The sequence below is a fragment of the Abramis brama genome, assembly GCF_963993115.1.
Source record: "Abramis brama genome assembly, chromosome: 6".
NCBI classification, from domain to species: Eukaryota; Metazoa; Chordata; class Actinopteri; order Cypriniformes; family Leuciscidae; genus Abramis; species Abramis brama.
This window is the reverse complement of record NC_139968.1, coordinates 24,344,561-24,609,526: the sequence shown is the minus strand read 5'-3', so window position 1 is coordinate 24,609,526 and position 264,966 is coordinate 24,344,561. Positions and strand designations below refer to the sequence as shown.

Below are 264,966 nucleotides of genomic sequence, written 5' to 3'. Positions count from 1 at the left end.
GACAAAGGTATAGACAGACAGACAGACAGACATAGATAGATAGATAGATAGATAGATAGATAGATAGATAGATAGATAGATAGATAGATAGAATGGTATAGACAAAGGTATAGACAGACATAGATAGATAGATAGATAGATAGATAGATAGATAGATAGATAGATAGATAGATAGATAGATAGAAAATGAGACAGACAGATGGACAGAATGGTATAGATAGATAGATAGATAAAGACAGAATGAGAGAAAGATACAGACAAAATGAGACAGACAGACGGACAGAATGGTATAGATAGATAGACAGACATAAAGTAAGAGAGACAAAATGACAGAATTAATGATAGACAGACTGAAGTTTAAAATGCCGCTGGTTGTTGTAGTCTCATAATTCCACATATTTTCAGCTTTAGCACATTACTCAAGTCTGAGATTTTGTGAATCGGGAGGTTTAACACTGCGACTTCTGACCTGTAATACCGCCCTCGACAGACCAAAACGCGACGGGAGGGAATGGGATTAACCGTTAACGCCAGTTTAACATCTGAGTCATTTCAGCTGTTTGCCAAGGCTTAAAGAAAGACTTAACTCCTAACACAAGTGTCAGGGCAGGAATGGAGTACTCACAGGGAGGTAAATATTCACCATATGGACATCACTGGACACCATCGCGTCTGTAAAACTGTTAATCTACAACAGGCAAGCTGTTTTGAAAGGCGGCCAAGACAACAGTTAACATACCACTGAATAAACAAGACATTTTGTGTTCCTGTCAGTGAGGGGACGCTGTTTTTATGGTGCCCTGACGTGTTTTCGGTCAACCCTATTATTGAGACAGGCCGTTAAACTGAGAGCTCTTTGTTACGTAACATACTTGCGACAGGCTGTAGTTCACTGCTGTCCTGCAAGGTCATTGACAGTTTGCTCTCGACAGCACTGTGTGAAAGAATTTCTACAATTTGTAGAGAAACAATCCTGTATTATCTCTTGCTAAAGGCAAACAATACCAAACTTGCAGAGAACGAGAAGGTTACCATAAAAAAATGTCAAGCTATCAGCTTATGCCTTAAAGTTTCTTTCTTCTAATTTATGTTGATATGCTATCAGATGCACCATCCAAAACCATTTCAAGCCACTTATAAATGCGCTGTAATTTACAGCTCTAAATCCACCCAACTTTTCTTGCCGTTTTGCTTCCCTGCTCCTTTGCACGAGTGCTTGTAAGAGCGTGTTCAGACAGCATAGAGTTCAGAGATGGGTTAATCCCTCCTTCCCAGGTGTGCGTCTCCACGTGTCTCCCCACTCAGCTGTTCTCTCTCGGTAGTTTTGAGCTTGTGTTTCTGCAGAAACATGTTTATTTGCGTCAGAACGAAGCTTTCCAGTGCATTTCATTTTCACTTTAATTAGGAGAGCAAATAAATCATTTGCTGTGCTGTGGTTGGGAGAGTCTACAAGTCTCCATTTGATCACTATTTCATCTCATCGCTATCTAGGAGAATATTAAAGAGAACTCATTTGCCATTTTGTACGAGTATGATGATATCTAAATGACTTTGGCAGTCTAGTTAATTTGAGTGAAATTATGGCACAGCTTCACATTTGATTGTTTGCATAGACCATCAACCACTTTTTACAAAAGAGCATCTTTTCCATGAAATCGACCCTTTTAAGGCAGGAACAAATCAGGGAGGTGCAGTACTATCCAAAGAAGGTGCGCAAGACACACACTCAACCCTGCCAACTACTGATGTAAATAATTTGTCCGATACGTCATCAAAGCCAAAAGCGTTGCATAACGTCAACAAATTGTGATCATGTTCCTTCGGTCTCAATTTGTAGTTGCATGTTACACTCATGGACCCTCAGAGCAGCTTTGGTGGTAAATTCCGGGGAAATGGTCGGGACGTGCAGCTGTTGTTTCTGATGTGGGTTCGTTCATGCTAGTTCCTGGCTGAGTGTCTGAAAAGGTTTGGTGCTGGTGCCAGCACCCATGTGGTGACCATATTCACAGATTAAACACAGTATACATACTTTTAAAATCAGGCAGTAAAAACAGTTAAACACACATAAGCACACATATATGCATTTTAAAATATGGTAAATACTGTATCTCATTTATCAAGGTCAGTGAGTTTGAAAGTATATAATGACGTAAATGGCACGTCTATTTGACTGTACTTCCTGTCAAACAAATATGATAGCTCTTTCCAATCATTAGTTCTATATTAGCCTGGTGACTTACATTGGGCTTCCTGAAAGTTGTTGAGAAGCAAAGCTCTTCGCTTGAAGGAGAAAGAAACTTTTAGCTTTAGTCTGGATGCATGCCATCTAATTCACTCAACAGTGGACTCTGGGAGAGCACAGCAACACTGTAGAATCTTGTTGGCTTGCAAAACTTTCTCTCCAGGGCTGTTAGGTAAAGGTCAGTGTGTCCAGTTGCAACAAACCCATTAGGTTAAGTAAACCCTTTGGAAAGTTATTTAATGGTTTTCTTAACTAAATGGATTTGTTGCCTCACCGCCCAAATGCTTGGTGAGGAGTCTGTTGGAGATGGAAGAGTTTACTGCTCTCCACAAATTTGTGTGCATCTTTCTGTGGGGTATTTCAATGCTTTCATGTATCATCCACATTCGTCATTTTGCTTAGTCTGTGTAAAGTCTATTCTAGCTTATTCTGACTATGAATTATCTACTTAGACAGAAAGGGTTTGCCTGACCAAGATGTAAATTTGACATTTTGTGATTTTTAGGTGTATGCTACGATAGTCGTTGCTGGCGGTGTTACCGGTGTTCAGAAGCAACACCGGTTACATCACTTGCCCACCGCGTGGCACTGCCCCCCACCGTTGATTATTATTATTTTTTTAATAAAATTAAATCATTTAGTTCAGTTAGAGAACAGACACTACAATTAAAAACTGAACGGTGTCTGCTTAATAAATCGTGAGCTGAACAAGAGTCGCAGAACAGATCAGCAGCAGGAGTCAGATTTAATTTATCACGAGAGTGAGGAACTGAAGATGATGGCGTAATGTATGGTGTCAAAGCGAAATGTAAAAGCACCTATATATGCGAATTTGTCATCGTACTGTTTTGTTGTTGTATTTTTCATTAAGAATAATAGGCTAATGAACTCACCATTCAAGCAGTCCTCCCCCAAATTGGCGCTAATTTGAAAGCGAAACTAAAATGCGTACGTGTCAACGGGTGCGGAGAGCAGAGCAGCATTATGAATGCACGTATTTTAATTTTGCCTTTGAATTAGCGATTTAAATATTGTGTAAATTTGCATACTTGTGTAACAGAGTCAAGCTAGTAAGAGCTGTGTGTGTAAAACTAACTCTCCTGGCCTCAAAATGCGCACTAGCGACTGACGCCAGAGACGTTTTTATCATCTTTTTTTTGTGTGCAATCTTGTGTACATGAGGTTGTACATTAAAAGTCTGTAAAGGTCTCCAGGTTAAATCATCAAGGCTTGCAAAAATTACTCTCCATTTCCTCACCTCTTAAATCAGTGTTCTCGGATCATAGAATCAAGGATGACAACTTTTTCATAATTGGAAGGGAGGACTGGTTGAATGAATAAAGACTTAAATTGCTTACTTTTATGAAAGGGAGCATTGCCAAACACAGGAATTTATGGCACCTCTGATAGGGAAAAGTGTTGACTCAGCCTGAAAAGAAGCGAGACCAACATACCACAGATCCAAAGGAAGGACACTTCTGTGATTCCGTGGTGTCTAAGAAAAGATTTATAGTAGCTCTTTAAACTTCAGATGTCCATATATTAATTGTCAGTGTGTTTCAATGTACCATTTCATGAGGTATGGACAGCACCAGGTGGATCACGCATTTACAAGAATTTGAGCTGATAAAACAAGACAATATGCCTTTCACTGGCCAGGGAATGAAAGAACAGTCGATCATCTGTTCGGTGTGTGTGTGTGTGTGTGTGTGTGTGTGTGTGTGTGTGTGTGTGTGTCAATGGTACATTATAGACTGTCCCAGGTGAGGTCAGGAGAGACTGTGGTGTATCACTGTCTGGAATGTTGAAGGGCAGGATGGTCTATGTGAATGAGAGAAATCAATTAATCTCTTTAAGAAAGTAACTGTTATGCAAGTAGCATTAATGTTTTACTCTTGATATAAGTCGAACCTGTTAGATCAAACGTACAGAAAGAACCTAACCCACAGTCTCAACTACTGCAGTACATACATTTACTTGAGAAGCAACACCTCAGAGTGTATCTTGACTTTAAGTGTTATAAATTGTATCTTGTTTTATGGATTTTTTAAATATTTTAACTGGAAATACTCATTAAGGGGACGTTTACCCAACATTGTTTTCAACTAAAAATGGAACACTTTATGCGTTTTGGCCGTTCATTTACACAACAACAGGGGGGGCCTGACAACGCAAACTTAAAAACTTTTTTCAAATTGCACATTTTTGAAAACGATACCATTATCATCTCTGTGTAAGCTACAAAAAACGTGAATTTGCGAAAACGGTGACGTCATGCGTGTGCGTGTTCAGTCTATCGTGAAAAGAAATTACATAAATAGAAAAGTATTACCTCAGGCATTATGGTATCAACAGGTAACATAATTTTGTTGCTTCTAAAAAGTAAAATAAAAACATAATGTAACTTTTGTAATGTTATATTAACATTACCCCAACTAAACATCAGATCTATGACAGTCAGCAAACCGTAATTATAGATTCCCTGAGGAAGTTCAGTGATTTATAACTGGTCTGTAGGTACAAGATTAAGAATATGGCACGTTAAGCTTCTTCTCTGTTCTTTGGCACAAAGAAGGCCTAGAACAGCTAAATAGCTATTGCTCCTGGCATCTGTTCCTTCCTTTTCGCACTTTCACAGATGCCACCATATCTCCCACCATGACAAATCGCACCAAACGGAAACAACCAGCAGATCGCAAAACTTAGATATGTCAATTACAATGGAACCCTGCTTTTCTCTTGTTTATCTCTCTGTTTTTCTTACTATCTCTGTCCCTGTCAATTATTTCTGATATGAGACCCCGGGAAAGAGGCCAATGAAAGGAAGGAGAAGAGATTCGGTATGCTGATGCTGACAGAATTCAGTGGCACTCTGAAGAACGATCTCTGCACTGAGATGACAGGAAATGTACAAAAATAAAAGCTTTAACTGAATTGAACCCTGCAAGAATTTAAGCTTCTCCAACAAGAAGCGAGATCTCACAAAGGGCGTTTCGGCTTCATGTCTTACTCTGGTTTTGCAGAGTAAGACATGTTCCTGGATCAACATAGTTTGTTGATCCTGGAACAACATTTTTGTCTGACAATTTAGTCTTAACCCTACCTATAATGTATTCCTAAAATCAGAGGGAAATGATAGGTGTAGAAGCACCTAACCCTGGTTGTAAGCCTAAACTTTTGACCTAAACAGTAAACTTGTACCTCAAATCTGATTGGTTGATGGGAATGTTGATCCAGGAACATGTTGTACTTGGTGAAATCACGTTCACCTTTTCACTCAGTGCTCTACATCTGAAATATCACCAAAATAACATTAAATTGTGATAGTCAGACTTAACTTAGCCAGTCACGAGAGCTGGCCTTTTAGCATCAAATCATGTATATCTCCACAAGCTAACTGACCAGTAATTAAGATTATATATATGGGCATTAAGATTACACGTTAACAATCCATGCAGTCCATTCAGTCAGACAGTTCTGACCACCAATTAGCTAATCAGAGGAGACAGGGTTATGGGTCTTAACTGAAGTTCCCTTTGAACCTCAGCTGGACCAGTTAGAGTCTTGAGCCTTCTCTGGCCGAGTCTTCATCTCCGGTAGAGTAAATATTAAAAAGACAAGCAATCCAGCAGAGATCAGAAAGGCAAATAGGGCGTTTGGTCTGTCTTATCGTGAGGGGCTGGATTTAATTTGACAGATTTCTTCAAAGGATGGATTAGTTCAGGCAAGAAATCGGGGTTGAAATAATTCAATGGAATTTTGATTTATCGTTTGACTTAGATCCCAATGTGCCAATGCTGCGTTCTTGTCAGAATTACTGTAATGACTACTTGGTTATTGCCAATAAGGAACAACTTAAAATGTTAGCTATGTGTTAAAGTATACTAAAGTTAAAGTATTTTGTCACTTTAGACAACAGTTAATTTGAGAAGCAACACTGTATAAGATATTAAGACTGGTTTTCATAGATTGTATTTGGTATATAAATGTACACATAAATGACAGCTTTTTCACATGTTTTTAACTTGTTTATACTTAAATGAAAAAAAATCTGCCAGTGCAGTTAGACAAAATGCACTTGTATTGAATATACAAAGTAAACAGGAAAACAAGGCAAAACAATTAATTTGAGCTTCCCGAAAAGTTTGAAAGCAACAGACTCATACAATTGTGTGAATTTAGGGCGGAGCCATCTATTTGTAAGCCCAATGGCAGATTGGGGGTGTGTTCAAGAAACCTGTTAAACACACACACATACACAATATAATGAAATGTCATATTAAATAGAATTAGATTGCAAACCACTGCAGTTTTGGTCGCTTGTACATGTAAGAACTTGTAATTATTTATTTGACATTGACAGACAATTTTTATTGGAAACTCATATTTATGATAATCCTACATGACATTCACATTAGAACTATGCAATCCTATTACCATAGCTCTAGAACCTCCAATATCAAGTATTAAAGTTATTAAAAAGTTCCAAAACATGAATGGAATCCAAGGCGACGTCTCATTTGCTAGATTGCTTGAGCGAATATAGCACACTATTTGAAGGATTGTTCCAAATGAAAGTGAGCAACTGAATTCCTCCATGAAGGTTCCTTCCACAAGGCTCTTAACAAAGGATAACAATGATGGTCACTTGAAGGAACAAAGTCTGTTTGCCTTTTATGAGGACACTAATCCAGGGTGGCTATATATCGTCGGGAAATAGTCCTTTGTTAAGTACCCAATTTAAAATAAAATTTTCGTAAAGAAGCCTATGCAATCTTCTTCTTAAAAGTCATGACTCCGATGCCAGTGCATCTCTGTTTCAACCTGTTTCTGACTGCGAATATGTTGATGAACAAGTTTTACTGATGTGACACCGGTTCTGTTCCCAGTGTTGTTGCGTAAAGAGATCCAAGTTGGCTTTTGGAAAGTGGCCTGGGGTCACAACAGTAGGTGATCTGCGTCATTCAGGAAACAATGACACACCACACTGACGTCATAAAATTAATTGTCTTATTTTCCAGTTACACAATCTTAAGTCCTTGAAACAGGATATATTCACTTGAGAAGCAACACTGCATAATGATACTTATACTTGTTTTCATAGATTGCATCTTTATGTAAGTGTATTTGTTCCCTTTTAACTATCCAGTTAAAAACAAGTGAAAATTGGATATTCAAGTACAGTAGTTAGATATAGATATGCCAAAAAGGATGTAAGACTTTTTTTCTGTGCAAAATATTGTATCCCACAATGTACTTCACTTAACCTTCTATTTCCTTTTAATGAATAATCTGGAACTAATATATCCATAATATAGTCCAGAATCTACTTTTCTTGTCCCTTTTGACATTTGTTTTCTTAACCATTAAGTATTTTTACACAAAACAATGCAAAATAACATATTTTCAAACTAGACACCTTCGCTAAATTAAACTTCATTAACACATTGTCACGTGACCTTATTAATTTGCATGTTTATTGTTGCACTGTTTCACATGCTGTATTTTTAAAATTGCAGTATATTGTATACAGTGTATATTGTGTCATAAGCATCATGCTTGTATCCAAATATAGCCTCTGTGTGTGTTTCAACAGAAAGATTGACTTGAATTCTAGTTAATTTCCAGAGAAAAGGCGCAACAATGTGCTGTTAAAAATCAAAGCTTGTTAAAAAGAGTGTGTGTTTGTTTGTGGTTGTCATGTTCTGACTTGTGTGAAGTGAACTGAATAACGGGTAGCTGCACCAAAACTAGCGCGCTAATCAGAGTACACTGGTATTTCTCCCTAATGAAGCCCTCAGGTTAGAGTGCTAGCGAGAGAATAAAGTATGCACGTGATGTATGTGCCCAGACACACTGTCGAGTGGAATGTGTTCCCTTCAGGACATTGCGTAATGCTTAGAAGTTAGGAAATAGAACAGTAAAACTATAGCACCACAGCATTACTGCACCATAAGCCTGTGTGTGAGTGCATCTTCATTTTCACCCATGAAATCATTTTAATCGTAACCCTGCCAGATAACTGCTGGCAGGGCGCTATCTTTTTCCTACGTTCAGAGCTTAATCTGCTCCATCCATTACATCTATTGAGTTAAATGGTGGTGTAGCATATTGGCATGATGCAGTTGAAGAGTTTAACTTTGTTCTGAGTACTTAATAATGTGCATTAGCTTTACACTGTGTGCTAACCAAGTGTAACACGATAGTGCTGAAGTCTTTTAGCAATGCTAATCAGAGTTTCTGTAATAACTAGTCAGGACAGCGACGAACGTCACTATATTTTATCCGTAGCCTTGTGCACACATTTTTAGACCAGAAACGCACTACATACATGCAAACACATATACATAGGATAGGCAGACTAGAGCAAGATGGCTGATGGTACTAGACACCGTAAGAAAGACGCCGACAGCGACCACGCGGCTTTAATGAATGAACTAGGTGCGCTTAGCGCAAAAATGGACACTATGCAGACTACAATTGAAAAACAAATGAATGACAAAATGGAAAGTCTACGTGAGTCCATGGAAAAACTTATTAGTGAGAGTAAAGAAGCATTCAAGCGCGAGGTGGCTAAAGCAGTCAAGGAGATGCAACACGCATTGGATCTGGAAGTGGGAATTCTCTGTTCCAGAATGGATCAGATTGAAACTGAAATGAATGAGAAAAAAGCTAAGGGTAAGCAGTTTGATCCTGACGTGTCGTTGGTAATTGTGGGACTGTCGCAAACGGAGGGAGAAGATGTTGAGGCCAAAGTAAAAACTCTGCTGTGCGAGGGAATGGACTGCGAGCCGGTGCCAAAAATTGTGGCCGTGGAGCGCATGAGGGCGCAAGGGCGAAATCCGGGACTCATCAGAGTGGAACTCGAGACAACGCCGGAGAAGCTGGCTGTGCTTCGGCGGCGGCCTAAACTCAAGGACAATGAAAGTTACCGAAGGGTGTATGTTTCGTCAGCGAAATCACACGCTGAGCGTCTCATGGAATTCAATCTTAGGACTCTGCTTAGAGAGATCCCAGCTGCTAAAGACTACTACTTGGCCAACAACGGACGGCTAGTAAAGCGTGGTCAAGCCAGGGGTACGGCGGGATCGACACCACAGCCTTCGGTTTGAAGACTTCATGCCCAGCCTGTAAGTACGGATTATATTGCCTTAGTTCATTGGAACGTTAATGGATGGACGCTTGCAAATAGTAAGCTAAGAGCGCAACTGCTTCTTTCGTTTGAGCCAGGAATTATTTCATTAAATGAGACTCATTTGTCCGCTCTTATACCTGAGCTTCATGGATACAGTTGGATTGGACATAATCGTGTTGCTCATAAAAGAGCTGTCAAAGCCTCTGGGGGTGTGGGTGTATTTATCAAAAAAACTATTTTGGACAACTTTTCTGTAACGATTGAGGACAAGACTTATGACGGAATTCTGTGTTTGCGGTTCGAGCACACTAGCTCACAATATTCATTTATTTTGATTTCATGTTATTTGTCTCCTGAAACTTCGACATGGGGCCGTAATGCTGACCTTTTTTATGCACACTTGTTGTCTTTGATTTTTACGGTTGAGGCTGATTCTGTTTATATTTGTGGGGATCTGAATAGTCGTGTTGCGCACCACAGAGACTATGTCGACGAGGATGATATTAGTCCTAGAGTGGTGTTGGACTCGGGCCTGAACAAGCATGGGGAAAGTTTGATTGATTTCCTTAAAGAGTCGAAATGCTGTGTGGTTAATGGAAGAATAAACCCGGAGTATGAAATGGTATCGAATTAAACAACCTTTTTGGAATAATGAATTACATAATATTTGGTCAAATCTCCGTGTGGCAGAGAAAAGATATTTAAAATGCAAGGAGCCTGTTTTAAGGAAGAACTTGCACGATATATTTAAAACCTGTCAATATGATTTTGATAAAAAACTTAGACTGTATAAAAGGCGTTATAGGAGAGGTAAAGCTCTTGAAATGAAGATTTTTCAAAATACTAATCCACAGCATTTTTGGAAAGAAATAAACAAGCTTGGTCCAAAGAGAAATAAATTAATTCCACTTGAAATAGTCACAGAAAGTGGGGGGTCTGTAATCGAGACAGATAAAATATTGGACAGATGGGAGAAAGATTACAGAGACTTGTACACTTGTTCTAGCTCTCATCAGTTTAATGATGCATTTCTAGCTGAGATATGTAAATTAAAACATCTACTTGAAGTTGGATCTGTTATGTTGGAAACACCCTATTTTAGTAGTGTGCTAAACAATGATATTTCCTTAGAAGAAGTTCAGAAGGCAATTGATAGAACCAAACCTTATAAAGCTGTAGGTGTGGATGAACTTTCTAATGAGGTTCCCAAGCTGTTAAATACTCTGCACATGTTATTCCAATATTGCTTTAAGAGTGGGACTGTTCCCTCGGTGTGGTATAGTTCGATCATTAAGCCTATTCCAAAGACCACACAGGCTGACCCAAGAGTACCTTTGAATTATAGAGGAATAAGTTTGCTAAGTACAACATGTAAAGTGTTTTCTGGTATTCTTAACAACCGACTCAGTGAATATATTGAAACTAATGGAATTTTGGTGGATGAACAGAACGGGTTTAGAAAACACAGAGCATGTATTGATCATATTTATGTTTTATCATCTGTCATTAGAGCAAGGTTGCAGGAAAACAAAAGTACTTTTGTTTGTTTTGTTGATTTAAAAAAAGCTTTTGATTGGGTTAACAGAGATCTTTTGAAATACAAGTTACTTTCTATTGGTATTACAGGTCACCTGTATAATTCCATCAAAGCTCTGTACAAGGCTCCAGTGGCCTGTGTGCAGATTAATGACATGAGGACAGGATGGTTTCCCACTCCATTCGGGGTCAAGCAGGGAGATGTTCTTTCACCCACTCTTTTTGCGCTTTTTGTGAATGATCTGGCTCAAGAGATAAAGTTAGCAAATTTGGGTATAGACATTGATGGCTTTAACCTCAGCATTTTATTATATGCAGATGATATTGTTGTTTGCACAGATGAAGAAACTAAACTACAAAGAATGTTGGGCATTATGAAGGATTGGTGCAATAAATGGAGACTTTCTATAAATGTGGATACAACACAAGTAGTCCATTTTAGAAAACCATCTGTGTCATGCAGTGAATTTGATTTCTTTTTTGGACAAACACAGCTTATGTACTCCAGAACTTATAAATATCTTGGTTTTCTTTTTCACGAAAATATGACATTTTCAGAAGGGTTTTGTCTGAGTCTGCAGGGAGGGCCCTGGGAGCCGTTATTAATAGGATGAAGCTTTGCCCTGAAATAAGTTTTTTAACATTTACCCAGCTGTTTGACAGTATGGTGGGATCTATTTTGTTTGGGGCTTCGAAGATGCTCCTGAATGTAATAGATTGCAGAGCAGGGCCATGAGGTGTTTCCTTGGAGTGCACAGGTTCACTACTAGAGCTGCGCTAGAGGGAGATATGGGTTGGGAGCCTTGTATGGTGAAACAAAAAGCGGAAGTAATAAGATTATGGAATCGTCTTATTAGATTACCTGAAGATAGACTTACTCGGAAAGTTTTTGATTGGGATAAAGCTCACAACTACCCTTGGTCAATGGAGGTCCTTGGAATACTCTCATCAGTAAAAGCACAGTATATATTTACAAATAATTTACAATGTAATATATCTCAAGTCAGACAGTTTTTGTTTAATTCCTATAAAGAGCAATGGCAATGGCAGGTGTTAAATAAGCCCAAATTGAGAAGCTATGTTCACTTTAAAAATGATTACTCCACAGAGCATTATGTCAAATGTTGGTTAACCAGATTACAGAGGTCTTTGTGTGCCCAGCTCAGAGCAGGGGTGTTGCCTTTGAAGATCGAGGTGGGGTGCTATAAAGGTGTCCCAGAAGAGGACAGATTATGTGTTTTGTGTGATTTAAGGGTCGTTGAGGATGAATGGAATTTTTTGTTTTTTTGTCCTGTATATCATGATTTAAGAATGGGTATGTTTGAGAGAATTCAACATAAAAAGCCTGATTTGTTTTGGATGACGGATGGGGATATGTTGAGCTGGCTCTTTGAAAATGAAATTTATAGTTTGGCTAGATATGTGGAAAAGGCGTGGAAACTTAGGCAAAGGAATTTATATCCTGACCTAAATTGACAGTGTTTTGTTTGTTTATATTGTGAAAATGATGGTAATGTACTCTGTATGATGGTCATCTTCCTATGTACTTTGTATGATGGTCATCTATCTATATTATGTTTGTTTTATGTCAATAGTGTCTTTTAAGCCTATTTGGGCTGGGCATGTAAGTGCAAGACACTTTAATAAAAAATTCAATTCAATTCAATATACAAATTCTTGGCTAACACATGAATGTGAGAGCACTGTCATGTTTTGTTCCTGTGTTAAACCTCAGTAATCAAGCGGGAGATATAACTTGTGCCATAAATCTGGTATTTTTATTAATATAGCTAGCTATATAAATTAAAGAAATAATTACCAAAATAATTAAGAATTTGTTCCCATGACTTAATTAAGGCAAGTAAAACAAGATAATTAATTACTACAAAGTGGCCACGATTTAACTTAATTAAAACAAAGGAATGAATTAGTACATAATACATGATTTAACTTAATTAAAATGTAGGAAGAAATTAGTACAACGTGGCCATGATTTAACTATGGGTACGTTTACACGACAACAATATGCTTAAAGTTTTCCACGTACAGAAGACACTATTGTCAAAACGATCCCAAATCACACGGATCCACGAAAATGACTAAAAACCCTGTATTCTGCTACCAGGCCATTAGATGGTGATGAAACACTATAGACTGAACATGTAACACACGTGCATGATGTCATCGTCTTCAGAGATTCGCGTTTTTGCTGTTTACACAGAGACCGTTTTCAAAAACTTGCACTTTGAAACCCGTTCAAGTTTGCGTTTTCAGGCACCCAAAACGCTGTTGTCGTGTAAACTAACAACCAAAACGCATAAAAAGTTTTACGTTTTTAGTTGAAAATGGTGTCGTGTACTTTAGGCCACAACTAAAATGAGGGTTAAATTCCCCCCCGGAACACGATCACTACCAATGGGGCTAACTTGTGCTATTATGTACTTTATCATGTGTTCATCTGTAAGATTCTCTTCACATTTTTTTTGCTCTGCCACAACTGTAGTTCAACTGAAAGAGAAGACAATTTGCGCTAATTCTTACTACAGCGCCCCTTGAGGCAACACTGAGAATGCAACACATAATTCATCTATTATTCAACAAAAACAGACATCCTCACCCTTTATTATGTACTCTAAAATGGTAGCTACATCATAAATCCCATCTGTTGTCTTCAAAAGAGAAAATCAGAGACAACAGAAACCCAAAATGCATCATATCCTGATTAGCAGTCTTTCTCAGGTGGCACTGACTAGATTAGAGGGGGAACACAGCTTGTCATTTTCCCAAAAAGATACACAACACACCCTTTGCATTAACTTTGGTTTAGTGAACGCCATGATTGTGACTTAATCACAGGCAATGCTAATGCTGCTAAACACAACAATGCTGCCAAGTACGTCAACATGCTTAGGCGTCTCCTAAAGTTTGAATTGAGTTAAATACGTAAAATACATTTCTGCAGGACCAAATCTTCTGTTAGAGGCAGAGTTGACACATCTACAGTAAACATGTACTGTCCTGCTCTTGTTGTGCATGAAGAATTTATGGCGCTTAATGACAGACATCAGGACAGGCTGTTGATGCAGTTGTAAAAGCCAAGCATATCATTTGGCTGCTTGAGGAGGCGGGAGCCGCAAGAGTTTCCTGGTGTGAAGTCCCAGCAGAATGAATTTGGGACTCAGATCTTTCTCTCTCCTGGGGGAGGAGAGCAGACGATTGAAAGACTGGGTGTGAAACGAGAGGGGCTTCTTTCTGCCAAACAAGAAATGTAAGTAGATGCTGTAAGCTGTAGAGAGAACGAAACCGTGAAATACAAAGAAAACAAGAATGCTGGTCTTTAGGGTCTTTGATATCGCACCCGCCTCCCATGTTGAAGAAGCCGGTTCGAATGTTGAGTAGGACCGGTAACATTTGGTGCCGTGACCCGAATGGGAGTGAAGTTTACACACACAACTCGTACTAGCTTGGCTCTGTTAAAATTGAAGACGTTGATTGTGAAGCATGCTTGGGGAATATAGTGCGAGCTGTGTACTCATATAGACACACACACACACATAGAGCACAATCCTGACATCCCTCATTCAACGAGCCACCTGGTTGCTAGGCAACTGAGTTCGGTCAGCTACCAGTGCCAAGAACTCCCAATTCTGCTGTGAGCTTGTATGTGTGCGAATTCATCTAAGTCTATGAGCATAGCTGGACACTGAATTATAAAATCTTCAACAGGACTGTCCCGTCTTTAGCTTTTTTTAAATGCACCACAGAGGAACCACCAAAGAAACACATTCACATTAAATGTCTGAATATTGGCAAGTGTCACAGCCTCAGGCTGAAAGAGGACATTTTTCACGCTTTAGCACTCTGCAAGTTTCTCTTCTCTGACACACTAATGTGTTCAGTAACTGTTGCCTGATCATTCTATCATTGACAAACTGCTAAAATAGGCCAGAGTCAATTGCCGTATAACAACCAAATGAAAACAAACACACCACGTTCACAAAATATAGCTCTGTTTAAGAATTAGTACAACTCAAATTACTAGTCCAAATCAAAGCTATTCAACCTCCCATACCTGATTTTTTTCTTTAAAAACCTATATCATTAATATACTATATTATATCATATTATATGAGATACTGTTTAACTTTTAGGCCCTGTTTACACCTGGTATTAAGGTCACCTGGTTTTGGTCGATCGGATCACAAGTAGACGAGGAAGACACATACCTACAATGAACCTACAGGGAGATGACGGAAAAACACACGTAGAGCATCAGCTTTCGTTTCTGTACTGACAGCCGCAAGACCACATCGAACGCTATGAGTGTGTGTTAGAAATCAGGAATGGTGAGAGAACATTGTGCTTGGTATGTTTTTCGTCATCAACAAAACTTGTGTCTTCAGCCGACAAAGTTTAAATCGCGTCTGGCTAGAGCTCTTCCCATAATGTGTACGCATTAGGTCAGTAGGCGGTCTTTTGTGGCTGTTCGAACGGAAAACGAATGCGTTTTCGACTACCTCTGAAGTGGTCGAAAACGACAGTGGACAAGCTAAAACATTTTAGACCCCATTTACACCTATATTTAGCGTCATCCACTTGTGATCCGACACACCAAAACGCATCTTAATACCAGGTGACCTTAGCTGTTTTATCAGATGGATTATGACAAAATTAGATACAATTATTCCTTGTGGAAACATCTGCACAAAGTGGTTTGGTAGGTTTATGCAATTCTATTGGCATTTTCAGAAAAGTCATAATTTTCATAGCAAAACCAGTTTACACACATCAGATTTAACCAGCCTAATGTGATCCATACAGCTGTAACACCATAACCCCCCCAAAAATATTAGTCTAATAGGGTGAATGTTTAAAGGTTTAAGGTTTAAAAAAGAGAAATGCACAGGCACCAATTTGTTGTTATAACCTGGGTAATTTCATTCATATTAAGTTATTTCTATGTACTGTACGTTAATTGTACATGTTCATTTTTTGAACATTTGGATAGACTGAAATGAACAATATCAATGTTTTGATAGCATCTAAAATGTAAACTATGCACAAATTTAGAGACATAAAAATACTTACAAATCTTCTGTAGACTTGAATGAATACAATGTATTGCATAAATTCAATGAATTTGAAAAGATTTGTATGTCTCTAAAGTAAAAAACAACAACAAAAAAACAAACAAACTCATAACCAAGTGGACCAATTAAAAATGTACCTGAACAAATGTATTGTGAAGCACTGATCAACTGGAAACTAACTATGGTGTTAATAATGTTAAATATTAATTGCACCATATGCTAAGGAAGCACACTGGTCTTATCAACTTTTGCCAGGATAAGAACATTGTTGGTTGGAACACGAACAAACAGCTGAATCTAGAAAACAGTACCATGTGCACATGTTTTTCGTTCTCCAATTCAAACTGTGACTGAATTTCTTTTAAATACCTTGGTGATAAAACCTCCATATCTCTATAAACAGTTCATCTGGACTGTGAATGTTCAGCAGATGACCTCAGTGTTCACCTCTCACCACAAAGGGTTCACCCTCTTTGGCTTTGCAAACACCAGGAACACCTGGAGCAGTGGATCAAAGTGTTACATCGGGGGGTGGAGGTGCACGCAAACATATTGTAAGGCAAATACATTTACGTCCATATTGAATGAATTATATGCTGATCTCTAGGGTTTGATGAGGTCAAACAAATGTCACATGTCCAACAAAGTCTTCTCATACATCAATAGCACCACAAGCTAACAGCTGCAAAAAAATAAAACCTATAAAAAATGTATTATACAGCATTTAACATGAAAAATAATAATAATTATGTTTTGCATAGAAACAGGATAACTTCTACAGACAATATACCGATTAAGAATTGTACCACAAGCTAACAGCTAACGTTTTTATTAAGGTATCCAACTAAAATGGAACGTTCTGGCTTATTTATTTATTTCCAAAAATATGTCCAAATGCTCACCCAGTATTGTTAATAAAACATTTATTCAAAATGATCTGGTCTTCAATATTGTTCTCAAAACGTTAGCACAAAAATATTATTTATACACCGTTCATTGAATGTTTTTTTCTAAAACGTTTTAGATGAACGATCATCTAACGTTTTAAATGTTGCTGCTTGTCTCAGGATGTACAAAGAATATTCAAAAGTAACGTTCCCATAATGTTTGCAAAAATGATAAAATGGAATGTTCGCTTAATAACCAAGAAAAAAAAAAACTTTTTTAAAATGTACGAAAATCTGGAGATCCACGTACGTTTACGTGACAACGATGTACTTAAAACGAAAAATCTTTCCTTTGCTTTTTTTCGCGTACAGACAGCAATGTTGTCAAAATGATCCCCGTTCACAAGGATTTGCGAAAACGACTTAAAAAATCTGTATTATTCATGCCAGGCCAGTAGTTGGCGATGTCACTTTGTAAAAAAACACTATAGACTGAACACGTAATATGCATGCGCATGATGTCACCGTTTTCACACATTTTTGTAGTTTACATGGAGACAATAACTATCATTTTCAAAAACGTGCACTTTGAAACATGTTTTCAGCCCCCCAAAACCCCCTTGTCGTGTAAAAGAACGACCAAAATGCATAAAAAGTTTCCACACCCTCCGAGCACATAGAGAAATAAAAAACAACAACGTTTAATTAATTTAATTTGAATGTTAGTTAAATATTCCCACACCATATTTTTGTTAGCTGGGTAAATCCATATAAAAAAATACTTCTGGCAAACAAGCTAACTAAAAGTTAACAATAAAAGCTATTAAAAGTTTTCGCACAACATTAAACACAAAGGTAATTTTTGTAAATAACTTTACTTTGCATAAAAAAAGGCTAAACCTAGATTTGTTTGCTTAAGGTTAGGTTACACTCAAGGTTCTTAGGTTAACATTTGTTAAATATTTACAGCGCTGTCTGGAACTTTTAAGTTCTGTTCCCAAGACCGAGACAAAGTTGATTTAGATACCACGTTTATCAGTATAATCCTCATTCAGAAGTCAGACGTCTTGGTGGAGACCAGCAGATTATGGACTCAAGGTTCATGTGCGTTTGCTGATTCTGACACATTCCATAACACTACCAAAACATTTTTTCTTATTCTGCCATCCCCACCTTGTTTGAATGCTTTCAAAACATTTTCTTCAAATATAATAGTTTTCACTTTCTCATAAATGGAGAGACCACTTAATCCTGGATCAAATGTATACGATAATGTTTAACGAGAGTTGGTTTGACCTTGAGGTTAACTGGGACCCTTTTTACAGGAGCTTGCCTCTAAAAGCGGCAGCCAGTCAGGTGATTCATGACTACAAAACAAGTTGTCTTTTGAAGTCTCAGAGAGTTAACATGAACTGTTCCCTTTCAGGTCCATACAGAAAAAAATTGCATGTGACACTGATTTCCAAAAATGAGCTGTTACCTTAATCATCGATTCATCTTTGACATGCTGTCGATTAGCATAGGAAATACATTTGACTCATCTCATTTATAAAAACAAGCAAAAATCATATTTACAGAAATGCATGTACAATGAAACATAAGCGTTAAAATACATGCAGTATAAACAAGATTTAAATGTGTTAAGTTTGTACTTTTAATTTGCTTTCTTTCTCGAGAAAGCAGTGCCTCCTAGACTTTCGTTGTAAATGCATGCACACTTTTTTGCCTTGTTTTACAAACTGACTGACAAGACAATTATTGTTTAGCGCAATCAAGTGCATGCCACAAATGAAACTGATAAAAGACTTCAATTGAATGCAGAACATTCCTTCAGAGCCTTATGTGTGGTTGGAAGAGTCTGTAAAATTGACCAAAGAGGCTGAACAATAGAATTATGCATCAAAGCGCTTGCAAATATTTGATCACTAAAGTGTTTCATCACAACAGCAAGATCCAGAGCATCTCAGTGAGCACAAGCATGTGTGTGTGTGTTTACGATGTCGACTGGGGCGTGCTTTGATCGTGGACTATCGAGCTCTGTGTTTGCTTATAGCGTTTGATCTTTAAAACACTGTCTGGCCTCTCAGGCGTACTTAAACCACACATACGCCGCAGAAGACAGCAGCTATATTTTCCAGACTTACGATCTCAATTATAAAATGACTTCCTGCTGATCAAAGGTGCTCTTTCGTGCACTCTGTATCATATCCACTTTTCTCATACTTAGGGTAAGGAGATTAAGTAGGCTACCCTATGTTTTAAAATATGGTGTGTAGTTTGCCCTATACATAGCTTATGGACCAGACATTAAATCATGTCTCTTTTTGAGGAGAGGTGTGTTATTAGTTTAAGTAATATAAACTACAATTTTCACTTGGTGTAATAATGCGGGAAAAAATTCATATCTCATGATTGTATATAGAGACATAGAGATGTAAGCTTACTTGCGTATGCCAGAAGCTAATTTTAGGCGATAAAGTTTTAAATATGGATATTTTTCTTACACAAACGCATCGCTTCGCTTCAGAAGGCCTTTTTTAACCCACGGAGCAGTGTGGAGCACTTTTATCATGGATGGATGCACTTTGATTGCCTTCAAAAATATACAGCTATTCACTGCCATTATAAAGCTGGGAAGAGCCAGGACATTTTTTTTATATCTCCGATTGTATTCGTCTGAAAGATGAATGTCATATGCACCTAGGATGACTTGAGGGTGAGTAAATAATGGGCTAATTTTCATTTTTGGGTGAACTATCCCTTTAACTGGAATTTTTAGTATTGCATCCTTCTCATGGGCATTTAATAATTTTTTACGTTTCAGTCCGAGTTAAATCTCTTTTTTGGCTTATTTAACTGTAAAAGAAAACGTGCCTAATAATGCACACCTAAATATAAGGTGTTTTTCATTTCCAGCCTTCATGAACAATTATATATCACTTATAAATTAAAAATTAAAAAATGAATAGTCGTTATTAAGATTAATGTGGTTTGGAATTGGTGAAATGTGCCTGGAAAAAAAATATAATCAGAAAATCAACGTGCCTAATAATTCTGCACGCGCTGTATATTTGTCACTTCTAAATGGTGTCGCATTCCTTTTTTGCATAAAAAAGGCATGAAACTCTGATTGGTTCTTCCAATGCCTTGGCATCAGCCAATCAGAAGTACTTCCTAATCCACGTAACCTTATATCTCGTACCCTAGCTTGCGATCGCCCTGCTCACGAATATGAAAACTTCTGTCTACCCCTCCTCCTCCCCAGCACCACCTGTAGAGTTCTGCTACCGGGGTTCTCCCATTTTCTTGCACCAGGCTGTCCTTTTTGTTTATTTTGACCAAGCTGAACAAATTCTTTGCTCAGCAGCGTAGCAGATCTCTTCCGCCATAATCAAGCTTATGTATATTCCATGCCCTTTCCAATAAATGCTGGTTGAAATAATCCACTCTGAGAGTTGTCATGACTGAAATACAATATCACACCATGCATAATTCACAGTCTGAATCTTTAAAAGAGCACGGCTCACAGAATGGGGTGTTTGGACCAACAGAATGAATTAGTTATGCATCCATAAAATCAGTCGGTTGAAGCCATGTGATTCTTATCTTCTGTAATGACAACCACAGTGCGGGCAGAATCAGGTGAAATACACACACATATTACACACTCATACTCATATAAAACCCTAGTCTCAGCTTTGACCTATTTCTGAGCCGTACAGAGCGGCTCTATAGATTAACGAGTCTGCCAGAAAGCACATACATTGAGTTCCCCAGAAGAGCTACGCTTTGGGGCTTCACATGTACACGGTTCTTCAGAGCAACTCGTAACAAGCTTATACTCTGGTTGCTTTTTTTCTTCTGACCTAAATAAATGCAAGAAAGAGAGCAACATGATTTCCATGCGCAGGTAGGTGTATGTGTGTCTTTGAGGGTTATTGGGTCAACAATATGAAATAGTGTTTGATTCAAATGTGTTTACAAATATAGCGTCGTGAACATTGAAGGCAACATGCAACATTAACATTTAACATCGGGAATGTGCCGTATTTCAGAGGGAAAATGAACACTGGGCTATGTGAAGCATGAATATGAATAATCAAAATTGTTCGCAAAAGTAATTTCAGAGCTAGTAAAAGTAATATTATTTTTCAGGAAATTGTGAACCATTGAAATGCAAAAAAAATGGAAAAAAATTATTAAATATTAAAATGTCTAATATAAAATTATATAATTTATAATATTTATTTTTATTATATGCATAATACATTTACATTTATTATATTTATATATAAAATATTTTTATTATGATAAATATTAGATATTTAAAAATATATAAAGACATTAAGCCATGTTATTTACATAGGCCTAGATATACAATTTTATTTGAAAACATCAGGGAATGTGAATTCTAGGGCTGTAAATTTATCGTTTAAAAGGTGTGAGAACTCTTAAGCTTTTGGCAGATGTTTTTATCCAAAGAAACCTTGTGTTCAAGGTACACATTTTATCAGTTCATGCTTTCCCTGGGAATCAAACTCACAACTTTGGTGTTGCTAACACAATGCCCTATATTTGCGCTATGTTTAAAACCACTTAACTCCACACACTAACAAACAAAAATTCAATAATTTTCTAGCACAACAAGGCACTTTAATAGTGACCCACAAGCCTTATCAAGCCACCAGCCTAACTGCACTAAAACACATATGGGTTTCCTTTCGCAAGCCATAAAATCAGAACACTTCCCTCCACCTAGAAATGGACATGAAGTACTATTCAACCCTTTTCTTGATAAAAGTGACGTATTATACCTAGAAGGCACCCCTGAGAACGTTTATGCAACACTGAAGTGCATTAAGCTCTCTCAGGAAAGTAATGAAACTTAAGTGTCCCCCAAGCGATCCTCTCTTTCATTAGCTAAAGAAAAAACTCTCTTTGCAGGACCATTCAAAGGCTACTGCAAATGTTAGTTCCCCCGGGACAGTCCCGAGCCTGCCGTTTGCCGCACTGCTGACAATGGCCAAGAGCCCTCATTTGCTTACTGAAGTAAACAAGCTCAGTTTGGTGCCCTTCATATGACAAAGACTAGCAATGCTTACAGTACATCTTTTAATTGGTGTTTGCCAAGTTCAACATTTCGGTGGTTGCTACTAATACTTAGGTTTAGATATCTGAACAAGCCCTTAAACTGAGGTATTAAACTTTGGGTTGACTTGTCAGCACCATTTGTGCAACAGACATAAAATTACTAGCAATCATGCTAACAATGTTCGCCTGGTGCACCATAAAATGGCTGAAAACTTACATAGAGCTAAACTTCTTAGCAACCACCCACAACACCCTAAAACCTGTGTAGCAATGCGCTTAAACGCCTAGCAATGCCGTATACAACCACTGAGAACTAGCATAATTTTAGCATATGTATATGCATCTGAACTCTTCATTATATATATATATATAATGAAGAGTTCAGATCTGAACTCTGATACTCTTCATCTTCATCTGAACTCTTCAGATGCAAAAGCCTCTAAGTGCCATCTGAAATTTTCTTCTAGAATGATCATTTTTATCAAGCTCATATATTTAAGTTCAGTAATTTCACTTAAATGGCAATGAAAATTACCTATTAATTGCCATCTAAGTGAAATTACTGAACTTAAATATATGAGCTTGATAAAAATGATCATTCTAGAAGAAAATTTCAGATGGCACTTCATATATATATATATATATATATATATATATATATATATATATATATATATATATATATATATATATATATATATATTATTTTTTTTTTTTTTTTATTATTATTTTTATTTAGTTTGTTATTTTTGTGTGTATATATATATATATATATATATATATATATATATATATATATATATATATATATATATATATATATATATATATTAGGTTTTCTTGTTGGATGTTTCAGCTGAGCAAATCGCCTGCATGACGAATCGATCAACCTATAAACAGAACTTCTTTGTTTCACTCCATCATGACTAATAGGCAGCTGTATCTCGGATAATAACGGACTGAAGCATGTGGTTGTAAATGTGCTGAAAATGTTTTCTGAAAAGCATAGATAACTAAAGTTAAAGTCTGCAGTTTATGCACTACAAGTGGCACCAAACGTTTGACGTCCTGACTGGGCCGGAAAAAGCAACAGTTAGCCAAACATGAACCAAACGTGATTTTTGGAGAAGATCTACTTGTTTGGCCAAACAATGGCAGATGGAACAGTACATTCTTCAACTAAATTACATATCAAAAGACTGTTGGAGATTTTAATTCTATATCTATATTGACAGAATGCACTGTTATGGTGTTCACAAAGGTCATATGCTAGACTGTGACTAGCTGAACAGTAGTTTGTTTCTGTCAGCTTCTCTGCTTTGGTCTGTGATTACAAGTCCTGAGCAAACACACACACACACACACACACACACACACAGAGCTAACAAGCTTACTTAACCACAGTTAACCGATCCAGACCTGTAATTACAGTAACTTGTAAAGTACGTCCAAGTCAAGTAGATAGAGATTATAGGAAATATTGTGAACAAAGAGCAAAAGGTAAGGAAGATAGTGAATGAAGAAACTGGATAGAGATGAAAGAAGTATGAGACAAAACAAAAGAGAGAGGGAGTCACGGTTGTAAAGGTGTGATGGAAAGCAGATGTGTCTTTCTTTTCATAAAAGTGGGGGATGGGATGGAGAAAATCAAAGCGAGGAGGAACAGTACATGAACACATTTAACATCATACACCTACAAACATATCTAGGCAGTGACCAAATATGAATTTTAACTCTGAAGAGAAATGTAAACCTATCTATATCCTCTCCAAAGTGTCTGAAGATTAAAATAATATGCCTCAACACAAATACAATTATTAATGTTCAGTTTTGTCTTTTTTTACATTTCATTAATACTTTTTTTTTTTACTGGAAAACAAGTTCAATAAAAAAAAAAGTTTTATTGCTTGACAGGCAAAATGCATATGAGAATAAAAATACTTTTCAGTTGTATTTATATATAAAGTTTTTAATTTAATGTATGTATTTTTGCAGTATTCAGGCCACATTAAAAAAACATGAACACAAATTGTGTCTGTGTAAAATCTGTGGAAATAGTTTGTAAAACTACATTTAGTCATTCAGTTTAATAGGACAACTTGCACACAAAAGGATTTATAGATGACACTCACATTTGTTCTGGTCATGTTTCACAAACAAGGCCCAGTAGGCCAATGTTTTTCTGGTTAGCTTTAGCATGATTAGCATCTTTCTCCACAGACAGACATTCAAATTAGGCATGTATTCTGACAAAATATATTTGCATGCAATATATAAATCACAAATATTTTGTAGTATTAAAGTAGATGTTTACCAGTGCCTGATTCCATCAGTCATTCACTGTTGTCATTATTTCCTGAGGCATCAGAATGATCAGTCACATGGCTTTTACAGCTCATGTGATTGGTTCAAAATGTTTTAACATGCATAACCAGCAGAGGTGAGTAAGCTACTTGAAACGTAGTTGGCTACTCATTACTTTTTGGCCTGCTGCAATACGTTCCAAAAATGTTTCCTGATGAATGTTAAGAAGACTTTCAGCAGATGTTTTTGTGGTGTTTATGAAATGAATGTATGTGAATCTGTTCTTTTAAAGATGCTAATCAGATGTTTGTACACAAATAACGCTTTATGACACTTTTTTTTTGTGGTTATTTCCGAAAAACTTGTGATTGTTAGCATTGTTAGCTTAGTTGTTATCTGCTTGCTTCAGTCTGTACACTGAATTGATACTGTGTAATGTTTCAGTTAAAACTGTTGCTACTTTTGCCGCTGATTCAGAGATCTATTCAAGCGAGGTGGCATTGTGTAGCTGCTAAAGGTCTGAGCAAGTAAAAGTTCCTGAAGTGAAAGCCATTTGCCATGAATGGCAAGAAATCGAAGACTCTTGGTCGAGTGAAAGTAAACATTCCATTACCATGATTCGCAACGTTTAACCTTGCGTCTATCTTAACCTTTGCCACTGTCCCTCAAAATTCACCAGCTGAAGTCAATGCCTTAATACAGAACTACTCATTAACTGATTTGGACTGATACAACACAAACAACACACTCGCTCATTCATTCCAATGTGTAAAATATCTCTTAAAGTGAAAGTTCACCCAAAAATCAAGCGTAGCGTTAGTCAAGCTCGCATCAGCTGACTCTCAGCTGATCCACGTCTACCTATAGGAATACGACTCCTGTCACTGTATCCATGTATAAGCTCCTTCAGTATTATCAGCAGCTATCACGTTTCTCAGGAGCTATTACCCTCCTCCATCCCCAGCTCCTCTTGTCCGTCAGGATTTGGCATTCTGATTCCCCTTGAATCAGAATAAATTCTTGAATTATGTTGTACTTTAAAATCTTGAATTAATGATATCTGCAATACATTCATGTTGGTTCTGTTCTGTTTACCCTAAGGGGGGTTATTGCTCTTATCCATGCTAGGCTGAATGGATGCGCAGGGAGTTCTTGCCCAGAAAAGAACCATACCGCCAATCCAAACTGTATGCTAACTGTCAATCGTATTTGACGATAGTGGTCCTGACAGAAATAAAAATTCTCTCGTCATTTATTCACACTCAAGTTGTTGCATTGTCCTGTATGAATTTCTTTCTTCTGCTGAACACAAAAGAAGATATTTTGAAGAAGAATGTTGGTAACCAAACAGTTGACTTTCATAGTATTTTTTTTTAATTCATACTATGGAAGTCAATGGGATCCATCAACTGTTTGGTTACTCATACTCTTCCTTTATCTTCAACTGAAGAAAGAAATTCATACAGGTTTGGAACAATTTGAGGATCTTCCCATTCATATTTACTTTTTTTTTTTTTTTTTTTTTTGTACACCAGGGTGACTAGGAACATGAAACTGTCCAGCCATGACTTCTTGTTTCACAAGAGTATAAATATGAGATAACACAAAGGCCAAATAGAACAGCTGTTTTTTGTGAGATTTATGGACAGTTGGCGATACAGCCTATGGGTGTGGACCTTTTTTACAGTCTCAATTTGTGGACCTTCACTCAATAGAGACATTAACATGAGCGTCCTCTAGTGTTTAAACTGCAAACTGCATGTGTCTGACTACTACAATTTTGCATTCAACACCTTTGTGTGTGTTAAGTGGTTAAGTTTATTGATGTTTTTCTCAGTGTGGTCTCTTGCTCGTAAGTGCATATGTGCATGTTTTGTATGTGCGTTAGCGTGTCAGCTAATCCTAAAACGCCTGTGGGGAGAGATTTCTGACTGTGTTGGGTTTTAACTTGCTATAATCTCTGTAGGGGTTCCCTGATCACACTTCACAGGGGGTCGCAGCAGGGTTTCTGTGTTCATCCCCCCCCCCCTTTTTTTTTCTATTTCAGCAGCACCAGAAGACACAGATGGTGGGCACACACACAATTTATTGACATGATTTTCATCTCTAAGAGACTTATTAGCAGTGAAAATACATTTCTGTCTATAGTCCTGAGGGGAAACTGCTGTGAATATGTGTAACTGTTTTTGCGCAGTTTAAAACAGGAACATTTCTGATTAACTAAAAATGTGGAGCCTACTTGTGGAAAAATCCACAGTGAAAACATTGTATCAGACTATTTTGTTTAATGTATGGATGATTCTGGAGGTGATAAATTTTTTCTTAGTGCTTTTTATTTTTTGTTTGTATCGACACCTTGTGGTCAGATATGTTAATTACGCCTTGGCGTCTGGCGCTAACTCGTGTTCAGACGAAATAGTTACATTTATGCCTCTGGCGCCATCTGGTGGTAAATATACACAAATAAAATTAAAAAACTGCCAACTACAGCAATTTGTCTTTCGTACACTTTTAAAACCAGGTCACATAAGGCAAAACCAAACTAAAACAGAAATTCAGGGACAGAGAAATATGTAAAAACTCTGAAAAGTGCGTATAACGAAGCGTTTTGAGTTCGTTGGCTCAAACGGGTTTTTTCTTATTAGATGTATTTTTGTACTAAAATATAATCGTTTTGATCCAATAATTTTACGAATTGTTACCTGATATGTAAACAAAACCAGTAATGTAAGCAGTCTCTATAAAAATATTTTTAAAACACGTATTCCGTAATCACAAACTGCGGTTACTGGTTCAACCAGTCAGCGCTGAGAAAAGTAACAGTAGCGTTATAAGTATACTGGGACACCTTAATAGCATTGAACTACAAAAATACACAAAGAAGAGAAACATGAAAACTATTATTTAAACTCGTCGTATTTAATAACATAAAAGATAATTTAATAACTTTCATCAGATAAGCTCCGCCTTTGCTAACCTTTCTACTACTTTTCTGTTTTAGGCAGTTTGCAGAAAACTCGAGCGATTACTCTTGCATTCACCCTGTTGAAGATACAGTCCGCAGATCTGCTTCAGTTTGTTTGATTTGGGCATAAACTTTGAGGAAATGGCTGAACAAAGGAACGATGGCTTGATTTTCTATGTCAACGGGAAAAAGGTGCTTATTGATTATGCAATATATAATCAACGTAATTTTTGTTTACCCAAAATTTCTGGTCATGTGTTTATTGTAAAGGCTGTTAAACTGTAACTTGTTTGGTTGTGAACCTGTTGTCAAGCTCAATCCTCATAGTAATACTTGCCTCATATAAAGGCATTGAATCTCATTTGAACAGAGACTGTGATTAGAATCTGTTTAAAGATATTTAAAATAATAGTAATCTGCATGCATTGAATGTAATCTGCATATGTTTATGCTTCTTGTTGACAGATAATGGAGAAGAACCCAGACCCTGAGACTGTGTTGCTGTCTTATCTGAGGCAGAAATGTATGTTTGCACGTTTTAATAAATGTGCATAATAAATCTATCTATCTATCTATCTATCTATCTATCTATCTATCTATCTATCTATCTATCTATCTATCTATCTATCTATCTATCTAATAAGGTTTGTTGATGTTAATTTTCAAGTGATACCGTGGATCATTTTTAGAGGAGATTAATCTGCAATTCTGAATATTATTGGTTTATTTTAACTGTTTAGTTTTGCACTGTGTGTGTGTGTGTTTAGTGCGGTTAACAGGCAGTAAGTACGGCTGTGGTGGAGGAGGATGTGGAGCCTGTACCGTCATGGTGTCCAGATACGACCCTCAGACCAAGAGCATCAAGTATTTCAGTCACTCTCTCTCTACTTTTTTTCTTTTCATCACACTGTTTTATTAATGGGTCTGACCCATGATAGTACTCCTCTTTTTCTCCCACTTTTCACTCTTGAAAATCAAGATTCAAACTCAAATTCTAGGCTGTTTTTAGTCAAATTTTTCAAGGAAGATAGCCCTCATAATAAATCACTTCCGAATGCATGTAAGAAGCTATTTTTTCTTCTTCACTGGCCAGTCATTCGTCGGTGAATGCTTGCCTGCTTCCTGTGTGCCAACTTCATGGAGTGGCAGTGACGACCGTTGAAGGCATCGGAAGCACCAAAACCAAACTACACCCGGTCCAGGTATCGGATTCACATTATAATCTATACTTGCCCAATCCAGATTATGAGATCCAGATCAGGAAATTAGTATGCAGACAGATTATAATCCAGGTTAATATATTAGGTCACTGCCAGTTATAGATTACACTCAGTCCTGATTATGAGATTAAATCACAGACAGTTGAGATATCATCTGATCATAACTTGATTTTCATCCTAGTTTGCATTTAGGTCAGTGGCATGATGCCTAATTGTTTTTCTCACCTATTAATAAAAAAAACGGCAACATTAAAATGCAATTTATATTGCATTTAATGATAAAAAAAAATATTTTTTGTTCTTAATTGATTATAATTAAACTAGTATAATAAAGAGTAATATAAATTAAAGTAAATAAGTAATATATATATATATATATATATATATATATATATATATATATAAACATAATTTTTGTAATATAAATATAACAAATATTTATCTAAACAAAAATATATTTTTTATTCTTTATTTATGAGATTTAAAATTAATTATGTATTATAATTATGATTAATGTGTGCATATATATATATATATATATATATATATATGCATATATTACATTTTAATATATATTAAAATGTAGACAAATATGTATTACTTCAATTAATACACATTAATGTAATATATATATATATATATATTTAAATACAGGGTATATAGTCAACATGGACACTTTAACACATCATTGACAGTATATGTGTGTTCTGTTCATCAGGAGCGTATAGCAAAGGCTCATGGGTCTCAGTGTGGGTTCTGTACTCCTGGGATGGTGATGTCCATGTATGCATTACTGAGAAACAACCCACAGCCAACTTTGGAAGATGTAATGGAGGGTCTCGCTGGTACAGTGACACAAACACGATTTTAAATCTACTAAAACCTTAAGAACCTTTTGACCAATCACGAATGTTCCTATTGCAGGTAATTTATGCAGGTGCACAGGGTACCGCCCAATCGTTGATGGCTACAGAACCTTCTGTGAGGTGAACAGCTCCGGCGTCCAGATTCATCCTTTATTTGATTCGTTTCAGCGGCTGAATCATGTGGCTCTCAAAACCCTTTATGGATTTGTAGCTGCATATCCGTGTCTAATATTCTTGTTTCATCTCAAAGCGACCCATTATGACTCCACATATTTTGATGCAATTTTTTTTATTTTTGTTTCTTTTTTTAAACATCTTGGTCTGTGGTTGACATTTAGTGATACACAATCTGGTAACTGCATGTTACAATGTGACAGTCATTTAAACACTTTTCTGTTTTTTGTTGTTTTTTTTCCACTTGAGGTTTAACTGACATTTGTGTGTTGCATTACATGTGCATTTACGAACATGAAACTTTTTCTGTTATTTTTGTAGAGTGAAAACTGTTGTCAGTTGAATGGCACCGCATGCAGTTTGGCCAATGGAAATGGATCCGTGGAGCCCATAGAGAATGTGAGTATCTTCATCTTGACCAGGGTTAATTTAGTAAACTTATTGCACTCACTTTTGTCCTATTTTATTGTACTGCTGGACTTTGACTTTTTAGTTGTGGTAAAACACACACACACACACAAAGTGCAGATAAATGGAGTTATTGTCTCACAAAAGCCGATTCTCAACTGCCGAAACAAGTCGTCAGTAATTCTAGTATTAAATCTTGCAACATATCTACATAACAATGTAACAAATATGCATAATGCCAGCTTATGGTCTTCACTGGCTGCCTGCGAGCAACATCTACTTTGCTCCACGCTCAAACACTGTAGCCGACGCCTTGAAGAGTTTGGTTTGTGTTGCCGACATGTTGAGAAGACGCTATTTTCAGCACTGTGAAAAAATCTACTTTGCATGCAATTCCAAGGATGAGTTTTCGAGCTCGAATTAATACGGTAAAACCGACACCATCGTTATTGTTCGTATTACTGTGTATCCAGTGCTGAGGAAGCTCTGGAGCTTAAATTCAGATATAGTAATGGGCGTTTAGTTTCCGACATGCACTGTAACCGGTAGACCAATCACAACAGACTGGGCCATCTGACCAATCAGAGCACAGTAGACCAATCACAACAGACTGGGTCATCTGACCAATCAGAGCACAGTAGACCAATCACAACAGACTGAGCCATCTGTCCAATCAGAACAGAGTAGACCAATCACAACAGACTGAGCCATCTGTCCAATCAGAGCAGAGTAGACCAATCACAACAGACTGGGTCATCTGACCAATCAGAGCACAGTAGACCAATCACAACAGACTGGGTCATCTGACCAATCAGAACACAGTAGACCATTCACAACAGATTGAGGCATCTGACTAATCAGAGCAGAGTAGACCAATCACAACAGACTGGGTCGTCGGGCCAATCAGAAAAGAGTAGACCAATTACAACAGATTGAGCCATCTGGCCAATCAGAACAGGGTATGCTCCCGGAAAGGAGGGGTAAAGAGAGACCAAATCCTTTATCAATCCATTTCAGACATGCTGAGAAAAGAAGTGAGAAAATTAAAGTGTTTTTTGACCTTGGATGCATTTAAACCTAATTAAAAATCACTTGCGCTTAGTGGATTGAATGATGTAATAGTTATTTTTGTGTTTAATAGGGTCATCCAGAACTGTTTTGTAAAGAGGACCTGCTCCCCTTCGACCCAACTCAGGATCTGATCTTTCCCCCTGAACTCATGGTTTGTCAGACTCATGTTTTTTTCAAAACTTAATTCCTTAATTCTTTAATTCCTTAAAGATTATGTTATGTAAATATGACTAAGCTGTAACAAGGGTCGCCGTTCAGGTCTAGTTTATTATTCACTTGATTTTAGGCTTTGTCTGTCAGAAGTTAAAATGCTATTATCAACTAAACAACACATTTTAAAAATATATGCCATCAATTCACAGTCTATTTTTGTGTTTAGAGAATGGCAGAGATTAAGGACCAAACCATTCAGAAGTTTTGTGGGGAAAGAATTACCTGGATCAGCCCTGGATCTCTAGATGAGCTGCTTCAGCTGAAGGCTGATTACCCACAAGCCCCTCTTGTCATGGGCAACACCAACATAGGTTTCATATGGGCAAATCGTGGCCAAACCTAAAAAAACTCTTAATATATTGTTGTGTGCTATTTCAGCATTATCAGGCCACTATGACATTTCCCCTATTCTATTCTATTCTATTCTATTCTATTCTATTCTATTCTATTCAGGTCTGGACATGAAGTTCAAGGGTATCTTCCATCCTGTAATAATATCACCAACACGAGTGCCAGAACTATTCAAAGTTACCCAGAGATCAGAGGGTATGTGTGATTTAGTACTTCAACTTAACCTTATTCCAGTTAGTTTTATTGGTAACACTTTACATTAAGGTTTCATTTATTAACATTAGTTAACTATGTAATTTAACATGAACTAACAATGACAAATACATTTATTAATCCTAGTTAATTTTCTGTTAATATTGTTTAATTGAGCTGAGCTAACATGAACTAACCATGAACAGTTAACTAACGTTAACAAAGATTAATACAAAAAAATTTAGCAAATGTATAGCTCATCTTTAGTTAATGTTAATTAATGCATTGACTAATGATAACTAATGGGACCTTGTTGTGAAGTATAACTGTTTTACATACATTTTTTGTTTTTTTTATATTATATATGTATTATTTTCATTTAAGTTTTGTAAGTTTAAGTTTTTCATTTCATATATTTTATTTTATATTTATTTCTGTAAACAAATAGTATTTGTAATAGTTTTAGTGGTCACACTTTATATTAGTTGTCCTTTAACTATATACTTGCATAAAAAAAAAGTTAGTTACAATGTACTTATTGTGTTCATATTGTATTGCAAAACACCTTTGCTGCTATTGAGGTGGAATACGGGTAAGGTAACATTTTAAGCCAGGTGATGCAGTTACACATTACATGTACTTACTATAGTAATAACAGTAAATTATGCTTAATTACAAGAGATTAACCTAAACCAAACCATAATCCCAACCGTAACTATAGTAAGTACTTATTTGAGTAAGTACAATGTAACTACGTCACCTTAAAATAAAGTGTAACCACGAGATGGGTTTGGTGGTATGGGTAGGTTAAGGGTTGGGTTAAGGTGTGAAGGAAAGGTCAACAACAGTGTAATTATAGATGTATATAAATTAATAACAGCTGTAATTACATGCAGTTATTTTTAAATAAAAATACAATATCAAAACATCTATGTACACAATAAGTGCATTGTATCAAATAATTTATTTAAATATTAGTACTTAGTTGTTATAGACACTTAAATATATAAAGTGGGACTGTTTTAGTTAACAAGAACAGCACTCCACAAGGGTAGAAAATATATATAAAAATATTTTGCCACAAGAATAGTGCAACCCAATAAAACCATCTTGTGGATATGTCACTACAATGAGAAAATATTCAGAAAATTATTTATAATGTAACAATGGCAAAAGTCAAATTTCGATATTTTTCATGTCTGTCCTTTAAAGGTGAAGGATGTAGTTTCTATGAAACTAGTGGGACCTTGCGAACTTAAATAAAGCATATTTTAGAAAACGCCCCTTTTGCATGTCGCGCCTCCCCCAACTTATAACTTCACAAATACAGGTGCTTGTGAAGGCATGTTTCAACAGGTAAAAGTAGCTACTTTGAATAAAAGGTCCAACATATTAGGAATACTTTTAGCTGTGTTGCTATGTGTCATGATGAGTAAGCAATTGAGTAGACTGAAGCTGCGTCCGAAATCGATTACTTCCTGGCTATATAGTATGCGAAAAACAGTACGCCAAAAGAATAGTATGTCTGAATACATAGTACTCGAAAAAAAAGTCCACTTCTTCTGCCGAGATTCTGAAGTGTAAATTGAACTGAATTTAATTTATACTACTGTATATATAGAGTGTACTTTTTTAACATTCGTGAAGTAAATTCAAATGTAGTACCTACTCAGACAGTAGGCCTATGCGATTTCGGACGCAGCGTGACACTCTGTCTAGAGCAAACGTGAATGTCTCGCTTATCCACCTTTTTCCTAACCAGCTGTGTTTTAGATTAGGTTAAGGTGGAAAGAGATTGACAGATCTGAGCAGAGCGCTGTCAATGTTTCTATGAGGCCTGGGAGGCTCAGTGTTTACACTTTTGGGGGAGATGCATGAATGGCATACTAATGGTAGTCAATGAGCTATAAACCGGGTTACGAATGTATTTTAACAACAACAACAAAAAAACTTCACCTTTAAGTAGCATTAATGAATGCTTTGTGTTTGTAGGTGTGTGTGTTGGAGCAGGGTGCAGTATGTCTGTTTTGAAGAGTGTGTTGGAAAGAAGTATAAATGGTTTCCCGCCGGAGAACACACACTTGTTTCGGGCTCTTCTGCTGCAGTTAAACCTTGTGGGCGGACAGCAGATCCGAAACGTGGCTGTAAGTGTAAACAGACCCTGAATGCACAACGTCACTCTTGCTACACTCACAAATATTTCTCAGTCTCTTATGCTCTGTTCCAAAACCTCATTCTGGCCTCATTTAAACTACTAAACTAATAAAAAAAAAAGGTATCATAAAGATATTTAAGCTAAAATCAATAATAAATAAAGCATAATACTTTATTATTTTTAAATAATTTTAATATTTGAGCACTGAATCGCCAAATTAAGGTAGAATCAGCAAGTTATTTTAGTATTAATGATATACTATTATAGTATTTATTACTGGTTTGAAATGGCTTTTATTTTTATATTTTCAGTTTTTATTTTAGTTTAAGTTGTATTAATTTTGTCATGTTTTTGTCTTTTTTGTCATTTCTAGTTTTATTTTTAATAATTTTAATTTTAGTTCTTTAACTTGTTTGAATGTTGAAGTACGCCATCAAAATGGAGCTATTTTAAATATTTTTCTTTGTGTGTGTTTATATTATTTATTATTTTGTTTGTTGAAATATGTAGACACTGGGCGGCAATATTGTAAGCGCATTTCCAAACTCCGACCTGACCCCCGTCTTAGCTGCTGGGAGATGCACTTTAGTGGCACTTTCTAAAGGTGAGCCAACTTTAATGATTTAAAAGTTGTAAAGTGTAAGGTAACACTTTATTTCAATAGTCCACTTTAGACATTCTTCTTACTATAAGTAACTTTGCAACTATATGTCAACTACCAATCATTAGAGTGTTAGTAGACTGTCTGCTTAATATCTGTTAACACTTTATTCTGATGGTCCGCTGTAACGAAGTTAAAGGCTCAGGGAAGGAGGAGGTGCGAACCAGTGAACGTTTAACATGACTTTTATAATAAAATAAACAAAAACAACATAACGAAAGGAAAATGGCAGCTCTTCACGGATGACTGCCACATAAACTAAAACAAAACACCAAAGTAAAGTCTAGTCCTGGTTCTTTTGTCCTACCGGAGCTTCTCCATGGGACTCAAGACTGATGTGGCGCTCATTAACACTGGTGTAACGGAGGCCAGCTAGTAAGAGCTGTGTGTTTAAACCTCACTCACTTGGTTTAAACCTCAAGAGGGGCACTACTACAATCTTTAGCGTACTTGTTAGAACGCCCGTCTCCCATGCCGGAGACACCGGTTCGAATCCCGCTCAGAGCGGGTTGAGTAAGACTGGTTACATTTGGTGTCGTTACCCGAATGGGAGTGAGGTTTAGGGGGTTGAGTGTAGCGGAGGCCAGCTAGTAAGAGCTTTGCAAGTAAACCTCACTCCCTTGGCCTCAAGAGGGGCATTAGCGAGTGTCCCTAGATACTGTGATCTTTAGCGTACTTGTTAGAACGCCTGTCTCCCATGCCGGAGACACCGGTTCGAATCCCGCTCAGAGCGGGTTGAGTAAGACTGGTTACATTTGGTGTCGTTACCCGAATGGGAGTGAGGTTTAGGGGTGTGAGTGTAGCGGAGGCCAGCTAGTAAGAGCTTTGCAAGTAAACCTCACTCACTTGGCCTCAAGAGGGGCATTAGCGAGTGCCCTAGCAAGTGTCCCTAGATACTGCGATCTTTAGAGTACTTGTTAGAACGCCCGTCTCCCATGCTGGAGATACTGGTTCGAATCCCACTCAGAGCGGGTTGAGTAAGACTGGTTACATTTGGTGTCGTTACCCGAATGGGGGTGAGGTTTAGGGGGTTGAGTGTAGCGGAGGCCAGCTAGTAAGAGCTTTGCAAGTAAACCTCACTCCCTTGGCCTCAAGAGGGGCACTAGCTACTAGCTAGAGACTGTGATCTTTAGTGTACTTGTTAGTACGCCTGCCTCCCATGCCAAAGATACCGTTTTGAATCCCACTCGGAGCGGGTCGAGTAGGACCGGCCCTGCCCTGCTTGCCGCCAACAGACATTCTACTGACTATAAGTAACTTATAGTTACTCAAAATAATGAGTTAGTTGACATGTAGTTGCAAAGTTAAAGTTAGTAGAATGTCTAATGTGGACTAAAGTGAAATAAAGTCTAAACGTGTAATTTTGTTTAAACCAGTTCTAGATGATATCTAATATTTCAGACCACAGAAATGTCACATTTTGCATTAATTCTGAAAGTAGTTATGTTCCTCAAGGAGGATATTTTGACACGCGTCTCAATTTCTACTAGATGGACGAAGGAGGGTGCCTATTGATAAAGATTTTTTCCTTGGATTTGCCAAGACGGCTCTGAAGCCAGATGAGATAGTGTTGTCTGTTTTCATTCCAGCTACAAGACAGGTAAGAAATTAACCATCGACTAGCTTTTTGCGCATTGTTTGCTAAAAGATCATGGTTTTTTTGGGCAGAATGAGATCATCCATGCCTTCCGACACGCCCCGCGTAAGGAGAACGCGCTAGCTACAGTGAACGCTGGGATGCGCGTTTGGTTCAACGAGAACTCAAATGTAGTGAAGGAGATCAGTATTTATTACGGTGGTGTGGGAGCCACCATCCTCAGCGCTGACCACGTGTGCAAACAGATTCTAGGAAGGTAGGACACAAATGTACATCTTTTTGAGCTGCATTTCCTCTTGAATGGGACTAAGGCTACGTTCACATTGTCAGTCCAAATCTGATTATGTGTGCATCCGATTGGAATCCGATCTAAAATTATTAAAAAAGCATAAAAGGACTTTGCACTGGTTTTTTGCAAGGCCTTGGGAGGAGGCAACGTTAAGTGATGCGTACAGCGCGCTGGTTGATGAGATCAAACTTGGACCGTCGGCTCCAGGCGGGAAGGTGGATTTCCGCAGATCCCTGACCTTGAGTTTGCTTTTTAAATTCCACCTGCTCGTCCTCCGTTACCTGAAGGAAAAGGTATGAACGACTTTTGGAGATGGTTATCAAATGGACATAGTTTATTACACCTTTTGTTTTTGTTTTTTTACAGGATGTGACTCAGATGGAAATACCTCAAGAGATGCAAAGTGCAATTCAGCCTCTTCCTAAACACATTCAGCCTGGCTACCAAGAGTTTCAGGTAACACTATACAATCCTCCAATGGTCTCGTGGTTCTCATATGGGAAATTTGTGTTCGAATCCAGTTGCAACTTTCCTGTTTCTGCTTCATTTCTCTCTACACATCTTTTATTGTCTTGTCTGCTAACTTTTTTTCTATTAAAAGTCCACAGAAAGCAACACAAAAGTGTGTGTTTTATGTGTACAGAATGTCTCGGAGGATCAGCCAGCTCAAGATCCTGTGGGCCGACCCAAGATGCACCGGTCGGCGCTGAGTCAGGCTACTGGAGAGGCCGTGTACTGTGATGACCTTCCACACACCGATGGTGAACTTTTCCTCACAATCGTGACAAGCTCCAGACCACATGCCAAAATCACGTAAGATGCATGCAGACAGTTTGACAGTTTTAACTTTAAAAACTGTTAGAAATCTATGTGTGCAATCATTTGAATGAATGAATGAATGAATGAATGAATGAATATTCATTTAAATATCAGCAAATGAATTTACTGTCTTAAATATAGCCTTTGAAGCTGAAATGACATTGAATGTTTATTTATTTATTTATATATTGTCATAAATATAGCCTTTTATTCTAATATGGCAATGAATATTTAATTATTTATTGACATAAGTATAGCCTTTGAAGTTGATATGCAATGAATATTTAATTATTTTATTTATTGTCATAAATATAGCCTTTGAAGATGATATTTCAATTAGTATGCATGCATGTATTTATTTATTGCCATAAATATAGCCTTTGATGATAACATTTTTTTTATTTTATTTTTATTGTGAATGAGTTTGAATCAGTTTCATTTGCTGATATGGAAATGAACATTCATTCATTCATTCATCCATCATGGCGACTTCAGCATCAGCTATCCACTAATGATATAATCTCATGCTAACTGCAATAAGTTATAGTAAAAAAAATGCCTTTGATACTGAGATGACAATGGATTTTTGAGTAAAAATTAGTACCTTCACATCTAAATGATTGCCTTGTCTTACCGTCACAGTCATATTGACTTTAGTGAAGCTCTAAAGCTTCCCGGTGTGGTGGATGTGATCACAGCCAAAGACATACCAGGGAAAAAGTTCAGAACCTTCACAGGCGTTGATGAAGAACTGCTGGCTGAAGATGAGGTCTGTGTATTATTATTTTTTTATGTAAGGCATTTCTTTGAAGTATGAATTTTAATTACATACAAAATTTGCAATCGTATTCTCCTTTGTGTCCTCAGGTGACCTGTGTGGGTCAGATGGTTTGTGCTGTGGTCGCAGATTCCAAAGCTCACGCTAAACGTGGGGCGGCAGCGGTGAAGATCGGCTATGAAGATCTGCAGGATCGCATCTTCACAGTGGAGGTGAGAAGAAATAATCTGAAATGATCTGCTCCTTTTTATTCCCGTCTAACAAGATCCATTCTTAGAGCTGTTCTTGGATCTTCTTGTTTTCAGGAGGCCATCGAGAAAGAGTCTTTCTTTCTACCTAAAAGACAGATTGAGCGAGGAGATGTGGAAAAGGCTTTGAGAGAGGCCGAAAAGGTGTTTGAAGGTTAGATTGTGCTGCCATATCCATGATCAAGCACACTACCTCTCTGATCACCTGATTCATGTTTTATAACATGCTGCATCGTGTTTCATAGGAGAGATTCGGATCGGAGGACAGGAGCATTTCTACATGGAAACACAGAGTTTTCTGGTCATTCCAGTTGGGGAAGAGAAGGAGATGAAAGTTTATTTGTCCACTCAGCATCCTACATTTACGCAAGTATGTTATTATGATCAGTTACATATAGAAATTATGACATTATGTTATGATTAAGTCAGTAGCTGAGACTTTATTTTGTTTATATTTTATTTTATGTTATTTTGATTTATTATATTATATTTAAGGGTGCTCCGATTGATTGGGCGCTGATCGTTAATGTCCAATAATGAGGACAATTGAGGGACTCAAACACAACTAATAAAAAAAGGTTCAAACATTCACTGATACTCCAGAAGGAAACACGATGCATAAAACTTTTGAACAGGTTGAATATGTCCAAAATTTTCTTTTTATATATATATATTTTTTTTCATTTAGTACTGTCCTTCGGAAGCAACAGAAGATACTTACGTGTTTCCCAGAATACAAATTAAGTACAATTTACCTTCATCTTCAAATTCAAAAAGTTTTCACCCCCCGGCTCTTAATGCGTCGTGTTCAGATGACACAAAACTCGTGTGACAAATTTTCTACACGCTGAGACATGATATTATATTATACATTTAGCAGTTTATATTATATCACATATTTATTTTATTTTCGCAGATCATGGAGATAAACATGCACAAGAAAGTATAGTACAGTAGTGGAAACTTTTTTATGTTGTCTTATATTTACTTTATTTAATATTATTATATCATATTATATTATTTAGATTTTATTAATTAGATTTTATTTTTTTTATTTGTGCAAATCAGGGAGATTAGCATGTAGAATTTTTTTTTTTTCCTTTTCGTTGTAGGAGTCAGTAGCTGAGACTTTATTTAATTTAATTTAATTTTTTTGTTTTGTTTTTATTTATTTCCTTTCATTAATTTTTATTTTATTTTATATTTTTTATTATTTTACTTTATTTTTGAAAACCAGAGAGATAAACATGTACAAAAAAGTATGTTTGTTCCAATTTGTTTTAGGAGTCGGTAGCTGAGACGTTGGGAATCCCGTCCAATCGCATTTCTTGTCACATTAAGCGACTGGGCGGAGCTTTCGGAGGCAAAGTCACCAAAACTGCCATTTTGGCCTCTATCACTGCTGTTGCTGCTTGGAAGTGAGTCGAAATAAGTCGGACCCCAATCATTAGAATGAAAGATTCACAATAATTTATTTAAATTAGACATTAAATATTAATTCTCTCTCTCCAGGACTGAACGGCCAGTACGATGTGTTTTAGAGAGAGGAGAGGACATGCTGATAACCGGAGGGCGTCACCCAGTGTGGGGAAAATATAAGGCTAGTGGTTTTCCTAACACTTATTTAAAAAATTACTGTGAATGTTTATTAGCTGTTATTAGTATAGTAATTAGCTACTCTTTATTTATATAATTTACTTATATGTTGGCATGTTTCTGACTTTGACTCCAACAGGTGGGATTTATGAATAACGGGAGGATAACAGCAGCCGATTTCCAGTACTACACCAACTCCGGAAACACAGCAGATGAGTCCCTACTGGTGAGATCACTTCCTGCTTTAATAGTGGAAGCTACATGTTCAGGGTCACTGCAGACACATTTGTAAAAAACATTGGAGAACGTATATTACAGAATTTGTACAGTATCATTATTCTTATATTTCACTCTGCCAGGTCGCCGAGAAGATCCTCCTACATCTCGATAACGCCTATAATATTCTAAACTTGCGTGGGCGATCGGCGGCTTGCAAGACCAACCTGCCCTCCAATACTGCATTCCGAGGGTTCGGTGTGCCCCAGTGCATGCTGGTCATTGAGAGTATGATCGATGATGTTGCTCTTAAACTCGGCCGTCTACCTGAAGAGGTCGGTGTCATGCAGTCACAAAACAATGTTTTGCTTTTGGCCTGTTTACATCATTATACTTCATATATTACTACTGATCGAGCTAATGAACTGCTGGTGTTAATATATGGGGAATATACTGTATATTTCACATTTTTTTTCAAATATTTATATGTATATTTTCTTTCATCATTTATTAACATAAACATAAACAATGATGCTTATATGTTAATGAACTTATATGTATTTGTTTTTAACAGTTATTGACTGGCATGGACATAGCATTTGCTATGTGGCAATGATTATTTATTTAATTATTTATTCATTGATTCATTGTCATGAAAATAGCATTGCCTTTGCTGATATGACAAATGACATTTATTTATTGATTTATTATCACTAATTTAGCCTTTTTATGCTGATACGACAATATTTATTTTATTTATTGTCATGTATATAGTCTTTGCTGTTATGGAAATTAATATGTATTTGTTTATTGTCATTAATTTAGCCTTTGATGATGATATAGTAATACATATGAATGTATTCATTTATTTATTGATTGTCACGAATATAGCCTTTGCTGATATGGAAACTAATATTTTCATTAATCTTTCATTATTTTATTGTTGCAGATCAGGGAGATAAACATGTACAAGGAAGTTTCCCTCACTCACTACAAGATGGAGTTTGACCCAAAGAATCTCGTGCTCTGCTGGAACGAGTGTATGGAAAAAGCTGCCTTCAGTCAGAGACGGCAGGCCATCGATCTCTTTAACCAGCAGAACCAGTACAAAAAGAGAGGAATTGCCATAATACCCATTAAATATGGCATTGGATTTGCAGAGGGCTTCCTCAACCAGGTTACTGTGACCTAAAGCATGCTGCTGAGACTTTTAAGTTATTTTAAATGAACTCCAAATGATCTTTTGGTGTGTGTGTGTTTATAACAAAGGCGGCAGCTCTCGTGCATATTTATAAGGATGGATCTGTGCTAGTGAGCCACGGTGGGGCGGAAATGGGTCAAGGCATACACACTAAAATCCAACAGGTACCACTTCCAGCTTTCTGCACAGATCTGGGGCCATTTCAGAGTTTTTGGGCTGATATCATGTTTTCTCACAGGTGGCGAGTCGAGAGCTGAATATTCCTGCTTCTTTAATCCACATCTCTGAAACCAGCACACAGTGTGTCCCGAATACCTGCCCGTCTGCTGCGTCCTTTGGTACCGACGGCAACGGAATGGCTGTGCAGGTATATCGTATACCAGATTTTGAAGCACAAGATCAGATTGGACAACATAATTTGTTGATCTTGAAGGATTTATGTCTTCTGTCTATAGGTTTTGAAGAAATCATTAAATGTATGCATTTGGATTGTTTGGCCTTTTTATGCTTTTAATGTCCGTTTTAGGATTGTTAAAATATTTATTTTTTTTGCAGGATGCCTGCCAAATACTGTACAAAAGACTAGAGCCAATCAGAAAGAAGAATCCTGGGGGAACATGGCAGAACTGGGTAAAGTGGACAAACCATTCAAATTTCTCGTTTCTGATGCAAAATAAAAAGGATGGATACAGTAAGTAATTCTACAATATCCTGTATGCATAGTTCGGACTTTAAAAACTGATTGAATCAGCCACGTTCAAAGCCGTTGTGAAATAACCTGTAAGCTCAGTTTATTCAAAAATCTATACTATCATCTATATTTATACATAATATAATTTACGGTTAATGAACTATATTATTTGGTGGAAGATTTTTTCATTGTGATTATTATTTAATGACTAATTATTACATTTAATATTTTTAATAATAATATATATATATATATATATATATATATATATATTTAATGCAATGCATTTATTTACTTGGTGTATATTTAATCATATTACTGTTGCTGCTGTTATATAAAAGCAATAAGCCATTCAAAGTCATGTTTACAGGGACTTTACCATGTTATTTTTTTTATTGCTTTATTATTATTTTATTGCCATCACTATTTTTTTATGTATTTCATTTTTTTATTTATTTGCTTTAAATTATGTCTTTAAAGATAATGACAGCATTTTTGGAGAAGATCAGTATGTCAGCCACAGGATTCTACAGGTAAATCATCCAAATGTCCTTTAAAAGGAGTGTTTTTGTTTTCTAAATGTACTTTGAGACATAAAAGTGCTAGCTGAGAGTGTTTTTCAACAGCGTGATCTTCAGTGCATCATCAAAGACGAGAACAAAGGCTTAAAACTAGACAAAACATGGAGGTTTTGTTTGATGCTTTAGCGTTTTGTCTGTTTTCAGAGGTCATGATCTAGACATGGACTGGGAGAAGCAGGAAGGCCAGCCGTATGCTTACTTCACGTATGCCGTGTGCTGCAGTGAGGTTGAGCTGGACTGTTTGACCGGAGAGTACAGGGTAAATGCAGATATGATGCAGAAGATTTAGGGCATATACATTTTCTGCTGTTTGTTTAATCAGTGTAAAATGAATCTGACATACTGCATCTTTTCCTCATAGACCTTGAGGACGGATATTGTTGTTGATATTGGCAGAAGTATAAATCCGTCCATTGACATTGGTCAGGTAAGGTGTTCTCTATGATGTTCCCTTGCTTTGTAGAAATTAACCTTTTTAAAGACCCACTCCGATGAAAATCATGTTTTTCTAGGTGTTAACATGTTCTTGTGGCATTTTTCTGATGTTAGAGGACATATCTTGAGAAAAATAAGTTTATTTCTGAGTATTTCTGCATTCAAATGGCTGTGAATCAGTAGCAGACGCTAAAATGCCAGCTAAAATAGACTGGAGTTGTGACGTAGTAACTCCACTGGGCGGTGCCACAAGCTCATACTTCCCTCCGCCCCCGCCGCCGCCCGCGCGGCTCAGGCAGTGTTGCCAACTTAGCGCCTTTGTCGCTATTTTTAGCGACTTTTCAGACCCCTTTAGCGACAATTTTTCAAAAAAGCGACTAGCGACTAATCTAGCTACTTTTTAAACAAACCTCAGTAACCTCCAAATGTTGCCAGCATGAGTCCTGCGAGCGCGAGATTTGCTTTCTCCTTGCCGTCACACACCTCTCTCTGCGTCTACCCTGTTCAGTGAATGGCTGAGGGCAGCAGCACGGCAGCTGACAGACGTGAATGAGCAGTGTTGTTTCCACGGACGGACTTATCACTTATCTTTTGTTTTATATTTAAAGAATTTAGTTTGACCATTTTATTTTCCTTTCTTTTCTTGTGCTTATTACTTGTAATACTCACTATCACAGTGCTTTAGTTCACCCAGTTCCCGAACTCTCTCAGTTCAGATAATTTTACACATATAAAAAATAGTCATTCAATAGCTACTCGTTCTATTGTCTGACAAAAAAAATATAGTAAATGAGAACAGCTTTATTGGACATTCGGCTATATAGCCTATTATATTATATTATGTTATGTTATGTTATATTAAAATACAGTATGTAGGCATGATTTTAATGAGAAAAAACATTAGGCAGGCAGAACGCAAGTACGCCGCGATGACGTCATGAATATGCTAATTGATGTATGACGTCATCTAGCGACATTTAGCGACTTTTAGGGGAGGCGTTAGCTACTTTCCTTTGAAAATAGTTGGCAACACTGGGCTCAGGTTCTGAGGAGTAGAGAAGACGATGGCGAATCAACACCTATGTGCGGTAGCGGGTTGCAATGCTAACTGTACGTTCACACCGCCGCCGACTTGAGCGGCAAAGAAGCTCTGGCCGCCCTGTCAAGGACGCTTGTCAAAAAGTACGAGGAAGCTTGTTGACGCTTTGGCCGCTCTGACGTAGCAGCATTCTATGTTCGATCATGGGAGAAGAGAAGTGTCACACCATGAAAAGTAAACAAAATAAACAAGCAATACATTGACACTAGAAACCTTTTATAATGACAGCATTTGTATAACCGTTTTGGTCACATTATTATTTATTATTATTAATAGTGAGTGCGCGCGCGCGGCCGAGGCTCTCTCTCTCTCTCTCTCTCTCTCTGCTATCTCTCTGCGTTCTTATATGCCCTGTCAAGCGCGCCCTGTTAAACTGGCAGGACTTAAAAACACATGCAAATGATAAACTTTCACTCTGATGGTTAAACTGCAATTAATCCGATAATGATAGGAAACCCAGCAACGGCGATGATCAGCTTCTCCTCCGTTTTCTCGGAAGCTCAAGTCGGCGGCGGTGTGAACGACGGGGAGGGTCGTCTCCGTGCCAACGGCTCCCCCCACAACGCAGAGGCGAATTGCTAACAAAGAGTATAGAAGTACCAAGAGGCGAAACTCAATAGAACGTTCCATTGCAACAAACTCACCCATGCGCAGAGCTGCAGCTCCGCCATCTTGGACTGAACGCAACACAGCTGTCATAGAATTGAACGATACCGGTTCAAATTCAAAAGCGGTTAAATTAACTAAAAAGTAGTTTCTAGTTTTTAATATCTCTAGAGCAGACATATCCCATGTCTCCCGGAAGATCCGGGAGTCTCCCGCATATTGATAGCGGCTCCCTGATGCCCGCAAATTAGCTAAAATCACCCGGAATCTAAAGCGAGCGAGCAAGAGCGCGCAGCTCCAAACCGTGTAACGTTAGAGCACACGGCAGAAAGGGTGAGGAAGCGAAATATCAACATATCAACCTAAAATGTGGAACACAATTTGTTCAGATTTTTTGCTTTCATTTTCATGCAGTTCTAGAGTAAAATATATTTTGTAATATATATATTTATGTAAAATATAAATAATTATATTTTAAATTTGTACATTTTAATAAACTCAAACTTGCATAACTTTTTTCTGTTTCACTTTCATAATTTATTTCACTTCAACAATAATCTGACAAATTAAAACAAGACCAACCATAGGTCTAAATTCCAAAGCATTCTTGAATTACAACCATTTAAGTTTGGATAGTGATTTTCATGTTTATGCGAAAAAAAGGTGACACTAGTTAAAGGGTTAATTTAGTGATAACAATGAATTAATAAAGCGGTCATTTGCCAGGTTAGGTTCATATCTCTGAAAGTATGCGATTTAAAAAGCCCATTTCGAGTCTTGACAATTTCGACCAAATACATAACATTAGCAAACTGTTACTGCGGTTATGGGATAGCTTACATTAACGTTACAGCACCTGTTATCGTTGACGTTAGATCACTTTAAAGTTAATAAAAACCTTTTCTACTTTACCTCTCTGGATCTTTGGGGAATCTATGAAATGCTAGTTGATTGTTTGTACACTGGTAGTTGTTGCAGTTGATGGCAGAACACTGTTTTCTTTGTTTCCAATTATTTCCAGACATAATGTTAATGCTGTACAGTAGTTGTGCTAACGGTAAAGCCGTTGGTTCAGTCCAAAATGGCGGCCGCGCTACCGAAGCGCCACCTAGTGGCTGTTGTCAAAACTGCAACGGAGTTTCGCCTCTTGTTACTTCTATACTCTTTGGTTAATGTAAGCTATCCCATAACCGCAGTAACAGTTTGCTAATGTTATGTATTTGGTCGAAATTGTCAAGACTCGAAATGGGCTTTTTAAATCGCATACTTTCAGAGATATGAACCTAACCTGGCAAATGACCGCTTTATTAATTCATTGTTATCACTAAATTAACCCTTTAACTAGTGTCACCTTTTTTTCGCATAAACATGAAAATCACTATCCAAACTTAAATGGTTGTAATTCAAGAATGCTTTGGAATTTAGACCTATGGTTGGTCTTGTTTTAATTTGTCAGATTATTGTTGAAGTGAAATAAATTATGAAAGTGAAACAGAAAAAAGTTATGCAAGTTTGAGTTTATTAAAATGTACAAATTTAAAATATAATTATTTATATTTTATATAAATATATATATTACAAAATATATTTTACTCTAGAACTGCATGAAAATGAAAGCAAAAAATCTGAACAAATTGTGTTCCACATTTTAGGTTGATATGTTGATATTTCGCTTCCTCACCCTTTCTGCCGTGTGCTCTAACGTTACACGGTTTGGAGCTGCGCGCTCTTGCTCGCTCGCTTTAGATTCCGGGTGATTTTAGCTAATTTGCGGGCATCAGGGAGCCGCTATCAATATGCGGGAGACTCCCGGATCTTCCGGGAGACATGGGATATGTCTGCTCTAGAGATATTAAAAACTAGAAACTACTTTTTAGTTAATTTAACCGCTTTTGAATTTGAACCGGTATCGTTCAATTCTATGACAGCTGTGTTGCGTTCAGTCCAAGATGGCGGAGCTGCAGCTCTGCGCATGGGTGAGTTTGTTGCAATGGAACGTTCTATTGAGTTTCGCCTCTTGGTACTTCTATACTCTTTGCATTAACGTTACAGCACCTGTTATCGTTGACGTTAGATCACTTTAAAGTTAATAAAAACCTTTTCTACTTTACCTCTCTGGATCTTTGGGGAATCTATGAAATGCTAGTTGATTGTTTGTACACTGGTAGTTGTTGCAGTTGATGGCAGAACACTGTTTTCTTTGTTTCCAATTATTTCCAGACATAATGTTAATGCTGTACAGTAGTTGTGCTAACGGTAAAGCCGTTGGTTCAGTCCAAAATGGCGGCCGCGCTACCGAAGCGCCACCTAGTGGCTGTTGTCAAAACTGCAACGGAGTTTCGCCTCTTGTTACTTCTATACTCTTTGTTGCTAATGAGCTACTGCCGCTCTGCTGAAGCAAAGTCCCAGAAAACGGCACAGGTTTTGTGATTTTGGCTAAAAACGGCATAATCATCATTTAAAGACCACTGAGAATGTTTAAAAATAGCTCAAAATATGATCGGAGTGGGACTTTAAATACCAAAATATATAATAAAAAAATTAGTGGTTAATAGATATATCTGATTAATTAGGAATATTGGTAATTTTTTAGATTAACCACTATTGTCCAGTAACTGTACCAGAATAAAAGAAGTGTTAGCTCCCCCTTGTGTCAGGTCCAAGAGCACATTTTGAGAAAAATAATTATTTTTTAATAATTGTATTTAGTTCATAATTATCATCAGTTTTTTCATCAATAATTTTGTTTGCCTCATTTATATATTATATTATATTATATTATATTATATTATATTATATTATATTATATAGGCAAATGACCCATATACACTACTGTTCTTTTTTTGTTGTTTTTAAATCAAAGTTTCCACAAAAATATGAAGCTGTTTTAAACATTGATAATAAGAAGAAATGTTTGTTGAGCATCAAATCAGCATATAAGAATGATTTCTGAAGGATCATGTGACACTGAAGACTGGAGTAATGATGCATAAAAAAATTCAGCTTTGCCATTGCAGGAATGAATTACATTTTAAAATATATTCAAATAGAAATCAGCTATTTTAAATTGCAATATTTCACAATATTACTGTTTTACTGTATTCTTGATCAAATAAATGCAGCCTTGGCGAGCAGAAAAGACTATCCTACAATATACGTATATATGCATTTATTCATATAATACGTATGTGTGTTAGATTGAGGGAGCGTTCATGCAGGGTCTGGGTCTCTACACCATGGAGGAGCTCAAGTTTTCTCCATCTGGTGTTCTGTACACACGTGGACCAGGCCAGTACAAGATCCCGGCCTTTTGTGACGTCCCTCTGAATTTCAATGTCTACCTTTTAGCCGGCTCAACCAACCCTCATGCCATCTATTCATCAAAGGTGTTTCACTCTCACTCATTTTCTCCTTATTACGGATGTATGTACTTTTCAGTCAATTTATTTTGATTTTGTGGAACCATTGTGGTTCACTTACAAGTGCATTCAAACCTGATACAGAACCCTATTTTAGATTTTTGTGTGACTTCGTACCAATTTTTAGTGTTTTCTTTTTTGCTTTTCTAGATCTGATCTAGATGTGACATAATTGCAAACTAAAGCTTTCTGATTTTGGTGCACTTTCCCACTTGTTTTAGGGGATCGGAGAACCGATATTGTTCCTGGGCAGTTCTGTATTCTTTGCTATTAAAGACGCTGTGACTGCAGCCCGAAATGATGCAGGTTTAACTGGCCCCTTCCAGCTAAACAGCCCTGCCACCCCAGAGCGGGCATGTCTGGCCTGTGCCACACACTTCACAAAGATGGTATGAGAATTACAGTAACCCATTCGTGCTCAAGTGTCTAAATCTATATTAAACAAATCCTTAAAGATAAATATGTTTTAAACCTGAATAAAATTAATGTAATTTTGTTTTTGGTAGGTTGCACAAAGTGAACCTGGATCAACTTCTGGACCAGCTCAGCCATGGGCTCTGGACATATGAAAACAATATCATCATCCTATTATTATATTTTTATCTCACTCAAAGCTGTTGTGTTGCTCTTATCAAATCACATGACATTTATGATTTCACAGTCGCCTGCTTTAACATCCAACTATTATCAGCTGCTTGCCGAAACTAATCAACTAAAGCAAAAAACAGACAAAAGATGCTCTGCATGCAATCACGTCTCAAAACCAATTTATAGTTATGTTTATTATTAACACACTTAACATTTATGATTTTACAGTCGCCTGATTTAACATCCAACTATTATCAGCTGCTTGCCAAAACTAAAAACACACAAAAGATGCTCTGCATGCAATCACGTCTCAAGACCAATTTATAGTTATGTTTATTATTAACACACTTAACATTTATGATTTCTTTGACAGCTTGACAAGTTTAATAAATGTGAATTACATTATTCCTCATCCTACTATTGGTTATTTAAGCAAGTTACTTACTGTTTCTATAAAACATTAACTGCACAATTAAAATATCAAGGACGCTAGAAGATATAGTCCCGGACATGTCATCTAAGGTTAATTTTAGTTTGAATAGATAACCAATTTATGAGCTCAAAGTCTCCAACAATGAAAAGGAAGTTACATCTTGTTTAGGTGAGGCATTAAAAAGTTTGAATTTGGATATGTTTTTCTTCACACATTAACAGACCAGGGTTTGATTTTTACTTTCTTGTCCAGTGGATTCTGTAAAAAAGGTGATATTTAAGATTATTATCAAGAGCGAAACCATAAACCTGAAATAATATATAATAATTTACAGTATATTAAATGTATTAGATAATAAAAAATATTATATAAAGTATAAAGTAAATTATATATTATATTATAGTAATTTATATAATATTATTATTATATATAGGTAGGTTATATATTATATATTGGTAACATTAATATATATATTTCAAGTGAATTTATTCACACCCACCATCCTGGTAAAGCAGTCTTCACAGGCCATGCGTATTTTTTCCGCAGTAGCAGGAGAAGAGAAAGGAAAACTGTCACTCAGGCCTCTCTCCCTCCGTGCAGCCGCAATCGCTTCTTTAATGGCGAAGAACAAAGTGCAGCCGAAAAACACAGGAGGCTCCCCGATCCCCTAAAAATTTAAACAACCTTTTCAACCAATATTTCAACATTAATTAAAATTTCCACTGTGCATAAATATCCTGTTTTCCTCAGAAGTATGTCAGACTACAGAAGTAAAGTAGGTTGCAAACGTTGTTTTATCTGCTTAAATGATTGAAGTCTGCTGTGAACCAGCCTGACCTGAAGAGTTTTGCCATCACAGAAGCCTAGACACAACTTTTGGTGTTTGTTTTGTCTGCAATTATCACTGAGAGGTAAATATTACTAATTATTTGCCAGTTTACTTAAACAACTTTATTATTTTGTCTCAACAACATATTGTGTTGACATTCAAGGGTGTTTTGTTTTACCTTTGAAGAGTATATGGCGTGAGGATTTTCTGCGTTGCTCAGCAGATGCACGTTTAGTTGAGGAGGGATGTCACACAGAGCTGGGATTTTATATTGAGAGGGACCCCTGGTCAACAACACGCCCTCGGGGGAAAAATTCAGCTCTTCTATAGTGTAGAGCCCAATTCCCTGGACGAAACCACCCTCGACCTGTAAACACACACAGATTTACTAACTGTATGGTGACTAATTTGGCAAATAATACAACCAATATTTTAGTATTTGTTTTTTTTTAAAAGAAAATTAGAAATATTATTCACACACACGTGTATATATATATATATATATATATATATATACACATGCATACACACACACACACACATATAAAATGCAATAACATGTCTTTCGTACCTGTCCAACATCCAGAGCAGGGTTTATGCTCCGACCAACATCCATCACAATATCAGTCCTAATGTTCTGTAAAATATCATTTCACAGCCCACAAAATTTTGATATTCAAATTGTGAATGTACGCACACATAACCTGATAAATTGCAGCATTAGAATCTAGGCCAATGACATATAAATAACTGCTTATAAATCTTTAATAAAACATGTATCACAATGCATTCCATAGCCAAATGATATTAGTTTTTTAATGAATTATTTGATTTTATAAATATAGATGAATAAAAAAGACAAGCACCTTGTGATCTCCTGTCAAGCAGTCAATTTCCACCTCTGAGCAACAGGCACCGAAAGTAAAGTAATAGTATGCGCTGCCCTTACTCTTCTCCCAGTCAACACTGGTGTGTGGGCCCCTGTTATAAGTATATCATTTATTTTATATTTATACATTTAATCAACTATCAAAATATCAAAAACAAATATTTTGTTGGATGCTCAAACATTTTACCATGCGGCTACATCATGCTAAATCACGGTCGAACACTTACATGAAGAAACCTGTTGCTGACAAACTGATCTTCTGGCAATATGCTTCCACCACCTGGAAACATAGTAGGTAAGTGATTCTCCTTTGGCGCTCACTGTAAAATCTTTAATTCACTTTGTATTATACGATTGAGTATTTGGATATCACTCTTACTAACCAGTTGCTGCCAGGTGTATTGGGTATGTTTCTTAATGAGTGGCTCCAGACGTCTCATTAGTTTTTCACAACCATTCTACATGCAAAATATTACAATTTCAGTTGTGAAAAAAAAATAAAAAATGTGCATGTAAATACTTGTAAATGGATGACTGTCACTATACCTTGACCGCCATCCCGACAGCATCCGTGCCAAAGGATGCAGCGGATGGTGCAGCATTGGGCACGTTTCCTGTGCATGTCTCCTTGATGTGGATCGAAGACATTGGAACCTTCAAAATGCGACTGGCAATCTGCAATTTGTCGAAGAATGACGTTGCAAATGGCATATTTCATGTGATGTATGTTTTTGGATCCATCGTTTAACACTTGAGACTCATCGTACCTGTATGGCTTTGGTGTTGATACCTTGACCCATCTCGGTTCCCCCATGAGAAATGAGAACCGATCCATCTTTGTAGATGTTCACCAATGCTGCTCCCTGAAGAGAATAACAAGAACATTTTCCAAGATTTGAAATTCTTCATAGTAGTCTGGACTAATACCAAGGTAAAACCTTTAAAGTGGTCGTGTGAAGCTTCAAACCAAACTGCACCATTTTATGTGCAATCTCACAAGTTTTCACCCACCTGGTTATAGAAGCCCTTGGAGAATCCGATCCCAAACTTCAGTGGGACAATGGAGATCCCTCGCTTCTTCCAGTGGTTGTGGGCGTTAAACTGCTCGATAGACAGGCATCGATGGGTATAGTCGGATTTTTCTAGACACTCGTTCCAGCACCGCACCATGTCATGGGGGGAAAAGAGCTGCTTGTGGTGGGTGTAGCATTTCTCGTCCTTGTACAAGTTGATGTCTCTCACCTGTGAATTTTGATTTTTTTTTTTTTTTTCAGAGAGTTGAGCAGAAGGCCCATCAAGTTTTTAACACACCACTTATCACCACAATTTGCTCTCACTTCAGCAAATTTATGACACTTCTCAACAACTCAGCAACCTCAATAACATCTTGAATCAACACTTAAACATACAATCTTTTGGTTATCAGCTCAAATTTCAAACCATTAAAACACTGTTTGACGTTTGTTCAGCCAACTTGTTCTGTTTTCATAAAGGTCCCACCTGATGTGTAGGCAAGCCACACTTGACAGCCACCTCGTGTAACACGCTTTCGATGATGGTCAAACCCTGAGGTCCACCAAAACCACGGAATGCTGTATATGAGGGTAAGTAGGTCTTGCACACCAGTCCACGTCCACGTAGATGAGGGATCTTGTAACCATTATCCATGTGAAGGAGCGCTTTCTCCATGATCTGGTCGAAATTACAAAAAGAAAACAGTATGTGACTTGGAGACTGACCTACATAAGAATTCAAGGTAAACTTAGATCCATGATAGTGTCTCTCTTTGCAAGCCTTGCTCACAGTTCCTTTTCAGGATTTACTTATTTGAATTTCAATATTTCATCAGGGATTGCCTATTTATAAAAAACAACATACAAAAGAGGATTCGTCCAGAGTGCATCCTCCATTACTGTAGTATGTGATATCAGCAGCCAGGATTGTTCCATCATTCATGTATCCAACCTGTAGGAAAAAGATGAGACTTAAGCTGTTGTGATGCACAGTTGTCCTGTGATTTCAAAAGTAATTGCCCATAATGCCAAATTACCTTGTACTTCCCCAAAAAAGGGGACCTGCCACTGGTGATGAGCATGTCATCTCCACGTTCTAGAACACATCGCACAGCACGGCCAGTCCTGTGGATCGATTTTGAGTGTAGTCAATACTTAGCATCAGCATTGTTCAGAAACATCTTTTCTTTAAATTTCACAAAAATAAGTAAACAATATACTTAAATATAAGCAATAAAAGCAAATACATGCATCAATACGTATGCAAATGAAAAGAAGAAAGAATTTCATTTTGCCATACTTGTAAGCGGCCGTAGCAGCGATGGCAGATAATGATGCAATCTTCATGACTTTTCCACCAAATCCACCTCCCAGCCTTTTCACATGACATGTGATCTTATTGGAGTCAATTCCAAGAGTGATACCCACCACTTCCTGTTGTTTAAAAAAGGAAATTATGCCAATACTGGAGTAAGATTATGTAAATGTATCATTGTTATTTCATATTCACAATCTCCTATTTTTAAGTTAATTTGGTTTATTTAAGCAGATTTACATCAAAATATGAAATATTTATATTGAATCATATTCATCAACGTACGTCATTGGGGTAAAATATGAATATCTTTATATTGATTCATATTCATCAATGTATGTCATTGGGGTTATACAAACCTGAGTATAAGCTGCATGCTGACTGGCAACAAAGAGCTCCATTTCACTTGCTTCTCCCTTAGGAATCGCAATCAATCCCTGAGTTTCCATGTAGAAATGTTCCTGGCCACCCATATACAGCTCACCTGTGAGATATAAAAGAATGATTATTCACATTGAATCAAGAAAAAGCCCAACTAACGGTTCAAAAAAAGATTTCTATATAAAGAGATTCAGAGTTGAATCTGATTCAAATTAAGGATTCACATTTAATTGTACAAACCCTCCAGTATGTGGTCAACTTTCTCAAATGCTTCTTCGACATTTCCTCTTTCCAGTTTTCTCTTGGGGTCAAAGAAGGACTGGTGTTCTATGGCCTCCTTAATAAAAACAAAGATGTTGTGGTGTTGTGATTAGCAGGATAAAATATTAAGTACTGCTCCCAAACTTTCATGCAGCACTACATTAAGTGTTTTATTAATGTAAATTTGTTTAGAAATACCTCTATAGTGAAAAAGATAGGTTGGATGTCCTGGTAATTAATGGCCACCTGCTCGGCTGCTCTTTTGGCTTGTTCTCTGGTCTCAGCCACAGTGGCACCAATAATCTGCCCCACACAGATGACCTGAAATGGGCAAACAGACAAGACACTTCATTACAATGTATCTGAAATGCAAAAAATAATAATTTAGTATTCAGATGGCTCTCTAAACCAGAAAATATTTATTGTAGTACCTCCTCTTCTGCAAAAAGCTCCTCTGGGTTGTTGAACCAGAGTCTTCGATTCTGACCAGGAACATCCTTGGCAGAGATGAAGGCGACCACTCCAGGCATGGCTAGAGCCACTGATGCATCTATAGAGCTGATATGATGATAAGGTTGAGACAAGAATTTGATTCCCAAAGAAATTGAAGAATGAATTAGTTAATAAGGCTGTCACATTTGTGAAAAATTCCTGTTTGATTTTTGAGACATAAGTGTTCATTGAATCGATTGTAAAATCGATTTTCCATGTCTAAAGACGTTTCCATTTTAAACGCCAAATATAGGCAAACCCACGGACAACTAACAGGCATTAGGACTTACATAAAAAGGGCGCTTGAGACGCGCACAAGTCAGCAATATTCTTGATTTAATGGCGTGAAGTTTCGTGCACAATGACAAACAGGAGTGCAACATTCTTGAAAAACAATAAGCAGAGTGGACTGCCATAACATCAATGAAAAACATTACTGCAGGCTTCAACATAGCTGTGTTTACGATTAGAAATGTCAAACAAATTTCGCCTACATAGGCGATTCTAGACCGTAGCACGAATCTGTATCTGTATGCATGAGACTGTCTGAATACCGGCAGAATTCACATTTTTGTAGTAAAAAGAGACACATTATGCATAAGTATAATTGGCTGTTATGTGTGTTTGCCAGAACCTGTAGTTGCTGTGTGATGCGCGTTCGCTGCGGGCATATCGTGACGAGCTGGACACGCTCAGAGAAAAGACTGTTAAAATCGATTCCCTATTTTAGTTTTCGAAACTTGTGTTGGTTGGTCCGATCGATTGTGCAATTATTTTCGAACGTAAAGTGACAACCCTTTTAGTTAAACAAGCTTGGGTACCTCCATTGATTCAACAAGGATTTGGACTTAACATGCACTCCCTTTAGTTAAACACATTAGTCTCTGGACACTAAGACCCTACCCATAATCCTCCAGTAGACCCACCTACTCGGGTGAATATAAAGTCCAGACAGAATAGCTCACAGGCATCAAATCTCAGCACAGGAGCATCCTGAACATCTCCACACACTGAGGCAACATGGACACAAGAGCCTCCCTCTCCATTCTGCTGCTGCTTTTTGGTGTCGCCCAGGGGTCTCCTCTCATAGTAAGGTCCTTTCTAGTCTCTCCCTTAAACGGTTAACAGTCCTCAAATGAGTTGTTTTAAACATCTCTGTTTCTACCACCAGGACCAGATGTGTGATGGTGTGTTTGTATCAGAGCCTGAACCTGTGGACATCACTACAAGGATTTTAGAAACCAACAATGGTGAAGCGTCTTGTAGATAAAGCCAGCAATGGGTCACATTTCTTAAAAAAAGTGATTGGGATTTATGAATATATTGCATTATTTCATTAATATATTGCTCTTCAAATACAGGATCTTCTGAGCTCTTGATTGAAGGAGATATGCTGTTTCCCAAAACCAGAAATGCTCTCTACTGCCGCAACAACAACTGTTTCTGGAAGAAAAACTCTAACAACGTAGTGGAGATCCCTTACATAGTGAGCAGTGAATTCTGTACGTGAATCTCCTTCATTCATTGAACATATCTATGATTTATTTAGATGCCATTTTAAACCTGTGGACCCTTTTTGCAGCCAATTCGGACAAATCCGTGATTGCGAGCGCCATGTCGGTCTTTCACGCCAAAACCTGCATCCGCTTTGTGGCCAAATCATCTCAGACCGACTACATCAGTATTGAGAACAAAGATGGGTAAGAACAATCATACTATACCAACAAGAAACATTTAACAGACCTTTAACAGATCAATATTTAACCCCTTTATTTACTCTCTCCTCTCAGGTGCTTCTCTGCTCTAGGTAGAACTGGTGGCAAACAGGTCGTCTCCCTTAAAAGGGACGGCTGTATTTACAATGGCATCGTACAACATGAGCTCAATCATGCCCTGGGCTTTTACCACGAGCAAACCAGGAGCGATCGTGACAAGTATGTCAGAATCAACTTTGAGAACATCTCTCCTGATATGGCCTACAACTTTGAGAAACAGAACACCAACAACCAAAACACTCCATACGACTACGGCTCCATCATGCACTATGGAAGAACTGCCTTCGCCATTCAGCCCTGGCTGGAAACCATCACTCCCATTCCTGATGCGATTGTGGAAATCGGACAGAGGCAGGGATTGTCCAAAATTGACGTTCTGAGGATTCAGAAGCTGTATGGATGCTGATGATGAGGCTTGCACACATCATTTTATATAGTCCATGTGTCTGTAGATGAATAATGTAATGAGATTATGTTTCTGTATTTTAATGGTGTTGGATTTCTGAAATGTGTGATTGTGTTGGGTTGGGAAAAATAAAGCTACACTGCAAGACAAACTCATACTTTATTTGCGATTCAATGTCAAGTTTAAGAAAGTGCTTGATGGTAGCATTAAAGGTGTCATATTATTAAGCTTCTCCTGCAGCCTAATTAAAGCCACCTGGTTTAACCTTAGGAGAACTGGAGGACTGGGCACAGTATATGATTTATACATTTCAACAATTATTATTATTATTTTTTTTTTTTTTGGCAAAATGCTATAATGTAGATTTTGGAAAGATTTTTGAGATTTAGTTCTGGTGTAATCATATGTTCACAGCTGAAAAGGGAGTTTTCCCGTTTGATACCTCAATTTTAAAGACCTTTATTGTGCCGAGACCCTCTTCTGGAGTCAGTCGCTCTTGCATCCTCTAGTAAAATAAATTCAACTTTCAAAGTTGCCAAAGATTGAGAAAGTCCCAAGCAGACATAAATCTGATCACCTGAAGCACAATGTCAGCCAAAGATGCAGTTCTAGACATGGCGTGAAGTTTTGGTGCAAATAAGGGCTGCGTTCACAATGAACTTTGGTTCCAGAAAATTGTCGGGGAGCATTCTATGTGAATACAAGCCAGAGCCAGAATGCTGGAAAATTCGGCACTCATACAAGACCCTAGTAATATTACTGGGATAAATCGTGGAAAATATCAGTGTGAAAACAGCCAGAGCCGATGCTGTGTCGGGTGTGTGTTGCAGTGATGATGTTAGTTATCGTGGAACTGTTTGACTGGAGGAAGAACAGTTAAAAAAAATGCATATTGACAAAGATACAAGAAAATAACAATCGCTACAAACAAGAATGATATCAAGATCAGGGATCTACTTCCTATCCATGGAGGTGACAAATGAACAAGCAGCTTAATGATACCATACACGATGTTACTGTTTGCTGGGGGATAACAAAATGATAAGAGCGGGACTTTTGAACACGTACGTTACACGACAGACGGGAACGCTCTGGCATTGTAGGTGAACAAAATCACTCAATGTAAGAGCAGTTACCAGAAAACATTTTTCCCCCAGAATCTCTACGTAAATGAGATTCAGAACTTATTGTCTGTGATGTTAAGATCAAAATAAAATTAGAGCAATTTTTCTGCTGTATTGCAAAAACTGATTGTAACATCTGGACTACAAAATTAAATACACACCTTCTGTAAAATCGAATTCGGAACTTTTTTGATCAAAACTTTAAATCTCAAAGAGTTGAAATGTGACTTCTCTTTAACTAGTAGTGGTGTACAGTTTAATGTGTAAAATGCAGTAGCATTGTTATGCATAGTTAAACGATTAAACTACTAATCAGCAAGGTGGTTTTGACACTGTTTGAAATCATTTTGCTTTTCAGTAACAAAACAATTATGTCATTTAAGAAGAGGTGTAGTGCTATGAAATACTACATTTCTCCTGAAAATATTGTAGCAATTCACAGTAACTGTCCTATTTTTCCTGTTAAATCAAAAGCTTTCAGTTTAGCTATAAGCAAATTCTTTTCTATTAAATAACTATGTCCATCTTGCTAATATTTTTGGGGTCGTTTACTAAGCTCTATAGTAAATTCAGATGTTTTCACATATAAGGATTTATTTGTAATCAACCTACAGAGTACATGTAAGGTATTGTGGACCATCCCTGTACACCACTGTCTTAGGGCACGTGGTAAAGTCCAAAAGCTATAGCGTGTCCATTTTAGTGAATTAGTTAAACAAACTGAGGTATATGTTATGATTGTGTCAAGTTTTGGACCAACAGGCGAGGTCAGAGTTTCCTCCCTGTAGGTACACACTTTAGACTCTGGACACTAAGACCCTACGCATAATCCTCCAGTAGACCCACCTACTCGGGTGAATATAAAGTCCAGACAGAATAGCTCACCGGCATCAAATCGCAGCACAGGAGCATCCTGAACATCTCCACACACTGAGGCAACATGGACACAAGAGCCTCCCTCTCCATTCTGCTGCTGCTTTTTGGCGTCGCCCAGGCATCTCCTCTCATGGTAAGGTCCTTTCTAGTCTCTCCCTTAAACGGTTAACAGTCCTTAAATGAGTCGTTTTAAACATCTCTGTTTCTACCACCAGGAGCAGATGTTTGATGGTGTGTTTGTATCAGAGCCTGAACCTGTGGACATCACTACAAGGATTTTAGAAACCAACAATGGTGAAGCGTCTTGTAGATAAAGCCAGCAATGGGTCACATTTCTTAAAAAAAGTGATTGGGATTTATGAATATATTGCATTATTTCATTAATATATTGCTCTTCAAATACAGGATCTTCTGAGCTCTTGATTGAAGGAGATATGCTGTTTCCCAAAACCAGAAATGCTCTCTACTGCCGCAACAACAACTGTTTCTGGAAGAAAAACTCTAACAACGTAGTGGAGATCCCTTACATAGTGAGCAGTGAATTCTGTACGTGAATCTCCTTCATTCATTGAACATATCTATGATTTATTTAGATGCCATTTTAAACCTGTGGACCCTTTTTGCAGCCAATTCGGACAAATCCGTGATTGCGAGCGCCATGTCGGTCTTTCACGCCAAAACCTGCATCCGCTTTGTGGCCAAATCATCTCAGACCGACTACATCAGTATTGAGAACAAAGATGGGTAAGAACAATCATACTATACCAACAAGAAACATTTAACAGACCTTTAACAGATCAATATTTAACCCCTTTATTTCCTCTCTCCTCTCAGGTGCTTCTCTGCTCTAGGTAGAACTGGTGGCAAACAGGTCGTCTCCCTTAAAAGGGACGGCTGTATTTACAATGGCATCGTACAACATGAGCTCAATCATGCCCTGGGCTTTTACCACGAGCAAACCAGGAGCGATCGTGACAAGTATGTCAGAATCAACTTTGAGAACATCTCTCCTGATATGGCCTACAACTTCGAGAAACAGAACACCAACAACCAAAACACTCCATACGACTACGGCTCCATCATGCACTATGGAAGAACTGCCTTCGCCATTCAGCCCTGGCTGGAAACCATCACTCCCATTCCTGATGCGACTGTGGAAATCGGACAGAGGCAGGGATTGTCCAAAATTGACGTTCTGAGGATTCAGAAGCTGTATGGATGCTGATGATGAGGCTTGCACACATCATTTTATATAGTTCATGTGTCTGTAGATGAATAATGTTATGAGATTATGTTTCTGTATTTTAATGGTGTTGGATTTCTGAAATGTGTGATTGTGGTGGGTTGGGAAAAATAAAGCTACACTGCAAGACAAACTCATACTTTTTTTGTGATTCAATGTCAAGTTTAAGAAAGTGCTTGATGGAAGCATTAAAGGTGTCATAGTATTAAGCTTCTCCTGCAGCCTAATTAAAGCCACCTGGTTTAACCTTAGGAGAACTGGAGGACTGGGCACAGTATATGATTTATACATTTCAACAAAATAACTTTTTTTTTTTTTTGGCAAAATGCTATAATGTAGATTTTGGAAGGAGTTTTGAGATTTAGTTCTGGTGTAATCATATGTTCACAGCTGAAAAGGGAATTTTCCCATTTGATACCTCAATTTTAAAGACCTTTATTGTGCCGAGACCCTCTTCTGGAGTCAGTCGCTCTTGCATCCTCTAGTAAAATAAATTCAACTTTCAAAGTTGCCAAAGATTGAGAAAGTCCCAAGCAGACATAAATCTGATCACCTGAAGCACAAAGTCAGCCAAAGATGCAGTTCTAGACATGGCGTGAAGTTTTGGTGCAAATAAGGGCTGCGTTCACAATGAACTTTGGTTCCAGAAAATTGTTGGGGAGCATTCTATGTGAATACAAGCCAGAGCCAGAATGCTGGAATTTCAGCACTCATACAAGACCCTAGTAATATTACTGGGGTAAATCGTGGAAAATATCAGTGTGAAAACAGCCAGATCCGATGCTGTGTCGGGTGTGTGTTGCAGTGATGATGTTAGTTATCGTGGAACTATTTGACTGGAGGAAGAACAGTTAAAAAATTGCATATTGACAAAGATACAAGAAAATAACAATTGCTACAAACAAGAATGATATCAAGATCAGGGATCTACTTCCTATCCATGGAGGTGACAAATGAACAAGCAGCTTAATGATACCATACCAAGTGGCAACCTCCCCGTCTCTCTCTTGAAACCAACACGGAAGTGAGTTAAACTGCAATTCGTTGACTGGCCGCTTGAGGCTGATGTCAAAAGTGAGTCAAATCTGTATCTCCCCCATGTTAAAATGCCAAATTTTACAGCAGAAAAAAACGTGTTTACAGCCTGGTGTCTGTATGTGGCTTTGGTCTATACAGCTATTTTTGCCCTTCATGACAACTGTGAGGGGGGTGAATTTTTTTATAACTCATCCGTTTAGTTGATTAATATTTAAAGTTCTGCATAATTAAGGGTGTGGCTACTTGAGTGACAGGTGGGTTGTCGCTGATGTCAATGCTAGCCGCTTGTCTGTTGTTACTAGCCGTCACTTCACCTCAGCAAATGTTAGCTGCTGAACTTGCCATCTCTGCCGTGTTTTGTGCTTTTTTTTCGGGATTATTTCATACAATTGAATACACCCATTAAGTAACATTAACTTCGCCCATGGCTTAGGATTGTTGTCGTCGAGTATCGTTCGAGAGAACAACCAGCGCTGTATTTCAGTTTTCCTCTGTGAACATGCACTAATGGATGTCTGACAATTTCGTTGCTTTTTGGAGTTTTCAGATTTAAAAACGTCAATAAAGGCTCGTTCGTTCTGCTCTCACGGAACAGATATAGATTATAATATGCTTATGTACCGTCAGATTAAATCATGCAGGTGTCGGCGCTTTCTCCGTCCATGCTATAAATGCACATCCATGAATGAGCGTGGATTTTCTAGCGCATTTACTTGAACTTCATAGGCAATATATCTATAACCCATTTGAGAGGCGGCCAAAATCAGAATTTAAAATGGACTGAATAAGCTCTCTACGAACTTGACGAGCGATGCCGTGCTGACGGACCATAAGAAAGAGTGACTGACGTGCAGATAAATCACTGTCACACACACACTCTCAGAGTAATATTAAGTTACTGCATAATACATTTTCAACTAACGTTAGCAGAATAGTACAGAATCACAATACACAGTCTCACTTGTAGCCGTGTCTTTTAAATATTATAATATAATATTTCGAAGGGCAAAAACAGGAACTTTTAATTGGCTTTATATCATCAGCTAACTCGATCACGTCGAGCCATAGATATAAACAGTGTTTATAGATATATCATAGATATAAAACAGTTTTAGATCATAGATATAAAACAGTTTTATATCATAGATATAAAACAGTGTTTATATCTATGACGTCGAGCTAGGTGATTTCGGCTCCTCAGCTCCACTCACGCCCCGCCTGTTTGCCTATTTTCTGTTATCCGGGAGTGACGCGAGGCCAAGATGGCGACGGCCGGCTCCGCCTACTTTAGGCTTCAGAAATGCTCTTCAGAAACCTATGGGTGACATCACGGACACTACTTCCATATTTTTTTACAGTCTATGTACCATACACAATGTTACTGTTTGCTGGGGGATAACAAAATGATAAGAGCGGGACTTTTGAACACGTACGTTACACGACAGACGGGAACGCTCTGGCATTGTAGGTGAACAAAATCACTCAATGTAAGAGCAGTTACCAGAAAACATTTTTCCCCCAGAATCTCTACGTAAATGAGATTCAGAACTCATTCTGAATCTCAGAAGTCTGTGATGTTAAGATCAAAATAAAATTAGAGCAATTTTTCTGCTGTATTGCAAAAACTGATTGTAACATCTGGACTACAAAATAAAATACACAACTTCTGTAAAATCGAATTCGGAACTTTTTTGATCAAAACTTTAAATCTCAAAGAGTTGAAATGTGACTTCTCTTTAACTAGTAGTAGTGTACAGTTTAATGTGTAAAATGCAGTAGCATTGTTATGTGTAGTTAAACGATTAAACTACTTTACTAATCAGCAAGGTGGTTTTGACACTGTTTGAAATCATTTTGCTTTTCAGTAACAAAACAATTATGTCAATTAAGAAGCGGTGTAGTGCTATGAAATACTCCATTTCTCCTGAAAATATTTTAGCAATTCACAGTAACTGTCCTATTTTTCCTGTTAAATCAAAAGCTTTCAGTTTAGCTATAAGCAAATTCTTTTCTATTAAATAACTATTTGTCCATCTTGCTAATATTTTTGGGGTCGTTTACTAATCTTTATAGTAAATTCAGATGTTTTCACATATAAGGATTTATTTGTAATCAACCTGCAGAGCACATTTAAGGTATTGTGGACCATCCCTGTACACCACTGTCTTAGGGCACGTGGTAAAGTCCAAAAGCTACAGCGTGTCCATTTTAGTGAATTAGTTAAACAAACTGAGGTATATGTTATGATTGTGTCAAGTTTTGGACCAACAGGCGAGGTCAGAGTTTCCTCCCTGTAGGCACACATTTTAGACTCTGGACACTAAGACCCTACGCATAATCCTCCAGTAGACCCACCTACTCGGGTGAATATAAAGTCCAGACAGAATAGCTCACAGGCATCAAATCGCAGCACAGGAGCATCCTGAACATCTCCACACACTGAGGCAACATGGACACAAGAGCCTCCCTCTCCATTCTGCTGCTGCTTTTTGGCGTCACCCAGGCGTCTCCTCTCATGGTAAGGTCCTTTCTAGTCTCTCCCTTAAACGGTTAACAGTCTTCAAATGAGTCGTTTTAAACATCTCTGTTTCTACCACCAGGAGCAGATGTTTGATGGTGTGTTTGTATCAGAGCCTGAACCTGTGGACATCACTACAAGGATTTTAGAAACCAACAATGGTGAAGCGTCTTGTAGATAAAGCCAGCAATGGGTCACATTTCTTAAAAAAAGTGATTGGGATTTATGAATATATTGCATTATTTCATCAATATATTGCTCTTCAAATACAGGATCTTCTGAGCTCTTGATTGAAGGAGATATGCTGTTTCCCAAAACCAGAAATGCTCTCTACTGCCTCAACAACAACTGTTTCTGGAAGAAAAACTCTAACAACATAGTGGAGATCCCTTACATAGTGAGCAGTGAATTCTGTACGTGAATCTCCTTCATTCATTGAACATATCTATGATTCATTTAGATGCCATTTTAAACCTGTGGACCCTTTTTGCAGCCAATTCGGACAAATCAGTGATTGCGAGCGCCATGTCGGTCTTTCACGCCAAAACCTGCATCCGCTTTGTGGCCAAATCATCTCAGACCGACTACATCAGTATTGAGAACAAAGATGGGTAAGAACAATCATACTATACCAACAAGAAACATTTAACAGACCTTTAACAGATCAATATTTAACCCCTTTATTTACTCTCTCCTCTCAGGTGCTTCTCTGCTTTAGGTAGAACTGGTGGCAAACAGGTGGTCTCCCTCAAAAGGGACGGCTGTATTTACAATGGCATCGTACAACATGAGCTCAATCATGCCCTGGGCTTTTACCACGAGCAAACCAGGAGTGATCGTGACAAGTATGTCAGAATCAACTTTGAGAACATCTCTCCTGTTATGGCCTACAACTTCGAGAAACAGAACACCAACAACCAAAACACTCCATACGACTACGGCTCCATCATGCACTATGGAAGAACTGCCTTCGCCATTCAGCCCTGGCTGGAAACCATCACTCCCATTCCTGATGCGACTGTGGAAATCGGACAGAGGCAGGGATTGTCCAAAATTGACGTTCTGAGGATTCAGAAGCTGTATGGATGCTGATGATGAGGCTTGCACACATCATTTTATATAGTCCATGTGTCTGTAGATGAATAATGTAATGAGATTATGTTTCTGTATTTTAATGGTGTTGGATTTCTGAAATGTGTGATTGTGGTGGGTTGGGAAAAATAAAGCTACACTGCAAGACAAACTCATACTTTATTTGCGATTCAATGTCAAGTTTAAGAAAGTGCTTGATGGTAGCATTAAAGGTGTCATATTATTAAGCTTCTCCTGCAGCCTAATTAAAGCCACCTGGTTTAACCTTAGGAGAACTGGAGGACTGGGCACAGTATATGATTTATACATTTCAACAATTATTATTTTATTTTTTTTTTGGCAAAATGCTATAATGTAGATTTTGGAAAGATTTTTGAGATTTAGTTCTGGTGTAATCATATGTTCACAGCTGAAAAGGGAGCTTTCCCGTTTGATACCTCAATTTTAAAGACCTTTATTGTGCCGAGACCCTCTTCTGGAGTCAGTCGCTCTTGCATCCTCTAGTAAAATAAATTCAACTTTCAAAGTTGCCAAAGATTGAGAAAGTCCCAAGCAGACATAAATCTGATCACCTGAAGCACAATGTCAGCCAAAGATGCAGTTCTAGACATGGCGTGAAGTTTTGGTGCAAATAAGGGCTGCGTTCACAATGAACTTTGGTTCCAGAAAATTGTCGGGGAGCATTCTATGTGAATACAAGCCAGAGCCAGAATGCTGGAAAATTCGGCACTCATACAAGACCCTAGTAATATTACTGGGATAAATCGTGGAAAATATCAGTGTGAAAACAGCCAGAGCCGGTGCTGTGTCGGGTGTGTGTTGCAGTGATGATGTTAGTTATCGTGGAACTATTTGACTGGAGGAAGAACAGTTAAAAAAAATGCATATTGACAAAGATACAAGAAAATAACAATCGCTACAAACAAGAATGATATCAAGATCAGGGATCTACTTCCTATCCATGGAGGTGACAAATGAACAAGCAGCTTAATGATACCATACACGATGTTACTGTTTGCTGGGGGATAACAAAATGATAAGAGCGGGACTTTTGAACACGTACGTTACACGACAGACGGGAACGCTCTGGCATTGTAGGTGAACAAAATCACTCAATGTAAGAGCAGTTACCAGAAAACATTTTTCCCCCAGAATCTCTACGTAAATGAGATTCAGAACTTATTGTCTGTGATGTTAAGATCAAAATAAAATTAGAGCAATTTTTCTGCTGTATTGCAAAAACTGATTGTAACATCTGGACTACAAAATTAAATACACACCTTCTGTAAAATCGAATTCGGAACTTTTTTGATCAAAACTTTAAATCTCAAAGAGTTGAAATGTGACTTCTCTTTAACTAGTAGTGGTGTACAGTTTAATGTGTAAAATGCAGTAGCATTGTTATGCATAGTTAAACGATTAAACTACTAATCAGCAAGGTGGTTTTGACACTGTTTGAAATCATTTTGCTTTTCAGTAACAAAACAATTATGTCATTTAAGAAGAGGTGTAGTGCTATGAAATACTACATTTCTCCTGAAAATATTGTAGCAATTCACAGTAACTGTCCTATTTTTCCTGTTAAATCAAAAGCTTTCAGTTTAGCTATAAGCAAATTCTTTTCTATTAAATAACTATGTCCATCTTGCTAATATTTTTGGGGTCGTTTACTAATCTCTATAGTAAATTCAGATGTTTTCACATATAAGGATTTATTTGTAATCAACCTACAGAGTACATGTAAGGTATTGTGGACCATCCCTGTACACCACTGTCTTAGGGCACGTGGTAAAGTCCAAAAGCTATAGCGTGTCCATTTTAGTGAATTAGTTAAACAAACTGAGGTATATGTTATGATTGTGTCAAGTTTTGGACCAACAGGCGAGGTCAGAGTTTCCTCCCTGTAGGTACACACTTTAGACTCTGGACACTAAGACCCTACGCATAATCCTCCAGTAGACCCACCTACTCGGGTGAATATAAAGTCCAGACAGAATAGCTCACCGGCATCAAATCGCAGCACAGGAGCATCCTGAACATCTCCACACACTGAGGCAACATGGACACAAGAGCCTCCCTCTCCATTCTGCTGCTGCTTTTTGGCGTCGCCCAGGCATCTCCTCTCATGGTAAGGTCCTTTCTAGTCTCTCCCTTAAACGGTTAACAGTCCTTAAATGAGTCGTTTTAAACATCTCTGTTTCTACCACCAGGAGCAGATGTTTGATGGTGTGTTTGTATCAGAGCCTGAACCTGTGGACATCACTACAAGGATTTTAGAAACCAACAATGGTGAAGCGTCTTGTAGATAAAGCCAGCAATGGGTCACATTTCTTAAAAAAAGTGATTGGGATTTATGAATATATTGCATTATTTCATTAATATATTGCTCTTCAAATACAGGATCTTCTGAGCTCTTGATTGAAGGAGATATGCTGTTTCCCAAAACCAGAAATGCTCTCTACTGCCGCAACAACAACTGTTTCTGGAAGAAAAACTCTAACAACGTAGTGGAGATCCCTTACATAGTGAGCAGTGAATTCTGTACGTGAATCTCCTTCATTCATTGAACATATCTATGATTTATTTAGATGCCATTTTAAACCTGTGGACCCTTTTTGCAGCCAATTCGGACAAATCCGTGATTGCGAGCGCCATGTCGGTCTTTCACGCCAAAACCTGCATCCGCTTTGTGGCCAAATCATCTCAGACCGACTACATCAGTATTGAGAACAAAGATGGGTAAGAACAATCATACTATACCAACAAGAAACATTTAACAGACCTTTAACAGATCAATATTTAACCCCTTTATTTACTCTCTCCTCTCAGGTGCTTCTCTGCTCTAGGTAGAACTGGTGGCAAACAGGTCGTCTCCCTTAAAAGGGACGGCTGTATTTACAATGGCATCGTACAACATGAGCTCAATCATGCCCTGGGCTTTTACCACGAGCAAACCAGGAGCGATCGTGACAAGTATGTCAGAATCAACTTTGAGAACATCTCTCCTGATATGGCCTACAACTTCGAGAAACAGAACACCAACAACCAAAACACTCCATACGACTACGGCTCCATCATGCACTATGGAAGAACTGCCTTCGCCATTCAGCCCTGGCTGGAAACCATCACTCCCATTCCTGATGCGACTGTGGAAATCGGACAGAGGCAGGGATTGTCCAAAATTGACGTTCTGAGGATTCAGAAGCTGTATGGATGCTGATGATGAGGCTTGCACACATCATTTTATATAGTTCATGTGTCTGTAGATGAATAATGTTATGAGATTATGTTTCTGTATTTTAATGGTGTTGGATTTCTGAAATGTGTGATTGTGGTGGGTTGGGAAAAATAAAGCTACACTGCAAGACAAACTCATACTTTTTTTGTGATTCAATGTCAAGTTTAAGAAAGTGCTTGATGGAAGTAGTATTAAGTATTAAGTCATAGTATTAAGCTTCTCCTGCAGCCTAATTAAAGCCACCTGGTTTAACCTTAGGAGAACTGGAGGACTGGGCACAGTATATGATTTATACATTTCAACAAAATAACTTTTTTTTTTTTTTGGCAAAATGCTATAATGTAGATTTTGGAAGGAGTTTTGAGATTTAGTTCTGGTGTAATCATATGTTCACAGCTGAAAAGGGAATTTTCCCGTTTGATACCTCAATTTTAAAGACCTTTATTGTGCCGAGACCCTCTTCTGGAGTCAGTCGCTCTTGCATCCTCTAGTAAAATAAATTCAACTTTCAAAGTTGCCAAAGATTGAGAAAGTCCCAAGCAGACATAAATCTGATCACCTGAAGCACAAAGTCAGCCAAAGATGCAGTTCTAGACATGGCGTGAAGTTTTGGTGCAAATAAGGGCTGCGTTCACAATGAACTTTGGTTCCAGAAAATTGTTGGGGAGCATTCTATGTGAATACAAGCCAGAGCCAGAATGCTGGAATTTCAGCACTCATACAAGACCCTAGTAATATTACTGGGGTAAATCGTGGAAAATATCAGTGTGAAAACAGCCAGATCCGATGCTGTGTCGGGTGTGTGTTGCAGTGATGATGTTAGTTATCGTGGAACTATTTGACTGGAGGAAGAACAGTTAAAAAATTGCATATTGACAAAGATACAAGAAAATAACAATTGCTACAAACAAGAATGATATCAAGATCAGGGATCTACTTCCTATCCATGGAGGTGACAAATGAACAAGCAGCTTAATGATACCATACCAAGTGGCAACCTCCCCGTCTCTCTCTTGAAACCAACACGGAAGTGAGTTAAACTGCAATTCGTTGACTGGCCGCTTGAGGCTGATGTCAAAAGTGAGTCAAATCTGTATCTCCCCCATGTTAAAATGCCAAATTTTACAGCAGAAAAAAACGTGTTTACAGCCTGGTGTCTGTATGTGGCTTTGGTCTATACAGCTATTTTTGCCCTTCATGACAACTGTGAGGGGGGTGAATTTTTTTATAACTCATCCGTTTAGTTGATTAATATTTAAAGTTCTGCATAATTAAGGGTGTGGCTACTTGAGTGACAGGTGGGTTGTCGCTGATGTCAATGCTAGCCGCTTGTCTGTTGTTACTAGCCGTCACTTCACCTCAGCAAATGTTAGCTGCTGAACTTGCCATCTCTGCCGTGTTTTGTGCTTTTTTTTCGGGATTATTTCATACAATTGAATACACCCATTAAGTAACATTAACTTCGCCCATGGCTTAGGATTGTTGTCGTCGAGTATCGTTCGAGAGAACAACCAGCGCTGTATTTCAGTTTTCCTCTGTGAACATGCACTAATGGATGTCTGACAATTTCGTTGCTTTTTGGAGTTTTCAGATTTAAAAACGTCAATAAAGGCTCGTTCGTTCTGCTCTCACGGAACAGATATAGATTATAATATGCTTATGTACCGTCAGATTAAATCATGCAGGTGTCGGCGCTTTCTCCGTCCATGCTATAAATGCACATCCATGAATGAGCGTGGATTTTCTAGCGCATTTACTTGAACTTCATAGGCAATATATCTATAACCCATTTGAGAGGCGGCCAAAATCAGAATTTAAAATGGACTGAATAAGCTCTCTACGAACTTGACGAGCGATGCCGTGCTGACGGACCATAAGAAAGAGTGACTGACGTGCAGATAAATCACTGTCACACACACACTCTCAGAGTAATATTAAGTTACTGCATAATACATTTTCAACTAACGTTAGCAGAATAGTACAGAATCACAATACACAGTCTCACTTGTAGCCGTGTCTTTTAAATATTATAATATAATATTTCGAAGGGCAAAAACAGGAACTTTTAATTGGCTTTATATCATCAGCTAACTCGATCACGTCGAGCCATAGATATAAACAGTGTTTATAGATATATCATAGATATAAAACAGTTTTAGATCATAGATATAAAACAGTTTTATATCATAGATATAAAACAGTGTTTATATCTATGACGTCGAGCTAGGTGATTTCGGCTCCTCAGCTCCACTCACGCCCCGCCTGTTTGCCTATTTTCTGTTATCCGGGAGTGACGCGAGGCCAAGATGGCGACGGCCGGCTCCGCCTACTTTAGGCTTCAGAAATGCTCTTCAGAAACCTATGGGTGACATCACGGACACTACTTCCATATTTTTTTACAGTCTATGTACCATACACAATGTTACTGTTTGCTGGGGGATAACAAAATGATAAAATGATAATATACTATTCATCTCCAATAACTATTTGTCCATCTTGCTAATATTTTTGGGGTCGTTTACTAATCTTTATAGTAAATTCAGATGTTTTCACATATAAGGATTTATTTGTAATCAACCTGCAGAGCACATTTAAGGTATTGTGGACCATCCCTGTACACCACTGTCTTAGGGCACGTGGTAAAGTCCAAAAGCTACAGCGTGTCCATTTTAGTGAATTAGTTAAACAAACTGAGGTATATGTTATGATTGTGTCAAGTTTTGGACCAACAGGCGAGGTCAGAGTTTCCTCCCTGTAGGCACACATTTTAGACTCTGGACACTAAGACCCTACGCATAATCCTCCAGTAGACCCACCTACTCGGGTGAATATAAAGTCCAGACAGAATAGCTCACAGGCATCAAATCGCAGCACAGGAGCATCCTGAACATCTCCACACACTGAGGCAACATGGACACAAGAGCCTCCCTCTCCATTCTGCTGCTGCTTTTTGGCGTCACCCAGGCGTCTCCTCTCATGGTAAGGTCCTTTCTAGTCTCTCCCTTAAACGGTTAACAGTCTTCAAATGAGTCGTTTTAAACATCTCTGTTTCTACCACCAGGAGCAGATGTTTGATGGTGTGTTTGTATCAGAGCCTGAACCTGTGGACATCACTACAAGGATTTTAGAAACCAACAATGGTGAAGCATCTTGTAGATAAAGCCAGCAATGGGTCACATTTCTTAAAAAAAGTGATTGGGATTTATGAATATATTGCATTATTTCATCAATATATTGCTCTTCAAATACAGGATCTTCTGAGCTCTTGATTGAAGGAGATATGCTGTTTCCCAAAACCAGAAATGCTCTCTACTGCCTCAACAACAACTGTTTCTGGAAGAAAAACTCTAACAACATAGTGGAGATCCCTTACATAGTGAGCAGTGAATTCTGTACGTGAATCTCCTTCATTCATTGAACATATCTATGATTCATTTAGATGCCATTTTAAACCTGTGGACCCTTTTTGCAGCCAATTCGGACAAATCAGTGATTGCGAGCGCCATGTCGGTCTTTCACGCCAAAACCTGCATCCGCTTTGTGGCCAAATCATCTCAGACCGACTACATCAGTATTGAGAACAAAGATGGGTAAGAACAATCATACTATACCAACAAGAAACATTTAACAGACCTTTAACAGATCAATATTTAACCCCTTTATTTACTCTCTCCTCTCAGGTGCTTCTCTGCTTTAGGTAGAACTGGTGGCAAACAGGTGGTCTCCCTCAAAAGGGACGGCTGTATTTACAATGGCATCGTACAACATGAGCTCAATCATGCCCTGGGCTTTTACCACGAGCAAACCAGGAGTGATCGTGACAAGTATGTCAGAATCAACTTTGAGAACATCTCTCCTGTTATGGCCTACAACTTCGAGAAACAGAACACCAACAACCAAAACACTCCATACGACTACGGCTCCATCATGCACTATGGAAGAACTGCCTTCGCCATTCAGCCCTGGCTGGAAACCATCACTCCCATTCCTGATGCGACTGTGGAAATCGGACAGAGGCAGGGATTGTCCAAAATTGACGTTCTGAGGATTCAGAAGCTGTATGGATGCTGATGATGAGGCTTGCACACATCATTTTATATAGTCCATGTGTCTGTAGATGAATAATGTAATGAGATTATGTTTCTGTATTTTAATGGTGTTGGATTTCTGAAATGTGTGATTGTGGTGGGTTGGGAAAAATAAAGCTACACTGCAAGACAAACTCATACTTTATTTGCGATTCAATGTCAAGTTTAAGAAAGTGCTTGATGGTAGCATTAAAGGTGTCATATTATTAAGCTTCTCCTGCAGCCTAATTAAAGCCACCTGGTTTAACCTTAGGAGAACTGGAGGACTGGGCACAGTATATGATTTATACATTTCAACAATTATTATTTTATTTTTTTTTTGGCAAAATGCTATAATGTAGATTTTGGAAAGATTTTTGAGATTTAGTTCTGGTGTAATCATATGTTCACAGCTGAAAAGGGAGCTTTCCCGTTTGATACCTCAATTTTAAAGACCTTTATTGTGCCGAGACCCTCTTCTGGAGTCAGTCGCTCTTGCATCCTCTAGTAAAATAAATTCAACTTTCAAAGTTGCCAAAGATTGAGAAAGTCCCAAGCAGACATAAATCTGATCACCTGAAGCACAATGTCAGCCAAAGATGCAGTTCTAGACATGGCGTGAAGTTTTGGTGCAAATAAGGGCTGCGTTCACAATGAACTTTGGTTCCAGAAAATTGTCGGGGAGCATTCTATGTGAATACAAGCCAGAGCCAGAATGCTGGAAAATTCGGCACTCATACAAGACCCTAGTAATATTACTGGGATAAATCGTGGAAAATATCAGTGTGAAAACAGCCAGAGCCGGTGCTGTGTCGGGTGTGTGTTGCAGTGATGATGTTAGTTATCGTGGAACTATTTGACTGGAGGAAGAACAGTTAAAAAAAATGCATATTGACAAAGATACAAGAAAATAACAATCGCTACAAACAAGAATGATATCAAGATCAGGGATCTACTTCCTATCCATGGAGGTGACAAATGAACAAGCAGCTTAATGATACCATACACGATGTTACTGTTTGCTGGGGGATAACAAAATGATAAGAGCGGGACTTTTGAACACGTACGTTACACGACAGACGGGAACGCTCTGGCATTGTAGGTGAACAAAATCACTCAATGTAAGAGCAGTTACCAGAAAACATTTTTCCCCCAGAATCTCTACGTAAATGAGATTCAGAACTCATTCTGAATCTCAGAAGTCTGTGATGTTAAGATCAAAATAAAATTAGAGCAATTTTTCTGCTGTATTGCAAAAACTGATTGTAACATCTGGACTACAAAATAAAATACACAACTTCTGTAAAATCGAATTCGGAACTTTTTTGATCAAAACTTTAAATCTCAAAGAGTTGAAATGTGACTTCTCTTTAACTAGTAGTGGTGTACAGTTTAATGTGTAAAATGCAGTAGCATTGTTATGCATAGTTAAACGATTAAACTACTTTACTAATCAGCAAGGTGGTTTTGACACTGTTTGAAATCATTTTGCTTTTCAGTAACAAAACAATTATGTCATTTAAGAAGAGGTGTAGTGCTATGAAATACTACATTTCTCCTGAAAATATTGTAGCAATTCACAGTAACTGTCCTATTTTTCCTGTTAAATCAAAAGCTTACAGTTTAGCTATAAGCAAATTCTTTTCTATTAAATAACTATGTCCATCTTGCTAATATTTTTGGGGTCGTTTACTAATCTCTATAGTAAATTCAGATGTTTTCACATACAAGGATTTATTTGTAATCAACCTACAGAGTACATGTAAGGTATTGTGGACCATCCCTGTACATCACTGTCTTAGGGCACGTGGTAAAGTCCAAAAGCTACAGCGTGTCCATTTTAGTGAATTAGTTAAACAAACTGAGGTATATGTTATGATTGTGTCAAGTTTTGGACCAACAGGCGAGGTCAGAGTTTCCTCCCTGTAGGCACACACTTTAGACTCTGGACACTAAGACCCTACGCATAATCCTCCAGTAGACCCACCTACTCGGGTGAATATAAAGTCCAGACAGAATAGCTCACAGGCATCAAATCGCAGCACAGGAGCATCCTGAACATCTCCACACACTGAGGCAACATGGACACAAGAGCCTCCCTCTCCATTCTGCTGCTGCTTTTTGGCGTCGCCCAGGGGTCTCCTCTCATGGTAAGGTCCTTTCTAGTCTCTCCCTTAAACGGTTAACAGTCCTTAAATGAGTCGTTTTAAACATCTCTGTTTCTACCACCAGGAGCAGATGTTTGATGGTGTGTTTGTATCAGAGCCTGAACCTGTGGACATCACTACAAGGATTTTAGAAACCAACAATGGTGAAGCGTCTTGTAGATAAAGCCAGCAATGGGTCACATTTCTTAAAAAAAGTGATTGGGATTTATGAATATATTGCATTATTTCATCAATATATTGCTCTTCAAATACAGGATCTTCTGAGCTCTTGATTGAAGGAGATATGCTGTTTCCCAAAACCAGAAATGCTCTCTACTGCCTCAACAACAACTGTTTCTGGAAGAAAAACTCTAACAACATAGTGGAGATCCCTTACATAGTGAGCAGTGAATTCTGTACGTGAATCTCCTTCATTCATTGAACATATCTATGATTCATTTAGATGCCATTTTAAACCTGTGGACCCTTTTTGCAGCCAATTCGGACAAATCAGTGATTGCGAGCGCCATGTCGGTCTTTCACGCCAAAACCTGCATCCGCTTTGTGGCCAAATCATCTCAGACCGACTACATCAGTATTGAGAACAAAGATGGGTAAGAACAATCATACTATACCAACAAGAAACATTTAACAGACCTTTAACAGATCAATATTTAACCCCTTTATTTCCTCTCTCCTCTCAGGTGCTTCTCTGCTCTAGGTAGAACTGGTGGCAAACAGGTGGTCTCCCTCAAAAGGGACGGCTGTATTTACAATGGCATCGTACAACATGAGCTCAATCATGCCCTGGGCTTTTACCACGAGCAAACCAGGAGCGATCGTGACAAGTATGTCAGAATCAACTTTGAGAACATCTTTCCTAATATGGCCTACAACTTCGAGAAACAGAACACCAACAACCAAAACACTCCATACGACTACGGCTCCATCATGCACTATGGAAGAACTGCCTTCGCCATTCAGCCCTGGCTGGAAACCATCACTCCCATTCCTGATGCGACTGTGGAAATCGGACAGAGGCAGGGATTGTCCAAAATTGACGTTCTGAGGATTCAGAAGCTGTATGGATGCTGATGATGAGGCTTGCACACATCATTTCATATAGTCCATGTGTCTGTAGATGAATAATGTAATAAGATTATGTTTCTGTATTTTAATGGTGTTGGATTTCTGAAATGTGTGATTGTGTTGGGTTGGGAAAAATAAAGCTACACTGCAAGACAAACTCATACTTTATTTGCGATTCAATGTCAAGTTTAAGAAAGTGCTTGATGGTAGCATTAAAGGTGTCATATTATTAAGCTTCTCCTGCAGCCTAATTAAAGCCACCTGGTTTAACCTTAGGAGAACTGGAGGACTGGGCACAGTATATGATTTATACATTTCAACAATTTTTTTTTAATTTTTTTTGGCAAAATGCTATAATGTAGATTTTGGAAAGATTTTTGAGATTTAGTTCTGGTGTAATCATATGTTCACAGCTGAAAAGGGAATTTTCCCGTTTGATACCTCAATTTTAAAGACCTTTATTGTGCCGAGACCCTCTTCTGGAGTCAGTCGCTCTTGCATCCTCTAGTAAAATAAATTCAACTTTCAAAGTTGCCAAAGATTGAGAAAGTCCCAAGCAGACATAAATCTGATCACCTGAAGCACAATGTCAGCCAAAGATGCAGTTCTACACATGGCGTGAAGTTTTGGTGCAAATAAGGGCTGCGTTCACAATGAACTTTGGTTCCAGAAAATTGTCGGGGAGCATTCTATGTGAATACAAGCCAGAGCCAGAATGCTGGAAAATTCGGCACTCATACAAGACCCTAGTAATATTACTGGGATAAATCGTGGAAAATATCAGTGTGAAAACAGCCAGAGCCGATGCTGTGTCGGGTGTGTGTTGCAGTGATGATGTTAGTTATCGTGGAACTATTTGACTGGAGGAAGAACAGTTAAAAAAAATGCATATTGACAAAGATACAAGAAAATAACAATCGCTACAAACAAGAATGATATCAAGATCAGGGATCTACTTCCTATCCATGGAGGTGACAAATGAACAAGCAGCTTAATGATACCATACACGATGTTACTGTTTGCTGGGGGATAACAAAATGATAAGAGCGGGACTTTTGAACACGTACGTTACACGACAGACGGGAACGCTCTGGCATTGTAGGTGAACAAAATCACTCAATGTAAGAGCAGTTACCAGAAAACATTTTTCCCCCAGAATCTCTACGTAAATGAGATTCAGAACTCATTCTGAATCTCAGAAGTCTGTGATGTTAAGATCAAAATAAAATTAGAGCAATTTTTCTGCTGTATTGCAAAAACTGATTGTAACATCTGGACTACAAAATAAAATACACAACTTCTGTAAAATCGAATTCGGAACTTTTTTGATCAAAACTTTAAATCTCAAAGAGTTGAAATGTGACTTCTCTTTAACTAGTAGTGGTGTACAGTTTAATGTGTAAAATGCAGTAGCATTGTTATGCATAGTTAAACGATTAAACTTCTTTACTAATCAGCAAGGTGGTTTTGACACTGTTTGAAATCATTTTGCTTTTCAGTAACAAAACAATTATGTCATTTAAGAAGAGGTGTAGTGCTATGAAATACTACATTTCTCCTGAAAATATTGTAGCAATTCACAGTAACTGTCCTATTTTTCCTGTTAAATCAAAAGCTTACAGTTTAGCTATAAGCAAATTCTTTTCTATTAAATAACTATGTCCATCTTGCTAATATTTTTGGGGTCGTTTACTAATCTCTATAGTAAATTCAGATGTTTTCACATACAAGGATTTATTTGTAATCAACCTACAGAGTACATGTAAGGTATTGTGGACCATCCCTGTACATCACTGTCTTAGGGCACGTGGTAAAGTCCAAAAGCTACAGCGTGTCCATTTTAGTGAATTAGTTAAACAAACTGAGGTATATGTTATGATTGTGTCAAGTTTTGGACCAACAGGCGAGGTCAGAGTTTCCTCCCTGTAGGCACACACTTTAGACTCTGGACACTAAGACCCTACGCATAATCCTCCAGTAGACCCACCTACTCGGGTGAATATAAAGTCCAGACAGAATAGCTCACAGGCATCAAATCGCAGCACAGGAGCATCCTGAACATCTCCACACACTGAGGCAACATGGACACAAGAGCCTCCCTCTCCATTCTGCTGCTGCTTTTTGGCGTCGCCCAGGCGTCTCCTCTCATGGTAAGGTCCTTTCTAGTCTCTCCCTTAAACGGTTAACAGTCCTTAAATGAGTCGTTTTAAACATCTCTGTTTCTACCACCAGGAGCAGATGTTTGATGGTGTGTTTGTATCAGAGCCTGAACCTGTGGACATCACTACAAGGATTTTAGAAACCAACAATGGTGAAGCGTCTTGTAGATAAAGCCAGCAATGGGTCACATTTCTTAAAAAAAGTGATTGGGATTTATGAATATATTGCATTATTTCATCAATATATTGCTCTTCAAATACAGGATCTTCTGAGCTCTTGATTGAAGGAGATATGCTGTTTCCCAAAACCAGAAATGCTCTCTACTGCCTCAACAACAACTGTTTCTGGAAGAAAAACTCTAACAACATAGTGGAGATCCCTTACATAGTGAGCAGTGAATTCTGTACGTGAATCTCCTTCATTCATTGAACATATCTATGATTCATTTAGATGCCATTTTAAACCTGTGGACCCTTTTTGCAGCCAATTCGGACAAATCAGTGATTGCGAGCGCCATGTCGGTCTTTCACGCCAAAACCTGCATCCGCTTTGTGGCCAAATCATCTCAGACCGACTACATCAGTATTGAGAACAAAGATGGGTAAGAACAATCATACTATACCAACAAGAAACATTTAACAGACCTTTAACAGATCAATATTTAACCCCTTTATTTCCTCTCTCCTCTCAGGTGCTTCTCTGCTCTAGGTAGAACTGGTGGCAAACAGGTGGTCTCCCTCAAAAGGGACGGCTGTATTTACAATGGCATCGTACAACATGAGCTCAATCATGCCCTGGGCTTTTACCACGAGCAAACCAGGAGCGATCGTGACAAGTATGTCAGAATCAACTTTGAGAACATCTTTCCTAATATGGCCTACAACTTCGAGAAACAGAACACCAACAACCAAAACACTCCATACGACTACGGCTCCATCATGCACTATGGAAGAACTGCCTTCGCCATTCAGCCCTGGCTGGAAACCATCACTCCCATTCCTGATGCGACTGTGGAAATCGGACAGAGGCAGGGATTGTCCAAAATTGACGTTCTGAGGATTCAGAAGCTGTATGGATGCTGATGATGAGGCTTGCACACATCATTTCATATAGTCCATGTGTCTGTAGATGAATAATGTAATAAGATTATGTTTCTGTATTTTAATGGTGTTGGATTTCTGAAATGTGTGATTGTGTTGGGTTGGGAAAAATAAAGCTACACTGCAAGACAAACTCATACTTTATTTGCGATTCAATGTCAAGTTTAAGAAAGTGCTTGATGGTAGCATTAAAGGTGTCATATTATTAAGCTTCTCCTGCAGCCTAATTAAAGCCACCTGGTTTAACCTTAGGAGAACTGGAGGACTGGGCACAGTATATGATTTATACATTTCAACAATTTTTTTTTAATTTTTTTTGGCAAAATGCTATAATGTAGATTTTGGAAAGATTTTTGAGATTTAGTTCTGGTGTAATCATATGTTCACAGCTGAAAAGGGAATTTTCCCGTTTGATACCTCAATTTTAAAGACCTTTATTGTGCCGAGACCCTCTTCTGGAGTCAGTCGCTCTTGCATCCTCTAGTAAAATAAATTCAACTTTCAAAGTTGCCAAAGATTGAGAAAGTCCCAAGCAGACATAAATCTGATCACCTGAAGCACAATGTCAGCCAAAGATGCAGTTCTACACATGGCGTGAAGTTTTGGTGCAAATAAGGGCTGCGTTCACAATGAACTTTGGTTCCAGAAAATTGTCGGGGAGCATTCTATGTGAATACAAGCCAGAGCCAGAATGCTGGAAAATTCGGCACTCATACAAGACCCTAGTAATATTACTGGGATAAATCGTGGAAAATATCAGTGTGAAAACAGCCAGAGCCGATGCTGTGTCGGGTGTGTGTTGCAGTGATGATGTTAGTTATCGTGGAACTATTTGACTGGAGGAAGAACAGTTAAAAAAAATGCATATTGACAAAGATACAAGAAAATAACAATCGCTACAAACAAGAATGATATCAAGATCAGGGATCTACTTCCTATCCATGGAGGTGACAAATGAACAAGCAGCTTAATGATACCATACACGATGTTACTGTTTGCTGGGGGATAACAAAATGATAAGAGCGGGACTTTTGAACACGTACGTTACACGACAGACGGGAACGCTCTGGCATTGTAGGTGAACAAAATCACTCAATGTAAGAGCAGTTACCAGAAAACATTTTTCCCCCAGAATCTCTACGTAAATGAGATTCAGAACTCATTCTAAATCTCAGAAGTCTGTGATGTTAAGATCAAAATAAAATTAGAGCAATTTTTCTGCTGTATTGCAAAAACTGATTGTAACATCTGGACTACAAAATAAAATACACAACTTCTGTAAAATCGAATTCGGAACTTTTTTGATCAAAACTTTAAATCTCAAAGAGTTGAAATGTGACTTCTCTTTAACTAGTAGTGGTGTACAGTTTAATGTGTAAAATGCAGTAGCATTGTTATGCATAGTTAAACGATTAAACTTCTTTACTAATCAGCAAGGTGGTTTTGACACTGTTTGAAATCATTTTGCTTTTCAGTAACAAAACAATTATGTCATTTAAGAAGAGGTGTAGTGCTATGAAATACTACATTTCTCCTGAAAATATTGTAGCAATTCACAGTAACTGTCCTATTTTTCCTGTTAAATCAAAAGCTTACAGTTTAGCTATAAGCAAATTCTTTTCTATTAAATAACTATGTCCATCTTGCTAATATTTTTGGGGTCGTTTACTAATCTCTATAGTAAATTCAGATGTTTTCACATACAAGGATTTATTTGTAATCAACCTACAGAGTACATGTAAGGTATTGTGGACCATCCCTGTACATCACTGTCTTAGGGCACGTGGTAAAGTCCAAAAGCTACAGCGTGTCCATTTTAGTGAATTAGTTAAACAAACTGAGGTATATGTTATGATTGTGTCAAGTTTTGGACCAACAGGCGAGGTCAGAGTTTCCTCCCTGTAGGCACACACTTTAGACTCTGGACACTAAGACCCTACGCATAATCCTCCAGTAGACCCACCTACTCGGGTGAATATAAAGTCCAGACAGAATAGCTCACAGGCATCAAATCGCAGCACAGGAGCATCCTGAACATCTCCACACACTGAGGCAACATGGACACAAGAGCCTCCCTCTCCATTCTGCTGCTGCTTTTTGGCGTCGCCCAGGCGTCTCCTCTCATGGTAAGGTCCTTTCTAGTCTCTCCCTTAAACGGTTAACAGTCCTTAAATGAGTCGTTTTAAACATCTCTGTTTCTACCACCAGGAGCAGATGTTTGATGGTGTGTTTGTATCAGAGCCTGAACCTGTGGACATCACTACAAGGATTTTAGAAACCAACAATGGTGAAGCGTCTTGTAGATAAAGCCAGCAATGGGTCACATTTCTTAAAAAAAGTGATTGGGATTTATGAATATATTGCATTATTTCATCAATATATTGCTCTTCAAATACAGGATCTTCTGAGCTCTTGATTGAAGGAGATATGCTGTTTCCCAAAACCAGAAATGCTCTCTACTGCCTCAACAACAACTGTTTCTGGAAGAAAAACTCTAACAACATAGTGGAGATCCCTTACATAGTGAGCAGTGAATTCTGTACGTGAATCTCCTTCATGCATTGAACATATCTATGATTCATTTAGATGCCATTTTAAACCTGTGGACCCTTTTTGCAGCCAATTCGGACAAATCAGTGATTGCAAGCGCCATGTCGGTCTTTCACGCCAAAACCTGCATCCGCTTTGTGGCCAAATCATCTCAGACCGACTACATCAGTATTGAGAACAAAGATGGGTAAGAACAATCATACTATACCAACAAGAAACATTTAACAGACCTTTAACAGATCAGTATTTAACCCCTTTATTTCCTCTCTCCTCTCAGGTGCTTCTCTGCTCTAGGTAGAACTGGTGGCAAACAGGTGGTCTCCCTCAAAAGGGACGGCTGTATTTACAATGGCATCGTACAACATGAGCTCAATCATGCCCTGGGCTTTTACCACGAGCAAACCAGGAGCGATCGTGACAAGTATGTCAGAATCAACTTTGAGAACATCTCTCCTGATATGGCCTACAACTTTGAGAAACAGAACACCAACAACCAAAACACTCCATACGACTACGGCTCCATCATGCACTATGGAAGAACTGCCTTCGCCATTCAGCCCTGGCTTGAAACCATCACTCCCATTCCTGATGCGACTGTGGAAATCGGACAGAGGCAGGGATTGTCCAAAATTGACGTTCTGAGGATTCAGAAGCTGTATGGATGCTGATGATGAGGCTTGCACACATCATTTTATATAGTCCATGTGTCTGTAGATGAATAATGTAATGAGATTATGTTTCTGTATTTTAATGGTGTTGGATTTCTGAAATGTGTGATTGTGGTGGGTTGGGAAAAATAAAGCTACACTGCAAGACAAACTCATACTTTATTTGCGATTCAATGTCAAGTTTAAGAAAGTGCTTGATGGTAGCATTAAAGGTGTCATATTATTAAGCTTCTCCTGCAGCCTAATTAAAGCCACCTGGTTTAACCTTAGGAGAACTGGAGGACTGGGCACAGTATATGATTTATACATTTCAACAATTTTTTTTTTTTTTTTTTTTGGCAAAATGCTATAATGTATATTTTGGAAAGATTTTTGAGATTTAGTTCTGGTGTAATCATATGTTCACAGCTGAAAAGGGAGCTTTCCCGTTTGATACCTCAATTTTAAAGACCTTTATTGTGCCGAGACCCTCTTCTGGAGTCAGTCGCTCTTGCATCCTCTAGTAAAATAAATTCAACTTTCAAAGTTGCCAAAGATTGAGAAAGTCCCAAGCAGACATAAATCTGATCACCTGAAGCACAATGTCAGCCAAAGATGCAGTTCTACACATGGCGTGAAGTTTTGGTGCAAATAAGGGCTGCGTTCACAATGAACTTTGGTTCCAGAAAATTGTCGGGGAGCATTCTATGTGAATACAAGCCAGAGCCAGAATGCTGGAAAATTCGGCACTCATACAAGACCCTAGTAATATTACTGGGATAAATCGTGGAAAATATCAGTGTGAAAACAGCCAGAGCCGATGCTGTGTCGGGTGTGTGTTGCAGTGATGATGTTAGTTATCGTGGAACTATTTGACTGGAGGAAGAACAGTTAAAAAAAATGCATATTGACAAAGATACAAGAAAATAACAATCGCTACAAACAAGAATGATATCAAGATCAGGGATCTACTTCCTATCCATGGAGGTGACAAATGAACAAGCAGCTTAATGATACCATACACGATGTTACTGTTTGCTGGGGGATAACAAAATGATAAGAGCGGGACTTTTGAACACGTACGTTACACGACAGACGGGAACGCTCTGGCATTGTAGGTGAACAAAATCACTCAATGTAAGAGCAGTTACCAGAAAACATTTTTCCCCCAGAATCTCTACGTAAATGAGATTCAGAACTCATTCTGAATCTCAGAAGTCTGTGATGTTAAGATCAAAATAAAATTAGAGCAATTTTTCTGCTGTATTGCAAAAACTGATTGTAACATCTGGACTACAAAATAAAATACACAACTTCTGTAAAATCGAATTCGGAACTTTTTTGATCAAAACTTTAAATCTCAAAGAGTTGAAATGTGACTTCTCTTTAACTAGTAGTGGTGTACAGTTTAATGTGTAAAATGCAGTAGCATTGTTATGCATAGTTAAACGATTAAACTACTTTACTAATCAGCAAGGTGGTTTTGACACTGTTTGAAATCATTTTGCTTTTCAGTAACAAAACAATTATGTCATTTAAGAAGAGGTGTAGTGCTATGAAATACTACATTTCTCCTGAAAATATTGTAGCAATTCACAGTAACTGTCCTATTTTTCCTGTTAAATCAAAAGCTTACAGTTTAGCTATAAGCAAATTCTTTTCTATTAAATAACTATGTCCATCTTGCTAATATTTTTGGGGTCGTTTACTAATCTCTATAGTAAATTCAGATGTTTTCACATACAAGGATTTATTTGTAATCAACCTACAGAGTACATGTAAGGTATTGTGGACCATCCCTGTACATCACTGTCTTAGGGCACGTGGTAAAGTCCAAAAGCTACAGCGTGTCCATTTTAGTGAATTAGTTAAACAAACTGAGGTATATGTTATGATTGTGTCAAGTTTTGGACCAACCGGCGAGGTCAGAGTTTTCTCCCTGTAGGCACACACTTTAGACTCTGGACACTAAGACCCTACGCATAATCCTCCAGTAGACCCACCTACTCGGGTGAATATAAAGTCCAGACAGAATAGCTCACAGGCATCAAATCGCAGCACAGGAGCATCCTGAACATCTCCACACACTGAGGCAACATGGACACAAGAGCCTCCCTCTCCATTCTGCTGCTGCTTTTTGGTGTCGCCCAGGGGTCTCCTCTCATGGTAAGGTCCTTTCTAGTCTCTCCCTTAAACGGTTAACAGTCCTTAAATGAGTCGTTTTAAACATCTCTGTTTCTACCACCAGGAGCAGATGTTTGATGGTGTGTTTGTATCAGAGCCTGAACCTGTGGACATCACTACAAGGATTTTAGAAACCAACAATGGTGAAGCGTCTTGTAGATAAAGCCAGCAATGGGTCACATTTCTTAAAAAAAGTGATTGGGATTTATGAATATATTGCATTATTTCATCAATATATTGCTCTTCAAATACAGGATCTTCTGAGCTCTTGATTGAAGGAGATATGCTGTTTCCCAAAACCAGAAATGCTCTCTACTGCCTCAACAACAACTGTTTCTGGAAGAAAAACTCTAACAACATAGTGGAGATCCCTTACATAGTGAGCAGTGAATTCTGTACGTGAATCTCCTTCATTCATTGAACATGTCTATGATTCATTTAGATGCCATTTTAAACCTGTGGACCCTTTTTGCAGCCAATTCGGACAAATCAGTGATTGCGAGCGCCATGTCGGTCTTTCACGCCAAAACCTGCATCCGCTTTGTGGCCAAATCATCTCAGACCGACTACATCAGTATTGAGAACAAAGATGGGTAAGAACAATCATACTATACCAACAAGAAACATTTAACAGACCTTTAACAGATCAATATTTAACCCCTTTATTTACTCTCTCCTCTCAGGTGCTTCTCTGCTTTAGGTAGAACTGGTGGCAAACAGGTGGTCTCCCTCAAAAGGGACGGCTGTATTTACAATGGCATCGTACAACATGAGCTCAATCATGCCCTGGGCTTTTACCACGAGCAAACCAGGAGCGATCGTGACAAGTATGTCAGAATCAACTTTGAGAACATCTTTCCTAATATGGCCTACAACTTCGAGAAACAGAACACCAACAACCAAAACACTCCATACGACTACGGCTCCATCATGCACTATGGAAGAACTGCCTTCGCCATTCAGCCCTGGCTGGAAACCATCACTCCCATTCCTGATGCGACTGTGGAAATCGGACAGAGGCAGGGATTGTCCAAAATTGACGTTCTGAGGATTCAGAAGCTGTATGGATGCTGATGATGAGGCTTGCACACATCATTTCATATAGTCCATGTGTCTGTAGATGAATAATGTAATAAGATTATGTTTCTGTATTTTAATGGTGTTGGATTTCTGAAATGTGTGATTGTGTTGGGTTGGGAAAAATAAAGCTACACTGCAAGACAAACTCATACTTTATTTGCGATTCAATGTCAAGTTTAAGAAAGTGCTTGATGGTAGCATTAAAGGTGTCATATTATTAAGCTTCTCCTGCAGCCTAATTAAAGCCACCTGGTTTAACCTTAGGAGAACTGGAGGACTGGGCACAGTATATGATTTATACATTTCAACAATTTTTTTTTAATTTTTTTTGGCAAAATGCTATAATGTATATTTTGGAAAGATTTTTGAGATTTAGTTCTGGTGTAATCATATGTTCACAGCTGAAAAGGGAGCTTTCCCGTTTGATACCTCAATTTTAAAGACCTTTATTGTGCCGAGACCCTCTTCTGGAGTCAGTCGCTCTTGCATCCTCTAGTAAAATAAATTCAACTTTCAAAGTTGCCAAAGATTGAGAAAGTCCCAAGCAGACATAAATCTGATCACCTGAAGCACAATGTCAGCCAAAGATGCAGTTCTACACATGGCGTGAAGTTTTGGTGCAAATAAGGGCTGCGTTCACAATGAACTTTGGTTCCAGAAAATTGTCGGGGAGCATTCTATGTGAATACAAGCCAGAGCCAGAATGCTGGAAAATTCGGCACTCATACAAGACCCTAGTAATATTACTGGGATAAATCGTGGAAAATATCAGTGTGAAAACAGCCAGAGCCGATGCTGTGTCGGGTGTGTGTTGCAGTGATGATGTTAGTTATCGTGGAACTATTTGACTGGAGGAAGAACAGTTAAAAAAAATGCATATTGACAAAGATACAAGAAAATAACAATCGCTACAAACAAGAATGATATCAAGATCAGGGATCTACTTCCTATCCATGGAGGTGACAAATGAACAAGCAGCTTAATGATACCATACACGATGTTACTGTTTGCTGGGGGATAACAAAATGATAAGAGCGGGACTTTTGAACACGTACGTTACACGACAGACGGGAACGCTCTGGCATTGTAGGTGAACAAAATCACTCAATGTAAGAGCAGTTACCAGAAAACATTTTTCCCCCAGAATCTCTACGTAAATGAGATTCAGAACTCATTCTGAATCTCAGAAGTCTGTGATGTTAAGATCAAAATAAAATTAGAGCAATTTTTCTGCTGTATTGCAAAAACTGATTGTAACATCTGGACTACAAAATAAAATACACAACTTCTGTAAAATCGAATTCGGAACTTTTTTGATCAAAACTTTAAATCTCAAAGAGTTGAAATGTGACTTCTCTTTAACTAGTAGTGGTGTACAGTTTAATGTGTAAAATGCAGTAGCATTGTTATGCATAGTTAAACGATTAAACTACTTTACTAATCAGCAAGGTGGTTTTGACACTGTTTGAAATCATTTTGCTTTTCAGTAACAAAACAATTATGTCATTTAAGAAGAGGTGTAGTGCTATGAAATACTACATTTCTCCTGAAAATATTGTAGCAATTCACAGTAACTGTCCTATTTTTCCTGTTAAATCAAAAGCTTACAGTTTAGCTATAAGCAAATTCTTTTCTATTAAATAACTATGTCCATCTTGCTAATATTTTTGGGGTCGTTTACTAATCTCTATAGTAAATTCAGATGTTTTCACATACAAGGATTTATTTGTAATCAACCTACAGAGTACATGTAAGGTATTGTGGACCATCCCTGTACATCACTGTCTTAGGGCACGTGGTAAAGTCCAAAAGCTACAGCGTGTCCATTTTAGTGAATTAGTTAAACAATCTGAGGTATATGTTATGATTGTGTCAAGTTTTGGACCAACAGGCGAGGTCAGAGTTTCCTCCCTGTAGGCACACACTTTAGACTCTGGACACTAAGACCCTACGCATAATCCTCCAGTAGACCCACCTACTCGGGTGAATATAAAGTCCAGACAGAATAGCTCACAGGCATCAAATCGCAGCACAGGAGCATCCTGAACATCTCCACACACTGAGGCAACATGGACACAAGAGCCTCCCTCTCCATTCTGCTGCTGCTTTTTGGTGTCGCCCAGGGGTCTCCTCTCATGGTAAGGTCCTTTCTAGTCTCTCCCTTAAACGGTTAACAGTCCTTAAATGAGTCATTTTAAACATCTCTGTTTCTACCACCAGGAGCAGATGTTTGATGGTGTGTTTGTATCAGAGCCTGAACCTGTGGACATCACTACAAGGATTTTAGAAACCAACAATGGTGAAGCGTCTTGTAGATAAAGCCAGCAATGGGTCACATTTCTTAAAAAAAGTGATTGGGATTTATGAATATATTGCATTATTTCATCAATATATTGCTCTTCAAATACAGGATCTTCTGAGCTCTTGATTGAAGGAGATATGCTGTTTCCCAAAACCAGAAATGCTCTCTACTGCCTCAACAACAACTGTTTCTGGAAGAAAAACTCTAACAACATAGTGGAGATCCCTTACATAGTGAGCAGTGAATTCTGTACGTGAATCTCCTTCATTCATTGAACATGTCTATGATTCATTTAGATGCCATTTTAAACCTGTGGACCCTTTTTGCAGCCAATTCGGACAAATCAGTGATTGCGAGCGCCATGTCGGTCTTTCACGCCAAAACCTGCATCCGCTTTGTGGCCAAATCATCTCAGACCGACTACATCAGTATTGAGAACAAAGATGGGTAAGAACAATCATACTATACCAACAAGAAACATTTAACAGACCTTTAACAGATCAATATTTAACCCCTTTATTTACTCTCTCCTCTCAGGTGCTTCTCTGCTTTAGGTAGAACTGGTGGCAAACAGGTGGTCTCCCTCAAAAGGGACGGCTGTATTTACAATGGCATCGTACAACATGAGCTCAATCATGCCCTGGGCTTTTACCACGAGCAAACAAGGAGCGATCGTGACAAGTATGTCAGAATCAACTTTGAGAACATCTTTCCTAATATGGCCTACAACTTCGAGAAACAGAACACCAACAACCAAAACACTCCATACGACTACGGCTCCATCATGCACTATGGAAGAACTGCCTTCGCCATTCAGCCCTGGCTGGAAACCATCACTCCCATTCCTGATGCGACTGTGGAAATCGGACAGAGGCAGGGATTGTCCAAAATTGACGTTCTGAGGATTCAGAAGCTGTATGGATGCTGATGATGAGGCTTGCACACATCATTTCATATAGTCCATGTGTCTGTAGATGAATAATGTAATAAGATTATGTTTCTGTATTTTAATGGTGTTGGATTTCTGAAATGTGTGATTGTGTTGGGTTGGGAAAAATAAAGCTACACTGCAAGACAAACTCATACTTTATTTGCGATTCAATGTCAAGTTTAAGAAAGTGCTTGATGGTAGCATTAAAGGTGTCATATTATTAAGCTTCTCCTGCAGCCTAATTAAAGCCACCTGGTTTAACCTTAGGAGAACTGGAGGACTGGGCACAGTATATGATTTATACATTTCAACAATTTTTTTTTAAATTTTTTTGGCAAAATGCTATAATGTAGATTTTGGAAAGATTTTTGAGATTTAGTTCTGGTGTAATCATATGTTCACAGCTGAAAAGGGAGTTTTCCCGTTTGATACCTCAATTTTAAAGACCTTTATTGTGCCGAGACCCTCTTCTGGAGTCAGTCGCTCTTGCATCCTCTAGTAAAATAAATTCAACTTTCAAAGTTGCCAAAGATTGAGAAAGTCCCAAGCAGACATAAATCTGATCACCTGAAGCACAATGTCAGCCAAAGATGCAGTTCTACACATGGCGTGAAGTTTTGGTGCAAATAAGGGCTGCGTTCACAATGAACTTTGGTTCCAGAAAATTGTCGGGGAGCATTCTATGTGAATACAAGCCAGAGCCAGAATGCTGGAAAATTCGGCACTCATACAAGACCCTAGTAATATTACTGGGATAAATCGTGGAAAATATCAGTGTGAAAACAGCCAGAGCCGATGCTGTGTCGGGTGTGTGTTGCAGTGATGATGTTAGTTATCGTGGAACTATTTGACTGGAGGAAGAACAGTTAAAAAAAATGCATATTGACAAAGATACAAGAAAATAACAATCGCTACAAACAAGAATGATATCAAGATCAGGGATCTACTTCCTATCCATGGAGGTGACAAATGAACAAGCAGCTTAATGATACCATACACGATGTTACTGTTTGCTGGGGGATAACAAAATGATAAGAGCGGGACTTTTGAACACGTACGTTACACGACAGACGGGAACGCTCTGGCATTGTAGGTGAACAAAATCACTCAATGTAAGAGCAGTTACCAGAAAACATTTTTCCCCCAGAATCTCTACGTAAATGAGATTCAGAACTCATTCTGAATCTCAGAAGTCTGTGATGTTAAGATCAAAATAAAATTAGAGCAATTTTTCTGCTGTATTGCAAAAACTGATTGTAACATCTGGACTACAAAATAAAATACACAACTTCTGTAAAATCGAATTCGGAACTTTTTTGATCAAAACTTTAAATCTCAAAGAGTTGAAATGTGACTTCTCTTTAACTAGTAGTGGTGTACAGTTTAATGTGTAAAATGCAGTAGCATTGTTATGCATAGTTAAACGATTAAACTACTTTACTAATCAGCAAGGTGGTTTTGACACTGTTTGAAATCATTTTGCTTTTCAGTAACAAAACAATTATGTCATTTAAGAAGAGGTGTAGTGCTATGAAATACTACATTTCTCCTGAAAATATTGTAGCAATTCACAGTAACTGTCCTATTTTTCCTGTTAAATCAAAAGCTTACAGTTTAGCTATAAGCAAATTCTTTTCTATTAAATAACTATGTCCATCTTGCTAATATTTTTGGGGTCGTTTACTAATCTCTATAGTAAATTCAGATGTTTTCACATACAAGGATTTATTTGTAATCAACCTACAGAGTACATGTAAGGTATTGTGGACCATCCCTGTACATCACTGTCTTAGGGCACGTGGTAAAGTCCAAAAGCTACAGCGTGTCCATTTTAGTGAATTAGTTAAACAAACTGAGGTATATGTTATGATTGTGTCAAGTTTTGGACCAACAGGCGAGGTCAGAGTTTCCTCCCTGTAGGCACACACTTTAGACTCTGGACACTAAGACCCTACGCATAATCCTCCAGTAGACCCACCTACTCGGGTGAATATAAAGTCCAGACAGAATAGCTCACAGGCATCAAATCGCAGCACAGGAGCATCCTGAACATCTCCACACACTGAGGCAACATGGACACAAGAGCCTCCCTCTCCATTCTGCTGCTGCTTTTTGGTGTCGCCCAGGGGTCTCCTCTCATGGTAAGGTCCTTTCTAGTCTCTCCCTTAAACGGTTAACAGTCCTTAAATGAGTCATTTTAAACATCTCTGTTTCTACCACCAGGAGCAGATGTTTGATGGTGTGTTTGTATCAGAGCCTGAACCTGTGGACATCACTACAAGGATTTTAGAAACCAACAATGGTGAAGCGTCTTGTAGATAAAGCCAGCAATGGGTCACATTTCTTAAAAAAAGTGATTGGGATTTATGAATATATTGCATTATTTCATCAATATATTGCTCTTCAAATACAGGATCTTCTGAGCTCTTGATTGAAGGAGATATGCTGTTTCCCAAAACCAGAAATGCTCTCTACTGCCTCAACAACAACTGTTTCTGGAAGAAAAACTCTAACAACATAGTGGAGATCCCTTACATAGTGAGCAGTGAATTCTGTACGTGAATCTCCTTCATTCATTGAACATGTCTATGATTCATTTAGATGCCATTTTAAACCTGTGGACCCTTTTTGCAGCCAATTCGGACAAATCAGTGATTGCGAGCGCCATGTCGGTCTTTCACGCCAAAACCTGCATCCGCTTTGTGGCCAAATCATCTCAGACCGACTACATCAGTATTGAGAACAAAGATGGGTAAGAACAATCATACTATACCAACAAGAAACATTTAACAGACCTTTAACAGATCAATATTTAACCCCTTTATTTACTCTCTCCTCTCAGGTGCTTCTCTGCTTTAGGTAGAACTGGTGGCAAACAGGTGGTCTCCCTCAAAAGGGACGGCTGTATTTACAATGGCATCGTACAACATGAGCTCAATCATGCCCTGGGCTTTTACCACGAGCAAACCAGGAGCGATCGTGACAAGTATGTCAGAATCAACTTTGAGAACATCTTTCCTAATATGGCCTACAACTTCGAGAAACAGAACACCAACAACCAAAACACTCCATACGACTACGGCTCCATCATGCACTATGGAAGAACTGCCTTCGCCATTCAGCCCTGGCTGGAAACCATCACTCCCATTCCTGATGCGACTGTGGAAATCGGACAGAGGCAGGGATTGTCCAAAATTGACGTTCTGAGGATTCAGAAGCTGTATGGATGCTGATGATGAGGCTTGCACACATCATTTCATATAGTCCATGTGTCTGTAGATGAATAATGTAATAAGATTATGTTTCTGTATTTTAATGGTGTTGGATTTCTGAAATGTGTGATTGTGTTGGGTTGGGAAAAATAAAGCTACACTGCAAGACAAACTCATACTTTATTTGCGATTCAATGTCAAGTTTAAGAAAGTGCTTGATGGTAGCATTAAAGGTGTCATATTATTAAGCTTCTCCTGCAGCCTAATTAAAGCCACCTGGTTTAACCTTAGGAGAACTGGAGGACTGGGCACAGTATATGATTTATACATTTCAACAATTTTTTTTTAATTTTTTTTGGCAAAATGCTATAATGTATATTTTGGAAAGATTTTTGAGATTTAGTTCTGGTGTAATCATATGTTCACAGCTGAAAAGGGAGCTTTCCCGTTTGATACCTCAATTTTAAAGACCTTTATTGTGCCGAGACCCTCTTCTGGAGTCAGTCGCTCTTGCATCCTCTAGTAAAATAAATTCAACTTTCAAAGTTGCCAAAGATTGAGAAAGTCCCAAGCAGACATAAATCTGATCACCTGAAGCACAATGTCAGCCAAAGATGCAGTTCTACACATGGCGTGAAGTTTTGGTGCAAATAAGGGCTGCGTTCACAATGAACTTTGGTTCCAGAAAATTGTCGGGGAGCATTCTATGTGAATACAAGCCAGAGCCAGAATGCTGGAAAATTCGGCACTCATACAAGACCCTAGTAATATTACTGGGATAAATCGTGGAAAATATCAGTGTGAAAACAGCCAGAGCCGATGCTGTGTCGGGTGTGTGTTGCAGTGATGATGTTAGTTATCGTGGAACTATTTGACTGGAGGAAGAACAGTTAAAAAAAATGCATATTGACAAAGATACAAGAAAATAACAATCGCTACAAACAAGAATGATATCAAGATCAGGGATCTACTTCCTATCCATGGAGGTGACAAATGAACAAGCAGCTTAATGATACCATACACGATGTTACTGTTTGCTGGGGGATAACAAAATGATAAGAGCGGGACTTTTGAACACGTACGTTACACGACAGACGGGAACGCTCTGGCATTGTAGGTGAACAAAATCACTCAATGTAAGAGCAGTTACCAGAAAACATTTTTCCCCCAGAATCTCTACGTAAATGAGATTCAGAACTCATTCTGAATCTCAGAAGTCTGTGATGTTAAGATCAAAATAAAATTAGAGCAATTTTTCTGCTGTATTGCAAAAACTGATTGTAACATCTGGACTACAAAATAAAATACACAACTTCTGTAAAATCGAATTCGGAACTTTTTTGATCAAAACTTTAAATCTCAAAGAGTTGAAATGTGACTTCTCTTTAACTAGTAGTGGTGTACAGTTTAATGTGTAAAATGCAGTAGCATTGTTATGCATAGTTAAACGATTAAACTACTTTACTAATCAGCAAGGTGGTTTTGACACTGTTTGAAATCATTTTGCTTTTCAGTAACAAAACAATTATGTCATTTAAGAAGAGGTGTAGTGCTATGAAATACTACATTTCTCCTGAAAATATTGTAGCAATTCACAGTAACTGTCCTATTTTTCCTGTTAAATCAAAAGCTTACAGTTTAGCTATAAGCAAATTCTTTTCTATTAAATAACTATGTCCATCTTGCTAATATTTTTGGGGTCGTTTACTAATCTCTATAGTAAATTCAGATGTTTTCACATACAAGGATTTATTTGTAATCAACCTACAGAGTACATGTAAGGTATTGTGGACCATCCCTGTACATCACTGTCTTAGGGCACGTGGTAAAGTCCAAAAGCTACAGCGTGTCCATTTTAGTGAATTAGTTAAACAAACTGAGGTATATGTTATGATTGTGTCAAGTTTTGGACCAACAGGCGAGGTCAGAGTTTCCTCCCTGTAGGCACACACTTTAGACTCTGGACACTAAGACCCTACGCATAATCCTCCAGTAGACCCACCTACTCGGGTGAATATAAAGTCCAGACAGAATAGCTCACAGGCATCAAATCGCAGCACAGGAGCATCCTGAACATCTCCACACACTGAGGCAACATGGACACAAGAGCCTCCCTCTCCATTCTGCTGCTGCTTTTTGGTGTCGCCCAGGGGTCTCCTCTCATGGTAAGGTCCTTTCTAGTCTCTCCCTTAAACGGTTAACAGTCCTTAAATGAGTCATTTTAAACATCTCTGTTTCTACCACCAGGAGCAGATGTTTGATGGTGTGTTTGTATCAGAGCCTGAACCTGTGGACATCACTACAAGGATTTTAGAAACCAACAATGGTGAAGCGTCTTGTAGATAAAGCCAGCAATGGGTCACATTTCTTAAAAAAAGTGATTGGGATTTATGAATATATTGCATTATTTCATCAATATATTGCTCTTCAAATACAGGATCTTCTGAGCTCTTGATTGAAGGAGATATGCTGTTTCCCAAAACCAGAAATGCTCTCTACTGCCTCAACAACAACTGTTTCTGGAAGAAAAACTCTAACAACATAGTGGAGATCCCTTACATAGTGAGCAGTGAATTCTGTACGTGAATCTCCTTCATTCATTGAACATGTCTATGATTCATTTAGATGCCATTTTAAACCTGTGGACCCTTTTTGCAGCCAATTCGGACAAATCAGTGATTGCGAGCGCCATGTCGGTCTTTCACGCCAAAACCTGCATCCGCTTTGTGGCCAAATCATCTCAGACCGACTACATCAGTATTGAGAACAAAGATGGGTAAGAACAATCATACTATACCAACAAGAAACATTTAACAGACCTTTAACAGATCAATATTTAACCCCTTTATTTACTCTCTCCTCTCAGGTGCTTCTCTGCTTTAGGTAGAACTGGTGGCAAACAGGTGGTCTCCCTCAAAAGGGACGGCTGTATTTACAATGGCATCGTACAACATGAGCTCAATCATGCCCTGGGCTTTTACCACGAGCAAACCAGGAGCGATCGTGACAAGTATGTCAGAATCAACTTTGAGAACATCTTTCCTAATATGGCCTACAACTTCGAGAAACAGAACACCAACAACCAAAACACTCCATACGACTACGGCTCCATCATGCACTATGGAAGAACTGCCTTCGCCATTCAGCCCTGGCTGGAAACCATCACTCCCATTCCTGATGCGACTGTGGAAATCGGACAGAGGCAGGGATTGTCCAAAATTGACGTTCTGAGGATTCAGAAGCTGTATGGATGCTGATGATGAGGCTTGCACACATCATTTCATATAGTCCATGTGTCTGTAGATGAATAATGTAATAAGATTATGTTTCTGTATTTTAATGGTGTTGGATTTCTGAAATGTGTGATTGTGTTGGGTTGGGAAAAATAAAGCTACACTGCAAGACAAACTCATACTTTATTTGCGATTCAATGTCAAGTTTAAGAAAGTGCTTGATGGTAGCATTAAAGGTGTCATATTATTAAGCTTCTCCTGCAGCCTAATTAAAGCCACCTGGTTTAACCTTAGGAGAACTGGAGGACTGGGCACAGTATATGATTTATACATTTCAACAATTTTTTTTTAATTTTTTTTGGCAAAATGCTATAATGTAGATTTTGGAAAGATTTTTGAGATTTAGTTCTGGTGTAATCATATGTTCACAGCTGAAAAGGGAGTTTTCCCGTTTGATACCTCAATTTTAAAGACCTTTATTGTGCCGAGACCCTCTTCTGGAGTCAGTCGCTCTTGCATCCTCTAGTAAAATAAATTCAACTTTCAAAGTTGCCAAAGATTGAGAAAGTCCCAAGCAGACATAAATCTGATCACCTGAAGCACAATGTCAGCCAAAGATGCAGTTCTACACATGGCGTGAAGTTTTGGTGCAAATAAGGGCTGCGTTCACAATGAACTTTGGTTCCAGAAAATTGTCGGGGAGCATTCTATGTGAATACAAGCCAGAGCCAGAATGCTGGAAAATTCGGCACTCATACAAGACCCTAGTAATATTACTGGGATAAATCGTGGAAAATATCAGTGTGAAAACAGCCAGAGCCGATGCTGTGTCGGGTGTGTGTTGCAGTGATGATGTTAGTTATCGTGGAACTATTTGACTGGAGGAAGAACAGTTAAAAAAAATGCATATTGACAAAGATACAAGAAAATAACAATCGCTACAAACAAGAATGATATCAAGATCAGGGATCTACTTCCTATCCATGGAGGTGACAAATGAACAAGCAGCTTAATGATACCATACACGATGTTACTGTTTGCTGGGGGATAACAAAATGATAAGAGCGGGACTTTTGAACACGTACGTTACACGACAGACGGGAACGCTCTGGCATTGTAGGTGAACAAAATCACTCAATGTAAGAGCAGTTACCAGAAAACATTTTTCCCCCAGAATCTCTACGTAAATGAGATTCAGAACTCATTCTGAATCTCAGAAGTCTGTGATGTTAAGATCAAAATAAAATTAGAGCAATTTTTCTGCTGTATTGCAAAAACTGATTGTAACATCTGGACTACAAAATAAAATACACAACTTCTGTAAAATCGAATTCGGAACTTTTTTGATCAAAACTTTAAATCTCAAAGAGTTGAAATGTGACTTCTCTTTAACTAGTAGTGGTGTACAGTTTAATGTGTAAAATGCAGTAGCATTGTTATGCATAGTTAAACGATTAAACTACTTTACTAATCAGCAAGGTGGTTTTGACACTGTTTGAAATCATTTTGCTTTTCAGTAACAAAACAATTATGTCATTTAAGAAGAGGTGTAGTGCTATGAAATACTACATTTCTCCTGAAAATATTGTAGCAATTCACAGTAACTGTCCTATTTTTCCTGTTAAATCAAAAGCTTACAGTTTAGCTATAAGCAAATTCTTTTCTATTAAATAACTATGTCCATCTTGCTAATATTTTTGGGGTCGTTTACTAATCTCTATAGTAAATTCAGATGTTTTCACATACAAGGATTTATTTGTAATCAACCTACAGAGTACATGTAAGGTATTGTGGACCATCCCTGTACATCACTGTCTTAGGGCACGTGGTAAAGTCCAAAAGCTACAGCGTGTCCATTTTAGTGAATTAGTTAAACAAACTGAGGTATATGTTATGATTGTGTCAAGTTTTGGACCAACAGGCGAGGTCAGAGTTTCCTCCCTGTAGGCACACACTTTAGACTCTGGACACTAAGACCCTACGCATAATCCTCCAGTAGACCCACCTACTCGGGTGAATATAAAGTCCAGACAGAATAGCTCACAGGCATCAAATCGCAGCACAGGAGCATCCTGAACATCTCCACACACTGAGGCAACATGGACACAAGAGCCTCCCTCTCCATTCTGCTGCTGCTTTTTGGTGTCGCCCAGGGGTCTCCTCTCATGGTAAGGTCCTTTCTAGTCTCTCCCTTAAACGGTTAACAGTCCTTAAATGAGTCATTTTAAACATCTCTGTTTCTACCACCAGGAGCAGATGTTTGATGGTGTGTTTGTATCAGAGCCTGAACCTGTGGACATCACTACAAGGATTTTAGAAACCAACAATGGTGAAGCGTCTTGTAGATAAAGCCAGCAATGGGTCACATTTCTTAAAAAAAGTGATTGGGATTTATGAATATATTGCATTATTTCATCAATATATTGCTCTTCAAATACAGGATCTTCTGAGCTCTTGATTGAAGGAGATATGCTGTTTCCCAAAACCAGAAATGCTCTCTACTGCCTCAACAACAACTGTTTCTGGAAGAAAAACTCTAACAACATAGTGGAGATCCCTTACATAGTGAGCAGTGAATTCTGTACGTGAATCTCCTTCATTCATTGAACATGTCTATGATTCATTTAGATGCCATTTTAAACCTGTGGACCCTTTTTGCAGCCAATTCGGACAAATCAGTGATTGCGAGCGCCATGTCGGTCTTTCACGCCAAAACCTGCATCCGCTTTGTGGCCAAATCATCTCAGACCGACTACATCAGTATTGAGAACAAAGATGGGTAAGAACAATCATACTATACCAACAAGAAACATTTAACAGACCTTTAACAGATCAATATTTAACCCCTTTATTTACTCTCTCCTCTCAGGTGCTTCTCTGCTTTAGGTAGAACTGGTGGCAAACAGGTGGTCTCCCTCAAAAGGGACGGCTGTATTTACAATGGCATCGTACAACATGAGCTCAATCATGCCCTGGGCTTTTACCACGAGCAAACCAGGAGCGATCGTGACAAGTATGTCAGAATCAACTTTGAGAACATCTTTCCTAATATGGCCTACAACTTCGAGAAACAGAACACCAACAACCAAAACACTCCATACGACTACGGCTCCATCATGCACTATGGAAGAACTGCCTTCGCCATTCAGCCCTGGCTGGAAACCATCACTCCCATTCCTGATGCGACTGTGGAAATCGGACAGAGGCAGGGATTGTCCAAAATTGACGTTCTGAGGATTCAGAAGCTGTATGGATGCTGATGATGAGGCTTGCACACATCATTTCATATAGTCCATGTGTCTGTAGATGAATAATGTAATAAGATTATGTTTCTGTATTTTAATGGTGTTGGATTTCTGAAATGTGTGATTGTGTTGGGTTGGGAAAAATAAAGCTACACTGCAAGACAAACTCATACTTTATTTGCGATTCAATGTCAAGTTTAAGAAAGTGCTTGATGGTAGCATTAAAGGTGTCATATTATTAAGCTTCTCCTGCAGCCTAATTAAAGCCACCTGGTTTAACCTTAGGAGAACTGGAGGACTGGGCACAGTATATGATTTATACATTTCAACAATTTTTTTTTAATTTTTTTTGGCAAAATGCTATAATGTATATTTTGGAAAGATTTTTGAGATTTAGTTCTGGTGTAATCATATGTTCACAGCTGAAAAGGGAGCTTTCCCGTTTGATACCTCAATTTTAAAGACCTTTATTGTGCCGAGACCCTCTTCTGGAGTCAGTCGCTCTTGCATCCTCTAGTAAAATAAATTCAACTTTCAAAGTTGCCAAAGATTGAGAAAGTCCCAAGCAGACATAAATCTGATCACCTGAAGCACAATGTCAGCCAAAGATGCAGTTCTACACATGGCGTGAAGTTTTGGTGCAAATAAGGGCTGCGTTCACAATGAACTTTGGTTCCAGAAAATTGTCGGGGAGCATTCTATGTGAATACAAGCCAGAGCCAGAATGCTGGAAAATTCGGCACTCATACAAGACCCTAGTAATATTACTGGGATAAATCGTGGAAAATATCAGTGTGAAAACAGCCAGAGCCGATGCTGTGTCGGGTGTGTGTTGCAGTGATGATGTTAGTTATCGTGGAACTATTTGACTGGAGGAAGAACAGTTAAAAAAAATGCATATTGACAAAGATACAAGAAAATAACAATCGCTACAAACAAGAATGATATCAAGATCAGGGATCTACTTCCTATCCATGGAGGTGACAAATGAACAAGCAGCTTAATGATACCATACACGATGTTACTGTTTGCTGGGGGATAACAAAATGATAAGAGCGGGACTTTTGAACACGTACGTTACACGACAGACGGGAACGCTCTGGCATTGTAGGTGAACAAAATCACTCAATGTAAGAGCAGTTACCAGAAAACATTTTTCCCCCAGAATCTCTACGTAAATGAGATTCAGAACTCATTCTGAATCTCAGAAGTCTGTGATGTTAAGATCAAAATAAAATTAGAGCAATTTTTCTGCTGTATTGCAAAAACTGATTGTAACATCTGGACTACAAAATAAAATACACAACTTCTGTAAAATCGAATTCGGAACTTTTTTGATCAAAACTTTAAATCTCAAAGAGTTGAAATGTGACTTCTCTTTAACTAGTAGTGGTGTACAGTTTAATGTGTAAAATGCAGTAGCATTGTTATGCATAGTTAAACGATTAAACTACTTTACTAATCAGCAAGGTGGTTTTGACACTGTTTGAAATCATTTTGCTTTTCAGTAACAAAACAATTATGTCATTTAAGAAGAGGTGTAGTGCTATGAAATACTACATTTCTCCTGAAAATATTGTAGCAATTCACAGTAACTGTCCTATTTTTCCTGTTAAATCAAAAGCTTACAGTTTAGCTATAAGCAAATTCTTTTCTATTAAATAACTATGTCCATCTTGCTAATATTTTTGGGGTCGTTTACTAATCTCTATAGTAAATTCAGATGTTTTCACATACAAGGATTTATTTGTAATCAACCTACAGAGTACATGTAAGGTATTGTGGACCATCCCTGTACATCACTGTCTTAGGGCACGTGGTAAAGTCCAAAAGCTACAGCGTGTCCATTTTAGTGAATTAGTTAAACAAACTGAGGTATATGTTATGATTGTGTCAAGTTTTGGACCAACAGGCGAGGTCAGAGTTTCCTCCCTGTAGGCACACACTTTAGACTCTGGACACTAAGACCCTACGCATAATCCTCCAGTAGACCCACCTACTCGGGTGAATATAAAGTCCAGACAGAATAGCTCACAGGCATCAAATCGCAGCACAGGAGCATCCTGAACATCTCCACACACTGAGGCAACATGGACACAAGAGCCTCCCTCTCCATTCTGCTGCTGCTTTTTGGTGTCGCCCAGGGGTCTCCTCTCATGGTAAGGTCCTTTCTAGTCTCTCCCTTAAACGGTTAACAGTCCTTAAATGAGTCATTTTAAACATCTCTGTTTCTACCACCAGGAGCAGATGTTTGATGGTGTGTTTGTATCAGAGCCTGAACCTGTGGACATCACTACAAGGATTTTAGAAACCAACAATGGTGAAGCGTCTTGTAGATAAAGCCAGCAATGGGTCACATTTCTTAAAAAAAGTGATTGGGATTTATGAATATATTGCATTATTTCATCAATATATTGCTCTTCAAATACAGGATCTTCTGAGCTCTTGATTGAAGGAGATATGCTGTTTCCCAAAACCAGAAATGCTCTCTACTGCCTCAACAACAACTGTTTCTGGAAGAAAAACTCTAACAACATAGTGGAGATCCCTTACATAGTGAGCAGTGAATTCTGTACGTGAATCTCCTTCATTCATTGAACATGTCTATGATTCATTTAGATGCCATTTTAAACCTGTGGACCCTTTTTGCAGCCAATTCGGACAAATCAGTGATTGCGAGCGCCATGTCGGTCTTTCACGCCAAAACCTGCATCCGCTTTGTGGCCAAATCATCTCAGACCGACTACATCAGTATTGAGAACAAAGATGGGTAAGAACAATCATACTATACCAACAAGAAACATTTAACAGACCTTTAACAGATCAATATTTAACCCCTTTATTTACTCTCTCCTCTCAGGTGCTTCTCTGCTTTAGGTAGAACTGGTGGCAAACAGGTGGTCTCCCTCAAAAGGGACGGCTGTATTTACAATGGCATCGTACAACATGAGCTCAATCATGCCCTGGGCTTTTACCACGAGCAAACCAGGAGCGATCGTGACAAGTATGTCAGAATCAACTTTGAGAACATCTTTCCTAATATGGCCTACAACTTCGAGAAACAGAACACCAACAACCAAAACACTCCATACGACTACGGCTCCATCATGCACTATGGAAGAACTGCCTTCGCCATTCAGCCCTGGCTGGAAACCATCACTCCCATTCCTGATGCGACTGTGGAAATCGGACAGAGGCAGGGATTGTCCAAAATTGACGTTCTGAGGATTCAGAAGCTGTATGGATGCTGATGATGAGGCTTGCACACATCATTTCATATAGTCCATGTGTCTGTAGATGAATAATGTAATAAGATTATGTTTCTGTATTTTAATGGTGTTGGATTTCTGAAATGTGTGATTGTGTTGGGTTGGGAAAAATAAAGCTACACTGCAAGACAAACTCATACTTTATTTGCGATTCAATGTCAAGTTTAAGAAAGTGCTTGATGGTAGCATTAAAGGTGTCATATTATTAAGCTTCTCCTGCAGCCTAATTAAAGCCACCTGGTTTAACCTTAGGAGAACTGGAGGACTGGGCACAGTATATGATTTATACATTTCAACAATTTTTTTTTAATTTTTTTTGGCAAAATGCTATAATGTAGATTTTGGAAAGATTTTTGAGATTTAGTTCTGGTGTAATCATATGTTCACAGCTGAAAAGGGAGTTTTCCCGTTTGATACCTCAATTTTAAAGACCTTTATTGTGCCGAGACCCTCTTCTGGAGTCAGTCGCTCTTGCATCCTCTAGTAAAATAAATTCAACTTTCAAAGTTGCCAAAGATTGAGAAAGTCCCAAGCAGACATAAATCTGATCACCTGAAGCACAATGTCAGCCAAAGATGCAGTTCTACACATGGCGTGAAGTTTTGGTGCAAATAAGGGCTGCGTTCACAATGAACTTTGGTTCCAGAAAATTGTCGGGGAGCATTCTATGTGAATACAAGCCAGAGCCAGAATGCTGGAAAATTCGGCACTCATACAAGACCCTAGTAATATTACTGGGATAAATCGTGGAAAATATCAGTGTGAAAACAGCCAGAGCCGATGCTGTGTCGGGTGTGTGTTGCAGTGATGATGTTAGTTATCGTGGAACTATTTGACTGGAGGAAGAACAGTTAAAAAAAATGCATATTGACAAAGATACAAGAAAATAACAATCGCTACAAACAAGAATGATATCAAGATCAGGGATCTACTTCCTATCCATGGAGGTGACAAATGAACAAGCAGCTTAATGATACCATACACGATGTTACTGTTTGCTGGGGGATAACAAAATGATAAGAGCGGGACTTTTGAACACGTACGTTACACGACAGACGGGAACGCTCTGGCATTGTAGGTGAACAAAATCACTCAATGTAAGAGCAGTTACCAGAAAACATTTTTCCCCCAGAATCTCTACGTAAATGAGATTCAGAACTCATTCTGAATCTCAGAAGTCTGTGATGTTAAGATCAAAATAAAATTAGAGCAATTTTTCTGCTGTATTGCAAAAACTGATTGTAACATCTGGACTACAAAATAAAATACACAACTTCTGTAAAATCGAATTCGGAACTTTTTTGATCAAAACTTTAAATCTCAAAGAGTTGAAATGTGACTTCTCTTTAACTAGTAGTGGTGTACAGTTTAATGTGTAAAATGCAGTAGCATTGTTATGCATAGTTAAACGATTAAACTACTTTACTAATCAGCAAGGTGGTTTTGACACTGTTTGAAATCATTTTGCTTTTCAGTAACAAAACAATTATGTCATTTAAGAAGAGGTGTAGTGCTATGAAATACTACATTTCTCCTGAAAATATTGTAGCAATTCACAGTAACTGTCCTATTTTTCCTGTTAAATCAAAAGCTTACAGTTTAGCTATAAGCAAATTCTTTTCTATTAAATAACTATGTCCATCTTGCTAATATTTTTGGGGTCGTTTACTAATCTCTATAGTAAATTCAGATGTTTTCACATACAAGGATTTATTTGTAATCAACCTACAGAGTACATGTAAGGTATTGTGGACCATCCCTGTACATCACTGTCTTAGGGCACGTGGTAAAGTCCAAAAGCTACAGCGTGTCCATTTTAGTGAATTAGTTAAACAAACTGAGGTATATGTTATGATTGTGTCAAGTTTTGGACCAACAGGCGAGGTCAGAGTTTCCTCCCTGTAGGCACACACTTTAGACTCTGGACACTAAGACCCTACGCATAATCCTCCAGTAGACCCACCTACTCGGGTGAATATAAAGTCCAGACAGAATAGCTCACAGGCATCAAATCGCAGCACAGGAGCATCCTGAACATCTCCACACACTGAGGCAACATGGACACAAGAGCCTCCCTCTCCATTCTGCTGCTGCTTTTTGGCGTCGCCCAGGCGTCTCCTCTCATGGTAAGGTCCTTTCTAGTCTCTCCCTTAAACGGTTAACAGTCCTTAAATGAGTCGTTTTAAACATCTCTGTTTCTACCACCAGGAGCAGATGTTTGATGGTGTGTTTGTATCAGAGCCTGAACCTGTGGACATCACTACAAGGATTTTAGAAACCAACAATGGTGAAGCGTCTTGTAGATAAAGCCAGCAATGGGTCACATTTCTTAAAAAAAATGATTGGGATTTATGAATATATTGCATTATTTCATCAATATATTGCTCTTCAAATACAGGATCTTCTGAGCTCTTGATTGAAGGAGATATGCTGTTTCCCAAAACCAGAAATGCTCTCTACTGCCTCAACAACAACTGTTTCTGGAAGAAAAACTCTAACAACATAGTGGAGATCCCTTACATAGTGAGCAGTGAATTCTGTACGTGAATCTCCTTCATGCATTGAACATATCTATGATTCATTTAGATGCCATTTTAAACCTGTGGACCCTTTTTGCAGCCAATTCGGACAAATCAGTGATTGCGAGCGCCATGTCGGTCTTTCACGCCAAAACCTGCATCCGCTTTGTGGCCAAATCATCTCAGACCGACTACATCAGTATTGAGAACAAAGATGGGTAAGAACAATCATACTATACCAACAAGAAACATTTAACAGACCTTTAACAGATCAGTATTTAATCCCTTTATTTACTGTCTCCTCTCAGGTGCTTCTCTGCTCTAGGTAGAACTGGTGGCAAACAGGTGGTCTCCCTCAAAAGGGACGGCTGTATTTACAATGGCATCGTACAACATGAGCTCAATCATGCCCTGGGCTTTTACCACGAGCAAACCAGGAGCGATCGTGACAAGTATGTCAGAATCAACTTTGAGAACATCTCTCCTGTTATGGCCTACAACTTCGAGAAACAGAACACCAACAACCAAAACACTCCATACGACTACGGCTCCATCATGCACTATGGAAGAACTGCCTTCGCCATTCAGCCCTGGCTGGAAACCATCACTCCCATTCCTGATGCGACTGTGGAAATCGGACAGAGGCAGGGATTGTCCAAAATTGACGTTCTGAGGATTCAGAAGCTGTATGGATGCTGATGATGAGGCTTGCACACATCCTTTTATATAGTCCATGTGTCTGTAGATGAATAATGTAATGAGATTATGTTTCTGTATTTTAATGGTGTTGGATTTCTGAAATGTGTGATTGTGTTGGGTTGGGAAAAATAAAGCTACACTGCAAGACAAACTCATACTTTATTTGCGATTCAATGTCAAGTTTAAGAAAGTGCTTGATGGAAGCATTAAAGGTGTCATATTATTAAGCTTCTCCTGCAGCCTAATTAAAGCCACCTGGTTTAACCTTTGGAGAACTGGAGGACTGGGCACAGTATATGATTTATACATTTCAACAATTTTTTATTTATTTTTTGGCAAAATGCTATAATGTAGATTTTGGAAAGATTTTTGAGATTTAGTTCTGGTGTAATCATATGTTCACAGCTGAAAAGAAAGGTTTTTTGTCTGATACCTCAATTTTAAAGACCTTTATTGTGCCAAGACCCTCTTCTGGAGTCGCTCTTTAGACACCAACAATGGTGAGGCATCTTGTAGATAAAAGCCCTATTCGGATGGGATTAGTTTTATATGGAGAAGTGGGCTAAAGTAATTATTACCAGAGTTTCTTAGTGATATTAGTCCCGTCCGAATGTGCCATCTCATCTCAGTAATTATTACAGACAATGTCCGTAAAGATTACGGCAATTTTTACCTTCTGTAAAAAGGTCCAGAAAAATAATAGACCAGCTGTAAATATGTACATAAATATTTCCGTAGTATTTCCGTAGGCTCTTGAAGAAGCATTCAGTTGCATTCAAGGTGGTGAAACAAGTCTGTGGCAAACCTCAAGTGTTTTCCGCATATACCATTCAGATCAAAAAGAAGGTCGAAAGCACTTGTTAGAGGCACAAAACTTCTTTTAGCTTTAGGTAAGTGCCAATTACCAACAGAATCCAATCAGAATTGAATTAATTTAATTCATAAATTGTTCGACCGGACCTAATTGTTATATATATATATATATATATATATATATATATATGCGTGTGTGTCAGATAATCTAATGTATACGTTCCCGTTAATGAATAATGGGGTGATGGTCTTTGTCTTTTAATTGAGTTGAATTTCTGTAATATGTGGCTGAGTAGGGGAAAAAATCAAGATAATAAAAATTCTGAACAAACAGTAAAATGTGGATGTTTTTATCTTTAAAATGAAATCATTTCTTAAATTATCAAAAGATACCATTTTTCTTAGCCTTTCCTAAGTCCCATAACATAGTTTGGATGCAATGACACATGTTAGGTTGAAAAAGTGTACGTTGATTGACATAACAAAGGACAAGCTTATGACAGACGCACATTTAAGCTCCAGGGAAGAGCAAATCCTCGCCTACTCTTGGTCAACACCCAAATTCTGTTATTTTGCCACAAATAACAAGTGCAACTGCATTCCACTAAATCAGATATATTTTCATTTTAACGGTATTATGAAGTTTTTAAAATATAATTCTTGGAGTGGGCTGACTTTGTCACTCTCTGCACGTACTGATGAGCAAGACACGGTCTCTAGACTTAAAATGCCCATCATACTCGTTCGATACTATAGTGAAAATTTACCAAGAATTCAGCTACTGTACTCCTTGCCTGGAAAAGACATTAAAGTGGTTAGGACTAAAGAAATATTTGGTGCAGTTGGTCCTGTGAAATGAAATGCACTTAAATGAATTGTAAAGAAAATTCTAAATCATGATGAGCTTGACTATGACCTCTGCTCCACAATTTATGTTGACACAAATGTTTTCTGTCTTAAGAAACCATTTAAAGTGTTTGGGACACTCCCTGTATAATGCAGTTTTGGGGCTCTTAATACAATCCAGTAATTGCATTTTTTTATTTCAGTGGATTAGCAAAACAATCTGTAAATTATCTGGTTGTGCAAGGTTTTGGATTAACAGATGAGTTAGTTACCTCCCTTTGGGCACTAAGGCTCAACCCCTGGTTGACCCACCAGCACAGGTGAATATAAAGTTAAGGTTCAACAGCTTGCAGACACCAAATTTCAGTCCAGGAGCATCCTAAACATCTCTACACTGAGACAACATGGACCCAACAGCCTCCCTCTCTATTCTGCTGATTCTCTTTGGCATCTCCCAGATGTCTCCTGTCAGGGTAAGACTTTTTCTAGTCTCTCAATGCACTCAATGATGAACTTTCCTAACAAGAGTAATATTTAACTTTTCTTTTTTTCATAATCAGAAGCCTGACCATCACAATGGGTTCTCACCCATACCTGGAAATGTGGACATCACAACAAAGATTTTGGAGTCCAACAATGGTCAGGCATCTTGTAGATTCCTGTTAAGCCAACAATGGGTTTCATAAAATAGGGAAATATATATAAAATGTGGCTGAATTTACACATTCTGAGAAATTTCATAAAAACATTTTTTATTTAAATACAGCATCATCTGAACACCTGATTGAAGGAGATATGGTGTTTCCCAAAACCAAAAATGCTCTCTACTGCTACACTAACAACTGTTTCTGGAAGAAAAACTCTAGCAACCTAGTGGAGGTCCCTTACATAGTGAGCAGTGAATACTGTAAGTGAAATTCCTTCATTCATTTAGCATATGTATGTGTGTAAATCATATTTAAAAACCTGTGGTACTTTTTCTTTGCAGCCTCTAGTGACATCTCAGTTATTCAGAACGCCATGTCCACCTTTCACAACAAAACCTGCATCCGCTTTGTGCGCAGATCATCTCAGACCGACTACATCAGTATTGAGAGCAAAGATGGGTGAGGATACTCATACAATACAAACGAAAAACATGTAACTGGCCTTAGCAGAAACTCTTTTACAATGAGTAAGATTTTTAACACAGATTGATGATATAAAATTCTCTTTTTCTCTCAGTTGCTACTCTTATCTTGGTAGAATTGGTGGCAAACAGGTGGTCTCCCTCAAAAGAACTGGTTGTGTGTATCATGGCATCATACAACATGAGCTCAATCACGCTCTGGGCTTCTACCACGAGCAAACCAGGAGCGATCGTGATCAGTATGTCCGAATCAACTGGGAGTACATCCCTACCGATAAGGCCTCCAACTTCCAAATGCAGAACACTAACAATCAAAACACCACATATGACTACGGCTCCATCATGCATTATGGAAGAACAGCCTTCACTAACCAGACCGGGAAGGAAACCATCACTCCCATTCCTGATGCGACGGTGGCAATCGGACAGAGGCAGGATATGTCTAACATCGACATCCTGAGGATCAACAAGCTATACGGATGTGTTGTTTGATCATTTAATATGGTTTATCCATACACAGGTGAATAATGTAATGAGGTGATGGTCTTTGTCTTTTGATGGTTTTAAACTGTCAACATTTTTGATCTTATTCGGGAAAATAAAGCTAATTACGAGGTGATATTTTGTCTTGTGGTGGTGTTCAATTTCTGAAATGTGTGATTGTGTCAGAAAAAATAAAATTAATCAAACTGATCAAAATTTTGTTTTTAAATGTATTATTTCATAAATGAATTTCCTTCCACTTACATGATCTTTGCATGAGCCCTGGTGCTGGTTACCATGGAAACGAAGAGTTCTCCTTTAACAGATGGGATGTCATCATAATACACAGCTTCTCCTGTAGCCTGTTGAAGGGCGGCCTGGTGTACATTGGGGCGTCCCACTGGGTCACTAGAAGACTGAGTCTCTGGTACAAGCTGTAATTTAATTGTAATGTAATGAGAACGTTTTTGTTATCAGACAGACTTGACAGTTTTGTTATGACAACTCAAGCTTGACTCGGGTCTGCTCACCTGAAAAGAGTGGTTTCCTTGTGGTACCTCATTTTTGAAGGGCTTTAGAGCACTGAGATACTCCAATGGCAAATCATTCACAGAAACCTCCTTTAGGGAAAAAAATAAGCATGAATTAAGTAAATTGTCCCACTTTTAAAGTAATAATTAACATCATCATACCCTTTGTTGGAGCTCCAGCAGGACTTGCATGTAAAACTTGAAAAAGAAGCTGAGTACTAGAGCCTTGCGATACTCCTCCCGTCCACCAGGGGCAGTAGGGGGCACAGAGATTTCTTCTTCTAAGAGCTGTGTTCCCTCTACCAGAAGTTTCTCATCCCATTTTCTGCCAAACAAAAAACAATGTTAATTGACTGGAATGTATACAATGCAGCTAAGATGTCAGATTTTGCAATGTTGGCTTTCTTTTCAGCCTATGTATTTGTCAATACAGTGGATAGTCTGTTGTTACATATACAAGATACAAATTATGTAGGCCTTGCGATAGCTGTACCTTCCCATCAGCTCTTTACAGGTATGTCTGGCTTTTACCAGAGTGGGCCCCACACCTCCATAAAAAATATCCAGATGCTCCACCACATTTGAGTCATGACTGAACGATACCCTCATGCCAGCATTCACTATGGAGAAGGCGAACTCTCTGCGCTGTGCCTGGCGAAATGTTGAAACAAACTCCCACTGAAAAATACAGGGATTAGTATTTAGCTTTTCAAAATGGCAAATTAATTCGTATGGAGGACCAGGAGTGCCACTTAAAAATAAAATTAAGAATCAATTTATCAATTTAATAATTCAAACATAAAAATGTAGGCTATATAAATAAAACAACTTTTAAATGGACAAATTAATAGACATTTTTAAAGTTGTTTATTTGATTCGTGTTTTTAAATGTATTTTAATAAAACCATAAAACAATAAATAAATAAAAAAACACATTTTAAATGTATGAATAAATAGACACATTTAAAATTGTTTATTTAATTCATGTTTTTAAACGTAGATTAATAAAACAATAAAAAGCACATTAATAAATCATTTTAAATGCACATGTTAAATTGCTTTTTAAAAAAAGCATTTGGCAAACCTTTTCTCTCTCTATTTGCCTGATGCTTTTCTTTGTCGTTTTGCCAAATGCTTTTATTTATCCATTTGTCAATCGAGTTAAAAAAAATGCACATTGGACAGTACACACGTGGGAGCAACCAATCAACTTTCGCCTCAATTTGAAGTGCTAAGCCGTCTCTCCCACTTGTAAATGTAACACGCTCTGTCTGTCATTGGACAGTTAGAGAAACTATACGTCATTACAGCAGGAGTTTGGAGACGGGTTCGAGCGACGCAAAAATGTGCGGTGAATCTGAACGTGTTTGGAGAGGGATTGTGGATGATTTGTTAGCTTTAGCTAGCCTGGCAAGCCAGACCTACATCAAGATGTTAGGTCTGGCAACTCACCATAGACACGGCACACGGCTCAATCCGAGGGGCGGGATAAACGGCTGTCTTTCAAATTCCCTCTGCACGCAATAGGACAGCGCTTCAACCAACCAGAGCGTTTTCCCAACAGCGGAGCTAGTTGATAGATTCAACTTTTGCCATATCTGGCCGGCAAAACTACGAACACATCTTCCTTTTTTTAAGAATGACTTAAGTGCCGTTCTTTGCTCTTTTCTCAAAGAAAAACTTAACTCCAAGTCCTCCAGAGTTGCGGCCAAAGCCGATTCGAAAGACTGTTCTCCAGCAGCAGCCATTGTTTGTTTTCAAGTAGCAGGGAACCGTCGCAACTCTGTCGTCATTATGTTAAGCCCGCCCCGCCTACAGAGAAACGAGGGCGCCGCCATCTTAATAATATTGTCTTTAAACTTCCGTTTTTGCAGTCGCTCTGTATATTTCTATGGCATTGCTGTCCAGGAGTAATTCGATTTTGAAGTGGATTTACTTAATATAAAGTTAACGAAAGTTATCATGAGGATTGTAATGTTTAAACCAGATGTCTTAACAAATGTCAGTAGACCGGGAAGATTTTAAAACGAGCCGTTCATTCATAAATACGCAAGATCGCTGTAAAAATAAAACCGGAAGTCAAAAGACAACGAGCGCAGTGCTGAAAAGGGGCGGGGCTACATAAGGTCTATACACGACGTGAGGGCCTGACCCAATTTAGGTTTTTGCAGCTCGAAAGTCAATGGAGAGTTGCTAGACTACCCTGGCTGCAAAATACATTTTGCTGCCGCTAGGGTGCGTCTAGATTTCTAGGCTAAGCTTTAGCTGATTTCTGTGAAAGTAATTCTCCTCTCAATTATCATTTTGTATATAGAAGAGTTTCACAGTTGAGGGAAGATGTTGCAAACGCAGCGGATAATTGTGGTTGTACAAAAAAATGGAGCTTAAAATATGACTATATGATTTGAATTTGAATTGTGTAAATTTGAATTATTTACAAGTGAATTCTAACAAAATTGAATTTTAGGTGGTAGTTTAAATAGTTCTGAATTAGATTTTTTTATTTAAAAGTCGAACGGAGCATTTTGGCTGCACTGCAGTTGTTTTCTGCCACAAACGCGGTGGTGGTTCAAGAGAATCCGTGTATCTTTCGCTCAGTCGTTTTTTTATTTAATATTAAGAGTAGAAAAATGAGAAAACAGCTTGAGTATTAGATTTCTAATATTCTAGTAATAATAGTCTGCTGCTGCAGTTGCACAGAGCTTACAAAACTTACGCGTGTTTTGCAACTAGGCTACATTTCATTTTCTCATCAAACAACTAGACTAACGAATGGCTTGGCACAACAGAAGAGCCTACACAGGGCTTTCTCTCTGTGTAGACCAGCAATTGGTCTGAATTTGCTATAACCTATACTGTAGCCTATTTTTCGGACTGTAAGTCACATTTTAAATCACACGTGATTTATTCCAAAGTGACTCAGGCATATATAATGCATTTAACGTTAAATAATCTAAATGTTGACTTTCAAAAGTAGGCGCGCCAAGAAGGCTATTCGCTGTATTTTAGTTAATTTTTGGTGAGCGCCAGAAAGATCTTGAAGGAGACCGAGACGCGCCAAAGCAGCGCATCATGTTGTTTTATTTATTTTTCAATGGCATGATATTTTGTAGTCATTTTGAATGTACACAAATAAAAATATACATTTTACTGTTTCGAATGATGTCATATTATCTGTATGACTATAAATAACAGAGTATTAAGTTATTTCCCAGCAGTGGAACAAATCCAAGTGATGGCGCTCGCGCATCGCGCTCTCACACAACATAGTATCAGTTCTGGCGTTGCTTCATATCGCAGACTGTTCATTATCAAAATAAAACACAGTCAACCAAACATATAAAAAGTCATTCTGCCTAATTTAATTGGTCTGTTGTACAATATAAAGGGCAAGCTGTGCCGCACACAGTCCTACTTGTTATTCCAAACATTTCCCTTGCTGTGAAGACGCTGATTTAGCCTATACGTGTATATTGGGACTCGACTGAAGTATGAAGCCTTCTTTATATTACAGTTTTTCTCAGTCGCTTTGGTGCATTTCTCACATCACTATTTACATTTGCACAACAGTTAGTTCAACCTCCACAACATTTAGACATTTGTACACATCATAGTAGCAGTTTCTCATTCCTTCCAACAAATTGCAAATGCTTTTGGACATGCATCAATTGCTTTCATACAACTCTCTTCTGTTTTATAACATTATCATTTGCTTATGTCATGTCAGTCAAAATAAACTATACTTGTGAATGCTGCATAGTCATTCCATTTAAAACTAATAGTCCTCATTTCATTGCTTGAGTCATTACATACAAAAATGTTGAACTCTGTCAAGCAAATTTTACACATTTTTTTAAATCTTTTTTTTCCTGAAAATGTCTCCTAAATTGAACAATTTCTCTCAGGTGAATCTCAGCTTTCACTGATGAGGAACGTCTGGATGTGCATGAATGATTACAGTACTATGTATGTTGTATGTTCAGTTCCAGTATGCACTGCAATATTGTTTACAGTTGTGCTCAGCTCTACCCAAATGGAGTTTATGTTTGTTGTAAATAAGGGTGTATTTTTTTCTTTTGCACAATGCTGTGAACAAATTAGAATTGCAAAGAGCATATGCAGTAAAAATGTGAAACATACATATTCAGTGTCTTGAACTCAGTTACCTCACTAAATACAATAATGTGTAACTTTACTGTATTTTTCAAATGGCTGTGCAAATAGTATATAGTGCTGTCTTGAGCATTTTCAGGTAGTGTCACCAAGATCTGACTTTTTTTGCATTGGAAAACATTTACAGAGTAAACTGTCATAATGAAAACATGACAAAGCCATTTGATTATCTTGTTCATAAACAATGGTGTCAGGACTTTTCATATTGATGACACTGACACTTTCATTGACATGAATACTTGCTTTTGAGGAATGAGCTATCCATTTTGAGCAAGTGACACGCTTTTGCAGGTTATCAACTAGGTTTTGCAGTTTGTACTAATTGTTTTGAGAACTGCATTAACTGTTGTGCAAATGTAAATAGTGATGTGAGAAATGCACCAAAGCGACTGATAAAAACTGTAATAGTTAGCATCCACATGTTACATTGCAAATATGAAAACTTTTGACTGAATAAAAGAAATATTTATTAATGTGCTTTTTATTGTTTTATTAATCTACGTTAAAAACATGAATTAAATAAACTATTTTAAATTTGTCTATTTATTCATACATTTAAAATGTTTTTATTTATTTATTTATTGTTTTATGGTTTTATTAAAATACATTTAAAAACACAAATCAAATAAACAACTTTAAAAATGTCTATTCATTTGTCCATTTAAAAGTGATTTATTTATATACATTTTTGAATTATTAAATTGATATATTGATTCTTCATTTCATTTTTAAGTGGGACTCCTGGTCCTCCATAAATTCATAGCATATTTGTGGTTTTGAAAATGAGAATAGATGGAAAAGCAAAGACTAATAGTCTTTTAGGGCCAAGTCTATTTGTTGAAACTTGACATAGTTTTGTAATATTAAGTAGGCTTAGCTTCCTCCATTTTGAAGTATATACCGGTGTCGAGTGGGAAATATCAATAGCCAGCAGAATCTCATCTGGTCGTAGAGCTGTTTTACCAAAGTCTGTGAAAAACTCCTCACTTAGACAAATCTCTCGAGTACCATCTATATTTAAGAACAAAGGAAGAAAAATGTAATTCTTATTTTTTTTTAAAATTACATAGTTACTTTCCATGTTTAATATATTGGCAACTGAGAAATAATACAAAAAGCCAGTTATACAAATGCCACATTTACAAATAAAGTCCAAATACACTGACATTACCTTTGGAAATGATATGTAGCATACACTCCGCTGCTGCGAGAATGCTGCTCAGGTCATATTTGGGGTTGGCGCTCAGGATATTTCCACCGATGGTCTTGAAATTCCAACATAAACAAAACTGTAACATGTAGACAACTGTTCTTCCTAATTCCTCATGGTGATTTGTTTTTGTTACTCACAGCCATGTTGCGTATTTGTTGGCCGGCCAAGCACTGTAGAGTCTGAACAAGGGCCTGGTAAACCCTGCTCTTTTCTGGGCCGAGTTCCTCAATTCCACGCAGGAGGACGTCCTTCAAAACAGACAAACTGCATCCTGCCCCTACAGTTATGCCTAAGTAAAAATAAAAGTGTTGTTGAATTTACTTTGGGCTTTAATATTCACTAAATAACCATATGTAATGGCGATGCTTTGTTTGAATGTGATTTACTATTGTTTTGCCATTTGATAGCACGAAGTTCTGGAATGCTTCCACCATAGATCACCAAAGGATTGACGGTTCCCTTCAGATTCATCTTTGGCCCTGTGAGAGAACAAAATCAGATGGTCGGATAGATAGATAGATAGATAGATAGATAGATAGATAGATAGATAGATAGATAGATAGATAGATAGATAGATAGATAGATAGATAGATAGACAGATAGATAGATAGATGAACTTCCTCTTTAAACCAACCTATGGTTGTGTTCCCAACCAACAGAAGTGCGTTGGGGTATTCAGTTTTCAATCTAATTAAATCTTTCAAATCTGCTGGGGAAATCCACCTGACCTTTTCGCCCATAAAACAAAGTTGTTCCGCTTTTTTCTTTCCCATAATCTGATAGAAAGAAGGGATATAACAAAAATTAGTGGCCTGAAATATCCATGTTCTTATTAGCTACCACAAGAACACAAACGGCTTGCTTACCAGTAACTCTGGGGGAAAGATCAGATCCTGCGTTGGGTCGAGGGGTAAGACATCATCCATGCTGAAAAGATTTCCAGATATCTACCAAAAATACCAGTAGTAGAAGAGTTACTATAATTTTGTGTACTACTCTGCTAAAAAGTAAAGGGTGTTCTGTTGTGCTGTTCCACTAATAAAAAGTCACATTTAATTTGTATATGCAATTGTAAGAATTTCTGTTTCTCATATTGTCTTACATCAGATTCATTGTTGTGGGAATTGCTGCTTTCCATGCAACATTTTCCATTTCCGTCACCATTTTGGCAACATATTGGAGTCTGGAAACATATGGATCACATTATGAACACGTTACACTGTAAAAAATGATCGTAATTTTAACGGTAAAAGACTGTGAAATGCTGTGAAAAATTAATTGGTTAACAGAAAGTTTCCGTACTATATACAGTAAATAACTGTGATAGATCTAATGGTACATTTAATGTAATTTTACTGTAAAATACCGTTAAATTTACAGTTTTTGAAAGTGAAAAAGAACAACTCATTGTATAATTTACAGTGAAAAAACGTAAATTGACATTCCCACAATTCCCTGTGTGACACTTCACATTTGATGTATTTTTGTTGAAATAACTATGTTTCTTCATAGTTTTCTTCGTTTTTTCTAATCAGTTATGTACATTAGGGTTTTATGTTACATTTAATGTTGTTAAATTAATGTTTATTGCATTTTTAAAATTTCATGTGTGTTACCGTGATGGTGTTTAATGTTTGTGTGAATTAGTATTAACTTTCTTGTGGAAGAGCTGCTTGTGATGAGCTTTGATTGATCATGTGACTATCATCACTGCTGTGATTGGTGGTTATCAGTGTATTACAATGGTACAAAACAGATATTAATACTTCAGTAGGACGGTAAATTCACATTATATCAGATAATAAAATACGGTTTATTACTGTAAATTTTAAGTTAAGTCTGTAAAACCAATAACGGGTTGCTACCGTATTTTTTACGGTAAAGTTCTGGCAACCACAGCTGCCGGTTTTTCACCGTAAAAATCACGGTTACATTTTTTACAGTGTAGTTTCCTTCAGTCAAAGTCAATAGTTTTACAAACTGTTACATGTACTGATTGTCACTTCCTTGTTGAAATTTTTATGTTGTATTAAAAGTTCAAAGCCATTACATCACAGAATGTTTTGAATCCATCAATTATCGGTCGATATCCAGTGCAACGACACAGGTTCCCTTAGAAGAGAGAAAACGCAATGTTAAATGTGTTTAAATTCTTAGTTTTCAAAATTGTGAGTATACGTATTTTTGTTACCTCCCAGTGCCTCTCGAATGTCCTCCATGTTGGGATGAGGGTTGTTTCTAAGTAATGTGTACATGGACATCACCATCCCAGGAGTACAGAACCCACACTGAGACCCATGAGCCTTTGCTATACGCTCCTGAACAAAAAACCCCAATGTCTAAATGGTTTGTTCTGGACAACCTATTCAAAGAACCTACTTTGAAAGCTGATATGTAGTTTGTCTCTTAGGTAGAATCATGTACCTGAACAGGATGTAGTTTAGTCTTAGTACTTCCGATGCCCTCGACGGTCACCACCGCCGCACCGTACAGAGCACAAATCGGCTGCAGACACGCGTTTACTGACCAGTGTCTGAAGAACGGATTAAGGATTATGAAACTATCAAATTTATTGAATTTTTCATTTAAAAACCACTTTATGGTGTAAATCAAGTTGTACGTTCTTTCTAATTGAAACACTGATTTAGTCGAAAGCTGCTAACAAACATTCCTTTCGTTTGTTTGTTTGTTTCATATAAAGGTTTTATACTGCTAGTTTTGATATATGAGTAAAAGATACAGCACAGTGTCCTGGACAGAGTCATATCTGGACAGCATCACAGTACAGGCTCCACATCCCCCTCCACCACAGCCATACTTTGTGCCCGTCAGACCCACTGGACACAAAAACATCAAACAAGCAAATGCAGCCTTGGTGAGTTTACAATCTTTAATAAATATCCTTGGCTAAGTATCTACACCGTTATTTGGAGAATGTTTGTCATACGGCAATTACCATACCTTTCCGTCGCAGGTAAGCCAATAACATCTCTTCTGGATCAGCATTCTTCTCTACTATCTTTACATAAAAATAGCAAAAACATGTAATGACTGCCATTGCTTAAATATCTTCAATTGATAACTATAAGCCAAACACAGTTTGGTATGTGCCATGTCATGTGACAGGATTTGATTTCTTACACTATCACATACACCAATGAATTAATATCACCACCAATTTTATGTTACTTGTTTTGAGTTGAATTCTGAGAGAAATGTGGAAACTGGAAACAATAGAATATAGATGAACAACAATCATAGTTATAGTTAGAAAGTGTATGTGTGTAAGAAGGGCAAACACATGATGGACTGACTGTGTGTAGCGTAGAAAATCATTTTCATGGCATCATACATATAGAGGAAAAAAGATTTCTTTTTGGGCTGCTGGCTGACTGTCATGTGCCACGATTCAGGCATGCACGTTTAGTCATGCCATTTAGTGCTATATGTTCAAGCTTGGTTATGTATGTACTTTGAATATGAGAAGACTAAACATAAAATGTTGAATATTCATCACAGTATAAGTAATAATAATACCAGCATCACAGCTTTCCTTCTTTTGTGATAGTACTTGCACAGCTTGTGACAACTTGTGACAGCAACTTGAAATTGAAAATTTATGAACTAACACAATATAAAAGGCATATATTACATATTAACAATAGTATGAGCCAAAAACTATTAAAAAAATTAAACGTCCACCACATTTTTGCACAAGTTAAATGCCTGTGCCTTACATTTTCAGATCTGTAAACATTTAAAATCAGTATCTGTAATTGAATCATACCTTCTTGCCATTAACGTAGAAGACAAGTTCGCTGTTCACAGATAGAGATGACATGATGAGTTGAGAAGGATCGCAGTGCTCTGTCTCCGGAGATGCTCCTGGTTTACTGACCATCAGTTGAATGAGCAACTGACTGACTGACATCACATGTTAAAGGCTTTGCCCTGCCTTTAATGGTTAAATTCAGGAATGCGTGAAGAAGACGTGCATGCATGTTTTTCCTCCATTTTTATATCTTTATTTATTGCTTTGGAAATGATTTGATTCGTTCAAAAAGAAGAATCACTATTAGAGAACAAAAACTATTAGATGCAAAGAGTTCACAAAAAGGTTTACATTTGTTAAATATGACAGGTTCACACATTTCAGAAATACGACGCCATTAGAAAGTAAAGACCATCACCACATCACACTATACAGACACATGAACTGTTTTAAGTCATGTTTATCAGCCTATCTTCAGTATCCATAAAGCTATTGATTATTAGGATGTTGATGTTGGACAGTCCCTGCGTCTGTCTGATTTCCACAGTCTCATCAGGAATGAGTGATGTAAAAAAAAACAAAAAAACTTGCATCACAATGGGTGTAATTGTGATTGTCAAAACATTTGGTAACTTAACAGAATTGTATTAAGTTTAGTGACAACCTGTTACAATGTTTACATGGTACAATGACTGGTATGGCTACTGTTTCTTTGTATTATTGCTTAACACAGTTTTCACGATTCAGTTCAATTCTTGGGATCTTGATAAAAAAATTCTCATTTGGATAAATATTAGGTAGGCTACAGTAGATAGCCTACATGTTAATTTTTCTCAAGAAAAAATATATCTCACATAATGCTGTAAACATACAGAGAGCCCTATCAGCTGGTATTATTAAAGGTTAAACATTAATTTATTTATAAACATTAACATTACATTATAATGCGTTTTCATTATATATTTTTCATTATAATAACAATTATTTAATGACAAAAGTAAAAATATAATAAATATGTAATATAGTGCACATATTTAGCAAAATAGGCAACTCTTCTCTTTAGCTATTTTTTTCTAGTCAACTAACCTGCTATGGGCATTAAATTGCTTTCCTGAGGTAAATGTAACGTTCTATGCCGTTCTTATTGACCTCTTTCTGTGGTTGAAAAACACTGATTGATCGATATTATTTATGAGGCATATTATATAGGCCTACCTTTTGGTAAGTTGTAACTTAGGCTACTGTATCTTTAAATAAAAAGTAACAGATTATCGGTTTACTTGAACTGAGGCGCTATAGCGATCTGTCACGTCACAATTACAAGCGCCAAAACGGTATTTATTGTCTGAATTTCATAATAAAATGGACAGAACCTGAGAGCTGAGTGTTTTGGTTGTTGGTGTTCTGTTTCTCGAAGTTGTAGGCAAGGGCGTAGATTTGGTTTGAATATTGGGGGGGTTGAAGTTTGGGTATGTCTCCTGATGCCTCCTTTTCATGTGATCATGGTATAAATATTGGGGGGGTTGTAATGCATAGATTTAAATATTGGGGGGGTTATCTCCCCCCCAACCCCCCCACAAATTACGCCCCTGGTTGTAGGCCATATCAGGAGAGATGTTCTCATAGTTGATTTTGACATACTGGTCACGATCGCTCCTGGTTTGCTCGTGGTAAAAGCCCAGGGCATGATTGAGCTCATGTTGTACGATACCATTGTAAATACAGCCGTCCCTTTTGAGGGAGACCACCTGTTTGCCACCAGTTCTACCTAGAGCAGAGAAGCACCTGAGAGGAGAGAGGAAATAAAGGGGTTAAATATTGATCTGTTAAAGGTCTGTTAAATGTTTCTTGTTGGTATAGTATGATTGTTCTCACCCATCTTTGTTGCCAATAACAATGTAGGCCTAGTCGGTCTGAGATTATCTGGCCACAGAGCAGACGCAGATTTTGGTTGATCTATTGTGGCCTTATTGTTAGAGAGTCAGACTTGTAACCTCAATAGGCTACTTGCAGGAAACAACTGAGGTACCATTGAGCAAGGCACCTAACCCCAATCACTCCCTGGGCACCGCAGTGAATGGCTGCCCACTGCTCTGGGTGTGTGTGTCCAGTCCACCACGGTTTACAGTGTGTGTGTGTTCACTACTCGCTATAATGTGTGTGCTAACTTGGATGGGTTAAATGCAGAAGACAAATTCTGAGTATGGTTTGCCATACTTGGCCTTCACATCACTTCACTTCACTTACTCGGCTAATTATCAACGGAATAAATGGACATGAAACTCTTTTTTTGATTTAGGTATATAATACACTATGTAGCCTACTATATATCAAAGTATATGTGTGAAAATCTTTTATATTTAGCTTAAAATATAAATGCCAAGAAATTTACAATAATACAAAAATATGCAAATCAAAGCTTAGCGTGCTGACCCAATTGAACTGAATGCTTTTATGGTTTACCCTTGGCGATGAAGAAAAAAATCATCACACCCCCTCATTACAATGGTATGAGCCGCATTGGGCTTACAAATCACTGTCATCTGTGAGGGGGTATGTTTTTATGAACTTTCACATATATAGTATGGCGAGTATATCTTTTACTCTACGAACATTTTTATGATATTTAAGTTTTATAAGTGACAAAACAATAGTTGTAAACGTCTAACTAGCATTATTTTATCAACAAACACCTCTCTAACCCCCCTCATTCCCCTGTAACGGACGGGTCCATTGTTTCCCCCCCCGTTCTTCTTCTGCGCAGGCGCATCAGGCTCTTGCCATCAGGGAGGGTTTTGTGTGTTGAGTTTGGACCTGCTATTGTCTTGCTTTGTTCTTTGGTTCAAAAGCCGTTTTTTATCTGAATTCATTTCGGTAAGCCCACCATGTATTTTATATACGTATAATAAGCGTATACAGTTTAAACTTGAGTTGTTGTATATCCGTGTTTTAAAAGGATGGCCGTTTTTTGGGCTAACGTTTATGATCAGCTGTTTAAACCATGATGGCGGAGCTCGCGATATGATATCAATTTAACATAAACGATAATCTTTAATAGTTCCCGTTGTTTAATGTTAATTCAGTCAAATGTGTCAATATTGGCATTGCGCTCGTTTGGGTCTGAAATACTTGTAAATAGTGATTATAAGTGGCTCTTAAAAAATGTTTTGAGTGGTTAGGCCTCATTTTAGCCGGTTAGCTTTAGCGCGTGCCCGGCGCGTGAGTTGCAGTTCAGACCCCAAAAAATAATAATACATAAACGCTATTTAATACATTTATGCAGCAACATATGCAAGTAGTAATTAAACAAGTTTTGGATTTTATCTGAGCAATAATAAACCCTGTATAATTTGCCTACGAGACAACGTGATTGATGCTTACACGTTGGATTAATTACTAACTTACAGGTTTCACTGGAACTAATTAAACCAGTATATGATTAAAGGTTTAAATCGCTTAAAGTATTAAGGGTATTGTTTAGCGTATTTTCTATTGGATTTTATTTTTGGCTTTGGAAATGTCCTGCCACATCTACATGCGGTTTCTTTGTGCTTTTCAATGAAATGTTCCTAAATATTGCTATTCTTTTCATAGGTGTCTTTTATGAATAATCAAAAGCAGCAAAAGCCAACGCTTACCGGCCAGCGTTTTAAAACTAGGAAAAGAGGTAAGTAGCCTAACATCAGGGCTTCTCAAACTGGGGTCCAGGGGGCTGTGATGGAGTACTAAGCAGTCCGTAGAAAAATTCAGAGAAAAACGGTGTGTACATTTTTACTAACAAGATATTTTAATGAGATTTAACTAACTAATTACTGTTCAGTAAAATAAACAATTTTATTAAATTGATTTAGGGTCTGTTCACATGACACCGCTTTCAAAACTGAATGTAAGCCGTTCACTTGCATGACAATTTTTAATTGGCTTAAATTAAAAATTTCACAATGCGGGTTCCTTCGTATGAGGATGATCATATTTGGGGCTTTGTGGTATCTAAAGCCTTTATTGCACTTCGTACTTCTAGGAACTTAGTTATAGGAGCTAGCCACCAGGGTGGTTCCCTGAGAACTAAATATTCCCCTAGGGCCATTTTCCTGGTTGCATTCGCACCGCCTGAGAATGCACACCCATTCTCCGTTTAGCTGTCTAAAATATTATTTGATAAAACTGTTATACAAATAAAATAGACAGTAGGTTATATGAAAAAGTATTAGTTTTTACCGTGTGGTTGAACAGAAATATATTAGGCCTATGTTTCACTTGGTCCCCTTAAAGTTGCGTTGGATTTTTCTCCTTATCGTAAAGATCGAGAGGTCCATCTATTAATGTTTGTAGAGTTCGTTCATGGAGTAAATATAGACTATAATCTGTGTTTACATAGCTTTTTTTTTTTTCAAAAATGGCTGGTACTGGTGTTTTGTGTGCGTTCGGCCAATCAGCGTACACTTACCCCGCTGGTAGTTCCTATTGTGCAGGGTTAGATCCTACTCTGAAGTAGGAGCTAGGGGTGGGACAAAATATCGATAGGGCAATATACCATTGTCCTTCTCCGTCCGATACAAGAATCGATATGCTGGCACCAAATATCGATATTTTAATGAATAAAATAACGCTCTAAATAGATTTCTCTGCTCCCAGCATCACTACTTCATGGCTTCTCAATGTGGCTCTTAAATTAATGAGGGAATGTGTATATAGTTAAATGGCCTAAGAAAAAGATTTGTAATGGAATGGCGAACAACAGTGTGAGTAAAATAAGTCCAAAGTCTGGAAAACCTGCACTTAACCTTTTCACAGGCATTTTGTTTTCATAGACCGATATCGTGATGTATCATTAAAGGATTGTCTAGCAATAGATTGATTATCGCAGATTTGCTGTATCGTGATATTATCAGTATTGTGAGCCATGTCTCGTGAGGTACCCTGTAATTCCCACCCCTAGTAGGAGCTAATTTTGTTCCCCCAAAAGGCATTCCTATAGCTAAAATCATTCCCAGTTCCTGCGGTGTGAATGCGCCAAAAGGTTGGTACTTCCGCCATTAGTTCTAGGAACTATGAAAAGGTTCCTCTGATGCGAAAGCCCCTCAAGAGATTGAAAACCCTTAGCCTCAGGAACTTCCTTGTAAAAAAAAGTGCCGCCCATTTTAAAACACTCATTTCCCCACAGATGAAAAGGAGAGATTTGACCCTACTCAGTTTCAAGAAAGTATTGTTCAAGGCTTGAACCAAACTGGCACTGATTTGGAAGCGGTTGCAAAGTTCCTTGATGCCTCTGGCGCCAAGCTCGATTACCGCCGGTATGCTGAGACTCTCTTCGACATCCTGGTGGCTGGAGGAATGCTGGGTAAGCAACTGTTTATGGCTATTTCAGTGGGCTGGAATTGAAATAAACCATCTTAATTCAATCTTGTATTTGTATATATTCATTTTTTTCAGCCCCAGGAGGGACTCTGTCTGATGACTTGACCCGTACTGAGTTCTGCCTCTTCACGGCAAGTGAAGACCTGGAGACCATGCAGGCGTACGCTCAGGTATTTACCATTATAAACTGCTTGACTGGCAAATAGTCTCACGTTTCAGAGCTTGTTCTGATTTAATGTCACTGTGATGGATATAAATTGTACTTTTCGGCTTCCTCTTTACATGTTTCAACACATTCACCTTGTGCTGTAGGTTTTTAACAAGCTGATCAGGCGTTACAAGTACCTGGAGAAAGGGTTTGAAGAGGAGATTAAGAAGGTAAGCAAACTTGTTGAAATAAGGATTATCACATATTTGTTAGTCAAACAAAGACCGCATCATTATTCATCTGGAAAGTCCCATAAAGTCGTTTCTTTTTTCTTTTCTTTTTTTTTTCACAGCTGCTGCTGTTTTTAAAAGGGTTCACCGAGTCAGAGAGGAATAAATTGGCCATGCTTGCCGGAATCCTGCTGGCCAATGGCAATATATCAGCTTCCATCCTGAGCAGCCTCTTTAATGAGAACTTGGTCAAGGAAGGTAACGACAGACTTGTTTAACAGCAGTACTTTCTGAGTGAAGAATATGTAAACTAACTCATCGTCTGGATTTTATTGTAGGGGTGTCTGCCGCCTTCGCTGTGAAACTCTTCAAGTCCTGGATCAACGAAAAAGACATCAACTCAGTTGCTGCTAGCCTGCGTAAAGTTGGCATGGACAACAGGCTAATGGTAAATATCGTACTGCAGACTCAACTCAGGGAAAATCTGATATATATATATAAATAATTGGAGTTATATAATGTATATAAAAACAACGTTTCCTTTGGATTTTCACATTGAAAAACACAAACAACATTTCCTTTAATTGGTTAGTTAGGCCTTAATTGCATTTAGATGGTTTTCTGTAATCGATATTTGGCAACAGCACATTGTTTTTCTGCTCGGGCGAGCAATTCCTAGTAGATGAATGGCTCATAAGCTTTGTTGCACCTCAAATGACAAGGAAATTGATAATTGTTAATATTCAGAAGCAAATTCCCATACTCATTCTCTCATATGGCTGGGGTATTGCAGAGCGCAGTTTGAGGTGTGTGCCGCTGCTGCACCGGTGTTCTGGAGTCTTTGGTAATTTACACATAGAAGCATAGATTGATAGAAGGGGGATAATTACATTGTCACAGATTTAATGTATTTGTTTTAAATAAAATATTGTTGAAGTTGGTATATTTTAAGAGAATATCTGAGGCCCATGGCAATGTTTTGGACCTGAACTCTCTAAGTGGACCTGTGAAGACCTCTAGTTGATACTTATTGTTTTTTTCTTGCCTATCATCCTCTTGCCCAAAACAGGAGCTGTTCCCTGCCAACAAGCGTAGCTGCGAACACTTCTCAAAATATTTCACCGATGCCGGGCTGAAGGAGCTCTCGGACTTTGCTCGCAACCAGCAGTCCATTGGAGCGCGCAAAGAGCTTCAGAAAGAACTGCAAGAGCTGATGTCCCGCGGCGAGACCCTCAAAGACGTGAGTTTGTCTCGTCAACAGCTGTGCTACTTTCCCACTTTCAATTTAAAGACTTAAAAATTCTTAAATAGGCATCCAAATATTATGATTTATTTAAAATATTAAAGATTTTGATTAACATTATCATCATATTTTGGCTATGCAGGTTTATTGTTGCCGTATTCAGCTAATGTGCTTTTGTTCCCCAGATCATTGCCTACGTTCGTGAGGAGATGAAGAAAACGAGCATCTCTGAGCAGACAATGATCGGTATCGTGTGGACCAGTGTCATGAGCGCCGTCGAGTGGAATAAAAAGGAGGAGCTCGTCACAGAGCAAGCCATCAAACACTTGAAGGTATCTACATCGCTCATGGAAGCGGCATTACTTCCTTTTATTGATTCCTACCAGTAGTAATATTTTCTGCTAACTTGTTTCGCAGCAATACAGCCCACTGCTGAAGGCCTTCACCTCCCAAGGCCTGTCTGAGCTCACCCTCCTGCTGAAGATCCAGGAGTACTGCTACGACAATATCCACTTCATGAAGGCCTTCCAGAAGATCGTGGTGCTTCTTTACAAAGGTGTGTCTTCTGTACTTGATCCTTTCAAAACTATGCACTTAAGCCAAAGGCTTGCGACACTATGGTAATTTTGTACAAAGTTACTTGGCTAGTGGAATACAGAGGTTATATCTGTGTTTTGAAGCTCTTTTTCTTGTTTTGACTGCCTGCAGCTGATGTTTTGAGCGAGGAGGTTATTCTGAAGTGGTATACAGATTCCCATGTGGCCAAAGGAAAGAGCGTCTTCCTGGAGCAGATGAAGAAGTTTGTAGAATGGCTGAAAAATGCTGAGGAGGGTAAGCAGTTTTTTTCTTTTTCTTCTTCTGTGTTTTAAATGGCTCATGATATTAATTTTTTGCCTGTTGTCTTTTTTTTCTTTTTTTTTTACCAGAATCTGAATCAGAGGAAGAGGAGGCAGACTAAAACACAATGTCAGCAGAATGTTTTGTTACAGAAGTGCTCGTCTTTCTAATTTTATTTCTTTTTGGCTTTTTTTTTTTTTTGATTCTACCTCCTGTTTTTCAAACCATAACATTTAGATGTCATTTAAGGGCTTTATAACAAATGGTTAATTTTAACAGTTTTTTCTAATATAAAGGTTTACACTTAAAATAGCACAAAAGTTGTGGTCAACCTTTGTAATTATTTACTCACTCAAGGAACTTTTAAGTGTCAATACACTTTGGACATCTTAAATTATTGTTAAAATGATTCCTTTATGAATTGACATTCCATTGATTTTGATCAGGCTGCCTTGTTTGCTTTTAAGACGCCCTTTTCTATATGGTATTGATGCCTTCATGCCCCGTCATGATCAGTGTCCACAAAGGGAAGAACAGTCAGCTTGTCTCATTGTGATGTTATTGCCAAAGGGTTAAGTCCTTCTCCCATAACATCCATCAGCGTTCTGTTCCCTGCCTATGAAACTGTACAGCGCTGAAAACAAATTGCTGATCACCCCGTAAAGACCCTTAAATGACTCCCAACCACTTCTATGATGTATCTCCATCTTATTTGTCACCAATTTCTTTAAACTGAATAACTAATTGACTTTTTTTAAGAAATAAAGACCTAGAAGTATATGCTTTGTGTGTGGTTCATGCCTATTCTTAACATGCTGGTTTTTGAATAATTGCAAAATCAGATTTAAGTCCACCATTTTAAAGGGGTGTGCAATATGTCTTTCACCAGAGGGCACCGCAAAACCCAGGAAGAACCACATTCAGAACATGTTTTTCAAAAAATAATTTATTGGTTTGAAAGTCACAAGAACAGACTTTTCTTGTACAAAAATATTTGATCATTAAATAGCAGCTTGTTTGATGTTTGGCATGTGCAAAGGACCACTTTTTGAAGACAATTCAAGTATTAGAATGACAGGCTAGTTTTTAAACTGTTTTAGAAGTAGGCCATATTGATATAATGCACTTTGACCTTAATTTTGGTGGGTGAAAATACAATTACAAAAGCCATGTCACAGTATTTCCAGTATAGTATGTGATGCTTTCATTGCACTTTTTTTTTTTTTTTGGTTGCACATCTTTAGTAAAAGGAAAAAAACCCTCAATTTTCACAAAGTGAATGCAAGAAAAAAGTCATGCACAGTCTCCAAAAATACAGGAAAACCTTACAAGTGGATGTTTTGATTTGTGCAAGATACTCGGGTAAACATTTTGGATTAGAAATGGCGATTCTCTACATCTTGATGTTTACAAAAGTAAAACTCACCCTTAAATATTAAAATAGCAGGTGCCGATTCTGAAAATAAACTAAATTGTAATCACAGTAAATGTTAGGCTCAAATTTGTGATTCCTCTTCCTATTAATGTAAACTATACAACAAAAGTTTCAGCACATGTGAGAATTCAGTGGTGTACTTGAGTCTAGCGCGTGCTACAAGCCAGAAGCTTGTTGACCTTTCCCCCAAACCAGGGGAAGGCAAGTTTGGTCCTAGAGAGCCGTTGTCCTTCAGATTTTAGCTCCAACCCTAATCAAACACACCTGAACAAGCTAATCAATGTCTTCAGGATTACTAAGGCTACAGGCAAGTGAGGGTTTTTTTCAGGGTTGGAGCCAAACTGCAGGACAGCAGCTTTCTAGACCCAAACTTGCCTACCCCTGCCCCAAAACCATTGTTAAATTAAACTGCTCCTTAAGTCTTGCACACTTCGACAAGCAAAAGAGCTGCAGTTAACAATAGCCGATGAGAATTGAGGAACCAGAGGAATTAACAGCTACTCATGTCTCATAAATATTTTGGTTCCATTTGGTGCAAATGAATTCTCATATAGCTATTTGCATGTTTGTAGGAGATACAATTGTGGAGAATGTTTGTGTATTTGGCAAGGGCCTCATTAATAAAATGTTGTGTAGAAACTGTCCTTCATTTGATCTTCCTATCATTTCTCCAATGTGCGTACGTGTGATTCAGAGAACTAACCTCTCTTCCAGATGTGAAATCGATAAATCGCAAATGATCTTGAAATTGTGTTAGATTTCCAAATACCTGCAGTGCTCCGACTCCAAAGAACAAGTCTGTACGTCTGCTTAGACCCTGATGTGGCACTAAGCACTTTTCAAAGTCAAAGACTGTTTTTATATAATGAACATTGGCATGGATTTTAGCGTACACACACTCTAAGATCAAATATGTGCATACGCACATTTTATAAATGAGGCATCAAGTGCACACTATTACATTGACAACAGTCTTGAAGATTTGAAATGCAATCTTGTAGCATGCCCAAAGCCCTATTTACACCTGGTATTAAAATGCGTTTTGGTCGATCAGATCACAAATTATGTTTTATTAAAGTTCGGGAGGTGCACGTTCAGATAATTAACCTGATTAACACGAGAGGGGCGCATCAGCATCCCTCCACCGCCCCATCTCCTCACTTCTAGTCTTAACTATTCTTACCACAACCGATGGGGGGGGGGGGGGGGGGGGTACTCTAGGTTCGAGCCACAATTCAGAGCTCGGAGCCCTCCCCCCAGAGAGGACGCCAAATACACGTAACCCATACTCTACTTAATTATATGTAAGTGTGAACTCATGAAGTGGATGACGCTAAATACAGGTGTAAACAAGGTCTGAAACATTTTGAGCTTGTCCACTTTCGACCACTTTAGAGGTAGTCGAAAACGCATTTGACCGGATTGCTTTCATAGTATAGATGCTGATGTTGTCGATTCCATTCCAACATCCACAAAAAACCTCCTGCTCTCCGCCTACTGACCTAATTCGTAAACATTATGGTAAGCGCGCTAGCCAGACGGGATTTAAACTTTGTCGGCTGAAGACCCAAGCTTGGTTTGAAGACAAAAAACAAACCCAGCACAATGTTTTCTCACCATTCCTGATTTCTAACACACACACTCACAGCGTTCGATGTGGTCTTGCGGCGGTCAGTGCAGAAACGAAAGCTGATGCTCTCCGTGTGTTTTTCCGGCATCTCCGACGCGTTCATATGTAAATTGCACAAGCTTATTTTGTCCATTAGATCGAAAGATCTGAAAAAGCCAATACATTTACCTGCTCATGGACCTTCCTATCGAAGAAAGCAGGACAGAAGTGGTTGAAAGTGGACAAAAAAGAGGTGTAAACAGGTACGTGTCTCCCTCGTCTACTTATGATAAGATCGACCAAGACCAGGTAACCTTAATACCAGGTGTAAACAGGGCCCAACATGTATATGCTTGTGATTTGGACTTGTGGTAACATGGCCTTCTCTCACGCAATGTCAATGGAATCCACAAGACCGAATTTGGTGTTATATGATTTAAAAGTACAAGCTTCTCTTTTGTGTTTGCAGTGTGACCTTGTTGTACCCATTTCCCTGAGCATGCACTGGTGCGCGCTTCTACATGACTAGTCTATGCGGCATTATGTCTAGTCAAGTCTATGCGGCGTTACGTCACCAAACTGTGGACTCAAAGAAAGACAGCAAGGACTGCGGGCAGCATTTGAGACGAGACTATATCATATTTTGGGTCAGGGTCATGACCCAAGGCTCGTGTTAGGGATCATGTATCTTGTTCCCAAGACATGGAAGATTATGTTCTCATTATGAAATACTTCCACCTTTAGCAATCAGTCATGCCACTTGAACTTTCTAATAAATATTTAGAATGCTTTGCCCAACCCAAGTTCTCGTGCTGAGGTTAGATTCTTGTGTGCAGTCTCCTGAGAGCCATGTTGGGATTGGGGTCCCAGCTTAGATGTGGAGACAAGAGGGAGGGGATGAGATTTTGCCTGCCGTTGTACTGACAGCGACTACTGCAAACCGCAAGGTTTCAGTTACCATCATGTGACATGCAAGAGGCAGACACAAGACTGTTTTTTAAGGCAAGGGATGGTGTAGCTTACTATATCTGATACTGAAATAGCCTCCCACCAGGTGCAACATTACACATATTCTCCGGTTACATTAACCAATACACAGTTGATAAGGTGGCTACACATGCAAAAGCAACACATTTATAGGAAATGCAGAAAAAGTGCAGATTCTTCAAGAATCTTTTAAAGAAGATCTCTCTTCTTGTCGCTCATTTTGTCTGTCCTCAGAGATAAAAATAAAAAACATACAGCAGAAAGTCTTGTCTCTGTGCAAGGCGATGTCTCTATACATGTAAACATTCAGAAGTTGAGAGCTTGTACATAGCAGCAGTCAGTCAGAGAACTTCTGCTGTCACGCAGTTGTTTGCTTTTCCCCGTCTCTAAGCTGCAGAAGTAGATGATAATTGAAAGGTGTTAGAATTCACACATGCACAATTTTTTATCATATCAGTTTACAATTCTTTGTGAAATACACAGGCATGCGTTATTGCTGTTAAACAATTCGAGGAAAGGTAGTTGCAATACTACTGGCAAGTAACATGAAATCCAATAAAGTTTGGTATGCAAATATATTCCCAAATACGCCACAATTTCTGGACATTTTCAGGCAAGCCCAACCTTTAAAGACTCAACAGGTAGAAGTTGATAGTTTCGCCACCTTCAAGGACTCACCATTTTCCTTTGGTTACTCAGGCAAAAGGTGCAGATGGGTCGTACTGGTGGGGTTTTGAGGTTGGTGTTGCTTTGTAAGATGTTTTGATATTTTAGACACGGTTGCCCGTCCCTGCAGTCCTCCCCTAGCAGAAGCACGTTGGCCAGGTGTGAAATGTAGCTTGATGCCAATCGCAGAGTCTCGATTTTCGACAACTTCCTGTCGGCCGGCTCCGTGGGGATGAGGGTGCGTAGAGCCGTGAAGGCGGTGTTGACGCTGTGTGTACGGTCTCGCTCCCGAGCATTAGCTGCCTGCCGTTGTTTACTGACCCCTGAGAGTCTACGGCCTCCTCTGTGTCTCCCCGCCTCCCTGTGGCCCCGTGTTGGGCTCCCCGTGGATTTCTCCGAACTGTCGCTGCCGCTGTCGAGCTCATCAGGGTCGGAGGGTAAGCTCTGGGTATCGTGTGCATGATGTTCATGAGTTAGCCCTCGCTCGCCTGCAGTGGACTTCATGGTGTGCAGAGACAGACTGGTTGTTGTGGGTAGTCCATGGCATAGATGCTGGCTGCCCATGGTGCTTTAAGCTGAGTGAAAATAGCAGCCGGGGGGCAGCTGCGTCTGATCTGGTGTCCAGAGGTCTTCCGTGGCCCCGTGGCACTTCAGCATGCCATTTCTTGAATGACTGATCCCTTTCTGGATTTGTCCGCTACCATGTGGCTGTGGAAAAGGATGGACAGGTGGAGCTGAGGGGCACCTGTCATGGCCCAAAGAAGGAGGACGTTTGAAGATATATAAATAAATGCACGCACTAACACACATACAGGGATTTGGGTGTTTGTTACTCCTTTGGGCTGTAATATTTGGGTACCGGGTCCTCTGGGTGATCTTGTGCAGGTCAACAGTGATTTGCTCTACTTTCTCTGAGAAGACCCACCTCCGTTTTTGTTCCTTCATTCTAGTCCATTCATCTTTCGCTCCTGATATTGTTTGCTCAAAATATCATGTTCTTTATGGCTTAAACATGTATTTGCATGCTATATAATATGTATGCAATAGCTAAGCAACCTTGTTGTTTGACCCAGTGCTAAATTTAGCCCAGAAAAGTTTACAGACAGAGACTGTTGTCGTTGCCTGTAAAATTCGTATCACATGGGCTATGGGTCACTTCAGGACCAAAAGGAGAGACACAGTTGGGACTTTACTGCACATAGGGGGCAGTGTTTCAAATCTGACAGAATGCAATTCAAAAAACCTGTTTGACATGCTAGCAATGAGAAAGACTGTGAAGAAAGTTATTGGAGAGCTTTTTACTTAAATCAAGTTCTGTGTTACTGTCAATGTAGCTGCAATCATTTGTTTACTTGTAGGTGTAATGAACATTGGTGTTCTGAAAGTAAAAAAAAAACAAAAAAAAAAAACCTACTTTGCCAGAAGTTCCACACCAACAACACCACAAGAAACATGTAAGTGATATTGAAACCATTTAACTAAGGGGCTGTTTACACAACTTTTCAACTAAAAACTGAAAACTTTTTATGCACTTTGGCCGTTCATTTACACGACAACTGCGTTTTGGGGGCTTGAAAATGCAAACTTTTGAAAACTTTTTGAAAATGATACCGTTATCATCTCTGTGTAAACTGCAAAAACGTGAATTTGTGAAAACGGTGACATCATGTGCATGCATATTACGTCATGTGTTCAGCGTAGTGTTTTTTACAAAGTGACATCACCAACTACTGGCCTGCCATGCATAATGCAGCATGTTTAGTAGGGCTGCACAATTAATCGCAATGCAACCGCACGTGATTTGGCAAAGGCTGCGATTATTTTATGCAGCTTGTCAGTGCAGTGCGGCTGATCGGTAGTAAATGCTGCTCCATCTGAATGCCAGAGGGCGTCTCACGCAGACACGCCAAATATGCCCCACCGCATAAGAACAACAACACATCATTCCAGGAAATCCCTATTGGGCATTATCTCGGAGAAGGATGCTCAACTGTCATTATGAAGTGAGTTGGGAGTAAAAGCATGTTATTAAATGTCTTTTGTTGGACAAGAGGTTCATAAATGCTTCTCATGTTTGGAAAGATGTTTGACACGTGTTGCTTTTTTCAAATGCATGTGATAAGTGACTCAAACTGAGCCGTACATCAATGACAAGCAGCGCATGACAAATAATCACAGCCTTTCTGATAAGCCAAATCAGTTTAAGTGCGATTAATCGTGCAGCCCTAGTGTTTAGTCATTTTCACAGATCCGTGTGAACTTCATTTTGACTCATTGTCGTCTGTACACGAAAAATGCAAAGGAAAAACTTTTCCATTTTAGTATATCAGTGTTGCATAAATGTACCCTAAAAGTCTTTTAACCAGTAGCTGCAGTTAGTGTTCAGTCACAGAAGCTCACAGAATTAGCACTGTATAAGTGTGCTCTCTCTTGTATGCTGTCATCCTATTTCTCTTTAATGCCCTGTCTGACTGAACAGCCCAGGTGTGTCCATGTCTCTTGCAAGCACGTGTTCCATCTAAAAATATCAGTTAGAGTTCACCATATAATGCATTGCTGCTTTTTTGTATGCTAGTTTAGGCAGTGTTTTCATTTTTGGTTTATCTATTAAGTTTAGTTACACTCTGTCACACATTTTTTTTTTTTTATCTTTAGTCATATTCTATGGTTTAGTTCAGTTGTTCCTGTCCTGCAGAGTTTAGCTCCAACTTGCCTCAACACACCTGCCTGGAAGTTTCTGATATGCCCAGTAAGACTATAATTAGCTGGTTCAGGTGTGTTTAATTGGGGTTGGAGCTGAACTCTGCAGGACAGTGACCCTCAAGGAGCAGGATTAGACACCCCTGATTTATTTAGACTCTGTAGTAGGTCACTAGGCTCATATTTTCATGTAACCACCACTAGATGTCAGTAGCACACCACTAGAGATTGTCATTCCACCTTTTAAAGGCAAGAAGCACAAACAGTGTGTACATGTTAATGCTTGAAAATTGACAAGAATATAAGTGAACTAATGGGGCATGAAAACAAAAATAAAATCTAGTGTGCTGTTGCCATATTAGAGATTTAAAGTTCTAGTGTGGAAATTGTTTTATGAGCAGTCAAATCATAATGTATCGAACTTGTCGGGCCTTCATTTATATCTAAATTCCCAATGATTTCCCTTTAGCCTTTTGGTAAGTTTGTCCAAATTAGTTAACTGATAAATCTTTTCTCTTATCCATTCACATGACACCTCTTTACTAATTTGTTTAACCCTCTAAGCTCTTCTTGCAGAGCTAACATGCTAACACAATGCGCGTGCTGCATCCTCAATGAGCCGCCCGTGGCCCAAACATACACTCCAACTGGTTTGTTGTTTATCCTGACAGCATCGCCTCTAATCTTTAAGAGTGCCTGCTGGGATGCAAAACAAAGATACGCCATTGTAATCCTCTGAGAGTTTGCTTGGCACTTAAATTTGCAGGTGAAAGCTCCTGGTAAGTTGCAGAAACCAGGCATGGGCTTATAGCAGTGGTTTCCTGGATACCCGCCTTCGTGGAAGCAAGTGGAGCATGAAACAATTCATAGTTTTATTGAACAGTTTTGCAGCTCCAAGTTTACATAGACAATATGACATAGTTTACACTCCGGTTCCAGTTGAGCGAAGGTGAGTGCCAATTAGCATTTTTAAAGGCCTAACTTCCTGTGGAGCAAGATTATCAAGCTCTGTGCACACATTTTTTTAAGCACCTGTTTTAAAACTCTGTTGGAAAGAGTGTGATTAGATTGCAAAATTTGAACACTTTCAAAGCCCCAACAAAAACTGCACAGTCTCTGGCATCTTTCTCTCTATGGTTTTGGAGTGATTTAAATACAGGTCACCATACAAAGGATGCCCCGTCCACCTACATAAATTCACACACTTTAACTAATCTATTTTGAAACCATGCCATAAAACATAATCCAAATGCTAAGAGCAATTGCAAATCATATCTGTGAGATGCTGGTCTACTGCACAGAAGCACCAAGAGACCATTAGCATCTAGTTATGCAGTACATTTTCATGCCCTCGTTGTGCAGTAGGTATATTAAATAAAATAGTCTATATTAGATAAAATGCTAAAATCACACTTACACTTTAAAAAATGTAAACCATATTACTTCCAAATTAAGTGAAAAATTGGGTGAATTCTAAATTATTTTACTTCTGTGGTTTGAGTTGATGTTGCCATTTTTTGCTGTTTGTGCTAATTGTGCTATGCTAACGTATACAATGTTTAAGCTTTTTCTTATTCCCCAATAACCCCTTCCATCATGTTAGCCTTTTGTGTAAAATCCAGGTCCTTAAAGTTGATATGTAACAGATTAGATCATATCTTCCATATTGTGATGTACATCTGAGTGAAATGGATCATCGAAAAAGAAAAATGTGGGACGGGACGATGGAGGTGGAGCTGAATTCGAGCTTGCAGTTGAATTTAAGAAAGGGGCATGGTTTAAGCAGAGTAAATAATTGGAAAAGTCCGGCATACGTCACCAGCAGTGTTGACAGGTCCACGGTTTTCCTGTGAAATTAGGCTACTTTTACACTGTTGCCGCTGTGGGTAGTTTTTGAAATCTGCAGGTTGTAGTGAGATTTTCACAGGGGAAACCCCCCGGAATGCAATTGAGCTAATTTTGATTAGCAATTGGGAGGATTTTGTTGTGGAAACCTGGCAACCCTGGTCACCAGAGAAAATTCTGGAATTTCACTGGAAGATTGAGTTATGACATTTTGATAAAAAAATGTAGGCAAAAAAAAGAAAAAAAAGAAACTTATACATAGATTAATCATTCACAATAAGATTACAATTAGAAAACAGAATAAACATCAGACAATATTAAAGGATTTAGTGAACTCTGTGATGTTTTATGTTTTTAATTTTGATTGAGTCACTCTAAAGTTATAGAGTTCACAACTATGAAACAGGAACAAACCCATTAAACCCAACAAAAGACAGAGAGAGAGTGGAAGAGACAGAGACCATATAATAAGGTAAAGAAACATATGAAAGTCCAGCCCAGATGAGAGACACACTTCATGCTTTTATTTCTTCTGCTCGGCAGGAGAACCTTATGAGGGTCACTCTAGTGCCCTTGCTGACCATTAAAGGCAACTAATTGGAGCCCAGGGACAGACAGCTCTGAGAGCAGCAGAAGAAAAGTGTTCCCAGAGAAGATCTCTTCAAGGAAAAAAAGTAAATACTACTGTAGTTTTGGAGCACACTCCAGCACCTTCTTGCTACTCAAAAGAAAGAAGGAATAAGGAAGGGGGGAAAGTCTGAGATGATGGGTTTCTGGAAGATATTTGGTTTACTCTTGAGTCATCATGCAAGAGATTTGATCTTGCCAGAAAACTGCTTTTCTTTCTTCTCAGCTTTTCCCTTTTCTCCTCTAATCTCTCTGCATGCTGGTCTTCAGACTGCATGGACTATAGCATTTCGGTTTTAGCCTATTTGGAGACATAAATTTGTACCTAAATGCCTCTCAAATGTTACTAATCGGATTCTATAGACTAGCATAGTCACATTTAGCCAGCTAATTAATGCAACAGGGATAATGTACTGTTATTATTGCAAAATATACCCTTGACATAAAGCAGGCGGCTCTTTTGTCACCCTGAATGTTTTTATTTTTGCATTAATGAGCGGCGTACTGTACGTTGCTTGCTACAGTACATGAATACTTGCCAAATAAATAAATACATCACATAACTAATTGAACTTGTTAGATAAGCTAATCAAACATAATTTACATTTATTCATTTAGCACTCTTTTATCCTAAGTGACTTGAAGAAAACATTGATACAATAACTTGTTTAGATTAGCTTAATGCTTATGCTTATCTGCAATCTAAGATAACATTTAGCTACGAGGTAACATGTCTTCATCCATTTAAGTTCTTTGTCATTTCTTACAATTTTCTTGTTCTTCCAAGCAATGTTGAGGCCGCTTTTACTGCAATCTGTAACCACTTTAAGTCAGAATGTTTGTTACTGCTAATCAGTCAAGTCCATAGAAAACAATGTATTGGTACTCAGTAAAATATCTCACCTCATGGTTCATGTCATGTTCAAACAATAGATCAATAATCCTTCAATATGACCTCTAGACAAGTAAAGTGTGATTTAGAGAGCATATACTGTAGCATAAATTGGACAATCCCCAACAGGTTTAATTATAACACATGGCGTGACAATCACAGCTTGACAAAAAGATGTTAGAAGGCTGTCATCATCCTCCTCACCATAGTTAACACATCTCAACATGCTAAATAACAACACGGAAGGAGGTAAGAACACAAATATATGGCTTAATCTTCCTCTGTGGCCCCATGTGCATAAAGAGACCTTAAAACACATATTATTAAAGAAATAATGAGAGGTAGTGCGTACTGCAATATGAAGTGAAGCTGATTACCTAAAACCCTCTTGACTAATGTTAAATAACTGTAGCCTCTTGTGTGAAATTTCCATTAATAAACGGCTGCAATGGGGGAATTATAAAAGACACCAGTGTTTAATAATTTATAATAATAGCAATATTCTATAGTATATTCTATTATAGCCTAACTATTTACTATTCATTTTCTAAGTAGCCTAAGCATAAACAAGAGAACCACAGTTCTATGGCTGCTTTTAAAACATATGTGTACTGAGATTATAATTACGTACATGAATTATGCACATGACTGATTAATCGCAAATTAGATGCATTACCCAGAGGATATTTACACGATTGAAGACTTCATAGCTATACATTTCTTTCTCAAGGTCACATTATAATTAGACATTTCCAAGATCTAAAGGACAGACTGAGAGCAATCTGTTGAACGTTAACTGGAAGAGAATTGAATAAATGCCTTTTTTATTAGGTTAAGAAGACTCCATAAAAAAAGTTAATTTAGCCCTTGGAGCTCAAATGTAGGCCACTTCAAAATCAAAAGAAAAACAATAACTTTATTCATTATATTTTCATTACTGTTATATATATATATATATAACGTCTTCATCTGTGTTGATATGTTTGTTAGACAAAAGTAAATGCTGATAAAAAGACATCGACTGAGACTATTTTTCTCCACGGTTTAGCTCCAAAACCACTAAGATTCAGAGCAAAAGAACAGACTTTGTGCATATGTTTGCTTGCCTTGGCAGGCATTCAAATGAACATTTAACGCACGCGCGCTTCACCCACTGTCTCTCTATGGAAGTGTCTGCCGCCGTTTGTCAGTAATTGACTGGCCTTGATGGAGTCTAAAGTATTACGATTAAAATCCAGGTTTTCGTTTTCCCCATAATCCCCGTGTTCCTATTCCCACCCTGTAGAAGTTCACACCACCTGTGGCGGTAAGTCTGACAGTGAGATGATGAAATTCTTTGTCATGCCGTCTTAACGGGAGGTACGAGACAGGGAGGAACGCCTCTCTGGGGAAACACACACACTCAGTCACACACACATAGGCGGACACATTTGTAAGGTGCTTAAAGTTGTGAACTTGTTGCATTATCTAAACGTGCAGGATTTTTTAATGTCTTTAATTGAAGAGTTATCTGAAAATCCCCTATGACTTTCCGTAATACTTCGCAAAAGTCGAAAGCCCTGTGCAGGACGACAGGCAGGCCTTAAAGGGACCATGACCAAAAATGAAAATTCTGTCATCATTTAGCTACTCTAACAGGCCTTAGTCAGGTTAGAGGCCAAAATGAATTTTACGCGGCTTAAAACGAGTAGTCTTTACAATGGTATGTGTTGGTCAGAATCCTGCATCAGGTATTTTCACAACTTTCAAAACAGTTTTGTGGCGTTTTTGTCTACTGATGCACACGGACATATCAGAGATGTTTATTTGATGTCTGCATTTACATCTGCAAGATGTATTTTTTTAGAGCGTTTTTGTTCATCTGCAATAAATCTCCTCTCAGATGTCATATAGACATCTAGAAGATGTCTGTAAGATGTTTATGGTTTAGAATGTATGTAAAACTGCTCTTTCTTAGATGTTTATCAGATGTATTACACAGCAGATGTTTTCCAGATCTTTAGCAGACATCTCACAGACGTACCTGTGCTATCCCTATCCATATTTTTTTTTCACCGTATATCCCTTTAGGGTCTCCGTAAAACAAAGCTACATTTTCAGCATCATTACTCCAGTCTTCAGTGTCACATGACCCTTCAGAAATCATTCTAAAATGCTGTTTGCTGCTCAAGAAACATTGATTATGTTGAAAACAGTTGTTTTGCTTAATGTTTGTCTGGAAACCGTGATGCGTGTTTTTTTTTCCAGATTCTTTGATCAATCAAAAGAACAGCATTTATATGTATTTTGTAACATTCTAAATGTTTTACTGTAACTTTTGAGCAATTTAATGCATCCTTGCTATAATAAACATTGTCTTTCCAAAAATACACCCAACTTTTGAATGGTAGTCTGTGCTTTATATAGCTATTCATACTCAATAAATCAAACACTAATCGGCCTCCTTGTAACCCTTTCAAACCACAGTTTGAAAGCGTTAAACAACAGCGAGTTGTTTAATGTTTACCGTCCTTTTCTCTCTTTTTGCGCACCTCAGGTAATCGTATACGAACAGCTGGATTATTAGCTATGCATGAGAGGAACTATCAGCGACTGACTCATTAATGGCCGCCATCAATGGCCGTTAATTAGTTCAGATGCTTGTTTGTGTTGTCACCGAGATGTCTGTTTGTATTTGCGGTAAAACTGCAGTCACTGCACACTCCGCCAGGCGTGACACAAACAGCATGTTTACGTGTTTTTTTTAACATTCCAGTCACATTAAAGGGGACGTCCTCAGAGAAATAGAGTGCAACTGAGTTTCAGGCCACGTAGTCGGAGGAAGGATGGCAGAGGATGCTAAATTGTCTGTGCCTTGGCTTGAATAGCAAGATAGATCGTTTTTCTGTCAAACTTAACTTTAAACTGCAATGCATTAAAAAAAAAAAACTTCTAGGGAAAGAAATCAAAGGTCATTTAGAGGTGAAGCGTGTCATTTCTGCATCACTAAACGGCACAAATGAGAGTAGATGTTAGAAAGAAGTCAAAAGAGCCAATTTTTTCGTGAAATACACTAATTTATTTCAGGAATCATTTTCACAATTATAGTAACGTTTGAAAAGCGTGAAAAAACCATTATATTATACCTTATACATAAATTAATATTTTCAGATATGATATTTACAAATTGAAAACGATATTGTAACCCTGTCAGGTTAATAAGTAGTAAAATATGGGCCCAGTGTCCTCAGTGCAGCAATGACACCTCATGTCATTTCCTCATCCTCTCTGGACAGGAAGCTGTAAAATAATTAGAAACTCTTAAAAATAAAGGTTATTTATTGGCATATGGTTCCATGAAAAGTTTTAAACATCCATGGAGCCTTTCCATTGCACAAAAGTTTCTTTATAATTTAATTTAATTTATTAAATGATTAAAATGTCTGATGGTTCTTTGGGGAACCAAAAATGGTTCTTCTACCACGAAAACCACCTTTTGGAAACTTTATCATTAAGAGTGTATATATATGTTTTTCTAAAGAAAAAAAAGTATTTATTTATTTATAATTACCTTTCTAGAGCAAAGAGTTCCCATGTAGCCACTTCTACAAGCACACACATTTGGTCGGACACATCGGCTTCCATACAAACACCTCTGTTCACAGATTGCTGTAAAAACGTTATATTTTAAGGCGTAGATACATTTTTGATGGTTGATTCAGAACATTACATTGCAAATGTAAGTCACATTGTCTATTTTTACGGTTAGTACATGGGAAATGATGGAATATGCACATTTGATGGCAGAAATGAAAAACATACAAATGATACTGGAAAGAAAAAAACTATTCATTATTTATTGTAAATATTCCTTGTCTGATTGTAAATAATTCCTTAGTGCATGTTTTTCCTAAAGAAATATATATATGTTTTACATTTTTATTTATTTATTAACTCTTTCCCCACCAGTGTTTTTGATCATTTTCACAAACATTTAATGGCCCTAAGAATATTTTGTTGTATGAATATCTGAATATCTTTATTCACTTGAATGTGGGTAAATTTCATAAAAAAGACAACATTTTGATAAAAAAAAAGACTAGAACGTAGTATATATATATATATATATATATATATATATATATATATACATATATATATATATATATGTATATATGTATGTATGTATGTATATATATATATATATATATATATTATTTTTATTTTTATTTTTTTCAAAGACTACAACGTGCATAAGCAATGCTTTTATCACTTGTTTTTTTGCCGGTGTTTTCATCCGGAGATTCTTTCCTCTTTAAGAAGATGCGTAATAGCGCCCCCTACCGTAAAACAGTGAAAACACGGAAAGCTGGAAAATGACGTCAACGCGGGAAAGAGTTAATAATTAGAACTAAAATCAATTGTTAATAAACAGTGCATGTTTTTCTAAACAAAAAAAGTTTTTGTGAAATTTCATTTATTTAATAATAAAAGTAATAATAAAAACTTGTATTTATTGCATTAATTTATGTGTAAATTTTAATCACAACTAAGACTGTATGGGTGGGGAAAACTAATTTTAACCATTTATATAATAGTGTAGTTTTAAAGATCCAAACAAATGCTGGTGGGGGGAAAAAAAACATCCTAATTCGATTGTTAGTTGACCTTTTAGTGTCTAATCCTGTTCTGTTCACACACAGTTCGGTAATTCACGAGAGTGACAACCGTATTCTACAACCGAATTAACTCCCAAAAAATGCAGGTAGTGACAAGGGCATTTACAAAAATTCAGCGTAGTGTGTACGGAACTTTGACTCATTTTTGTTGCCAGATCCAGCTAGAAAAAAAACGCGAACAAGAACAAGCCCATAATAAACCTGAGATGAATCCAAATGTTTTATATTGAAGACAAGACCAGGATATTGTGACCCACACCTACCCACTTTAATATCTCCATAAACTTGATCGTTTTAAGAACCAAACAACAAGCCCCAAAAAAGCTTATAATAAGTGGACATGGCAACACTTCAAGAGCGAAGCATCCAAACTAAGGTGGTTTAGTTAACATTGCAGAAGATAATGAGTCGCTGTAATATTATTTTTGTCAAAAGTAGTGGATGCCAAACACATGAGAACGCCAAAACGTACAACACACCTGGAACGATAATTTAGGGGATTCACTCCCGTATTTAAATGCATTTGTCACTCCTTAAACTTTACAATGTGTACGTGGCCAAATACTCCAAAGAGTACCAAAATTAAAGTTACTATTCCTTCAATAACGCAGGTCAAGCTCAAGGAAAAGCCATTTCAAATTGTCCCTGATCTACTACCCTCATGAGAACATGACACCCATCGCGCTTTACACCCTCATGACACCCGTCGCGCTTTTCTTTCAGTAGTAAACGTGAATTCCTACTACCCTGCGAAACAGATGATCTCTCTGTTTATCACCAACAACCGCAGAGCACAGGAACAGAAGAGATGCTATTTAGATTATTTTACAGAGAACTCGAGCGAGTCTTTTGAGGTTCACCGTGTTGTGGTGAAACGATTACATTTGGGATGGGAATCACTTACGGATTTGGCAGAGACTCCCCCTCCAGCCGGGACTACAGTGGCAGGTGTTCGGCCCCAAACATTCACCTCCGTTTAAACACTTCTGCAGACAAACAGCTGGCGGAACAGAAACAAATAGAGAAACAAGGCTCAAACCAGTGGCACACATTATCAAAAATCAAGCGTAGCGTCAGTTCTGGCAGGTCACGTTAGTCAAGCTCGCATCAGCTCATCCACATCTACTTATAGGAATACGACACCTATCACTGTATACATATGTAAGCTCCTTCAGTATTATCAGCAGCTATCGCGTTTCTCAGGAGCTATTACCCTCCTCCATCCCCAGCTCCTCCTCTCATCAGTCAGGATTTGGCATTCTGATTCCCCTTGAATCAGAATACATTCTCGAATTATGTCGTACTTTAAAATCTTGAATTAATGATATCTGAAATACATTCATGTTGGTTCTGTTTTGTTTGGTTATCGCTGCTCTCCCTGCTCTTATCCATGCTAGGCTGTATTGATGCGCAGGGAGTTCTTGCCCAGAACAGAACCATACCGCCAATCCAAACTGTATGCTAACCGTCAATCGTATTTGACGATAGTGGTCCTGACAGAAGTGTGGATTCTATGATTTATAACTACAATTCTTCTAATTCCTGTTAAATATTACATTACAACTGAGAGGTTTATGTTTAAAGACACAGTTAAATCATCTAGGAGAGTGGACCGTGTGCTCAGGGTCACTGGGGTCAGAAGACATTGCTGTGACTGATGGGTCTCATGTATAAACTGGAATTTTTCACACTTTAACATTTGTTAACATGAGGTCGCTTCAAGGTCGTTTTCAGGATTAGGTTTGGTACTCACGTTTATCACATCTCTTTCCCCTCCAGCCTGACGCGCAGTCGCACACATCTGGTCCGACGCATCGCCCTCCGTTCATACACACTGGCTCACACACGCCTGTGGAGGAATGGGAATAAGGTAAAGCTTTAGATTTACTCAGACCAACAGGGTACAGTAAGTGAATCCAGGTGTTTGCAGTCAGATAATCCAATGCATAATTTAGAGTTTGATTGGTCAAGATGTGACTGAAATACTGATTTAAATTCTGACAGCAATAATAAAATACTAAATAAAATAAATAAAAAATAGAAACATTTCTTGTATTAAATAATTAAAAAAAGTAATAAAACATTTGTTTTGATAATATTATTAATAATAGTATAATTAATAATAGTCCCTTTTAATGTTTTATTATGAATAAATTATTCATTAGTTATGATTTTTTAAATGCGTCTTATTATTATTATTATTATAAATACTTTTAAAGTGATGATTTATTATTAATAAGTGAATAATAAGTTATGGATTTCTTTTTTATTATTTATTATAAAATATGAGTATAATAACAACAATAATAATAACCATTATTGTTATAAATAATAATTTAATGCTTTAATATTCAAATTATTTATAAGTTATTAAAAAGTTATACATTTCTTCAATTCTATATTTTTTTATTAATAATACCATAACTATAACAGCAATAATAATATAATTATTCATATAAATAATATTTTATGAATCAATAAATCATTAGTTATTTTTTCTATTTAATTTTTTTACCTAATAAATTAAATTATTTACCTTATTATTATTATTAAAGTTTTCTTTATTCCCTCTGTATTTAAAAACAAAAAATAATTTGCCGTTTACTGTCTGTAGTGTGAAGTATATTTGTATTTTCTTTTGCACTTGACCTCAACATAAGGACATTGCCAACAGTTCTTCAATGTTATTTTAATTGGAATATTCATATAATGTGACCAAATTAATTAATCCAGTCCTGATCCCATGTTTCATAATTCTCACAGTTAAGTAACTCACTATCTTTGCTCAGATTCATCTCCTTTCCTCCTCGATCAGACAGGCCTTATGTAAACTCTTCAAGTGATGTCTGATCTTTGCTCCCAGAGCACCATTTTGATCAACAAAACAACTCTATGCTTTTCTTCCATATGCTTTGATTTCACTCCCATCATGTTATGTGCTTCACATGTGGGAAGTACAAAACTTTAAGCTCATGGTTGGAGCTTGGTTTGTGGTTATACATGTGAAACTGACCCGACGCCTGGTCCTAAAAGTCCTTTGTAAACACGTCAGGAAGACAGCACTTACTTTTCTCGCAGCGCATCCCAGAATATCCCTCCACACATGAGCAGATGTTGTTTCGTACACAGTGACCGCCGTTCTTGCAGGGTGGACTGCACACGGCTGAAAGAAAGAGAAGTGCGTAAGACGTCCAACATTTGATGAGTTAATATCAGACCTGTGTTCTTTGAACAGATGATGGATACATCAAACGGCTGTAAAATGAAATAAACGACAGCAAATCTGACATGACCATGAAAACGCACTCTAAAAGCTTCTACATTTTACCCAAACTTGAAGCAACCCAGACATTAGAGTCATTCCCTATTAACAAAAACATCTTTACCAGATGACTGTTTCAAGCCATTAAGCGAATCATTCCTCACCACATGGAGCTTCTATGAAGGAATCGATGTATACACATCAAACATCCTGAATCTAAGGCTATGACATGAGTGAAAGACTTCAATAGAATCCAAATGGTTTTTAGGGCTGGTCCATTTTATCGTTTTAAAGTGCTGTAGTCATGCTTCACCCCTACGCTGTTAAGAAATTGATTTCTGGCCTCTGTAAGCTCTCAAAAATAAGGCAATGCATCAGGAAAATTGATTCAAAAAGAAAAGCCGTTACCGTTTTGACAGTGAGCCCCGTAGAAACCAGACTGACAGATGCAGGAGTTCGGCCGTACGCAGGTTCCACCGTTGAGACACACGGGGTCACACAGAGCTAAAGACAAACACATTTATTAAATAAAACATAAATGAAACCCAGGCAGTTGTTTTCTGATCAAATCTCACAATTTTGAGTGTTTGTAAGGTCAAAATCATAGCTCTGCTTTTGAAAAACTTTGATTTAGGTCTTGAAAAAGACTAAAACTGACCTACTAATGATTAAAAAAGGCAAGTTATTTACTTTCACTTTTAAAAACTTTTGTTTTGAAATTCTTACATTAAAATTGTACATGCTATGCTACAATATTGTTTATTCAGTAGCTAGTTCCAGGCTAGGTGTAAAATGTAACAATAAGTAAGGGATAATGTATAGCGAGGCTGAACGGGATTATTTTTCGCTATAACAACCGCCTCGCTATACATTATCCCGCTTATTACATGGCTACCTATAAAATAAATAAATAATTTGACACAAAATATTGATTTAAAAAGGAGTTTATTGATTTAAAAACTATTGTATTGCTTCCGCTAAAGAAAATAGTCCGTTCCGCGTCCATAGCAACGCTCTGTTTTTCATGGCAACGGTGTGTTATACTTCGAGGCGGTCTGTTATCAAGAAATAACAGACCGTATTCTACATTGGAATTCAACCAAGCCATGTAATAAACAATTATAACCTATAATATTTACCAATATGTCAGTGTTCTACTACTATAAAAAAAATCGTTCATTGAAATAAAGCTAAAAGGGATAGTCTACCCAAAAATAAACATTTTCCCATAATTGACTCACCCTCAAGCCATAGGTGTATGTTTCTTCTTCCAGCCAACAATTGGAGTTGTTTTAAAAAATATCCTGGCTCTTCCAAGCTTTATAATGAGAATGAATGATAGCGAAGCAATGCGTTTTTGTAAGAAAAATATCCATATTTATTACATTATAAACTATAATCACTGGCTTCTGGTAATGGCTGGAAGAGTGACCTCTGACCTGACGTATTGACGAACGCGGAAGCACAGAGGATAGAGCAAAACAAAACACTGGTCACGAATTAGAAGTGTAAAACGAGAATTTTTAAAGAGAAATGTCGGAGGAAATGTTTAGAGTCATCTACTCTTACCTAAGCTTACACTACTCCGACATCCTACGTCATGCGTCGGGTCAGAGGTCACTCTTCCGCCAGAACTAGACTCCTGTACGGATGCCAGTGATTATAGTTTATAAAGTTATAAATATGGATATTTTTCTTACAAAAACGCATCGCTTTGCTTCAGAAGGCCTTCATTAACCCCCTGGAGTCGTATGGATTACTTTTATGATGGATGGATGCACTTTTTTGGGCTAAAAAATCTCAGTTACTATTCACTCCCATTATAAAGCTTGGAACAGCCAGGATATTTTTTAATATAACTCCGATTGTGTTTGGCAGAAAGAATGAGGGTGAGTAAATTATGGGATAATTTTCATTTTTTGATGAACTAACCCTTTAAGTAAAATAAAAATGAGATATGAGATGTAAGTGTAAACTTTTTAAACATTGCCAATTCATTTATACACCAATAAGCAACGCTTGTGTTGTTCTAAAAACACTTACACCTACACATACCAACATTATATTGCTTCACCTTTTTGCTTTGTTAGGAGAGTCTGAGTTGATGTATATTGTTTTTTGTAAAATGTTATTAATGTGAATAAAAACTAAATTTTTTACTCTGAGCTGGCTAGTAATTGATCCTCTCAGGTGGGCGAGAGGAAGTTATCATCAGGCTGGAATAATGGCTGGTGTTTTCTCTGAGCCGCCAGAACGGAATGAAAAATGAGCAGATAGAGGTTCTACAACAGCTAAATGCCACCAGGAAGCAGCACACACACATATGATGGATTTAGTGAGAAGAGATTGGTCCCACTGGGAGCTAACCACACACACTCTCACCTGTCTCGCACGATGGTCCCATCCACCCCGCCAGACATTCGCACTCATCCGGTGATGCACATTTCCCTCCGTTTTGACAGTGACGGTTGCACACCACTGAGTAATTGAAACCAAAACACACGTAATGTCTCCTGTGACCACTAGGGGTGTAAGAGTTTGTGTTTAACATCCACATGTACATGAAATCCAAGCAAACGTGATTTATCGGGACTCACTGGTTTCACATCTGGGCCCTACGAAACCATAGGGACATGAGCAGGTGTCTCGACCCACGCAGGTGCCTCCGTACAGGCAGGGCGAACTGCAGAGAGCTGCAGGAATATTCATACGACCAAATGCACACAAAATACAGTCATATTTCACACAAAGCAAACAGCTAACACATAACTGGTGTCATCATCAAGGCTGCACAGATTATTTGGCACAGTTGCCTCTTTATGGAAAGGGAAAACGGCACATATTTGAAGATTCATATGCTACTTCACACTAGTTCACACTATTAACCCACATAAATGTAAAACGTTCAGTCTTTTTCCTTAACACAAAAGGCGTATACAAATAAAGATGTCTCCTACTAAATTTGTAAATACCACCTGACTGCCAACTAGCAATAAAGGTAGCCAATCATGGTTAATAAACAAGAAGTCATCGGCCATAGACGAGCCCTTTGATATGTCCTGTCCGAACTTTGTTTAATAGGAAATACATCAACACAGGAAAGATCACATATATGCACTTACCGCTATCACAGGTCTCTCCGTGGTAACCTGACATGCAATCGCATATATCAGGCGCGACACATTTTCCTCCGTTCAGACAGGCTGGATTGCAGATAGCTGTGAGAATCCAAAAATTACATTATTCTACAATTGCCATGCAAGTGTTGGTTTGTGTGATCGTACAATATTCACAATATTATAAACAAGTGCGTGTTTGTTTGTGACCTATTTCGCAGTTGGGGCCACTGTATCCCTTCTTGCAGCGACACGTGTTGGGGGCCGCACACTCCATGTTTCTACCGCAGGCATGTCTGCACACGGCTGAGGGCACAAATGGCATGCAAACACAAATAACACATGGTCAGATTCACTCCATCAACACGCAAACACATATTTGCCTCCATCTGCGGCCTGAAGCACAGGAAGCAAGAGTATATACAGATTCTTTATGTACTGTACCTATTTAAAATGTGTGCCTTTCACTTTAAATTAAAGTGAGTTGCTGTGCAGGTGACGCCAGTGTTATATTTTTAGATAATTACCATGCTTGCTTTTTAAGATTCACCCAAGTTCTTCCTTCGAGCATTCTGAAAACTACAGGGCTGATTTGAATAGTTGGGTAACTTTCACCGCATGTTTAATGAAAAAGCTAGATCCACTGCCATCTGCTTTGTAGCGCTCAATGCAAGATACCTGCGACTGTTTTGTGCATGTTCACACCATATTCATACATTGAAAACAGTGCCTGAAAATAAGCCATGAATGCATAAGTAATCATTGTTGAGTAAATTTCAACAGTAATGCAATATCATGGGGTTACAATAGCAAACATGTTTATAGTGATTCTTCCACCCTGTGCTCCTAGTTTTCTCAGGTTCACGAACCCACGGGATGGAGCTCAAGGAATGTATTTATTCCTCATGCCTAGAGCATGCTCTGGGATTGGAATGAGCTTATTGTTTACAGCAGTTACTGTCAGTTGTCAGTCTAAAACTCGACATGCTGCATGTCGTAGTTTAGACCTCAGACGGCATGCCCGCAGTTTGTTCACTGACCTATTGCATATAAAACTGGCAATTACTATATAAATATTGGTAGTTCAGATTGGACTAGCTACCTTATTTACCCCTAGTAGTATCTTTAAGGGTACATACTACTATAAGGTACTAATTAGGGGTGTGCACAAATTTTCGAATATTCGATCTGTAATTATTATTCGAAAAATAAAATACTATTCGAATTTTACAACGTTGCTTTGCTGTCCGTAAATGCAGTGAATCCATGATAAATCCCAAGCACTAACTCACAGTTATAATTAAATGCACTGGGTGGCGCTGTGGAGCGTGTTAACAAGTTGTGTGTATTTCATAACATAATGTTGTAGTCTGCCTCGCGGAGTTTGGAATTATTTGAAAATTATCTTACTAAATGATCTTTCAAAATGGAATTACTTTTGATCAAATTAATTAATTAATCTGAGTTATAATATCATCACCACAATGAGAAATCACATGAAATCCAAACAACAGTCGGATGAGGAAAGGCAGCTGTCCATCACTGCATTCACGACTGCAGGTAAGCGCAGCTGGACCCCGCGTGATCGAGATGATAACTTATCTAATAGCAAAATTAGATTTTCTCACTCGAGCATAACTTGCTGGCGCCGGGGCCCCTGCATGTGAATATTATTGTTTTTCTCAACATAAACGTGAAACAATATAAACACGATAATCATATGCTGACTCGAGTGTATGTGTACGTTCTGTACGATATCTGGCGCAGTGTGCTTTATTAGCCGTTTTTTTCCGTTCGCACTGCTTGAGCTTAAATGCTTTTGATCTTTATATTTTTGTTTACACATAGGCCTACTGTTTAATGTTTTCAACTAAAAGAAAACTTTAACATATATTGTAAGCTTGTTGTGTATATTGCCTAATCGTGAGCTTGTTCAGAAATGGTGACAAAAACGTAAAAAAATTAAACTTAAAAAATTACGTCTTTTACATTAAACGTCATTTAAATAAACGAATATTCGATTTCTGAGCCCGAATATTCGAATTCGAATATTTTTGAAAAATGCCCATCCCTAGTACTAATATGCGCTTTTTAGGGTTGGATAAGGAATAAATATCTAGGGTACTGCTAAGTGATGTTGTATACTTAAAGATGCAATATTTTCATACACTTCTGACAGTGTAAGTAGGTAATTTTTGCCCAGCCGTGTATGTGATGGATAAGTCTCTATTTTTGGGCTCACAGGACAAACTCAAAAAAAATTATACATCTAAAAGTACCTCTGCACATTCGGCCATCTCCAGTGTACCCCAAAGGACACCGACCACATCTAGGTTGCCCGTCACCTGCAAGCTCACAGTGGACACCTGGGAAGCAAGGGACATCTGCACAGGTGAAGCTTCTCTCCTCTAATAGAACCACATTTCTGCTCTTGCTTTGGTGTTTACGGTTCTGAAGAGTTGGTTGGTTATCCAGAGATTGGGTGTTGCTTTGTTCACCAAGGTAGGTGAAGCTCCCCTGGGGCAGTGGTTGAGTCTCATATGGGTCTTGGATTCCAGCCCCAATGCCTCCATCTGCGGAGAACTCAGTCTCCGAGAAGGAGAAGGAGAGGGAGGTTAGGGCTGCTGTTAGGGGTTGCTGGTTGTCTGGAGGTGTCAAAGGTCGAGATCCTGTAATTGTGGCCAGACTGGATTGCTGCCTCAGTGCCTCGACATGCCTTGAAGTGTGAGGTAAAGTGACTTTTCCAGGCGTGACGCCCGCAAATCCATGTGCCGAGACTTTAAATGAAGCATCTCGCTCCTCTGGACTTGGAAGAACTTTCAGTTGATTGTGAGAGCCAGAGAGGAGTCTATCCCTGCTGTTGGTTGAGGCAGGTTTGCGTCCCGCCATCAGCGCCAACTCCCCTTTCCCTGTAACAGGTGGAAAGGTTGGCAGGTGGGGGATGTGAGAGGTGGCCTGATGGTGTGGGGTCCTCACTGGTGAGGATAGGCGTCTCTGAGGTTGCCTGAATGGAAGGACGGGGAGGTGCAGATGGGGAACACTGTGGGAGACATGGGGTAGGTTGTTCTTGGCTTGGGTGAGTTGCGGTGAGTGGCGGGGTGCTAGATGAGAGGACAAGGACTTATTATGCAAGATGGCAAGCAACTTGTCAAGCATATGAACAGTAAATACTTTTAGTTCAGCTTTAAAAAAATACTTGTCAGCCACAACAAGGCACGGTAAGGCTCATTACCAAGCAAAAAAAGAACAAGGACACCAAAATGAAAGGAAGAGATTGACTGTATTCTGCAGTTATAATTTACACAAAATCCTCTGGAGATCTTGAACAGCCCTTTGAAGATTTTTCACAATAAGACCACCAGAAGTGCAGTTATGATGAAATAGTGCTCAGTACTAGCTTAAAGCCTTTGGTGATGCTGGTATATTTACTCATAAACAACATATAGCCGCTTTGGCCGCTCAACAAGATTTATTCTGTCCCCCATCCACAAGCAAGGAACAAAGACGCAATACAACAAAACGCAATGCTAACAATAGAGACACACTGCCGTTTTTGAGTGTGTAGGAATCTGGGCCGCATGTGGCGACAATGAGGGAATTAGCAGAATGAAGCTGTTTCTTTTCTAGTTCCCACTGTGGCTGCTCATGGATTCACTTCTGATAACGGCACTATTAGGAATGATTCCAGCAGTGGCCCATTCACAAGGAAAATGTATTAAAAGTCATTACCCAGCTCTGAAGGCTTTTACCGTCGTGCTGCGATACTGCAACATAGGAAAATGTATTTGAGGGATTTTTCTAGCAAAAGAACAGATTAAGAAGTCTAACAACATTTCCATTGAGTGAAATGTAACATTCTGTACTCCTGGGATAAGAAAGGATAAGATGCAGTCTGGTAGTTTTGCTATTCAAATATAAAAAGAGAATCAAAGACCAAATAACTAAAACTCTTACTCTGTTAAAAAAAAAAAAAAAACTTCTTTACTGTCTTTCCTCATCCCCTCTTTAAATTACTTTATACATTATTTTCCTAATTCCTTACTGTCTCTTTCTGTTCCCTATTCCCGTCAGCCAAAAACACATTGTGGGTCAGCAACCACCATGCCGCAGCCTGTGCATGACTGAGCATTAGACTTTTCCAGGTCTTAGTTATCAACCGTATCAAAGCACCTGTCGCGTTCTGAGGATTATGACAGCCTTGCTTCCTATTCGTTATGTTTTTCTCTACTTACTGGAGCTCTGCGCTTTTGGGAGATGAAACAAGGAGGATTAAGAATGGATTGAAGAAGAAAACAGTGACAGATGAATTTTTTAAACAGAGCTAAAATGCAATTTAAGACTTCATGATGATGCAACAACTTTGAAAAAGTTATTGTTTAGTTTTGTGTTGATTAAAGGAGCTATATATTATAATTCAACAAAAAAATGCAATCCAGTGACTCATTAAGGCTTTCCATTGATTTGAAGAACTGACAGCAATGTTTCACAAAGTACTTACTGCTATGCTTTGATTGTTTCGTGCATGTACGTCCATTGCCGTGATAACCTGGTGGACATCGTCCGCAGACATAGCCAGTGTAGGGTGGCCGTAGGTCAATGCATTGAACACCTGGAAAACACGGCCTACTTGCACACTTGAATGTCATATTTAGTCCGTTGGGAAAACCTGCAGTGGAGAAACATGACATGGTTGCTTTTTAGGTTTGCCATAAATTTTGAATGCATGGACATTAAGTTCTGTCAGCCTTTACTCCTAGTCATTAGCATCTTAGAAGGAGATTGATGTGAATTTAGGTTCTGGATGCTCTGGTGCTTTCACCTTTACTTCAACTCCTACCAACAATTTCACAGTCTCACGTGGCCTCCATATCCTACAATGGTTACCCAACCGCAACAGATTGGTTAAGGATTAGCTATGCAGGGAAATTGAGGTCTCGCTCATACACTAGGGAAGATGTGCTGATGTCAGAGGGTGTGAAGCAATAACCTGAAATTTTTACCTCATTTCCTGAGAGTAAAAGTTACCCCATAGTTTTATAAACCACTAAACAAACTGGCATCTTTTTTACTCCACCACACAGAGGCTACAAGACTCATCTGAGCACTTTTGGAGCGCAAGGGAAATGATTTTTGCAGTATTTCACATCACCATATTTTATTGAATAAGTACGCCCTCATCTTGCTCACAATCACCCAGATGCATGCACCTGTTCTGTCGAGCTTCACGTGCCATGTCAAATAAAACAAGAAGCCTGCCCTCTGCCAGCGGAGCAGAGAAAGATGAAAGAGTTAGCAGCTGTCTTCCATTAAAAATAGATTTATCGGCCCTGTGATTACACATATCAAGGGTTATTGCCCGGGATTTTTGTCCCATTTTCGCAAGGTCAGCACAAATCCCTTAGACAACGACGGGATTTATTGGCCGAGGGGGTGACAGCTTGCATCCCCTCTGCTTGCCATCTCATTTTCCTCCATAAGTGTGATGGCAGGCAATTTGCAAGCCGGTAAGACTGTATTAGCAAGAGATGAGGTGCTCCCAAGATGATAGCGTCTTTCCAGAGTGTGCTATTTGTCCCCGTTCCTCAAACTCTGGCCTTAACTACCTTTCGGAAAAGATGACTCATTGGATTGCAAATCTTTGTGGACTTTACAAATCCCCTGTCCTCAATCTCAACCCTTTTGTTTCCTTCCTCGCATTAATTATGACATAGACAAGAAAGGTAAGTGCAAACGAGGGTTCGACAAGGACACGTATTGTTCAAATTGCTTCGAGTGCTGCCTGGGGACAAACGGCCATTGGGGACACTGTCTAATTTCATTTTCAATTAGTATTTACAAAAGGACGACCAGGGTACCTGAGAACGACAAGAATTAATTTAACCTTTGGATTTGTAGCACACAGTAACTCAAATGTAAGAGTCTCTTTTGAGATCCTATTAATGAATGTTTCTACATGGGTAATAACCTTTAAAATACAGACAGCAATTCCAAACAATTACACGGGGTCCTTGTCTACATTGACCCTCTGAGTTTGTAAAATTAAAATGGTCTTTGCATAGAGTGAGAGAAACGTTGTGCTAAATCAGTCAATTATAGACAATCCACACCTTTCCATAAAAAAGGACAATCCCAAATGAGATCTCTTGAATGTCACTATTGTTTCTTTTAGACTGCAATTGGGATTAAGAAGGTAACAAATTATTAATAAATTCTGGTTCACATATTTTTCTCTTTGAGAATTTCAATCTCAATCTCAACATGATCAAACTGTTCTCATTTGCAAAGATACCAAAGTCTGCAATCAGAAATCTCAGTATTTCTCATGAAATTCTGAAAATCTTAAAATGATGCTATACATGTTAATTGTATAGCCCTAAAGTCTTACTTTATGCAAATACTGTCTCATCTGTCTCTTTTTCATTGCTCAAAACAATTTTTTGAAGAAAGATGATTGTGTGGTAATAAAATAAAAACAAAAAGCTGCAAAGATGTCTTTGCAAAGCTGGTTAGAGAACAAATATTCCCTTGGGAACCCCGTCCAGTCTCTGTGGTTGATGTCTCATCTTTCTATCTTTCCATTTTACTCCCAGAGGACATAACCCGAGGGAGTGAAAAGGAGAAGAGAGGGAAGATGAGGAGAGTGAACAGAGCCATAAAGCCAATTTACATTCCCCATACTGATGTCCTCCAGGAGCCTGTTGTGCCAGTCCCAGCAAATATCGTAAGGCCCCTGAGCTATTTGCAACAAAGTGCTATAAACATAGGTCTTCTGTGTAACACTTGTGCACTCTATTTCTCATGTCTTTGTCTTTGACAGGTCTGTATGAGGAAAAGACCAAAATTCCAATCGTAAATCTCACTCCTAATCGTGTTCAGGTCAAATATGTCTTATAATGCATCTTATAATGATGCAAAACACCAATAATTTAACTGTTTTTTGCCTAAGTCAGATGACTTCTGTTTACGTCTGGTTCTTTTATTTTTCTGCTGAGAAAAAGACTCCTTTAGATTTTATGGAACCAAAAAGAATTTGATGAGTAATGTCAGAGTTCATATTTAAATATTTTACTCTTGAGTGCAGACTGCAGTGTCTAGGCAAATGTGATGGAAATTTGAGACATTTTTGAGATCTCTTTCCAAATACTCAAGAAAATAATATTACTACGGTGTTTTTGCTCAGGAGATCTCTTTAATATCCAAGTTGTTTATTTCAGACAGCAATGAGGGGTTCAAACAGAGATGTTAGTTTATGTTTGTGTTTTTTTCCCCTCCTCCATGTCTCCTCAAGAGTATTAGATTAAGAAGAATTTGCTGAGAAATGTTGGAGTTCATACTGAGACCATATTAATTGCAGACTCTGGTATCATGTCAAAATGTCAGCACAATTTGAGACATTAGATCTTTCCAAAACTCTCAGGAGATCTCTTTAACATCTCAGTTATGTAAGGTAAAGAACAATGAGATTGGATGGAGAGCAAATGGAGACTGTTTACTTCTTGTGTTGCAGATTTTCTCCTGAGAAAAAGACACAAGTAATAAGTGTCTCCTCTAAAATGTAAAAAAATGAGAGATTTAAGACTTAACCGAAAATCTAATTTGCATCTCATTGCAGAAGAAACAAATTATACAGTATATTGAAGAGATCTCATTTGTGATTTCACTTTCCTACAGGATTATGCAACTGATCTGACTACGTGCCTCTTGACTATTACACTTCGAAATAGTGAGTGAGAGACGTCCTTTACCTAACCTTGTTCCGTCGAGTCTCACAGAGAGCGTGAATGCCCGGCATGGCTAATTAGAATCGCTAATTTCAGGCATTATACCAAGACGAGAGGGTAAGAGGTGTGAGCACAAAGGCATGCCAGCAGGGCTTGTCTTGCTTTGTGCTAAGCAGCTGGAGGAAAGTCATTTCCTGGGAACATCACAAACACACAAAAAAAAAAACCAGCACAGGAAATGACTCTAGGGGGATTGAACGGACATCACGCTGCGTCAGGGAAAGACAAAGAATCATTTTCTGCAATGTCATGACACCAGCAGTGGGCGATTTGGCTCCAAACGAAACCCTCATGGTTTTGTTTCCTGGCCATCTGTGGACATGTAGAGACAGAACAATGGAAACAACTACTTGCCAGTTCTCTGACTCGCGCTGGTGGCAGCTTTGGTGACCGAGGTCTTGCTTGAAGCTTCGTTGGACTCTGTCGAGAGGTGAGTGGAGGTCGTTTTAGGAAGGGGGGCGGCCATTTTGCTGATGGGCCGCACCGCGGGAGCCGCGGATGAAGATACAGCCTGAGAGGTGGTGGGATGAGATGTGACCAATCTTGCTGGTGCTGATAAAAGAGAGAGAGTGAGACTGATTCAAAATTAACTCGACAACTTCGACTGATTCCACAAGCGTATAGAATAAAGGACAGAGAGTGGGGTAAGATGTTTCTCCCATTTTAATCTCGCAAACTGTGGACAATTTTGTACAACTGGAACCATGATGTACACTGTAAACCCTTACGCCCGTTTCACACATACTCCGTTTGCGGTGCGTATTTTTTTCCGTACCAATGTTAACAGGTTAGAGCTTTCACATTGATTACCATCAAGGTGACGAGTGGAGTATGAGCTTGGTTTGAGAAGTGTATGTTAAATGATTTATATTGCTGTACTCATTCAACAAGTGCTATGCTATGCTGATGCTATCAAAGCATTAAGTCACCAATTAGCAAATAAGCATTTATTGAATTAGCTAGTTAAAGCTAGCCAAGTTTCCACTACTAAAAATATATAAATTGAGATTACATGCTAATTTTTAATTGTATGAATTTGCTTACTAAAATATTTCAAGGTAAAAGCAATAAAAATGTATGATTACAAAATAAAAATCTGTAAGTTCTGCTTACTTAAACGTTACATTTCTTAACTTAAAAATTTGATGTTACAGATCACCTCCAATTATTTGAGTTTTGCCAACTTATTCAGGTTTACAGTGTACTACTGCCTGGGATTGCGAAATGCACATTTTTTACTAGTCGAAGAAAAATTGAGGTATGGAAGCTTGTTTCTGCCCCTTAATAAAAAATAAAAGGTTAATTGCAACTTTTTATCTCACAATTCTGACTTTTTTACTTGCATTTGCTAGTTTACATTTTGCAATTCATTTTTCTCTTTTTTTTCAGAATTGCGAGTTATAAAGTCAAAATTGTGAGATATAAACTCACTAATTTTTTCCCTCTAAATTGGACTTTATATCTCGCAATTGTGCGTTTATAACACGCAATTCTGACTTTATAACTCGCAATTGTGAGTTTATATCTCGCAATTCTGAGAAAAACAAGCTTCCATACTGAGGTTATTGTGCATATTGTTGTTCAGGAAAATAGAATAACTTCACCTTTGAAAAGACTGCAAATGTTACCACATGGGTATGAAAAATTACAACCCAAGTTTTTGTTTTCTAATACAATATGTTCTGCGTAATACAGTATCTGATGGATGACCACAGTCCTTGTGGTTTGAGTTTCACTTTGGTTTCCACTGGAGAATGAAAAAATAATGTTTGATTGAAGATCTTTTTGGCTCTATTTTCCCCCATTTTCCAAGACTGATACCTTGTGTAAGTTGAGTATATTGTGCCGTATCCGGCTTGATACAACAACCACTTAGCAATTTCTACCACTCTGAAGTGTTCTATAAGGAAGAGTTTCAGTTTTGAGACTGTCATCTCTTCTACTTGTCAGAGAAGCCGCACACCTGAGATGTTAGAAATTCACTCCATCTCTCTCTCTCCACATGGAAACTACAGAGGAGATGTTTTACCAATTATCTCTGGACAAGAGCAGAGTCTGGCACAGTGTCCGTGTGTGCACAGGGTGGATAACTATCTTTTGCCATCTGTATTGTATTGCTCTCCCACCCGCAGTTCGGCTGGTGATAATCAAAGCGGGTCGGCAGATCCAGATCTCTCTGTTCTGTTGTGTTTCTGTATGCTGCAATCACACAGATTGTGTTTGTAATAGTGGCCCAGGCCTGGATGAAGAAGTCATCAAATCGCTGTCCCTCTGATGGGGGAAAACGTGAACACAGGGCTCCTGTGAACGAGGGTTCATTGCTTGCAGATTACAGTCAAAAGACATTTGCAGAGCATTTTGTCAAGCGCATGGAGGAAGATGGAAACCAGCTTGAGCAGCAGCGCAGAGACAAACACAGCGTATATTTTCGTGAAACAGAACCAAACAATCACTGAGATTTAAGGCCCTAGGTTTACGAGAGACTCAATAACAGTAGATGTCCGAGTTGATATGTCTGTATTCATGTTCAACACATCACATTTTAAATAAACATTTTTATTTAAGTACTTTAAATATGTCAAGTGGTATTGTGTTCCTCTTTCCCGCTTTTAGAGGACAATACCCTCATGCCAGGCAGTCATTATGAAAAAAACTTTTGTTCTTAAATACAAATCAGATATTGTAAAGAAAAAAAAGCTTAATTAAAAGACAAATTCTTGGTTTTTCAAATGAAAGTATGTGTAAAACACATATAGTATGAAATCATTCACTCTATATATGATACATCATTTTTATTTTATGTTGCACACATTCTAATCACTATTTAACATATATTCTAATGTTTCAAACATATTTTCATTTGAAAAACCAATAATTTTTCTTTTAATTAAGCTTTTTTCTTCTACAATATCTGATTTGTATTGTGAATGTCTTAATAGCCATTTTAGTGATTACAAATGTTTAGTCTTAACTAAAAATGTTTTAAATAAATTATATTTAAAGATTACATTTTATATTACATTTATAATTAATAATTATATTTTTTTAAAATTAGTTAAAAATATAGAAAAAATATACAAAATATGTACCTGTTATTTTATTGCAATACACTATTCTGACTTCTGTTTGGTAATTCTGTGAGCATATTATACAGGGAAGCACTCAAACTGAGACTATGATGCTTTGAATTGAAAAGCCCTGTGTTCCCTAAAGTAAACCCTGGGTAGAACTGCAGGATTGTGCTGCTTTGGCCTCTGTGGGTGAATGTAAAACAAGAAAAGAAAACTCTATTTTCCCCTTTTTGTATGTGCAACAAAGCTGGGGTCATATTTTGTTTGGCACTGTTTAACTTGGTTCTTGCTCTTTTTTTCAGAGGCAGACTTAAGAGGCAGAAATTTAGGTTTCTTACCTTTGCAGGAGATCCCATCTCCCTCCAGGCCCCAAGGGCAGGGGCCACACCTGAAAGAGCCGAATCCATTCATACATCTGACTCCAGGAAAACATGGCCCTCTCACACACTCATTCACATCATCCTGACATGTGACACCTATGGACAGAAAACAAATATTATTATTATAATTATTATTAGCAATAAATGCTTTTGTACAGAGTCCCAAAAGGGACATTTGGTTCACTCGCAAATTTTTTGCGAGCGAACGCAAGGTTTCTCGGGGGATCTCAAAACATTTGCGAGAGAAAGTACAGATTTTCAAATATATTTTTTCCTCCTATCTCAAATTTTTTCCGCCACCATGTCCCTTTAGGGACTCCGTACGTCTGTGTATAGTGTTGTGGGTTTTGCAGCGACTCTTTCTGCAAGTTACATCTTTACTCCAGTAGGTGGCGTCAAGTGACTTTAAGGGCCCTATTTTAACAATCTGAAACGCAAGTATCAAGCGCAAAACGCAAGTAACTTTGTGGGCGGGTCTTGGGCGCTGTTGCTATTATACCGGCGGGATAAATGACTCTTACGCCCGACGCAAATCTAAAATGGGTTGGTCTGAAGTAGCTTCATTATTCATAGGTGTGGTTTGGGCGTAACGTGAAATAAACCAATCAGAGCGTCATCTCACATTTCCTTTAAGAGCAGGCGCGCTTGTTCTAAAGCGGATTCCTATTATAACGGCGGATTTGCCAGACACGCGCCAGGAGCGGTTCACAGCCGAGGAGACAGACGTTCTCGTCAGGGAGGTTGGGGATGGAGAAACACACCCAAATTAACTTACGATACGATACGGCGTACGATAATTTGGGTAAATGTGTAAGCTAGATGTATGCTTTTATAATAAACTATCTATCTATCTATCTATCTATCTATCTATCTATCTATCTATCTATCTATCTATCTATCTATCTATCTATCTATCTATCTATCTATCTATCTATCTATCTATCTCTATCTATCTATCGTAATAATGTATGATTTGCAAAAATGATAACTGCTGCGTCTGTGTGTAGATGAGAGAATCAAAGTGTATGCGCGTTGAGCACACGCTACATTGATTATGGCCCTTAAAATAACATATGAATAACATGCGCAACGCGCCACTGACTTTAAACAGTTTTTTTTCGGCCAGTGGCGGAATTGTTTTCTAAACCTGTAAAATAGCACGAGGGAACGTTTGCGCCGGAACACGCCTCCTCTTTGCGCTGAACCGCCCCGGGGAGCGCAAGTGTATTTCTTAGTTAACCGACGTGCGTCTGTGGAGGGAAAAGTCCGCTTTGCGCGGGTGCAAAATAGGAATGATACATGCATCGGTGTACAAAGTCAATTGCGCTGGGTGCAAGATAGGGCCCTAAGAGTTATTCATTCAACAGATTAGTTCAAAACACTGATTAATTCACAAACAAAACTTTAAGGTGTGGTCACAATCGCGAAATTCTGGGCAAAATCTGTGTGCAGAAATCATTAGCCCTCATGAAAAATTTGTGTGGATTCATATTGCAATGATTGAATTTGCCTGCAAAAATGGTAAATGTGACCGCACCTTTAATGCGGTTATAACTAAATCATTCACAATCTGTTCAAAACACTGACTATGTGTCCGAAATAAAAACCTTCCCTACTACAGTATATGCGAAAAACATTATGCCAGCAGAGTAGTATGTCCAAATACATAGTATTCGAAAAACTGTGGGCAAAAAGTACCCTGATGACCTACTAATTCAGGCGAGATTCTGAAGTGATTATTCGATGGACACTTTACTATCCCATGAGGCCATGGGAGAGGATTTATGAATGGAGGTGAAGCAACACAACTGATGCTGGTAGGTCAAGTGACAATAACAACATGGCGGATTTAGTATGTCCAAATTTCATTCATACTACACACATTCATACTATATAGAGCGTACTCTTTTAACAATCACAAAGTAAATTCAAATTCAAATGTAGAACCTACTCAGACAGTACACGATTTCGGACGCAGCGTGATTCTTTTAGAAACTAAACAATAAGTAATTGAATCATTCACTCAATCGATTCATACAAACACAGTGATTCGCTCAAGAACGAAACGTGTGTTGCTCAGAAACGTGTCAATTTCTGCTTTGACTTTGGAACTATTTTCATTGGCGGGGCACAAATGCACATGTAACTGACAAAACTGCATTTTAAATGCAGGTTATTTATTATTATCTTATTTTTTTAACCTGCTTTAGTTAATTGTTTTTAAATTATGATATAGTGACTGCATAGCAATTGCCAAGCAACCACCATAATTGTGACGTCAAGTTTGTGTCAATTCTATTCCTCATGAAGTGTAACTAACTTGTTGGCTAATATATCTTGATTCATATGCATGTAGATATGTTTCTTTATTATTGTCACTGTGAAGAACAATAGCATTTAGAGTCAATGGTACACTTCAAAAAATTTTATCCGATAACTGTTATTCAAAGTTAAGCTTTATGTGTCCAAACACACTTCTCAGATACAGAAGTTTGGTGCTAACCAAATATAAAGCACATTTGAAATTCAAATGAAAAAATAGTGGTGAAGCATTGTTTCTAGAGAATGACAATCATTTCCTCCACTTCTATCCTCTACTAAAACATCAGAAGTCCATACCAAACACTGCTTTCAGCAAAGATAAAACATTTCTGGACCAATTCATCACGGTGTTTTGGCCTGTTTACTGCTCCCAGTAGCAGAATAGCATACAGATACTCTTTCCTCTATGTGGGTTCAGTAGCTGCTGGGCATTCGTCCATTTTTTCATTTGTATTTGTGTTGTTTGTGGCTTCTCTTAGAAGTGTGTTTGAAGGGGATCTTTAATAATGTCCAAACCATCTGCAAAGGCCCAAAGCGTTATGAGCAGCAGCAAAACACAAACTTTCATCCAATCAGCAGTGTCGGTTCATCTCACGCATGCATTGCCATTAGTGGAAATGGACAAACTCTTCTGAACTGGTTCGATATACGCTGTGCGTCCTTTAAAAAACACCAAGGTAAAAAAGCTTGAGTCCTGACAGGAAAGCTTTTCATTTCAACTTCAATCAACAGCAGTCATTGCATTCAGCCAGGAAACACTAATTCACACATCACCAGTGAAGAGATTTCAACCACCAACCTCAGAATAGACAGTGTGTGAAAACATCAACAGTTCAGCGTTCGTCTGAAATTCCCTGGCAAGAGCGCTTGTTGCTTTTGAGCCTTTTGTTTTCACCCACATATGTTCGGCTGCTTTCAAGCTTGGAGAAACTAAATGAGCTCGCCGGTCATAACTTGGGATTTTTTTTTGGCAAGATACGATACTGTAATTGGATCACAAATGAAACTGAGCCAAGAGTTTGTGATATTTTGATGACCTGCTTCGTAATCAATACGAAAAAAAGCACACACTAAAAATACAAAGCATTGACCCAAAGATGAGGTATAACTCTTAATTGTTCCATGTGAATTTACAGAGGTAACGCAACTGTAAGGTAATGCTATATATATATATATATATATATATATATATATATATATATATATATATATACTGTATATATATATTTTCTCTGCTGAATAAAGCAAACCAGTGTCTCGCTCGTAAAGTTTTGATGGATGCGGATTGTAATCAAGGTAAAGACACCTAAATTTACCTTGAAAAAAGCTTGCAGAAAATACAGTTTTGTGAGAATTGTCCTTGAATCTGATAGTTTACTTTGCTGGATATAGCAAACGGTTCTGGTTGAATCTCCTGAAATGGCCATTTATGTAAATTTAAGGAAAGAAAATTGAACATAATGGAACATAATTTGTCATATACCTGTGAGTCCAGTAGGACACTGGCATTCGAACCCGTCGACCAGATCTACACAGACTCCGACTCCACATGGACTGGAGCCGCATTCGTTCTGCTCATCCTGGCACAGGTCGCCATGGAAACCCGCCTGGCACACGCACAGGTACTCGCCGCTGCCTGCTGGATACTTGATGTTAGTCACACACGTCCCTCCATTCATGCAGCCACATGGCCGTACTATCACCTGTAACCGTGGAAATGTGGACAGAACCGTAAGGTAACGCAAATAGAAATAAAACTAAGTCAACTTTGTGTTTCAAAAACTTATAATTATTAAATTATATATATATATATATATATACATATATACACAGTATATAACACTATAACTTAGATTATTTATTATCAATTGTAATCAATATTGTCAATATTTATATATTATTTAAATAATTCCACATATACACACAATTTTGAGAACTGAATAAAAATATAAACAGTATATTAATTATACAATTTATAATATTACAATTAAGCATATTAATCATTCATATTAACATTTATTTAAAAAAAAAAAAAATTGAATTATATAAGTGTTTGTGTGTGTTCATCAGCTGGAGTAAATAAAATAACATATAATATACATTATTATACAAATTTTTATATATATACAGTGGGGAGAACAAGTATTTGATACACTGCCGATTTTGCAGGTTTTCCCCCACTTACAAAGCATGTAGAAGTCTGTAATTTTTATCATAGGTACACTTCAACTGTGAGAGACGGAATCTAAAACAAAAATCCAGAAAATCACATTGTATGATTTTTAAATAATTAATTTGCATTTTATTGCATGACATAAGTATTTGATCACCTACCAACCAGTAAGAATTCCGGCTCTCACAGACCTGTTAGTTTTTCTTTAAGAAGCCCTCCTGTTCTCCACTCATTACCTGTATTAACTGCACCTGTTTGAACTCGTTACCTGTATAAAAGACACCTGTCCACACACTCAATCAAACAGACTCCAACCTCTCCACAATGGCCAAGACCAGAGAGCTGTGTAAGAACATCAGGGATAAAATTGTAGACCTGCACAAGGCTGGGATGGGCTACAGGACAATACTGCCGTGCAAAGGCAAAAGACCGTAACTTCGTTTTTGGTCGAAAATGAGTTATTTATATTTTTGGCACATTCAAGACCTCCTTTATCATGTGGATAAGTATCTTGAATCAATTCCGTTGTTTTTTCGAGAAAATAATGAGTTGTCTCAACAGTAACTTCCAAAAGCCCATGAGAAACAAAGGCAGAACACCGTAACATCAGTTACCGTTCTTTGGCTTTGTTTTGGAACGCTCAAAATTGAGTTACGGTACTCTGCCTTTGTTTAGCTGAGCGTCAATATGAAGTTACTGTGCCGGTGTTCTATCAAATAATGCTACCTAACAGATTGTACGGTTCTGCCTTTGTTTTAATGTCCATTAAAATTAAAATTACGGTGTAGCCTGTGTACTTTGTACAGCTGCCATCAGTCCCTCTAACTTCTGATGTCCTCAGAGCTTTGTCCTGCGGTCAGAACATTTAGTATATGGTCTGAACCCGCCGTCGACAAACGTGCGATAGCGATCGCGAAGGATTATGCAGAGTTGACAGAAAAACGTTACACATTGCCGTATCAGATGAATACAACCAAGAATTAAAGCCCCGCCTCACTCAGTTCGGGTACTGGACCTGGTTGAAACACTCATGCATCTAGCTGGCAGAGTGCCAAAACTTCGCTGGCACCTTCAGCCCCGCCCTAAACGCGGTCGAGCCAACGCTGGACTAATATATCTATGGAGGTATTTTGTCATGTCAAATGTATTAATAATGCCATCAGAATGCAACCAAAGCACAGGATAGCAATAAGTAGATGGCTATAAATAATTGTAAATCATACAAAATAAATGCCATGATCACTAGATTTTATACAGGTGTTACTATAATGATTTTGTTAATGGTGATCAGCAACCAAATATTGATAATGTGGAAGTTACTGCCTTTTGCCTTGGCATGACTTCTCACTTTTTGCTGACAATACAAAGGCAGAGTACAGTAACTTTAAAATAGTGGTCAAAAGTCAAGTTTGAGCTCAAGATTTTTTTATGCATATAATTTTCATTACTAAAACATCTATTTGCCAGATTTCCAGTGTCCTACCTATAATTAATTTGACGGGACAACTAAAAATCTTTAAAGTCATTTTTCTCAGTTCCACACTCTAGCGACTTAAGGTCTTTTGCCTTTGTAGGGCAGAATAGGCAAGCAGCTTGGTGAGAAGGCAACAACTGTTGGTGCAATTATTAGAAAATGGAAGAAGTTCAAGATGACGGTCAATCTCCCTCGGTCTGGGGCACCATGCAAGATCTCACCTCGTGGGGCATCAATGATCATGAGGATGGTGAGGGATCAGCCCAGAACTACATGGCAGAACCTGGTCAATGACCTGAAGAGAGCTGGGACCACAGTCTCAAAGAAAACCATTAGTAACACACTATGCCGTCATGGATTAAAATCCTGCAGCGCACGCAAGGTCCCCCTGCTCAAGCCAGCGCATGTCCAGGCCCGTCTGAAGTTTGCCAATGACCATCTGGATGATCCAGAGGAGGAATGGGATAAGGTCATGTGGTCTGATGAGACAAAAATAGAGCTTTTTGGTCTAAACTCCACTCCACCGTGTTTGGATGAAGAAGAAGGATGAGTACAACCCCAAGAACACTATCCCAACCGTGAAGCATGGAGGTGGAAACATCATTCTTTGGGGATGCTTTTCTGCAAAGGGGACAGGACGACTGCACTGTATTGATGGGAGGATGGATGGGGGCATGTATCGCGAGATCTTGGCCAACAACCTCCTTTCCTTTGTAAGAGCATTGAAGATGGGTCGTGGCTGGGTCTTCCAGCATGACAACGACCCGAAACACACAGCCAGGGCAACTAAGGAGTGGCTCCGTAAGAAGCATCTCAAGGTCCTGGAGTGGCCTAGCCAGTCTCCAGACCTGAACCCAATAGAGAATCTTTGGAGGGAGCTGAAAGTCTGTATTGCCCAGCGACAGCCCCGATACCTGAAGGATCTGGAGAAGGTCTGTATGGAGGAGTGGGCCAAAATCCCTGCTGCAGTGTGTGCAAACCTGGTCAAGAACTACAGGAAACGTATGATCTCTGTAATTGCAAACAAAGGTTTCTGCACCAAATATTAAGTTCTGCTTTTCTAATGTATCAAATACTTATGTCATGCAATAAAATGCAAATTAATTACTTAAAAATCATACAATGTGATTTTCTGGATTTTTGTTTTAGATTCCGTCACTCACAGTTGAAGAGTACCTATGATAAAAATTACAGACTTCTACATGCTTTGTAAGTAGGAAAACCTGCAAAATCAGCAGTGTATCAAATACTTGTTCTCCCCACTGTATATATATATAATTTAATTTATATGTACACATACAGATACATTTTTGGAAAAAAAACAACAACAAAAAACATACTATTATATATACCCCTATAATATAGTATATTAATTTTATAACTTATACAATTACAATTCAGTATATAATATATACACTTAATATTAAAAATAGGTATATATTAAAGGGTAATAGGTAATATAATATATAAAATAGGTAATATTAAAAGGTATATATATATAGTAGCTTGCTGACTTTCAACTTGTTTTTTTGTAGCAGTGTTGCTAATTGCATATTCTCTCTCTCTCTCTCTCTCTCTCTCTCTCTCTCTCACGACTGCATCTCTCAAACTCAGACAGTATTTAATAAGCGCTAGCAGGCAGGAAGCAGATGCTTGTTAGCCGTCTAGGCCCCTCAAAGGATATGGAGAGGAGGACGTTTGTCTTTCGTTGCACCGGCTTGCTGTGACACAGGACTCGGGAGAATCCCGGTAGCTGAATTCTGCTGTCCTTATGCTGTGATAAGATATTTAACATACTGGGAACTCTAAATACCAACTCGAATTAAGGTAGTACGATGATACTTAATGATTACCATATTCATATAGTATAGAATATACATGAGACTCCAAGGATCTTCAGAGAATATTATTGTATTACCATGGTACATATGCAAAAATGCAGCATTTTAGTTGTCTAACGTCATCTAAGCAAATCACCCGTCGTTTAAACGTCGACTGGACCATAATCCAGTCCTGTTTCAATTATTAGTTTAATCTTTCTATGAATAAAGGACCTATCTTTGAATGAGATCCTATGCAATACAAGCTTGGCATTTGCATTTATTCATTTAGCAGACACTTTTATCCAAAGCGACGAACAAATTGATTCACTAAAATGAATCAGATTTCCCAATGCTACACATGAGGGAGGAAACAGTTTAGGAGAGCATATTCCATTATTGCCTCAACTCACACAATAAAATATGACAAAAACACAGTGATGTAACACTTTGTAATTCTACAACTCTGCTCATTAGAAAAAGTAGCTTGTTCCTGAAAATGCAACACTGTTATACTACTAAAATGTAGTCAAGTTAGTATTGTCGCTGCTTTTATTTATATACTTTTTAATTCACTTTATTTTATAATCATAACTTTTTTTAGAATTATAACTGATATAGAATACATTTTATTTTATTTTATTTTATTTTAATATTATTTTACATTTGATTCAGTTCTCCACTTCTTTATTCACAACTTAATGATCTGTTAGAAACAAAATAACAGTTTACAGGTTTGGAACAACATAATTTTTTTATGAGAACTGTTCCTTTAAGACATCCCAGAAGAGGTTTGGATCATTATTACAAAACTAACATTATTATTTACAAAACTAAAATTTTCATCATGTTTCATAGAAATTCATTTCTGTCCTAAACATAAAAATCAGTCAGGCATCAATCTCTCAATGTCTCTCACCTCCGCGGTAAATCTGCTCCGGGCATCACACTCATCAGACACAGTAAATTGAAAACTGTGCGTTTCCTCCTTGTGCACTTTCCAGATGAGGAGCCCGGCCGGGGAAATTGAGGCCCCTGGGGGCCCTGTCTCCAGCTGGAAGAGTAGGGCCGAGCCCTCTGGGTCAGTGGCTGTGAATTGGTACACAAAATTCTCCCCTAAAAAGGTCTGCAGGCCGTCCCGTGGCTTGTGGAAGGTCGGCGGACGATTAGCTGCGGAAATGAGAGGGGAATTTCAAGAAAGAATACTGTGAAGGAATCGCAGACTCCCAGAGCTGATCTTCAGTTGCCAGATGATATTTTATACGGGACCAATAACGATAACTATAAAGACAACTGTATAGACTTCCACGCCAACATATGATAAAGTTCTGTTTATTATAAGCATGCGCTGCAGTTTTGTCGACTGCCGCTTTAAAAGCTTGAGCTCTATCAAGCAGGATGGATTCTGATTGGCTGTCAGTGTTTTTGTCATTCACCAGCTGAAAAACAAAATGTTCTGAAAGTGATTCCAACAATATCATTCCTTTGTCGTTATCGTTATAGTTGTGGCGTGGATTTCCTATTCTAAGAATTAGAATGATTATATATATATATATATATATATATATATATATATATATATATATATATATATACACTCACCTAAAGGATTATTAGGAACACCTGTTCAATTTCTCATTAATGCAATTATCTAATCAACCAATCACATGGCAGTTGCTTCAATGCATTTAGGGGTGTGGTCCTGGTCAAGACAATCTCCTGAACTCCAAACTGAATGTCAAAATGGGAAAGAAAGGTGATTTAAGCAATTTTGAGCGTGGCATGGTTGTTGGTGCCAGGCGGGCCGGTCTGAGTATTTCACAATCTGCTCAGTTACTGGGATTTTCACGCACAACCATTTATAGGGTTTACAAAGAATAGTGTGAAAAGGGAAAAACATCCAGTATGTGGCAGTCCTGTGGGCGAAAATGCCTTGTTGATGCTAGAGGTCAGAGGAGAATGGGCCGACTGATTCAAGCTGATAGAAGAGCAACTTTGACTGAAATAACCACTCGTTACAACTGAGGTATGCAGCAAAGCATTTGTGAAGCCACAACACGCACAACCTTGAGGCGGATGGGCTACAACAGCAGAAGACCCCACCGGGTACCACTTATCTCCACTACAAATAGGAAAAAGAGGCTACAATTTGCACGAGCTCACCAAAATTGGACAGTTGAAGACTGGAAAAATGTTGCCTGGTCTGATGAGTCTCGATTTCTGTTGAGACATTCAGATGGTAGAGTCAGAATTTGGCGTAAACAGAATGAGAACATGAATCCATCATGCCTTGTTACCACTGTGCAGGCTGGTGGTGGTGGTGTAATGGTGTGGAGGATGTTTTCTTGGCACACTTTAGGCCCCTTAGTGCCAATTGGGCATCGTTTAAATGCCACGGCCTACCTGAGCATTGTTTCTGACCATGTCCATCCCTTTATGACCACCATGTACCCATCCTCTGATGGCTACTTCCAGCAGGATAATGCATCATGTCACAAAGCTCGAATCATTTCAAATTGGTTTCTTGAACATGACAATGAGTTCACTGTACTAAAATGGCCCCCACAGTCACCAGATCTCAACCCAATAGAGCATCTTTGGGATGTGGTGGAACGGGAGCTTCGTGCCCTGGATGTGCATCCCACAAATCTCCATCAACTGCAAGATGCTATCCTATCAATATGGGCCAACATTTCTAAAGGATGCTTTCAGCACCTTGTTGAATCAATGCTACGTAGAATTAAGGCAGTTCTGAAGGCGAAAGGGGGTCAAACACAGTATTAGTGTGGTGTTCCTAATAATCCTTTAGGTGAGTGTATATATATATATATATATATATATATATATATACATATATACATATACATATATATATATTTTTTTTTTATAAATATTATTAATTAATAAAAACATTTTATTATATATGTTACATGGACAGCAAAATGAGAAATGTCTCACATGGAACAATGAAAATCTGTTTTTGTAATATCTGGCATGATGACATTTGTGGGATAAAATCTGATTTAAAGCATCTTGCGTTCGTTTCCGACGGTTATTTCCCACTTCTTGTTTCTTGAGAAACTTGACAAAAATCGCAACGTGGAGCAAAAATATCCATCTTAAGTGACATGCAATTATCCACAACAGATCCACAGAAAATAAACCAACCCTGATCTTGGAATATGAAAGCATTCTCTGCAACAATATGTCACTCATATTCAAAATCTCATTCTCGAGCAGCATGATGTATATGAGTTCGCGTGTTTCTGGCTGGGAAATGTCAACTAACAACAAAATGGATCCATAAATCTGTTCTGACATCATAAGGTAAACAAACCCAATGCATAATAACATGATAAAATTCAGCTAAACATACCGTTGCCATTTTATAAATGCAAACATGCAAACCAAGTAAAAAAAACAAAAAACAAAACAAAACACATGCTAATTGTTTTAAAATGGTCTGACTTCAATTTTTCTAATTTCCTCAGTTATGCAACAGTACAAATGCTCATTTGAATCACTTAACATTTAAAATTTCTTGATGATCATCTCGTCTAAATTTAATTTGTCTGCATGAATGAATGGACTCTCAATTTTGCCACAGAATGGTGAAAAAAAGGCATGGCAGAAGCACAAGGGAAATAACTATCAGGAAGATAAGTGGGTGTGAGGTGAATGGGTAATGTTCCTTCAAGCTGAGTGTGTGTGTGTGTGTGTGTGTGTGTGAAGTCTTCAGATAGCATCAGTCCGGACCTCATTTGCAGTGCAGGCAAACAGACGGATGTTTACTGACGGTTCTCGCTGGACACAGGAGTGTGGATAAAGAAGAGGGGACAGTTTTTGCTGAAATTAAATTCAACATTCCTAAAGAACTTGATATTTGGTGTGTTTGTGTGTCAAATGCTGTTGCTTGTGTGTGTAATTGTTTTGCTATTTTTTTTTTTTTTGTAAAAACCTAATAAAACCTCTAAGATTTACATTCACTCTTAAATATGACTTGTGTGGTTGTTCTTTTTCAAAACGGCTCATGAATCTTAATAAAACAGTTATGGCTCTAATATCTGATTGGATGAGATATGTTTTAGGACACTGTTTATGCTCATCAGATGAATTTTATATGAATAAAGTTAAAATAATAAACTATATTACAATTGTTTATTATGATTATTAAGAATAATACTAATTAATAAAAAAAATATTACCATCATTATTAATCAGTATTTTGATATATACAAATGTAATTATTGATAATTATATAATAAAAATAAAAATAATTAGGATTAGAAGAGACAGTGTATGCTATATAATAAAAATAATACTTATTATTAATAAAAAAATAAAAATAAAATAAAATAAATCGATAAAATATTTATCGATAATTATAAATTATTTGTAATTAATTAAAGATAATGCTTATTAATACTAAATTATTCATATAAATAAATACATAATTTTAATCTTAATGTTAAAATTATTATTATTAAAAGAGAGATTGTGCTACATAATAACAATAATAATAACAATTATTATAATATACAATTATTATAATAATTATAATATAAACAAATATTACAATCTCTAATATTAAAAGTATAATGTAAAATAATTAAATATAACATAAAATAATATAATATAATATAATATAATACAATATAATATTACTTTTATGTAATAAATAATCATAATAATGTATTATTATTAATATCAGTAGTAGTAGTAGTATGAGAAGAAGAGAGAGTTTATGCTATATAATAACAACAATAACCACAATCCTTATTATTACTATAATAATAATAAAATATATATAAAAAATATATTAGGAAATATATTTAATGTATATTATAACATTTTATATTATTATTTTTATAATAATAATAATAATAATAATAATAACAATTATTAAAATTTTATTAAAACAATAATTATTAATATAAATACATATTAAAATGTCTAATATTAAAAGTATAATGTAATACAATTTATTATAACATAACATAATATTATTTAATATTATGATTTGAATAAAAATAATAATAATATTTTATTGTTATTAATCATAAATTATTAAATATAATAAACATACACATTTGTGAAAACACATTATTTCGCAAAACTGTTTGAGATTATTGCCTTTTTATAAAATCAATAAGATACGTGAGGATGTGTGTCAGAGTGTTTTTACCACAGTAAAAGCTGGTTCATGTTTACACCACTTTGCATCATGCTCAACAACACCTCTTAACTGGTAAATCCACAACAGTTCTCTTTGCCATACTAAAGTCTAATACTTCATCAATGTCCTATAAACATCCTCCAGTGTTGCAAAACAGTATTTAAAATAACCTAATGAAGTATTACACAAAGTCTTCTCAGTGTGATAATAAAACCAAAACTAAAGTTTATGACCTAATGCTTTACTTCATTTTTTGCAACGCTGTAAAATCCGGAAATGTAATGTCAGCAAATTGAAATTCACAGCTAGCATATTCCAGCTGACTCGCCACATAACGTCTCTGTTTAGCTGCTGTAATAAAGTCAAAATCAAAGTAATAGCAAGACAGCGCATCCTTTCTGATCTCCCATAATTCCTTTTATAGTTCGATAATGAATGATACAGTAAGTGCCTCACACAATATTCAGTTAAATACATGTTGTCAGTCAGTCTAAACAGCTGTTCTTTATTTTATAGGACTTTTTTAGAGCAGGGGTGCATGGGATTCGAACCTTCATCTGCCATATGAACATCATGGCTCAATGCATCTGCAGCATGTTATGAAATACTAGACCACAGCTCGTATCTTCAATCTTTTTGAATGGATTTGTCTTTATTAGCACTAAATTAGATTTCAATTGGACTGTGCCGTAGAAGGTTGTTGGGTCAAGTCCAATGGCTGTTTAGACTTGTAACATTATTTATAGCGTAATGGTGTGCTGTGTGATTGTAACAAGTACAGATAATGTTCAATAATGTGAGCTATTGCCGTAAGATCTCGGTTTGACTTCAAATCGACTGTGTTTACCTTGATTAATGGACCAGGTGTATTTGGAGGCCGTGGAGTTACACAGGAGACACGGAACAGAAGGGCTGGAGTCTCCCTCGGCAAAACACATCCCATCTATATTACACGTCTTCTCCTGAGAGAGAGAGAAAGAGGGAAGAACTGTTATTATTGTTAATGAAAACTGATTAAAGAAGGTCTTTAAGAGATACAAACAAACAAACAAGTAAATTAATAATACTAAAATAAATACATAACTGGGAATTAAATTACATTCAACTAACCTAAAAAACTGAATCTAAAATAATAATAAACTGTGAAAAATAATAATTAAATTAAAATAATAATAAACTGTGACACTGTAATAAATTGAAAGTAAACTAAATTACATGAAACTAAACTAAAATAAAAATATAATAATAATACAATATAATATAATACAAATAGAAAAACTGAAGACTAAACTACTAAACTACATTTTCATGGCTATATCAAAAATGTACACAAAATTTTAGTTTTAGTTTTTGATACAGGCATATTACAAAACTTGAAACATTTACAACTCCTTTTTTTTCTGTACATTTATCAATAGTTTTCTAATTAAACTTATTCTATTTCAGTAAGTTGCCAAGACAACATTTCTTTTTAAGTTTAAGTTTTTTATAAATAATATCTAATATTTATATTTTATTTTATGTCAGCTTTAATTCAATTAATGAAAACGTTATATAGCATTAAACATGAAAATGTGCTAGACACTGATGCTAAACTAAACTAAAACACAACTAGAACAGAAAAAATAAAACTAACAATGATAGCGAAAACTAAACTGAATAAAAATTCTAAATAAAATAATGAATACATTCTAAAATTCAAAACTATTACTATAACCCTAAAAATTAAATAAATAAAAAACACTAAAACCTAAATCAAAACTAAATAAAATGAAAAAATTATAGCGTGAAAAATGTAACAAAATCAAAAATCAATTTGAAAAAAATAAATAAATAAAAAATTCAACTATAATAACCCTGCACACATTTTTATCCAAAGTGACCTTTTTGCCTTCAGTTTGTGCTTTCCCTGGGATCATTGTTGCCAAGTCCATAGTTTTCCAGCGGAATTGGGCTACTTTTAAATTGTTGCCGCAGGTAAAAAAATGATCCCCGTGGGGTGATTTCCACCACTGTACATAAGATTTCGGTGCTCAAACACCCCCAAAACACCCTTTTGTTACAATACAATACTTGTGTTGCACAGACCTGGCAACCCTGCTTGGGATTCGAACTTACAACCTTGTTGTTGTTAGTGTTCAAATTTAGCAATAAAGAAAGAAAGAAAGAAGGAAAGAAAGAAAGAAAGAAAGAAAGAAAGAAAGAAAGAAAGAAAGAAAGAAAGAAAGAAAGAAAGAAAGAAAGAATTCCAGCTGTATCCACCATGCGTGGAGATGTTTTGCTACTGCTCACGGTTACTGCGGCTCAAACCAACTTCCCCTGTCAAACCTTTGAGATAAAGCTCAGTCGTCTTTGCTATAAACCACCAAAGCATAAAGCCTGGCACCGATAGCATCTCTATATTTCAAGTTTTTAATATCCAGTGGGACGTGTAAGTCGCAACGCCCGGAGGACATGCGCGGCAAACCAGAGAAGATAAACACAGACCAAACGGATCCTCCTAGATAACTGATCTCTCACGGTGAGATTACATGCTATGTGGCAGTCGGAAACCCAGAGAAAGAAAGCAAGAACGAGCGAGTATATCAGGTGCTCAAGGGATTGGTTACTCCGTCAGTCTTTGGTCTCGATGTCGTGAATAATATCTGTTTTCCACATCCACACTCCGGGGGTTTTCCAACACACACCCTTGTGGCCTCGCGTATCGCTGCTGTCCTGTTGCAGTTGAGACAGTAAACGGGCTATGACAGACTTTTTGCCTTTTGAGTTCTTAAACTCGCATCCTCAGCGACTTATTTTCCGGTGGAAAATGCAGGCCATTTGTTGAGGAAGTCATTTTGCGCAGAGTGAATATAAAGTTCAGGATGATGGACAGATGGATAAATGAACAGAAGGGCCACAAGGGAAGTTGTGCAGGAACAATCATGGATGGTTTTAACACAGTACTAGAAACAATCTTCATTCTAAAGCAATTCAGAATCTGTTCAGAGGATTTTAAACCAAACAGAGGTTTCTGAACAATTACAGTATTGAAATATCTCTTCTTTATATTCTTCTCCACACATTTTTGTAATTAATTCAGATCAAACCATACAAACTATATATACTTAAAGATAAATATTATTAATAAATTATATTATGTTTTATTATTAAAATGTATGAAATCTCCTATTAATATTATTAATTTTATATATCCAAGTGCTGTCAAATCGATTATTCCCGATTAATCGCATCAAAAAGTTTGTAAAAAAAAAAAAAAAAAAAAAAAAATTATATATATATATATATATATATATATATATTCATCCTGTAAATTAGTGCTGTCAAATCAATTAATTGTGATTAATAATATACTCGTATCTAACAAAAGTTTGTGTATATATATATATATATTTTTTTTTTTTTTTTATGAACATCTCCTATACATTTGTACCATTTCAATATTAAACCGTCAGCAGTGATGTCACTATTTGTTTGCAAACTGTATTGTGATTTGTCTTCTTTTTTTCCTTTTTTTGTAAAAAATTTATTTCCATACTAAATTGTGATTATTTTGTTATTTTGTGCATCTATTTAAGCTTTTACAATCACCTTTAAATGGTAAAGACGCAGTAAATTTCTCATAAACTGCCAACATCATGTTCAAAAACTGCAGAAAGTCTAAAACCTAAACTAACATTTCCTTGAGACAATGCAAATATAGTTAAAAATCAATTTAACCCATAACTTGTTAGAAAAAATGCTATGTACTTGAATGTATGTGTATTTTTTCACATTTCCTATGCTAATTGTTGATGAAAAACGAGGAATGGACGACTATTTCCAATCTATTGGCCTATTTAAGACTATATCATTACCTTCAACTTGCAACGTCCAGAGGGAATGACACACAACTGGCAAATACCGTCATAAAGGGTTAAAAATTTCCCCTTGCTGTACTGACGACCATCATTGGTCACCTGAAGAAGAAAAAAGAGAGATTTAAATACATATGATAAATACACAAATACATACATTGTGAGTGGATGTGGTATTAATAATACCACATTCACTCAAGATCAAAAAAGTAAGTAAAATTATTTTATTTAATTTTTAAGGTGTGCAGTCAACCAGCCATTATGTATCGCAAAATAAAGAAACTTTGTGATAAAGACAAACTAATTCCACATTATGCTGTTTATTACATGGCTTCTTATCAAATTTGTTACTCGGTCTGACCAAGTTACTTGGTAAATTTGACATGAATATTGATTTGAGTCATTAAAAGAAATATTTTAAATATCTTTAAAAAAAACAGGTAAATATGTGTGTTGCCATTGTAAGCAAAATAAACTTTTTCATTAAGAAATATTCTGCAAACTTTCTAAATTCATCCGCCACTGGCAGGTGATGCAAAAAAAGCATGTCTTCTTGTAACACTTCAGAGCATCTTTAGCAGCACTAGTTTGAGTAAATCCAAAAGCGAGGTTAATTTTTCAACCCCTCAGTGAGTGTTTAATCCCACAAGCCTTTGAGATTAATGCGGGCAGGAGTTTAGGTGGATTTCGAGATGTATTACCTCACAGATTCGTCTTTGCTCCGACCTTCAGAGACACCCTGTGGCTCTTTGAACATTGCAATTTATGTTAATGATCCTCATCACGGGCTATCCATTTTTTACATCAGTAAACACACTCATTAACACACACACACATAGATCAAGGCCCACTTTGGGACCAAGCGATGAGGTCAATGATCACACAACCTGAATTGAGTTTACAAACTTTTTAATGTTTATGTTCACCATATACTTAAAGATAAAGTCAGACTGGTTTCCTATACGGGCCGTCAAAGCATAAAAATGATTAAAATGATTGTGTTGCTTTTATGGCTGTCATTCAGAACGGAAGAGCTCTCCTCCATCTCATGGTTTGATGATTTCGACAGATATAATATTTTAAAGCGCCCAGGTACGCATCATTTAGCTCGGCCTCAAACAGCGCGTGCGACCGGCATAAATTCAGGCTGATTTTAAGTGTTAAAACCCATAACTGTGAAGGAGACTTCGTGTGTAATTACATTTTCGCCAATACAGAGAAGCTAGCGCTTCATCTTTCAATCACAATGGAAAGTTTAGAAAAAGATGGTCTGCTTTTATCAGACCGATGACATTTTGATTCATTCAGTCACTGCAAAAAATGGCAGTGGAAAATCAATCACACGAACCCTCGGACATTTCCCCGTCCCTGAGATTGATGGACAGGTACCTTAATCTCCCATCTGGCATAGGGCTGCTCGCTGGCCGTGAAGTCCACCGTGTCGACGGCCATGTTGCCGAGTCGAGGGACGGAGCAGTCCACTGCTTTGGAGCTCAGGAAGGACGCTTTGGTTGTCCCTTCCTCTTCAGGGATCCAAACTCCATTTGTGTGCTAAAAAACATCAACAAAAAAAAAAAGAATTGATTTGTGGCAATAGAAGTACATTTTAGCATACTTTTAAAGCATGAAAATAATGTACTGTAAAATAATATACTTAAGTGTGAACTGAATGTAATGTTTTCAGACACTCTCGCCAAAATGCAACATAGGGTATTTTTGTTAATCTACCCAAGGCTAACTTTGGTTTAAAAGCATAATTAGGATGGAAACGCCACTTTTAAGTTTGATCGTATTTTCGTTTTCGGTCAAATTGCCTTTTGAATGGGAGCGAATGGGGCACTACTATGATAGCATCAAAATCGCTATTTTTAAAACACTAAGAAGGCTCGACACAACATGAAACTTTGCTCGAAGTATAACCAGGAGCTCTACACATGAACTCCAGCATTGAGAACATTGTTTGTGTACACAGAGTTTACTAAAAAGAAAGATTTTGAACAACTCACTGTAGCTGTTGTTGTTTCCGTCCGCCGGCATTCTGTCAGTCAAAAATAGTCGATCTCCGAATGCAACGTAACAGGGAGGAGAGTAAAGATGGAAAGCTCCTAAAGCTTAGTTCCATATAAATTCACGGATAATTTGTTGTTTTGTCGTTAGTGAAAATCAATATTGACCTTGTATTTGAAAAAGGATCCTCATATAAGAATCAGTTCGTTCGCATTCGGAGATCGACTATTTTTGACTGACAAAATGCCGGCGGACGAAAACAACAACAGCTACAGTGAGTAGTTCAAAATCTTTCATTTTTAAGTGACTTTTTTTCTTTAAATTCAACAAACTTTTATCAGAAGATACGCTAAAACTTTAGGACATGCATGTCCTTCAGTTGTTAGAGATAAAACTAAATTAGAGCAATATTCACCTCTGACCCTTCATTGTTTGAGAGAAACAGAAACAGCTAGAATAATGAATGCCAAATCAATTTGCTCAAATGAGATGACCCCACACAGGAGGTGAAATGCCTCCTGGGAAAAGACAGCGAGAGGGGTGGTTCAGAAATATGCGAGCGGTGGACTTTAAATGAGAGAAAAGCATAAAGGGAGCATATTCAGAATTACATGGTGGATACTTTTTTTCCCCCATTACATCTAAATTTTTTGAGGTATAAAAATAATATCTTTTTTTATTTTTTATTAACCTTTGGTTTAACCTCAAATGCATTTAATATGCTCCTCTGGCTTATTCAAAACCCACTAAGAAGTCGTTATTGAAGTAGACATGGCCTTTTTATAGATTCAGAAGTACTAACCTGTTCAAGGTTAAGAATGATTTTGAGTTATTGGGGTCTCAGATTATGAGGGTTAAACCCAGCCCTGCAGGGCAGCGTTTTGACATCATTAAATGAACTTCGAGTGTAAAGCTTTTAAGTAAAACAGACAATTTAATAAAAGGGCAACCAGCCGATAATCACAGCACATAATGTGTGCTTTTGCATGTTGTTTACCAGTCTTATCGCACCTGTTTTCTTTGTATGTGCTCTGCTGTATTGACTGATCACTGTATTTATTGCTTTCTTTATCTCATCAGATATCCCCCTATGTCGTTCCCCTCATTCTTCTAATTAAATATACAACCAGATGGCAAGCATGTATTAAAAAAAGCCATACTAAGACTCATAAAAACTCTTTGATGAAATATTAAAGAAGACAGGCTTAGAAGAGTCGAACGTGATAGCCATTATAATAAACAAAATAAAATGCAATTAAAGATGCAATGCAACTACTAAGTGCAAATAGCCCGCCTTGTTGGCAGAGGCTATTTACACTAACTCTGCACACTGGCGTCTGGTTGGGCTAGACAAAAGTATGGAAGAATGCAGGTTTGTCAAAAGCAGCAATAGTGAGGCGTGTGTTTTGACGCAAAAAGTTTTGACGCAAATCGACCCCGAGTTTGAATCCGACTTTTGCCAAAATCGCTCTACTCCCTTTTCCCATCACATATGAAACTGAAAAGGCATTTATTTTCAATAAAAAATTAAGAAAATATTTGAAAAGTGGAAATAAAGTGTATAACGTGTGTTCAATAAAAAAAAAAAAATTGGTTAGTGGTAGGGAGGGCTTTATTGTTCCATATATACTGTATATCATTTGCCTAATAAACACAAGTGAAATCATTCATGTCTCACCTTTAATCTGATCACGAGACACGCAAGGCCAGGTGAGTCGATGAAACCCAGCCCGAAAACCCTCACGCTGTCACAGTCGAACTCACGTACATCACACAAACCGCCGTTCTCAAGATCGGTGACTTCTATTGGCTGACCTGAGGAAACCAAAGAAACAGTGAATTTACAGTAATCTGAACAAATATGAATTTGTTAGGGGTTTGTTTAAATAACCTTAAGAAGTGCATTAGTAGTTCCTTTTGTAATATTTTCTGATCTCTAGGGGCGTGGCCTGTCTGAGGGGCGTGGCCGGTGGATGGGTATTGACATTGTAGTTTTACCACTCAAGCATACACGCATAAATACACACTTGCTTGGTACTAAGCAAGCAATTTTGGGAGAAAACTGAAGAAGTATGCACTTTTCTGGGTTGCAAGGTCCCAACCAATGCTCCTTTGTCATTCATCTCAACAACCTCATACAAAACAAGTACAGAAAAGTCTTTCAGTCGAAGGAGACTGCAAAAATCACAGTCTGCAGTCTACTCGTTGTTGATTCATTGAAAAGGCACTATAGGAGTCTCGTTAAACCCAGAAACTCTATTGTAAATTAATGTGAAGTCTTTAAAAATGCACTCTGCCGAAAACATCCCATCCTTTGCGAAAACCACCAGTAAATAAAGTTTACGGGACTCAAATGGAAAAATGCAACACCGACAGTTTGAAAGACGCCAAAACGAAAGTCATTTCCAAGTAGATTGCTACTAACAAACACACAAACCAAACAATCCAGGCTTTAAGCTATACAAAATATTCAGCCTGCTGGATTCTGACCTTGCCAGCCTGCATTTGCCATTAAACAGAGAACGGATAGCCTACATACTGAAAATATTACAGTATAATTAGAGCTGTGGAGTATAATGTTCTCTACAACTGAGGTTCTTGAATAATGAAAACGAGTACGAGCTTGTTTGGGCGTCTCTCAGGCCTTATAAAACACAACAACATTTAATATAGTTTCAGCGACAGGCTGAAATGACTGTACCGAGGCAGCAATACGCTTACTTAATGCCATTATCGCTCCCATCTTGGCTCATTTCAAATCAGTGTTTTTATTACCAGAGCATAACCTTACGTTCGGATCTCCGCAGGGTGGAAGTTTATTTAAATCACATATCTGAGACGCAAACGAAAATGGATGTTCTGGGACGGTATGCAAAACTAAGCCATAAGTGGTAAATATCTAAAAAAAGGAGATGGAAAACAATAAGAGATATGAGAGAAAATGGTCCTCAGAGGAGAACAATTAAGCACAGAAGTGAGTGCTAATGAATTTTCGCCTCATCAAAGAACTTCCTCCAGATGGTCTCATTTTGTGTAATTTTACACTTGGTAAAAAAAAATTGCAATAAAATAATTACAAAAACAAATCGCCCCCTAGCACTGTTTAGGAAAGATATACTACCATCAGAGACATTCAAGTTCATTTTAAATTATCTTTGAAGACAAATTTGTGACATTAGTGCCACATCTGAAGAAGAAAATTTGATATTAAATGTTTTGTTTGCTTAAAAATAATAAAATCATATAAAAATATTATTTCATGTGATGCATTTTCATAAACATTTTTGCATGCATATTTAGCTTGTCATTTAATTTCTATAATGTAAATAAAAAATAATTACTATTATATATATATATATATATATATATATATATATATATATATACATATACATATATACATACATACACATATATATACAGTATATATACAGTATATATATATATGTAAAAAAATTATATACATCTTCAAAAAAATATATACATCTTCAAAAAAGATTTTATTATATATATATATATATATATATACACATATATATACAGTATATATACAGTATATATATATATGTAAAAAAAAATATACATCTTCAAAAAAATATATACACATATATATACAGTATATATACAGTATATATATATATGTAAAAAAAATATATACATCTTCAAAAAAATATATACATCTTCAAAAAAGATTTTATTATATATATATATATATATACAGTATATATATATATATATATATATATATATATATATATATATATATATATATATATATATATATATAGTGTATATAGTGTATATGAGTGTAATGTTGTTGACTCTTGGATGCTAATGACAAAAAAAGACTTGTTTCAAGAATGCTACTTGTGACATCTGAAATAAACAATTAGCATGTTATGTAAATTAAAAATCAATTAGCAAGCAATTAAAATGTTATTAGCAATTGAACCAAGGATCATTATGGCTTTACCACAAAAACTAGGACCTTAAAAAAAGCATAATCCTCACTTCAGGAGGGCCACAGATATACCTTCCTTACTGCCTCGGAGATCAACAATTTCCAGCTCAGCAGGTCAGTGAGGTGATTTTCAGACTTTCCCATGATTCACTCTGTTCCCGAGCTCCTAAAATGCAGTTCTGAACCAGACAAGCCTCGAGCATTGACGCAGTGTGCGCACACACATACACACACTCACACACTGTCCCTGACCGGCCAGGAAGGGAGCGTGAGAGATATTCAGGAGTTTTTAATCTCTGCCACAAGGGCGAACACTTGTGCTTTATGTCTGAAGAGAAATGATAAATGAGGAGCGATCGGATGACTCACTAAACCTGCCTGTAAAAAAAAATAAAATAAATGAGTCCGAGATGAATCCAAGCGGAGTCCTTTCTACAGAATGTGACCCCTGCCTCACTGCTGAATATCACAACTGAATGAAGGCAATAGTGAGGTGTTCCAGATTGTTCCACTATTGAATGAAACCCAGATATGCAGAGGTATTGAATCTGGTCTGATTGCCTTTTCTAAAGACTTGATTTTCACTCTACCTGGAATTATGGGAAATAAAGAGTAGTAGCGCCTTATTCTGAAATGATTCCACCTTTCATTGAGGCAGTAATACCATAAAATGTGCCAGAAGACTAAAGAGAATATGTGTGGAAAACTGAAATCTAACCCTTTATTTCTCCTTATTTCTAGGTGAATCTAATGACCTCAAAGCCTGCAAATGTACCCAGGATGCACCATTCTTACATTACAGAAATCATTCAGGCAAAAATGAAAACTCTGTCATTATTTACTCACCCTCATGTCATCCCAAACCCATATGGTGTTATTTTGTTGTTCTTGAAAGATTCAAGCTCTCATTATACAGAAAAGAGCTTCAAAATGCCCCTTATTCTGTTCTACATGCAGAAAACAAAAACAGCATATGGGTTTGGAACATCATGAGTTCATAAATAATGAATGAAATTTCATTTTTGGACGCACTGTCCCTTTAAAAGGGTCATGGGGCGGAATAAGTCCTGTTATACCATTCACATTTCCAATCATTCCTTTTCTAACAATATTCTATTTTGGGGCTTTTTGATGTTTGTAGTATAGTAGAGAAAAGATCAAAAATGAGAGGGGGAATGGGGTCGGTTAATGTCATTTGCCAGATTTGATGTCAGCATCACGGCTCAATATATCAGAGCACATGCGCTACTAGGCTAACTTAAGAACACTAGAAAAAAAGAATGTTGCACAGTACACTGTATACTAAAAAATATAGTAAGTGAAACAGTGGCGTGCAGTTATCATCTTAAAATAAAAATGGTTATTGATTCAACTTTGTGTAAAAACATCTTAAATTTAGGCTTTCCAGTCAAATAATGAGAGATGAAAAAATAGCTGTAGTTATTACTTTCAGTTCCTTCATCAATCTGGAATTGTGGAATAAAGTGTGCTATGTTGTACACTTTGATTAATGTAGTATGGAGAGAATTAGCATACAATACACAGTAAACATACACTATATACTACATACAGGAGAAAAAATAGCATGCTAACACAACTATTCGCAAATCATGAGGCCAAAAGTTAGTACAAACAAAGTGAAGACATGCAAAAATCCACATTTGACTGGATGAAGTGCAAATAAAGTCAACCAAAAACGCTTAGGCATAAATGTGTCATTGGCTTCAGAAAAAAAAAAAAAAAAAAAAAAATGAATGGGGTTCCCAGATGTAGAAGAGGCATCAGCCGATGATCAGTTGGGCAATTAAGCAGATTTATCTAGCCGTCCTCCCTGTGCTACCTTGCACGTTGATCCTAGCGTGGTTGCCATAAATCAGAGTTCGCTCTCGGAGAGGTTGAAAAACGTCAGTCTGTGATAAACAGCCCTCTCTAGCGCTCCTAATCTGCTTGCTAATTTGTGTTAAAACTGCCATTTCGTCACCAAGTCAGCCCCAGGGAGCATGCGAAAAACGTCGAGGAAGATAGCGGCTTAGCGAAGATCCCAATGCTAATCAGCGAGCGGGCATGGGCGTCTGGCACAGTGCCAGGCGTTAGCATACCGGCATAACTATATCTCATTGATATGAAGGTTGGCTGGGAAAGCTAATGGCACTTCTGAGCCTCGTCGCTATTGCCAGAAACAATCAGTCGATAAACACGCTCAACGACTCTGCCGTTCCGAAAGGAGTTCCATACATCATTTCAAATAATTAATTTAATCAATAAAAAAAAAACACTTGCACAAACGCAAGCCATCTGCAGTTTCTTTGAAGACATGCTTGAGGGAGTAGGAAATTATTTTTCGCGGAGTTTAAAGAAAAGGAATAAAGAACAACAGCATCCAAAGCAAATATAATTAAAAGGAACTGAAAGCGTACAACAAACAACAAGATACTAAAAATACATACTTGATGAAAAGAGCTGGCACAGAAAAAAAAATGTATCTAATGCCACAGAAATGCTCTGGCACTTTGACCACCATCTGGTAATGGCAGCTGTAGTGAACACTGTACTTGAGCCAAAGTACAGGATTTTAATCACAGACATTTGGACAAAAGAGCAGTACAATTCTGACCCATAAAGATACAACATCACATCACACTAGACCAGTGGTTCCCAATTCCAGTCAACGTGACCCACTGCTCTGCATATTTTGTATGTCTCCCTTATTTAACACACCTGAACCAGATCATCAGCTCATTAGGAGAGACTCCATGAACTGAACTGAGTGTGTCAGATAAGAGAGACATACAAAATGTGCAGAGCAGTGGGTCACGAGGACTGGAATTGGGAACCACTGCACTAGACAGTCATCCACTTACAAAACAATGCCAAATGCAAAGGTAAATTGCTGAACTTGTCATTTGTGCAGTACACAACTTTCAAGCTCTAGTGTTATCTATAGAGGCAAAAACAAAATCATAATTTCCTTCGAAATTCAGTGTATTGCATTTCACCCGCTTTTCCTTCAGGAACAGGAACTGATGTCACTTTTTAAACAGGAAGTGATAATGCAAGGATTTGGAAAAGGAAACCTCTCCGGAAACTCCAGAAGTTCTTCTGAGAAAAAGAGTCTCCTCCAGAGTTTCAACAATCTATGCTAAGATCTACCAAGATTCTAAAAGATCTCAATATGAACTCAAACGTTCTCATCAAAATATTCCTAGACCAAATTATCTAAGATTTACTACAGTTGACTTTGATTTTATGTCTTTGCACTCTGTTGTCAACAGTTGTCTCATTTGTGTCTCAACTATAAGGAACTTCAGGAAAAACACCTTAAAGTTGATACTTAACAGAAACATAACCTTAACATTAAGTCACCTGTGAATGAACAACCTCTGATCAATAAAACTCATCTTGGACCACAATTCCTTTGTAGAAAACAAATGAGATGAGACTCCATAATGTCCATTGATCGTGCAAATAAATATAGACTTTCCCCAGGCCGCCTGAACAAAACCTCAACAACTTTTATCTACAAATGTGGTCCCTACTCAAACTCCACAACCCCCTGCAGGTATGTCACACAAAACATGTTGTAATACCCCATCTGGCTGCTTATTGATGGATATTTTGCATACATTAAACCCAAAGTGTTTCTGATAATCGAGGATCCCTAGGGGACCACATTTGAAGCAACAGACGGATGTCAAAACAATCACTTACTGATGGTGAGACTGCAGTCGTAAAAGCTGTAGCCTGGATAACACTGACATCCCCACTCTTCACATTGCCCGTTCCCATTACAGAAGTTCGGACAACGCAGGGCCGTTGCAATATCCGCCAATGGTCTGGAAGCTTCTTGAGAACGATGGGTCCGGTTCTCCAGCCACTTTTTCTCACATTCGTTCTCTAGGAAGGGCACGAGTGCGTCCTCCCAGGCCAAATCATCTTTCAACTGAAGATCCAGGATGCAGAGATCCACAGCTTCTTCCAGGCGTCGACCCAGCAGACTCTTGCATGCCGTGCCCACAGTTGAGTTCGCCAAGGCCAACTGGCAGACCTCCAAAGCTTTGGCAGAAGTGAGGCCACTAGGTGTCGGCCAGGAAGGGTAGGCAGCTGGACGGCTGGAGGAGCGGTGGTCATCTGGAAAGAAGTAGGCGAAACTTTCGAGGTCGGTCTGGACAGTGTAAATGGGTAGAAAGTCAAAGGTTTCTCTCTTAGGCCTTCCACCCAAACTTAGTAAGGGCATCTTAAATTCATTCAAGTGAGGGGCGTCAACTTTAAATAATAAGTCCAATTCTAACTCCTCTACAGAAGGAGAGTTGTCTGCCTGACCTTGGGACACCTGAGACTCCAGTTTAGCACCTTTCATCTCGGCTAACTCTAACACCTCAGCCAACGTCTCCCGCTTCCGGACATTACGGGCAGAGATAGGTTTAATGGCGTACTCGGCAGTGGCATCTTTGAAGGGGAACAGGGACGTATAATCTGTGTCGTCGTGAGATAGGCAGCGAGAGACAGGAGGTTGGTTTAATAGGCCTTTGGAGGTGTGCATTGAATGGAGGGAAAGGCTGTATCCCTTTTGACAAGCACAGAAATTCCACTTTATCTCCTCATCCACGGCAGGTGGCGTGCTGTCAAACAGGCTCTCCCCAGGCGCGATCCTGACACGGAGAAATAAAACAAAAATATGACTGTCTCAAATCAGCCTTTGAATTTAGCCCTCAAGCACTGCGACAAGAGAGGATTTAGAGTTCGAGAAAGGTTAGCCCATTAGATTAGAGACTTTCCTCTACTTTAATTATATTTGACATTAAAACGAGCAAATCAAGGTTAAATGGTGATGCAAACTCTAATCTGAAACCGAACTGCTCTCCACGTCTCCTAAATACTCCTACTTGAACGGCATCTTTTACAGAAGCTTTGAGCTTGGAAACTTATATATATATATATATATATATATATATATATATATATATATATTTATATATCTGTCTTTTAGGTCTTTTAGTTCTTACCAGCATATTTCGGACCAGGACCACAGTTTCACCTTAAAGCAGGTCTAGTTCTGTAGGGCCAGTGACCTGCTGAGTTTAGCTCTAACTATAAACAAACAAGCTAATTAAGGTGTTCAGAATTACTTGCAGAATTACAGGTGGGTTAAAGTGAGATTGGTACTAAAGTCTGCAGGACACCGGCCCTCCAGGACTGGAGTTGAAGAGTCCCGCCTTAGAGGACCTTAGTAGCCCAGTTCATGACGGCTCTGGTTCTGACTAGATTTATTACCCGTCTTAAACTCAAGAGATCAATTATGAACTATATATTGTTTCTTGTGAAAATAGAGACTATACGATTGGTGTAAAAGCATCACTCACCTCCAGCCCTGAATGAATTCCACTAGGTCTTTGTCACGGTGGCTTGTGCCTGCAGGATGATGGAGGTCGTTGTGGCTGTTCCGGTCAAATAACCCACACAGGCCTCTGGTGGCGTTAAAGTCCTGACTTGGAGCCCTGACGGACAGACTCATTCCCCAATCACTGACGTCTGCTCGCACAAACGCCCCTGAGGCAAAGACGATCTGCACGGGTCAAACAAAAATTCTTTAAATTCATACATATTTAACCCTAAACATTAAACCGAAATCATCTTCAAAATCAGACCATGCTGACCCTTAAATATGTAAGGCTAGTGTTTAGGTTGTGTCAAGTACCGTATTTTATTAAAATATCATGCATTTAAAAAAAAGAAAAAGAAAAAAAGAAAAGAGAGAAAAAAAAAGCTGGAACCCAAATCTACAAAGAGAAAAAACTATTATATTTATTATTGATATATTTTGAATGGTCTATTTTTGTATTTTATAAAAAATATGATTATGATTGATTAATTTATTGTTAATTTATTTATGCAAATATATATTTATATTTCACTGTCTGTCCATGCATATACTAGATTTAAAATCCAACATCATTACCTAATCTAATCTAGAGTTTACCCCAACTTCAATCATAAACTAAATGCACATGTCAGTAAAAGATCCCATTTCCCTGCCAGCTGGTTGCGAGGAAATTAGTGGTGATTTGTCAAGAGTCTACATCAGAATATTACAAATCTAGATAAATGTAGCCATCACAAAACACTTGCTCATGCAAACTGTGTCACAATGCAACAATGACAACATCTGCTGCACTGACCGAACTTTAAAATCCTTTTGCAGGGGAAAAGGCCTCTTTTCAAAACAGATGAGATCTGTGTTTACTTCTCAGACAGTTTCGCCAAGAAATTGAAAATCTGCCTGTCCTGAACATGAACTGTATACATTTCACAGTGAGCATGACTGAGATTTCCTGAGTTTGCATGTCAATGAGGGATCATACGCTCTATCGTGTATTGAGTCAAATCTTTAATACTGCGAGTTGCAATCGTTTTGGTTCAGAATCAGAAGTGAAACACAATCTTTCTTTGATTCGATTGTTTTGTCTGAATTTTCACTGCAGCATGAGTTTACATTTCTTATTTTTAAAACCTATCCACATCAATTCAACATTATTAGCTACCACAGCACTGGAATGTAACCGTACCGTAACTTTCTTCCCTTGATGCGTCTCGTGGATCTTAATCTGATTGGTCACGGATGGTCCCAAGGCCTTGACGGACAAGTGCGGGCGTGTTTCCTGCAGCTGCCCGTTGCACATGTCAAAGGTCACAACCTCGTTGCCCTCTCGAGCAGCCATGCCGCAGGTACACGCCATAGCGTAATGCCGGCTCCCACAATCCCACTGCCTTGTGTGGACTTCGAACACACGTTTTGTGCTTTTATAAAGCAAAAACGTGCCAGTTTCCTGGTTCTCATAGCGCCTGGGTGGAACAACAACTGATTAGTAATTACATTCAATTTCTTACTGTAGCTTGATCGTCGAAGTAAATATTGGGGATGTCAAACGAAACACAGATAGGTACATCCAGCTGCATCCATTATTGCTCCAAAGTTTGATAGTCATCTTGTTTCTTTTCTGTGTTCTGTGTTCTGTTTTACTGTGCTAAAAAGTCTTGGTGATTAAAACAGATGACATTCAGAAACCTCAGTGTGCACTTAAAAAAACCTTTAAAGACAAGACAGTAGCTGAAAGCAACATCTCAGAGGACTATTTGAACTTAATGGCAAAGTGGAGGAGAAGCAGGGAGAAAGAGTCTTTTTAAAAATAACTGTAAGATAAAAAAAGAGAAAGAAATTGAGGGAGCGAAACAGAGGCAGTAATTTTCACAGGACAGTTTTAGTATAATTTACTTTAATGGTGACCGTGATACTTTGCGGTTATTGCTCTGTATGTTTGGCATCACTGTAAACACACATTGCTCAATACATATAGCTATAGTGTGCGCTTAAATCCATTGTCCAGTCGGGCCATATGCGCCTCTCTACTGGAGGAAATTGTGGCACAGGGCCGGTGTCTGTCAAGGACATATTCACTAATGAGGACAGTTCCCGTACACTTTCATAAAGATCCCTCCTTCTGGGCCAAATTCAAAGAGTACAAGTGCTAAATCTGTGCCTCACAAATCTGAAATCCAAAATGACCTTTCCATTCCTGCCTCATTACCTGAAAATGTAGCATTTGAGCATCTGTCATGTAAAAGTCACACAACTTACTGTATGTTGAAATAATCACAGGCTATCTAGAACAATTTAGAAAGTCCAGCGCAAATGTCAAAGAAAGAAATAAAAAGCCTTGGGTAACTTCAGTGTGTTTCTTGGGAATCGAACCCATGACCTTGGCATTGTTTGCTGTCTAAAAACTCATACATACTTTACCTGCCATCAAATTTGATGAAGTGAGGGTCGGTCAGGGAGTAACAGGTCGCTATTGGAACATCTTTTACTGTGATACACTTTCATAAAGATCCCTCTTTCCAAGCCAAATTCAAAGAGTGCAAGTGATAAATCTGAGCCACACAAATCTGAAATCCAAAGTGACCTTTACATTCCTGCCTCATTACTTGAAAATGTACCATTTGAGCATATGTCTTGTAAAAGTCACATGACGTGTGTAAAAATAACCATAGGCAATGTAGAATAATTCAAAACATCCAGCGCAAAAGCCAGTGAAGAAAAAAAAAAGCCTTCAGTAAATTCAATGTGTTTCTTGGGAATCGAACCCACGACCCTGGCGTTGTTAGCGCAATGCTTTACCAGTTGAGCTACAAGAAAAAAGGGAACTCATTGTCTAAAAACTCACAAATATTTTACCTGCCATCAAAAGTAATGATATGAGGGTCAGTAAGGGAGTAACAGGTTGCTGTTGGAACATCTTGAACTGTGATCTGCATGCAGAAAAAAGGAGGAAAAATGTTAATGATGCATTCATACTGGCAGCTTTTTGCAGTACAAATTCATCTACTGCTTACATAGAAAAATTACACTTGACTTTTACAAAAAGCAGCACAACCAACTTAGGGAATTAACTTAGTGTTGTTATGCTCTCAAAACATTCCCAATTTAGACTATGCCGGCTCTAGCTTAATTATAATGCAGAAGAGTACAGTCTCTTCCCATTATTAAAGGGCACTGAGCGGCTTTCATGTTTACAGACAACACAGATGGTGGTCTGGGGCCGGTGGTGACACATTATTTAAGTAGACTGGCGGTCTATGTGTGTTTACGTTTCTTTCCTTTTGAATTACTGCATTCTTGTCTGTCCTTTCGGTGTCTGTCTGGCTTATTAGAGGCTCTTTCTTTCTTTCAGCAGGGGTCAATTACGAGAGCTGTAAGGCCGCACAGTATACTTCAAATCTGTAGGGTTACAAAAAAACTAACCATGGCTGGACACTTCATTAGTACTACTACTTCTACACTGCAAAAATATTTTTTTTTACACAGTATTTTTGTGTTGTTTCCTAGTACAAATATCTAAACTAATTTTTCACTTTGTGTCTTTTGTGTCCTGACAGTAGTTTTTTAACGCCAAAAGAGGGTTTGTGCTGGCCCCAAGTCTTGTTTTCGAAAGAAATTGTTCAAAAATAAGCAAGTTTGTGCTTAAAGGTCCCGTATTATGCCCCTTTTCACAAGATGTAAAATAAGTCTCTGATGTCCCCAGAGTGTGTATGTGAAGTTTCAGCTCAAAATACCCAACAGATCATTTTTTACAGCATGTTTAAATTGTCATTTTTTGGGGCTCAGAAAAACGTGCTGTTTTAGTGTGTGCCCTTTAAATGCAAATAAGCTGCTGCTGGACGGCACAGGGGGCGGAGCTTCACGAGCTCGCGCTTAGTCTCTCAGGACAATTTCATCTCACGGAATGATGATAATATCAGAAACTCTCAGTAACGGTGTTCATTCCAAGTCGGACAATAATGCCTACAGAGTCAGAGTGCTGTATAGAGATGAAACAGGTATAGTTTAGTAGTTTAATTACGGTTATTATAACGTATTTGTCATCTGCTTGTATGTATCCATTATTTATTAATAGCCTACAAGTCTGCTGTCTGAATGATGATCAAACATATACTGATGAGTTTAATAAAGTTTATTGTACATCACACAAAAGATGAAGCGTCAGTTTTACTTCAGAAAATCACCGTAAGAGCTGAGTAAACACAGTAAGTTATAAGAAGTGCGCAAGTACATAAACGAATTTCTGTAGAGTTGAGGGAGCATTTCTGTGGGCGGAGGTTAGTCAAAAAACTGTTCTACTGACATCATTAAAGAAGGAAGTAGAGGGATGTAGTCCAAACGGGCCGTTCGATGTAGGCGACTTCTGTTAAATAAAATATCTCGCTTGGCATTGAACTTTGAGCTTTATAATTTTACAGATATTATTTATACTCTAACAACAACATTACACACTAACTAAAGTTTGAAACATGGGATCACGAAGAATGGGACCTTTAAAACAAGACCACAGATAATTGCCAATGGGGTCAGAAAAAAATTACCAATGTAAATGTAAATATATTGTAATCTCAAGCGCTTCATTGTCCTGAAGGGCATTCCAAAGAGAACTTTGTGTTTGTCTTATTAAATTAAAGATATAATGTACAAAACCACTCAAGCAACTAATATTACATTGTGAGATGCATGCTAAGGTTTCGCTAACCTTCAGTGCAGGAGGGGTGTAACCTCTCCAGAGGCGATGGCTGCCTTCGGTGGGCTGAGTGGAAAGGAAGCTGGCCCGGTTCCCGTCCCGGGTGAAATCAGTAACAGCGCTGAGAGTCACGGTACCCTGAGCACAGACGTTGTTTCGACAGGGCTGAGACATCAGCTCGACCGAGCAGGATGATAAGGCCACGTTTGAAACCTCTATGACTACACTGTCTGAGACATTCAGACAGATTATCAGTAGATACATCCTCAAATGAAAGGGAAAACTCAAAGACAAAATGTTCTTGGGAGAAAAAAGTATAATTCATGCACATGGAGTCACTTTCAAATCCTTTTACCTTCATACAGCTTAAACCATGACAAGACATTTTTATGAATACACATACAGTATTTGTACCAGTATTCGGAAAAAATACACATACTACACACTAATACTAATAATAATACATGCTTTATACACACACCTGATTCATGTACGCTGAGAGCAAGAGACACTTTGCAAGGGCGGTTGTGCTCGAACCCATGGCAGGGAATAGGGACTGTGCTGTGTACAGTCAAAACGTGCTTTTTAGCATCCTCGCGGATGTGGAGGACATCTGGAACAAACTGCAGAAAAAGTGTTGGACGGTTGGCCGAATCCAGTGTAAATCAAACATGATCATACAGCTCTGTTAGGCATGGATAGTTACGCAACATTATATTTGCAATGTTTCAATGAGTATTTAGCCAGTAATTATAGCTTCAGGCGTTGCGCATGATGCATGATCCATCATAATTATAAAGAATTAGATATAACCATATTTACCTTAATTCCCGCGAAAAACCCAGCGCTTTCTTTTGACGCCGACTGTGAGCTGGAGGAGTTTAACAGGAAGGTTGACACGCTGCAGGAGAACTGTCAATCAAACCAGACTGTCATGAAGGTCATGCGCTGTAGTGTTACCAATATGGAAATCAATAATGATTCACTTCTAATGGATTTTTATTATTAAATCATTTTAATAATGAAATTAATAATTAAAATAATTAAAATGAATCAATGTATATATTTGGGAATGTAGCATAGCTGATATGGCATTAAATATATGCATAAAATAAAAATGATAAAAATTAATAATAATATGTAATGGCATTTTTATTTATATTCATTTATTTTAATGCCAGGTTATATTTGTAGCAAAAATAAAAAATAAAATAAATATTCTAAATTATATATATATATATATATATATATATATATATATATATATATATATATATATATATATATATATATATATTAAACATTTTATACAAATTAAATATAAAAATATATATATATATATATATATATAAATTAAATATATATAAGTATATAATATATCAAATTAAGTATTTTCTATATATAAAATAATAATAATAATAAAAAAAGATTAATAAAATGTAATGGCATATATATTATTTTATTTTAATGCCATGTTAGCAAGGCTATATTTGAAGTAAAAAAATAAATAACTAAATATAAATATATAAATAAATTCATTTAAATTTACAAGGAACCATTATTTACAAAAACAAAACAAAACAACAAAAACAAATAACAAATATAGCTGCAAGCAGCAATTACCGGGGCCAAGCAGAATAAGACGACAAGACATGCCAACATGTCTGAAAGTGTCAGACCAACTGCGGCAATGAGCAATTAAAGACATTAAAGAGGATTTTAGGCAAAATGCCTGAAAAATCATAGAAACAGTAAATAAAAATATGATTTAATGGATTATCACTTTTGACCAATAGGTGGCGCAGTTACAAAACTGATGTGATGTGGTCAGAGTGAAGTGACAATGACACATACAAAGTTTGGTGTCAATATGACAAGGCATTGCAGAGATAAAGCCTGAATAATGCTTTTAGCATCATGCCTCAACTTTGCTGCTGCGCTATACGAAAACGGTTTCGTCAATCGACACGAAATCCATAGCTTTTAGTCGGCACAGTCTGGAGATGATATGATTCGATTTTGGTGAAAATCGGACAAACGGTGTGGGAGGAGTTCGAAAAAGTAGATTGTGAATGAAAATAGCATTTTATTTCACAAAACTGTATTGAAGTCAATGGGAATTTAATGTTTTGTTCTGTTATAGCGCCACCAAGAGGCTAAGTCCCACAATTTTTTTTACGTGTCCTCAGAGTGAGCCCATGCATATGTGTGTCAGTTTTGGTGAAAATATCTCAATTCGCTTTAGAGTTATAGACATTTATATGAAAAAACATGTAAAAAATGACTGACACATGACTTTGTTTGAATTTTACTACCCCTAAACATCAATATTTTCACATTTGGGCATTGGCGTATAGCTATCGACCTATGTTTCCAAACTTCTGACGGAGGTTTCGTCTCGATCGGACAATCGGTTTCGAAGATATAGCCAAATGTTTTTTAAGCGCTAAATCACAACGCTACACAAACCGTAAGGCGAAACCTAGCATGTTTGGTATCGTAGGACTCGGCAAGGTTTCAGGAGACTAATTAGACTAGTCTCGTGAAAATAAGTCGACCACACCCAAAGTTATAAGCGTTTGAAAAAAAAAATTCACCACTAGGTGGCGCTGTTTCGAAACTTCTCAGGCTCATTCAGGGCATTGTGCTGATGACCCATACCACGTTTCGTAACAATCCGTTCATGCGTTCATAAAATACAGAATTTTAGCACAAAATTCAAAATGGCCGACAGCCAAAATGACCGATATGGTAAAATTGGATATCAGTCAACTCGGCATGTTGCCCTGAATCTAACGAGACCAATTTTATGATTTTTGGACAAACTGTTCAGAAGTTATAAGCAAAAATAGCCATTTTTCATATCTCCGGACCAGTAGGTGGCGCTGCGCCGAAACACAGCATGTAGCCTCAGGTCATGCTTGTGAGTACAAGTACCAAGTTTGGTCTGAATACGATAAACCGTTGCGGAGATACGGCCTTACGACTGATTTTGCTAGCGCTATGTAAAATGTATTCGTGCGTTTATCGAAAACGGTTTGACGAATCAATTTGAATTCCATAACTTTTTGTCAGCACTACCTGAAGATGATCTGGTTCAATTTTCGTGCAAATCGGACAAACCGTCTAGGACGAGTTCGAAAAAGTAGCTTTTTTTGAACATTCAAGATGGCGGCCATATTTTTATGACGGAAAATGACGTCATAGGGTGCAATCGAATCGCCATGAGCTCAGGAATCAGAGGGGAAAAGAATTTTGTTGATTGGCCTTACGGTTCAAAAGTTATTAGCAAAGTAAAAGTGAAACTTTGGACAGGTGGTGGCGCTACAGGGAATGACTTAGAAACACCAAAATTGGTGAATTTAATGTTGGGACTGTCCTCTATCAGAATGTCAAACCAAAACAACTTTCCCGCAATCGGTTCTATGGGCTGCCATAGACTCCAAGAGCGGAAGAAGAAGAAGAAGAAGAAGAAGAAATATAGCTGCAAGCAGCAATTATCGGGGCCAAGCGCAAGCAGATGACAGGATATGCCAACATGGCTGAAGGTGTCAGACCAACTGCAACAATGAGCAATTAAATACATTTAAAGAGGATTTTAGGCAAAATGGCTGAAAAATCATATAAAAAGTCATTCAAAATATGATTTAATGGATTATCAGTTTTGACCAATAGGTGGCGCAGTTACAAAACTGATGTGATGTGGTCAGAGTGAAGTGACAATGACACACTCAAAGTTTGGTGTCAATATGTCAAGGCATTGCAGAGATAAATTCTGAATAGTGCTATTAGCATCATGCCTCAACTTTGCTGCTGCGCTATACGAAAACGGTTTCGTCTATCGACACGAATTCCATAACTTTTAGTCAGCACAGTTTAGTATAGCATTTTATTTCACAAAACTGTATTGAAGTCAATGGGAATTTCATGTTTTGTTCTATTATAGCGCCACCAAGAGGCTCAGTCCCACAATTTTTTTTATGTGTCCTCAGAGTGAGCCCATACATATGTGTGTCAATTTTGGTGAAAATATCTCGATTCACTTCTCAATTCACGCGTTTACATGCAGGATCCATCTTGGAAATGTCACATGCCTGTCCTGTCTTGTGCTGCACATGGGTGTTTTGTTATTTTGGGCCATGTGCTCGTGTCTATTGTCTAGCCCCTCCCATCTTGTTATCTGATTATTGGTTAATTTGTCCCATCTGTCTGTCTCGTTACCCTCCTTTGTTTGTTCCCCTATTTAGCCTCCTTGTGTTTGTAGTCTTGTGCTGGTTCGTTGTCCGAGTTTCCCCGTTCCTGGAGTCCTGAGTTTTTTGAGTTTTTGTACCTTGTCTGTATGTTACTAATAAATTTCCTCTGCACCTGTATCCTCGTCTCACGTTAACTGTTTCGTGACAGGAAAACAGTCGCGACTAATCGAGCCACGAACGCCGTGCTACGTTAGATTTCACAAACATAATTCCTATCGACCAGCTCACTTAGCACGGCGTTTGTGGCCCGATTAGTCGAGACTGTTTTCCAAAATGGATCCTGCATGTAAACGCGTAATGTACTGTCTTTATAAAGTATCTTCTTATTAAACTGTCTGTACACTTACAAAGTTCTCAATGCTTCGGTTTGCATGTATGGACCCTCATTATGCTACCGTGTTAGTGTGAGGCTATTTTGAGCCTTGTTAGTGGTATTAACTAGTGATTTACTTTTACTTATTCTGTGCCCCATATACTATTGTTATGAGCTAATCTGTTTTTAGAGATAAAACACTTTATATTCGATTATCATGAAAACGCATCTCAGGGAACGATGGACTCGGTTACCATGTATTAATTACCCCTAGGTTCATTTTTCACTGGATTTGTCCTTTAAGGCCTTTAAGGCCTTTAAGCACACAAGCATCAAAAGACATCAAGTTTTATTTAGCAAGCATTTAACAACTGCCATTATAGATGAAAAAGTCAATTTACAGCCAATACAGGCAGTTTACCATAGGAAATATGGTTCTAAAGCTTTTTTACAGTTATAGCACCTTTTGCCTAGTCCTCTTATAGTCTTGCCTGATCTCCACCACTTTTATTAGTAGTACTCAAAGTGTGCCCATATATATGTTTTAGATTTGTTGTAAATATTTAATTTTGATAAGGAGTTTAGACAATTATATTCAGTGGCGTAACGAGCCAACACCGGGCCCTTAAGTAGGATTATCAAGGCGGGCCCCTTGATGATGCAATTGATGACATTGATGACTCAATGTCCGCGAGTAGGCTACCATGAATAGGGCAGGATATGATCATACACAGCATATAAGAGATGAGATGACTAACAAAATCAGGAGTAGCCTACGCTCAACCAAAAACAAAACAAAAAAAACAACAAAAAAACAATGGGGACAGCGCACTATAAAACATTGTTAGGCCTAGGTCCAAATACATGAAAAAGATGCTCTCTTACATTATAGCGGGATTTTCCGGGCTTTCCTATGTGCAACTGCAAAGTTGTCGATTAGATCAGGATTGTGCGCACAGGCATTCTCAATTGACCCTTCGCAGGGAGTTTTATTGACAGGCGATCTGACTAATCATAATCCGCCATTTTGTCCAACAAAGCAGTCAGGAGAGTTAGTAGATTAACATAGGAGGATTTAAATTTGAAAAACAAAGTGTACTGACGTCTTAGCACTTTAAAACAACATTCCTTTTATGTTCATTCATGTTTATTTTAATGGTATAAATTAACTAGAAGGAAGAGATGATCGGTTCACAAGCAGCTTTAACTGAGCCTCGAGTCTACAGCGATCTGTCAGACACATTAAAGAGTCACAAAACGGTATTTATTGTTTAAATGTCTCTAAAAAATGACTACATTTGAAAGGTGAGACTTTGTTTCATATCAAAAGTACTTGTCTGTCAGCGCGCAGTCTTTTTTCTGATCCGCAATGTATTTTTCACTGCGTGAGAACTTGGTGTGGTGTGAGAGTGGCGTCGCTTGTCAGACATAGCAACAGTAACTAAAGTGGGCGGGTCTTTGCGACCGGTCATTGACAGTATGGACGGGGATTCGCCAGTCCCAATTCAAAACAAATTTCATCACAATCCATCATTGTTCGTTTCAAACATGTGAGGGCATCAAAATGATCCATGGGTGAAACTGATTGGATTTAATTAATTTTTTTGTCAGTTCCTATCAGAATTTTAACATTTTGGCGTTATTGTTTAACTATTTACCTATGTTTTCAAATTTCCTTTGTTTTTTTGTTGTTGTCTAGATCAGAATATCGGCTTTAAGGATAACCACAATTTTTTAAAGCTCTAAATGACACTTACAAAAACCATAAGGCGAAACCTGGCATGTTTGGTATTGTTGGACTCGGCAAGGATTCTTAGGAGGTCACTCCTGTGAAAAAAACATGGGCTTCCTTGAAACTTCTGAGGCTCCTTCAAGGCTTTGTGCCAATGACGTATACTGAGTTTTTTGAGATACACCAATGTTCTCATAGACTATCATGGCACCCTGGACAAAGACACTGCATGCCAATTTTCAGTAGACTAACGGTTGTGTGCGCTTATAGCTATTTTAATGATTTTTTTCACTGTTATAGCGCCACCAAGTGGCCAATTGTCACGATTTTTTTCATGTCAACTCAGATTGAGCTTATGAACATGTGTCTCAAGTTTAGTGAAAATATCTCATTCCGTTCACAAGTTATAACCATTTTATAGCGCCACCAAGTGGCCAATTGTCATGATTTTTTTTCACGTGACCTCAGAATGAGCTCATGAACATGTGTCCCAAGTTTTGTGAAAATATCTCTTTCCGTTCACAAGTTATAACCATTTTATAGTGCTACCTAGTGGCCAATTGTTGCGATTTTTTTCAAGTGATCTCAGATTGAACTCAGGAAGATGTGTCCCAAGTTTAGCAAAAAAATCTCTTTCCGTTCACAATTTATAACCGTTTTAGTAAAAGTGGCCCTGGTGCCATCAAAGATTTTGGTTCCCCTTATCGACCGTTAATTGAAATTTAGAATTTTTTGGATGATTATTGATTGTCAGACTCCAGAGAATATTCTTGCAGTGGTTTGGTTCCAATCGGGTGAAAAACCAAGGAGAAGTTCGCAAAAATAGTTTTTTCAAAAAAATGCAATTTACTCGAAATTGGTGCCTGAAGGGCGAGCAAATCGGAGATAGCCATTTTGTACGCCTTGAGCCAAGGATTCCAACGATATGGGGCACTTGATCCTGGGACAAACGGTCTAAGAGTTATGAGCAATTTTGAACTTTTGGTTGCTGTAGCGCCACCTATGGGCCATTCGGGGTCATACTCTGATAGGTTGTCCCCAAATTGAGGCCTACCATCTGGCCAGGTTTCACGTCTCTAGGCCTTACGGTTTGGCCTGCACGATGCGTTTTACGAATCCTTACAATTACAATAGGGTTTCAGCATTTCATGCTTGAACCCCTAATAAGAATGAAGGCTTTTTGCCAGTTATAGCGCCACCTATGGTCCGATCTCCATGAAACTCTGCATGCTTCCTCACCATGTTCTGACACATATGCTCATCAATTTTGGTGAAGTTCTGAGTTTTCATTTGGGATTTATAGGCTTTTTAGTGTATTTTGCCACGCCCCTTTTCTAAATGACCCTGTTACAGCCACCCAAATGCAAAAGTTCAACTTTTTTTCGATAATTATTGATCTAGAGAGTCCAGAGAAATGTCCTAGACTGGTTTGGTTCCGATCTGGCGAAAAACCTAGGACTAGTTGGCAAAAGTAGGTTTCGGACAAAATTCGACATAGCAGAACATTTTTCTGGCCTAAATTGAAATTGGAGATAGCCATTTTGTCCGCCTTGAGCCAGGGATCACAGTGTTGTAAGACACTCGAGTCTAGGACAAACGGTCTAGGAGTTATGGGCGATTTAGTACTTTTGCACTAAATCTGTAGCTGTAGCACAACGTAAAATTTGTTTGCGCGGTATTCGAGAACGGTTTGACGAATCAACACGAATTCCATAACTTTTTGTCGGTACAGTGTGGAGATGATACGATTCGATTTTGGTGAAAATCGGACAAACGGTCTAGGAGGAGTTCGAAAAAGTAGGTTTTGACTGAAAATCAAGATGGCGGACAGGAAGTTCGGCCAAATTTGGCAAACTTGGTATCTATGTTCTCAGCGTGACCCAGGGAATCTATTAAGACCAGTGGCATTTCAATAGGCAGATTTATTCAAAGGTTATTAGCCTTTTTGGAAATGTTGTTATAACTTTTGACCACAAGGTGGCGCTGTTTCGAAACTTCTCACGCTCCTTCAGGGCATCGTGCTGATGACCCATACCATGTTTCGTAACAATCCATTCATGCGTTCTTAAAATACAGCATTTTAGCACAAAATTCAAAATGGTCGACAGCCAAAATGGCCGATATGGTAAAATTGGATATCAGTCGACTCAGCATGTTGGCCTGAATCTAACGAGACCAATTTGATGATTTTTGGGCAAACTGTTCAGAAGTTATAAGCAAAAATAGCCATTTTTCATATCTCCGGACCAGTAGGTGGCGCTGCGCCGAAACGCAGCATGTAGCCTCAGGTCATGCTTGTGATGACATGTGCCAAGTTTGGTCTGAATCCAATAAAGCGTTGCGGAGATACAGCCTTACGTCTGTTTTCGCAAGCGCTACGTAAAATTTGTTTGTGGGTTTTTTTCGAAAATTGCTAAGCGAATCAACTTGAATTCCATAACTTTTTGTCGGCATGGTCTGTAGATGATCTGATTCAATTTTCATGGAAATTGGAGCAACGGCCTAGGAGGAGTTCGAAAAAGTAGCTTTTCCGGAAAATTCAAAATGGCGGAAAACTTTTCATGACGGAAAATGACGTCATAGGGTGCAATCGAATCGTCATGGGGTCAGGAATCAGAGGGAAAAAGAATTTTGTTTCTAGCCCTTGTGGTTCAAAAGTTATTAGAATAAACATGAGTGAAACTTTGGACAGTTGGTGGCGCTAGAGGGAATGACTTAGACACACCAAAATTGGTGTATTTAATGTTGGGACTGTCCTCTATCAGAATGTCAAACCATTACAACTTTCCCGCGATCGGTTCTATGGGCTGCCATAGACTCCCAGAGCGGAAGAAGAAGAAGAATTATTTTTGGTACGCCAACAGATACAATAGGTGCCTACGCACATTCTGTGCTTGGCCCCTAATAACACAGTGGGGCCAAAAATCTAAGATATTTTTGTTTCATAATGCATCAATGTATTTGATGCCATAAACATTTACATGCCATTTCATGCCATATATGGCACTGAAACGAACTATGTTTGTTTGAATGTCCTTTTGTGTATGAATGAAGGATTTTCAGGTCTGTTTTGCCTGTATATGGGTATTATGGAGAGCTCAAGGTGTGTGTGTGTGTGTTTGACTAAGCCCAGCTGTGACACATGTTTAAGAGAACCTCACAACCCAAACCAGAATGATGGTGTTTCTCGAACAGGGGCCTCTGTGATGTAAAAACACACAGGTTTTTTTATGACCACAGGTAGCGAAGCACATTTCAAACTCTTGTCTTCAAACCTCCTTCCAACTTCACGTCAGAACAAATAAATCAGAATGAAATCAAAACGAACTTCTAGACAATGTTCCGCCTCAGTGTTATTTATGATTTGTATACACGTGGCCTAAATTTGACCTTTACTCTTTCTTGACCTGATCTCATTTCCGCTGGAACTCATACGAGAGGTCAAAGGGCATTATGACTAAAGATGGCCCTCACAAAAGACCCTTTCCTTTCTTGGTCTGGTGAGAAGTGAGTTTAACGGCTGTCTGGAGCGCATTACGCTACAGGGGAAAAAAAATCAAAAGAAGACAATGATGGCGTTTTAAGACTCTGGTGCACCAGACGTGCCCTAAATTCTGAATCTTACACAATACACACATATTTCTACCACTGCTGAAAAATTTGTACATACAAAAAAAAAATAATAAAAATTCAAACGTTTGTTTGATTTTAGTTCAGTTTACACATATAAAACCTTGTTCTAGGTTTTCAGTAGCTATGTTTGAGAAGAAAAGTTGTGAATTTAATTTATGTGCAAAATTGGAATATCGCATAAAACATGTGCAAATTTCCATCCCATGCGTTTAAGAGAACAAAATCGTCATTTCCTGGGAAATTGGCACAAAATATCTGTAATAAAATGAAAGTTGCTGCAATCAAGGAAGCCAGTGTGGCTTTTTTCCCTACATAAATGACTTGAATCTCAAAGCTGAAGCTGAAACAAAACCATTTGGATGCTGGTGTTTGGGAACTCAATCATGCGAGGCGCTTCTGGGAGGGAATTAAACCAAATCATTCTGATGACTTTGGCTCAGGCATTTCAGAATGATTAAACCAACATTTGAGATGCTGTGCGATACGATTGGTCCGCTGGTTAGTCCAGTTATCCAATCACAAGCACTGTTGAGGCAAAGTCACGTGAGATTTTAGTTTTGAAACAAGGCATTTGCTCTGTAAGTGTATTTCCATCATAGTTTATACGCATGTCTTCACTGTAAAAAGTGAATAGTTGGATCAACTTAAAAAAATTACTTCAATTGGTAACACCTAAAGAAATTAAGTTTACTCAACTTAAATTATCACGTTTTTCATGATAAAACGTGATAATTTAAGTTGAGAAAACTTAATTTCTTTAGGTGTTACCAATTGAAGTAATTTTTTTAAGTTGATCCAACTATTCACTTTTTACAGTGTTCTTATCAGATAAAACAAATATTTGCCTCATTCGAACGCATATATTTTTTATGCACATTTTTAGAATTAATGTGCATCTTGGCGTTTCCATACAGAGGTACTTTTTATCCGATATTCCCAAATGCTCATAAAAATAGGATGAAAACAGCTAATGTCTAACGAATTTTTACAAATTGTAAAAAAATTGTTTGCAAAAATGTGCATTAAAAATGTATACGCTTGCATTTACTATATGTGCGTCAAAAATGTCATGTGACTGAATAATTCACCGATCGTTAGCAAACATGACGTTTATTAGAGCAATTTGTTTGTGGCTGTAATGTTGTCTAGGGAACATTACATATTATTCAAGTTTTTCGTTTTTAAATTCACAACATGAACGGAAACATAACTATTGTCGAAACTTAAAATGAAAAGGCAGTTTGAAGCAACAAAACCACAGCCAATCAGAACATATATTACGTTTAATATGCAGACATGGATTTTGGACCAATGAGATTTGAATGTGGGCGGGGCTACCCAGCCTACAATATCTTTGTGTAACACTGGATTATTTTAGAGCACTTTACACTGAACACTGTTGCCCTTTTTATCTTTCTAGATATATACTAAGCAAATTTGACTTTCCAAACTAGTTTTATACATTAAAAATAGTTTCTTTTACCGTTTCTCCCAGCCTAAAGTGAACTCCGTCCATCTCAACCAGTGAGTACAGTCGAGTCGTTGTGTCTCGTCTGATCTCCACCTTCATGGTGTTGGAGGAGTATCTCGCCCACACCACCTGATACCCCACCGGCCACATGGACGTCACCCCAGTGAAGGAGCATCGGAGGTGGACGCTGCTGCCGACCAGCTCTGGGGCCACCAGGGGTTTTGAAGGTAGTGAGGGGACGTTTGCTTCACAGAGGAGAACAACAAGGTCATGAGATGAAATATAAAAACAGAGATGTAATAAATCAAAATAAAATTGTTAACATTGAAAATAACTTACCCTTACATAGACCGTTAACTTCGGTTTCACCAGGTGGACAGGATTTAGGTGTGTATTGTGAAGCAACTAAAAAAAAAAAAGCATTGTTTAGTCATAAGGTCTTTGTACCATCAAAACATCCAGCAAGTTTCATAGCTTATAATATCCTCCTCATTATAAACAAAGCATTTCTTTAACCCAAACAATTTCCTTCTTCTTGTAGCCATCATGGAACTGTCATAAATCTGTGAAATATTGCTACATGAATCCAGTAATCTGATTTGCTGATTCGTCAGTCACCAGAAATCGATCCCAAACTAAAAATGACCTGAATACTCTTGCACACGGTTGATGATACAGTCATTTATTTGGATCTAAGAGATGTTTGAGAAAGTGAGAAAGGACACATGGCCAGAGAAAGAGAAATATTGATCATCCATACTAGAAATGAGATGGTAGTTGCACAAGGAAACATATTGTACTCTTCTACTGGTGCAAGTATTGCTGCATGTTTTAAAGTCTATTACAGGTCAAATATGTCACTAAGACCGATTCAAATCAATAAGCAAACTACATTTAATTCTCCCATTTAATTTCAAACATCAAATACGTGGTTTCACTTTGAAATCTGAAGAAGAAAAAAAAAAAAATTATATTTTGCACAATGACCATGAATGCATTTTTAGGATCATTACTATTTTTCCAATTTTTACATTGTTTTTATGACTATATAACATATTTTCACCCCACATATTCATTGCAAAATGTTTTATTCTCATTGAAATGAGTGACAACATTATTGTATTTGTTGTAATGCCATAGTACTTTTAATTTATGCTGATTTAGATTAAAAAATAAATAAAAGTGAAAAGAAATAATCAATATTAATTCAAATATTATTAAAAAAAATAAATAAATAAAATAAACTGAAAAATAACCATTGGAAATAAGTAATGAAGTAATGAAAATTTCCTGGGAAATTTGTCATGAAAATAATTTCTTGATATTAAAATAATATTTAGTCCTAACACTTCCTATTTATTTTTACTTCCATTAGTATAAAAAAAAAAAAAAAAAAAAAAACTTGATTTAATACATAAATAAAATAAAATAAACTACAAAATATAAAATATAAATTGTTTTATTGAAATAAATTTGATTTTCTTTTTCATTAAATAAAATATGTATTTATTTATTCATTTATTTAGGGCTTTCTTTTTTGCCAGAAGATCCATTACAATTCCTGTTTATACTTTTAAATCTTAAAAATAAATAAAAAAGATTATAAAACAATTATTTGTTTGTTTGTTTTCTTTATTAAAAATGAAAATACATAAATCTAATTTATTTTTTCTTCAGATTTTTGGGATGAAATGTGACCTGGACATGATTTCACAATAGTCACCATAGGTAAAATAAAGTTATTCATTTTAGGTATTAGTTTTGAAATAGTGTTAGTAAAGTATTGAAAAACGAGTCACATAACTGTGTACCTTCTGCACAGTATCCCATGCAACCTTGTGTCGGCTGCAGGAAGTACAGCAGGAACTTGCCACAGTTCCGGACCGAGATTGGGATGCGGAAAAGGCAGCAGTCTTTGGTGCTTCCGTGAAAGAACTGCCATGTGGCACAGGCCGAGAGCTGCTTGACCTCTCCGGGCCTCGGAAGAGAGCTGTCCTTCAGAGACAACCACACCGGAGCCTGCGTACCACAGCGGTTCATCTACAAAAAGAGACGGAGATCAAAAAACTGCAGTTTGGAAACTGGTCAGAACTGATCTGAGACTCCTCACCTCAACGCAGCGGGTCGGCATCTCCGCAGGTTTGTTGTTTATGGAAAACCGGTACCATCCGGGCAGCAGAGAATGGTCACAGACCAGATCCTGTATCGCTGTGTTCTGAAGTTCAGTAGAGTCGAAGTCAACGCTTCGATATGCGTTCCTCAAGGTCCTGTATCCGCCGGGATAGCATTCTGGAGCTGGGAGAACCAAGGACACCATCAAACAAAGGCCTGCTTCCCTGAATTACAACCTTTTATATTCATAAAAGAGTTTAAAACAACCTTTCGGCAAAGACTAAGGTCAGCGCTCAGAAGACAGCGAAGGAGAAGGTCGAAAACTGTGTCATTCCAGTGGCTTGAAAACGTCACTCAGGTTCATTAAAACCCAAATGGGGGTTAACGTGACCTCCTCAGCGGCAGACGTTTAACCAGGGTAAAAATAACACACCTTTATCTGACCCCCTTTCCCTTGCTCATAACTTTACGCTGCAAAGGTCGGAGAAATCGGCGACGTGTGTCCGGGTCTCACGGCAAAACGGAAGGGCAAAAATAGACGTGTGACTTTCAGGCTAAAACCTTTTTAATCCCTTGCCATTTCTTCAGACAGCACATCTGTAACACCTTAACCCTTCTTCTTCCGGTATCTCAGAGCCGAAGTGGATCGGATGTCACCATCTCTGCTAATTACGCAAGGGAGGGAGAGCGACAGCCACTGTCTCACTTTTTGTATAAGGATGCCAGAGGTCACCATAACACTGGTAATCCTCTAATGCTCCTCCTGAACATGCTAATAGAAAGTTTGGACTGTGCGTCCTGTCATCTCTGCTATTGTGTATAATGGAAGTTGAGACAGGGCAGATAGCAGCTGTTATAGACAAAACAGACTAGTGGGAAAATGTAGACTTTAGACAGTACAAAGGACTTTCACTTGGTAATAATGTCAGCAAAGTAACAAAACAAAGTTGTCAGAAAAGCACAACAAAACAAAAGAAAGAAAAGAAACAAAAAAAGTCAGTGAAGCGAAACAAAAAACAAAGAAAAAAAAACAAAGCAACAAAACAAAAAGATAAAAGCAAAGCAACAGAACCAAAAAAAAAAGGCAAAGCAACATCAAAACAAATTTTATATATATATACTTTTAAATTTTAACTTAGGAATAATAAAAAAAACTAAACTAAACTGAAATAAAATAAAATAAATACAATAAAATAAACACCAAATCACAATGGCTGGGCACCATTACACCTTAAAAATAGGTAATTAGCAATTACTATTAACTTACATCTTCTCTCAGTGGCGCCTCAAAGACAGACTTTGTTCAAAGGAACACATTTCCACCAACTATTTGAAAGTCTTCATAAAGAATAAGGGCAGATGACCTTTGACCGGCGTGGAAAAGAGCAGAAAATCTCTCCTCTAATCCTGTCTGCTTTACTGAGGGAAGACGAGGCTCGGTCTAGAGGGCTTTCTGCCCCACTGGAGCGCTGATGAGATCATGTCTCGGCTGGTTTAGAGTCCATAATGCCCTGCTCTTTCCAGCCTAATTCAAGGATCATTACTCTGCAATTACGTCCTAAGCTTTACTCTTAGAGGTGTAATGGGGCAGGAAGAAGATAAATATATTTTAGTGTTCATTTTATAAATTGTTAATAATGGTTTGGTGGGGAGATACTTGGATGATTTGAGAGGACGTTTCTTAAGGGGAGGTAATGGAGTTTCAAGGTGGCCGACTAAAAGATACAGATACCGATGAAAGTAAAAGCAGCTACTGGGTGCTCACTTTACTTTCCAAGCAAACATACATCCTTCACCGATTCAGAAAGACATATGCTGGAAATCTTCACTGTACTAAAAATATGTCGAAAATAGAAAATGTAATAAAAAAAAAAAAAAATCATGCAACAGAAAATAAAATAAAACTATTTAATTGTGACAAAAGCAATATGACATCCTAACTGTAAAATAAAATAAAAATAAGATAAAATAAAAAATAATGGCCACAGCAAAGTGACAACACAAACATTAAATAAAATTAAAAATATTATAGATTAATATAAATAAAATTAGAATAAAAACTACAATTCAAGAAAATAAAATAAAAATTATTCTATCATTTATTCAACCTTAAATATATCACACCGAAAACTCAGAGAAGAAGTTCTGTGTATGTCTGAACAGAAAAGGTTATGTCAATAGCTCATAATTAACCTATTTAAGACAGCAAGCCACATTTGGTATCTGTCTGGTCTTGCAAGGGTGACAACCACAGTCAGATCTTGCTACGTAAGGTCAAAGGTTCCACAAACACTCGTGTTTTCAGCCCTCAAAGAAAAGCTGGGACAAGCGCTGCTGGGTAAACACCTCAGACGGCCCAGTTAATTTGTTGACTTAAGGACTGGGTGGATTTCAGACACTTACACAACTTTTGTGACAAAAACAGTTTTTCCTCCCATTTCATATTATTTCCATCAAAGTTTTGTGTTCACTCAAAAAGTTTTGAGTTTTGAGCGAAATATCAGTTTTGAGCTTGCTAGCATACGTTTTGAGAGAACACAAACGTTTTGAGAGCAAACGTAAAGTTTCTCGGAGGGAACGCAAAATTTGTGTGACCAAAATACAGTTTTCCATGACAGTTTTGCGTTCAGTCGAAAAGTTTCGAAACGTTTTGAGAGATTGTAAAAGTTTTGTGAGCAAACACAAAGAATGCAAAACTTTTGCGAGCGAAATATCAGTTTTATGCTCGCTAGCATACATTTCGAGAGAACGCAAACGTTTTGCCAGCAAACGTAACATTTCTTTAGGGAACGCAAAACTTTTGCTAGCGAAATATAGTTTTTCTTCCCATCTCATATTATTTCCATCACCGGTTTTGTGCTTGCTAGCATACGTTTTGAGAGAACGCAAACGTTTTGCCAGCAAACGTAACGTTTCTTTAGGGAACGCACAACTTTTGCTAGCAAAATATAGTTTTTCTTCCCATCTCATATTATTTCCATCACCGATTTTGTGCTTGCTAGCATACGTTTCGAGAGAACGCAAAAGTTTTGAGAGCAAATGTAAAGTTTCTCGGAGGGAACGCAAAATTTGTGTGACCAAAATACAGTTTCCCTCCCATTTCATATTATTTCCATCACAGTTTTGCGTTCAGTCGAAAAGTTTCTAAACGTTTTGAGAGATTGTAAAAGTTTTGTGAGCAAACACAAAGAATGCAAAACTTTTGCGAGCGAAATATCAGTTTTATGCTCGCTAGCATACATTACGAGAGAACGCAAACGTTTTGCCAGCAAACGTAACATTTCTTCAGGGAACGCAAAACTTTTGCTAGCGAAATATAGTTTTTCTTCCCATCTCATATTATTTCCATCACCGGTTTTGTGCTTGCTAGCATACGTTTCGAGAGAACGCAAACGGTTTGAGAGCAAACGTCAAGTTTCTCGGAGGGAACGCAAAATTTGTGTGACCAAAATACAGTTTTCCCTCCCATTTCATATTATTTCCATCACAGTTTTGCGTTCAGTCGGAAAGTTTCGAAAAGTTTTGAGAGATTGTAAAAGTTTTGTGAGCAAACACAAAGAATGCAAAACTTTTGCGAGTGAAATATCAGTTTTACGCTCGCTAACATACGTTTTGAGAGAACGCAAACGTTTTGCCAGCAAACGTAACGTTTCTTTAGGGAACGCAAAACTTTTGCTAGCGAAATATAGTTTTTCTTCCCATCTCATATTATTTCCATCACCGGTTTTGTGCTTGCTAGCATACGTTTCGAGAGAACGCAAACGGTTTGAGAGCAAACGTAAAGTTTCTCGGAGGGAACGCAAAATTTGTGTGACCAAAATACAGTTTTCCCTCCCATTTCATATTATTTCCATCACAGTTTTGCGTTCAGTCGAAAAGTTTCGAAACGTTTTGAGAGATTGTAAAAGTTTTGTGAGCAAACACAAAGAATGCAAAACTTTTGCGAGCGAAATATCAGTTTTACGCTTGCTAGCATACATTTCGAGAGAACGCAAACGTAACATTTCTTTAGAGAACGCAAAACTTTTGCTAGCGAAATATAGTTTTTCTTCCCATCTCATATTATTTCCATCACCGGTTTTGTGCTTGCTAGCATACGATTCGAGAGAACGCAAACGTTTTGAGAGCAAACGTAAAGTTTCTCGGAGGGAACGCAAAATTTGTGTGACCAAAATACAGTTTTCCCTCCCATTTCATGTTATTTCCATCACAGTATTGCGTTCACTCAAAAAGTTTCGAAACGTTTTGAGAGATTGTAAAAGTTTTGTGAGCAAACACAAAGAATGCAAAACTTTTGCGAGCGAAATATCAGTTTTACACTTGCTAGCATACGTTTTGAGAGAACGCAAACGTTTTGCCAGCAAACGTAACACTTCTTTAGGGAACACAAAACTTTTGCTAAAGAAATATAGTTTTTCTTCCCATCTCATATTATTTCCATTACCGGTTTTGCACTTGAAGGGGGTGGATTGGTTAACACACTTACTAAGCACACGTTTCAAGAGAACACAAAAGTTTTGAGAGCAAACGTAAAGTTTCTTTGGGGAATGCAAAACGTTTACATACAAATGCAAAAGCTTTTAAATATCATTTTCCCCTTCCCATCTCATATTTTTTACATCAACAGGTCACCTTAGGGACTCCGTGCAAAGTTATAAAGTTACATAAAGATATGAAGTCATGATTTAATCTGCCAAACACTATATAGCCAATTCAAGACTCAAGACTCAACTCCTATAGAGCAAAAAATTCAATAAGAAGGGTCCTGCTGAACCTAACAAGCTGCAAACAATCTTTATTTTAAGCATGTAGTGTTTAAGGATTGTTAAACCTGGAGAACTTTCACACAAGTTCAGTCAGTGTGTGTGTGTGTGTGTGTGTGTGTGTGTGTGTGTGTGTGTGTGTGTGTGTGTGTGTGTGTGTGTGTGTGTGTGTGCAGGGGTGCAGGGCTGGTAAATGTGAGTTATCTGTTGTGACAGTCTGCCTCTTGGCTGAATGAAGAGCTGATTACACAGCAGGAGAGGAACAGCTCCAGATATTCACACTCTCCAGCCCCAGAGAGAGAAATTCTCATTCAAAAAATGGTTTGGCAAGTCTGGGTCTGTTACGTTTATGAAATACCAGTGACTACAGCAAACCGTCCTTGATATTAAAGCGAAAGTCTTTCACAGTTGCGCACAAACTTGTCCATTTCCTCCTCTCGCTCAGCCAGGACTTCACCCAAACCCTGAGGATTCAGAAACTTCTCTTTTTCACTCCATTGTGTTGATTGAGGCTTATGAGGGATGAGATCACATGACCCAAACGCACAGCTGTCAGATATTTAATAAAGACTGAAAAGTAAACGCTAATGATTCACAGGAAAAATATCACGGAGAAGGACTCGTTCACGGTCTGATGAGTGGACACCGCTGGGAGGACATTGTGTAAGAGATGATACCAAGAATTGAGACATTTAGTCAAATGTCTTGTGTACAGATTTGTTTATCCTCAAAACTCCAGACAAAATGAAGATTATGAAATAAGTACTGTTGTTCAGCACAACATAATTAACATACAATCCTGTCAAAACCTTATAATGACATTTCTTACAATAATGGTTCCAGTGACGTGCAATTAAAAAAACTGACCATTCCTGATATAGATGAACTGCTGAAATGTTTTACAATCTTGGCTGAATGATAAAAAATAAGGCACAAAATTTGAATCCTTATCTTCCCTCAAATCACACTTGCAGAAAAATATTTACCTCAACACGCAAGGCCCTGATATACTTCAAGAGAAACAAACGAACTGGTGTGACGTCATTTAGAACAAAATCAAACCGAAACGAATTTCGTCTGGAGTTTGTTTCGGGAGTTCGAAACTATGGAAGCTTGTTTTCGCCCACAGAATAAAAAATAAAAAAGGTAATTGCGATTTTTTATCTCACAATTATGACTTTTTTTCTCACAATTGCGAGTTTACATCTTGCAATTCTGACTTTTTATCAGAATTGCGTGATATAAAGTCGCAATTGCGAGTCATAAAGTCAGAATTGCGTGATATAAAGTCGCAATTGTGTGTTATAAAGTCAGAATTGTGAGAAATAAACTCGCAATTCTGACTTTTTTTTCTCAGAATTACATGTTCATATCTTGCAATTGTGAGATTTTATCTCACAATTCTGACTTTATAACACACAATTGCGACTTTATATCTCACAATTCTAAATTTATTTCTCAGAATTGCGAGACATAAAGTCGCAATTGCGTGTTATAAAGTCAGAATTGCGTGATATAAAGTAAATGTAAACTCTCAACTTTGAGGCTCTGCATTCTTTGACACGGAAAAGTTCTCCGGGTTCATTTCTTCTATTGAGCCTGATGAAGACCTGAGGGTCGAAATGTTGCTTGAATAAACTCTTTTGGAGCATTAATTTTTATTGTCTGGACTTCACACTTCTTTATTTTGTCTATATTATTTAGTTGTCCTGCACCTGCGCCCAATCTGGGTGTTTGGGATGTGCACACCATTTTTGTATTTTTGATTCTATTCAGCATGAAGACACTGGAGAGCTGCTTTATAGTAGAAACTGAAGTTGTAATATTAATTGAAAGTGATACTTTTCATTTTTTACATTGTAAAGCTGCTTGACTTAAAGCAATATGTAAAGCACTTTAGTGCTATACATAAACGTGACATGACTTGACTGGGGTGCCGCACTGCAGATGTTGTGCAAACATCCACATCGCTATGATCTGATGCTTTCTTTACCTCTGTTTTCTCAACTCTATCATATTTTATGTGTGTTCATTTTGTTATTGAGAAGAAAGCGCATATTTATATATTTTCATCTAAACCAATTCTAACAGACAGTGTGTGGACAGCGTCGGGATGTTCGCTAAAAAGGTATTTTTATACTTCTTTTTACCCCAAGCGAAGAACAAAAAAGAACTTCGCTGCGAGCATATCAGTGCCCCTTTATGAGACTGAGGGTCTCTTGGTCTCTAGATCTATAAATAAAAATGAAATACTTGTAATAACAATTTCAATAATTACAAATTAAATTGATATGCACATGATATGCAGGCCAGTTGTGAAAGACTGCATGAATGACTGAATTTACACAGTTCTATAACCTGTAATGGAGAAAAGGACAGTAAAGATATCACACTCTCACTAATCAGTTTGACCCCACAATCTTGAGGCTCACATTCCCACAATTACTGCATCCCTGAGGCTTAATACTCACCTACTGACTGCTCTAATGACTGCTTAAAACATCTGAGAGAGAGAGAGAGAGAGCCCGTCGCTTGCACGGAGCACCTTAATTCTATTTAAACTGCGCAGACAGACTCTCCATTTGGTGCGCAAATGGATGTCAGTGCGCAGAGTTAAAGCAACGTTTCGCTCAGATTTCAAACAGATGCTCAACCCGTCTGGAGAACCGGGATATTGCGCACTAATGAAAACAATGTATTTGGATTGAAAGCACGTTTATCTCAACACCATGTTCCTGACGCAGCCAGACAAAAATCTTGTGCACAAAGTTAACAATGTTTTAAACATGTTATAGGAAGTAAAATTAAAATAGCCTGCATATTAACACAAAACTAAACAACAACAACTATAAATATAGCTGCAAGCAGCAATACGGGGCCAAGCCCTGTAAGGCAGAGCAAGCAACAGCCGCTGTAGCGCAATGCGGAGCCAGAAGAGCAAAACATCAGAAATTTAATGTACATCAAGCACAGTAAGCACATCAATTACAGCAGCACAGCTAGCATTTAAGCACCAACAGCAGTGCAGAGCCGGAAGGAATTTAAATTATTATTTTATACACAATTTCAAAGTCGCCCCACACTGGTCTCGAACCCACGACCACAATGGTTCGGGATTCATGACGCATGGTTGAACCACTTGCGCCACCCAGAGGACATGTTTTACAAAGCTGCAGAGGAGAGGCTTCAGTGTGTGAATGAGCACACAAAATCATGTTAACGAGATTAGCATGCTAAGCTAACTTAATGCTAATATAGCTTATGATGTGGTACATCCAATGCTGGCAAAATAGATATCCTCAGATTCGACATGACGCAAGGAATCGATAGACACCAATTTTATGATTTTGTGACAAACTGTTCACAAGTTACAGCCTCTGAACCAATTATGGGTTGACCTCATTAAGTTTGCGACATCATAACTTTTTTTTTCCAGTATAGCAAAAAAATCGGGGACAGTACTTTTATGCGGCTCAGTCCGAAGATCATTTGAGTACATGTTTGGACAAAATTAGACCAATTTTGAAGGAGGAGTAGCGAAAAAACTGTTTTACATTCACTCCAATATGGCGGCCAGTCACATTGTTGATAAATAACATATGAGATATCGTTGAAATCGGCATAAGCCAAGGAATATATTGACATAAAGAAATCAAATTTCAAGCAATGTTAGCAAAAGTTATAAGCGTTTTTTCAAAAAACAATGATATCTCTGGAACACTAGGTGGCGCTGTGATCAAATTTCTCAGGTACCTTCGGGCCATGCTAATGATGATCCATACCAAATTTGGTGAAGAAATTTCAAATAGTTTAAAAGATATTGCAAATTATGACATCATTCAAAATGGCGGACACGTGGTACATCCCATCATGGCAAAATCGATATCCACGGATTTGTCATGACCCAAGGAATCGATAGACACCAAGTTTATAATTTTCTGACAAACTGTTCATAAGTTATTGGCCAAAATATGCATTTTCCATATCTCATGACCCGTAGGTGGCGCTGTTCCCAACTTTGGCATGGAACCTCAGATCATGCTTCCGATGAAGTGTACCAATTTTCGTTTCGATTGATCAAAGTTTGGCCGAGCTATAGCTTCTGAACCAATTTTGGGTCGACCTCGTTAAGTTTGCGACGTCATAACTTTTGATCAGAGAAGAATAAAAAAAATCGGGGACAGTACTTTTATGCGGCTCAGTCCGAAGATCATTTGAGTACATGTTTGGACAAAATTAGACCAATTTTGAAGGAGGAGTAGCAAAAAAACTGCATACTGTACTTTTCAAAATGGCCACTACTGTAATGGGCGGAGTCTTAATGTAAGATATTGGTTCTAATCAGCATGATGAGATGAATCAGGTGTACTAAGTTTCATTTTTCTAGATCAAAGGGTTCAAAAGTTATAACCATTTCAATGTTGAATTTTTGAACTGCTGGTGGCGCTATAGAGTTGGACCTAGAGACTCAAAAATTGCTACAATTACTTTTCATTACCATCACTACAAGTGTGCCAAATTTCATCATTTTCCTATGTATGGTTCATAGGGCTGCCATAGACTTCAAGAGGAGGAAGAAGAATAATAATAATAATAATAATAAGAAAACTAACAGATACAATAGGTGCCATAGCCCCTTCGGGGCTTGGCCCCTAATAAGAAAACTAACAGATACAATAGGTGCCATAGCCCCTTCGGGGCTTGGCCCCTAATAATAAGAAAACTAACAGATACAATAGGTGCCATAGCCCCTTCGGGGCTTGGCCCCTAATAATAATAATAAGAAAACTAACAGATACAATAGGTGCCATAGCCCCTTCGGGGCTTGGCCCCTAATAAATAGCTGCAAGCAGCAATACGGGGCCAAGCCCTGCAAGGCACAGCAAGCAAAAGCCGCTGTAGCGCAATGCGGAGCCAGAAGAGCAAAACATCAGAAATTTAATGTACATCAAGCACAGCAAGTTCTGTAAGCACATCAATTACAGCAACACAGCAAGCATTTAAGCACCAACAGCAGTGCGGAGCCAGAAGAACAAAAAGAGCAGAAATTGAATATACATGTAAATGTACATCAAGCACAGCAGCGCAGCAAGCATTTAAGCTCCAACAGCAGTGCAGAGCCGCAAGAACAAAAACAGCAGAAATTAAATATAAATGTAAATGAAGCACAGCGAGCATTTAAGCACCAACAGCAGTGCAGAGCCGGAAGGAATTTAAATGACAACTTTAAAGTCATCCCACATGGGACTCGAACCCACGACCAGAATGGCTCAGGATTTTAGATTCATGGTTTAGCAGATTGCACCACTCAGAGGACGTACAATCACAACCTTCAGAGGAGAGGCTTCAGTGTAAGAATGAGCACACAAAAGCAAGTTAACCAGATTAGCATGCTAAGCTATCTTAATGCTAATGTAGCTTATAACATGGTACATCCAATCCTGGCAAAATAGATATCCTCGGATTCGACATGACGCAATGAATCGATAGACACCAATTTTATGATTTTTTGACAAACTGTTCACAAGTTACAGCCTCTGAACCAATTATGGGTCGACCTCATTAAGTTTGCGACATCATAACTTTTTTTTTCCAGTATAGCAAAAAAATCGGGGACAGTACTTTTATGCGGCTCAGTCCGAAGATCATTTGAGCACATGTTTGGACAAAATTAGACCAATTTTGAAGGAGGAGTAGCGAAAAAACTGTTTTACATTCACTCCAATATGGCGGCCAGTCACATTGTTGAAAAATAACATATGAGATATCGTTGAAATCGGCATAAGCCAAGGAATATATTGACATAAAGAAATCAAATTTCAAGCAATGTTAGCAAAAGTTATAAGCGTTTTTTCAAAAAACAATGATATCTCTGGAACACTAGGTGGAGCTGTGATCAAACTTCTCAGGTACCTTCGGGCCATGCTAATGACGATCCATACCAAATTTGGTGAAGAAATTTCAAATAGTTTAAAAGATATTGCAAATTATGACAAAATTCAAAATGGCGGACACGTGGTACATCCCATCATGGCAAAATCAATATCCACGGATTCATCATGACCCAAGGAATCGATAGACACCAAGTTTATAATTTTCTGACAAACCGTTCACAAGTTATTGGCCAAAATATGCATTTTCCATATCTCATGACCCGTAGGTGGCGCTGTTCCCAACTTTGGCATGGAACCTCAGATCATGCTTCCGATGAAGTGTACCAATTTTCGTTTCGATTGATCAAAGTTTGGCCGAGATACAGCCGCTGAACCAATTTTAGGTCGACCTTGTTAACTTTGCGACGTCATAACTTTTGATCAGAGAAGAATAAAAAAAATCGGGGACAGTACTTTTATGCGGCTCAGTCCGAAGATCATTTGAGCACATGTTTGGACAAAATTAGACCAATTTTGAAGGAGGAGTAGCAAAAAAACTGCATACTGTACTTTTCAAAATGGCCACTACTGTAATGGGCGGAGTCTTAATGTAAGATATTGGTTCTGATCAGCATGATGAGATAAATCAGGTGTACTAAGTTTCATTTTTCTAGATCAAAGGGTTCAAAAGTTATAACCATTTCAATGTTGAATTTTTTAACTGCTGGTGGCGCTATAGAGTTGGTCCTAAAGACTCAAAAATTGCTACATTTACTATTCATGGCCATCACTACAAGAGTGCCAAATTTCATCATTTTCCTATGTACGGTTCATAGGGCTGCCATAGACTTCCACTGGGAAGAAGAAGAATTGTTATTCTGACAATAACAATTGCTAATATAGCTGCAAGCAGCAATACGGGGCCAAGCCCTGCAAGGCAGAGCAAGCAACAGCCGCTGTAGCGCAATGCGGAGCCAGAAGAGCAAAACATCAGAAATTTAATGTACATCAAGCACAGTAAGCACATCAATTACAGCAGCACAGCTAGCATTTAAGCACCAACAGCAGTGCAGAGCCGGAAGGAATTTAAATTATTATTTTATACACAATTTCAAAGTCGCCCCACACTGGTCTCGAACCCACGACCACAATGGTTCGGGATTCATGACGCATGGTTGAACCACTTGCGCCACCCAGAGGACATGTTTTACAAAGCTGCAGAGGAGAGGCTTCAGTGTGTGAATGAGCACACAAAATCATGTTAACGAGATTAGCATGCTAAGCTAACTTAATGCTAATATAGCTTATGATGTGGTACATCCAATGCTGGCAAAATAGATATCCTCAGATTCGACATGACGCAAGGAATCGATAGACACCAATTTTATGATTTTGTGACAAACTGTTCACAAGTTACAGCCTCTGAACCAATTATGGGTCGACCTCATTAAGTTTGCGACATCATAACTTTTTTTTTCCAGTATAGCAAAAAAATCGGGGACAGTACTTTTATGCGGCTCAGTCCGAAGATCATTTGAGTACATGTTTGGACAAAATTAGACCAATTTTGAAGGAGGAGTAGCGAAAAAACTGTTTTACATTCACTCCAATATGGCGGCCAGTCACATTGTTGATAAATAACATATGAGATATCGTTGAAATCGGCATAAGCCAAGGAATATATTGACATAAAGAAATCAAATTTCAAGCAATGTTAGCAAAAGTTATAAGCGTTTTTTCAAAAAACAATGATATCTCTGGAACACTAGGTGGCGCTGTGATCAAATTTCTCAGGTACCTTCGGGCCATGCTAATGATGATCCATACCAAATTTGGTGAAGAAATTTCAAATAGTTTAAAAGATATTGCAAATTATGACATCATTCAAAATGGCGGACACGTGGTACATCCCATCATGGCAAAATCGATATCCACGGATTTGTCATGACCCAAGGAATCGATAGACACCAAGTTTATAATTTTCTGACAAACTGTTCATAAGTTATTGGCCAAAATATGCATTTTCCATATCTCATGACCCGTAGGTGGCGCTGTTCCCAACTTTGGCATGGAACCTCAGATCATGCTTCCGATGAAGTGTACCAATTTTCGTTTCGATTGATCAAAGTTTGGCCGAGCTATAGCTTCTGAACCAATTTTGGGTCGACCTCGTTAAGTTTGCGACGTCATAACTTTTGATCAGAGAAGAATAAAAAAAATCGGGGACAGTACTTTTATGCGGCTCAGTCCGAAGATCATTTGAGTACATGTTTGGACAAAATTAGACCAATTTTGAAGGAGGAGTAGCAAAAAAACTGCATACTGTACTTTTCAAAATGGCCACTACTGTAATGGGCGGAGTCTTAATGTAAGATATTGGTTCTAATCAGCATGATGAGATGAATCAGGTGTACTAAGTTTCATTTTTCTAGATCAAAGGGTTCAAAAGTTATAACCATTTCAATGTTGAATATTTGAACTGCTGGTGGCGCTATAGAGTTGGACCTAGAGACTCAAAAATTGCTACAATTACTTTTCATTACCATCACTACAAGTGTGCCAAATTTCATCATTTTCCTATGTATGGTTCATAGGGCTGCCATAGACTTCAAGAGGAGGAAGAAGAATAATAATAATAATAATAATAAGAAAACTAACAGATACAATAGGTGCCATAGCCCCTTCGGGGCTTGGCCCCTAATGATATCATATAAATGAACAAATTAACAAATGATGTTAAAAATAAATAAAAAAAGCTTCGAGGTTAGTCGAATAAAATTAGTATAAAAAACAGTTACATAGTTAATAACAAAACAAAAAATAAATAATAAAAAGCTCAGTTTAACCCATAAAGCTACTTTCAGAGGTTACTTATAAATAAAATACTGCAAATATCTACAATAATACAGTATATATAAACAAATCAATGCAAAAAAATAAATAAATAAAAAAATAACATAAAATAGTTAAATAATAAATATAGTAGCATCATAAATATTGACATAAAATAATTGAAATTATAATAACAATGCAAACACATTTGGAGTTACATTTTTGAGCACAATGTTTGGGAATCTTTTGAAATGGGAATATGGTAAGTTCTTGAATAAAAGAGCAAGCATTGCATTTCAACATTCAAAGTTGCACGTGCAACCGCTAAAACTCCAAATACAGTCACGTTATTTCCATCGATCGCGCAATCTGCTGCGCCACACAGAAACAATCATCTTAAACGTGCGCACATGCAAGGCATCGTATTGAATCAAAGCGTGTTTTTGACTTACCCAGCTGCGCAAGTAACCTCAGAGGAAGTAAACACAAGCACCAGATGCAGATGGATGATTTTAAAAATCCTTTTAAAACTTCCATGTCTGACTCTCACAGCTGCGCGTTTTTCCACGGGATTCCCATCGGAAAGTTTTGTCCAGTTTGAACACTCTGCTCCTGATGTTGGCATGTATTCCTCCCAAGACTAAAGAAGTTTCCTTGCGCACAACATATTTGTTAATTTATGGGCAGTAAGAGGAGTCTTGGACCATTTTTCCCTTGTGTGTGTGCGTGTAAACATTCAGCTGTCTTGAAGGAGTGAAGGGGGCACTTCTAGTCAAAAACACTCAATTAACCGAGAGTAGGAGGACACTTACAGGGTCTCTCTAGTGAAACAAACTTACAAAAAGCAATGAAAACCTCAGAGAAAGGTAATTTAATGAAGCTAAAATGGAGAAAAGATGATTATTTCCACATTAAATTGGGCGAAATAGCTTTTCCATGGGGTATGTTCTGCACAAGGATTCACACTGTTTAATATGCTTCCCATTAGAAGAGAAAAAGGGTTTTTACAGAAGAACTTTTTAAAGGTCCACAAAGAATTTGCTAATATCTAGTTCAATGCTTTTGACCTGATGGGTTACAGAAAAAAACAAAAAAAACAAAAAAAAAACAATGCTGAATGCAAATAATATACCACAATACACTGAAAAAATGGTGCAAACACAATTTTCACTCAGAAATTGCAAGTAAACTTCACAAATAATTACAAAGAAACAGCAAGTAATTTTTTTATTTTTATTTTATTAAAGGCAGAACTTTTGAATTGAAAGTCTTAGATAGCATTTTTATATTCAGCATGTAATCTTAGCATATTGTTGGGCCTATATGGTTGAATATGAATATGAAATTCCTCTCATCTTTCCACATGTAAAGTACAGTTAGTCAGTCTCAAACAAACCACAACACAAATGTCCTGAATACAAAAACAAGCGTAACCAAACACCAGCATGAAACCACATAAATCCATAGAAAATAATGGGATTACAAAACAACACCAGACAAAAAACAAGAACAAGCACAGGCCCATTTGTACTACAGCTAAAAAGCTACATGACAACCAATTAGGGCAGAAAACAGCAAACATAAATTATAAATAAATTATATATGACAGCCTTCATAATAAGAGTCCTCAAACCATAAAACATTAATCTGCTGCTAAGTAGGCATGGCTTTCTCCCACTGTCCTGTTACCCAAATGTAGCAAGAAAAAAGTTATAGAAATTATTAAAATGTGTAAATTTAGTACTTGAGAAAGTATTTTGATCATTAGTACAGCTGAAAATGTGCTGCTTAAAGAGGTGTGGATTAAAGAACGGACTAGCATAAAACAATGGGCAGTAAATGCTTATTATGGACAGATTAATCTATATTTGAGGTGTCAAGCTGTTGTGGGAACATGTACAAGAGCTTCATAGATGTTTGATACCTAAAACCATTGCACTGAACCATAGAATAACTAAAAGACGATCTGAATATACAAATCATTTTTACAGTTAAAGGGTTCTTTAAGCTTACATGTGGTTCCAAAGAACCAGTGAGAAACCTTTATTTAAAATATGTTTTAGATGTTAGTCCTTGACATTTTACCACACTTTCAGTGTGAGTTAGTATCTGAGAATATCTGGCACTTTTCAATATCAGCTGATTATCTTGGAAGCATCCAGCTTTTGGTCTCAAAGCTTCAGGCCACCACCTTGCCTCTCTGGGATTGTTATTCCCCAAACAAATTCCTGAATGGCCAAATGTGGATATCCATCTCAATCCCTTGGCACAGAGCGACTCGGATGCCACCTGGAAGAGGGTAAGATGGTTGCGCTGCCTGAGGCTGAAGTTTTAGCCCTTATATCCGCTTCTAATGCCTACAGTGTGGCTGAGAGCAGAAGTCGAGGTCCCTGTCATGAACTGGCTTTAGTGAAGGTCTTTGGGTCTCATTCCCCCTCAAGCTGTTGGATTAAAGTTCAAACCACATGCGAAGGAGGAGCCTTTAGACTTGGGCTGAAAAACAAAACAAAAAAACTTCTCAATTGATGTGCATCTCTGAGAAGGGATTTTCCTTTGAGCTGCAGCTTTGAATAGAAGATCCCCAGAAGTTGTGATCAAGGACAAGTGGTATGTTCTGAAATCTTTTACCATCATGAGAGAAATATAAATGTTTTCACAGATCATCTGCCTGGGATGGAAAAAGCTTCTAAACTTTACTTGAGAGGAGCCTTTGGTGGTCCATTTTTTTTTTCTCAGCAACTGAGTCACTACCAGACAACTACCCTTTGACGCTTCATAAAGTCCATTAAGAGATCGTAAAACTAATACGAATTGAATGGTTAAGTCCAAATTTTCTTAAGAGACATAATCGCTTTATATGATGATATGATTGATGATTCAATTTAGACTTTTACTTACATATAAACATTCCTCAGCACACACACACTGTAAACCCTAATGCTCAAAATAATTAATTGGTTTGAGTAGGACAAACTTAAATTAAACTAAGTAGTTCAGTCAAATGAACTTTTATGAGTATTTAGCACTTTCTTTTTCTTTCAAGTTCACATAACTGGTATATTTTAAGTAAACTGAACTGTTTCATTGTATTGAGTTTTATGAAATTATTTATTTTAATTTAGACAAACTTAAATGTACTGAAATGGCTGGGATGTCTACTTCCCAGCATGCTTTGCCGATGGCACTCGAAAGGGAGAGTAAATGCTAAAATTGTGTAAAAAGTGTATTATTGTTATTATTATTATTGTTGTTTTTTTTTGTGCAAGATTAATGTTAAGTGGGAGATTAATGTTAGTGATTAATGTTTTGTTATGCTAATTTAGAATAAATAAAATAAATAAAACCTTTATATTACTGCACTCATACAGCAAGTGTGACTGTATAACATACTGTTGTTAACATGTTAACAAATTAGTATGTCAGCAAACTAGCTTGTTAAAGCTAGCTAAGTTTATGTTTAGATTACATTAAAGTTTTAAGTTAAATGTATGAATTAGTTTACTCAAACATTTAAAGTTAAGAACAATCTGCTAGTTCTGCTTACTTAAACTTTGAATTTCTTAACTTAAAAAAATTGAGGCTACTGATTGGTTTTGCCAATTTATTCGGGTTTTTGCCAATTTATTCTGGTTTATTTCGTGTGAGAACCAATGAGATTCATTCTCGTGTTACGCAGCACGTTTGAGCTTCCGCAATAACTAATGAGGCTTGTTCTTGCGCATCAAGCAAAGCTCAAATTCAATCAATTCATCATATAAAGTAATCGAATCTCTTCAGATAATTCGGACTAAACCGCTTGATTCATATGGATTAGACTTATTTATTTCAGTTAATTTTTCATCTCTAATGCACTGCTTAATAGTGCTCTTGTGTATCTGTTTTTTAATGATGATGATATTTTCTAAATACGTGACAATGAAGACCCTACTCACCTTATAAAATTAATTATCTAAAGGCATTCAATCAGAAAATGAACTACAAACTTCTTCAGCTTAAATGTGAAAAACATAAGTAGGACTTTTCAACAACAAGGTACTTTATTATAAAAAATGACAAACCCTTCTGGAATTATGCATGTCTTGAGATGCTAAATCAGGATCTTTCATGTTTTAAAAGATCATGCTGTCGCATAAAGGTGGCGGTTTAGGAAACCTGTCACTCTGAAAGCCCTCTTAGCCCTTGAAATACAACTTCAAAGGTCTCTTATTAAAATGTTCATCCCTCCCATGCACAGCTTTTTCCTTGGGAAGCAACTGACTGTCTGTGATAGCAGCATGAATTTCAGGTTTCTTTATTCTCAAAGCATAAAGGTATTGAAATTTGATTTAAAAAAGATGAAATTGAAATGACATTGACATACAATTAATTATTCTCTCAGTGCTATGAGAGACACTTTTCTGTCAGTTTAAGTTCAGATCTACAGAGGCCTATTTAATGCTAACTTCTCAAAAGCTATTTTAGGCAAAAACTATTCTTATCAGTGTCTTTCATGCTGAGCTTTTGACTGAGATTGTCTCGCTATCACAAACACACACGTGGTTTTCCCTCCATCTGAAACTGGCTTTTGTCAGTATGTTGTGTTGACAAGGCTCCAGCCTTGCTTTCTTTGCTCTAGCGCTCATAAACAAACTTCACAGGGGGTTGAGTGTCAAATCAGCAGGTAACAAGCCAAGCCGTCTCAATTCTCTACGACACGCTGCCTCGTTTAAGCGAGTGTTGGTCATTTATGAAATGTTGATGCGTAAATTCAAGCCCAATCCATCAGAGCTTTTATAGAGTCCTGTTTCAATCGACATGCCGTTAACTTAAAAAAAACTGAGAGGAAAATTATTCACTTAAACTCTTGCTGTGCTGATATAGCACACATAGGTTATAGTGAAATCTTATTTGGACTGAGCTTTCTTTACCTTTTGTACCATTTGAAAATTTTAGGATTTCCTTTTTCAAATTTCATTTAATTAATTCTGATTGTTAACCAAGTCATATTTGACCACCTAGACCTAAAGTACCAGGCTCTTCAGGGGCATTTAAACAACACTGTTTTCAACTTAAAATGGAAAACCTCATGACAACGGTGTTTTGTGGGCCTGAAAACACAAACCTTTGTGTATCACGACGATTATCATCACGGTGTAAACTACAAATTTTTTTTTGAAAACTGTGACGTCATGCGCATGCATATTACGTGTTCAGTCCATAGGCGTGATATATACTGCACTATATGTGTCAGTAATAATAACAACAACAATATGTGTACCTCGCATCCACCGGCAATCTTACCATCCCCCAAAAAATTCCCATCTGAGGCTGGATTTTATCACCAGCTCTCCAAACAGTGGGGTAAACAAGGAAAAACCTTTACGACCGTCTGTTAAAAAGCTCTTTTAAAGCTGTGACTGTAAATGTTTTCGGGCCAAACCCGCAAAGACATCAGTGTCTGAGTATTATCAAGCTCAGGAAGGACTCTGATAGCTCGTCCTCTCCTAGAGCTTTCCCCTGACCGCTTCAAGCTACTTCACAAGAGAGAAAACATCATCCGGATGCTTTGATCCTAACCCTCTCCCAGGGAATCACAGACTACGGGGCTGAAACCTGTTCCAGATGTCACCCGTGATGTTTACGATGAGAAAACGCAAACTAAAACCACGTCAAAGGAGGAACTGACTTCTCGCTACTGATTGTCAGTCATTCGATGACTTGCTGCTAATCCACTATTTGAATGGACATTTAATGTTTTTTTATTTTTATTTTTTTATTTTCAGCATACACTAATGACAATCCAAAAAAGCCTCCATTTACTTTATTAATAAATATATATTTCTGTCATGACTCAACTGAGTGTTTGGCATGGTAATGGATATGATAATGTTGATATGTTTGGTCTTGGCTGAATAGATCTGTTATACTGCTGCTGTTGTTATTTCTGCTATATCAAAATCAAATAACTTTCTCTACCTTTCTCAAAATTATTATGTTTTTGTAGTTACCAAGGCTGCATGAAAAATAACATTTACCAATAATATCACAAGCCACTTTTGATGAACCAATCAAATCGGAAGCATAAAATCAAATTCCGCCCTGCATTATTTTTTCACTTAACACTGTTTCTGAGTATCACATTAAAAAAGTTAAAGTTGATGTGTGTAATGTTTTTGCTTAAAATTCTCGATTTAATATGCAGAGAAAACTGAAAGTGAAATCATTTACATAGACCCCCTCTGTGGCAGTATCAAAACATTGCTTTGTTCTTAACCAATAGCGTGCGTTTGGGGCGGGGCCATCGGTTTGGCCAACCAATGACAGATAAGGGGGTGCAGAAATTACACATTTAATTTGTCTTTAAATCTTTTTAGTGCAAAACATTCTTACTAGGGCTGTGAAACGATTAATCGCGATTAATCGCATCCAAAATAAAAGTTTGTGTTCACATAATATATGTGTGTGTACTGTGCATAATTATTTTGTATATATAAATACACACACATGCATGTATATATTTAAGATTTTTTTTATTTATTTATACATAAAATATTTATATTTCTATATAATACAAATTATATATAGCCTACAGTATATTTAAGCCAATATTTCTTAAATATATACATGCATGTGTGTGTATTTATATATACAAAATAATTATGCACAGTACACACTCATATATTATGTGAACACAAACTTTTATTTTGGATGCGATTAATCACGATTAATCATTTCACAGCCCTAATTCTTACAATTATTTAACACATTTTCTATTTCAAAGCCAAATAAATTTTAAACAGGTAACACAGCTATGTACCCTAGCCTAGAGCAATAGGCGTAGAACTCACAGAGCCAGCCTCTAATGTTGCTGTACTGATGTCCTCAATCTCAGAGGTGTCTGAGAAACACTATAATGAGGGTATAAAGGGGTTTTACGGGCCCACATCATTCACAGAGCGAACAGCAGGACGTTTTAAGGTTTGTTACTGTAAACCGCAGGAGTTCTTCTCCACACTGGTGTCTACCATATGTGATTTATTGTTAATTAAACATCATTACAGATCAGGCTGGACCCGTTTTATGAAACCATGTGCTCAAAAGTTAATTAATCATCCTCCTCTATCAAAAGGTTAAATGTATACTCATTAATGTTAAATAGCGTTTATATGATTTAAGATCCCTTACAAAAATGTGGTACCATGGTACAGCGATTTCATCAGCGAACCAAAGACACCCTGCGTCTCAATGGCCATACTATCCAAGTATGTGAGATTAAAATAAGTGTGTCCCAAAGCATATGTTGAAAAGAGTATGTCAGAAGTCCCCGGATGGTCTACTATTTCTGATGGATTTTTGAAGTGTGGATCCGTGGTCACTATAACAGCTAATATTCCCCACAACCCACTGCGCTTTGGAGGAGGAACTACAAACATGAGTAAAAAGTGTTAAAAAACTACAAAACATGGCAGATATGCCTGACCAACGGTGAGAGGTTTAGATAAAGGTTTAAGTGACTAATCAAAGTTTAACCTGATACAAAAATATTTATTTAATGTTATCCGTGTTATATTTCATCTGCAATAACAATGTGGACTTTTATAAAGATCCGTTTGGCCATTAACTTTTAAAAGCATCATTATGCATGAATATGAGGAGAGTTCTTTGCATGAAAGACCCGCGACTGCAGATCAACGGGCTTCTGCATTTCTCTCCGATACGATAGGAAATTAAATGAAATGAAATGTGGAGGATTTTATCTTTGACAAGATGATTGACAGGCCAGTTTACTGTGACAGGATGCATGTAACTAAGCGACAGAGAGCAACTGTTAAAGACGCTTGTATGACGTGACAGTAGGGCATGCTATAAGTAGGCGAATTGAGACGCAGCATTGGTTTGAAATCGCTGGTGTTTCTAACGTCAAAAACTACCTTGTAACCAGAGCCATATGTAACCAATCATGTCAACGTGTGATCGTCAAGGAGTATGGCAAGCCGTTTTAACTTTTATTCATTTCCAGGATATGAATTCTTGATATCAACAATTACATTTTCACTAGTTAAAATGATAATTATTGATATCTGGAATTGGATTTCTACTAGAAACAATGGCAATTTTTGATATCAGGACTTACATTTCCACTAGTAACAATGCTAATTCTTGATATCAACAATTGAATTTCAACTAGTAAATACTATATCTCTTGATATCTGTAATTGTATTTCATTGTATTTGTGTTGGAGACTTTGGTGTCCGTTCCGGAGACGATGGTGTCCTTGCCGGTGTCCATGCCGAAACATGCCGTCTCCGAAATGGACACCGTCTCGTCGGTCTCCGTGCCGGAGACGTTGGTGTCTGTTGGAGACGTTGGTGTCCGTTCCGGAGACTTTGGTGTCCGTGCCAGTGGTGTCTGTGCCAGAGACGGCGGTGTCCGTGCCGGAGACGGTGGTATCCGTGCCGGAGTCGTTGGTGTCCGTGCCGGTGTCCATTCCGGAGACGTTGGTGTCTGTCTGTTTCAGAGACATTGGTGTCTTTGCCGGAGACGTTGGTGTCCATTCCGGAGACGTTGGTGTCCGTGCCGGTGTCCATTTCGGAGACGGTGGTGTCCGTGCCGGAGACGGTGGTGTCTGTGCCGGAGACGTTGGTGTCCGTTCCGGAGACGGTGGTGTCCGTGCCGTTGTCCATTCCGGAGACGTTGGTGTCCGTGCCGGAGACGTTGGTGTCCATGAGACAGTGGTGTCCGTGCCGGAGATGGCGGTGTCCGTGCACTTGTCCGTGCCGGAGACGGTAGTGTCCGTGCCGGTGTCCATGCCATTAATGTTGGTGTCCGTTCTGGAAACGCTGGGGTCCGTTCCAGAGACGGTGGTGTCCGTGCCGTGCCGGAGACATTGGTGTCCGTGAAAATGTAAATGTTCATATCAAGAATTAGCATTGTTACTAGTGGAAATGTAATTCCTGATATCAAAAATTGCCAATTTTACTAGTAGAAATCTAATTCCTGATATCAAGAATTATCATTTTAACTAGTGAAAATTAAATTGTTGATATCAAAAATTCAAATCCTACGAATGATTAAAAGTCAAAACGGTTTGTCTATTGCCATTCTCAGGATATAAATAGTTGATATCAAGTATTAACATTTTTACCAGTTGAAATGTAATTCCTGATCTCAAAAATTGCCATCGTTACTAGAAATCGAATTCCTGATATCAATAATTATCATTTTTAACTGTGAAAATTTAATCGTTGATATCAAGAACTAATATCCTGGAAAATAATAAAAGTTATACCGGCTTGCCATACTAGGAGTGCATCTCTGAGCTGCTGTGAGTGTGGGGGCTGGGCTAATTTGCATATTCATAGAACCACGTATACTAAATGAGGCAAGGGTGTAGAGTTACATTCAAGCGATTTTAAGGCATGAAGAAAAAAAATTCAAGCAAAAACCGTTTAAATATGCCATTTTGATGATCAAAGATGAGTTTTAAGGAATTAAGTTATTGACCACAGGGGGACTTTAAGTAACTTCTGATCTTAGAGCTGTTTTGGTCACTGTAGTGGGTGAATCAGCGTCATCAGAAATATCCTGTCGCTTCACTAAGAAAACGGATCAAACAGACGTGGAGGTGGACGGTTTGAAGGCAAGTTCAGACGTGCCGCTGCATGTAAGATATGGACTGGTGCAGAGAAACAGAATGAGAAAGAGGGAAGCTGATGCAGGGGTCAGCGGGGGTCTGTCTGGTTGTTGGTTTGTTGAAAGTCAATACAATTTTCGCTGCGGGGGTTACAGCATCTTGATAAGGAGAGCTTCAGACTGTTGTTTACTGATACAATGTAGCAAATAGGCCTAGTAATTAAAACTAATTCAGAAGCCTGAATGCACAAGCACTTATTTATCTTGCTGCTGATCGGGGTGGATAATTTGTAATTATGTGATTTTTCAAAGCAGTTAAAAAAAAAGTAAAAGAAAATTGCAAGCAAAAATAGAACAAGTCAGACTGCCAAATGAAAGTAAAAAATCAATACAGTTTTCCGGTAAAACGTATCTAAAAAAGCTTAGAGCAAGATTTATTTACATAATAAGAAAAAAAAAATGCATTAAGAGTAACTTGTGAGAAAATTTACGAAAATTGTATTCATTTATCAGTTAGGAACAACTTGAGGGTGAGTAAATGATGACAGAATTTTCATTTTTGGATGAACTCTCCCTTTAATTGTGAGCAAACAACCTTATATATACCCTAATACAAATACTACTTCTCGTAAAACCATGATTATACTACACAGAATAATAAAACACGCAAAGTCACAAGCTCAAGGTTGAGAAGCTTTGCTTTAACCAGCCTACATGAAATATCTTTTTTTGCTAGGCTATTTTTAAATCGATTTGGTCTGAACTGACCCGTGCAGATTTAGTTTATTGATTTGTGTCATGCTGTCAAAGTCTGGCAGACTATAAAATGCCATATCTGTGCACACCTATGAACACAGACACACACAATATTCCCTTCAAAACTGTAAAAACAAATGAATGACAGAACTGCACAACACTGTTCATCTCTGGGCCAGGTGCTTTCGCAGATAAGACCTGAGGAGGTGTGAGAACATGAAAGCATAGGCCTAGATGAAAAAATGAAAAACTATGATTTCTCAATCAAAGGTTCTGCAATGAGATTACTTATTAAAATAAAATCAGGACATGTCAGTATTGATAATCTTAGATATTCTAACAGTTATAGCCTACAAATAGAGAGATGATGAAAATGATGATGAACATTTTTTTTTATTTTAGAGTACCAGAAACATTCCTCCCCCAAGTAACTACGTCCTAATTAGTAATGTCCTCAAACAGAAGGTGAAGTATCCCTGTTCTAATTTAATCAAAGCCTGTTTCTAAACAGTAATTACAGTGATTAAGAAAATTAACTGTGTTTGAGGGGAAAAGGAAGAGGTTTTCTTCACTACTCTCGGCTGATTACAAGCCACTTTGAGAGCTGACTGGCAGCCAAATGTTTCACAGTTATTCCTGCACTGTAATTACTCAGAGTTAGCGCTCAGCTTCAAACCCACTGCTTTTGAGCTGCAGCCTCATAATGGTGGGAATAATCACAGAGGTGAGCGTAATGACTTCTAATGGTCATAAAAATTGTTAAGATTAAGATTAAATTATTAATTATAATAGATTAAGGATCAGTATTGCCACCCCTGCTGGTGGCAGTCGTACCTACGCCATCTGACTGCAAAGAACATATTTCTCAATTGAAGGCCATTCAAAACTACACACATTTTGGAAACAGTTTAGAATAATGGTCCGTCATTAAAGTCGTCATGAAATCAAAATGTACCCTATTTAGCACATCACTAGAGCACTACCATTACTACATATAAAAAAAAAAATGTTTGTCGTGGTAATCTTTAATCAAAATCTTAAAATTTGCTTAATAGATAACTATGCAAGAAGCAATGCAGGACAAATTAGTAGCTATTTTTATGTAAGTAGCCACATTAAATATTAAAGACATAAACATATAAAAAACATTAAAGCTTTTACATTATGGCCCATAACAAGTTTCTTTCCTGGCAGCTTCAGAGATTTGCAATAGCCTAGATATGCATTTTGTGGCCTATTTTATCTCCAAACAATGACACTGCCCAAATTAGTGCTATTATCATCCATTCATAATTGTCTAAAACACTCAAAACAACATCAGAGATCATACGTTTAACTGTAGGCTATACACTCAATTTAAAATATTAAGAAGGAAAAAGTCTGCCTAGATAGAGATTAAGCACTCTCTGGATAACGGCGCTATTTTTCATGCAAAGTAATGTAGGCTAATTAATAAGCTATCGTTTGTTATTAATTTATCATTATTATTTGTAGAGCATTCAACGCTTTATGAATAGGCCTATGTAAAATGTCTTTATTCATTAGAACATTGATCTATCTCTCAGGATTTAATTTGCATAAAAATATAATTTTCATTGTATTAATATTATTACCTGCATAGTCCCCAACAGTTTGTGAATTTGTTGGACATTGGGATGTTTTAACAGATCGAATACCAGACACAAGTCTTTTCTTCTTGTCATCTTCATTTATTAAATCTCTTATGGTATAAAAAAGATGTCCGACATATTTTAGTATAACTCTTATAATCAATAGCACAGCGAGTGAGAGAGAAAAAATAATACATTTGATTCATTCATGAACGAATAAATGCTACATTACAGAAATATGAAACAAATAACACAGAAGACAGTCAGACTATGAGTGTAAAAAATAAAGACAATAGTTATAGATATTTTCAGGCTGTATTCATAAAGGACCAAATTAAACGAATAAAACAAATAATAATAATATAGGCTAGGTTATTCAAAACACTATATGCCCTCATTGCTTAAATAAAATTTGAATACTCTTTAGCTAGTAGTGTCTAATGAAACAACCATTTGTATCTATTTATTCTATCTTTAACTCGGCATTACAGTTTAAATTACATTAAATACGAGATTAATACATGCGTGTTAAAAACATCCTATTCCGCGCATGCGCGTCGAACATCAACTACGTTTTTGATTAATCAAGCACTTAATCGCGCTACAGGCTGCAGCGAGGACAGTCTCCATTTAATGAGCACTATTTTTTCATATCACACTTTTAAGCTAATCTTTTAAAGCGTCACATTGTACACTACAGTCTCTAAGCACATGACGTCCCGGACACCAATATTTTAAAGATTTATAAAAGATTAATCACTCTCTGGCCAACTTAGATTTCGCTATGGAGATAAAAGTTAGGATCATGATTTTTTCGGTAGTATTACAGCACACAGTGAGTGTATATTAGCACCGTTTGTTGTTTGCTTCCGGAAACAGTGACACGTGACATCAGCCTTAACAAGCGGATTGGCTGCGTTAGCACGGAGGAAACATGGCGCCTGATCTGATCTGATATATAGGCCTATGACGAAACGGCAAGTGTTCCCCAAAAAAATGTAAATGACTATGATCACAGTCTGACTAATAAATTCATCATCTCTTGAAAACTAATGAGGGAGCATGACGGTAACTTCATCTCTGCTGTGTGTTTACAAGGAAAGAAACCAATTCCATGCATATGGTGTAAAGTTAAACAGTCTTAAAAAAACAAAAAAAAACTTTAGGTCTTTAGGTTACTAATTAATGCACCTTATTTTTAAACAGTAAAAACTCACTTGTGCTTCAGACAGGTCTCTGCATATCATCATTTTTAAGGACCTTTGGTGAATAAATTGTGCTTCTAATCTCCTGCGTTCTAAGTAGCCTATGGTTTTTGTGTTCCCATGTACACCGGCTGGTGTGTAACTGGGATTTAGTTTGACAGGAACTTTCAGTGCCCCCTGCTGCCTTTAAATACTCACAAAAGTTTTTGAAGAACTCCTGGGGACTTGAGTCGGACAACTCTTTCACTGGATTACCGGCTAGATTCATGCAGGTGACACAACGCGTAGATAAAACATACAAGACGTCTGGATTAGTGGATTCATATCATCATTTTGTTATCAAAGTACTTGAAATCTGCAGCGAAGAACTTTGAAACCCTACTGAAATGAATATGAGTAGCTATAACCTACATGCAGATATTAGCCGCTAATAAAATAATCTTCTTTGACTGTTTGACACACTAAAAAGTTCACAAAAGCAGAAATATGAAACTTCAGTTCAAATTAAAGATAAACACTTAGGAAAACTTTGAATTTGTAATTTTAGCAATGATTATGCTAGATGAGCTATTTCACTTTAAAATAAATAAATAATTGCCATTAAAGGTGCTGTATGTAACTTTTTTACTCTACTAAAGCATAAACATACCATAATATGTTTGTAGATATTTATAGGAAACATGCTAAGTTCACATACTCTTTTCTCTGCAAATCACTTTACAGCCAGTTATTTTACTTAATATTTTAAAATAAATCTCAAATAATTGTTTAACATACAATTTCATTCATATTAAAAATGTAGGACAAGCTGCAGTTTATAACACATAAATGTGACACCACTATAAAATCAAGAGTCTCATCTCATAGTTGAGTCTCTCTGTTTGCGTCCTCTCCAGTAGGTTTACACCATTTTGTTTGCAGCTCATCAACATAAATGTACACTCCATTTCATTCTGTTACGCTTCAGGAAAAGTTGCGATAGTAGGTATGGCATTTCATGGAATTTTACATGTACATGAAAATTGTATATCAATCCATTCATCTAATCCAAAAAACAAAAGGCTCAATGGAAAAGTGGTGAAAACAACAGATGAAGTCAGTTGGGCCTTAAAGTACTTTGAAAGGTTTTGTAGCAAAGACATTTAAAGTGCCAGACAACAAACCAACTCTGTTTGAATTTTAGTTTTTCCCCTCACTGCATTTATAGTCATTGAATAGGTATCTGTAGTGAAGCACATGACCAAGGAATCAATGAAATAGTCTTAACTATAACTTCAAACTCAAAAATCAGGAGAAACACAACCACACATACATCGAAGATACAGGACTGTTACATCTCCCTTTTAAAAAGGTATAGGGTTAATAGGGTAGGTAACATAAGTGTAAAATTTAGATAACTAAATAAAAAGAAAATAAATCAGGTTCAGTTACTGATAACTTATGTGTTGACATGAATTAGACAGAGACAGATATGTTTAAATACTTTTTAGTTAGCCAAAAAAATACACTCGATTGTTTTACATTGTCAAAGTAAATAAAGAAATATTTACAGTATAAAGAAATAAAGAATAAAGAATAAAGAAATATAATATTGTAACGGGCAGGTGACCAGGGTGGTACCGGCAAGCTATGAAGCCTCCAGGGTGACACCAGGAGCCAGGTAGGAGCCGGTAGTTCAGTGAGCCAGTGTTCTGTGTTCTGTATTTTGTGTTCTGGGGCTGGAGCCAACACTGGACTGTGCTCAGGGGCTGGGCACGCAGAGGACCGTTTCTTCTTCCTCAGCCTCTTCCTTTGGGCTGGGGTTAATGTGGATCTTTGACGGAGCTCAGAGGCTTGAACAGATTTTTGACTGGTATCACTAATTGGAGCGGGCTCTTCTCTGGATCGGGCTCAGGAACTTCACTCACTGGAACGGACTCAGGAATTTCACTCCTTGGAGAGGACTCAGGAATTTCACTCTCTGAAGAATACTCAGGGATTTTCTCAGACTCGGGAATTTCACTCACTGGAACGGACCCTGGGATTTCCTCAACAATGAAATCTGAACTCTTCACCCAGAGAACATTGTTAATATAGTTAATATATAGTTAATATATTCCAACAATGATGAACTGCATCTACCAGGAGACAGGAACTGATACAGTTCATCATCCAGTCCTCTGGTCCTGTATTGTCACGGACTGGTTGGCTGTAGTGAAGCACATGACAAAGGAATCAACAAAATAAGTTTTTAATTATGACAAACTCAATAAACAGGATAATAACAAAGAAAAACATAACCACTGTGATGGCCGCACTAGCAGCCACACATGGAAACAACAATAACTTACGGTGGTAACTCTTTCATTTGTTTTGAGCACATTACATACTATACAAAATAAATAACTGGACACACACTTTAGTTTTAAAAACAGATTTATTAGTTATTTGACTTAGTTTTCTATTTGGGTGCACACATTTAGTTAACTTTGTCAGTTTAGCTAATTTCAGGTTCATTATTTTTAAGTTACGTTCTGTGAAATTAATACCTTTCTCTTTGAGTTACCAGTTCTTGGGGAGTTGCTGCTGGGGGTCTCTGGCTGGCTGACAGGCAAAAGGACTTTCAACTGACTCTCAGCTGTTTAAAGCAACACCAAGGAACTTTTCCTCTGCTGCCGGTCGCCCTACAGGTTGGAAGCGGAATTGTCCATTACCGCTGTCGTAAATAATTTAGAAAGAATAAACAACTTTGGAAGCGATCAAACATTTGAGGTGATTTTGGAAGTTATTGTAATCTTCACGGCATTCAACTCAGAACAGCAGTGCTAGAAAAACTGTTTATAAACACAAAATTACATGCTTATCACTAATTATACGTTCGCACGATAGCTAACGCCTTATCTAACATTAGCCAATCGAAATATAAAACAATCTAACATGTACACACATGCACTATATTTGAAAACTAAAAAAATATATTATTACTTACAAGTCCAGTAACAAAAAAGCCAAGTGACCATCAGTCTTGCATCTTGTAGCATTTAGTTGTAGTCTACTGTTGAGTACGCTCCACCTATCGACAATTGTAACGCTTGCCGTAAAGCAAGTCAAATTTGTAGTTTTCGTATGTCTCATTAGAACTACAGAAACACGACCAGATCTGGCAATCTTACATAGCGTGGATATACCAGATAAAGGACCACAAAGTAGCGGCATAATTGCTTTTTACCCTGTCACGACTTGATGAACCACTGAAACGATTTTGGAAACATTATTTGAAGGTAAAAAGTGTTGCTTTAAGTAGGGGAATGGATAATTGGACTGCGCCATGTTTTCCCATATCATGGGGTGGCAGAGTATTCCATTTTTGAGTTGTGTTCTTTTCTTTGTTAGTTATATTTTGTTGTTATGATTATTTAATTGATTTATCTTTGGTTCATATCAGGTAGCGTTGGTTTAACGTGTTGTAGTTATTGTGGTTTGTTTATATATTATCTGTTTTGTATACCCCCTTTTATGTCAGAATGACCTGATCAGCCACTATATAAGTTTTCCCCATGTCTCAGTCTAGTAGGTCTGTTTTGTTTGTCCAGGTTTGGGTTGTTCAGCCTATGTTAAGGTTATGTTGAGTTAAGTTCTGTTTAGTTGACCTCTTTTATGGGCCCAGAACTTTCTGTTATTCTATAAATTTGTGTTTTTTTTGTTTTTGTAAATAAAAACTTATATTTTCTTGAAAACCTATTTTCTGACTCCTCATGCCAGCCAGCTTGGTCTCTCACAACCACACATACATCAATAATATAGGACCAAAGACTTAGGGCTTAAATACACAGAGCAATCAAAAGAGCTAATGAGATATTTAACATGACAACATGATCAGTCAATGAAACTCACTAAAAAACAGGGTCAAACAGGCAAACAGAAACTGAACACAATGAAAACTAAATCAAAACAGACAACGCATTCTCATCCTAGGGCGTCATATACTGACGCTTTTGAAATTTCTTCAATATCCGACGCAAAGGGCACCCTTTAGCGTCAATATGAGACGCCGGTTATGGGTAGGTTTAGGTCTGGGGTAGGTTTAGGGTTAGACCACTAGGAGGCGCCTCCTAGACTCATATTTATCTGCGTCTCATATTGACGCCTAAGGGTGCCCTGTGCGTCGGATATTGAAGAAATTTCAAAAGCGTCAGTATATGACGCCTTGGGATGAGAACGGGCTGAAACAGAACATACTCGTGACATATTGTCACTGGTTGTGACGGATAGACTAAACAAACAAAACACAAAGATGATGAAGAAGGATTATCAGGCTTTAATATATTAATATATTTATTATCAGATATTTCCACAACGATAATTCAGACACAACTACACATAGATGAAACCCACACCAACTGAACTGAACTTAGGTGAGGAGATAATGACATGTATGCACCATAACACAATGATGAAATCAAATCAGTGACCATGATGAAAGAAAAAACAAGGCAGGGAGAAACGGTGAACGAAAACAAAAAGTCTTTGGTGGTGTGATATATATATATATATATATATATTGCCTTCATTTTACTTCTTGCTTCAGGCAAGAAGTACTGTGTGAGTAACATAACATATATATGAAGCCCCTAAGTGCTATCTGAAATGTTCTTCTAAAATTAGCATTTTTTATCAAGCTCATATATTTAGGTTCAGTAATTTCACTTTAATGACAATTAATAGATAATTTTCATTGCCATTAAAGGGAAATAACTGAACATAAACATACAAGCTTGATAAAAATGATCATTCTAGAAGAAAATTCCAGATGGCACTTAGAGGCTTTTGCATATATATATATCCAGTCCATTTTAATTGAACATGTAAAGTTATTTGTTATTTCGGTAAAACTTTACAATAAGGTTCATTAATTAACATTACTTAACTACATTAGTTAGCATGAACTAATAATAAACTGCACTTATACAGCATTTATTAATCTTTGTAAATGTTAATTTCAACATTTAATAATACTTTATTAAAATATTGTAAACATTAGTTAATGCACTGTGAACTAACATGAACAAACAATGAACAGCTTTATTTTTATTAACTAACATTAACGAAGATTAACAAATACAGTAACAAATGTATTGCTCATGGTTAGTTCATGTTAGTCAACACATTAACTGATGTTAACTAAGGAACATTATTGTAATGTAAAGTGTTACCATTATACTGTATCAAGACAGTACAGTAAGTGAAAAATAAACCACAGAGATACATTCGCAAACAATTTATCAAGTACAAATACACAGTGAATCCAGACAATGTTGTCAAAAGAGCAGACGTCACCCTAGAAATGACCGACCAAGTTGTTCCCTGTAACAAAATTAATCTATGTGTATTTGTATGTAGATCACCCTGATGAGTTCAGACAGGCCGCTGCAGTTCAACCTCTGAACCGTAGACGACGGATAACTCTGATAGTTGTTTTAGTTTATCCTGCTTTTCCTGATGCTCCAGACATCTTGCTCTACAATCCCAACAGCTTACAGCAGCAATGACAACAACGCTGAGGGATGCGAGCAGAACTAAAGCTGAAAACTAATAAAACAAACACACAAAAATGTATATAAATTATTTTTATATGTAAATAAATATTAAGACTATAAATCTTTATAAAAACATTATATAATTATTATTTATATAAAACCTGTACACTCACCCTTGAGTAGAAAATGAGTTTTTCGGTCAGTTCTAGCAGGTCTGTTGCGTTCACTCCAGTGGGTTTGCACCATTTAATCTGGAGTTCTTCATCCAAGACGTAATCTCCTTCCCAGTGAACCAAGCCACAAGCGACATATTCCCCCTCAAACAACAACAGAAACATCCACAATGAAGATGGAATCAGACAAAGTAAAAAGAGCCCAGCACAATGAGAAGATGACCGTCTGCAAGGCCTTTGAATGAACATCATCACAGCCAGAGCCAGAAGAGCAGGTGCAAGAAAGATGACGCTGATCAGTATCATGTTAAACCCAGGAGAACATGGGCAGGAAAATTCCCGATCCATCAACTTCTGCAGTCCAATTAATGCAAAGCAAAAATGCAATGCACTGAAAGAAGCTGTGCTTCTTTCTAGTTTTTCTGGATTGTTCGAAAACCACCCGAGAAACACCATTTTTCATGAAACAACCCACTTTAAAGATCACTGGCTTACTTTAGACCCACTGAAGAACTGAGACCTTTTAAACAGAACAGATCATTAATATCTGTTCACCAAACACTGTGTGACAGCAGAACTCATATCCTACAGCAATTTAGGATCTGTATTATTAACTGTTTGCAAGGTCATTTATCATACTATGAGACAAAGGACAATGAAAAAGGACAGTAGAAACTAATTATGTGAATAGGACTCACCTCCTTTCTTTTAGTAATTCAGATGCTCCATTGAACCAAATTCTATTAAATTCATCAGAAGTAAATGAAATATTGTTTGGCCAACAAAATGAAAACAAACAGCAAGCATTGTCCCATATCATGGCACATGACAATGCCATACAGCAAATATTTACACTAAATCTAGAGGACATTAGATGAAGTGTTCCTGGCTTCTCATATTGAACAACTGCAAAGGTTGCATAAACATAAGATATAAAACTGAATAAATGTCATGTATTACAAAAAAATTTTTTTACTATTAAAAAAGTATATATATATATATATATGAAAACGCTTAGCAACTGGTTGTTTCCGCAGGTAAGCATGACTGTTTCATGTTTTTACCTCAATGTGAAATACTATTCTCTGGTTTACTTGAAAAGATTTACAGTTACTAGAAATTATGTTTGAAAACTCTGTGTAAATAGGTACTAAATCACATTATGCATTATTACTGTAATTAAATAATAAATGAACTACAAGGCAAACAAAATATTCATTTCTACAGGTTGTGGGTCAGGGGAAACATTTCATGGTCCACTTGTTCAAAATAAAAGTATCTCATTCACGAAAGACACGCAGCACCCCCAGTGGTGACCAGGGGAAGTTCAACAATAGCATACTAATAATATTTGGTTACTTTACATAGCTGGCCTACTGTATTTAAGTAAAACGTGTTTAAGTGAATATTTTGTATTTAAAGCAGAAATATAATATTTATTGTCTGCCAGCAGATATATTCTCAGACAAAACTTACTGAAAAGAAACAAGAAGAACAACAGAAATCAGTCTACTTTCTTTATTTGTGAACTTGTGTTTTACAGAACATATTCACACATGCCATATATATTTTTATATATCATGTGGTTGACAGGAGAGACAAGTGCTTGTTGTAACACTGGGCTTTTGTCACAATGTCAATAAGGTTTTGACTCAAAAGTCCAATTACACAGGACACAGTTACACAGTTTTTTTTCAAGATTTACAGGTTATTTTTCATAATAGCCAGCAGCCATATCACCCTGTAGCCCAAGACTGGTTGCTCACTGAAGCTAAGCAGGGTTGAGCCTGGTTAGTACCTGGATGGGAGACCTGAGAAAACCAGGTTGCTGCTGGAAGAGATGCTAGTGAGGCCAGCAGGGGGCGCTCACCCTGTGGTCTGTGTGGGTCCTAACACCCCAGTGTACTGATGGGGACACTATACTGTCAAAAGAGCACCGTCCTTCGGATGAGATGTTAAACTGAGGTCCTAACTCTCTGTGGTCATTAAAAATCCCAGGATGTCCTTTGAAAAAGAGTAGAGGTGTACCCCGGCATCCTGGCCAAATTTGCCCCTTGGCCTCAGTCAATCATGGCCTCCTAATCATCCCCATATACTGATTGGCTTCATCACTGTCTCCTCTCCACCAGTAAGCTGGTGGTGTGTGGTGGGCATCCAGGTGGATGCTGCACATTGGTGGTGGTTGAGGAGATTCCCCCCTTCCATGAAAAGCGCTATATAAATGTAATGAATTATTATTAATTATTATAATCACCGGTCAGTGTTAGTGGTCGTTCACAGAGAACAGGGTTTCTGTAGTGTGAAAAGAAAAAAAAAATCAATATAGTACATAAGTTGGTGAATAATTTAGTAATAGTTCACTTCAGAATGAAAATTTCCTGATAATTATGACCGCCGCTAGCATAGCTAGCGAAAGCGGTCATATAGGGATTGTCAAAGTTTTTTTTTTTTTTTTTTCGTCATCTACTGAATTTTTTCGTCAAAGATACCAGGGACACCGAAACACCGGGGAACATGAAATTTGGTGGGCATGTAGCCCCACTAGACTTTTACGGAAAAATTTCGTTTGGTCCCCGGGGGCCACTCCCCCCCCGCGCTGGGCCCCCCCAAACCCAAAAAATGCAGTTTTTCCTAAATAACTACCTGAACCGTGGCACCGAGGATGATGAATTTTTTATGGTATGTTGGTCTACTAGACTTTTACGGAAAAATTTCGTTTGGTCCCCGGGGGCCACTTCCCCCCCCGCGCTGGGGCCCCCGTGAATTTTTCGTCAACGATACCAGGGACACCGAAACACCGGGGAACATGAAATTTGGTGGGCATGTAGCCCCACTAGACTTTTACGGAAAAATTTCGTTTGGTCCCCGGGGGCCACTCCCCCCCCGCGCTGGGCCCCCCCAAACCCAAAAAATGCAGTTTTTCCTAAATAACTACCTGAACCGTGGCACCGAGGATGAATAAATTTTTATGGTATGTTGGTCTACTAGACTTTTACAGAAAAATTTCATTTGGTCCCCGGGGGCCACTCCCCCCCCCGCGCTGGGCCCCCCGTGAATTTTTCGTCAACGATACCAGGGACACCGAAACACCGGGGAACATGAAATTTGGTGGGCATGTAGCCCCACTATAGATTTTATGGAAAAATTTCGTTTGGTCCCCGGGGGCCACTCCCCCCCCCCGCGCTGGGCCCCCATGCATTTTTCGTCAATGATACCAGGGACACCGAAACACCGGGGAACATGACATTTGGTGGGCATGTAGCCCCACTAGACTTTTACGGAAAAATTTCGTTTGGTCCCCAGGGGCCACTTCCCCCCCCGCACTGGGGCCCCCGTGAATTTTTCGTCAACGATACCAGGGACACCGAAACACCGGGGAACATGAAATTTGGTGGGCATGTAGCCCCACTAGACTTTTACGGAAAAATTTCGTTTGGTCCCCGACACCCTCACCACCCCCCCCCCCCGCGCTGGGCCCCCCCAAACCCAAAAAATGCAGTTTTTCCTAAATAACTACCTGAACCGTGGCACCGAGGATGAAGACATTTTTATGGTATGTTGGTCTTAAGGGCCCACATCAACCTAGCCCATAATCGATTGTCAAAGTTTTTTTTTTTTTTTTTTCATCTGAATTTTTCGTCAACGATACCAGGGACACCGAAACACCGGGGAACATGAAATTTGGTGGGCATGTAGCCCCACTAGACTTTTACAGAAAAATTTCGTTTGGTCCCCGGGGGCCACCCCCCCCCCCTCGCTGGGCCCCCCCAAACCCAAAAAATGCAGTTTTTCCTAAATAACTACCTGAACCGTGGCATCGAGGATGAAGAAATGTTTATGGTATGTTGGTCTTAAGGGCCCACATCAACCTAGCCCATAATCACTCATTTGTGATTTGCGCCCCTCCCATAAAAAATTAAAATGCAATATTATTCTGCTTTAATCGCCCCTATCTTCAGTGCAGATGTTCAGAACTGCACCATATTTCATGTGTATGATTAACTTGACATCCTCTGGGGGTATGCTAAGTTTCGTAGAATTTCATCCATGGGGGGGTATAAAATAAATTCATTTATGTGCACATTTAGTGACTGTACACTCATCGGCCTGTAGATGGTGCTGTTGAGCGAAGGGTTGCTGGTTTAGGATGATACTGTCACACACACACATGCAGGAATACAAACAAACGCAAGCATGCACACACACTGACATCCACAGGCACAGACACACACCCATACACACACATACAAATCCACATGCACAGACACACACACACAAACACACATGTACGCACGCACACATACACGCACAGACACACACAGACACACACATACACAAACGCACACACATACACACACACACACAGACAGACATGCACATACTACTACTTTTTTTAGGTATCAGCCATATACCCGATTTACCAATACCCAATGTGTTATGCTTGGGCAGTATACTAATGACGTGGGTGGGACATGTTTCATGCCATGTTAGATCACATCCTGAGAGTCTACGCTTTCAGAAAATATATAGTTTATATAGTTGAATCAGTTTTCTCTTCATGGTACAGACCAAAATGTATTATGTGTACACTTTCTTCACCTAAATCCATAAAATCCCATTAATTTCAATTGGACATTTACTTAAGTGTTCTACTAGGTACAGTGGGAATGAGTTTAATTTTGTTAACATTGTTTTTTTAAAACTCTGGGACCAGGGCTACAAGATAAAACCACTTTTTTGGGGAAAAAATGTTTTTTATTTCAGTAAAACACAACAAACCCATGCCAAAGTCAGATAACAGACTTTTACCATCAACAGGCACCTCAACCGTTTGGTAGAGGTTTGTATAAATTGAATGGGAGGGTCCTTTGAAAAAAAACCCCACAGATTTTTCATACTTAGTACACTGTTAATTATTTCACTGTAAATTTACAATAAATTGCAGGTTAATAATTGCATGACTTTCACAGTAAGTTACCGTATCATTTTTACAGTAAATAATTGTGAAATGACAGCTGTTTACTGTGACTTCACAATAACTATGACGTCATATTACTGTGATTTAGCAGTAAGCTGCTGTATAATTACTGTATTTTACTGTGCAATTACAGTTAGTCTATCACATTACTGTAATTTAACAGTAAGCTGCTGTAGAATTACTGTATTTAACCATGTCTATACTGTGATTTAGCATAAATGATGGACCAAACAAAACTGATAAAAACAATGGTTTAACTTTTATTTTTTTAGAAGAAAAATACATTTTAATAACAGGAATAAACACTGTGTAACATGAATGAACACTGGGTAACATGAATGTCTGTCAATATGTGTGTGAATGTGTTTACTGTGTTTACCATTATGTGATAATGGTACTTGAAAAATACAATTTAATAACAGGAATAAACACTGGGTAACAGGAATGAACACTGGGTAACAGGAATGTGTGTCTATGTGTGTGCACTGTGCATGTGTTTACTATGTGATAATGGTACTTCACAACGTAGGAGCTGAAAAGAGAAAGAAGGAGAGAGAGAAGAGAGGGAAGAAAAGACAAAAAGGTGGGAAAAGAGAGGGTTGCAGGTGTCTCACTCCTTCCCTTGCAGCAGGCACCTGCATAGTATGGGTTCTGTCCACTATCTACAAAAGATAAGAAAGACAAAAAGTTTAAGTTACTCTGTGGTGCAAGTACCTGCAAGTATGGTACTCGCATTGTAAAACTAATCCTAAAATGTGTACAATTTAAGAAATTACAATTGTAAAACTCATGATAAATCAGATAAATCATGTGAATAGTACTATATCAATTAATATTAAATCAACAAACCAGAGGACTCTGAAAGTAACATGATTGAGGTTAAGCAAAAATTACATGACATGCGTACATAGTAATGCAACTCAGTAAGCCAGTAATGTGATGTAAATTTACACTTAAAACTATTGTAAAGTACATCTGTAAATTTGACGTTTTTATTCTAACCTATCAATAACCTATAACATTGAAAAGGCATGTTTAATTCAAATAAACGTAAGAACAATGAATTTTAGACATTTTGCAGCCTGTCTAAACTCGTAGAACAGATTAAAGGGATAGTTTACCCAAAACCCCACCCTCATTCCAAACACGTTAGCCCTTCATTCATCTTTGGAACACAAATTAAAATATTTTCTGACTCCTCCATGGACAGCAATTTTATTACCACTTTCAAGGCCCGGAAAGGTAGTGAAGATTGTTAAAATAGTCCATGTGACTACAGTGGTTCAACCTTAATGTTATGAAGCGATGCAAAAATACTTAATAGTGCGGAACGACAATAAGGTTGAACCACTGTAGTCACGTGGACTATTTTAACAATGTTTTTACTACCTTTCTGGGGCTTGAAAGCGGTTATAACATTGCAGTCTATAAGCGGGATCAGAAAGCTCTCGGACTTCTTAAAATTATCTTAATTTGTGTTGAACAAAATTCTTATGTGTTTGGAACATCATGAGGGAGTGTAATTAATGAGAGACTTTACATTTTTGAGTGAACTAACCCTTTAATAGCTTAAGTAAACATCTTACTGCATAACTAATTCTAGCTTAAAACAGAGACAGTGTTTCGTTAGTCTGTTCTGAAGTTGGAACACAACTTACATTAGACTGACATCCATTCAAAGTCAATGAGCTTCCTGATCAGTGTACAGACTTGCTGGTTTATGTGTCCTCTTTGATTTTGTACCTGTCTCTGGGTTGATGCCCAAGAAGAACCTATAAACAAAAAGACAGAGAAGAAAGATGTTAGTTTAATTCAAGTGGGATTAAAAAGGTTTCAGTTCCCAGTCATCACCTTCAGTGGGTCACTGCTGTTGTAGTACTGAGCAAAACTAAAGTTAGCTCAGTTTTAACAAGGTGACATTACTTGGATTCAATTAAACAGCAACCATTTAAATAACTTAACAGCAACTGAAAAACATTTACATCACAAACACACAGTCAAGAATAGTCCTGCAACAAAGTAAGTTAGATGTTTGTGATTTACCCAGGCAATGCATTTGCACACAACAATTTACATCATTTACACGTACTGTTTGCAGAGGATGGAGGAAGAGCCTGTTGCCAGTCCATCTCCATGTGGCTGTTTCTGCTTGCACTCTTCCTCCTAGAATTATTACCCGTTCACAGACAAAATGGCTCCTAATATCTCCAGATGTCGACCTGTTTTACTTTAGAATAGCACAGCTAACGAAGCTCCACTAATTCAGTGATAAACACATTTATTTTCCTATATCTTTTTTATAATAAAATGCACTTTATTTTTTCTGTTGACGAGACAGACAACGGCTGCTCCGTTTCACACACGGCAGAAAAATATGGACGACGCCCAGCTAGCTAACGTTACTAATTTGAGATTAATTTATTCCACCTTTGCACAAATCCACAACACTATAATGTATCTAGTTGATCATAACTGTCATAATACACACATTAAGGCCACAGCTTACCTTATAACTTTATTTCCCGGTGGTAGAAAAATGCTGTGGGAAAAGAGAGAACGCTGTTAGAGTAACGAACGTTAACTAAGAAAAGCATTAAGCAAAGCTAAAGTTCAATTTTGACGGTGTAGCTAACGTGAAGCCTCACAGTTAATAACTTAATACGGTACTACTAATACACTTATTAACACAACCAACGTCTGATCATTCAAATTTGCGCGCTCAAACCTAGACGCGAATCTGCTCCAGCTAAGTTACAAAAACATGAAACAGAACTTAACTAACGCTAATTTGGTTCATACTTTTAAATAACATGCAATTTCATATTAAAAACAGTCATCAAATTGACAAAGTTTGAAATTAAACACTTACCGCACTGAATCCGTCGAGTGAGACCATGGAGGAGATCAGGCCAGGGAGCTCCGGGGGAGCTCAGATGACGCAGTTGCAGCGCGAAAATGACGGAATTCACAGTAGTTTCTTGTAAAAGCCCCGCGCCTGCATTATTTTCACAGTAAAAGTCTAAATACGGTATTATATTGTGAAATATCACAGTTAAAGCCTGTGAAGTGGTAATAATGTAATTACCTGTGAAATATTACAGTTATATATTGTGAAATCCTGGAAATATTTTACAGTGTATGTATAAGTATAAGTATATATACTATTTTGATCCCGTGAGGGAAATTTGGTCTCTGCATTTATCCCAATCCGTGAATTAGTGAAACACACTCAGCACACAGTGAACACACAGTGAGGTGAAGCACACACTAATCTCGGCGCAGTGAGCTGCCTGCAACAACAGCGGCGCTCGGGGAGCAGTGAGGGGTTAGGTGCCTTGCTCAAGGGCACTTCAGTCGCTTTTTACTGTTAACCACTGTTATGGATGTGACGTTTTCACATTATGGATGTTAAGTGTCTAAACTAATGACTTTTGATATAAAACTTAAATACTAATGGCAAATAATTACAAAACTCTAAATTATCCATGATCCACAGGAATACTCCAGACAGTCTTTTAAAATATACAACTTATATACATAAACACGCAATACAGCCAAATTACTCCACGTCATTTATTTTTGTGGAAAGCCAGTGCAGGCCTGAGCGGCGGTCATATTTTGTACCGCCATGCGGTACATCTAGTTTACTCCCACATAATCCAAGATGTTCATACGCAAGCTCTGCACATGTTTACATAGAAGTGCCAGAGACGCAGAACAGTGGGATGGGAAAAAAAAACCCACAAGTTGTCGAGACTTGTTTTGAAACATTCTAAGGGTGAATCTCAGACGGAAGGCTGCATCTTAGTAAGGCTGCATATCTTGGCTGCCACATCATCAATCCGTCTCATTTCAATTTGAAGGATCCTTGGAAGGCAGCTTTAATTTTGTGTCCTCCGTTTAGCTCATTTTGATGGATGCATCAAGTGCATCCTTCAGGTCCTTCAATCATCCATAATCCTTTGCACACGTTCCAATTCTCAAAAAAGAACAGACAGAAAACGAGTCTGCACTGAGTTCATTATAAAATGTAAGACAAAAATAATGTTTTCGGAGGTGACGGCAAACAGTTTTTTTGGGGGGTAATTAATCACTTAACACTAAACTGCCAATGATTTATGCCACTGGGAGATCACATACGGTTGCCATCCACTGTACTGCATTAATAGAAAGCCAGTTAATATAAAGATTTTAAATAAAGTATTTTTCCAAAATGAAGTTTAAATAGTATTTTCATGCCGTGACCATGGGGGCTTGAACGTAGCCATGCGCACTTACTAGACCGTCTCATTGTAGCGCTTATGATTAGGAGGAATCTAGCCTACAAGCCTCAGAGGGACTGGACTAGGAAGTACGCAGCTTCACTAGGATGCAGCCTTCTGTTTGAGAAGCACCCTAAAAGTGTGGCGCTCATCGCAACAGTCAAAGATGTCAGTCAACGCATGTTTACATAGAAAAAACAATGAACTGCAACGCAGTGGAAGGCAAAAAGACAACGCATTCTCATCCTAGGGCGTCATAATACTGACGCTTTTGAAATTTCTTCAATATCCGACACAAAGGGCACCCTTTAGCGTCAATATGAGACGCCGGTTATGGGTAGGTTTAGGTCTGGGGTAGGTTTAGGGCTAGACCGCTAGGAGGCGCCTCCTAGACTCATATTTATCTGCGTCTCATATTGACGCCTAAGGGTGCCCTGAGCGTCGGATATTGAAGAAATTTCAAAAGCGTCAGTATATGACGCCTTGGGATGAGAACGGGCTGAAAAAGATGTTCTATGTAAACGGCCACTTCTTGTGTTACTGTACACTCTTAAAATAAAAGATCTTTATTTGCATATAGTGGAACCTTTCTATTGCATGTGTGGAATCATTATTTTTAAGAGTGTAGTCTAGCTTCTCATATCCTGCTAAATGTAAAATGTATTTCACAAATTACTTTGATTTTCTTCTGTGAAATACAAAAGAAGATATTTTGTGTCTCTGTGTTTTTGATTTTGTTGTTTCTGATCTTCTTCTTTTGTGTTCACAAAGAAAGTAAGTCATACATTTTTTATATTACACTATTTTCTGTACAGCATTTTGGTCAACTTTTGTTGTGTTTATTTGTGCTTTATAAATAAATGAAATGAAATACATGTGTGGAACGGCAGAATCTTAGGCTGAACTTTATGATCAATGTCAAAAAAACAAGCTTCCAGTAGCTGATAAGGAAGTTTATCAAAGCTTCATCAAAACTCCCTTTCCCTTCCCAGCCAAAATGAATGAGTAAGGCTGACTAATTTTACGTAAGCCCATCCTGCTTTCTGCATAATTGTGATGAAATGAGGCATATGTGTTCTGCACACATTTACAGTAGAACAAACGTCAGAGACTGTTCAGAATTAACATGGGAGCTGACTGCTTTCAGGAATAAGTGTAATTTGAGTTTATAGCACGGTGACTCAGACCTTATGCGAGAAACAAACACACAGCTGTCTTTAGTTTAAACCTCCATTTTTGCTGTAGCTCTGTATATTTCTATGGTATCGCTGTCGGAGAGTAATTCGAGTAATTAGAGTAAGTTTTTAAAGTTAAGCTTACAATTTTGCTGCATGGTTTGAAGATCAGTTGGAAAGTCAATGAACTGCCATACAGTAGTGGCCAAAAGTGATGTCCGGCAATGGAAAATTGACAGATTCACCCTTTATTCAAATAGTATTTAAAAAAGTGTTAAAGACTTTGTAAGTTAATAGTTGTGCTCAATGAAACATGCCAAATTGTACAGACTGTTTGATTTCATGGAAACAGACACCAGTTATTCAGTCAAGAGATCTCTTATTTATTTATTTTATATAAGACATAGGAGGAAGAGACAATGGAGACCAAACGAAGGTCTTGATTCAGCTTCTCAGTCATCTTCTCTGCCCTAGACAAAGACTTTCAGTTCTTATATATGCTGAACAGAAAAACTGCATTACCAGAGAAACATGTGGTTCCCATTAACATAGGAATGTGTAAGGGGATGCCATCATTCTCAAGTCTCTAACTTCAGCACACTCAAAGTCACCCAAAGTCTCCCCCACATGTGATTCACAAAATACAATGATTACAAATGATTATGAATGTATATAAAACGTATAAAACAGATACATAATACTACTGATTATGAATATTGATAAAAAGTAATGAACATATGAAAAAAAACAACCAAAAAAAAAAACAAGAGAGGACAATGAAATATTAATAACTGACTATGTTGCAGACAAACTTTCATAAAACATGCTGGAAAGATTTTTTCTTAGTAAGAGGTTCAGACAATATTTGTCATTATTCTCTAGTGATTAAAGATGAAGTGCAAAGTAAATTATTTAACTATGAATTGGTCACGTAGGCAACAGAAGAGACAACAAAGAGAGAGCATGTTTCAGTGAACAGACATGCAATTTTATAATTAGTAAATCTCATAAGCTTGATGAAGTCATTCAAATCATTTGATATTTAGAAGGATAAATATTGATTAATAACTTGACTAACAACCATTCAAAGGATATACATTGATGCGGCAGTGGATTCAAGAATCCGCCCGTCACCAAAAGGTTCTTTGGGGAACCAAAAATTGTTCTTCTTTAGGTGTGTTCACACTTGTATTTTGGTTCAAATGGTTCGTTTGGTCCGGATCCAAAAAAAAAAAAAAGAGTCCTGGTCCTCTTAGCATTTATATTGGCATTTTAACACCAAACCTTAAGGCATGGGTATATGTTCACAACCTGATTGGTTGGCTTTTATTGCATATGTTTAAATTCTCTCGACAGAACTTTTAGGGTCGCATCTTGTGGCATTATGTCCCTTTTTTGGTTTATGTAGATGTTTTTGGTGTGCGTTGCGTTCACACCATTCAAACCGCACCAAGGTTCGTTTGGAAACGGATTGAGACCCATCTTTTAAGGGTTCTCGGTCCGCTTGTTTGGTTCGCATGAGGGTTCAGATGGCAGCGTTCACACTTATTCAAATGAACCGCACTAACAGAGCAATCACGCCAGGGTTCGTTTGAATCGAACCAAACATACCCAGTGTGAACACAACTTAAGGCATTGCTGCGAAAACACCCTTTAACATTTATTTTTACATCCCTCCAAAATTCAGCTGTTTATTCATTTTTAGAAAAAGCAAGAAGTGGGTGTGTAGTGATGGAGGCGGTGGGGCTGAGCTCCACATCATGGTGTCTGTGTCCTCCATCGTGTCTCATTTTTCGTCCGCAGAACAACAACAGTCGACTTGGGCACCAGTCACATTTCCCACTTATGCAGCTGTCATAAATACCCACAGCGGCAAGCGACAAGACACTGAAGAAAGTGATCAAGACATAACCTGCATACTGAAAGAACAGAAAAAAACATTACTTGAATTTGTATTCGTCCAATATAATTAGTCATTTTCCCTTTCTGACATATTGTGAGGTCAAGAAAGGATTAATTTAATATATCCTTTATGATATTACAATAACAGAACAAGCTCATACAGTATAGGATATTTACCTGAGATTGATGAATATATTTGCGAGTTAATTCTCGTAGCTCCATCTCCTTTTCTTTCCCTTCAGTGGGTATACACCACCGCGTGTCTAGCTTAACATCATCATCAAAAACTCCGTTCCAGTCTGTCATGGCACAAGCAACATATGCACCATCAAGTAACAAGAAGAAGATCCACATTAAAGGTGGAATCAGACACCATATGATGGCTTTAGGATAGCTCCGAGGAGTATCATCTTCCACTCGTTCAGGGCACTGAAACCATCCGTATTTAAGAGGCCTTAGAATGTGGAACATTATGACAAAGAGAAAAAAAGCAGGTCCAATGAAGAAGAACACTGTTATCACTTCATTCTGATCATTTCTACATGGGCATTTGAATTCATGAACCAGTCCATACAAAACTGCAATTAACAAAATGGTCAATATACCATAGCCTAAAACAGTACAACGTTTCAAGAGCGGGTCACTTTGTTTCTCTTGAAATGACATCTTCTGAGGGAAGTTTGATGATGCTTTTGATGGCTTCTTTCGCTTTTAGTCCGGTTCAAAAGCTCTTTGTAGTCTCGACAGATTCCCTTTAATGAAGAAGATGAGAATTATTATCCATAGCAGGAGAATGAAGCATATGGTTTTGAACATATCAATAGAACATTTCACTCTTAAAAATTAAGGTTATGTATTTGTACAGTATTGATGGTTCCATGATAAAACTTTAACATTCATAGAACCTTTCCATTGCACTAAAGGTTCTTTATGTTGGAAAAAGTTCTTTACACTAAGAACAAATAATTCTTTGACTGGTTAGGTTCTTTACCAAAAAAGTTTCTATGGCACTGCTATGAAAACCCCCTTTTAGAACTTTAGGATCTGTGTACAGTTTACAGAACAACAATGAATAAGGTGAGCCTGAATGTACAGTTGTTTATCCTTGTTTTTAAAGCATCTGCATAGTTTGATGGACTTTAAAATGATTAATACTGCTGTTTTCTCTTCTCATCTCTTATTTTTGCACTCTCTTCACCTCTGCTGCTTTCAAGGTTGCCAGGTCTGTGTAACAAAACTAGCCCAATGGCCAATCAAAAATAGCCTAAAAGCAGCCAAATCAAACTAATTTCAATACAATCACTTCAGTCAAATATTATTTATGCAATATGTCAAACCATTAACCCACCTTATTTGGGACTTATCTTGAAGTATTTGATGGTATTTTTTACTTTTAATGTAATTGTCCAATTGTTTGTTTAAACAAAATGTAAATTTTCAATTAGTGGTACACCAGAGAGCATAAGAAAAAGGTATAAAAGCATTTTCAAGGCAAGTAAATACCTGTGTCACATCACATGAAAAGACTAAATGACTTTATGAATTTGACTTTTCCTGAAACACATAATAAAATCTCGAATAACAACCTACCTGCAACTAGTGTGAATTCACTTCGATGCATGCAACTTTCGGAGTCTGCTGCACAGTGCTCTATACTGAATGTTTTCCACATCCTTTTCTCTTTGTAGAAACCACACATTCTTTTCAAATTGCTCCTCCTTTACGCAGCAGATGTCTCAGTTTACACAAGCCCGCATGCGCACAAGTGTTTTGCAGCATTGGCACAAGCCTGATGTTGGATTGATTCTATGCCACTTTTCATGCGGGCATAAAAACGTCTTTACATCCATCTTGTTAATTTCGTTAACGAAACATATGACGAAAAATATTCGCTGACAACCTTTTTTTCTATGACTAAGACGAGACAAAGACGAGGCGACAATAACTCTGTGGCTTAATCAACATACAATATCGTTGAGGAAAAAAACAAGACTAAAATATAGTGAAAAAAATAATAAAAACTAACCAAAAATCTCTTTATTTTCGTCAACATTTATGATGTACATTTAAAATGTATAGCGCTTTTCTAGGTACTCAAAGCGCCTTTCATGGAAGGGGGAATCTCCTCAACCACCACCAATGTGCAGCATCCACCTGGATGATGTGACGGCAGCCATATTGCGCCAGAACGCCCACCACACACCAGCTTACTGGTGGAGAGGAGACCGTGATGAAGCCAATCAGTATACTGTATGGGGATGATTAGGAGGCCATGATGGACAGAGGCCAAGGGGCAAATTTGGGATTTTTAATGACCACAGAGAGTCAGGACCTCGGTTTAACGTCTCATCCAAAGGACGGAATAAAGGTATATTTACACAATGTATTATTACACTGCAATAAAGGTATAATTACATTGCAATAAAGGTATAATTACACATTTATTATTACACTGTAATAAAGGTATAATTACACAATGTATTATTACACTGTAATACATGTATACTTACACTGTAATAAAGTTATAATTACACATTCATTATTACATTGTAATAAAGGCATTATTACACAATGTATTATTCACTATAAAAAAGGTATAATCACACATTTATTATTACACTGTAATAACTTTATTATTAGACTGTAATAAAGGTATAATTACACAATGTATTATCACGCTGTAATAAAGTTATAATTTAACATTTATTGTTACGTTTTAATAAATGCATAATTACACAATGTATTATTACTCTGTAATAAAGGTATAAACTGTAATCAGAGTTTAAATTGGGCCTGAGCAATGTCAACTAACATAGCTTATGTTACTGAGCTCGCTAACATTAACGTTAGCTCAATTGAATGGTTAAACATACAGACAGCTAACATTTCTTTCAGCTCAAACTTTTTTTTAACATATTTTTATTGTTTGACTTTATTGTTTCCTTTTATTGTTATCACTTACCGGAGCAATGGGGAGGCGCCGTCTGTCGATGCAGACAGTAGATGCAGACTTCAAAGAAGAACGAGCTTCGCTTTCATTTGACCTAGATTTCAACAGTGATGTCCATTTTTTCCGAAGTGTTTTCCCCGTTAAATATCTCCATTGACATTTCATTAAACTGCTGATATAAAGAGTTTTATGTCTGAAACCAAGGCAGCCAGCTACGAGATGAATCTTGACCATAAAACATTTGATTCGAAAAAAAGAAAAAGCTGTTTGTGGGTTTCCTTGGTAACGTCGCTGTTACGCTTAGAATTGTGACAGTTTTCCCTTAATGAACCAGGTGCTGAACCAGGGAACGCAGAGATTAATGCATTATGACGTCTGATAATTCCATGTAGCCTGGGTGTCTCTGTGTAGTCTTGCTAATTATTCAATATCATATGCCATGTAGTTGCCAGGATATAAAAAATAATTCAAGTGGAATAAAAATATTTGGTGCTGAATGAGACGGAGCTGAGCTCCAGCAGGGTGTGTTGTGGACATGTGGACCTGGCCTAATTTAACCTCTGATTAGAGTGTAATTATACCTTTATTACAGAGTAATAATACATTGTGTAATTATACCTTTATTACAATTTAATAAATGTGTGATTATACCTTTATTACAGTGTAATTATAGATGTATTACAGTGCAATAATACATTGTGTTATTATACCTTCATTACAGTTTAAAGGGGTCATATAATGCCATTTTTGTACAAGCTAATGTTTCTTTAGGGTCTAAATTAAAAGTTTGTAATATACTTTAATTAAAAATTCTTATTAGTATTGTAAGAAAACACTCATTTTACCTGGTAAAAAACAGCTCTGTTTTCAGCATGCCGTTTAAGTGCATGTGTCTTTAAATGATAATGAGCTTTGCTCACCCCGCCCCTCTGTTCTGTGGGGCGTTTTGCCACAACAACACACTTGGAGTGTTGCCTTGACAACAGTTGAGGGTATATTTTGAAGAATGGCAGCGGGAGTCTCTGAGGACACTGTGCAACCTTATCAGTTTGAACCGGAGTCGGAAAACAGGACGTTTCTGAATGGTTGGTTAAGGTAATGTCACTTTGATCTATCTTTGTGTGTACTGGCAGGGTAGAGTAGTGAGATACGAACGCTATGTGTTTACTGATGTATACATTAGTTCATTGACAGATTGATGTTACAGCTAATGGTCATGAAAACCTTTTTTTTCAGTAAATGTAGGCTTGTCAGTGATGCGTAACGTTATGCAGTTGTACCAACTGTCAGGGCTGAAGCACGTAAATTTTACTGATCTGTTTAAAAAATAAGCAGTCTGTGAGACTATGACAGTCATTAGGCACATAAACAACACATACTCAGACAGGAGCTAATCTTTTTTAATGTTCTCATTTATAAAGCAGTCTGGTGAAATGATTCGCGCAAACATGAAAGCACTGACGTTGATCGTGGGGAATATTCCCTCCGAAAACAAAACTCAGCCACTGCGTCTTCAGCGGTTCGGATTTAGGAACATCAAAATGACTGCTGTGTTTGTTATTACACCCAAGAACAGAACACCACAATCGCTTAGACGCCATTCTGCTCATAGACAGTGCTCCAGCGTATCAACAATGACGCGTGGAGTCCGCGGACTATGATTGACAGCTCGCTCACGAGCGAGGGCAGGTCTGTGTTGAAACGCTGCTGTCAGTCAACAATCGTGGGAGGGGCGTCCGACCGTGTGACGTCACACGGTCGAACAGCTTGATTTGAGAGAGGGGAAAACATATAAGAAGTTTTTTTTTTTTTTTAAACACTGGATGGATTTTTATCATTTTATGATGGTTGTCTACAGGCACTGCCAACACACATTTCAGTACAATCAACTTGTAAAAGTGCATGTAACATTATATGACCCCTTTAATAATAAATGTTTAATTAAACTTGTATTATAGTGCAACAATACATTGTGTAATTATACCTTTATTACAATGTAATAATACATTGTGAAATTATACCTTTATCACAGTGTAATAATACATTGTGTAATTATACCTTTATTACAATATAATAATACATAGTGAAATTATACCTTTATTACAATGTAATAATAAATGTGTAATTGTATCTTTATTACAGTGTAATAATACATTGCGTAATTATACCTTTATTACAATGTAATACTACATGTGTAATTATACCTTTATTACAGTGTAATAATACATTGTGTTATTATAACTTTATTACAGTGTAATAATACATTGTGTTATTATACCTTTGTTACAGTGTAATAATACATTGTGTTTTTATACCTTTATTACAGTGTAATACTACATTGTGTTTTTATACCTTTATTACAGTGTAATACTACATTGTGAAAGTATACCTTTATTACAATGTTATAATAAATTTGTAATTATACCTTTATTACAGTGTAATACTACATTGTGAAAGTATACCTTTATTACAATGTTATAATAAATCTGTAATTATACCTTTATTACAGTGTAATACATTGTGTAATTATAACTTTATTACAGTGTAATACATTGTGTTATTATACCTTTATTACAATGTAATAATACATTGTGAAATTATACCTTTATTACAAAGTTATAATAAATGGGTAATTATAGCTTTATTACAGTGTAATAATACATTGTGTTATTATACCTTTATTACAGTGTAATAATAAATGGGTAATTATACCTTTATTACAGTGTAATAATACATTGTTATTACACCTTTATTACAGTGTAATAATACATTGTGCAATTTATACCTTTATTACAGTGTAATAATAAATGGGTAATTATACCTTTATTACAGTTTAATAATACATTGTGTAATAATACCTTTTTTACAGTGTAATACATTGTGTTATTATACCTTTATTACAATGTAATACATTGTGTAATTATACATTTAATGCATGAGTGTGTTTCTAAAAGCGAAGTGTGAAATATCTACCCTATTGACATTTTACAACCATGGAACTTTTCCATTGCATTAAAGATTATTTATAGCCAATTGGAAAAAGTTGCATCAGGTTATTAAAATATTGTTCACATGACCAAAAAAAAAAAAAAAGACTTTCGTTCACTGAAAGGTTCGTTACCAAAAATTGTTCTATTGTATTGCTATACAAAAAAAAATCCCTTTTTGGAACCTTCATTTTTAAGGTGAATCTAAATATGTAAGGAGGCTGTAGTTGTATATCTCTCCGTTTAAAACATCTGCATGGTGGGGACTTCAAAATGTCCATTAACACAGTTTTCTGTTTTCTTTTTCTCTCTCTCCATCTCTGCTGCTTTCACCGACATCATCACATCCTTGCTCCAACATTCCCTTTTCTTTCATAACTTCCTTCATTCATTTTATAATTATGTTAGCTTGAAATATTTCAAGTGATTTAAATAACGTGTAATGTAATTGTTAGTTTAAACAAATGTAAACTTTTCAAACTGTTCCTCCTTACTTTTTATCAACAGATTTCTCAGGTTACACAAGCCCGCATGCGCACCAGTGTATTACAGCAGCATTGCGTCCCCTTGGAATTATAAGGTTCTATCTGCGTTCTGAGCAGTTTTGAGATATTGAGCTTTAAAGGTTTTGCATTCCATTTGACTGTGTAGAAAGAACCTTTTTATTTTCTAAATAAAAAGTTCCAAAATGTACACAACTTAAAAAACAACATCACATAATGTAAAGAAGTGGTCACAGAATAAGAATATGTGAATAACTAAATTTTGACAAAAATGTCAGATAGAACCTTATAATTCCAAGGGGACGATTGGCACAAGACTGATGTTGGATTGATTCTATTTCACTTTCATTGGTATGAACATTTTACATCCATCAATGCCTACAATACGTACATTTATAGGATATCTCAGTGGAACAGACATTATAATATTTTTAGTGACACAAGGTCCCATTTGTTAATGTCAGTTGATGCATTAACAAACTGCTAAAGATTATTAAATATTGTAACAAATGTATTACGCATTGTTAGTGTTGAGTAATATATTTAAGTTACTTATGACATCTGTGCAGCACACAGTGATTTTTGATGATGTTTTGGCAGCTTCTTTCTCTAATGTGGAAATGCATCCATGAGATGCATGCGAAATTATGGTGGACAGAACTGCTTCAATGAAAATAATAATAATAATGTCAAGTTTTTCTTGCTTGTCTTGCTTTTTCTGGGCGAGTCAGAGTTAACTGCGGCACTAAGTTCGTTCACACGTCGCATCTAAAAACATGTGGAAAACACCGACCACGCCACTTTCTCCTTCTTTACAAAGCGCTCCAGTGGTGTCTACCATTGCTAAACATGTCTACCATTGCTAAACATGAAGAAGAGAAAAAAACAACAAAAAAACGACTGTGTTTGTGAGTTCCTCCATCTGTCACGGATGGAACAGGAGTCAGACAGGTGGTAAGTGAAATGTAGCTTTATTAACAGAAACACGGAACCAGATGGAGATATGGTGAGTATGCAAGAAGATGATAATCAGACAGGAACTTAACTGAAGAATAATCAGAGTCTCTGTTTCAGATGACGGCTGGAAGATCTCAGGAAGAGGGCTGAAGACTGAAGAAGGCTGACGGAGCTTCGGATGTAGACGGAAGGCGGATGAATCTCAGGTGAGTAGCGGGTAAGTAGCGTAAGAGAGTCTGTGTGTCTAGTAGAGACCAGACCAGACAATGAGTGTGAGAAGAGGAGCTGAATATAAAGGGTGGTGGAATGATGAGATGCAGGTGATGATGATTAGTACTCTGGAGATGATGAGCGAGTGGGAGGAGTGAGTGAACAAGTGGGAGGAGTGAGTGAATCTGGTGGAACCCTGACACCATATTTGCTGAGATTTCAATGTTTGTGATTGGTTGGTTCTTGTCACATGACCTGCTGTGCACTTGCGAAATTCTAAAAATGTGAGATTTTTTCATCTCACCGTGGCGTAGTCATGCCTGGAAAAAATTGAGCGTGCAATTAAGACTAGAATAAAACATATAAGAGAAATAGGGGGCAATGTTTGTCTTTCTTGGTGAAACCATCTGATTCAGAAAGCCAGGTTTAATCAGGTATTAATTGAGGCAAAGATGCCTTTTAAATGGTTAATGAACTCTTAACTCCAAAAAAAAAAAAAAAAAAAAAAGGATAAGCATTTGATTGCATTTAACAGGAAACACATTGTCATTTAAATACACGCCGCATTTTTCCAATGTATCATGGCCTTTTACCTTTAAAAATCTAACTCAGAACTTTTGGTCAGTGTTTGGTCTCATTTTCTCAGTTTTAGACGTCACTATGATCCTGTTAAACCTACAACTGCATCGTAATCAGAACATGCAAGAATCAAATGAATAATAAATGAAAGGAATCAAAGTGCTTTATAAAGTGGTAATATAAATTGGTTTCACTTCATGAACACTTCATGATTTCAATGTCAGCATTTTTGTAAAGTATGTATGCATCTTGGTTTATGATTCTAACATCTTGTTTCATTTCTCATTGGTTCATTTCTCACAAAAAAAAAAGTTTCTCAACTACCACAAAGTTTAAAAAAAAGTTGTTAAACTTCTTAACCTTCAAAATCAACATTCATTCCTTTTGCTTTGAAGTCCCTGTGAGTTTCAAATAAGTTAATGTAATGAATGGACCTGCTATTGTCACTATACTACCAATATTGTACATTATCACAATAGTCACAATGTGATATATACCTAAATAAAACGTTTTCTCATTATATAGCCTACAGTGTAACAATTTGTCTTTTGTGTTGGTATTTTTTAAGCAAGTTTGGACTTTATCTCAGACCAGTTTCACATCTTCTTAGAATATAGCACTTTCTGTTGTGTGTTACTAGCTCAGCAGATATCAGTATGATGCCACATGCATTTAGGAATATGGCTTTTTACTTTAATTGTCTGTTTTGAATGCAAGAATCTTGAATGGGAGAAATTTGTGTGGAATATTTATGTAATTGATGTACTTAATTTTCATCTCAGTTTGGAATATATTATTATGCAATTATTATACAATTAAAAAGCTGCTCAATCGGCCAAAATACCCCCAACGATGTCTAACTAGTGCCGACGGTGCAGAACTCACAGCAAAAACTGGGCTCGGTGTGTATCAATATAAAAACATAATGGGCAGATTAATGGATCACAATAATTTATTCAAAAAATGCAACAACAACAACAAAAACTATTTAATTTAAAAATAGTCACATATGATTTGTGAACACTGAAGACCTGAAATGGACTACAGGGCAAAGTTCACATTTAATCAGTTCATATTTCCTGGGAATTGACCCTGTGACAACAGATGTAAAGCAAATCAGTAATATCAAATGTCCATGCTATATGAATTCTACGATTACTGTAATAACAAACAAGCACAGAAAGAGAAGAGACATGAACAATACTTTTTAAAGCCCACTATTTTACTTTAACACTACAATTTAGCTATTTATTCTCTGTGATGCAGGAGAACAACAAACTGATTTATATTAGAATATTAACAATCAAGAAGAGAAAGTATGGAAACCGCAAATGAATCTCAACTGGGCTAGAACATGAAACAGATGAACCTGAATCTATTTTTAAAAAGATATATATATTTTTCTTTATTCTGCAGTGTGGGTAGGGGTTTTGTTCTTGGTTGTATCCGGTCATGTTCCATCATGGCCATTTTTGGATCAGCCTGCAGGTTTTCCACAGCAGTCACAAATTCCAACATAGATAATTGGTAAGACAATGAAGACAGAGCTCACAGCATAACCATATATCTGGAGGAAAAGAAAAATGTTAAAGAGAAATCACTATTAGTTGAATGAATGTTGTTTTCTATTATGATATTACAATAACAGGACAAAATCATACAGTATATGGTATTTACCTGAGATTGATGAATATATTTTAAAGTCAAATTTCGTAGAACTGTCTCCTTTCGGAAACTTTCGACAGGTTTACACCAAGACCTGTTTAGCTGATTATCGAAAACAGGATCTCCCTTCCAGTCTGTCATGGCACAAGCAAAATAATCTCCATCAAGTAACAAGATGATGACCCACATTACAGGAGGAATCAGACAAGATGCGAAAGCTTCAGGACAGTTCTGCTGAGTTTCATCATGTGCTCCTCCACAACAACGACTGCATCTTTCTTTAAAAGGCCTTAAAAACAGGAACAATAATTCAAAAATAAAAAGAGCAGGTCCGATGAAGATGCATGCTGTTAGCTGTACATTGAGATCAGGTCTACATGGGCATACAAAAACTTGTATTTCCATGAACTCCTCCACTCCGATCAACAAAAGACTCAATAGAAAAATGATTATAAAGGAAAAACGTTTCAGAAATGCATGTATTTTCTTAAAGAAGTCTTGGAGTGAAGACAAACAGTTGGATGATTCGTTTGGTGGCATCTCTGTCTCCTGGACTGTGGAAACGTCTGTAGACTGTTCCATAAGATCTTTATATGGTGAACAGATCCCCTTCAACTGAGAATATCATTTTATTAATTTCAGTATCATTCAGTTTTCACTTCTGAGTATACAAACTGCGGCAAAAAACATTACATCTAAATAAAAAGTGTTTTTTTTTTAGACTTACTCTTGTGTTCGTCCTTCTTGTCTGTTGTGGTGTGTTGTCTGTGTATCTTTAATTCCTGTTTCTGCATTAACACTTAAAAGCAGCTGTGCCATACATTCTGACAGGAAAAAAGAAGTGGTTTCAGCGAGAACTCAGGAAAACCCAACTCGCTGGAAAAAAACGTGACACTACCTACACTTCTGCTCCAAAACTATAGTAACCACATACAGTTTGCTGTTCAAACACTTTCAGCTAGGGTATGTTTGTGTCACACTTAATTACAATATTATACTCCCTAGCTAACTATTATCTAAAAAGAATCTATTAGTATGCTAAATGCTAAGTATATGAAATGCTCCTGGAGTAAAACAGAATCCTATATGAATAACCCTCTTAAATTTGAATTATGAATTCTGTCCAATGAACAAATATCCATAAGAATGTAAGTTTAATGAAATTTTCTTTTTTGTATTCTGGTGTTTTCTGGGCGCTGGAGATGTTTTGACATGCCCTGACATTTGTGATTTTTTCAGTTACTTGTAACATTTTCATGTTCAAATACATTTGAACACCCTATTTGCAAGTAATGGCTAAATATTTTTAGTTCAATTCATACTGTATTTAATTTTACTGCCATAGACTTAAAAAGCGTTACTGAAGTACAAACAAAGTGCAATATAACCATATGTGTACAAAAAATAATATTTGCTTACCTGTCTATTAAAACATATGCGAGAGCGGAGTCTCTGTGGACAGATCAAGTCCAAGTTTGTCGCGAAGCTCTCCCCATCTCAGAAACGCCATCCACATATTTATTCTTGTTTTATTTCTCCATTTGAAGCCTGCTTGCCTCAGGTAATATGTTTATAATTTTTTGGGGGGATTTTCTGTACTCGTCAATCAATAATCGTGAACCATGATGACTGAACGACACAACAGCTGCGTGCAAGATACTGTATAATAGATATATACTGTATAGACCCCTCATTAGTGGCTACATAAAGCGGCCTATTGAAACGGCCGCTAATGAGAGATCTATGTATATATCTATGGTTTCTACAAGCGGAAACCGAGGATAGAATTTCTTTGGATTTACAAATCCTTGGGAACTTTTGGGATAATGTAAGTACACAACTGCATGAAATATATCACACTGTGCAAGTGGTTTTTGAATATTTTATCAGAAAAATCTTACATATTGTACCTTTAATTGCAGGGAGGCTAGCAATAGCAAGCTAGCTTTGAAATCATAAGATCCCACTCTCCCTTCAGAGCGTCTCCAAAGTCATGCCTCCTTCAAAACACATGCACAGCACAGCCAGAGCAGATTCTGCAAAGCACCATGAGAGACAATGTTAAACCACCTCATGTCTCAAAGCACATTACATTACAATAATCATGAACATAAACAACTTACAGAGCTCTTACTTGTACAATTTGACTGCTTCAGATTCATTTTGGTGGTGATAGTGTGGAGAAACGCATAAATCCGAGTCTGAGAACATGAACAGCTCCGTGTAGAACGTGCATTCTGACCGAATGCAAGGATTGGACAAACATTTTTTTGTCCTGAGACTTCCACAGAAGATATATGCATATTATTATCAGCAAACATGTAACATGTTTGTAAAGCAATTATATAAAAAGTTTTTTTTGTTTTTTTTTACCATGAGACTTAAATATTGTCCCTTTCATTTCTGATAAATATAATATCTGTATCTCGCACAAGTGAACAAAGTGTCAGTTGAGGGAAAGAAAGCTTTCGGATTTCACCAAAAAGATCTTCATTTTTTTTCCGAAGACGAAGACGACATTCTTACTGGTTTGGAATATATTTGTTTGTCAAATCTCGTAGGCCTGTCTCGTTTCTTGTCCCTTCTGTAGGTTTACACCAAGAAATGTCGAGCTCCTCATCAGAAACATAAACTCCATTCCAGTCTGTCAGGCCGCAAGCAACATATTCACCATTAAGTAACAAGATGATAACCCATACAACAGGTGGAATCAGACAAGCTGCATAATGCAGGCTGATTATTTGGCTGATTATTAGGCTGATTATTAGGCTGATTATTATCATTTGCTCCTCCATGGCAATAACTGAATGCATGTTTAAAAGCCCTAAAAATGATATACATTAAAGCAAAAATGAAAAGAGCAGGTCCTATGAAGATAGATGCCATTAGCAGTGCATTATCCTCAACTTTGCATGGGCATGAAAAATTTCTTTTTCAATCAGCTTCTCCACCCCAATTAACAAAAGACTCAATGGAAAAGTCTTAACACCAATCCCTGACACAATATCTTGTACATCTTTAAAAAATGCTATTTCCAATGGCATCTTCTGAGAGAGAGTTCAATGTGTACAGGGGGTCCTTCAACAAAAAAGAAAACAATTATTATACACCTCATCATCATCGAAAAAACAACAACTTATAGTCTCTAATCAATATAAGGACAAAAAAGAATTGAATTGAGTTTATATGAGCACAGAAAAAAGTTACCTCAGGTTTTCAAACCGCTTGAAGGTATAAGGTGTTGCGTGCCAGAATGTGTCGTTTTCTCTTTATCCCATTTTTAGTTTCAGGTTTGACTATTTGCCATTGATCCGCTTTGTTCATTTAAATAGTGTTTCCTCAACTCAAAGCAGATAGTTATGGATGATATGTGGAATCAACAGGTTTCACATTTCCATCTAAACAAATTAGGCTATGGCCAACTGCCACCAAGTGTAGCTTGAAATTCTCATAATTTAATAAAATACTTCCTTTTTTAGTGCTGTTATAATAACATGTTACTATGTTCACAAACATTTACATTTTTAAAATATGATAGGGTATAACTGAATAAATAAATACAAAATAAATACATGTGCACAATTTTAGCCTAAATGTTGTATGTTTTCTATTAGTGCTAACTGGTAAGTAAGTAAGACAACTCATGTTGACCTGACACTATATTCCTGTCAAAAAAAAGCAGGTCCTGATTTGTTAGGGTAAACTTGACATTAAAGGAATATTTTACCCCAAATTAAAATTCTGTCATTAAAATTCTTTACTCATTTACTTGTTCCAAACCTGTATGAATTTCTTTCTTCTGCTGAAAACAAAAGAAGATATTTTGAAGAATGTTGGTAACCAAACCAACCAAACCATTTATTTTCTTTTTTTTTCCAATGGGGTCAATATCTTCTTTTGTGTTCAGTATAAGAAAAAAAAATCATACAGGTTTGGAACTTGAGATGACAGATTTTTAATTTTTTGGGGAACTATCCCTTTAACGGTAAACTTTTTCCTCAAATCTAATTGGTTTATCTGAATGTTGTTCCATGTCCAACAGGGATGCTGAACCAGGAACAGCTTGAATCTATATGTGGAAATATCTGCTTCGAGGAAACACAGGCAAATAATTTCACAAAAGACATTTAAGTTTAAAAAAGTCAAAAATGTCAATTATTTCCCTTAAAAGAGAGACTTTTAGAAATGTGCAAATGCAAAATATTAACTTGCACCCTTTTCTTCAAAAAGAATTTATAAGAATTTAAAGAATTTATCATTTTCAATAAAAGAAATAGAAAAGTTTTAATTTAGTTTTCTTTACATATTCTTTTCAAATATTTTCTTTAGTTGAGTCAAAAATGAAAGTCATTCATGTTTATAATGACACTGGAGCAAAGAGAAAGACAAATGGTGAATCAAAGATGATCACAACTATCTTTTACACAATCTAAGGTAAATACCAATATGTGACCCTGGACCACAAAACCAACATGGGTCAATTTTTTGAAATTGAGATATATACATCATATGATAACTGAATAAATAATCTTTCCATTTATGTATGGTTTGTTAGGATATGACAATATTTGGCCGAGATACAACTATTTGAAAATCTGGAATCTGAGGGTGCAAAAAAATCGAAACATTGAGAAAATCGCCTTTAAACTTTTCCATTTATGTTCGCAATTGTGCTGCATTCACTCACAAAAATAATTTTATATATATATTTATGGTAGGAAATTTACAAAATATCTTCATGGAACATGATCTTTACTTAATAAACAAATGATTTTTAGAATAAAAGAAAAAAATTATAACTTTGACCCATACAATGTATTGTTGGCTATACTGCCACAAATATACCCGTGTGACATGTGACTGGTTTTGTGATCCAGGGTCACATATATAGATGGTGCCAGCCTCGTCTCATTGTTAATACGCAACATCAATACATAACATTTTCAGGTGCAAAATGTAAATTTTTGTACATTGGATAGATGGTGAAATGTACACTATGGACATAATGACAACATTTAAATGTAAACATTATTACGTATAGCAAAAAAAAAAAACGTAAAAATGTATATATCTTTTATATCAAAAAGATATGAATTGCCCTTATACCATTTTATAGATAAATTGAATATAGAAAGAATATATAAAACGGACAGATGTGTAGGGAAATTTCACTTTTAAGTAAAAAGATATTTTGAGCCGCTAATCCCTCTACTACCTCTAATTATTTATATTATTATAATTATTATTATTTTTAATCTACTTCCCAAAAATATCAGAAAGGAAAATGATAGTTCAGTTCCCTTATGTATTCCTGTACTCATAAATCATATAATGTGTTAAAAATTAATCATAAACATAAAAATTAAGTAACAAGATGATAACCCATATGATTGGTGGAATCAGACAAGCTGCACTGTAGGCTGATTATCATAATTTGCTACTCCATATTTAAAAGCCCTAAAAACGAGATACATTAAAGTAAAAATGAAAACAGCAGGTCCAATGAAGAGAGATTAATGTCCAATCAGCTTCTACAATCCAAGCTTCTTCAATCAGCTTCTACAATCCAATTAACAAAAGACTTGCTGGAAAAGTCTGAACAGCATTTCCTTTCAGAAATTCTTGTACATTGCTTAAAATATCTTCTTGTAAAGACATCTTTTAAGAGAGTTTACAATGTGTACAGATTCCTTAAACAAAAAAGAAAACAATTATCATTCATATCATAAAAAATAAAATTATTGTCTCTAATTAATCTAAAGATGAGTTTATATGAACACATATGATCGAAGACGAACAGTTAAGAAATCCTTGAGGTATAGTCAACGGTAGGTATGTGGGTAGAGTCTGTAAGTGTACGTAAGGACAAGACCAGACAAGGAAGTGAAGGAGAAGTTGATGATGATGTGCAGTGAATCAGAATTCGGGGAGAGGGAACGAGTGGGCGGAGCGTGCCGATCTGGTGACTCCGTGACAGTAGTTTATTCTTTTTCCCAGTTTTAGTTTCAGGTGCCACTACTTGCCATTGGCCAGCTCTGTTCATTTAAATATTGTTTCGTAAAAACTAAAAGCAAACAGTTGAGGATGATATGTGGAAACTCAAAGTGATTCTGTTTCTTTCATTTTTCTTTAAAAAAAATGTGCTGAACAATATAAAGATAAAATATTGCATTTAAAAAAAAAAAAAATACATTGTAGGTAATA

The 264,966-nt window shown here is 37.5% G+C and overlaps 21 protein-coding genes and 3 long non-coding RNA genes across 26 annotated transcripts; 18 read left to right on the top strand and 6 right to left on the bottom strand.

Annotated features, from left to right (window-relative positions):
* Positions 1 to 27,266: 27,266 nt before the first annotated feature.
* On the top strand, positions 27,267 to 49,126 carry aox6 (aldehyde oxidase 6). Its single transcript, XM_084116874.1, has 35 exons — positions 27,267 to 27,442; positions 27,716 to 27,773; positions 28,018 to 28,114; positions 28,344 to 28,452; positions 29,189 to 29,315; positions 29,395 to 29,456; positions 29,832 to 29,909; positions 31,060 to 31,140; positions 31,369 to 31,513; positions 31,656 to 31,748; positions 33,738 to 33,889; positions 34,411 to 34,504; positions 36,052 to 36,161; positions 36,230 to 36,414; positions 36,578 to 36,740; positions 36,814 to 36,903; positions 37,091 to 37,260; positions 37,909 to 38,035; positions 38,134 to 38,256; positions 38,350 to 38,446; positions 38,538 to 38,662; positions 39,577 to 39,710; positions 39,805 to 39,892; positions 40,028 to 40,114; positions 40,248 to 40,439; positions 41,054 to 41,281; positions 41,374 to 41,469; positions 41,544 to 41,672; positions 41,861 to 41,935; positions 42,477 to 42,529; positions 42,722 to 42,836; positions 42,939 to 43,004; positions 47,915 to 48,103; positions 48,358 to 48,525; positions 48,643 to 49,126. The coding sequence occupies exons 1-35, from the start codon at positions 27,392 to 27,394 to the stop codon at positions 48,703 to 48,705; spliced, it is 4,020 nt and encodes a 1,339-aa protein (XP_083973000.1). The 5' UTR covers positions 27,267 to 27,391; the 3' UTR covers positions 48,706 to 49,126.
* A 124-nt stretch (positions 49,127 to 49,250) lies between these two features.
* On the bottom strand, positions 49,251 to 117,109 carry aox5 (aldehyde oxidase 5; the record flags this gene model as incomplete). Its single annotated transcript, XM_084116875.1, has 35 exons — positions 49,251 to 49,415; positions 49,657 to 49,824; positions 50,165 to 50,353; positions 50,558 to 50,623; positions 50,853 to 50,967; positions 51,103 to 51,155; positions 51,259 to 51,333; positions 51,422 to 51,550; positions 51,643 to 51,738; positions 51,887 to 52,117; positions 52,376 to 52,567; positions 52,754 to 52,840; positions 52,926 to 53,013; positions 53,189 to 53,322; positions 53,563 to 53,687; positions 53,825 to 53,921; positions 54,044 to 54,166; positions 54,277 to 54,403; positions 107,617 to 107,786; positions 107,883 to 107,972; positions 108,045 to 108,207; positions 108,376 to 108,560; positions 112,957 to 113,066; positions 113,227 to 113,320; positions 113,406 to 113,557; positions 113,655 to 113,747; positions 113,903 to 114,044; positions 114,135 to 114,215; positions 114,371 to 114,451; positions 115,319 to 115,380; positions 115,460 to 115,586; positions 115,693 to 115,801; positions 116,009 to 116,105; positions 116,230 to 116,287; positions 117,056 to 117,109. The coding sequence occupies 35 exons, from the start codon at positions 117,107 to 117,109 to the stop codon at positions 49,365 to 49,367; spliced, it is 4,014 nt and encodes a 1,337-aa protein (XP_083973001.1). The 3' UTR covers positions 49,251 to 49,364.
* LOC311084696 (hatching enzyme 1.2-like) lies at positions 54,843 to 56,792 on the top strand. Its single transcript, XM_084116894.1, has 3 exons — positions 54,843 to 55,839; positions 55,920 to 56,037; positions 56,128 to 56,792. The coding sequence occupies exons 1-3, from the start codon at positions 55,728 to 55,730 to the stop codon at positions 56,516 to 56,518; spliced, it is 621 nt and encodes a 206-aa protein (XP_083973020.1). The 5' UTR covers positions 54,843 to 55,727; the 3' UTR covers positions 56,519 to 56,792.
* Positions 58,583 to 60,123, top strand: LOC311084681 (hatching enzyme 1.2-like; the record flags this gene model as incomplete). The annotated part of the gene is made up of 5 exons (XM_084116877.1): positions 58,583 to 58,651; positions 58,740 to 58,812; positions 58,924 to 59,064; positions 59,145 to 59,262; positions 59,353 to 60,123. The coding sequence occupies 5 exons, from the start codon at positions 58,583 to 58,585 to the stop codon at positions 59,741 to 59,743; spliced, it is 792 nt and encodes a 263-aa protein (XP_083973003.1). The 3' UTR covers positions 59,744 to 60,123.
* On the top strand, positions 63,249 to 64,454 carry LOC311084695 (hatching enzyme 1.2-like; the record flags this gene model as incomplete). Its single annotated transcript, XM_084116893.1, has 5 exons — positions 63,249 to 63,317; positions 63,406 to 63,478; positions 63,590 to 63,730; positions 63,811 to 63,928; positions 64,019 to 64,454. 5 exons carry the CDS (start codon positions 63,249 to 63,251, stop codon positions 64,407 to 64,409), a joined length of 792 nt encoding a protein of 263 aa, XP_083973019.1. The 3' UTR covers positions 64,410 to 64,454.
* Positions 66,469 to 67,674, top strand: LOC311084682 (hatching enzyme 1.2-like; the record flags this gene model as incomplete). Its single annotated transcript, XM_084116878.1, has 5 exons — positions 66,469 to 66,537; positions 66,626 to 66,698; positions 66,810 to 66,950; positions 67,031 to 67,148; positions 67,239 to 67,674. The coding sequence occupies 5 exons, from the start codon at positions 66,469 to 66,471 to the stop codon at positions 67,627 to 67,629; spliced, it is 792 nt and encodes a 263-aa protein (XP_083973004.1). The 3' UTR covers positions 67,630 to 67,674.
* LOC311084694 (hatching enzyme 1.2-like) lies at positions 70,558 to 71,837 on the top strand (the record flags this gene model as incomplete). The annotated part of the gene is made up of 5 exons (XM_084116892.1): positions 70,558 to 70,626; positions 70,715 to 70,787; positions 70,899 to 71,039; positions 71,120 to 71,237; positions 71,328 to 71,837. The coding sequence occupies 5 exons, from the start codon at positions 70,558 to 70,560 to the stop codon at positions 71,716 to 71,718; spliced, it is 792 nt and encodes a 263-aa protein (XP_083973018.1). The 3' UTR covers positions 71,719 to 71,837.
* Positions 73,796 to 75,339, top strand: LOC311084692 (hatching enzyme 1.2-like; the record flags this gene model as incomplete). Its single annotated transcript, XM_084116890.1, has 5 exons — positions 73,796 to 73,864; positions 73,953 to 74,025; positions 74,137 to 74,277; positions 74,358 to 74,475; positions 74,566 to 75,339. The coding sequence occupies 5 exons, from the start codon at positions 73,796 to 73,798 to the stop codon at positions 74,954 to 74,956; spliced, it is 792 nt and encodes a 263-aa protein (XP_083973016.1). The 3' UTR covers positions 74,957 to 75,339.
* LOC311084691 (hatching enzyme 1.2-like) lies at positions 76,894 to 78,575 on the top strand. Its single transcript, XM_084116889.1, has 5 exons — positions 76,894 to 77,100; positions 77,189 to 77,261; positions 77,373 to 77,513; positions 77,594 to 77,711; positions 77,802 to 78,575. The coding sequence occupies exons 1-5, from the start codon at positions 77,032 to 77,034 to the stop codon at positions 78,190 to 78,192; spliced, it is 792 nt and encodes a 263-aa protein (XP_083973015.1). The 5' UTR covers positions 76,894 to 77,031; the 3' UTR covers positions 78,193 to 78,575.
* LOC311084685 (hatching enzyme 1.2-like) lies at positions 80,130 to 81,547 on the top strand. Its single transcript, XM_084116883.1, has 5 exons — positions 80,130 to 80,336; positions 80,425 to 80,497; positions 80,609 to 80,749; positions 80,830 to 80,947; positions 81,038 to 81,547. The coding sequence occupies exons 1-5, from the start codon at positions 80,268 to 80,270 to the stop codon at positions 81,426 to 81,428; spliced, it is 792 nt and encodes a 263-aa protein (XP_083973009.1). The 5' UTR covers positions 80,130 to 80,267; the 3' UTR covers positions 81,429 to 81,547.
* LOC311084690 (hatching enzyme 1.2-like) lies at positions 83,505 to 85,339 on the top strand (the record flags this gene model as incomplete). Its single annotated transcript, XM_084116888.1, has 5 exons — positions 83,505 to 83,573; positions 83,662 to 83,734; positions 83,846 to 83,986; positions 84,067 to 84,184; positions 84,275 to 85,339. 5 exons carry the CDS (start codon positions 83,505 to 83,507, stop codon positions 84,663 to 84,665), a joined length of 792 nt encoding a protein of 263 aa, XP_083973014.1. The 3' UTR covers positions 84,666 to 85,339.
* On the top strand, positions 86,741 to 88,243 carry LOC311084693 (hatching enzyme 1.2-like; the record flags this gene model as incomplete). Its single annotated transcript, XM_084116891.1, has 5 exons — positions 86,741 to 86,809; positions 86,898 to 86,970; positions 87,082 to 87,222; positions 87,303 to 87,420; positions 87,511 to 88,243. The coding sequence occupies 5 exons, from the start codon at positions 86,741 to 86,743 to the stop codon at positions 87,899 to 87,901; spliced, it is 792 nt and encodes a 263-aa protein (XP_083973017.1). The 3' UTR covers positions 87,902 to 88,243.
* Positions 89,977 to 91,811, top strand: LOC311084689 (hatching enzyme 1.2-like; the record flags this gene model as incomplete). The annotated part of the gene is made up of 5 exons (XM_084116887.1): positions 89,977 to 90,045; positions 90,134 to 90,206; positions 90,318 to 90,458; positions 90,539 to 90,656; positions 90,747 to 91,811. The coding sequence occupies 5 exons, from the start codon at positions 89,977 to 89,979 to the stop codon at positions 91,135 to 91,137; spliced, it is 792 nt and encodes a 263-aa protein (XP_083973013.1). The 3' UTR covers positions 91,138 to 91,811.
* Positions 93,213 to 95,004, top strand: LOC311084687 (hatching enzyme 1.2-like; the record flags this gene model as incomplete). Its single annotated transcript, XM_084116885.1, has 5 exons — positions 93,213 to 93,281; positions 93,370 to 93,442; positions 93,554 to 93,694; positions 93,775 to 93,892; positions 93,983 to 95,004. The coding sequence occupies 5 exons, from the start codon at positions 93,213 to 93,215 to the stop codon at positions 94,371 to 94,373; spliced, it is 792 nt and encodes a 263-aa protein (XP_083973011.1). The 3' UTR covers positions 94,374 to 95,004.
* On the top strand, positions 96,449 to 98,283 carry LOC311084688 (hatching enzyme 1.2-like; the record flags this gene model as incomplete). The annotated part of the gene is made up of 5 exons (XM_084116886.1): positions 96,449 to 96,517; positions 96,606 to 96,678; positions 96,790 to 96,930; positions 97,011 to 97,128; positions 97,219 to 98,283. The coding sequence occupies 5 exons, from the start codon at positions 96,449 to 96,451 to the stop codon at positions 97,607 to 97,609; spliced, it is 792 nt and encodes a 263-aa protein (XP_083973012.1). The 3' UTR covers positions 97,610 to 98,283.
* Positions 99,685 to 101,476, top strand: LOC311084686 (hatching enzyme 1.2-like; the record flags this gene model as incomplete). Its single annotated transcript, XM_084116884.1, has 5 exons — positions 99,685 to 99,753; positions 99,842 to 99,914; positions 100,026 to 100,166; positions 100,247 to 100,364; positions 100,455 to 101,476. The coding sequence occupies 5 exons, from the start codon at positions 99,685 to 99,687 to the stop codon at positions 100,843 to 100,845; spliced, it is 792 nt and encodes a 263-aa protein (XP_083973010.1). The 3' UTR covers positions 100,846 to 101,476.
* LOC311084683 (hatching enzyme 1.2-like) lies at positions 102,783 to 104,201 on the top strand. The gene is made up of 5 exons (XM_084116879.1): positions 102,783 to 102,989; positions 103,078 to 103,150; positions 103,262 to 103,402; positions 103,483 to 103,600; positions 103,691 to 104,201. The coding sequence occupies exons 1-5, from the start codon at positions 102,921 to 102,923 to the stop codon at positions 104,079 to 104,081; spliced, it is 792 nt and encodes a 263-aa protein (XP_083973005.1). The 5' UTR covers positions 102,783 to 102,920; the 3' UTR covers positions 104,082 to 104,201.
* Positions 106,096 to 107,564, top strand: LOC311084680 (hatching enzyme 1.2-like). The gene is made up of 5 exons (XM_084116876.1): positions 106,096 to 106,213; positions 106,301 to 106,379; positions 106,507 to 106,647; positions 106,729 to 106,846; positions 106,965 to 107,564. The coding sequence occupies exons 1-5, from the start codon at positions 106,145 to 106,147 to the stop codon at positions 107,359 to 107,361; spliced, it is 804 nt and encodes a 267-aa protein (XP_083973002.1). The 5' UTR covers positions 106,096 to 106,144; the 3' UTR covers positions 107,362 to 107,564.
* A 2,694-nt stretch (positions 117,110 to 119,803) lies between the features above and the next one.
* bzw1a (basic leucine zipper and W2 domains 1a) lies at positions 119,804 to 125,636 on the top strand. The gene is made up of 12 exons (XM_084116370.1): positions 119,804 to 119,914; positions 120,635 to 120,707; positions 122,205 to 122,381; positions 122,474 to 122,568; positions 122,711 to 122,776; positions 122,899 to 123,034; positions 123,115 to 123,224; positions 123,846 to 124,016; positions 124,205 to 124,351; positions 124,437 to 124,575; positions 124,728 to 124,850; positions 124,946 to 125,636. Exons 2-12 carry the CDS (start codon positions 120,644 to 120,646, stop codon positions 124,975 to 124,977), a joined length of 1,260 nt encoding a protein of 419 aa, XP_083972496.1. The 5' UTR covers positions 119,804 to 119,914; positions 120,635 to 120,643; the 3' UTR covers positions 124,978 to 125,636.
* Positions 125,637 to 125,791: 155 nt separating this feature from the next.
* Positions 125,792 to 130,933, bottom strand: LOC311084368 (transcription factor 15). Its single transcript, XM_084116371.1, has 2 exons — positions 129,566 to 130,933; positions 125,792 to 129,278 (listed from the first exon to the last, which is right to left on the bottom strand). The coding sequence occupies exons 1-2, from the start codon at positions 130,115 to 130,117 to the stop codon at positions 129,246 to 129,248; spliced, it is 585 nt and encodes a 194-aa protein (XP_083972497.1). The 5' UTR covers positions 130,118 to 130,933; the 3' UTR covers positions 125,792 to 129,245.
* Positions 130,934 to 138,658: 7,725 nt separating this feature from the next.
* On the bottom strand, positions 138,659 to 218,476 carry LOC311085477 (von Willebrand factor D and EGF domain-containing protein). Its single transcript, XM_084117984.1, has 32 exons — positions 218,174 to 218,476; positions 204,252 to 204,436; positions 203,953 to 204,181; positions 202,481 to 202,546; positions 202,154 to 202,386; positions 191,562 to 191,651; positions 191,221 to 191,362; positions 190,752 to 190,969; positions 188,906 to 188,979; positions 187,239 to 187,515; positions 186,036 to 186,238; positions 184,384 to 185,324; positions 178,393 to 178,529; positions 176,097 to 176,258; positions 174,708 to 174,809; positions 171,698 to 171,812; positions 166,594 to 166,844; positions 161,691 to 161,910; positions 157,844 to 157,981; positions 154,789 to 154,986; positions 151,152 to 151,319; positions 148,933 to 149,754; positions 146,864 to 146,959; positions 146,660 to 146,755; positions 146,135 to 146,230; positions 145,920 to 146,015; positions 143,946 to 144,041; positions 143,343 to 143,438; positions 142,029 to 142,124; positions 141,180 to 141,275; positions 139,168 to 139,265; positions 138,659 to 138,896 (listed from the first exon to the last, which is right to left on the bottom strand). The coding sequence occupies exons 1-32, from the start codon at positions 218,256 to 218,258 to the stop codon at positions 138,876 to 138,878; spliced, it is 5,943 nt and encodes a 1,980-aa protein (XP_083974110.1). The 5' UTR covers positions 218,259 to 218,476; the 3' UTR covers positions 138,659 to 138,875.
* A 23,336-nt stretch (positions 218,477 to 241,812) lies between these two features.
* On the bottom strand, positions 241,813 to 244,711 carry LOC311084107. Of its 2 annotated transcripts, XR_014606431.1 has the most exons (3): positions 244,442 to 244,711; positions 243,231 to 244,111; positions 241,813 to 242,234 (listed from the first exon to the last, which is right to left on the bottom strand). It is a non-coding gene; the product is annotated as an uncharacterized lncRNA (long non-coding RNA). The 2 variants fall into 2 exon arrangements; XR_014606432.1 differs by lacking the exon at positions 244,442 to 244,711 and having other exon boundaries at positions 243,231 to 244,432.
* A 2,662-nt stretch (positions 244,712 to 247,373) lies between these two features.
* LOC311084321 lies at positions 247,374 to 249,654 on the bottom strand. Its single transcript, XR_014606483.1, has 3 exons — positions 249,517 to 249,654; positions 249,089 to 249,365; positions 247,374 to 248,928 (listed from the first exon to the last, which is right to left on the bottom strand). It is a non-coding gene; the product is annotated as an uncharacterized lncRNA (long non-coding RNA).
* Positions 249,655 to 258,037: 8,383 nt separating this feature from the next.
* Positions 258,038 to 262,254, bottom strand: LOC311085031. Of its 2 annotated transcripts, XR_014606711.1 has the most exons (4): positions 260,897 to 262,254; positions 259,490 to 260,798; positions 258,775 to 259,377; positions 258,038 to 258,664 (listed from the first exon to the last, which is right to left on the bottom strand). It is a non-coding gene; the product is annotated as an uncharacterized lncRNA (long non-coding RNA). The 2 variants fall into 2 exon arrangements; XR_014606710.1 differs by having other exon boundaries at positions 259,490 to 262,254.
* Positions 262,255 to 264,966: the final 2,712 nt, after the last annotated feature.

Excerpts from the sequence above, each read along its gene's own strand:
- LOC311085477 (XM_084117984.1), bottom strand. The coding sequence starts at position 218,258 with ATGGAAGTTTTAAAAGGATTTTTAAAATCATCCATCTGCATCTGGTGC. Across the intron at positions 202,547-203,952 it reads CATGGGATACTGTGCAGAAG|TTGCTTCACAATACACACCT; the intron begins GTACACAGTTAT and ends TTTTTTTTTTAG. Across the intron at positions 171,813-174,707 it reads CTGGACGTTGCAAGTTGAAG|GAGAAGACGTGTAATATAGA; the intron begins GTAATGATATAG and ends TCTCTCTCTCAG.
- LOC311084680 (XM_084116876.1), top strand. The coding sequence starts at position 106,145 with ATGGACCCAACAGCCTCCCTCTCTATTCTGCTGATTCTCTTTGGCATC. Across the intron at positions 106,214-106,300 it reads CCCAGATGTCTCCTGTCAGG|AAGCCTGACCATCACAATGG; the intron begins GTAAGACTTTTT and ends TTTCATAATCAG. Across the intron at positions 106,648-106,728 it reads CATAGTGAGCAGTGAATACT|CCTCTAGTGACATCTCAGTT; the intron begins GTAAGTGAAATT and ends TTTTCTTTGCAG.
- LOC311084696 (XM_084116894.1), top strand. The coding sequence starts at position 55,728 with ATGCTGTTTCCCAAAACCAGAAATGCTCTCTACTGCCGCAACAACAAC. Across the intron at positions 55,840-55,919 it reads CATAGTGAGCAGTGAATTCT|CCAATTCGGACAAATCCGTG; the intron begins GTACGTGAATCT and ends CCCTTTTTGCAG. Across the intron at positions 56,038-56,127 it reads AGTATTGAGAACAAAGATGG|GTGCTTCTCTGCTCTAGGTA; the intron begins GTAAGAACAATC and ends CTCTCCTCTCAG.
- bzw1a (XM_084116370.1), top strand. The coding sequence starts at position 120,644 with ATGAATAATCAAAAGCAGCAAAAGCCAACGCTTACCGGCCAGCGTTTT. Across the intron at positions 122,382-122,473 it reads GGTGGCTGGAGGAATGCTGG|CCCCAGGAGGGACTCTGTCT; the intron begins GTAAGCAACTGT and ends CATTTTTTTCAG. Across the intron at positions 124,576-124,727 it reads CGTGGTGCTTCTTTACAAAG|CTGATGTTTTGAGCGAGGAG; the intron begins GTGTGTCTTCTG and ends GACTGCCTGCAG.
- LOC311084368 (XM_084116371.1), bottom strand. The coding sequence starts at position 130,117 with ATGGGCAGCCAGCATCTATGCCATGGACTACCCACAACAACCAGTCTG. Across the intron at positions 129,279-129,565 it reads TGAGTAACCAAAGGAAAATG|CTTAGAGACGGGGAAAAGCA; the intron begins GTGAGTCCTTGA and ends CTACTTCTGCAG.
- LOC311084691 (XM_084116889.1), top strand. The coding sequence starts at position 77,032 with ATGGACACAAGAGCCTCCCTCTCCATTCTGCTGCTGCTTTTTGGCGTC. Across the intron at positions 77,514-77,593 it reads CATAGTGAGCAGTGAATTCT|CCAATTCGGACAAATCAGTG; the intron begins GTACGTGAATCT and ends CCCTTTTTGCAG. Across the intron at positions 77,712-77,801 it reads AGTATTGAGAACAAAGATGG|GTGCTTCTCTGCTCTAGGTA; the intron begins GTAAGAACAATC and ends CTCTCCTCTCAG.
- LOC311084683 (XM_084116879.1), top strand. The coding sequence starts at position 102,921 with ATGGACACAAGAGCCTCCCTCTCCATTCTGCTGCTGCTTTTTGGCGTC. Across the intron at positions 102,990-103,077 it reads CCCAGGCGTCTCCTCTCATG|ATGTTTGATGGTGTGTTTGT; the intron begins GTAAGGTCCTTT and ends CACCAGGAGCAG. Across the intron at positions 103,151-103,261 it reads GATTTTAGAAACCAACAATG|GATCTTCTGAGCTCTTGATT; the intron begins GTGAAGCGTCTT and ends CTTCAAATACAG.
- LOC311084685 (XM_084116883.1), top strand. The coding sequence starts at position 80,268 with ATGGACACAAGAGCCTCCCTCTCCATTCTGCTGCTGCTTTTTGGCGTC. Across the intron at positions 80,750-80,829 it reads CATAGTGAGCAGTGAATTCT|CCAATTCGGACAAATCAGTG; the intron begins GTACGTGAATCT and ends CCCTTTTTGCAG. Across the intron at positions 80,948-81,037 it reads AGTATTGAGAACAAAGATGG|GTGCTTCTCTGCTCTAGGTA; the intron begins GTAAGAACAATC and ends CTCTCCTCTCAG.
- aox6 (XM_084116874.1), top strand. The coding sequence starts at position 27,392 with ATGGCTGAACAAAGGAACGATGGCTTGATTTTCTATGTCAACGGGAAA. Across the intron at positions 36,415-36,577 it reads TGCAAACAGATTCTAGGAAG|GCCTTGGGAGGAGGCAACGT; the intron begins GTAGGACACAAA and ends GTTTTTTGCAAG. Across the intron at positions 38,663-39,576 it reads AGCATCCTACATTTACGCAA|GAGTCGGTAGCTGAGACGTT; the intron begins GTATGTTATTAT and ends AATTTGTTTTAG.